This window comes from Pieris rapae, chromosome 4 (assembly GCF_905147795.1).
Source record: "Pieris rapae chromosome 4, ilPieRapa1.1, whole genome shotgun sequence".
NCBI lineage: Eukaryota > Metazoa > Arthropoda > Insecta > Lepidoptera > Pieridae > Pieris > Pieris rapae.
In genome coordinates, this window is record NC_059512.1 from 7,479,769 (window position 1) to 7,768,126 (window position 288,358).

General features: G+C 33.9%; 17 protein-coding genes, 1 long non-coding RNA gene and 3 other non-coding genes across 39 annotated transcripts; 10 read left to right on the plus strand and 11 right to left on the minus strand.

Moving 5' to 3' along the window:
- The first annotated feature begins 17,309 nt into the window (after positions 1–17,309).
- Positions 17,310–81,314, plus strand: LOC111003014 (protein-L-histidine N-pros-methyltransferase). Of its 6 annotated transcripts, XM_022273342.2 has the most exons (7): positions 17,334–17,423; positions 17,910–17,982; positions 18,734–18,937; positions 39,144–39,334; positions 78,172–78,396; positions 78,991–79,166; positions 79,833–81,314. In XM_022273342.2, exons 2-7 carry the CDS (start codon positions 17,920–17,922, stop codon positions 80,039–80,041), a joined length of 1,068 nt encoding a protein of 355 aa, XP_022129034.2. In that variant the 5' UTR covers positions 17,334–17,423; positions 17,910–17,919; the 3' UTR covers positions 80,042–81,314. The 6 variants fall into 6 exon arrangements, with proteins under 6 accessions (XP_022129039.2, XP_022129034.2, XP_022129035.2 ...); XM_022273343.2 differs by lacking the exons at positions 17,334–17,423; positions 17,910–17,982 and adding an exon at positions 18,404–18,507; XM_022273344.2 differs by lacking the exons at positions 17,334–17,423; positions 17,910–17,982 and adding an exon at positions 18,425–18,595.
- A 303-nt stretch (positions 81,315–81,617) lies between these two features.
- LOC111003083 lies at positions 81,618–89,299 on the minus strand. Of its 3 annotated transcripts, none has more exons than XM_022273445.2 (9): positions 89,156–89,299; positions 88,800–89,074; positions 88,526–88,688; positions 88,277–88,448; positions 88,011–88,121; positions 87,126–87,324; positions 86,387–86,559; positions 85,742–85,838; positions 81,618–85,005 (listed from the first exon to the last, which is right to left on the minus strand). In XM_022273445.2, the coding sequence occupies exons 2-9, from the start codon at positions 89,036–89,038 to the stop codon at positions 84,954–84,956; spliced, it is 1,206 nt and encodes a 401-aa protein (XP_022129137.2). In that variant the 5' UTR covers positions 89,039–89,074; positions 89,156–89,299; the 3' UTR covers positions 81,618–84,953. The 3 variants fall into 3 exon arrangements, with proteins under 3 accessions (XP_022129137.2, XP_022129136.2, XP_045483980.1); XM_022273444.2 differs by having other exon boundaries at positions 87,999–88,121; XM_045628024.1 differs by having other exon boundaries at positions 87,999–88,121; positions 89,262–89,294.
- A 3,338-nt stretch (positions 89,300–92,637) lies between these two features.
- LOC111003088 (p21-activated protein kinase-interacting protein 1-like) lies at positions 92,638–94,264 on the plus strand. The gene is made up of 3 exons (XM_022273450.2): positions 92,638–92,833; positions 92,948–93,239; positions 93,316–94,264. The coding sequence occupies exons 1-3, from the start codon at positions 92,765–92,767 to the stop codon at positions 94,104–94,106; spliced, it is 1,152 nt and encodes a 383-aa protein (XP_022129142.2). The 5' UTR covers positions 92,638–92,764; the 3' UTR covers positions 94,107–94,264.
- Positions 94,265–95,692: 1,428 nt separating this feature from the next.
- LOC111003022 (neurabin-1) lies at positions 95,693–122,769 on the minus strand. Of its 8 annotated transcripts, none has more exons than XM_045628034.1 (23): positions 122,342–122,769; positions 118,825–118,892; positions 113,064–114,570; positions 109,283–109,503; positions 108,557–108,753; positions 108,062–108,082; positions 107,628–107,753; positions 106,585–106,840; positions 105,837–105,925; positions 105,275–105,453; positions 104,547–104,683; positions 103,914–104,065; positions 103,110–103,230; positions 102,339–102,503; positions 101,883–102,038; positions 101,292–101,403; positions 100,544–100,820; positions 99,885–100,083; positions 99,499–99,591; positions 98,767–98,857; positions 97,835–98,089; positions 97,306–97,406; positions 95,693–96,620 (listed from the first exon to the last, which is right to left on the minus strand). In XM_045628034.1, exons 3-23 carry the CDS (start codon positions 114,538–114,540, stop codon positions 96,384–96,386), a joined length of 4,662 nt encoding a protein of 1,553 aa, XP_045483990.1. In that variant the 5' UTR covers positions 114,541–114,570; positions 118,825–118,892; positions 122,342–122,769; the 3' UTR covers positions 95,693–96,383. The 8 variants fall into 8 exon arrangements, with proteins under 8 accessions (XP_045483990.1, XP_022129059.2, XP_045483989.1 ...); XM_022273367.2 differs by having other exon boundaries at positions 97,306–97,430; XM_045628033.1 differs by lacking the exon at positions 108,062–108,082 and having other exon boundaries at positions 97,306–97,430.
- LOC111003024 lies at positions 115,063–118,525 on the plus strand. Its single transcript, XM_022273372.2, has 7 exons — positions 115,063–115,346; positions 115,558–115,642; positions 115,979–116,055; positions 116,375–116,557; positions 116,720–116,891; positions 117,360–117,439; positions 118,290–118,525. The coding sequence occupies exons 1-7, from the start codon at positions 115,121–115,123 to the stop codon at positions 118,481–118,483; spliced, it is 1,017 nt and encodes a 338-aa protein (XP_022129064.2). The 5' UTR covers positions 115,063–115,120; the 3' UTR covers positions 118,484–118,525.
- Positions 122,770–126,144: 3,375 nt separating the features above from the next.
- Positions 126,145–130,871, minus strand: LOC111003045 (WW domain-binding protein 2). Its single transcript, XM_022273398.2, has 7 exons — positions 130,661–130,871; positions 129,819–129,993; positions 129,193–129,352; positions 128,674–128,804; positions 128,011–128,263; positions 127,436–127,518; positions 126,145–126,996 (listed from the first exon to the last, which is right to left on the minus strand). The coding sequence occupies exons 1-7, from the start codon at positions 130,714–130,716 to the stop codon at positions 126,949–126,951; spliced, it is 906 nt and encodes a 301-aa protein (XP_022129090.1). The 5' UTR covers positions 130,717–130,871; the 3' UTR covers positions 126,145–126,948.
- Positions 130,872–132,625: 1,754 nt separating this feature from the next.
- Positions 132,626–136,737, plus strand: LOC111003053 (putative postmeiotic segregation increased 2-like protein 1). Of its 3 annotated transcripts, none has more exons than XM_022273405.2 (8): positions 132,626–132,817; positions 132,963–133,122; positions 133,207–133,350; positions 133,420–133,621; positions 133,692–135,326; positions 135,686–135,884; positions 136,188–136,337; positions 136,562–136,737. In XM_022273405.2, exons 1-8 carry the CDS (start codon positions 132,755–132,757, stop codon positions 136,625–136,627), a joined length of 2,619 nt encoding a protein of 872 aa, XP_022129097.2. In that variant the 5' UTR covers positions 132,626–132,754; the 3' UTR covers positions 136,628–136,737. The 3 variants fall into 3 exon arrangements, with proteins under 3 accessions (XP_022129097.2, XP_022129098.2, XP_045483911.1); XM_022273406.2 differs by having other exon boundaries at positions 133,704–135,326; XM_045627955.1 differs by lacking the exons at positions 133,420–133,621; positions 135,686–135,884; positions 136,188–136,337; positions 136,562–136,737 and having other exon boundaries at positions 133,692–133,789.
- LOC111003054 (glutamate-rich WD repeat-containing protein 1) lies at positions 136,732–140,031 on the minus strand. Its single transcript, XM_022273408.2, has 7 exons — positions 139,608–140,031; positions 139,384–139,543; positions 138,954–139,172; positions 138,714–138,850; positions 138,448–138,602; positions 137,440–137,654; positions 136,732–136,889 (listed from the first exon to the last, which is right to left on the minus strand). The coding sequence occupies exons 1-7, from the start codon at positions 139,910–139,912 to the stop codon at positions 136,752–136,754; spliced, it is 1,329 nt and encodes a 442-aa protein (XP_022129100.1). The 5' UTR covers positions 139,913–140,031; the 3' UTR covers positions 136,732–136,751.
- A 375-nt stretch (positions 140,032–140,406) lies between these two features.
- On the plus strand, positions 140,407–156,635 carry LOC123689142. The gene is made up of 3 exons (XM_045628018.1): positions 140,407–141,850; positions 156,222–156,349; positions 156,587–156,635. Exons 1-3 carry the CDS (start codon positions 140,633–140,635, stop codon positions 156,633–156,635), a joined length of 1,395 nt encoding a protein of 464 aa, XP_045483974.1. The 5' UTR covers positions 140,407–140,632.
- On the plus strand, positions 146,115–148,627 carry LOC111003106 (pentatricopeptide repeat-containing protein 1, mitochondrial). The gene is made up of 4 exons (XM_022273472.2): positions 146,115–147,625; positions 147,699–147,865; positions 148,127–148,298; positions 148,370–148,627. Exons 1-4 carry the CDS (start codon positions 146,135–146,137, stop codon positions 148,607–148,609), a joined length of 2,070 nt encoding a protein of 689 aa, XP_022129164.2. The 5' UTR covers positions 146,115–146,134; the 3' UTR covers positions 148,610–148,627.
- Positions 148,618–153,831, minus strand: LOC111003107 (eukaryotic translation initiation factor 3 subunit L). Its single transcript, XM_022273473.2, has 10 exons — positions 153,672–153,831; positions 153,221–153,316; positions 152,886–153,050; positions 152,436–152,659; positions 151,764–151,896; positions 151,305–151,445; positions 150,671–150,958; positions 149,701–149,886; positions 149,080–149,313; positions 148,618–148,792 (listed from the first exon to the last, which is right to left on the minus strand). Exons 1-10 carry the CDS (start codon positions 153,696–153,698, stop codon positions 148,658–148,660), a joined length of 1,629 nt encoding a protein of 542 aa, XP_022129165.1. The 5' UTR covers positions 153,699–153,831; the 3' UTR covers positions 148,618–148,657.
- Positions 156,636–160,579: 3,944 nt separating the features above from the next.
- On the plus strand, positions 160,580–161,369 carry LOC111003110 (thioredoxin, mitochondrial). The gene is made up of 2 exons (XM_022273476.2): positions 160,580–160,907; positions 161,036–161,369. Exons 1-2 carry the CDS (start codon positions 160,723–160,725, stop codon positions 161,298–161,300), a joined length of 450 nt encoding a protein of 149 aa, XP_022129168.2. The 5' UTR covers positions 160,580–160,722; the 3' UTR covers positions 161,301–161,369.
- Positions 161,370–161,392: 23 nt separating this feature from the next.
- LOC111003109 (uncharacterized protein C7orf50 homolog) lies at positions 161,393–162,254 on the minus strand. The gene has a single exon (XM_022273475.2). It carries the CDS (start codon positions 162,079–162,081, stop codon positions 161,407–161,409), a length of 675 nt encoding a protein of 224 aa, XP_022129167.2. The 5' UTR covers positions 162,082–162,254; the 3' UTR covers positions 161,393–161,406.
- A 1,213-nt stretch (positions 162,255–163,467) lies between these two features.
- Positions 163,468–168,528, plus strand: LOC111003108 (DNA ligase 1). The gene is made up of 5 exons (XM_022273474.2): positions 163,468–163,803; positions 164,133–164,591; positions 165,298–165,435; positions 165,852–165,945; positions 166,632–168,528. The coding sequence occupies exons 1-5, from the start codon at positions 163,612–163,614 to the stop codon at positions 166,691–166,693; spliced, it is 945 nt and encodes a 314-aa protein (XP_022129166.2). The 5' UTR covers positions 163,468–163,611; the 3' UTR covers positions 166,694–168,528.
- A 217-nt stretch (positions 168,529–168,745) lies between these two features.
- Positions 168,746–170,944, minus strand: LOC111003105. The gene is made up of 4 exons (XM_022273469.2): positions 170,793–170,944; positions 170,131–170,381; positions 169,704–169,858; positions 168,746–169,567 (listed from the first exon to the last, which is right to left on the minus strand). The coding sequence occupies exons 1-4, from the start codon at positions 170,934–170,936 to the stop codon at positions 169,356–169,358; spliced, it is 762 nt and encodes a 253-aa protein (XP_022129161.2). The 5' UTR covers positions 170,937–170,944; the 3' UTR covers positions 168,746–169,355.
- Positions 170,945–171,175: 231 nt separating this feature from the next.
- Positions 171,176–176,593, minus strand: LOC111003104 (myb-like protein X). 2 transcript variants are annotated; one of them, XM_022273466.2, is made up of 5 exons: positions 176,335–176,593; positions 173,529–173,913; positions 173,133–173,286; positions 172,780–172,937; positions 171,176–172,686 (listed from the first exon to the last, which is right to left on the minus strand). In XM_022273466.2, the coding sequence occupies exons 1-5, from the start codon at positions 176,399–176,401 to the stop codon at positions 171,195–171,197; spliced, it is 2,256 nt and encodes a 751-aa protein (XP_022129158.2). In that variant the 5' UTR covers positions 176,402–176,593; the 3' UTR covers positions 171,176–171,194. The 2 variants fall into 2 exon arrangements, with proteins under 2 accessions (XP_022129158.2, XP_022129159.2); XM_022273467.2 differs by having other exon boundaries at positions 176,300–176,418.
- Positions 176,594–178,359: 1,766 nt separating this feature from the next.
- LOC111003102 (splicing factor 3B subunit 3) lies at positions 178,360–186,856 on the minus strand. Of its 2 annotated transcripts, XM_022273463.2 has the most exons (17): positions 186,707–186,856; positions 186,202–186,448; positions 185,774–185,944; positions 185,490–185,684; positions 184,814–185,288; positions 184,374–184,531; positions 183,995–184,171; positions 183,283–183,590; positions 182,782–182,937; positions 182,403–182,587; positions 182,016–182,182; positions 181,421–181,625; positions 181,056–181,195; positions 180,566–180,786; positions 180,032–180,479; positions 179,451–179,725; positions 178,360–178,548 (listed from the first exon to the last, which is right to left on the minus strand). In XM_022273463.2, the coding sequence occupies exons 2-17, from the start codon at positions 186,425–186,427 to the stop codon at positions 178,408–178,410; spliced, it is 3,648 nt and encodes a 1,215-aa protein (XP_022129155.2). In that variant the 5' UTR covers positions 186,428–186,448; positions 186,707–186,856; the 3' UTR covers positions 178,360–178,407. The 2 variants fall into 2 exon arrangements, with proteins under 2 accessions (XP_022129155.2, XP_022129157.1); XM_022273465.2 differs by lacking the exons at positions 178,360–178,548; positions 179,451–179,725; positions 180,032–180,479; ... (4 more) ...; positions 182,403–182,587; positions 182,782–182,937 and adding an exon at positions 183,701–183,750 and having other exon boundaries at positions 183,454–183,590.
- A 28,469-nt stretch (positions 186,857–215,325) lies between these two features.
- On the minus strand, positions 215,326–215,398 carry Trnar-acg. The gene has a single exon. It is a non-coding gene; the product is annotated as a tRNA-Arg (tRNA).
- Positions 215,399–224,183: 8,785 nt separating this feature from the next.
- Positions 224,184–224,265, minus strand: Trnas-aga. The gene has a single exon. It is a non-coding gene; the product is annotated as a tRNA-Ser (tRNA).
- An 11,406-nt stretch (positions 224,266–235,671) lies between these two features.
- Trnar-acg lies at positions 235,672–235,744 on the plus strand. Its single transcript has one exon. It is a non-coding gene; the product is annotated as a tRNA-Arg (tRNA).
- A 22,229-nt stretch (positions 235,745–257,973) lies between these two features.
- LOC111003101 lies at positions 257,974–259,651 on the plus strand. The gene is made up of 3 exons (XR_002600570.2): positions 257,974–258,108; positions 258,645–258,805; positions 259,483–259,651. It is a non-coding gene; the product is annotated as an uncharacterized LOC111003101 (long non-coding RNA).
- The last annotated feature ends 28,707 nt before the right edge of the window (positions 259,652–288,358 follow it).

Genomic DNA, 288,358 nt, shown 5'->3' on the forward strand with positions numbered 1-288,358 from the left:
TATTATACATAGTAGATAATTATGTTTGTGTAACTTAATCAACAACGTTTGCCAGTTCGGCTAGTATTAATAAATTATATTATAGTTTTAATACAATACGACTAATAAGCAACTCGTCGTTCTATATCTCGCATTCTGAGTCTCAACCCCTTACACTACGTTCTTCGTTGCGATTTACGCGATTTCTAATTTCGATTGCTGATATTGAAGTGGCGATTGTGATAACTTCGTAAAGTTATCACAATCGCCACTCTCGCCAAACTCGCCGTAGCGAGTTTAGCTTTATTTATTACGTAACAATAAATTATGATTGTAAGGAATGGGAAGGAATTAAATTATTTGCATAAACTAAGACTTTTGGATTTTATATGCGACAGATTACTTAAAATACATATATAGATATGTGTATAAACAGAATAAAATATAAACATACAAATTTAATAATAAATCTTAATTTATCTGTTTTGTGTATGGGTTCCATACTATTATTCTAGCGGGACCCGACCGTCATTGTTAAGTTCACACGTTATCATTATTGTTATGAGTAAAAACCTATGAATAAAGTTAATATAGACTACAGACTACATTATTTTTAATATAATCTATATAGATCAAGTTTAACATGCAAATCCAAGAAAATATTTATCGGTACAACATTGACAGTTTAATACCATTGTTTGATTTAGGGCGCTCATTATGACTGCGGGAACAAGAATAGTCGTGATCTACGCTAACCTCACACTTAGATAAAACTATTCGTAATTTGTAAATGTTGGTGTAGGAATTCATATACAGTTACGCTTTATTTATGAATGTTGTTGTCATTATTTGCCAAGTGTAAGTATTTCTAGATCTAAAAATTAACAATTTAATATTCAATCGTATTAGTGATTCTTGATTATTAAATAAAAATACTTTAAAAATAAATCAGTGACGCCACAACCTCTTTAGGTTTTGGCCTCAGATTTCTGAATCTGTTTCATGATCATTTTTAAATAGAATAGGCAAGTAGGTGATCAGCCTCCAGTACCTGACACACGCCGTCTACTTTTTGAGTCTAAGACATGTCGCTTACCTCACGATGTTTTCCTTCACCGTTGGAGCAAAATGTTAAATGCGCACATAGAAAGAAAGTCCATTTGTGCACAGCCGGGGATCGAACCTACGACCTCAGATATGAGAGTCGCACGCTGAGGCCACTAGGCAAACATTGCTCAAAAGAAAAATACTTTACTTTCGTTTTATATTTTAAAACAGGCTGAGCCATGAAATACTCCACTATTATGTTGATATATTGAAGACTTTTTTATTTTTTAAACACAACAATCAATTTGGTGTAAACGTTAAAGCATGTGTACTATTTAATGAACTAAAAACATTGATACGGCATTACACTATAAAAAATCAGTTTATTTAAAGTTACTCTTGATCTTGTGCAATCTTTTTCATATAGCAGATTATTTCACTTGAAAATAGCTTTCAGTGTGATTTTGAGGAACGTAGAAAATGACATCTGTCTAAAAATCTGTGTATATAACTTGATACCTATAAGTCAGGAACACCATTGTGTACCATAATTTGCATTAAGTAACTAATAATTTTTACGTAGTAAGCTATATTGCTGACCTATATAAAGTTAAAATAAACGCAGCAAATAATTTATATACGCCATTTTTCATAGCTTTCTAGGCGAGCAAGATTAAAGTGAATGCTATTTTCTAATCCAATTCCGCCGCTTGTAATTACTTATACTTTGTAACTAATTGGACTGTAATCATGCCCTTCGAGATAGCGAACAACGGAAATTTTACGCTCCAGGACAATACGATATAAAATTATCCGCCAGAACCAATAATCGTACTAGAATGCCGACATGATGGCAGTAGTGATGTCCCTCAATCTTAGGTTTTGAAAACCCCTTGGCCAGGCTTTCTTGGCGGTTATTGAACTTTCGTCTTTACTGTCTTTGAATATTGATAGTGAAATAAATTGAAAACGCGGGTTTCACGATTGTAGGTGCCTAATCCAGTGTACCACGAATTAATAACCTCCTATATGTAGGCAGATACCTACTCAATTTAGTAGCTTACACTTAAATTGAAACTTCATATTAGCAACATATGAACTACCAGAACAGGGCTAAGTGACATCGATAAGCAAACAAACATATGTATCTTTATATTATGTTTCACAAATGTAAACGTAACCTTCAGAAAAAATCCAAATTATCCATCATTAAGGCCTCACCACTCTCGTAAGAATCTATTAGCGTCCATAAGTTGCGTTTACTTACAATAAAGTGACACTAAAAATCGTTTTTACAAAATATACTCAAAATAATTTTACGTGTTCGGCCTTCGTTAATTTAGCTCAGACATCACTAGGACTGTTTCTATAGCCTATTAAAGTTCGTACGTCTTCCCCGTGACCAAACGTCAATACGTGCATCTTAACAACCCTGGGGCATCAGACAAAGAAATGGCTTCATTGTAACAAATGTTATTGCATTTCGCCGAATTTCCATATATTCTGGTAATTGAGTCATCTGTGGCAGTAAAAGAAAGCATTTTAAATATCTTAATAATTTATTTAACTAAGGCCAGGAGAAACTTAAAATCTAAATCTGTTAAAATACTAATTACAAATCTCCAGCTATCTCTATAGGTATTGATTTCATTTTATTGCAATCATAATTTACATTCTGTTAAAATACTGTAAATCCTAAAATGCAATAAAAAAACTTATTTCTAGTACTTTACTTTTGTTCTCCTTTGAATGTCAAATGTCAAATGTGTTTAAATCAAGGTCATAGAGAGAATGAGAAGAACTGGCAAAACCTACCTGACACTCCAAGTATTTTAAGATGTAACGACTTGCAACCGCTTTGCTCTCATTGGAATCATGATTCAATGATTCAATTACAACTTATTTAGAAAATTTATTATTATAGATTTTTTTTCTATAAATTATCTCTGAACTAAGACACAAATTAACATTACGATCTATCCTAACCTAACACCAATAAATAATTAAAAACTCACCTAACATACATACAGTCTATATTAAGGGGACGACACTCTGTGCTTCTGTACTATATACAATAGTAACTAGAAAGAGTAATTACTGAATACCGATTAATCCAAACTGTATTGGCTCTGCCATTAGCAGAAAACCAATCGGTTATTTACGCGGACGGAGCAGTGTTGGTTCTGTGCAACCCCCGAAGGAGATGCATTCCACTGCTCACGATCTCACGACTAGGCGCCGATTCTAAGACATAGAAAGACCTATTTTTCAATCTAGTTAGGCGATTGATAATTTTAATTGCAATAGTTGTTTAAAGTATTGTAAAACTTGGGGATAGTGGCACAGTGCCCTCTAATTTCCTCTATCTACATTAGCCAACACCAAGAAGAGGTTTTGTTGTCATTTATTATATTTATAATAAATCGATAAAAATATTAAAATCCTATATTCGATAAAAAGAATAATTTGATTCATATAACTAAACATAACAAATAAATAAAAATTACATTCAGTTAATGTTTTTATATTTTACATTAGTTATACCTCCGACGGAGGGTAAACTTCTAAATTCTTCCAATTAATTCACTAATATTTAACTGTTCATATATTACAGTTCAAATATGTAGCAATAGAACCTTTCCTCATATATTCCATGGTCAGGTCTATAAACATTAGAATCGGACCCTGGCATAATTACCCGTGGGTGTACGGCATTATACTTCGCGAGTGATTATTATCAATCGCTGCACGGCTAGTACGGTCACCGCTTAGAACCCGATGTAATAGTGGTAAATTATCGTAATGTATATAACAAGAGATGCAAAACAGATCCGATAATTGTAGGATAAATCAAAACGTATCGCTCACGTCCTTGATTGGTGACGCGATGCACCGCCGCGGGCCTCTACGAAATCTCGCTGGGTGTTTTACGGTATTGTTCTGGAGATAGGGTAAAAGGCATACTGAAAATTTTAAATCTTTCATTTATTTGTATTTGTTCAAAACATTTGTGGTTTCGTGGAAATACTAATTGGAATGTTCGATTAGGAATATCGCAAATCCTAAACATGTCTCATTAATTACTGTAAGTAAAAGTAATTTATTTATATTATATAAACGTTTTAGTATATATAAATGTATAAAGACCAATATGTTGTAAATCAGGAAATATGACTTAGTAAGTTTATTAAAAGCAACATTAATACAGGCGAAAACACATAGATTAAAACCGAGTAGATATGGCAATCGCAGCGTCACTCATTTTTTTTATATTAAGTCTCTATCTATTATTTTACTCTGCAGAACTCTGTTAGGCCTCCGGGCGTTGTTTACCCCAACCAGATATTGCTAATTTTCTATCATAGCTGCCTCATCGAACTTTATAGGCGCCTAGATTTTGAAATTGAGGTGTCAAAACATATTTATTACTTGCATTATAAACCCAACATTCGTACCTTGGGGGTAGTTTAGCTTTACATATTTTGGCATGCTTCAATATGGGAAATCAATGAATGTTTCATTATTATGAAACCCACCTTTCATTAATATATTTTAAAACAATGTAACTAAATTCATATCAGAATTCCAGGCATTCGGGTTGAATAAACTATTAAAATATGTGCTTCACAACAACCTTTTTAGGCCTGGGCCTCAGATACAGTACCTGTTTCATGATCATTGTCAATCTAACAGGCAAGTAGGTGATCATTTTGGGTCTAAGGTAATCTGGTTTCCTCACGATGATTCCTTCACTGTTCAAGCAAATTTTAAAATGTGCTCATAGAAAGTGGTGCACAGCCGGGGATGGAATCTACGTCCTCAAGCATGGGAATCGTACGTTGAAGTCACTAGGCCAACACTGCTATAGGTACTATAAGATAGACTACAACATATTGTTAATATTAATAATAGAAATAAAAACTTATTTTTAATAACGTATATTTTAATAATTAATAGTATAATATAAATATAACAAATGTTCTCTTAAACTTGATTGTCTACAGTGTAGTCTCGCTGTCAACACAACTCGCACTTTCTCTAGTGTATTCCTCCCATATTAACATTCCAGCACTCTTGATTAAACTTTAATAACATAAGACTACTGTTACTAACACATGTTGACTTCAGTCTTTATTTAATTAAATACATAATTGTATTAAATAGACATATAATGATTTTAAAATACAAATGCGTATTAGTATATTTTGCAGGTACTGACCCAAATATCGAGAACAATTGTGTTAACGATTTCCCACTATCCGTCACTATGGCAGCATGTAGTTTTGCTATTATCTCCGGGTTAGGGCCTTCGCTAGGGCCAAATTCCAAATGCCTTAGGAGTTAAATCGTTCTCAGTTCACGCGCAACTCATTACGAGTAATGTGTTCCGTCATAGTCTATGGTCTAATGGAACTCTTATTTATTTCTTCGTCACTATTACAATTGCTCCTAATTGAGGTGCCCGCTTTTAGTAAAATGGGCAATTTCTAAAGCTGTTTGTTGTCTAAATGGTATGTCTTGGACGGTTAAGCTTTCTGACAGAATTGTGTTGCATTGTAATTTTAAATTGCATATTGACAACGGGACAGTATACATATTAACCCAAATCAAAAATCTTTCTCACCTTACTATGTAATTAAAGTCTTTCTACTGGCGGAAAATATAATATTTCATATCGCTTCTGTATTTTAGAGACTGGATCTTTCTTGGATCGGCGGTGATTTCTTGCTAAAACTAGGATTTAAAAATTATCTTCTTCATTGATAAAAATTTGTTTAGATAAAATTACCGTTTCATTCGGTAAGAGCTAATTGGCAGTTACAGCCGATCGATAGCTGCGCGCGCGCCGCAGGCTACGTACAGTTACCTACAATGATGAACTATAGGGCTGTCTAGTAATAGTTTAAAAACGTATGTAGGAAAATAAAAAGTAATCCGCAATCACAAAAAGGTTTTATAAGCTGAAGAACATATACTCACAGTTCTATACCTCACCATATTATGCCTTATTATTATACAAAAAGCTAATGCTAAAGTTTAAAAAGCCAAAATAATCAGTCCGAAAGTTGATAACAAATGACATTCGATTTGAAATTTTAAAAAAATAACAGTTCAAATTTCGTACAGACTTTTTCCTTGTATTAAAAGTATTACGTCAGCCACAAACAAACTATAGTGTAAAGAGCGAAAATTGCTGATCTAATAAGCCATTATGTTGCATAGCGTGATATGAAATTCACATCAGCCTGAAGCTAGATTAACTTATAAACTTCACGACTATTAAACCTTCGGAGATCATAATTCACACTACGTTTCGCCCTATCCGCCACTCTGTGTGTAAAACATTATTTCATACTCGTGTTGATATTATTAACGCGAGACTGGATGCGTGTATTTCATATAATTTTCATTAAAGATGTGTCCATATATTACCATCAATTTTATATAGTATTGCTAATTTAATGAATATTAAAAATCCTCAAATCCGTGGCGATATACTTATGTAAGTAACTTTGTAACACAGTTGTACGCATAACAATTAAAATATTTAATTGAGTTGATCGACTCCAATAGAGTTAAGGATTTATTTTAATGATTGAGAGTAAGTCGAGAGAGTTTTTCACGGGACAATAAAGGTTCAAATTACCGAAGAACGAACACTTGACAAAGTTGGGATATATAAGAAATTATAAAGACATATTATACAAATGTTATATTAGATTACTGGTAATTCATTAATTATTAAAACTAAACAAAAACAGAATTGAGATTCAACTACTTTAACTTTTTGCTTATTAATATTTTTTACGGTAAATGTTCTAAACGTTAAGGTCAAGGACACATTGAAAAGCAACAATAAATCACCAGAGGACTTAATAACATGCAGCTGTGTATAATTGTTCGAAATTAGTGGCAATTGACGCCCAATTATCAATCGCGTTAATAATGACATCTTCAATTGACAATCAGACGAAATCTATGCTTTGACGTATGTATCTGTGGCGTCAAGAAAGCGATATAAAAACTCTTTTGGGTTCTGAGTAGACGCCATAGATTGTTAATTTGTTTATTTTAATTTCAAAATATCATATAAACTTAGTTAAATTTTATTAAGTATGTAATGCATTGCCGCCACAAGGTTAGGGTTTTATGTTCAACAAAAAGTTAAGATAGTCTAAGAAGTAGCAAAACAGTGGAGACTATATATAATTGCTAACAATTAAGTTATTACGAATCAACCGGTTACAATGTGGTCTTCTAGTTCTCTATAATTAGATTTAATTGCTGTAGGTCCTTTAAGTGTACCACAAGTTTTAAGACTATACCATACTTAAATTACGAAATCGATGGATCAAAAATTAAGCCCCTTGATGTAGGATAAAATTACAGAGCCTAACTACCTTTGGACCTCCAGACATTCTTAAAGATCTCTTAACGTGTTTAACCCCAAATCACTGTAAATTATTATTGGAAGTTTACATTATTAAAATAATGAAAATGATCGCCTCGGGACCCATGCGTGCCTGGTTGCGAACATAAAAACCTCTTGGGGCTATTAAAAATAAACAATAATTGGGCCGGCCATTCACGCATGTACACTCATTAAAACAATTAAATCTTGATTGAACAGAAATTATAGCTGTCGATTCTTAAACATGGTGGTGCGTTCGCCGGAATCCGCTCCGAAAATGATTATCTTTGATTTTAATATCAAATAATTATTTATGTATGTGTGTATTCGTCCCACGCTTGTAATCTTTTATATGTAATTAACGAAATTGCTGACGACGTTTTTTCGAGATGGTTTAGATTTTTTGTTAAGGATTACTCATTCGAATTTGATTTCGTCATATTTGTTTTTAAATTGACTATGTGATTATTTAAATTATTCATGAGTTTTGATAAATTATAAAATCAATTAATTTGAACTCATATTTTTCTTATGAGCTAAAACCTCAATGAACAAGACTGTTCTTAATTCAAATATCTATATCTTCTGTCTCTTCTCTTTGACACCATCGAGCTGCTCGCAATTAATTGACATTTAAGGTATTAAAACAACTTGATAGGTATTTTTATAATTTTATTAACTGACATCCAAGGTAATGTACGCAATCTATCTATAATTTAAATACTATTTGCACATAAAACAACATCGTATTGAAAATATTAATAATGGGAATTCATACATTTCCCATACAAATATCAAAGTGGACATTTAAATAGACACAGACAATAGCGATTGTGTGTCTAAGGCGTGATTACAAATAGTATCTTAACTTATCGGTAACGCTGATGGGCTTAAAGGTATTGATTCCTAAAGAAACAAATAACAGAATAATCAGTGAAAATAATAATATGCCTGTCAAAACCTCAGTAGTGGTAACAGATTAGTAAAAAGCAAAAAAAAATTAAAACAGCTGTGACATTTCATTAAAAGTATAGAGTAACGATAAATAAAAGGTCGTGAAAATTTTATTGTAATTATTCTAGATCTTATGAAACCAATTTTCTATTATACCAGTAACAAATATGAAACTTTCGTTGGTTATTAAATAATAAATATTATGATTAAAATATGTTTTACTAAATCATGTTTAGACAAAGGTCTATCTACTACATTGAGTCTACACACATTTCTGTGTTCGTGTGTGTGTGAGAAGGCCTCCTTTATAGACGACTGGGTAGTCAGACTTCCCACCCACTTACCCAAAAATATGTACTACTACTACTCACCTAATTAAGTTAGACAAGTGAAGGTTATTGGTAATTAAAATATTTTAATGTTTTTTTCAAACAAAACTATGGAGGTTCAATTATCACCCATATTTGTTACATATATTCGTTTGTATGAATAGGAACTTCCTTATTAATACCACGCTAAAAATTATTGTAACCTGCTATTAAAATAATTACAGCCTAAACCTCATCTCAGAAGCAAAAACTGTAGCGGGTAATTATTAATTAATAACCTTCGCTACTAATGTTTTTTATTTATCTGCGTAAAAAAATACTTGGAACCTGCTAATTCGTCTACCTAGAAATTCAATAATATTTGCTCCAATTAATTAAAGTAATTATTGTAGTAATATTTAGAAACACTTCGATTAAGAGTACAAATCAAAGATAACAAAGTAATGATTTTATCTTCTATTAATTCATAGTAAGGAAAATAATTAAATATCACAATATATAATTGTATAATTACTAGTTATATTATTATTATTATTATTTGGCCGCACTCATAGTGCACAAACTGTCTTTTGTAAAATGTATTTCATATTCAGAATATAACGGTTAAACATTAATGGTTATATTAATTACTAGTACATGTATTTTTGTTCTCTTCAAAGAAACATATGAGTATATAGGTCTTTATAACTGCATAATAATTCTTCCGATCAAGAAATATTCCTAGACATTTAAGTAGACGCGTTGTATGTAAATATACCTAACTAGAAAACTCCAAATAACTAGCTTAGAGTTAGGCAATTCAATTCAGTTCGGCAGTGCAGTTGCAATTTGCAATTTGTAACAGAAGTGAGCCACAAACCACTGCAACCCAGCGTCATTACGCCCTCCATACATATTCATATCTTATAATATTTTTAATTCAATTTTCCCCGCGAAACTTCGAAACCTACTCCGTTGAGTGTTGAAAGCTATCCAATTTGCGTAATACTGCCAAAATATCTCATTTCTACGCTCACTGTTGACGTAAATTCCAAAACAACGTATAAAGTAAACGCGATAGGCAAAAATATAACGAAGTACCAGAACACAAGGTATAAATTTCTACGGCGTGCGTGAAAGTTAAGCCACTCACAAACACAATTCAAATGGAGTTCTCGCAATTCCATAATGCGCAAGTGGTCTGTTCGAGCTTTTGACTCTATAAAAAACGGAAAAAAACGATAGGAAAAAAAGGAAACATTTATATTTTCATAGAGTTGTTATTTACGGTTCGATAAATACGCATAAAGTGATATTTAAAGCGCGGCCGGCACTCTGCCGATTAGCACTGTAATGGGATCTGCGCGAGCTTTGTAGGAATTACGCCGCTCTCGGCCGCCCGCGCTTGTATAAGCCAACCCTTTCAGCTTTGAGGCTATCAAAATTATTTCCGCGCCAAGATAAATAGAATTTGGTCCTGTTTTAAAACTAAAATCGAAATTTTGTTTCTTTAAAACGTTCGCATCGATGATTTGACTGTATTCATTGTTTACAGATAATTGTGGTAGGTACTTAGAGTACTTTACTAAGTGGTAACAGTGACATAGCTTTCTAGAACTATGTAATTTAGTAGAAAAATCTTACAAAAAAAGCCTTTTGCCAAATCATGGTTCTTGGAATCAGTCGTTAACTATATAGGTTGTTGTTCACTACTTAGCATCGTTGTTTCGGTATTTAATGGTTGATAATATACAAATCATTAGAGCATACATAAATAACGTATGGTTACAATAAAAATTTAAAGAATTAGTTGTAAATACACAACTTACTGTAATTTAATTTAAAAGTATTGCATAAAAATATCGCAGTCGCGTATATAAGCGTGTAGTTATATTATTTCATAGAAAAAACACCCATAAATCAATGCTCATATTCTTTTCCAAACTGTTGTAATCCCTGTCCAATACAGCACCATATGCCCACGGTTAATTCCGTCTTCTGTATAAAAGATGACCCCTTTATTACTTATTAAGAAGCCTCCGCCAGCCTGACCCCATACAACGTTATTTATGTTGTCTAATAATAATTTGTATTAAATCACGGCTGGATTTGCTATCTTTGTTGACAGAAACAAAAAAGTAATGACATTTCACGTTCATGACGTTAAACCGGCAACGTGTAATGTCGTGTCATTTTAAATTACAGTCAAAATGTTTGACGTTAAATGCAATTTATTCGAACTTTTTTGATACTTGTTAACCTAATAGATTGGTATAATTTAAACTGTTATTAGATTACTGTTCAGCTAAAGTACCTTTTTGCAGGTTTTATTCGATAAATTGTTTTGGTAAGAGCAATGATGATATAACTGTTTAAATAGATTTAAATCTTTATATATTAAATTTATTACAGCTAATAAACATGTACTTTTGTTCCGTAGGTGCGGTAGCAGTACGTTCATGATATTTATGTATTAACTTCTTAAATAATTAAAAAAAATCACGAGTATCAAAATTGGTTTTCGAAATGATATTATTAACTGTAAAAAATTGATTAGACAGCAAGCATTCGTGAAAGTTGCAGTTCCCACCATGTCAATGTAAATTGTCTGCGAAAATTGCACATTTTCCTTTAACAGCGCAATTTTTACGGAAATTTTAAAGGTATATTTTCATTGTCAGGTAATTTCTTCGACTTCACGCGGAGTTAAATGCGATTATAAATCTCGAAATAGGTATGTGAAAAATTTGAAGGTATTTCCAAAAAAGGTGGGTAGTTTTTATTGAAATTAAGAATGAAATTCCCGTCATATCATAGATAATAATTACATAAAGAAATAAATGAAATAATATGTAGACCAGAATCTGCGCCTACAATCAGTGGGACAACATACCTATACATGATGGTATAGTATTTCAGAAGACTAGTAAAACTGCTCGGATCTTATTCAGTGCCTTCGAGCCGGCCAGTGGTTTAATCGGTTGAGGTCCCTTTCACAAATTTATCCTCAACTAGCAAATAGATCTAAAAGTTATGAGTATATACTATATATATATATAGTTCAGTAGCGAATACGTCATAAAGTGCACATAACGCAGGCATGTTTAGTTTAGCTGTCGTAGTCATGTATTATGGGGCTTCATTGTAAAAAATCATGCGAGCAAAATTAATCCTATAATATCTCACTTGCTAGCGCTATGTATACAGTGGGCATACTACAACAGCCATTGAGGTCATTATAATCCTAAATTATGCCCATGTAAAATCAGCCGAATAGCCTCATAGTGCATAAACTGTGGGAATGTTAGGTATAAAAGTATAGTTCCTTTTTATTGCTGGTGGTTAATATACTGTTTTTTTTATGTAACAGGAGGCAAACTGGCTGTCGATCGATGTCCGATGATGAATGTCAGCTATTAAACCTAACAACTCATCTGAACACTCTTTATCGTAAATGCTGTAGAAGATGCAGAGTTCTACAGTGTCATGTCATGCTTGCACACAACTATTACGTGTATTAATATATAATGCCTCATCCTTTTTAACGGCATGAGAACAAAGGTGTAAATCTTAACCAATATGAATATAATTTATATGAAAGACACTCGGGGCGACACAGAGCCTGGGGTAGGACGTCTGAATGATTTTTATGAAGCATTTAATTATGAAGTAGGAACTAATTTAAGCTTTATGTGTTTTACAGTGTGCACTGTGGATATTTTTAAGGTCCTCAAGGTAGGCCAATGCCCTAAAATGCGCTCAGACATCGGCCCTGGGACATTTGCATTTAACCGTCCATAATTACTGGACCTTAATTATTCCCGTACGATGATCCGAGAGGAATTCGCCGCAATTTGTTTTAGTAATCTCGACGCGTTGGAAGGAAATATGTGGTGATTATTGCAATTATGCTACGCGTTGTGATAGTAAATAAGTGCCGGCAGGTTAATCTGAGGAAATGTAGGCTTAATTAATCAGCATACCTTGCCATAAAGCTTAATAAAATGCTTAATAAAGACTTTTTGAGTCAAGTCAATTTGAATTAATATTCAGGCCATTACAGACAATACAAATACAAATTAACGTGCAGGTGACTCGTTTATAAATAAGAAAGATTTCTGGATCGTATCCTAGTTTAACAAATGTTTGCAGGCGCAAGGGATCAAAGGGAAGATACTTACGTAACTTTTATATATAATAGATTTCAAAGATATAGATACTTTTATAATTTTAATGTGCGATTCGTCATAGGATTACGTATGACGTCAGTGTCTTAAGAAGTATCTACAAATGTCAGCCAATATAATATTAACTAATTATATAAAATCGCTACTCAAGTAATGTGGTAAGCTTTCTTAGACAAAATACAACATTTGATCACATCGCTTTCATTGGACATAACACATTTTAAAATATAACTCCTGCTTGTTTAAAAAAAGTATACATTTTTCAATATCGCAAGTCATATTTAACATAAAAAAGTAAGAAACGACGCCTGCGCATCACTCACACTTAACTTTCAGCGCGTTCACGCGCAGACGTCATTTCGCTTTTTAATTATGGAGCCTCTAACGAAGCCTCTGTATTAATTCACTGAACTTACAGATTAAAATACCTCTCGATTTAAAACTTTATTAAAATGATGTAGGGTACAATTTTGCTTGTGTTTACAGTACCTTAATACATTTTTGCCAGTTGAACATCTGCTTCAGGCTGTCTACAACCGTTGCGGTTTAACTTAAGTAATGAGATATGATTCCAAGCCTTTATTATATTCTCAATCCTGTTAAACTTGCATTAAAATATGCTGATATTAACCTCACAATACTAAAGAAAATAATATTTCTCATTTCTATTGTTTGGGTATTCGGAGTTATATTACATAGCGACCACGTCTAACCAAAACCAATTTGTTTCAGCTTAGAATCAAGACGTTAACCAAGGTTCTAATTCAGACAATTATTCCATGGTCGGGAATCAATTTTGACGTAGTATGCTCGCTATTATATTTAATAAACACACACACTTAAACACCCCCACACGTTACACATTCCCACGCACACCTCAACAAGCTTATTCTTAGTACATTTTCTTTCTTAATATGTACATAGATACTATTTATCATATATATTGGTGTTCATCAGTCTTGGTAACTTTTTAAATTTTAATTGGTAAATATTATCCTTTTAAAATATTCTGTTAAAAAAATAATATATATAAATAATTTATATTAGGTAAACACAGCCTGGTGGCTTCAGCGTGCGTCTCTCATCCCTGAGGTCGTAGGTTCAAACCCCGGCTGTGCACCAATGGACTTTCTATGTGCATTTAACGTTCGCTCGAACAATGAAGGAAAACATCGTAAGGAATCCGGCATGCCCTAGACCCTAAAAGTGGACGGTGTGTGTGACGCACAGAAGGCTGATCACTACCTATATACGCCTATTAGATTGACAAATGATCATGAAACTAATTAATCTGAGGCCCGGGCCTAAAATGTTACAACGTCACTGATTTAAGAAGGCGGTATTATGATGATACCTTTAACCTATTTATCAACTAATTAGTATAATTGTTTTTAATTTAAAAAGGTTGAAAAAGGATTGCATAATTAAATTGTGCAGTTTATTTATTATTTAATCAATTTATTTTAATTAATTTATTTAATTTTATTTTGATGACATCCGAAAACATTAGTTTTAAAACATCAAAATCGCACACAATAGTAGCTGTATTAGAATACCTCAAGTACAATTTATTTTTACCGCAATTTTATACAAGAAGTTCCCATCAGTACACACTATTTAAAATACTTCATGGTGTAGCCAAGCATCGAATGATATGAAGCATCTCATCACGTACAAAATTGAATCCTTTACTCAACCCTTTGTCTTGTAATCGACTTCAATTATTCGAATTAAATTTAATTCATTTCCATCAGCACTATTCGTCTATAGTAGAAATCGAATTATAGATTTCAATTGCAAACCACAAATTACAGACATTTAATATACATAATTTAAGTTCTATTTTCAAAATTGTAGAACCAGAGTAAATGTTAGTCTATAGACGCAATTAACATCGTGTGATGAGGAAAAATATTTTGTAAGAACCATCTCTTATCACCTATTTTTCTATAAAACAATTTTTAAAAGGATGTAATCTGAGGCCAAGACTCATTGTACTGGGTTATCATTCCCTCAATAAAATAATGACAATTAACAAATTATCTAGGATAACGATAATTAAGCAGTGTTGGCCTAGTGGCTTCAGAGTGCGACTCTCATTGATATGATTAATATCTACTGATCGGCTATTTGTCTATTAGATTTAAAAATGATTATGAAACAGTTTCAGAAATCTGAGGCCAAGACCTAAAGAGGTTGTAGCGCCACTGATTTATTTTAATTTTTTATCTAAGATTACTTGTGCTGCCTTATTAACCTTTGAATAAAATGACTGATACAATAGAAGTTTAGTGAACAGGATACAGATAATATTTGCCGTAACAAGCATTTTGTATACAGTTTATTAACAAAAAATCAGCTTTTAACAACAATAAATGCGGTTGCACCGAGTCGATGTCCAGCTGAGGAACTTTATTAGAAACGTGATGATTATAATCATGCCGAAATCACTGATAGGCAGCCTACGTGATCTCTACGACACCTTCCGGCCGGTGTGAAAAATCATTACTTTTTGATATCTCAATAATTCAAATTGTATGGTGTAATTGGCCCGTTTAGCGGTTACGAAAGTCGAAAAGATAATTTCTCGGTTTCTTCTCACCCTTAGTGACGGTTAAAGTTATTTCCTGCCGCGCTACGTGAAAACTTAAGCTCGCTTAATCCCCATCGAGCTTTTAATGACATTGTCTGAACAATAACCAACCTGCACGATGGTTAGCCGCAAATCATAGAAAGATTTGCTTTGATAAAAATAAACGACCGGCGAGATTACGAAATCAATATAAAATTGCATTTCCTAATGTCAATTGTTAGTTACGGAGTGCAATAAAGTTCCAATAATCATGATATGAAATAATTCTTGGGTGATGTGCTCGTGCTGCGTCTCTTTCTCTTTGGTACTTGGTAGTCAGTCTATCTCCCTCGTAGCCCGAGGATCGCACGGGGTATGATGAACTCGGTAATGATCCAATCAGAACTGAAGTGCATCAAGTCTCGCCGCTGTGAGAATGCGGTTGAGGGTGCAAAAACTACAAGCACGGATTTAAATTAAACTGACCGCTTGCTTTTGTTTTAAAAACACCTTGCTCCTAAGATAAAACGATATTGTACAATTATACAATAATTAGTATGCCTTACGGCAACAACAGCGCACACATTTGCTTTGAACAACGTTTAATTTAAAAGCAGAATCGATGAACCTCTCTTCGTACAGCGTTGGTACTCTATAACTACCGATAGCGATACCCATACTGTTTTTCAGTTTAGAAGTAACACAATACAGCACTGATGTCGCAACTTTGGAATGTCGCGGTGCAAAAAAGCAACTTTGAACCTAGGATCGCAATCACCATTGCCATTGAAAGTTACAGAGTTCAAATGCAGGTCTCTGTCTATATAATAAGACCTTTAATAATATACCAAGTGCCGTCATTTAAAAACTTTCTTTTCGATATTTAAAAAATACTAAAACGTCAATAACAAACCGCCATATAAAGATATATCTAACATACAATGAGAAATGGGAAAATTATATTGGAGCCTTATTAGTCACCATAACAACACTCTAAGTGTGCTTTTAAGGTATTTTCGGAATTAAAAATAAGTAATGGTCTCAAAACACTGGCTGTTACGTTTCTCCGTTGGCTTGTAATTATTTTAAATGTCCCGCGTGCGCCGGCGCATCCATCGTGAGGCCAACGCTTCGGGCGATCGGCGCGTGATCGAAAACCATATTGAACTGAATTGTGCATTATTTTGATTTAGCTTTTTAATTGAAACGTAACAATGCTTATCTCATACACGCGATAAGAGCAAATTAATGTCTATTTTACTTGTCGAGTTAGGCGGACCGATTCTACAGAAGATGAGTGGTAATACTATCAAAGATTTAGTCTTGATATAGATAACCTGGAAACCTGCCGCTTCTCTGTAGGCGGGCTTCCAGATTATTGCTGAGAATAGGCTAGTCCAACTGTTGACCATTACGTGTGCATTTCTTGCATCCTCACAGTGAAGACCATCCTTCCTTTAAAGCTTGAGTAAAATTAAGGAATCAATGTCAACTTTTACCCGTGCGCTATCTTATACCCGTCCCGAGTATAAAGTTTCCCTTGATAATTTGCTACCCATAGTACCTACGTCCCCATAAAGCGGTGATACAGAGTTCCACCTGAACCTGCTGTGTAGCAATTGATTACAGTAATTATCTTCACTATACGCTATAGGAAATCCACTAAGCTGGCTACGAGTGTCGTGGTATGTTGTCCATACGGAAGAGTCTCTAGTAACTATAAGAAAAATGTAGAGAAATATTGAAACGAAATACGTGACTAAAAAATCTTATCAACTTTAAAGCTGATTATCTCTTATCGTATTAATCATTATCTCATGAAATGTATGTTACTATCATAATCGTACTTATAAGCGGCTCACTTCAAGTTGTTACTCGTCGACTTGTTTGGTTTAAAAATGGAAATAACGAAGCGGTCACCCTACAGTTTTCATAAACTCAAGATTCCAAATGTAGAAAAATCTGTAAGTTAACATATATTTTAAGAATATAATATCGAATTAGTGACAATTTGAATAACAAGAAACAACGTATACTAGATTTATCAATAATTGTTATAATATAAGTTAATACCGACGTCTGTATTTTTGTTATACAGTAAAACTTTATATAGTAAAAACTACGTTACTAAGTTACGTTGAAAGGAACTTTTAACCTGAAATAATATTTCTGTAATTATTATTAATACTGACGTCTACCGCTACAGACTTGACCCAAAAGCAATTAAACTTCACTTTAAACTTCTGTACCGAATAGTTTTTCTTTATTTTCATTAACGGTTACTGCAGTGATCGGTTAAACTGAGACAGTGAATGTACGGTTACGGCCAAGGTCGAACTAAAACTGGGACTTTACCAACGCGAAAACATTTATTAATTATTTAGGACCAATCAAAACAATATCCTTCTCTCCACAACGATCAAAAATTAAATTGTCTTGTGACAATCTAGTGATATCAAAATGATGAGTGCAGTTCTCCGTGAAATTGTAATAAAAGGTGCCCTTGAAAAGAAAGAAGAACGGGTAAGTAGTTTTAAACTGATACATATTATTTATATCTGAAACGCATATTTATTAGGTAACAGCCAGATACAGCAATACTGTAGAAACAGACATGAAAGTTAAATACAGTATGAAGTTAAAATATTGGATGCATATTGCATGTTAAAAGAAACAGATTAGGATAAATTCAAATTAAAATCGTAGACTTACATTATTATTATTTACTACTTGACGTACGTTCTTTCTGTTTACGTTACCTTTTTCTACTTTGCTGTATTCTCTCGTATAAATAATAACACCATATATATATACACATTAAAATAGGAATAAAAATTATAAAAACTGATTGTATATTAAAAATAAAAATTATGATATTTTTACATCCCTTTCACGCCTGCGCTGCGGTATGACAATTGACATTAGTAGCACAGCTGTCACTCGCAATCGTATCAAAATAAACTTGAAGTTAGAACTTGTGTTTCATATTGTGCAACATCTTATGTTTTTTGCTTTTATTCTTAAATAATCATCAAAATGTGTAATATGGTATTCAATTTATATTACTAGTAAACAATTAAAACACATCAAATCTTAAAAGGCAGATAATATTTAATCTTGAGGTTATTATTCGTAGGTATTGTTGTGCTAATTTCTTTACATATAAATGTGTAAATTATTTCTGTTACTATTAATACATACTCTTTGTGAATCATTGAAAGTTACACGAAAAATAAATTGTTTAACAAGATATCCTTTCTCTTATTGTGTAAAGGAATACAGAGAAGTTTGTCCAAAACATGAGCACTTTGAATTACTTGATTGGGAGTTAAATTTACCCCTGGAAAGAAGAATTAGGTATGAAGAGATGGCAAGTAGTGGATTGAATGGTTTATACAGACCAAGAAGTGCTTTGGCTCGCGCTATGTATGAAAAACATAGAAATGATAGATATCTGCAAGAATTTGATCAAAATGAGGTAAGCCTTAAACCTTGTTGCATTTAATGAAAAATAAGTCTTTGTCATTTAGTCTCTTAAAACTGACCACTATAGGCTTAAAATTTGAAGGTCATTCTGTGTTGGTTATATTTGTAGGTACAATAAAATAATAGTATCAATAACCAAGCATTTTATTTAATTGGGGTCACTTTATTTGATATATAAACCATAATATTTACCATTTATAAAAAATATTTGATAAAACTTTATTGCTGTCATAATTATACTACTTAAATCGGTGTTGTCTAAAAAACAAAAAAATAAAGATAATCTTAATAGTAAATAGTATAAGTAATATTATAATATAAAGAATTATATTATTAACCTAAATAAGATTAACACTATTTTAACTACAAACAAAGAACAATTCCTTTTGTCCATTGAATAGAAGTTACCCTTTTATTGTCATTTTTAGAATTATATAAATGAATATTATACATTGTTATAATTACACATTACTACATTGTTTGTTAACAAATATAAACTTAAACTTTGAGTGCTTATACTTTTAAAATATAATTTTGTAAAAAGAGCAATAAATCCATTTTAAACCATCTTATTGCACATATTATTCTATAATAGCACTCTTACCTAATGTTTTCTATAGTTGTATATAATGTAGCCCATTAAGTTAGTTTTTACAAAAATGCTGGCAGCAACAATTTTTGAACCAATGTCTGGTGAGGGTTTCATAGGTATGATTTGTGATACTATTTTGCTACTAAATCTATATTACCCTACATAAACATACACATTATAGAGTTTCTCAAGTCAGTCTACAATATACAATCATGTGGCTCCTAACCAACTGGTTTTAGTTGTCAGTGGGAAATGGTAGGAAAATACACATAACGATAAAAACCTTGTCAGCGTTTTTTATATCATTGACCTTAAAGACAACTTTTAATATAACAACGAATGTTACAAAAGACATAAAATAAAACTTTTTTTATGCAATTAAGAGCAACTTACTTTGGTGTAAATTTACAGTGTTTATATATAATATCGAGCCTTTAAGTGATAATATTTTTCTTGGTACAACTTTTGTAATAGGTATGGCATAAAAAGAATTCAATATACTGTTCAATTTTGGCTCTTATGTTTTAATATGTAGAAGATTCAAATTCCATAAGATTTAATAAAAAATATATTTTCAGAGATATATTAAAAGAATTCTAAAACTCTTGATGTTACTTATGTTGATTTATACAAATTTTTATAGTGTTTGTATAGAAGCACAGGGCTGTCACTTTGTTCACATATTAACTGCTTACCCACTACCTTTTAAATTATAATACCTATAACATGTGAAAAGCTGGCTGAGAAATTAATGTTGTTTATAATTATAGTAATAAATATTGTTTATATAAATACTAATACATATGTGAAATTTGCACTGATTCAAAATTTGGCTTATTAACATTGTACACATAAGCATATTTTAAAATCTTAATTAGTTTATTTTTTTATTTATTCCACATCATATTTAATCTTTGAACTCTTAAAAAGTAGATAAAAATAAGTAATGATTTTTTTTATCTAAAAATTTTGAACATTTTGGCCCTTACTTACAAGGAACTATGTTAACAATGGTTTTAATATCTAGTACACGTTTTTATGAAATATCCTTAGTGTTATGAAAAATGTACCTTAGTGGTCGACAACCCTGAACAAAACTTAAGCGCGTACGCAATAGTGTTTCACGTGTGCCTAAGTAACGAGGATATATTTGCGTATGAAAAACATGAAATACCTCTGAATTGTGGAGGGAATAAGACATTCAACCCTCTCCTCCCCACACTAGCGCCCGCCCTCCGACCCTTTTAACTTTCATCTCTGTCGAGTGCTCCGTCCACATACTTTTGTTCTATTTGATCAATGTTATTAAAATGTCGGCTTGTAAGATTATAAATATCTTATATCTGTCCAAAATCTAGGCATCACCTTAGTTTTCGCTTTCGAATATAATATATTTGATTACATATTCGACAGTATGTACTGTGTAATGTGTTCGCCTTTACACTGTAGCTATAAAGCAGCCCTCTTCATTATTTAACTTTTAATCATTTAAATTATTATAAGGAGATTGAAAATTATTAATAATTAATAGCAATAAAATATACAATCTAACATCGCATCCTTACTTCTCAAATTAAATTCGAATAAATTAATTTGCTTAATTTGATAAATATACATATTGATCGGATTATAAATGTATACCATTATTTTTATCAAATATAATAGACACGATTTTAAAGTTATAATAGAATCTGGTCGTAAGTCATACACTTAAAAACAAGAAATACTAGAGCTGGTTAACAATGATTATTTCTTAAAATTTCTAATCTACATAATAACTTAATGCTTCCAAATTCCAATAAGCTACATGGCTGACGCCTACACACTATAATAAATCAGTATCAGCTTTTATAACTAAGTGCTTGGGTTAATTTATAGTGATTTTTTAATTAATTTTTGATCTGTGGAATTTTTTAAATGGATAAGCTATTTATACTTTTATATCATGTTTTGTTTGCTCAAGAAAAATGAATATCCGCTCTATATACCAAAGTGTAATTCCGCAAATACAATTGTAATTTAAGGTTATGAAAAAATGACGAATGACGAACAGATGTATTCGGAGAGATTTGGGCAAATAAAGAATGCTTTTTGTCTGATGATAGTATTCTGAAGAAATCGATAGAACTTTTCAGATTGTATAGGATTAACTTAAAGCGATTTGCATTCGGATTCTTCGTAATACGTCTCAAAAAACTTTTCGACTTCAAAATTTATTGATGTCGAAGTGACGAAAATATTTAATAACCTACGTATCAATACAGACTTTAGTAAATTTTTAAGTTATCAATAAATTTTGTATTCTATTGTAAGAGCGATAAAACATTCGTAACAGTGCACAACTTGTGATCAAACATTCTGCGGTGTAAACATAATATTGTCTATGGTTTGTCTAAGATTTGTCTATGGTGTGAACACATTATTTCTATGGTGATAAAAATACAGAGTATCAAAATGACGTGCAGATCACACGCTTGTCACCGTCACCCGTAATCACTGCTATCCATTCTGTTAAAACCACCCGGGTTAAATTAGTTAAGTAGACGCTTCCGTTAATCGTCGGTCGGTGCCGGCCGTTCTAAATGGATTAATTTATACTTTATTATTATGAACGAGGACGATTTCGGTGTCATGCGAGGATGGAGTGATTGTGTTGTGATTGCTTGCGCTTCCTATGAAGGCAATCTTTGAACGATTCAGCCTCGTGTATTAAAATCATTCACACTTAATATCTCAACGTTACAATGGGACACTGGGTCCGATTATTGGTATATTGTATTAGATTCAGTATCGAATGAGTTCTTCTGACGAATCGTAGGTAAGGATGACAGTTGCAGTATAACCTACTATATTTTTCTGTGGTAATTACTTCTCTATTATCTCTATTCTTTAAATACCACTTATTAGTGTGGGATAATATTTCAAATTTAGAATGGACAGTCAGAGACAAGCGTGAGTCGATGAGTAACATATTTTTATTTATTTCATATTTAACCAAATAAGTTGCCATTACGGTCACCCGAATTTCAAGTATTTACAATTTAGATGTACATGTGTATTGAGCAGTGTTTGCCTAGTGGCTTCAGAGTGTGACTGATCCCTGAGGTCGTAGGTTCGATCTTCGGCTAAGCACCAATGGACCTTTCATGTGCGCATTTTAACATTCGCTTGAACGGTGTAGGAAAACATCGTGGACCGTGGTGGAACCGGATTGCCGTAGACGCAAAATTTGGCGGGGTGTGTCAGGCACAGAAGGCTGATCACATACTTGCCTCTCTCTCTCTCTATTAATCTCAGGCCAGACCTAAAAAGCTTGTAGCGCCACTGATTTATTTTTTATTTTATATATAACTATACCTTCACGTGCAGAAAAAGCAAGGTGTAGTGCTTTTTTGAAAAAAGTATGACAAAAATGTACAGTCAAAACCGTTTACGGGGACATCATTTATAACAGCATACCGGTTATATTGACCGAAATCAAAGGCCCCGGCTGAACTCTATTGTATAGGTTCTTAATACATAACAACGTCATCGTTACGACTATCGGTTTTTACGACCAAATATGAGCAGTCCAGTACACTATAAGAACTGACATAAAAAACAATTCGTCAGGATTCTTTAGGTATTTTAATGTATTTGAAAAGGTTAGTTTTAACTGAGGCACGGTAACGTAATATTATGACAGTATGTAATAATTTTATATTTGTACAGTATCGATGAGTAGTCTGACACTTACATCGACAATAAAACACGATGTCCGCACACAGCTAAGACACCTGAGTCTTCGGCGCATCGCTCACTGCAATCTGTACATTATTTCTCCATTGTTCGCGTAACGAGCCCCCTCGAAGGCGCTACCCACCTCCCGATTCCCACACCAGCCTCGGGAACCCACTCGCGCCTTTCTTTTATCATTCCTCTCTTTATTTCCGAATGCAAATAATCCTCCACACGTGTGAGAATCGAAACCATTGTTCTCGCCACCCACCCCCACCCTACGGGGACCTTGGTGACGCAATCTTTTTCTTCGCAATTCACGAAAATTTAGAGTTATTACATTATACGTTTTCCTTCAATATTTAATACGTTTAATTGTTATTTTATTGCACGTAGGTTCCGTCGTTTGCGAGAAGAAATAAAAAGTGTTTGAATTTGTAATTGAAAGAAAATATCTTTTATACAAATGTATAATTTCTCGAAGTAGATGGTTTTTAAGTTTAGACGGGTTATTAGAAAGTATATTGTTCAACCTTCCTTAGCAAAAGCTGATTGCGCACGTAAAGTTGTTTATTAACATGCCATAATAATAATTATTATTATTATTATAGCATTTCAGATACATTTTATATTTACATTTAAACAAATTTCCATTTTAATCCTCTTCTAGTGTATCTGTGTGCCCTTTTTTGGAAAAGACCTCCTCCTGCTGTTAATACATAGCCTCTTACTAATTACATTTATATTACGTACACAATTATATGACAAAACCTTCGATTCGTATAAACCTTAAACGTTGGTTCTAACGAATACAAAACAAACACCTCGTTAAGCTTTCGCCGGACGGAAGGGTGGAGCGGTAAGATTCAAGAAAGAGCTAAGTGGCAAATCAATACATATTAGGCGCGATATCGGACGTCACTATGATGGATGAACGCACCCAAACTTTCCGCATCGACTTTAATGACAATATACAAATTGACGTCCGCTTCGAAATGCGATAGCGCACCACTCACATTATGTAAACAAACATGGTAAAACCGATCGGTCGTCTTCAATTTTTATAATAGAAATCTCAATTACGGATATGTTTTTTACGTCCCATCTATCATACGGCGCGGCGTCCTAGGTTGTTGTCAATTGTCGCGTCGAATAATGGCGTCGCCTTCGTGACGTCTCTGAGTGCGATATTGGAAGAGATCGACAGGAGGGAGCAAGTTGCGCCTCCACATATTGAAAGCTATTCGGAATTTGCAAATACATGCACACGCCGAACCCGCGCCTCGCGCATCACTTCTGCCTTCTAAATTGGAATCGCGTTTGGTGACTGAATTGAAGGTATAAGTTGTTTTCTTTGATATAGGAAACTATCGGAAAATATTCCGTTCCCATTACACGCCTCGATTTTCCTTGTTTGCTTTATTATCTGAAACTTCCAGCTAAAGTTGAAAGGCTGAGAGATGTTATTGTTAAACTCTTTTGTAAACTATTCATTATTATTAATTCATTCATTATTTATGGTTTGAAGGAAATAGTGAAGATTATTTCAGTATATTACTATTTAATATTACAGTACATATAAATATTCGGGGCTGTCCAAAAAACATACAACAGCTTTTTGCGACGCACCCACCTGGGACACACCAACCCTATTTCGTATGCTTTGCATTACATTAAGTCATATATAACGTGTCATGTATCACCCCTACCTTTAGTTTACAGAAATATATTCGTGGTTACTTTAAAAACCCATCTCTCTTTCGGAGTCACGTATTTATCGAATGTATATTTCTATTACAATGTCAAATTTCATAAATCTTTAAATTAATTTCGTATAGGTTTGCATACGCAAATATTCCTCATTTTAAGCTTAAAACAATCCTAACAATTTTATGGTAAGTAAACAGCCATTCAATCTTTATAAACTGGGCTTTTTCTCCAGTAAATCAATTGAAACACTTTTCAAAAATCACATAAATATTGTGATAAACTCTTGTTAAGTTTTATTTAAAATAGGGCTATCTTGCGTTATTATTGGATGCTTTGTAATTAACTTCATCTAAGACAGTTGACTAACGCTTTCAGGAAATTTAAACTTTAGCTTTAATGCTTCCTTATCGTATAGACTTACATGAGATTAACGGGGGGTAGTTGAAAGCTTCGTATGGGGGGGTGTATTTATGTCACCTCAGGGACATAAGCGCTCGCCCCTCCCAATTATACCGCAGTAAAAGTCATAAAAAGGCACCCGAAGTTTTTACACGAACCTAGGACGCGAAATTAAGAGGGGCGCCGAAATGTGAGATGAGTATGAATTTTTTATAAGATGATGGTGGCCGTTATGATGTCTTACGGATAATACGGTGCACGCGTTGTTTGTCCTGAATCTTTGATAAGCCGTCTTTATTGCCACCGCAACATTAAATAATTAACTTCTTGGTAATGTTCTCGCGCCAAGCGAGTTTGATATTTATGGAAGCATTAAGCATTCAGAACCAAGTTTTAACGCGAACTAACCCATCACGTAAACACCAACCCCAAGATCTCTTAAAATCCTATAACCATTTTGACCAGCATGCCAACGCATCACTCAATGTGCGGTGGTTGAATAACGAGAAAGAAGTTGAATCTAACGAGTAGTTAGTAAAGTCTGCAGTATATTATTGTGCATTTCAAATAGTACAGTTTCGTAGTACTAAGTAAGTTAAGTAGTGAGTAGCAAAGAGTCACACGTGCATATAAAAGATATATTACCGAAGTATTTGGACATGATGGTTTTGAGTAGAATACATCTTATCCGGTTCACTCTTGGTAGAGCGGCCGTAATCCCTATGTAGAATTGGTATTAGATTTAGAAGGGGCAGATGTGCGCTTCACGACATTTTGCAGTCGTTGCAACCTCTTACGCATGCCTGGTCTGGTCAGTCCGACGCGTTGGTGACCATCCGCACAGTCTAGTGCCTTCCACCTTCCCCTGGACTACAAGGCGGATGGATTGATCACTACGCCGAGATACAAGTCCGAAGAATGTAAGGATGCGAGATTAAACTACTGAAAACAGACGCTGCCTACTACTGAGTTCTTAAGGTATCGAAACGTTTGTACGATAAAGTAGGTACAAACAGTTGAGTAGTATAGCACCAAGATTCATGCATTACCATAACTAAAAAAATGTTAGACCTCTTATAACATCGGCAGTCTGAACCATGATGTAGAATCTGTACGTGAATGTATCCCGCAAATGTGACTCCAAAAATTCAGAAGTGATTTAAGATTGTTTTAAAATACGCCACGCTATAAATATATGCGGCCGTTTCTCGTTTGACTTGGTCCGTGACGTAAAAATAATTACGTATTGTTCCAGATTAACTAATATTGTTTAAATATTAAATCAAGTTTTTCAATGCACGGTCGTAAATATTCGTTTTATTTAATGCAATTTATGTTCGCAAAAGCAGGTCGAAAACGAGCTGCGAGCTGGTTAACTCGGCGATTTTCGTTTTGTGATCCCACTCGCATGAAACAATACATTCTCACGTTTAATTTCTTTCGGCTTTCAATTGATTTTTACGATTGTGTTTATTGACGCTGATGCAAATACCAATTGCTTATTCAAGATTGCGATTCATCTGACCTCAATTCAACATCTATGCTTAATTGATAGTAAGTAATTTTATTTACCCGAAATTATAACAAAAAGTATTAAAAATAGTCTTTTTTCAAGTTTAATTTAAGTTTATGTTATTACTATATTATATACCAGTGCACGACCTCCAAGGAGTGAAGGATACCAATTCTTCAACCCGTCTCTCAATTTTCAATTTCCCCACTATTTCTGTTCTTTCGTCTTCCTAGGTTTCTAGTGAGCGTCCTCTTTTACTGCTTACTGGGTTTTTTACAGGACTTTAATCCACTATTACAGGCGCCTATGTTAACCGAAGCAAAACATTTGTTCGAGTTTAGCAAAGTAGAAGTAAAATATTTCTCAGGATTGTTTTTATCATACGTTTACGTTTAATTGCCAAAATCATAGTGAACTCCTGTACAATAAAAGCAATAATATTATCATATCTGTAAATAATTACGGAATCCTATATTGAATAATGTGTTTCAAGTATATCGAACTTATTAGATGCAAGAACCCATTTCTATGTATAATTCATACTGAAAACACTTATTTTAACACGCTTTAGTGTCGTTGTTCTATTGTAAATGTAATTTAATGTGGATATCGAGCTATTAAAAAGTATAATGAGCTCCCTTTGCTGCTTAGTAAATATACTAATATATTTTCTTGATTTATTTACATCTCAACCTAATTTATAGAAGGCAACGTAAGAAAAATACGGAATATATAATGCTTTTAGTGTATTACGTTTCGGAATAATTAGTTTCTTTTCGCAAATATCTCCAAAGTGATATTAATTTTCAGTAGCTATTTTTTATGCTCTACACTAGGTCTGTTATAGTACTAGATGTACCTTACAAAATTAAAGGTTAACTGAGTATATTAAAAACTAAATATTATACTGGGATAAAATCCTAATATTACCAATGGAACCTTGTACGTGGAAAACTTACGTGTATGTCGTGTAGTCACATCGTAAAGTTTCAATAGAAGTGAGGTGTCACGATAGTATTGCCCTCATTGGGCCGTGGGTCCTGTGCGTGCCCGGCCGTCCTTTGGTCGCAGCTAATATGATTATGACACAGCTACGTGCCGCTGCTCCGGGAATCCTCACACAAATATTCATTAATCTTTCACGGTCCGACGTCCTGCGATGGAGATTTAATCAGATTAAGGATCTTTTTGCGGGAAAAGTCGTGGACCCTTTGTTGCTAGCCGTCCGCTGAATTTATGATAGGCAGGGACCTCAGTGAATGTAAATTTCTATATGTATAAGAACAAATGCCGATCTGTTTACACACGGCCGCCGGCGCCAAGATGGCTGCTTGCACCGGCGTGAACCAACCGACCACGCCATACAGTCTGGCGCGATGTTGCAATCCAGATTTTCTTGACGTACGTCTCAAATTAATATAAAACGCGATCGTCGAAAACATTTTACACTTAAATACCCTAACTCCGTTTGATTCATAGATAGGACGCGGAAAGTATAAAAAGTAGAATTAAGCGCGGCGAAACGCGCGTAAAATTATTTTACCATTGTATGCAAATCAACGCCGCCGTGATTATTTTATTTCCTAAGAGCCACGGAATATAAATCTTGGGTAAAAAACGATACAGGCAACAGTGTTTCTTAGTTGATACGTTTGGAATAAGAAATAAACAATTACAAATATTTACGCTACATATACCTTAACGGCGGAATAGAATTGACGTTTTGGACAAGCTTTTTGCCAGTCTACCTGTCTATACTTAAATGAATGTAATTAATGTTAATAGAACATTAAAATGCAATATAAAGTTTGGGGCATTTGAACTAATGGGTGAACCTAATGTCGCAAAAACATCACATCGTCTGGAATGTGTCATCGACGCATTCATGGCGTATAGCTCCTCTGTAGACATACCGAGGCCTCTGCCTCCTCGGTTTCTTTAACAATTAATTTATATTATTGTTTTGACGACTGCCTATAGACGCCTATTAGTTTCCAAGATTTAATAAATTATATATTGCTCGCTTTGTTTAATTCTTTTAGTTGAAGTTATACTTATCATGGTGTGTTTGCCTATAAAAGGACTTGTTTGTTTGTTTATAGATAAAAAAAGTGTGTAAGATTTGGGAACCCTTTTAAGTATAAAATACCTGTATCAGGGTTCCCAGCTCTTCCATAACAAACTTAATTCTAAATGCCTTAAAAATTTTACTTTTATGTTATTATAAAATTACATAAGCATTTTATGTTATTTTATTTATTTTTGTTTTTTTTTCAACCGCTATCAACACGCCTGAGTCCATGAGTGAGTGTGTGGGTGCAAATGTGGAGTGATGATTGTATTAATAATAATAATCCATTGGCGCTACAACCCCATAGGGATCTTGGCCTCAGATTGCATCTGTTTATTTGAACTTTTTATTTCATAGACAAGTAGTATGATCAGCCTCTGAGACATGTTCCTTTGCGTTGTTTTCCTTCACCTTACGAGCGATTGTTGATTCGTAATAGACAGAAAGTCCATTGACATAGCCTGCGATCTCAAGGATGAGAACCAACTCTGCTTTTGTTGTAAAACTTTTGGCAACCTTTTAATACATAAATACCTGAGACGTTTCAGCTATGTTATCACAGTTAAGTAAATAGTAAAACTAACGCGTAGTATTGTAAAACATGAGATCAGTCAAGGCCAAATGTAAAGTGAGATTAAATCGAAAATGTTTTAAAGAACGGTTTTCATAATATATGTTTGACTTTATAACACTTGTATTTCAAGCAGTGACGTGCGATAGAGCAGATTTAAATTCAGTCTTTACATTTTGTAATTTATTCATTTTACCTTCTTTCGAAGGTAAAAATAAATGAAAAATACACAAGATTCGCAGGACCTAAATATAATATCTTAAGACGATATTCCAAAGTGGCTTAAGAATACACCTAGACATCTCAAAGCTCCGTCACTTTGAACGTAAATATTTGTAGGATTATAACACGTTAGCCTTCCTTCCTATATATAAAGGTAGATGTAGTAAACATTAAAAATATATATATTAAATAAAAAATATATATATACTTATATATAAAAATATATAATCCAAAGATACATGATTCTTAGTTAAATGCATAATATTAGAATCTAAGTTAATTGGTTTCTTGTTTACCGGTAATTTAACGTGTTCAAATTGGCCAGTGTTACACGATGTTAGAAATCAAAACAATGTATTGTTACGAGCTAGGGGATCAGATAGAAAACGCCGTCGAATTATTCAAGGGTTTATTTCAATAAAATCTACGAGGAATTCGTTTACACTAATATCTTGAAATTACGCACAGAAAAGCACTAATAACACACACAATGAAACACTGTCACTGTTCACTCAAATCACTCAGTACTTTATCACTGGTTCGCACTTATTCGCACTTTTTCTCTTCGCTGTTTATCGCTTGGAATCGCATTCAAAACTGAACTGAGTGGTCGCGTTTTGGCTCGCTTATATATCCCTGGGAAGAATCTCGAACGATGTTTCCGATGTTTACGAGAACTTTCTAGGCGGGAGCGCTACTGAGTAGCGATCGCCTAATTCTAGAACGCGCGTACTTGCTATCTCTTTCGCACACTGCTACGTGCTTGTCGTACGGCGTTCTAGAGTTCTCAGTCTAGCTTCGAGAAGGTTCTTATCTTTTATCTCTTTCGCGTGTCAAACAGTGCTTGTCCCACACCTAGAAAATTCGTTCTAGAATATTCCTTCATCGAAGGGCTATAACCAGGCCTGAAAACGCCTGAAAACGGGTCTGCTGAAAAGTGTACCATTCGTCTCTACGTGTTCTGAAACCGACTGAAAAAATGTTTCAGCCTCCTGAAAACTACGGCTACATTAAGTAAATTTCGATTTTCTAATATGTGATTGACCCTCTCCCGAAACGGTCATAAATCATATTTCAGCCTGCTGAAAAGTTCTCTAAGTAGTGGAAAAATCTAAAAACATTGCAGTTGACCCGTCTTCGTAACACTACCCTCTCCTTAGACATGCTCGTCCCGAGCATCATCACTTCCTTTCATCATTATCCTTTTCCATCGCGACCGAGTCTGCAAATCCTTATCGCCTGCACAAGCTTTACATTTCTTGATCCAGTCTTCTACATCTTCACGATAATTAATCCAGTAAAATATTTCTTTAACTTTCCTAAGAGTCCCTTTTACTCCTAAATGTCCACTAGACAACTCAACATGACACATTTCTAATATGTCGCGAACCTTGGATCTTGGCACCACTAACTGCAAATGATCGCCTTGAGCATTTTTCAATTTGCGACATAACACTCCATTATGTAGAACTAAACTGTCCCATTCAGCCCAGTAATTCTTAGTAGTGTTACTTGTAGATGCAACTTTACTCCATTGTGGCTTGACAGCTGAAGATTTCATCCAATCCAGAATTGGTTTAATGTCACAATCCTTTTGCTGTGCTATCTGCATCAATCTCCCACCGAAATCTGAATGAATGGTATCTCTTCTAAGCATCCTCACGTTATCATCCCTTCCGTCCTGTTTGGTGACTTTCTCACTTGGCCTTTGAGACGCATCATCTGAACTCCTTCTTAGCTCTCTTTCATGGGTCGATAACATATCAGAAAATTTCTTTAATTGTTCCTCTGCCTTTGCTAGATGTATTGACAAGGCTTCCTCATAGTTATCCGGAAATGTTCGAACTGCGTTCAACTCTTGTTGTTTACTGGCCTGTCCGTCCACATCGATTACTCTACAGATGTCATAACCATAATTTGAAGAATTGCCTTTTAAAGAGACTTCCTGTTCTCCACACTTGAAGATCCCGTTTTCCAGATCTATTTTACATTTGTAAAACTTCATAAAGTCTAACCCGATTATACAGTCATCTACTATGTCGGCAAGAACAACCTTGTGTCTGTAAAAACGTTCACCAATCTTGAAGGTCGCGATACATTCTCCCCGATCGGCTATGCGTTGACCCGTAGCTGTAACAAGCTGTGCAATTCCTCTAGAAGGGTTTCTAGAAAATGTCTTCAGAAGTTGGTGTCTGATTAATGTTCGTGAAGCTCCAGTATCAAGTGTCACATTACACTTAGTTCCATTGACTTCTCCGTCGATGACTAAGGTATTTCCACGTCTAACCTTTACATCACCTCGGAAGTCTTTCTTAGGGCACGAAAACCTCATGTGCCCTACTTCCCCACAGATGTAACAGGTTGCCCACGTTGACCAGTAGCTCTTTCCGTAACAGCCCTAATGCGGTAAGGTCGAGGGTCTTTCTGAATCGCCTCTACCTCCAACGCATGGGCTAGAGCGTCCTTCAGGTTCTTGTGGTGACCAAGGTTCACTCTCAGCCTGACTTCACGATCTCTTATTCCATCTATGAAGGTTTGCACTAATATCTTGTTTGCTACATCTGGTAAGGATGCGTAAGCTTTCCTTACCAGCTTCCCTATTTCCAGACACCATTCTTGCAAGCTCTCACTTGGTCGCTGCATTCTCTCCCGTAATTGAGCCCTGTAGACTGGCTCTAAATGTGAGTCTCCATAACGTGACTCCAGGGCATCCAGCAGTCGCGTTAGCGTCACATCTCCTGTCATAACTTCCAACACGTCCAGGGCTTCACCTCGCAATCCCAACATAAGGGCAGCCACAGCCTGATTATCTTTCCAACCGTTTATCTTGCATAAAGCCTCAAACTGTACCTTGTAGGCGTCCCAAGAAGAAGAACCATTAAAAGTAGGTGCTTCCAGCGTTCCAGATGATTCCACAAATCCAGACATCTTAAGGCACTGAACCTCCCTTTCTAAATCAAACAAGCGTTTCTCCTGTTCGGAACACCTACTGTCCAGGTTTTCAAACTTTGATATTAGAGTCTCCGTTTTCTTTGTCTGCATCTCCGCATCTGCTGCAGACGCTGTCACAAACTCCTCTTGATTCTTCCTTGGAGTAATTGGCATTTTTCTATCCCCAATTCTGACACCAAAATGTTACGAGCTAGGGGATCGGATAGAAAACGCCGTCGAATTATTCAAGGGTTTATTTCAATAAAATCTACGAGCAATTCGTTTACACTAATATCTTGAAATTACGCACAGAAAAGCACTAATAACACACACAATGAAACACTGTCACTGTTCACTCAAATCACTCAGTACTTTATCACTGGTTCGCACTTATTCGCACTTTTTCTCTTCGCTGTTTATCGCTTGGAATCGCATTCAAAACTGAACTGAGTGGTCGCGTTTTGGCTCGCTTATATATCCCTGGGAAGAATCTCGAACGATGTTTCCGATGTTTACGAGAACTTTCTAGGCGGGAGCGCTACTGAGTAGCGATCGCCTAATTCTAGAACGCGCGTACTTGCTATCTCTTTCGCACACTGCTACGTGCTTGTCGTACGGCGTTCTAGAGTTCTCAGTCTAGCTTCGAGAAGGTTCTTATCTTTTCTCTCTTTCGCGTGTCAAACAGTGCTTGTCCCACACCTAGAAAATTCGTTCTAGAATATTCCTTCATCGAAGGGCTATTACCAGGCCTGAAAACGCCTGAAAACGGGTCTGCTGAAAAGTGTACCATTCGTCTCTACGTGTTCTGAAACCGACTGAAAAAATGTTTCAGCCTCCTGAAAACTACGGCTACATTAAGTAAATTTCGATTTTCTAATATGTGATTGACCCTCTCCCGAAACGGTCATAAATCATATTTCAGCCTGCTGAAAAGTTCTCTAAGTAGTGGAAAAATCTAAAAACATTGCAGTTGACCCGTCTTCGTAACAGTATTATCTTTTCTTGCCTAACCCTAAACAGGTTTTCTTTCGTGGCTTTAATGTTTCAGTTTGAAGTCCAATGTTTGATTTACTCCAATCTTACCTATAAAGAAGATCTTTAATTGTATTAATCTTTGATTAAACGTTGGCGATGCGGAAATACTATGAATACAAATAGAGGTGGAGGTCACGTAGTACAATAAATCTCAACCCCTGATCGAACAATTAAAAGACTAGCTTAAAACAATTATGCAATTGCACCCCCGGGTCTTCGTGATGACATAGACTAAAACTACAGATATATTGTTCTGTTCTGTTTTACGAATAACCCTAAAATATTTTATAAGCGCTAAACGCACTACAATACAATGTTTCGTCTTGGACAAATTTAAGTATTTGTATTCACAAAATATTTTATTTTATTTTTAAATTTTAAATTTACAAAAATAATAATAACACAAGAACTCGGTCTAATACAAGATTCATCAAAGGTTGAGGTAGTTAAACCTAATTTCTCTTATATGTATTACTTGGCACAGGTGTCAATGACATGTTTCTACTGCTCTTTGTATATTATAACATGTTTCCGATTATGAATCAATGCATTGTTTGCTTTTTATATAATAGAAAGAAATTGGTATTGGTTAAGTAGTTAATTTTAGTTTTTTACATTTTTTCGAGGTTTCGGTTCCAATGTTCGTTTCTTTATTATTTAAAAACATCTTCCTTTGGAGTTTTTTATCGAATAATAATTAATATTCTCTATAATTATAGCTACCTACATTCACTTATCAAACAGAACCACAGATTCCAGTATTGCTTGTATCTGTATTATAATTAATCTATGACTTAAATCTAACGTGTGGAAACAGAAATCAATTATAAGCTCTATAGTATTGTCGGATATCATTAGAATTCAATTGTTTTATGGCTATTACTTCAATTCTAAATTGAGTTGGTACGCTTCGGGCTGTTTAATATACAAAACAATCTCACGCTCACACGCTAAAAAGTTTCATTTCGTTCACTAAGTATATTATAAGTTTTAGAAGAGCGAATGAATTCTCTGATCCCTGAGTAATCGCGCTTACTGTTAGTTGTTTAAGTCGACAATGGTTTAGAAATGGGTAAAGCTAAAACTGTCATCTTGATATGATGAGATACAGGAATTATATTTATATAACTAAAACGTTTGTAAACTTGTACAGGTGCTGTATAAAAAAACACAATAAACTTAACTGGTCTATAATGTAGACAGATTTTTTATAAATATTTTTATTGGTAAAATGTAATAAGAAATACATAAGCTGTATGTGCAGTGTAACAGTGTATGTTCAAGCTAAGTGGCGCATAGGATCCCGGTGGATTTGGCCGTAAGCGGCTCGGAGCCTGTTTGCTCAGCGCTCCATTAAAATGGGATCAGTCGAATGCAGATTGCCTGGACTCTGAAGAAGCCAGCTGAACTGTAAATATATTACTAAATAATTACTTACGTCAAACTAATATTTATATTTTGTATCCCTGAACAACGTACATATTTCACAGAAATACAATAATACATAAAAGAAGTATATGCACGGCGCGCTCAACTTGCTCACTGCAGCTGCTCAACAAAATATATACATAATACAATTAGAACCTTATATTGTAAGTTGGTGAAAGCTTGATGGGAGGTTAGGAAGCACATCAACGGTTTCGTCAGAGCTTAACAACGTCATATATAAAAGAAAGCAAGATTTTATCTGTATCTCGGATTTTACCTGTATCTAAATGTCGAGGTTATATCAAAAATATTGATGTAAGTTTGTCGTGAGCTTTCGTCACCATAAAACTGTATAAATTGCGGATCGTTATTTTAATCGATAATATTAAAGAAATAAAAAAAAAGTGTGTGATCACGCGTTAGAATTTATTCTTCTTTGGCCTATGGAAAAAAATTACTAAAATGTAGTAGTGATTAACGATAAATTTTAAAATTAATGATAAAGATTTTATTTGAATCAATAAATTATTAGTAAATACTATCATCGTCGTATAAGAAATTGTTTTAAAAACACCAAAATAATATCTATTTATTCACACTGTTTAATTGTACTGTTACGAAACACGTGTTCTAAATATAAAAATACTAGAATATGCAACTTGAACATAGTTATCGATTTTCATGCCACCTAGACCGAACTTTACGATGTTGAATTTAGGTGTTGGTGTGCGCGCGCATCGTAAAAATTCACTCTCATCATTTTTCTCCATCGCGCCAAAAGAAGTATACCCTCAAAACATCTTACGCTTTAGTTTTATAAGTTCACCAATTCTTAAGCTCAATAAGCGTGAGAGAAACGCACAGAACTCTTGATAAGAGCAAAATTGACACGTCTCTGACTGTTAAGTAGCAATATAACGATAAATTCCAATTCGACGTGACAAATTGTAAAATTGCCCTTTAAGAATTATGAGTTACAAGTCACAATATCGCAGTCATTAGGCCGCACTTCACTTATTTCACACATTTAAATGGGAATTAATCTGGCTTTGTGCTCGTTTAGTTACTCGGTATTGACAATATGCGCTTTGATTCATTAGTGGGGTGAATGAACGACGCATAAAGCCTTTGCATCCATCCATTCTGTCAGTGTACCTCGGTTGACCTTCGCGCTAACGAGTCATCTTAGGATAATGATCATACTCAAAGGGACTAGCGAATGACAAGGAAATAAACCTTGATGCATTTATTATATGTTTTTTTTAATCTGTGTTAATTCGCATCAGTATTAGCGAAAGGCATGGCGCTGATATCCTCTCTTTTGTTGCTTACTAAAAAAACAAATGTTAAGAGACTTTTGCAATGGAGATTTTCTACTCTCCGATTACATATATGCCATTGTCGTGAACTTTGTTTAATTCGTAATATACATATACTAATCGCGCTATGACCATTTAGGTTTGGGCCTCAGATTTCTGTATCTGTTCCTTGGTCAACCTTCTGTGACACACACAGTCTTCTTTAGGCACAAGGCATACCGGTTTTCTCACGATCTTTTCAACGTATGTTTGAGTCTCAACACATAGACAATTGTCAAAGTCAATTGGTGCACAGTCGCGGATCGAACCTACGCTCCCAGGGATGAGTCTCACGTTGAAACCATTCGGCCAACACAGCTCTCTGCTGTTTACTTAGCAATATTATTACTCTATAAATTTTAAAACCCATTTGACCAAATCGCGCAATCGATAACCCACATAAAAATAACACGAGTTTGTTCTCAATACTCTTTTGAATAAATCAATCGCAATTTGTCTCTTAACAGGTAGTTTTTTAAAATGAGGAAATTGTTTTTCATGCAAATGTTACACGAGCTGAAATTGAATCCTAAACACGATTCTCATAAATAATCCAGCCGGGTGCCACTGTTCTACATAAATACTGTTCAAAAACAAAAACACGGAAGTCATATTTGTATATCTTTTGTATCATTAGTGTGTTTAACACGATTAAAAGTCTCCATCTACCACGTCATGGGCTAAGTCAAGTATAATTTTGTAACACTTAGGGACTGTTTCACAATGTCCGGATAAGTTCCAAATAAGCTATTTATTACTTATTGGTAGGATAAATAGTATTTTTGCGTTTCACGACTGTCAGATAGCGCTATGCGTCATGAAATTCGAAGTATCTTATTTGGAACTTTTTTATCTTTCGAATAATTTATGTGTTGCATAGCTATTTGACACTTTATCCATACATTGTGAAACAGGCCCTTAGTCATACTAATACCGTTTTATCTCATTGAAATTCGAATAATAAAAAATTAGATCGCTCTACACAGTGAATATTATGAATGACTTAGGCATTCAAAAATTTTCCACAATTTGTATTCTGTCTGGAGTATTCGCCTCGTCGAATCCCGTAATTCCGATGCAGGTAATTTTAAATGCAAAGACGGCGCATTGCATAATCACCAATGTGATTCGGTATCGGTATTAAATATTTATTAAGAATGTGTCTACTGATCTAGTTAATGGTGTATTTATTGTTTTCGAAATTAAATGTTAATCATATACATTCATGGCAGTATGGCATCGGTCCATAACGTGCAAGACAGTTTTTGCCGCGTACGACAACTGTGGAACTAGCTAACTTCTGAAGTATTTCCGAACCAAATCGACTTCGGGTCTTTCAAGAAAAGAGCGTACCCATTCTTTAAAGGCCGGTAACGCACTCGCGAACGCTCTGGCATTGAGAGTGTGTGTGATCTACATTTTTCAACTCTTGTTATCTTAATATACTAGCTTCATTCAGTATTGTTAATCGGAAGCCCTTCACGGGCCTTCAATAGATTTTTCTCAATCTCTTTGTCTATGGCTGTTTTTCTCTATTCGCTTCTCGCTAACGCTTGCATTTCTTCTATCCACCTTTGTTAGGGCCTCTTCTCCTTCCCTTTGGTCCGTTCCAGAACGTAATATTAATTACCATGATTACTGGTCATCAACCTAGATTAACTCAAGATTAAATAACAGAATCTGACGTCAGCATCATTAATTTACAATTCCCGAGAAAACTGGAACTTATCAATTTTTTATTCAGTAGCCAACATCGATTCGATTTTAATACAAAGACAGATCGGGCATTAATTAACTCGGCCTGATGAGTTCGTGGCGTCCCTCGGCCAAGTCATTACGGCTATATGTTGAGGCGAGATGTTTTTTTAATTCGTTATTATTCTCTGGCGTAAAGAAATGTTAATTCGAAGCGGCGTGAAATTAACAGCCGCCGCTTGCCTTTGTGAAGACGGCGGCTGACTTAAACACACAACGGGTGACGATCTTTCATACTACAAACTTATTTGCATTTAGATATTTTTTATTAGATTTGATGTGCGAGTAGCTTTTAAACGTAAATTTATGTTTGTGTTCGTCTTTTACACAGAATAATGGCTTATACATTTAAAGAAAACACTTTTTTACCGGATTGAAGCTATGTAGCCCAGTTCTTCTCTTCCAATCTACGCCCTTGATTTGAGAACTGGCAGTAAATGTAAAATTAGAATTATTTAATGTATATTTCTTTTTTTTGACGTTCATAAGTGTACATTATGTTACCTATATGAATAAATGATTTTTGTTCGTTTGTATTATTATAAACTTTTACAATAATACGTACGTTGTAGTACGGTGACCACGCACGCTGTAAAGCACGGGAAACGTCGCATAAATTTAAAATTATGTTAAATAATTATAAGTTTACAATAATATATAGCTTCAATCCGGTAAAAAAGTGTTTTCATTAAATATGTAAAAGCTATGTTAATAAAAGACAATAGTATGGCTTATACATACAAAATATCTCCTAAAATAATATTGGAAGCTTAATATTTATGGATTCTTTACAAAATTTACGCTCAAACATATATAGTTACAAATTTTTATAATTATATATACATAAGTAGTTTCGTTCTGTTGTAGAAAACTCATGTTTATGGTAACGATTTCAGTGGTACCAAGTAGACAAGAGCAAGCTGTCGCCTGATCTTCAAGAGAAGTTCGTGCAGCTGCATCCAGATAAGGAGACACAGGAGTTCCTTTCCACCTCCATCGACAAGTCGTCCTGGGTCTGGACCCAGGTCTGGTACATCCTAGCCAAGTCCTTCTTGAGACACTTCTGGACTACAACAGATATCAATGGGTAAGTGATTATACAAATTAACTGAAGACTTTGAACCATGTTATCTGGACAGTTATAAATGGAAACATCATCATGTTTAAGTGTTTTAGTTTAGATTTTTGAAGCTTTGATTGGTGAAGGATTTTAATTTATTTCTTCAAAAATCACTTTGTATTTGCAAGTTCACGTCCCTCCAAAAGGTGCAGAAACATTTTTGCGTTTGTTTCAGCTTTTGCTTCATATTCCTCTTCTTTTTCTGGTGCCACTTTATTGCTAAAGGTTGGCTGTTAATAACTTGAAATGCCGGGTATCTTGGGATGTGATGCCGGTCCAATCCAGCCCGTCTCTTGCCTTGAACTTTTCCCATCACTATAAGCTGCAATAAGTCGTATCGATTATGACGCAAAACGTATTTTAACAATCTGCAACTTTCGTGTCGTACATACAATATTTTCGTCATAATTATTATTATATTATTTTGTACAGCAATCAAAATCTTTAAACTTTCTATGTTATATGTTTTAATTTGGATTTATCGGATCTTCGTATTAGTATGACCTGTATTTGAATTTAAAACTGACGAATGATTTCTTTCACAAACGATGAATAGCCATTTGAATCACGACAATGGGGCATTATTAAGTTCGTCCAGATTCGTCCAATTACGCCAATTACAAAGCCTGTAGTATATTTATGTATGAGTGTATTATTTCCTCATCCATTGTGTCGTATCTGCACAAATTAACTAATTCCAGTCGTCACTAGTGTTGCCATCGTCATATCGATAATTAATCGGATTCCTTGCTTGCTGGAACGATGGTTTTTATTAAATTATTTGTTAAGGATTGTAGCTCGCATTGGTCTGCTGTTATTGAACATTGTGTAAGGATGCTTAGGTTTTGTTGATTTATATGAAACACTGTTAGGCGATTTGTACAAACATTTTATATATCCTTCTACTTATTGTGATACTTCCTTTAAAAAGAACTGATATTTTAGCCTATACCTATATCTGAGAGCAGTATTTCTTAAGCTTGCTATCTTCATCCCAAAGTGGACTTTTTTTAAAGGCTGATCTAGGAGATCGATATTTAGTGTACAAAATAAACGTATGCGCACTGAGGTCACAGCTCATTTATGGTTGTAGCGCTGAAGTGATGAATCAGGGTCCTTCAGGAAAAATGCGTACTAATACTTGGAAGGCCGGCAACCTACTTGCAAGCCGTCAGCCATTTAGTCATAGCCGTTGAAACCACTTAATTGCCTCTAGATCTTTTTATTATACCTAAGTGTATGTTTCTTTAATTTTTATGTAAATTACTTTATTTTGCGTGTCTAGGGAAAAATATTTTTACTATAAGCATCGATAACTTTTGAGATTATATCGATAGTTAATTAGTATGGTACAACACTAGTATCCGGAGTGGTCTGTGAACGTTGTAAAGATCGCCGTGCGGGTGTCTATAGCCGACCACTAATAAATAATTTAAACAAATTGACGGATGAGATTTACTCATTGACTGCTTCCGTCTCTCAATTACGAACGCTTTATTTATCACTTGGCGCTGATCGGCTTGAGCTCGCCACTGTGCAACTGCAATGAGAAGTATTAGCACCTTCAAAAATTAAATTAAATCTCAGATTTCTGCATCTGTTCCGCGATCATTTCTAGTAGCCAAGTAGGTAATTCGCCTTCTGTGCTTACACAAACCATCGACTTTTTTTCTTCTTCTTTCTTTTGACGTCTTCACTGGACCAATTTGAGTGGTCGTTGGGGTCGTTCAAGAATAGAGCTTACCAATTCTTAAATTGCCGACAACGCAACCTGACATTAAGACCTGGGCAGTGCTATCGCTCTAATCAATAAAAATGAACTAGAGTTAAATGCGCACAAACTATGAAAAGTCCATTGGTTTACAGCCAGGACTCGAACCTTCGGCCTCAGGAAAGATAGTCGAAAGCTTGAGACATCACTGCTCAAGCTTGAAAACGCATACATGACAGGTTGCTTGCCAAACAACAATAAAAAACCTAAAATGAATTGCATGTAGTCTTTAAGACTCTAACATACGCCGATGACTTTGAGGATTTGACCTCTACTACAAACAATAATTTACTAACGCCATCTAGTCTAACAAAATAGTGAATAGTCTAACAAAACTACGTGAATACGAAACCAATTATTAGCTAAATATAAAAATTTATAAATAAATATTGGTCTAGAAAAAATGGTGGCTGCCAATTATTTAACTAGTACATAGATGATTTTTTTACATGTTTAATATTCTGTAATATATATCGTTCTGAGGTTAAAACTTTTTAATGTCAGTATTGCTAAAATACCGAAACCGAGTCATCATCATCAGCTGACGATGGACTCTGATGGTTGGTACTGGATCTCGAGGATGGTAAGCAGTAGACATACCGTCATTGAGCTCGTTGTAATCAGCTCAGCGAAACGATACTAGAAATGTGACTATATGAACCTGATGATGGACTCCGAAGGTGAGTAGTGGATCTCGAGGATGGTAAGCAGCAGACATACCGTCATTGAGCTCGTTGTAATCAGCTCAGCGAGACGATACAAGAAATGTGACTATATGAACCTGATGATGGACTCCGAAGGTGGGTACTAGGTCTCGAGGATGGTAAGCAGTAGACATACCGTCATTGAGCTCGTTGTAATCAGCTCAGCGAAACGATACTAGAAATGTGAGTATATGAACCTGATGATGGACTCCGAAGGTGGGTACTCGGTCTCGAGGATGATAAGCAGTAGACATACCGTCATTGAGCTCGTTGTAATCAGCTCAGCGAGACGATACAAGAAATGTGACTATATGAACCTGATGATGGACTCCGAAGGTGGGTACTGGGTCTCGAGGATGGTAAGCAGTAGACATACCGTCATTGAGCTCCTTGTAATCAGCTCAGCGAGACGATACTAGAAATGTGACTATATGAACCTGATAATGGACTCCGAAGGTGGGTACTGGATCTCGAGGATAACCTACGAGTGCAGCATGTTATATCTAAGCCCGAAAATGAAATCAGAGTCAATCAGACCCAGTACCCACCATCGGAGTCCACCATCAGGTTCATATAACACATTTCTAGTATCGTCTCGCTGAGCTGATTACAACGAGCTCAATGACGGCAGGTCTACTGCTTACCATCCTCGAGATCCGGTCCCCACCTTCGGAGACCATTATCAGGTTCATATAGTCAAATTTCTTGTATCGTCTCGCTGAGCTGATTACAACGAGCTCAATGACGGTATGTCTACTGTTTACCATCCTCGAGATCCGGTCCCCACCTTCGGAGACCATTATCAGGTTCATATAGTAAAATTTCTTGTATCGTCTCGCTGAGCTGATTACAACGAGCTCAATGACAGTATGTCTACTGTTTACCATCCTCGAGACTCAGTATCCACCTTCGGAGTCCATCATCAGGTTCATATAAACACATTTCTAGTATCGTTTCGCTAAGCTGATTACAACGAGCTCAATGACGGTATGTCTACTGCTTACCATCCTCGAGATCCAGTACCCACCTTCGGAGTTCATCATCAGGTTCATATAGTCACATTTCTAGTATCGTCTTGCTGAGCTGATTACAACGAGCTCAATGACGGCATGTCTACTGCTTACCATCCTCGAGATCCGGTCCCCACCTTCGGAGACCATTATCAGGTTCATATAGTCAAATTTCTTGTATCGTCTCGCTGAGCTGATTACAACGAGCTCAATGACGGTATGTCTACTGTTTACCATCCTCGAGACTCAGTATCCACCTTCGGAGTCCATCATCAGGTTCATATAGTCACATTTCTAGTATCGTTTCGCTAAGCTGATTACAACGAGCTCAATGATGGTATGTCTAATGCTTATCATCCTCGAGACTCTGTACCCACCTTCGGAGTCCATCATCAGGTTCATATAGTCACATTTCTAGTATCGGCTCGCTGAGCTGATTACAACGAGCTCAATGACGGTATGTTTACTGCTTGCCATCCTCGAGACCCAGTACCCACCTTCGGAGTCCATCATCAGGTTCATTTAGTCACATTTCTAGTATCGTCTCGCTGAGTTGATTAGAACGAGCTCAATGACGGTATGTCTACTGCTTACCATCCTCGAGATCCAGTACCCACTTTCAGATTCCATCAGGTATCAGGGTCAGCAACTTATTTTACTTGGTTGTACAAGTTGCACTTGAAACTTGACAACTCTAAATTTGAGTTTTGTTTGGGTAGGTACTTATATACATATACTTATAACATACAATAATTTCCGAAGTTCATGTCCTCGCCTCACTTGATATTTCTTTTTATATTTTGGCATTTCTAAAAAAATTCGCGGGTAAAAACTAAAATACGCAAATATTTAATTATTATTGGCTTCGACACACAAGCGTAGTCCTCCCGTCGCAAAGCGTTGAGGTGGACTGAAGACAAGCCGCATGCAGGGCTCGCGGGTGTGAAATTGCGGAGGGAAGCCCATTGCGCTTGAGTTTATTTACCTTTTATTACTTTCCATGCCCAGGAAACGAATTAATACAAATTTTTTTTTATCAAAATAATAATATATGCTATACCTAATAATACGTGTAAGATTAAAATAAATCGCATAAACCGTTTTGGAGCGAATTTGTAATTTATGTCTAATCTACGGTTCGATGGTAATTTTTTTTTTGGGAAATTGGTATTGCTTTTATCTTTTTTGATTTTATCAATCGATACAGTAGGCTTCAACCCACAATATATATTTTTTTTAAATGCATATGAGCGACAGTTCTTCCAACAATTTAATTTAAACTAGGGCTAGTTGACCGATTTGAGCACTGTTCAAGCCTTAAGGCCATTCAGAATCGAGACTCGACGCACGAACTATTTATATATCTTATTATCACATAGCATTAGATGAGTATAGAAAAAGAAGGAACTCATTAAATGCATAAAAAACATGCAAAAAAATTACGTTTACGTGAAAAACCAATATGTCATCTAGAGTATGTGTCAAAATCCAATACATTTCTGATATGCAAGAGTCATACTAGACTCTTCTCCCTAAGACTCATCCATCTTCATTCATTATAGTGACTACTAATACTTAAAATTTGTTTAAACTCTCCAAACGTAAAATATGAATATATTACTTTCATATCTATTGAGAGTTCATTGACGAACTTTTCAAGCAAGAACCCAAAAGTTCTAAGTACTATCCGAACATTATATTTATTTATTAACCAAAACAAAGTCCTCTCCTAACAGATGATCCTAAATCGACAAGAATGCATAACCAATAAGAAATAATTATATAATTATTACTATAGATACTAACAAATAGTCGACAGTTCAATAAAAGTAAAAAATTAATGACATTTTCAGAAGGTTTCAGTGTATTTCTATTTACTCGTTTTTAAATGTTGAAGCAATATCGAGATTTCCAATTAACCCCTATTTTTATCGAAATCCGCTATCTTTAGCCATTAGCTGACGTTAGATAAAGAAGCAATAGACCTATTCCATTAATAGATTGTCTTTGAACATACTTTTTTAGTACTAGTAGGGTTTTTGGTAGGTATATACGTGTATCGTCACAAACCATTTTTAATCAACAATATTTCCGCACTATTTCGACTTAATAATAGTACTAAAATTAAAAAAGAATAGAGCGTGTCTATGGACTTATTATCTTATTATCACATAGCATTAGATGAGTATAGAAAAAGAAGGAACTCATTAAATGCATAAAAAACATGCAAAAAAATTACGTTTACGTGAAAAACCAATATGTCATCTAGAGTATGTATGTCTTTACTTCCAAATTCACTACAAACTTTATGGATGTCTATGATATCATATATTGATAAAGATTACATTGTTTTTCATGCTCTTAATGAGGTATAAGTTTGTATAGTTTTTGTTTTTATTTTGTCACTGCTTGTTATTCTTTTCCCTTGCTAGCTTGCTTATGTTCTAGTATGTGTGTAAAATTTGTGATGTCATATTTTCTTGTATAGAGATTATAATATATATAGAATATTTTAGAATACACGTTGTTTTTTAAACTTATAAATAAATACCAAGCGTAAAGCTAAACAGTTGAACATTATTTAGAGTTAAGCATAGTGACAGAAAACAATAAATCTCAATAGAAATTGATTAAATGTAAATTAATTTGAAGATTTACACCGGAAAAGTCAATATGACCGATGCGAGCTCATTGAGTCATAACTATAGGCGCATTGATTAATATCCCGGATATTTTGTTTAAGGGGAGTTAATAACGTCACGAACGGCTTCCTGGACCACTCTGGTTAATACATAATTATTTTATTATATAGCAAATTTAGGTAATTGATATTATAATATACTACCTATACAAAATATATATACTAGATCAATGAACCTAAAACTAAAAACTAAAATAATATTTATTATGAAAAAGAGTACCTACCTTAAGGCAAGGTTCCAAGAAGAGAAAGTTAGATGCAGCGTTCCGCCTTTGAATAGCTTATGTCTATGTCTATGTCGACTAACCTTTTTGCTATTTTAAAATCCTTATAGCGCTAAGACCCTACACAGGTTGCATCTACTAAGCACTTCTTATACAGTATAGGCTTTCTCCAATTAGCTTCATCGCTCTCCATCTTCAGCATTTTTCTCCCAATCTTCTCCACCACTTGTCAGCCCACCGTCCAAGGGGTTCTTCACCTTGTTACTGCTGCTTCGACCTTTACCACCCAAAAATAAACTGTTTTGGTCCCGCAAAAATACACTCTCCAAGCCTTCGAAGGAGGCTTTGGTGTCCGTTATAGTCTTTGACCTAACAGTTGTATGGAACTTTAATAGCCTTAGAAATATCATATGTCATATGGAATTTAGAATTCGTTTCGGATCCTTAAAATAGGATGATTTACTATTAGCAAAATAGCTAGTACTAACAACGAGTCGTCATTATTTAGACGACATGTATGAAAAAAATAGTTTTTTTTCAATGCATTGAATTTAATCCATGTACATACGTTAATGATGAAGAGAAACTGCTAATAGTTGTACAATAAAACAGTTTTCATTCGCAACGTAATTAACCTTTGGCAGTAATTTTGTTAACGCGCACGTTAAATCACGTATAATTATGCCTATCTGATAATTTAACGAAATATCAAGCCTTAAAAGCTATAAAGTATAGCTTTTGCAATACAAATTATACTAGCGGATAATCGCGACTTTCTTGTCTAAAAATTTGTGAAAAATTATTTTTAATGAAAGGTGACTCATTATATAGATTTAGAATTTTCTTTTTTTAAAACATGGTGAGTAAACCTAAAACGTATTCTCATACCACTAAGATAGCATTCAGAGACTAATCTGGAATGAATGGATGAAAAAAACAAAAGACAATTGTAGATTAATTGTGACTTATTTCGACCAATCACAGACTCGCAACACGTTTTGTTTCGTCCAGTCACACTGAAACGAAACCTGGCAACGTTTCTAAAATACATTCACTCTGAGTAGGGCACGACTTTAATTCTTTAAGTATAAATTATTGAAATAGTTAATTAAGAATATAATTTAAATTATTAATCGTTTGTATCACGGCTTGAATTGAATTGAAAAACATCGATGCCTTAGTTTACTATACGTTCTAAATACGTTGTAAGGTCCTAAAATTACTGTATAAACAGATGTTAAATCATAATACTTTATGACGCACAGTTTTATTATATGTATGTCTTGTAATTTATGCACGGGCTGTTCTTAAATCTGGACAAATTAATTGCAATGACCTTTTTTAATTGCGTTTCTCGCAAATACATTTTTAATTGTCTGCTCGGCGATCGAGTTAAATTCTTAGTAAGTTATGTCTGTCTGTTGATTTTTTTTGAATAATATAATGTTGGAATTAATATGCCTTAAGTTATACTGCGTTTGGCGCGTTAGAGAAAAATTATTAGAGTATTTTTTACGATTCGCGCGCATACCGTCACAAAACCGCCCTGAAGTTAGTTATAGTCAACATTTTAGTTTTTCTTTGTTGGTGTCGTTTTCTCTTCAAATGTAGAATAAGGCCAAAGATAAATTTTTTGAAAACATTTTGATCTTATAACGTCAAAGAAGTATAATTTTTAACGCGTGTACATAAGTACACACATATTTTTTTGTTAGTGCAAATAATTCAAAAGTCCCATCACGATTCCTGAATTATTATTTCGTAACAAGCACCAAAGGCCTCTACTAACCTTTTTGTTTTTAGTCTAAATATATATAGAAATTTTGTCTGTGCACTTAATACATATATACTTTATATATGTTAATAAATGCAGATCCGGGGCAGATAATTAGTTTCATAATAAATGCAGCTCACATCAATTACAATGCGATTATGTTGAATATACCTTCGTGAATTTTAACCGTCAGATTGAAATTAATTATCGGTTATAAAGGTTTTACGAATCACGTCTGATTATTACATGTATTTGTAAGTTTTAACCCACTTAAAAATAAAGGTTATCAACGTGTCATATTTGGGGGGATCTGGATGATGGAGTCTATTTTTGAAGTTATACTTCTTTTGCGCGTTAGGGAAAAGTGATGAGAGTAAATTTTTACGATGCGCACGCAAATCGTCACAAATAACCGACACTCTGAAGTTAGCTTTTAATAGTCAATATTTCAGTTTTTTCTACTTTTAGTGTAGTTTTACTACAAACGTATAATAAGGTACAATTTAGGTATAAAATTGGTGATGGCAACACCTTCGACCTCCAATGAATGGTTAGAGCGAATAGGTAAAGCATAATAATTAATGTAAAAAAACTTTTTTTTAAAATCGAATTTAGACTTTCGTAAAAAGCACCTATATACCTATTGACATAAATCCATTTATTTTTGTATATATCAGTGTGAAAGCTGATATTACATTGTAAGCACGGGTTTTTGTGTACAGTTTGTATACTATCGCTTGAACTGCATTTATAAGAGGCGGCGTTTAGCTAAAGACCACATACAAACAATAGTAAAATGAATGGTATTGTGTTAAGTGTTTGGTGGCTAAATGTATCGTATTTATTACGTAGCTCGCTAGTCCGAGGCGGTCTCCACTTTTCAAGCTCGCGATCGTCCGATAATGTACCATTAGCGCGAAGGCTCGCGCCGGCATCCAATTGTCTGCTTAGATATCGCATACAAATGTCGATCGGAGCCGCGTCCTTCTCACCCTCATCTGCATTCAATTGTTGCCTTTATTATTGGTGGTGCGTAATCCTTAATCACAACTTGATCCGCTTAATGGTCACATCTGATGGCCGTTTAATTGGTATACTCTATAGCTTCGAAGAATAATCTCTAACCTCTCTGTTCCTGTAAAGGAACCTGTTGCTGGTGTATCACTCGTGAGGTTCTGGGTAATTGAGAAAGCCTTACTCCTTCTAGAAGTTCAAAGGTTTCCTGGGCATTTCGCAGGGTTCACGACCTTACTGATCCGGGGATTTCTGTTCGTTGGGAAGCCACAGCCACGCATACCTGGGTGACTGATTCCTCTGCGCTGAAATAGTCTCTGTACAAGAGACTGACTGTCTCGCCAAAGATGGGAGAAGAACACTGTAACGAAAGAATAAATTAATGAGAAATGAATGCTTCCTATAAAATGCAAAAGAGGCTGGCGCCCTATATGCTAGTTCTATAACTAAAATAACATGAGTAAAATTGGTTACGTCTGCTTTCGAAAATTTGGCTAAAGTTGTATAATCGTAAGGATCCGTTTGTCATCCAAAGAACTGCCAAGTGATTGCCGTGCGCTGCCGTAATTATTTACAACAAAAAAGCGACAGATCCGTAATAAGGGCAGCAAAGCCGTGCCGGTCGTCGCGCGTCGCGCCCGCGCAGTAAAAAGCGCAAAGAATACACCTCGATATGATCGCACAAAGGCCGCTTCTGGATCCTACCTCAATGCTAATTTCCACTATCGCGCTCACCCTCATTCATTTTCAATCGAAGCCAGCCTCCGTTTGCCTCTATTTTTTAAAAATCACATTAAAGAATCGAATATAGCAGACGTTTTTTTGGTTACCCGGTGCGTGCGACGCGATTTATTTGCCGAGTTTTTTAAAACGACATTCCGACTCGCTGTATACTTGTGTCTACCCGCAATTGGCATTTCGGCCTAAACGCGAGCTATACAAAGTCACCGGTTTTAACGGTTGTTTTTAACGCTCGGACCCTCTCACTGGGAACGAAGGATACAAATAAATTATTAATCGTTTGTCCTGTCTCTTATAAATTAAAATCCGTTCTTTTTGTGCCGAGCGCGACCTGCCTGGGCATTTTTTGGCCGCGCCAAGCTCGGTTGTCTGTCCTCGAATTTATTAAAAAGCTTAGCGCGAGGTGGGCAATTAAAGCCATGACAGAAATTAATACGGAACGCCGGGGTGCTGGCAGCGGTCTCTGATATTAATTTAATCCTGACTCGTTTTATTTGTTTAAAATTATATTTAATAATAATTAATTACGGTTAACCGAGCTCGAATCTTTAATGAGAGGATAAATCTGAAGTCAAAGGTTCTTGCGCAGTCTCAAGGAGAAGTTAATCAGGGGATTGTGTAACGTTCGTCGAAAATAATTACGAATGACAGGACAAAAAAATAATGGACATGAATTTAAAAGTTGTATGAAAATTATGTAATTAAGTGCGCGCGAAGAAAAATCGTAGGTTGCTCGCCGTAACGGTCTGGAAAATTACCCGTATAAATCAGAGTTGGGTGCGGGATGGGCTGATTTTCCACCATCTTTTTAACTTTGTTATTATTTTGATTTACTGACTTGGATGCTTTGACTAAATTACAACACTATACGGCAATTAATTTCCGCACTCATAAAAAAAAACTTTTATTATTTTGAAATTATTTTTTATGAAACTTTTTTCTAAGATATACATGTGGTATATCAAATTTGGCAATACACCTCTTTATACAACATAGGCGGGTATTAAAAAGCGTGGAAAGCTTTTTTGTATGTTGTACTCCGTATTATGCATTTAATGCCAGTTTCAAGCTATTGTCTAATATCTCTTTACTTCTCTTTTTATCATATTGTGATTAAGCAGTGATGAAAAGTATAGATACACCACAAATCCGTTAAAAATAAATTTGTGACGCTGTCTGTGGTCTTCGAGTAGTCGGCCTCGTTAAACATAATTCAGCACCGCACTTAACTTGTGGCTACAAACATCTTCATTGTACAAACTATGCAACAACTGAGTAATAAACATATTCTAAATAAAACTGAGAGGTGTTGGAAACGTACCCTGTGAACTTAGAACCAAAAAATTTGTCTCCATACTAGAGCAGGTCAAGTCACGATTAAAATTTATATCATCAAAATATATAAAGTTTCAAATGATGATTTGATTTAAAGTCCTATGTCCCCCAAGTGGGACAGAGGGTATCCAGCGTAGAAAACCAGCCTATTAGGTCCTGATCTGCTCTCTTAATTTCACTCCAGATCATTTCAGCTTCTTTCGCCTCTACAATGAGGCTACGTTCTCAGTGTGTTTTAGGCGGCGACGTTTCCTTTCGCCTTAAGAATCCTAGTCGAGGGCTTGCTTGGCAATATGATCCACAGTCAAAGGATCCCCGTGGAGCGTATTAATAAAATAATAAAAAAATATATTGAAAGTAAATTAATATGCACAGATGTTAGTAACAGAAGACATTGTTTGTGACATTCGCAGCTTCGTGTCTAAACCGATTAAGATACGGTAGAATCACTGCGGGATGTTTCAAGATAATTAGATATATTTATTTGCCTTAAATATTTATGAACTTCGCAATGTACAAGGTAATAACCAAGTACTGTAAATATACTATATATATATAGGTACTGGCAATTTAAAAAATTGTGGTATTAATTTTTTGACTGATGTTCGTGTTAAAATACGTAAATAAGTCAGTGGCGCTATTTTTTTATGTAATAGCTGGCAAACGGGCAACGTCAATCACATTACTAGAAGGCTCGCAAGTGCGTTGTCGGCCTTTCAAGAATTGAAGGACTCTAAGTCGAATTGGTTCGGAAATACTTCAGTGGGCAGCTGGTGGTGCCACAACCCCTTTAGTGCTCAGATTTCTATATCTGTTTCATGAACATTTGTATATTAAGTAGATGATCAGCCTCTTGTGCCTGACACATTCACACACACAGCCGGTTTCCTCACGATGTTTTCTGTCACTCCATTATTATACAACTCAAAGAATACAATTCGCCGTGCGTTTTTTTTTTATTTTTTACAAAATAATAAATATTGTCTCAATTAAGATTTTAGTTTGTTTTTATAAAAAATTTAGGTTTCTAAATGCGACTGTATTGATGCTGTTATTTTAATAATGAATTCCTAAAACTATAGCCCGCTAATGAAATACCTTTAATCACAATAAAATTTGAATTCGGACGACCGCGGTTATAAAGCCGCAAAAAATTTTAACGGCAGCTCGAACATTTCTTAATTAGTTATTTTTAAGGCAAATTCGACTAAGTCTAACAAAGGGTTCGTTCAAATAAAAATAAAGGTGCCTCGTGACGAATCGAGGTGTTTCGGCGGGCCTTTTTAGTTCAACTAATCTAGTGATGGCCTTCGTTTTTAATTAACGATCGTGTTACATCGCCTCACGTACAACTTATGCTATAGTCACTACGCATTATGAGTATAGGGTTGTCTCTGTTTTTGCTTTAAACTCGCGTTTTGGCTCCTTACTTGGAATGGGAAGTGGAATTAAGTGGGAAGAAAAACAGCGGATATGAAGCTTGGGTACATGAAATAAGGAAAGCGGAGAAAGGTTAGACAATAGTATTACACTCGTCGGAGATCGTGTATTTATATTAAATATAATATCACAAAGTGACTGTAATTCTTCTTATAGTAAATTCTCGAATACAGTCTATTTTTATTTCACGCGTTTTATTGCTAATTTGAATTTATTTATTAAAAAATAAATATTGATTGATATATGATATTGTCATTAGCATATGAATCATTAGGTATAACTCCAACTGCTAATATAGGTATTTTTTTGTAAACTGTCATGTTTGACAGTTGAACTTTATCTATACTAATATTATAAAGAGGAAAGGTTTGATTTTTTGTTTGTTTGTTTGTATGAATTGAATAGGCTCCGAAACTACTTGGCAGATTTGAAAAATTCTTTCACTGTTGGAAAGCTACATCATTCCTGAGTGACATAGGCTATATTTCATTTTCAAAAAAATAGGCATCCTTACTAAAATTACGATAACATTAACATTTGTTTATTATTTGATACAATTCTAACAGATGGCGCTGAGTTAAAGGTAGTAGTTTGGCAAGACGACGTTTGCCAGGTCAGCTAGTACTTACATAAAATTGATCAAACACATGGAACTTGATTTACGTATTTACGGCTGATTAACACCAGTTCGAGCTGTTTAAGTTAACAGGGGAAAACTGGATAAATGTTGCTCAAGGCAAAAAAGTAAAAGCCGGGGATTGAAGCTACAACCTCAAGTATGAGAGGAGCATGCTGAAATCGCTAGGCCAATATTGCTCTAGACAACGTGATAGGTAAAAATGAAATAGGCTTTTACGATAAAAGGGATCATACATTGCACATTTTTTTATTTATTTATACTAACACAAGAAATGTAATTATTAATTAATAATGTTTTAATAATAACATTTCAGTTATAATAAATGAAAGTTGAATGTTCAGCCCTAGCTGTAAGTAATTAGTCAGAAGCCCAATCTGGCAATATGAATACCTGCAACAATGAAACCGGTAGCCATCCCATGTGTTAGTAATTTAATCATTAAACCTTCAAATCGTAAAGCTTTTATGCCGACTCAAGTTCTCACTGATAAATAGTATTCAGCTGCAGTTTTATCGGTGTTTTATAATAATAAAGCAGTCTTCATCATGCGACTCTCAGCTGATGAAGTCGTAGTATCGAACCAAAGTCCTGAACACCAAAGTTTATATAAATTCAAAAATCATTTATTCATATTGGTAGAATAATGTACACATATGAACGTCAAAAATAAAAGAAATATAAATTTTACATTTACTGCAAGTTCTCAAATCAAGGGCGTAGAACGGAAGAGAAGAACTGGCAATAAACTCACCGCCACTCTTATTAATCGCCAAGTTTTTTTTTTACACAACGTTTGTAAGGAGCTGCAACCATATATATTATAATACATTAAAAAGACTTGTCCTCTATCAGAAACAAGCGTATTTACAACTCGTACTATGAAGAAGAGCATCGCGCATCGGCATGCACAGAAGGCACCTAGCCTGTTTGAAAAAATAAATGGTCACGAAGTTGATACAGAAATGGGGCTGCAGCATAACTTTTTTTTATTAATATAATTACTTACCATTCTTTATGTAGAGTCATCGGATAGGCAGAGGCTATTTGCACTCTCACAATCATTTATACCCAAAAAGCGTTGGAGCGAGACAGCAACAGATAACGAAATGTACACACGAGTGACTAGATGACAACAACAAGTAGGTAATAAAACCCATCCAACCTGGATATGGTGAGGATGGTGTGGGTGACGCTAATGATGATTGGAAGATCTCGAATAGAAAATATGAAGTATAGAAATCCATCTAGTTGATTTCAGTTAAGTTTTGCGGATACTTCTGTAATTAAAAGTACTAAAATATGATGTCTGGATACTATTTTATTTATGAATTCTATATATTCACGCCTTTTTCCCGAAGGGGTAGCCATAAAATACTATAACTAGGTAAAATTTATTTCAAACATCTATATTGCATACGTGAATAACAGACAATTAGGATCGGGGGTTAGTGAACTAATATCTTACTGATATTCTTATCATTATATAAATGAATATAAACAATATAATTGTAGTTTTATTTTTTTATATAATAATATTAAAAAATTTAACAAAAATATAATATTATATTCTTTATAGATATTCTTATTCGTCTTACCATAGGCATAACAGAATCTATATGTAAATCGTAGAAGAATTGTATTTATTAAAATCGTGACCCTTGACTACCTAATAAGGTAATTCATATTTAAATTCTTAGAAATACCATCCAAACCTAATTTATTTTGAAAGTTTCACTCCTCTTAGTGTTCCTATTAGAGAAGATAATTCCTTTATACACGATACATTGAGCTCCGATTCACGTTCAAAAAAATTACATTAACAATAATAATAGTTGATTACCATCTATATTGAGTGGATGACGATTATTTCCGAGCGGCATCTCAAGTGAAATGCGCACGCGTCGCCTCGCTACCAAGTTACGCTACGAAATTACCTTTGCGTCGTCGCCGATTTTATCGATGGAATTTATCGTAGTGTACTTACTCTGATCCACCTTTCCTATGACAATATTGATAGATTATATCAATAAACATGTTTAATAAAATAATATGAGGTATATATACTAAACTAGTAAGTAGTTTTTCAAATAAAATATTGACAGTTTGTCTCTTTGAACGACGAGTGAAATTTTCATTCGGTGTGTTTGACAAAATATTGACATGAAACAAAAATAATACAAATTATAAATTCATTGAATACTGTTATATAAAAAAATAAGTAATTGAAATACCACAGAGCGAAACCCGTTCGTTAATTAATAAAATGCTGAGCCACCATTTTAAAGCGATCAAAACTCCAACAGCGCATAACACTTATCTATTTCGTATTAAAATCTTAAAAATGTCTCTAACATGCCTACGCAGCTTTCGACAAAAAAAAACCAATTTAATATTAATCGACTATTAATTTGAATCTAATCTTTTAAATCTGTCAAAACAATTTCACTCAAATCGTGATTCGTGGTCACGTAGAGCTAGACTGCGCAACAGCAGCACAGTAGTAACGAGTGTGTAATTATTATCACTACGGCGCCGGTAGCCGAATGGCCGACTCATCGTAATTTGATGCCGAGCGGCCCGCCCCGCCGACAAAAAACTAATTAACGAAGATGGAGCCCCGGCTGACCACTTACTGATGCATTCGACGTATAAATTATTAATACAACTAAATAATCACGAACACTTTTTTTCACACAAATTATATGGAAAGAAAATTAGAATGCGTGATTAGCGTTTGCAAAGTCAAAAGTGTGTTTGTTGATTAATAACGCGGCGGTGCATTTGATATACTCTTTTTGCACAAATGTGTGGGCTTGAGTGCGCTATCTATTTCATATATGTATATATAATTCTTAAAAGGAAATTAACATAATTATTGTATTTATATATACGTATGTAATATGTGACCAGTGTGTATTAAAAGAGGACGTACATAAAATACTAAAAGGTATGTATTAAAAGGCCGGTAACGCACTCGCGAGCCCTCTGGCATTGAGAGTGTCCATAGGCGGCGGTATCACTTAAGGTGAGCCTACTGCCCGTTTGCCCCCTGTTCTATAAGAAAAAAAATATATATGTATATACTCATATGAGTAATAATTAAATACAAAGACAGAATTCACACTTTCCCATCCCACAATTCCTCATTTCATTTGATGAGTATTAACACTTTCTAATGTTACTTAATTCAAAGTTGGAATTATAATTTTCATACTGTGTTTATAACACACAATGGGTCGTATCAGGAATGCATTGGAAGAGACGACAGATTGTCAGAGAGATTAATAGTGTATAGAAATCACTAGACAGCTTAGGTGTGTACGTATAGTTTTATTGCGCTTTACGATAAGGCGTATAAAACAATACGCTATTAATGATTTCCTATTATTCTACAAAAGTTCATTTAAAGTCATTGACAAGAAGATAACTGAAAACTTCATTTTTTTGATAGAAATTGATTAGATTTTTTAATATTAATGGAGCGATACTTCGAAGATAGCGGTTAAACAATTTTGGGATACCATTTTTATAAAATAAAATATAGTACGATTTGTCTTTAGCCTCAAAATAGGTTTCAGTTTCCGGTGATTACCTCTTCATTAGGGCTAAATTTTAATCCATGGCAGTTGATTCATTTCTTCATCATTCCTTTGATTCCCTCGACTCTCTTATAAATATGTTGGTAAATAACTATTTATGACTTATAAATAACCGATCACAATTCATGTAAATGCCTAGAAATATATATTTATTTTTATCAACCAAAAAATTAATCAAATAGTCTCTCTTATTATTAAAATTATTGTTAGGATTATTCTTAATATAAGGATTATTTATAATATTAGATTTTATTACATATCGTCAGCTAAAGCTTAAGGTTCGTTTTGCACACGTCTCAATTTAAGTACACTTGTGGCAGAATCGATGTATGATCCGTGGAGAATTACATTTCGGCGACGTGGACACGGTCCCTCGCGAAACCTGATCAGCTCAGTCCGTCAACAAGCCGGAGTTAATCCTTTTCATACTTATTTAAACGCCCCAACATTGCAACCGCAATGCTATTGTTCACTGGGGCTATTAAATTTTTATTACCTCAAACGTCAAAACTTTTTAACACTAAGTAATGATGAACTTAAAATATACCAAGCGCATACGTTAATAATTAATTCTAATAACCGAGGCGATTTAGTTTCAAGGTAAATTGGCATTGGAAATCGGACGCTTGATTAACAAAATCCAGTCAAAGAAATTCGTCTAAACCTTCCGAGAATAGCTACCGGAGCCGAAAGGGATTAATACAAAAGGTTTATAAAAAACCTTTGACAGAATTAAGAGCCGTCGCGTTAGGAATTGCGTTGTGCGACGCGTACAAGTGAAACATTATGCGCGAAACAAAGCAGCCGGATCGAGTCTTAACTCATTTTTAATTATGTTATGGCTTTGGTGAGGCTTAGGTTACACTTGCGAGTGTGCAGTGTGGGACACGTCAAAGGCCAATTTGTCTGACTGCATGTGCGGTGGTGTCTTTATTATTTATAACTCCTAAGCCGACTGGTATTTTATATAACAAAAAATTATGTATATATGATATGAATAGTACATATGAAGATAGAATACGTAATATAAAGGTCAAAAATTTATAAAACTTAGAAAAATAAAAATCAATTAAAGTAGATAAAATTCAATTTTGTTGGCCAAAATAATATACGTAGTTTAGATTGTACTACCATCATATTTGTGTATATATTCTTTCAAATAAATTACTATTATGGATGGTCGGTGTATGTCTATATGTAGAATCTTAATTCCATGCTGTGAATAAACGAAATAATAAACTTTACGTAGTTGTAGTAGTACTTACGGTAGCAGAAAGATACAAATTTTCAATTTCACCTTTTACATTTAATAAATCTCAACCTAAAAGTAATTATAAATAAATCTATGTAGCCAATATATAAAAACAAGGTGTCTTAATGTGAATGACCTGGCATTGCAAGCTTGTTTTAGAGCATAATGGTCATAAATTAAGAAACTTGACGAATGATGGTGCTAAAAGTGTTGACAGCGAGATAAAACATGTAATTATTCAAGACGTAACAGTAGCTCATTGTGGACTCTTATTTCATGGTGGATTACAACACGCCGGTGACAATGGGTTATAAAAGATTTTAAAAAGAGAAATCCTAACAGACGATAGTCGCCTTTTCGCCGCGGCCTATTTTATTTATTTATAAGTTATCTTACAGCTGGAAGATAACTTATAAATAAATAAAAATATAAAACATGTCTACTATTATAAAAGAAAACACTCAGACAAAATACAAAGCAAAAACAGATTATATTTTTAAACAAAATTTACGAAACAAGGCATAAGTCAGTTACGTATGTACGGTAAAATAAAATATAACTAGATAATAAAATAAGGAAACTAAAATTAAACATTGAACAAACTACAACTTAATATTTCAAAGAAAAAGAAAATCGTTTCGGTTAAATAAAATCAGTTAAGTTTTCGTACGAGGCACATGGAACAATTCTGAATTAAAGATATTAATGATTTACATATTTATAAAAGTACACCTCCATAATATACACTTCATTTTCTACAGTCGACAATTTATCTATTCAAAAATAGATGACAATTGAACATAAATTTTACAAAAAATACAATAAAAATAATACACATGCAACTACAATTTTTATTTTTCACTAGTAATTTAAAAAAATTCTTATTCGCTTAACAATGCCCTACCCGATAGGCGATTAACAACGTTTTTTTTAATTTACCTTCTTTCAACTAATTATATTTGATATTTATTTTGGAGCAAAATATTGACTGAATGGCACGTACCCTAGAGTCGGAAAACGAAGAAGTGGCCGACAAGGCAAGAGATGGGAGGAGGAACTGAAACTAACAGCAGGGTACAACTGGAGAAGAGTCTCAAAATATAGAAAACAGTAAAAGGGTCAGAGGAAACCTTTGCTAAGAGACTTTTTTGATAGATATGGATACACTGTTAGAAATTTATAAAAAAATAGTTTTTTTTTCTTGAAAATTAAAAAAAATATATTATTCGTCTCGTAGGTACGTATTATTCAATTATAATTTAGTAATTTAAGTACATATTTGCATATTTACCGGTAAACGATTTGAACACAAAATAGGATCACTTTAAATATAAAATATGTATTCGACTTTATCGTTTGATGGATTTCCCTACTTCATACATATATTGCCTAGTAAATAAGATATGGAATCCAGTATAAGAATCTGAATTATGTAAGGACTTTGCAAGCGGCCTTGACGCACAGGCGCAGCATTGGCGAATCGTCGCGAATAATCGACGAAAACAATTTTAATACAAACGTTTCTGGCATTGAGCACCTTAGTGTATGAGATGTTTTGAAAATTTGATTTATTTATTGCGTAATTGTTCAAGATCAAACACATATATGTTTCGTTTCGTTTTAATCATAATTCCGGGACTATGTTAAAGGAAGCGTTTTTATACAAAATGTATAATTAGAGATTAATTACCTTTAAAAAAATTACCCTTTTGAAATCATCTTGAGTATCACTTTGTGTAATTTTCTTTAGATCGACACTCTATGAGTAATGTAACTATTGTATAATGTATAAATTACACGTTATTTACGTCACAAAACAGGAGAAAACAAATACAATACAAGAAGACAATACAATAACAACAGTAAACGGGAGGTCTTACTGCTAAAAGCAGTTTTTTCCAGACAACCCAGACACATATACTATAATCATAAAAAAATCAAATAGAAGACTTGACTTTGAAATACAATTACACGCAAAGTTAAAAAACAGCGCACACTAAAACAGACTGTTAAACTGTTACTAGTTTCGTTCGTGCGTTATTCGTACTTAGTAAATATCGAACTTAAAATAATATAACTGCATACTAATAACAATATTAGAGGAATGCACGACCAAATGGGAGGAAAAAGCTCTCGATCATGAGTGAATGAAGCGATTATCGGCGACTGCGCAGGCACGCGGAACCAAGCGGGCGTCACGACGCGCGCGGCTTTGTCTCATTGGCTTGACCCGTGCCCCGGACAAAAAAATTCACTAGTTCAGGAGTTGGCAATACATTCATCCAATATCTTGTTTATGGATAATAGTTTTGGAGAATTATACAAAATATGTATATCGTATAATTATACTACAACGCTTCACGTGGTCACAGGTTGACAAATTGAGATAGTATTGTAATACTCAGTCTTGTTTAATCATATTTGCATTCATTTACCTGTCTTTGTAGTAATGTATCTGATAGTCACAGACTTTTCATTTGTTTCGAAGTCTCAGTGCTCAATGATTTAATAATAGAATTAATGGTACAAACATTTTTCAAATAAAATGAAAAATTCAAATATGTGGAGTACAATCTATTTATAATTAATAAGGCAGATAGTAAATTAAGACGTTTTAACTAGAGGTTGGAGAGTTTTGAGCACCAATAGACTTCCTTTTTTTTGGAAAACATCATGAGCAATCGGGGTGCCTTAGATCAAAAGTCGACGGCGTATGTCAGGCATAGGAGGTTGATTACTTGCCTATTAAATTGACAAATGATCATGATACAGATACAAAAATTGAGGCCCCGACCTAAAAAGGTTGTAGCGCCACCGATTTCTTTTTAGCAACAGAAATTGTAATTTTTATCGATACGATTATTACCAAAATAATTTAAAGCAACTCCTACGCTACTAATAACAAAGAAAAAGCGAGCGTCTTGTCTAATTGTAAAAAATGTAATCGAACACTTTTTTAGTTAATAGTGCTTCTGTAAACGGTGTCATTGACTTATGAAATATTCAAGTCGTGTGCATCACTTCAATTTGTTCTCCGTGACTTAATTGTGCTTAGAATAAAATAAAAGGTATTAAATTTCCTACTATAAAGAAAATATAACTAAAATCAGTCCACAATCGTTAATACTAGTTTATTGAACTTGCCATTTAAAAAAGAAGAACTTCAATTAAACTAATTGCACGTCGCCACCGGACAGTTTTAATTTTGTAACTTTAGTTTTCCTCTTTAATCCTGATTATTTTCATAACTCAATCATAAATTAATATAAAAAGCGTTTATTTTTTCTTAACCTTTTTACTCCGTTGACAACTCTAAAAACTTGTTTGGTAGCAAATTATAAGTCTTCCATCCCTCGGATTCCCGTTACTCTTTTAAGACGGTAACAAGGCATTTGTTAGCGCTAGTGAGGTGGGTTTGGTGCTAATTCAAGCTCACGATGCGCAGGCGCAGGCCGCATCTCATTTACCTTATTAAGGCGCTCTGCGGCCGGCAATGTCGCTCAATGTCAGACTTGAAGTCGCATACTTAAATTCACAATCAAAAGAATAATTTATTCATTTATATTCATTCCAGACCAGTCTGTTTGAAGGAAGCTGTATTTATAGAGATAAAAATAGAAATAGATACTTATGTATCGTCTTTTGTTTGTAACAATTTTGTATTTCCTAGTTGACCCGACAAACTTTGTTTTGCCATATTACCATTATTGCAGTACTAATATCACTATTGAAAAATGGGGGTTGGTGGTAGAAGGGTGAAAAAGGTTTTAAAAAACTCATGGGAAATCCCCACTTAGGCGACTAAAAAACAGTTTACGACCCATTCTCAGACCTACTGAATATACTCACGCAAAAAAGCGGTCAAGCCGTTTCAGAGGAGTTTGGTTACACAGTGACACGAGAATTTTAAATTACGTTATTATTATATTTTTTAGTTGTTTAGCTAGTCAAATGTTTGGGTAGATATGCTTATTTATTTATTGCCAAAATAATTCTGTCCTAACAGATGACCCTAAATCAGTGAGACTTTTACCATGCACATGCATGCTACCATGCAATTTAGCGCTTCTAATAATACTAATATACTATTTAGGACTATGTAAGTTACACATTAATAACATAAAGTTATTATTATTATTCACTATTGACAAAGTTTAGTTTCAGTAATGTATGCGCCACGTCATTACACTAGAACACACGAGTGCACCGAATTTGCATGCCCTCGCCTGGCCTCATTCGAATTGAGCCTGAATAAATCTAGAGAGGCCTTCGAGACCGCTGTAATGAGCTAATTTGGCATACGGGAGTGGCCTTCTGTCAAATATGTACCTTTATTTCGGTAGGATGAATTCCTTACAGAGAAATCTATACATTCGCGCATGGTATTATGTTATATCTTTAATTAAAATACCTTTAAACTATAAAGAATCCAATTTATAATACAGGTTGATTTAATAAAGGTTTTATATTTTAATTACTTAGCTGTCCAACTTAATAAAAACCCAAATACTAAAATAAAACTATTTATAGTATTATTTTTCTAATTCACAATTCAAGAAATAAATTAAAAAATACTCGAATTTTTCCAGCTTTTTTCGATAGATTTTCATTTATATGTAGATTGAATAATTAATCATTTATATTATATTCATTATTATACGAGTTTTAATTCATTATTTTACTATTAGGTACCTAGTAGTAATAATATCGCATTATAATTAAATATCAATATTTTTGTTTTCGTGTCATTATGTTTAAAAAACGCTATAATAATGTTGCGTTGCGTCAAATGATTAATAATATCATTATTAACTATCTGTTACCAACATTAAGGCATATACATATATAGTCAATGAGTTATAATTTAACCTGTTTCAAGAACCTAAATGTTATCGTAATTTTTTTCTGAAAATTAACAATATTTGAATTTCTTCAATAAAGATTTCATTTTTAAACCTCTGGTAGGTATACATAAATGATCGATTGACTTAAAATTTTTTTTTTTTATTATTTAACAAGTAGAATACAATTTTTCTTTCACGGATTTACTTCTTAATTAGTATACTTCTCTAGTTCTATTAAAGTTTGTTCGAGTAACAAACCTTTGATAAATCACACTTCATCACACAAAATTTTTAAATGTTAATTAAAATTAATTAAAATCTGTTCCAAAGTATTCCGTCAATACAAGCGTTGGATAGTCATTTAAGGTGAGCACGATTTTTGTAAAGTCTTGCAGTATTGGCATAGCTTGCCCCATTGTAATACAGTTAATTCCCTATGCATTGTGATACGGCGAGATTATCCATGTTTGGTTGCGGGAATAAAAACGATTATCTCGCGTATGTGCGCACCTTTGGTGGTAAAAACAATGTCCAGGAAAGTAATGGCAAATAAATAATAGTGCTCGGTACACATTTTAATTATAAAGAATCTTCTCTAATGTAAGATGAATAGCTTCTAATAGGCAGAGGCAGATAAGTTTTGACATGTATGATATATATATTTGCCAAAAGGCAAGTGCGTTATCGGCCTTTTAATAATTTAATTGTTTTTAATTATAATTTTACGTTATAATATGGCCGATAGTGTGGTATTTTATTGATCTGCCATAGTAGGCGTCTTTTAGAGTTATTAAAGTATTTATTTGTTTAAAGTACATGATCTGGATAGAAATGATCACTGGGAACCAAGTTGTGGTTTCCAGGGAAAATTTCAAGCTCAAACTCAACATAACTGTATTAATATAGGAACTAAGTACACTTATGAACGTCAATAGAAATGATGTTAAATTGATTCTAAATTTACATTTACTGGTTTGCAAGTCAAGGGCGTAGGTCGGTCAAGAACTGGCAAGAAACTCTCCGCCACTCTTTTTCTTTCGTGTTTATCTACATTATTCAAAACTTATTATTTTTTCTTCTGTATTACTTTAAAGTATTCTGTATTTACTTTTTAAAAATGGAAAAATTTAAATATGGAATGTTTTTCTAGTTTAATGAATATATAAGATTTATTACATATAGTTTTTAATAACTAAGCTGTAGTTGTGTATTTTATAACTTCACGACTCGTCTAAATTACTAAGTAAATAGAACATAATAATTCTCTTTGAAACTAAAACCTCCCATCAAGACAATAGGTATTGTCTCTATGTAAATGAGGAAAGCGTCGTCCAATGGGCGACTGAAGAGGTAATTAAAAATTCAAATTAGAATCGTCCCCTCAGCGACGCGATTACCGAGCATTAATTACTTGCGACCAATTAAACGTTAGGGCGAAAGAGCGATAAAGGAACGGACCAATGGGGGAATGCCACTGAAGTAAGGCGTAGTAATTAAGACGAAAGGGTTGAGTTTTCCGGGCGTGCCGTTTGGGCGTTTGATTGCACCCTAGTACCTACTAATGATCAACTCTAAGGTCCATATTTAAGTTCATATTTCAAGTCACAAACTCGTCTTGAGCGCTTGCAATGTTGAATTTCATACAGAGAAAAATTCTATTAAAATTCGTCACAACTGACCACTTCATAAGCAAATATTGGTTTCCTAATACATCATCATGTGTCTCCATAATTATGGAATAATATTCGTTTAAGATACAAGGACCTCTGAGCCGTTCCAATCTTCAACTGATCTATCTACCGCATTTAAATTACAGTGCTTGCCACTATACAAAGGATAGTAAAAGTAAAATCATCTTAAAAAGCACCAAGTTTATTTTGTCATTGTCTAGGCACCACCCACACTCGACGCGGACATAACTCTAAGGCATATCTCAATCCGTCGCGTTCACCCTTCAAAGAAACAATAACGTAGGTTTATTTGCATGCACCTATTCATTGGAACGTAAAACAGATGTAGGTGGAAAGAATTGAGTTTTCGTTCGCGTCGCTTCCCCCGTTCTAAATGGGCCTTTCACGCACCTCACTACGACTTCGAATGCGCCACTATTTGCCTAAACGAGATGTTTTTATTCTCCTCCACTCAACATTCAATTCGTATTCGTGCAAGGATTAAGCGAATGTATTATTAAAGCGATGGGATTACGTCAACTCTAGACGGTTCGAATTTGCAATATGAATTTTTATTTTCCTATGCTAATGTTTAATGGGTTAGGTAAGATTCGGGAATGATAAATCGATTGTTTATTTAAATTTAATCCGATGTTTTGGATACCAAAATTTATACTGAAATCGCATAGGTCAAAGTTTTCGTATCGCAGTTATGTTATAACAAAGGAGCTTCTTATAATGGGAAAAAACGCTTTTTAAATCAATGCCTCTATCCACTTTTTCTTAGGAATCAAAGATAAATCGAAACTATGACTTTGTCGTGAATATAAAGATGTAATTATTCAACACCTGTCTAATGTCTGTGTAACTATTCGTGAAAATATATTAATAAAGTTTATATGACCATCATATGATATTATGCATCAGTTTTGAAAAAAAACTGAAACAAATAACTGAACATGAGTATGTTATTAAAGGAATAGATGAAGTGTAAATGATCGGGCTCAGAAACTGGGCCTACATACACCCCCGCCCGCCCGTCACCGACAGAAGAAAAATGCTAACACGCCCCCGCGGAAACTATTAGTTATTTCGGCACCCCCAACGGTCCTACGTATAATTCTATGGGTTATTTTTCACGTTTTCTTACCAGTATGTAGATTAAATTTAGAACTCCCATGCATATAGTAAGTGAACGTTTTAATCATCTCGTTTTTACTTCGCATTTTCCTCCTCAAATAATAGCAGGGAAGTGAAGAACGCGCGCAAAAATGTTGTTCATATTTCTCCACAACAAAGCGAACTTCTTACCAGCTATGTAGTTGAACAAGTTGCTTGCCATAATGGAAGCTTATGAAAAATTTAACTAGCACCACTCCGTTGTACATTACATAATACAAAGAGCGACACGACAGACCGGAAGTAGTTCTACGTACACAGACAAAGCACACAAACATGAGGTCATCTCCCCTCATTAGGTGGTTAGTTTTCCGGGCGTGTCCGCAGACTCCGGTGCGGGGGGGCGCGGGGCTGACGGGAAGTTACTTAATTAATCCCCCAGCGGACGCCATTGGCCGGCTCAGGGCGGTGGAAGTTCGCCCACGCGTTAATTGGGCGGCCGGCCCGGGCTTCGTCGGCACAATTAATGAGAAAGTCTGTCTTACACCTTCATATAGATAGATCTACTCTTCACGTCGTCGATAATACCTACAGAGTTTATATAAAACCCATATAAGACGTATATCGTTACCTCGATATTATGCTGCATACAGTAGTGTTGTGATAGATCATTAAAAGTTTGTTTAATTTTAAATGTAGCTATCTAATTTATTAAGTTTTTTTAAGAAAAACAATTTTTTTTCGTACAGTTAAACCCTATATTGCTAAGCCAGTATAGGGTTAATAAATATCGTAGTTGGAGAGGAGTTGGCTGGAAACTAATATCGCTCTCGTCGCGTCAAGTGAACGTATAAAGCTCAGATTTAGCGAGGGCTGAGCGGGCGTGAACCGCCCAGGTAAAGTACCTACTTACTGCGCGATATACGAGGAAACGTAAATTATAATATTGTGTGTGCGGAGTTAACCCTCTCGCGTTCGTAGAGAGACCGTGTGTGCGGCGCCCGCTGAAAGAAAAGCAATTTCCTCGGGCGGGGGACGGACGGCCGCGAGATGAGGGTGTGGGGTCTCGCGCGAATATAATTTTGTTCATTTTTTCATTCGGCCGAGTTAATTCGGCTTCGCGGCGTAGTCAGCTATTGATTAGGGCGCGTCTTACGTTTTTAATTTGTTTGCGCGCGCAGCCGCGATGCACCCGTCGAGATGAGACCCCGGCACCCACCGGGCCGCCCCCGGCCCCCGCTCTAATGAAGCCTCCGCTAACTACGGCCACTCTAATAATCACGCTCCTTTTCACAATCACGCTTTGACGACGAATGTTTGCTCCTTCTCCTAGCCGGCTAACTAGCTCTCAGCGCTTCGTTTGAGGAAAAACATTACATTTTCCTTTATAAATCAGGCAGCGACTTGCAAAATTGTCTCCTGATTCCTTAAATATAATTGACGAAAATTCTTTAATATCCTTGTTACGTATAATAAGACTGATTTACCTATATTAGAGCTTTTGTTTTTTCCGTTAAAATATTTAACATTTTATAATTTACATTAAGATTATTAATTAACAGATTTTTATTGTTTTGTAATTCAAAGCTATATTTTAATAATATTAATCTTCTTACATATTTGTTTTATAAAATGAAAAGTGGGGAAATATTTCAAAAATATTTAGCTACAAAAACCGTTATCAAAGAAACTCTAGAAACGAGACGTCTCGCATACCTCCTTAGATATGTTTAATAATTAACATGCACCTATATAGAGTAAGAGCGAGCTCATTGGTCATCCACGTCCCCCTGTTCCCCCCGGGGAGAAGGGGGGAGCCTGTGAAACAACACCGCCTGTATGTGACACATTAGTAAATGAGAGTACATTCGATACGGAGCATTCTCATTGAAAGCCTTTCCAGTGACGACTCGAGAATCAATGCTTTTCTTCGTAGTCTGGGGAAATGAAAACTCCATTGTTATAACCGTTAGTATTACTAACGATTGAAAGAAATGCAGACATTTATATAGGTACGTAAACATACATATTATGCATATTAACACAGGTTTAGTGGTAACACAGTTTTAATTACAAAACGCACACAACCTACACATTGCTGCTTTTATTTTATTGGTAATTGTAGATACTATTACAATGAATACTGTCAAGTACTTTTCGAAATATATAGGATCTATTTTTTTAAATTCTTCGCCATAACAATACCCATTAGGCATACTTACTCCATCGCACTTATAAAAACAATTCAATAAATCGAAAACTATCGTCTCTCAGCCATTAAAGCTCAATAACGAATACTCTGAAGAGCTTACTTTGTTTTATCACTTTCATTTTATTGTTTTAATTTGTGAGGCTGCGCTATTTGCGTGCGCGCAGGGCCACGCCTACCCCGCGTTGGCCAATCACGATCCGCTCCGGCCGAAACGCGCCGGTCACACGTCATGCGACAATGCTCATTGTTTTAATGCAGTGATGCCAACTTAAACATCTAGGCACTTTGACACCTACCTATGCTATACTCTAATTAATTTAGTAAGTGTTAGTTTATGTAATAGCACAACTTTTAAAGACATAGCTTTTCCTTGGTGATTTTTTCTTCACTTCTTTATTAGAATCGAACTACTGTATTTCTAAAGTTATATGATAAAATAAAATAAATAAATAAAATAAATAAATAAAATAAATAAAATAAAATAGCCTTTATTGCTGAACTTATTTTTACAGTAATTTTTCTTACAAATACGTTTATAACTTTTAACAGTTTCTTTTCTTTTCATAAATCAGGTATCGGTAAACGGTCGTTTCTACATTTCAGCTTGTCTTTCGACATAGGCCTCCTCTAAAGATTTCCACTCTGTTCTATTTTTCGCTATGCGCGTCCATATTGGGCCCGCCACTTTTTTGATGTCGTCCTCCCATCTTCTAGTCTGTCTGCCTCTGTTTCTTTTACTATCTCGTGGTTGCCATTCAGTTATTATTCTCGTCCATTTCTCCTTCTTCTCTCTTATCATATGCCCAGCCCACCTCCACTTTAAGCACCTGTATGTTGTGTATGCATTCTTAAATTTTGTTTTGTTTTTGATACATTTTAGTTTAACTCGGTCTTTTCTTTTAATTCCTATTGTGCTTCTCTCCATTCCATTCTGACAAACTTTTATTTTCCTTGCTTGTTCTTCTGTCAATGCCCATGTTTGGCACCCATATAGTAAGCATGGTAAGATACACATATTGTATATTCTCCTCTTGTTCCTCATAGACATATCCTGGTTCTTCATGACTTCACTGAGTGACCAATATCTCTTCCAAGTATTAGTTATTCTTCTTTCTATTTCTTTTTGCATACATTCCTCAGTAGATATTAACTGTCCCAAATACACATACTCCTTTACATACTCTATTTCTTCATCATTTACTGTTATGGACTCTGTTTGTGAGGAGTTAGACATTACTTTTGTTTTCGTTAAGTTCATTGACAGGCCTGCCTTCTCACTTTCTTCCGCTAACTGTTGCAACATTTCCTTTAGGGTTTTCGGGTTTTCCGAAAATAAGATTAGGTCGTCTGCAAAGCGTAGGTGACTCAGATTTTCGCCATTTATATTTAGTCCTTTATTCGTCCAATCCAGATTTCTGAATATCATTTCCAGAACTGCTGCAAATATTTTTGGTGAAATTGGGTCTCCCTGGCGTACGCCTCCTCTCTCAACCGGAAATTCTTCGCCTATAGATTCTAATTTTACTTGTGTGGTGCTTTTTGTGTATACGTTTTTCAGTATCCGTATGTATTTTGCATGTACGCCTTGATCTTTTAGTGCGTCCCAGATAAATCTATGTTCAAGTGTGTCGAATGCTTTGTTGAAATCCACGAACCCTATGTAGTAAATTTTGTTATATTCTTTAAATTTCTGGAGTATTTGTCTAAGGGCGTGTATGTGGTCTATTGTTGAAAAATGTCTACGGAATCCAGCTTGTTCTTTGGGTTGATTTTCTTCAAGTGTGTTTGTGATTCTAGATAATATTATTTTTGAAAACACTTTGTAAATATTGGACATTAAACTGATTGGTCTGTAATTTGCTATATCTCCTTTGTCACCTTTTTTATGTAGTAGTATAATTGTAGATTTTGTCCAATCCTCTGGAATGTTTTCCGTATTGATAATTTCATTAAATATATCTGTAAGTCTTGGAGCGATTACTGGTAACGTTGCTTTTAGAAGTTCGTTTGTAACAAGATCAGATCCAGGGGCTTTATCGAGTTTTTGTGTATTTATTGCTTTTATGGTTTCTTCCTTCATTATTTCCGGTATATATTCTTCATTAGTTATTTCGTCGTTTTCTTTTATAGTGTCTTTCTCTTTTTGACTTCGGTATAAGTTTCGGTAGAATTCTGTAGCGATTTTTAATATTTCGAGTCTTTTACCTGTACTATTACCATCTTTCTTTCTCATACTTGGTATCCAGTCCTTTTTGTAGTTTAACTCCTTCAATGCCTTTTTTATTCCTCCTGTCTTTTCTATGTAACTTTTCATTGTATTAGATCTTTTAGTTTTTCTTTCTTTCCTAAGTTGTTCACTGATCTTTTTGCTTACTTCTGTTACTCTTTGGCGGTTTCCTTTAATTTCCTTTTGTCGTAAAAGTTCTTTTCGTTCTTGTAATAATTGTTTGATTGTAAGTGAGACTTCTTTCTTGATACTTTTGTTTGTTTTTCTGGTTACTGTTTTTAGTTGATTTAGTAATAGGTTGTACTTTTCTTGTATCGATGGATATTCTTTCTTCTCTAATTCCGCGGCATCTAGAGATGTTTGAAGATTATTAAGTAATAGTTTAGGGTCACCTGAGTATTGTACCGCTAATTGTTTATTTTGAAATCGTCTTGTTTTCTTGAACATTCCTGACATCGCAACTCGAACCATCCTATGGTCTGTGTGGAAGTTTAAATTGTTTATGATCGAAATGTTCTTGAAGGCTTTTCTATTATTAGACATAATAAAATCGATTTCATTCTTATATTGTCCATTGGGTGAGATCCATGTCCATTTTTTTGATGGTTTCCTTTTATAAAAACTGTTTAGAATACTTAATCTGTTTTCCAGTGCAAAGTTTACTAGTCTTGTTCCGTTTTTGCTTCTATTTCCATACCCATAGTTTCCTATGGTATTTTCTTCCCCACTATTTTGAATCCCAATTTGTCCATTAAAGTCTCCCATCACGATGACGTTTTTGTGTGCGTTATCAATAGCGTTTTGGAGATTTTCATAGAATTCCTCAATTGTTTTTACGTCCTCTTTTTTATCAGATTCAGTTGGTGAATATGCCTGTATAATAGACCATCTCTCTTCTTTATCTCCGTTCACGGGCAGTTTTATATTAAGGATTGCAATACGTTCCGAGAATCCACTAAGTTCTTCTATGTTGTTGACTAGATTTACTTTCACCATGAATCCAACTCCATACAGCCCGGGCGTCTCCCCTTTATAATGTAGTACGTATTTGCCATGGTTTTCTATACCTTCTCCAAATCTGCGCATTTCGCTAATACCTATAATATCCCACTTTAACTCTTCTATTGCCAGCTCTAGTTCTTGGAGTTTTTCAGGTGTTCTAAGAGATCGACAGTTAATAGTTGCTATGTGGATGTCATTTACTTTGTTTTTCATGTTAGTGTTATTTTTTTCCTTTAGAGGGTCGTGGTCATTTTTCCCCACGATGACCAGTCGGCTTGGGGAAGTATTTTGTTTTGTTATTTTATGTTGGTTCATGTTGAGCTGTTTATTTTTCCGTTTACCGACAGTTAATTGTTATTCTTTGTTAGTTGTTGTCTTAGCGGGAAGAGACGAAGGAGAATTAGCTCTAATCCTCATTACGTCGAAAGCATTTGGTCTATTGTTAATCGGCGGCATTAGAGTTTGTTGTTTCCTTGGTTGAGCATTGTTTTGTGGGGATGATGATGTTTCTCTTTTGCGCTTTTCCTTATTTATGTTAGTATTTTTTCCTTTTACTACTAGTTTGTCAAATTTCAGGTACGCGATATTTCCCTTTTCTCTCTCCTCTTTTAGCTGCGCCTGCAACGTTTTCCTTTTCTCTATTACTTCCTTTGTGTAGTCTTCTGTAACATATACATTTTTGAAGTTTTTCTTCTTTCCCATAACTTCATTCTTCTTCCATTCGCTCGTAAAGGAAATCAGAATTGGTCTTGGTTTTCCAGAAGACTTTCCCTTTCCTAGACGATATATTTTGTTTATCTCATGTTCTTGTAATTGTATGTCAAGGTCAGTTTTGAAAATATGTATTGTATTTTGTATTAATTCTTGTGTAGACCTTTCGCCTTCATTTACTCCAAACATTATCAAATTGTTTTGCTTCTTTCCTCTTTTTAAACTTTCTACTTCCTTTTCGAGATTTTCTACTTTTATTTTTAAGTTTCTATTTTCTGTTATAATAGGTTGAAGTTTTTCGTCTAATCTCTCCATTATATTATTTGTTATCGAATCTTTCAATTCTATTGTTTGGTTCAAGATTTCATTCTTCATTTTATCAAACAATAGTTGAAACTGATCCTCCATTCTTGTAAACTAAATCTGCGTGTTATGGAACGTAATTAGTGGTAGTTTTTATTTACTTGCTCTGGCAACACTAGTTAGCTGTTACTGTGACAAGTGTCAATGTCATTGATCTTTTGTCTATGCTCAATATGATTGGTGGATTTCTAACCTCTAATTATCACTTTTTGGAGATACTTTTGTTGAAATTCAAGAACTCACGTGATATTGTGTGAAATCGGCAGCTCCACCACACGGACGACACTTCAATTTGTGCCCTGTGACGTCGCAGTCTCAAGAACAGTGTACGAAATTATTTTTTAGCACTCAACAATACGTTACGATAAGTTATATGATATCCTCCATTAAAACAGGGAAACCAAAGTAACAATACGGTACTATCTAAGGTCCAAGTTTAGTGCTGCTTTTACATTTGAATTATGCATCTATTGAGAGATAAGTATTTCATTAAAGATTTAAACAAGTTTTTTATGCTATAGTTTAAACTATGCCAGTTCAAGTGACATGAATGAAAAAGAAAAAAATAAAGAGACTTTAAAAGGATACAAATGAATAAGCTATTAAAAAAATATGCATAAACATATTTAAATGAACTATAGTGATTTAATAACATGTTTTATAAAAAATACGCGCGGTTTTATATGGCAACACTGTTGAAGCTATTTTGTTTTAGTCCGGTCCTCTGGCTCCCATCGATAATTTCAATGTCACGTATTGTGATTTTCAGATTCCTCTAAGAGAATAGCTTTCGCTTCAGATCTCAATGAGCTATAAACCAACGTCCAAGAAGCTATATTCAATCTTCACACGTTTTAAAGGTTATTGTGTTTAAAGGTTCATTGTCCGCCTGAATCAGTATGGGCCTGTATTTGAAAGGATTTTTCAACCCAGATCTGATTTATAGTTTATATTTTTTTAAATTAATATACTAGTATTCCTGTATTCCTGGAAAATCGATAAGCATATAGATATAGGCTACTGGAAGCAGAACTATTTTTAGTTAAAAAGAAGACAAATATGCCTATCAATCGCCTAAAACAGCTAGCATAGCCGCTTAATTTCAAATTAAGAAGAGATAAACAATTAAATAACTTGTTTTTATCAAGTTGATTGAGTCTTAGATGTGGAATAAAAATATTAATAGCTTTTCCATGATGTACCTATCTGTATGTTGTAGGACTACATATATGAACTTAAATAACCGAGGATTTTAATTATTCTTAATCACTATAGTTAAGACTGTAGACTTGTAGGACTGTTAAATCGCTAAGTATCTCTCTTGTTATTTAGCGATTTTACTAACAATATGCAATCCTTTCAAAGAGAAGGTGATTGATTTTTTTAAAGGCGAGATGCTTTTCTATCTATGGAGAATATTTAGTTTTGACAATCATAATAACTTAACTGTTTATGTATATGTATAACTTAAATACGACATTTGCATACCTGTTTTTATATGGCTGATTACGCGGATTTTTATTGATAATCAAAACTATAAAAGACCGTACAATCAGATTATACCATTTTCTTTGCAAATAAAATATTTATTATAAAAATATGTACTTTACATACAGCTGAGATGATGAAAATTATATATAAATTTATTTACGCCCAAACCCTATAACCTATCTCAATCCATTTTTTACCATCTGAGATATACATCTTAATCCAAATATTGATAAATGTGTGTCAATAACCAATCGATGGATTGTAATAGCCATCTGTCGATACAAGCTATCCATGATTGTTCCGATCGGTGTGTGTGTATGTGATGAGAATGGTGGTACACCTTTGTATGAAAATGACAGTTCATCTGTGACAATATCCTATCTTAAGATTTGAACTTAAACCAGCTTTTAAAATAATTAAAAAGCTATTTGATATGTCCTAAACATAGACATGTTTATTTTAAAATTATTTGTACGTTTTTATTTACTTTTTTTTGGTTTATATTGATTATCAAATACGAGTGTGAAGAGCGAAGAGATTGCATACTATCCGTCGCCCAAAATGGATTGTCTTCGTAGGGTTTGGTTATTGGGATGCAGATAGGAGATCGATCGACTGTCACGGTCTGATTGAAAACAATCTGGGATTGTGGATTAATTATTGGGTTCGGGCGTTATACAAATTCCGATTCTAGGAAGAAAGGCACTTGAGACGCTGTAACGAGTAACTAATATGATTCATGATTTCCTTGCTACCTAGTCCATGTTTTTCAAGATTCCCTTATTAAATCTACCCCTAGTTTCAGTATAATAATTGCGTGCCTAACTTTTTTATACACTCGACTGTTCACCTTCGTAACAGGTAGAGAAAATATATTCCAACATACATTATCGAAATGAAATAAAACTATAAAAAACTTGAATTAAATTTACAACATAATAAGTCGTTAAGAGCATTGTAAAGGAATAAAACGGAAACTCTTTCACTTATATAAGAAAGCCTTATGTCGCACGAATAACATTAAAGGGGAAAACTAAGCAATTGATAGTAGAAATGGGCAACGAAATAGAAAAATATCGTGGAAAGCATTCGTGGCGTGGTAAAATATTCAATCGGGGTAATTCGGGTCCGCGTATAAATTCGGCCCAGCCATTATTTGTACCGCGTCGCGACCGAATCGCTACCTACATTGATAGTCGTCATTTTTCTACTTACTATCGTTAATATTTTACGGGTGCGTGTCAACGGTTTATGGCCGCACTCTTAACACTAAAACGTTTTGGGCCTGCTCTCTTTGTTTATAAAATTTTACCGCCCAATTTTTTATCGACTATCGACTACTTGAGTGCCCCTCTGACACGCAGTTTAAACTTTTGATTGTATCTGTTTTATTTGAGTAGTGCGTACTTCTAAATTAAATGAATATGTCATAGCTAAACATTCTGAAATATGTCTCATGAAAAATCTTGATAAATCTTTACGAAAGCAATCAAAAGAATTTCCATCTAAATCCTTAGTTAAATACGAAAATTTCATTTGATGAATAAACGAGTCTCGGTAATTTTCCGTCGCATTAAACAACGGAGACGCTGAGAAAGCGTGTCATATACTTAATTTATATATAGAAGGGCTTGGAGACATTAAGGACGAATGGGTTCTACCTAACTGTAATTATCCATCCAAGTTTGCGAGCTCAGGAAAAGAATTGCTCTCCTTTGTATGTGAGTGGGGTGGTCGGGTGGCGGGTGGCGGGTAGGCTCACATGGGACGCGCTCTAATGAGGTGCCTGAAAGCGACAATGTCTTTGAGCAAAGCAAATGTGTAGTTATCTACATACGTAGGGGAGGAGTTCTATTTCAAATGTGAGTACCTACTGCTGTATTTTGTATGTAACGTTCATTATGGGCCATATATGTTGAAGTATTTAAATAGAGTTAATGGTTTTGTAGAGACAGAGTCTGTATTGGGAAGTGATAGATAAAGCTTTCTCTCTCTCTCTCTGTTGCAAACTACACTTTTAAGACAAAAAAATATAAGCAGAAAAAAAAGAGAAAATTTTCTTAATCACTAAACTGATTTTATTTTTATTTTTCTTATCCAACCTTATTTGTCTGTTATTAATAAATAAAGGTTGTTAAGTCAATATTACCAGTTGAATGAATGTAACCAGATTTGAAGTTTTTTACATTAAACACTCTCTAATCTACCACTTTGGGCTTAGAAAATAATTGGGTGTTGGTAATGAAAAAAAAACGATAAAATTGAGTTAGCAGTACCGTCAAGAAACTTTCTAATAGCAGTGAATACGAAATGTCAAATGTAAATATATAACGGTGAACATCGTAAGAGTTGGGGAGTAGATTGGATCGGATGGGCCGAGGTGGTCCGCGACTTCCGCTCCGGGCCCGGTTTTAATTTCCCGGGGCGGGCGGCGTTAAGTTTAAACGCCCGGAGATGAGTCGCACACGTACTAATATCATGCACGACCCGGGCCGTCGCCATAGCGACGCACACTCAAATGACGTGTGTGGCACGGCCCGGGTGTGAGATGGGGGTAATATGATTTGAGCGGCCCCGGCGACACCCCGCCCGCTTGTTTGCTCTCCGATGCAATCGCGATACGACCGCCCCCCGCTACTACATCTCGCCTTCGGTAACCGCATCGGATTCCCTGTTGCAGCCCGCTCTATTGAAATAGATACAGGACTAGACACCTACATCTACGACACGTTTTGTCGCCCCCAATTTGGCCTCGATGTTACCTCTTTACATAACGACCACTGGCATTATGAACAGTATTTGAGGATGTCATTTTCGACTGTTGGTATAATGAAAATTCAGTCTCTTAACGTATGGAAGTAAGACGTAGTAGTATGCTCTTTGCTATATTACGATTAATCTAATCACATAATGCAGTTATTCATATTTCAGTCGCCTTGATAAACAAACAATGATCAAAGTATAACAGTTCCCTCAACATTGTCATGTAGTGTGGTCGGTGACAATTACACAGTGTCAACGTCTATAAGTCCAGCAAGCGGCCTCATGTATCATGTATAGCACGTTGTGAGCTGTGAACGCCACGAAACGACACAATAAAGCAATCAATTCGCAGCTTCAGTGAATGCCAGGCTGTCGCAAACGAGCACCACGTCATTTTACCGACGACACAACGAATTCACACATTCATTAACACGAACAAATAAATTACAACATTTAAGAATTCACAAACTGATTTATCCGACATTATCTAATTGACTACCATTATTGTGATATTCCTGTCAGAAATAAAAGCTGAAAGCTAAGTTATTTGCCCATACAGGATTTATTTTGTACCAAAACAGTTTTCATTTCGAGTAATTGCGACGCTAACGCCAGCGGCTCTGAGTAATGTCGAGCGTGATATATGCCTTGCTCACTAATAACAGAGCTGGCTTTACGATTACAGCTTTACCTGGCAAATCCGATTGGTATCGATCCGTGCGACGTCCGATCTCAACTAATGAGTAGAGGATTTGCTAGTCATTATCCACTTTCGACGCTAGCCCGCGGCGGGATGAAGACGTCGCGACGCCGAGGGCATTTAATTTTCTGCGCTTTAGAACTATGAGGTTGATTCTCTTACCACAGATTAAATATATTGGCTTGGACAATCAGTTCAGACATTAACAAACTGTTGATAAGAACCTATTCGATTGAGGATAGACATTGTTACGTTGAATATTTATAAAATGTTTTGACTTCATAATAAAACTAATTTAAGCTTATCAGTTTATTAATAATACATTATTGGCTTATGACGCTATTGTAATAGTTTCTTAGTATATTAATAAGTATACATCACAATTTATATTACACATATAATGAAAGTCTTATTATTTCACCTTCGACATAGTTGATCCGAATAAGCCAGCCATTTCTGTGAGCTGTGGCTTTGAACAGCTCGCTTTGTAATTCTCGTAATTGCAACTTCGCCAATAACTTTAAAGGCCACAATGCAATTGTCAGCAAAGGATAATTTAGATTCCTTTCCGCAAGCAGGTTAAATTAAAAGGATTGATGCAACTTTGTTATTTGAACAATTAAGGCGAAATTGGCTACGCCGCGTCAGCAATATCGCCGGTCGTGTTCAAACCGCACCCCGCTCTTAGCGGTTAGTTAGATTTCTCCATGAAATTACCCCTTTCAAATATACCGGTTCTTGTATTAATGAACGCGGTTTGATTGTACTGGCCGCGTTATTAGTTTATTGTTAATAGGGTGTGAGGTTTGTGCACTCCATTACTTGTTGATTCGCCTTTTTACACTTAAACAGAATTGTTCCACTAAATATCTAGTAGAAAAGTTTTAGTATTAATTCGTCATAAGCTCACGTCTACGAAGTACATGTTTGTACTTGTCAATATCGATGAGTATATTAAAATACAATTTAAAATATAACCCAGCCTGGCTCGTTCTTCTTATAATCAGACTCGCATTTTCGTATCACAGACTTCTCCAAAGAACTACATTTAAATTTGATTTTGACGTTGTAGCTTGGAGTCAGCACAGAGCTACAATTGCTCCCTCAACATCTACCGCATTTATCACTGCTCTAGTGGATTGTTCGGGCTAATATCTGCTACTGAATTTCATAAACAGACTTCACTAATTCTAATTCCACAATTCGACGCTTTTTAAGGCACTTCCTGTCGCGCACTACTTCTTTATGGAAGCACCTGGAAGTACCGAACCCATACTTAGGCCTGGTGGATGCCTGCCATAAAGAGTCGCAAACACACCCGTTAATTCCAGGCGTCGCCGGTGTCCTTGGGCGGTAGTTAATACTTATATCTCCTGCTAGTCTTCCTCCTGTGCCGTATATGGAAATGGAAATCAGTGGCAGTTTTACAAACGAGTAATAACTAATTTTGACCTTTGGACTAAAAGCCACACTAACGAATAAAAATAACTGTTTCAGATGGCTCGGTCGTGGTTCAATGTTCGTGTTATCCTCAGCTCAGGCTAGAACACTGCTGAGCCGCGCCCGCGCAGGCCGTGGCGGCATCGACAAGCAATCTACACTAGTCGATATCGGCGCAGGAGACGGTGAAGTAAGCCGTAGATATGCAGACCTTTTTGGAACAAAGTATGCCACCGAGATATCTGCCTCTATGAGGAAAGTGCTTAGTGGCAAAGGATTTACGTGAGTATTGTCTATCGTAATTATGCTTCAATAGCTGTATGAATGAAAAAAACGTTATTTTTAGGGACCTTTGCTTTATATTTCTGCATATATGTATATCGAAAAACGACAATCGTGATTCAAAACCCATTTACTTCAGCCTTCCTTTGCAAAAAATATCATTATTTTAGACCTCAAATGTGCCGATCTCCCCACGATGTTTCCCTTCATATAAGCTAGTGTTTATAACGTACGAGTTTAGGGATAACACATGAAACAAAAAGATTACTCAGGCATTCTTAGTTTTATAAGCGCGACGATTACCAAAATCGTTGGAGTTACGCCCTGTGAGCATAGCCAGACGCAAGCTCACTTCACTCACTTCATCATTTGCATTACATTAGTTTCATAGCAATTAACATTTAATTAATCACCATTTATTCCTTTGTACACGAGTGTTAATTTAAACCCAAAATAAAATTACCTTTATTTAAAGCATCCTTTTTATAAATTTAACCATTATACTTAAAACGTAATATTAATTTTATCATTTATAGATCACGTTACGTTCAAAATATTTAGTAAATTAATTACATAATCATTCATGCTTTTCAGTGTGCTAGACGTGGAAGACTGGTGGAAAGGTCAAAAGTTCTCTTGTGTGTGCATGATGAATTTGGTAGACCGCTGCATGAGACCACGGACTATGCTGCAGCAGGCCAGGGAAGCGCTCACTTCAGACGGACTGTTGTTGCTGGCTCTTGTATTGCCATATAAGGCGTATGTTGAAGGTCAGTAAATTTTATTTTTTATTTTATTTATTTATCACTACATTTTTCTATCTTAACAGTAATTACTAATACGATAGAATTCCAAAATCGCACACCAACTATTCTAGATAAAAACATTAAAAAAATTAAACTTATATTCCTAAATCTATCTATCCATAACTAACAATATAGCTAGCTACTCTTGTGAACTCAGCCAGTGTACAAACAAATAGGTCCACCTCAATAGAAACTCTGTTCACTATCCGTATTGCCCGCGTGAGTGGCGCTTTGCTAATCAACTAAGTATTATCATTAATTACGCTTTCTCTCGAGAAATGACCAACCATTCTTCATACATATCAGACGATATACAGCTCATTAGCCTCCTTAAATAACTAGTTTCAAGGTAATTAATTCACTATAATATGTACATGTATTAAGGCGGAAAATATTAAACCAGGCTTAGTTTCTTGGCTATTTTTTTTTACACCCAGAGCGCGTTCTACAAGATGCCCGATTTGTGCACCTGTTTATCAACAATTTATCATTGTTGGAACACTGGATCATTAAGTTAAATATTAAACTTAGGTAAACACTAACAATAACCAAAACAATTTTCATGGAAAATATTTTACTAAACTTTTGAATTTATTTGTTTAACAAAAATTTTTGATCACATAATTCCAGCGACATCAGACCATAAGCCAGAAGAAAGACTGCCTATAGCAGGCATCACATTTGAAGAACAGGTCTCCTCGTTTGTGGAGTTCATGCGGGGTTTGGGCTGGGAGATCGCCAGCTGGTCCAGAGTTCCATATCTTTGCGAAGGAGACTTTTCCCAGGCTTATTACTGGCTTGACGACTCTATATATGTGTTTAGACCAATTGAGCCTTAAATCACCTATCATTTTATCCTATATTTATACGCCTTTACATTTATGGAAAACGACTTGGGTTTTGCACAGATTTTTCAATGTGCAAAACTTTCACCTGTCTCTTTTCATCACATCGTTAAACCCAATTTGACGGAAAGAGACATATGAAGGTTTTAGTGACGGTGTTTTATGATTACGGTTATATACTGTTTTTAATAACTATTTTGTAATAGATTTGTATGCAAATGGTGCCAACATATATGAGCAGCGCACAACTAGTACAAACTAAAGTGGACATTCCAATTAATTAAGACACTGATTATAAAGACGTAATATTCGAATAAAAAAATCTTTAATTTCGAATAAAACAATCACATTATTCTGCCGTTTTTTCGTCTAGGTTCCATATATAAAACTGATAATATTTGTATGGTTTTGCATTATACAGCTATACGTAAATAATAAGTGCGCGTATACGTATACGCACGTATCATCAAACGCTACTAAAGTGGATAATCAGCAATTTCAACCAATATTTCATTTCATTAATTATCCCTAGACGTCACTACCTCAGCCTGATAAAGTACATCGAATACCTGAACAATGACGAGTATTTTGAAAGATTATCTTAGTAATTTGAGTAAACTTACATTATTGTACTTATATATTTTATTATCGATGTTTAACATTAGGCACTCTCAAACTTGCTTGTTGTGAAACTATGATATTTAAAATATCTCTAAAATTCTTGATGTGAAGATACTTGTTTTGCATAAACATGAATGTTATATTATTTGTATTTTGCCATTGGGCTTTAAACCAAATTCCTATTGCATTCAGGCGAAAATTAACATTCTAAAAAGTACTATATGTGTTGTCATATTCAATGTATTTCTATAAATTTATACTTTATTTAAAATAATTAAATAAGTGCAATAGTTATTTTGCGATCACTAAGTCTAATAAGATTTGATGTGATCAAAAGTGGTCATAACAATAGTAATTTCATAAAATGGAATTTTTAAGAATATCTGAATGTTGTTTCTTAGATTTATCAGATCTCATATGTTACTTACCTTCGTACATCCTATAAACATTGTATTTTTAAGTAAAATTATATGCCTATTGTTGTATGTGCGTAATATTATAATCATTCCTTATTTCATAGGTTTTATTAATACTAATCTGTCAATTATTTAGTCGTGTATGTGTAGTAAAATAATTCATATTGTGTCGTTCTCAAGTTTTTGAAAATCATATGAGGAATCAAATTAATAAATTTATATGTACCATATATCGCTCTTTTATTTCATCCTGCCTATATCCTATACCAGTAAGTACTCTATAGCAATTTAACGATCTTTTGATATATTTCAGTATATTTTTCCTAAAGCAAGTACATATTTTGTGTGAAATTTAGTAACCTTACGATATCAACTGCAAGGCATCCGTTTCGTTGATATTTTGTATGAAATGTTAATCGACAATTATTAAATCAACGACAATTGTTTTTAATATTTAAGAGTGATAACCAAGTAGAACACGAAGGTGGCTTATCAAAGGTCATAATGGTTTTAAATAAAAGAAGTTTTTTCAAATCAATTGATTTATTTTAAGCACTGTCTCCGTTACTTTAAAATTTATACGTAAATTACATGGCAAGGCCGATTACAATACAATTAGTTACATCTATACATGACATTGCCCACACACACTTGTACAAAGAACTGTATTCATCTCACAAAATGTTCAGAATACGCATAAAATTACATTATCAACTAAATTAGCACAATCACTGGGTTTAAAGATTCTCCGACTTTAAATAAAAATTACTAAATGTATTAGCTATTGGTGCAAAACAAGGAATATTCCAGTGTTCAGTACAAGTGTGTATCAGACCCTATACATAAATTTTGAAAATCAGACTAAAAATAAAGCCAAAAACATTCTAATTTTATCACAGTTTTAAGATGCCCAGATTGTAAAAATACCGAAAGAAAATGCTTACATCGAGATTAATCACTACAACTACATTTGTATATAGTGAATACATTTTAAGCAAATAACGAAATATACTAAAGCTCAACTATAAGAATATACAAAAACAACTGAAAATTATAGCTATAAAGAAATTGTGCGAGATTACAAAATCTATTTTGTATAAAACCGATATGTTCCAACTGCCACCGCTGAAATTAATTTTGACTAGAAATACATTAATACAAGAGATTCGCATAGGATTTAATACTTATTTCGAGTAATTAGTGAAACTTAGGTCTATTGACGATAGCCTCCTATTAAGATGCGATTATACTAACTTCTATATAACTTATGGTAAAGGAGTCGAGACTAAACGCAAACTGTTACTCCAAGGTACAAGAGTAATACTTTACTCTGTCTCGACTAAAACTCTACCAAAGTCAGTGTGATGTCAAATCAATCAATCCTTACATTACAACCTCTATAAAGATAGCGCCAAACTATATTTTATTAAATGTTTAATTATTTGCTCCAATTTTATAACCCTTAATAAATGTGTGGTAAATTGTATTATATAAAAAATCTACTCTGAAGTAGTCAGAATCTACTACGGCTAAAAAAAAAGAAACAGAAATTACGTCAATCATTACGCAAATCATTGCATGTATGGATTTTACTAGAAATTTTAGATATTTCTATAATTTGTCATTATATATAATGTATATAAATATAGTTTGGCCTATCTATACAACTTACCTAATACAAAACAGGCTATGCCCCAATTATTGCACTTTAATTTTCACGAAATTTTGCAGTTACGTGATGTTTTGGAAGAAAAGCGTTCAATATAAATACTAATCTATAAATAAGAAATCAAAATGATGTTTAGAATTTTTAAATTACAACCACTTTCTGCCAATTTGCAGTAAAATAGGTTTAACAAACATAAAAAATAATTCAGGAAGATTCGAATACGAGTCTCAACGCGCTGAGTTGTTTCTTTACTTATATAGTTGATTAACCATTTATTAATCAATAAAAGATTAAAAATGTGACATTCAGAAGCTGAAAATATTTTAAAGAAACCCGAACATCAGTGTACTGTTAAACAAAACGACTCTGAGTACGGATGAAAATCCCGTAAAACTTAATATAAGAAAATACGATAGACAATAGAACTATGCTATACAAGCGTTAGCCTACACAAGTTACTTGCAGTCTTCAATACTAATCTAACACGAGACAAGAGATGGCGCTGCATTACAAAGGAGGTGTTTTGTGAATTGTATTATTAAACTACAAATACAGAAAAACTCACAATTTTTTTAAAATTATTGTTTGAAGTTTTTACATTATCTCAATTGTTGTGCGTAATCTATGATACAAGTTTTTAATCAAATTTTTTTAACAGGTCTATTTAACTCTTGCTGTAAATTTCATACCAGATTACCAAATCTCAGAAGAAACACAAAAAAAAATTATAATTAATGATCTTCGTGTTTCTTTACAATACAATCTTGCGACTACGCACCAGGAGCGCTATATTTTTCATATGAAATCATTTAGGTCTATCTTTCTATATAAACGTGTCCTAAAGAAAGATGTAAAACACCTCCTAAATTCCATTAACACTCTCCAATACAAACTGTATATTTTTATATTAAAAGCAGACATTTTTTTTTCTCGAGATTTCTTATTGAATTAACTTCATTACTTTGACGTGATGTTAGACAAGTTATTTTAAAATTATGAACGAGGCAAATATGTATATTTGACGTCATCATTCAAAACAACTGGACGAAAAGTTTTTATATTTTTGATTTTTTTTTCCAAACCAATGATTTCCATTGTCGTACAAATACTATATGCGATAAATAATCTTATATAATTAGAGTCTAACTATGTCTATTACACTTCTATCACAGTGTAAATAATGCACTTAAGACTTACTTCAATGAGACAATCCTAACGCAATACAACAACTATACATAAACTTAAAAATACATAATGTAATTAATTATTTAAAGGCATCCGGAAAAATGTATGTGATACTTGCGTAAATTATAGGTATGACACAAAATATGTGTGTATTATGTGTATCAAAAGCCTTGTGAAATGTTCGAATCTCGCGTTTTGTAATTACTTAAAAGTTCATCAGCTTCCAAAGCCATTTATTTCCTCGGGATCCTAACCTAGTATCTCTGGATTCTACTCACCAGTTACTCGATTAAATGTAAAATATTTAATTTTACCGACAATATCGACCTATTTATGTGAATGTGAATTTACATCAGCGATATTGTGGATATTATGTAAATTAATTATATACTTTATTTTCTTGACAGTATTGTATTGGCATAGTCTGCAAGGATAAATAAATATAATAATAAATTTTAATAAATACATTTTTTAATGATTGGTAAGTTAATTAAAACTGTCAGAAATTAAACCAATAATGCCGACTTTAAGAGAAAAAATTGTTAATACTGTTGCATAAAAAAAATGTTTGTATTGCACACTGTATAAGACAAAAATGAACATAATATAAACTTATTTTACTTTCGATAACATGGACACGCCTGAACATATAGAGACGAAGATATATTATAAAATCGCAAAAAAAATCATTGATGGAGATTAATACATAACGCAAACCGATACAAAAACATTACAACTAGTATCAAGATTTGTCAATCCCATATAACGCTAAATGTTGTTACTGGTTCAATGTGACTTAATACTTCATAAAATCTTGGATATAAAAATAAATATTTCAATTATAATAACATAATTATTAAAACAAGAGAATAGATCTTAAAAATGTACCAAAGTATAAAAATTAGCGGAATAGTTGAATATAATTGTTTTAATAAGTACTCCAACTTATATAAACAGAATAATTTTTCATATAAAATAATACCTTTCTGTCATGCTCTCAGTCCGAGGCACAGTGCTAGTTACCGCTAACTATCTTACGGCTCTCCAAGTCATCCATATTATTTGAACTGAAATTTAAAAAAGAAAAACAAAATGTTATAACTTTAGTACACGTAGGGCGCTTTGCGTTTAACGCGCGTTGGCAGCATAGATATGTCGCAGTAAAGTAGTTCAATCAAAGTGTTCATTGAATCTCTAGACAGTTAGTTAAATACCGATATTCAATCAAGTAGCCAAAGTTCCGTGAGACAAGTCAGTGAACGAAACGTTTAACGAGTTTCCTAAACGTTCCCAGGCAACATGACTAACTTAACCTAACCATTTACAATAAAACAACAATGGAATTTCCAAGCTCTTAGTTCGTCATGATCACAGTGGAAATAACAATAACAAATGAAATAATCATGGCGGTGTCGCATGTTTACAATTAGACCAAAAAATCATTTGAATCAAAAAACTTCTTTGCCAAAAGAAATATGTACTCTAAAAGTAATCAGCCGTTGTCGTGACCGCCATCTTGTTTTACATTATACATTTTAATCAACACACTGTCTTTCGTTCAGACAGATAGTTAAGCGTTTTCTGCGCTGCTTTATTTAAATCAAAATGCAAGCAATTTGATTGAATTTCGATATTTAATTAACTCTGATTTAACTACTTTACTGCGACATATAAACCGCGCTTTGCACTTTTTTCAAAACTTATATAATAAGTTATTTTACTCCATAATCACTCAATAACAACTTATTTTTCATAATACATACATAAACAGCCTGGTTTTTTTTTAATTTTCACGAGTCTTACCGCAATTTATCATCGTTCTTCCACGACGTGACTTGTATGTGCGGCGGAGGCAGATAGCTACGAAGCGACTGGACCAACTGAATTGTATCCAACAGGACTGAAAATATTTAATATCATCCATGAAAATTGAATGAACAAAATAAATACAGCAAAAAAGGACCCTGATAAGCAAAAGTCAGGGGTGGGTTCGCAGCTCCATTAAAAAAAAAAAAAAAAAATATCATCCATGATGAGTATTTTATTATATCAAAATCAGAGACTGCACGCGCTCTGTAGCATAGGCATAGACAAATGCCTAGGCATAAAATAGCAGGTGGTAAATATCTCGTCTTCATTTCAAAAAATGTGTGGGATCTCAATAATTTAAAAGTGTAATAAGTTAAACAAAAAGTAAAAAGTTGAACAAAAATTCACTTTGTAAAACAACCAAATCATTATAAGGGAAATTCCCTATAATACCATTTTAAATCTCAATTTTTGTTCCGAGTTTATCATCACAATAAAAGATTGGAGTTAAGATAAGAATACTATTATACGTTTGGTTTGCTTGCTGAAAATCATTAAATCTTCATGAAGCTTTGTTCCTTAAATGTATGTATGCTAGTCACAATAGTCAAACCATTGTTAGATAAAAGTAATACTGACTTTTCTGCAGTTGCTCGCTCTGTTTCCCATATGGTTTGCACATAGCTGGCCGTACACAAGGCCGCATACGCTGCAAATTACGGGCCAACTCTGCGAACGCACGCACTACGCGTTCCTGACCGCCTGACCCACTTGACCCTCCCGATAGAGACTCCAGGCTTTCGAGATTCGCTCTGTAATACATTGTTATTTCGTCTTAAAATACGGGTCGATTATTTAGAAGTGCCACGAAAGGGGAATTACACCTGTTTCTTTGATTTTCCTTGCTATGCAGCTAAGTAACCAGTCGTCGTGAAATTAGCTGAAATACGTACTTGTTGTTCTATTTTAATGTATAATAATCATTATTTCATTTACAAAGATGCGAGCAATTGTGAATTGTGCAATGTTAATAAATTTTACTAACATTGCTTACAAGAAACAATATGATTTCCCTAAAAATCATTACGAAGTTTCACTTCTTCCGTGCGGAGCAATTCCAGCCACTACTTTGAATTGTCTCACATGGGAATGGATATTTTATTAATTTTTTGTGTATTTTAGAATATGTTTTCTTATATACCAATGATAACACAAAATTGTTCTCTTAAGCTTACAAATACCCAAAGGCTAAATCGATCGAAATGTTACTTGATAACGCATCAGAGACTATTTTAGAAATTATTTATAAATTATGTATTATTTATTTATTTATTATATTATTACCAGGCAAGTACTCAATTAAGAAAATTTAGCTTACCTTAGGAAATCAGTCAATTTGTGATCATCAGTGTAGTGGTGTTTAGACTTGGTGTCCAAAGAAGTTTGTGAAGATGACCTCTGTGAGTATTTATCAATTGACTGGTGACTCATGGAACGATTTTGGTGGAGTAACATTTGCTGATGCTGTGAGAGTTTATCAGTCGCACGACGATCTGTTTTGTCACCGGCTAAATTTGCTGCAAATATTGTATTAAGCTGCAGTACTACAGTTTCAATTTAATTTCAAACAAACAAAATAAAATGTGTCATGAAAAGCTCGTTAATGTATGTTAAAACATCTTTGTATCACACTTCTTCGGCATTTAAACAAAGTGTTAGAAATGTTTATTAAGTCTAGAGTAGACCCAGTCAACTCATAATAATGCTTTAGAAAAGTAAAAATTAAAATAAATTATGGTTTTAAACTTTAAATATATTACATAATAGCCACCTTACTGAATATATTTATAGAAAACACTAATAATTCCATGTGTAATTAAAATTAAAAAAATATTTGTAACTAGCGGAACCAACAGACGTCCTGCATGATATTTCAAGCAATTAGTATATTAAACAAAGTATGAGAGTAACGTACCAGTAATTGTATATATATAAAGATATTATATACCTACATATGAATTACGCGCATTTTCCTAATATTTTCTTTCATACGAACTTCTCTTGACAACACAACAATAAAAGAATTATCAACATCGGTCCAGCCCTTAACGCATGATGCTGTGACCAATGGAAATAGGGATTCATTTTTATATATAGTTCATTCAGATGTATTTTATATTGCATATGTGTATTTATTATTATTAAATTAATAAAAAAGTAGTGAAAAATAATAATAAAAATTGATTTTTACTTAACAACTCACTGAGAGCAGCTAGATGTGGTGCAAGTGGCAGCTGATAGTCTTGTGGCAGTGCTGCACCACGGAGTAGACGCTCTACTGCTTGACTGTCTGATAAATTGGAACTGCCTGCATCTATATTAACCATAAGTTTAAAAAATATCATTGAACATTATAACACATAAAAACAAATTAATTCTTTTTGAATAAATTTTTCTTAAATCTATGCTACTTCAAATGAAGCTGTAAAACATTACTTATTTCCACAGAACATTATCATAAATGTATACCTGGTATGTATGTTGGTTGTTGAGATAAGTGCTGTTGTATAGATTTCTGTGTCATTTCTAACTGGTTCTTGTAATAGCGACAAGCTGGGTTTGGACAATTTTGAACAACTTCTACTATAAACTCTTTCTCCATACCAAATTGTTCTCTACCAATTGTATAAGATTCAACCACCTTAAACCAATACAACAGAGTAAAAAAATTGTTCCTGAGTAATACAGAATAATAAAAAATGAATACGAAGAACTTACAGCTCTGACAGTTGCCTCTAATCCCAAATGTAGGCCATGGGGACCATTCATGTGTTTCAACATAACAGCATTTGCAAAATGTTCATAAGGTAAAATTATTTTACCATTTTCACGATATATCAGACGTCCTTGAGCATCTAAACCAACCCTTGATGCCATCATTCTGAAACATGGATCATAAGCTTTTATACTCTACTTGGCCAAAAAATGGATATCAGGATTTTCTGTACTATTAAAGAAGTGGAACTACTAAGGTAGTTTTTAAGTTACTTACTGTAAATAAGTTGCACTTGGAAGCATGGAAGACTCTTTGAGATCGCTGAAACATTGAAGTAGCTCTATACTGGGACTCCAGCCCTTATTTTGTAAATATAGTTGCAATAGCATGTAAAGCTTTTCTGTGACATATCCCTCCGCGCCGTGCGGGGCTGTCGCGCTGGATCCGCTTGCCGTACTAGTGGCATTTCCACTACTCTTCGCTAACACATTCTTCATCGTCTCCGCCAGATCCATCTTGTAGATATCTAAGTATGTCCTCTTTTGGGAATCCTGTTTAATAACACCAGAAAAAGTTACAAAAGATCAATAGATTTCTCGAATATTATAGCAATCAGTAAATCATAACCCGACCAGAATGGAAATAATTTGCCAAGTACTGCAAAAGTATGACCTCTTGTAATCCCGATATATAAATTTCCTTATTAGTATTTTATTGGAAAAAATTAATATTTCTTACAAGCTGGGTTTACTTTTTTGTCACATTTAAGATTTGATTTGACAATGGTTTATAAGTGATTGACAGTTGACATTCCCCCTATTTGACTTGCTATATAAAAAAAATGTACTGTGCTATTTGGCTGACTTCGTTCATATTTCATAGTTCAGGGTCAGACAATATTATAATGGTACAGCCACAGCACACACGAATTACATGTTTGAGACGAACCGAATGGGAGAAGGAAAAAAAAATATATACCTCTCATTATATCTTTTATTTAATTTCTTCTCTTTGATTACAGCTATTTTGTATATTTATGTGTATGTGTTTTGTTTGTAATAAATAATATGCCTATGTCTATTTAACTCTATTGATGTATATAGTACATCACATACACCTTTAATTACATTAGTGATTAATCAACAATTTTCTTTAGATTCTTGGAGGTTTACTACCCTTTTGAAAGCATGTTAGGGAAAAAAAAACAAATAGAGTTTTCAACTGCTGTATTTTTATACGACTTCTTGATGTGCCGTTCAAATGATCACAGATCTACGGATCGAATCATGCGTCTGAAAATAGACTCGATTTATAGACTGTCAAGTATAAGTTGGCGTTCCAGTGGCGGCGCCTCCTACAACCCTCTGTGTTGCCACTTTTTTTGTTTAGTTTGGATTGATGGATATTTTTAGATATTACATTAAAGGTAAATAAAAAACTTAATAACAAAAAATTATTTTTTATGGTAATTATGGTCTGTTAGAGGCATTATTCCTTCCATGAATTCTTCAGAGTCATCTGTGTCAGAAGAATCTGAGTCGCTGCTATTCAAATCAATTAAAAATGGTTCCATTACTGTTTCAAGGCGGTTGTCTGTCATACGATAATTATTTTCAACATTTATAACGTGATTACAGTGTTTCTGCCATTCTTCAGCAGTTATTTTGGAAAATGCACTATGGATTCTCTGTTCCATGTTTTCAGAGAGGCCAGTAACATTTGTGTCTGCAAATATTCTTTTGAACGAACTCCAAATGAATTCTATTGCATTAAAGTCACAATGATAAGGCGGAAGTCTTACAGCCTTATGACCATGTTTCTTTAATATTTCATCAATTAAGTAGACATTCTCCTGATTGATTGTTTTTATAATTTCATACAATTCTGCTTTTTTCATGGTTTCCAAGTATGAAAGATTGTTTTTTTTTATGAAATCTTGCATCTCTTGTTTCTTACTGTTCATTGTCACGCGTTTATTTATTTTAATACAGTGATATGACGCATTGTCCATCACTATTAATGAATTGGGCTCTAAGTTTGGGATAAGCTTTTCTTGTAGCCATTTACTGAAGTTATCTCCATTCATCTCGTCGTGATAATCTCCACTTTTGGTCTTAGATTTGAAACACAAAAGACTATTGGGGATAAAACCTTTCTCACTTCCGGCATTCACTATGATCCATCTCTGACCTTCTGAGACTTCTGTAAGGACACCTTCAGTTTCCTCAGACTGCCAACATTTTTTAACTTTATAGCCAGGGTGTAAATAAGTCTCGTCCAAATAAACGATTGGCCTCGGATTGTCACTCCTTCTATTATTGTCTATTTCTCGTAAAAATCTTGATCGCCAGGCAACAACATCATATCGCTCCATGAGAACCATCCTTTTGGATTTATTCTTTTTATAACTAAATCCCAACTTGTGTAGTATTTTTCTGAGAGATTCTATACTACCCTTGAAATTGATGTCTGCCTTTAGATCACAATGTAATTTTCTGAGAGTAGGGACGGAATTATTTAAATAATAAGATTGGATTTTGCGTCTAATAACACAAAGATCAAAGTCATCCAAATCAGAAACAGTTAATTTTCTTTTTCTACTTTTACCTGGAGTGACTAGTTTTATCGTCTTAGCCTCGGAAGTAGTGTTCTCTGGTGTGGAATTGTCATCACAAGCTGTGGATGTGGAAGGTCCTTGAGCTGCTTGATTAGGGACTTCAGTTCTCGCTGTAAAATTACTTTCCATGATTTTTCCCTCTGAAACTATACGGTTCACGGTTCTTTCAGAAACACCTTAAATAAAACAAAAAATATTTTAAGTTATCCATCAATCACATTTACTTTCAAAAGCAATTATTATTTTTCCCTAAATTTGGGGATATAAATATCACTTTTAACTGGCAATACTTTACCTGTCAAAGCCGCTGTTCGAGCATTCACTTGTTGAAATGGAATAATCGGCCCATTGTTACGTTTCTCCTCTTCACAAAAACGTTTTACAGCTAGAATAATTTCTCTAGCTGCACTCCGCACTACTTTTGGCATGTTTCGTAATGATTTTTACACTTTAAAACACAAATTATTAGCACCGACACACGTGAGGCTACCAAGCTGTTAGAACTGTCAACACAACTGTCAAAATTAGTACCTTTTTCTGCCACACGCCAACTTACACATGACAACCTATATAAAAAAACATTCCTATTCCTATCCATTTCAACAAGTGAATGCTCGAACAGCGGCTTTGACAGGTAAAGTATTGCCAGTTAAAAGTGATATTTATATCCCCAAATTTAGGGAAAAATAATAATTGCTTTTGAAAGTAAATGTGATTGATGGATAACTTAAAATATTTTTTGTTTTATTTAAGGTGTTTCTGAAAGAACCGTGAACCGTATAGTTTCAGAGGGAAAAATCATGGAAAGTAATTTTACAGCGAGAACTGAAGTCCCTAATCAAGCAGCTCAAGGACCTTCCAGAATGGAGGAGGAGAATGTCTACTTAATTGATGAAATATTAAAGAAACATGGTCATAAGGCTGTAAGACTTCCGCCTTATCATTGTGACTTTAATGCAATAGAATTCATTTGGAGTTCGTTCAAAAGAATATTTACAGACACAAATGTTACTGGCCTCTCTGAAAACATGGAACAGAGAATCCATAGTGCATTTTCCAAAATAACTGCTGAAGAATGGCAGAAACACTGTAATCACGTTATAAATGTTGAAAATAATTATCGTATGACAGACAACCGCCTTGAAACAGTAATGGAACCATTTTTAATTGATTTGAATAGCAGCGACTCAGATTCTTCTGACACAGATGACTCTGAAGAATTCATGGAAGGAATAATGCCTCTAACAGACCATAATTACTTTAAAAAATAATTTTTTGTTATTGAGTTTTTTATTTACCTTTAATGTAATATCTAAGAATATCCATCAATCCAAACTAAACAAAAAAAGTGGCAACACAGAGGGTTGTAGGAGGCGCCGCCACTGGAACGCCAACTTATACTTGACAGTCTATAAACCAGAAAAATCGCTAAATACTGTCAAAGTATATGACAGATTCACCTGTCACCACCCACAGATTGTGATTTCAAAATTCAAGTGTGATATGTAATAACATAATTCGAGGTTATGTTTCGAAATTGTAATAATATTGAGCATGGCCATGGCATTGTACTAAACGCAGTTTCATTATTATACATTTTACGGGAAAAAACAGTGAATACATAATGGATGAGTTAGTTGTTGGCACTTATGAGGGATTTTTACTAGGTTATTCCCTGCGTACAGAAGATGAAGTAAGTTCCTTCGATAAGATAAAGTTACTTAGGTCCAATAGATATTTTAGGTAGGTGGTTTAATTGTAGTAATAATTTAATTAAATGGTTTAATTATATTGTAATTTGTTTTAGGTTACAAAAATAAAGCAAACATTTGCAACACATTCACATACAGCATCTGTTAGATGTATATCTATAGCGGGAAAATTTTTAGCTTCAGGAGGAACGGACGACAAGGTTGTAGTTATCGACTTAAAGACAAGGAAAGAGCACACAGTATTAATGAACCATGATGGTACTGTTAATACTGTTGCATTTACACATAATGGAACCCATTTACTTACTGGAAGTGATGATGGCTCTATTATTGTAACTAGGACCGGTAATTGGCAAATAGAAAAAGTTTGGAAAAAAGCCCATGGAGGTAATAGAATATTTTTATATAAAGCTTTGACTAATTTTTGAAGTAATAATTAAATATTAAATATTTTTTGTTTTAGGACAACCGGTAACAGCAATTGCAGTACATCCATCTAACAAATTAGCATTGAGCCTTGGTGGGGACAAGACTTTAAGAACTTGGAATTTAATAAAAGGAAGACCCGCTTTTACTATAAATTTAGCCAGCAAGGGTATAGTTTTGCCTACGGAAATCAAATTCTCACCTGGTGGTGATAGATTTTCATTAATATCCCAACAAACTGTTGATATATGGAAAATTAGTCAGGCGGGATTAGAAAAGAGAATTACATGTACCTCAAAGCCAAGTGCTGTGCAGTGGACCAGTGATGAACAAGTGTATGTTGGACTAGAAAATGGCAACATTTTAACTTTAAGTGTTTCTGAAACCCAAGCTCAAACATACCCTGCACATAAACAAAGAGTAAAATGTGTTTTCTTTGAGAATAATATACTTTATACAGCCTCAAGTTCAGGGGAACTAAAAGTTTGGTCGGTAAATGAGAATAAATTAAAGGAATTATGTTCTACAAATGCCTCATGTCGAGTGACGTGTGTCACATTAAATAGACAGAGTTATTTAATCAAGAAGGAAGACACAGAAGAAATTGAAAATCAAGATGATAAAGTCGAAAGTAATCCCGAAGAAACTGATCCAGATAGTCATGAAGATTCAGAAGAAGAAAATAAAACCCCACGTAAAAGGAAAGTGGGTGCATTTGTCACCATTTCATATGGTGATGGTGAAGATGTTAAAAAAGATACAGAATCACCAGCCAAAAAGAAAAAGAGACGTAGGAATAAGAAACCAAAAAACAAAAATAAAGAATAATATGTGAATCTACTTTTCTTTCCCTTGATGCTATACATATTAATCTACCTATAATTAGGGTTAACATAGGTGAATATAGAAATAGGTGCCCAAGTCTGTAAGTCTAGTGATCTAAAATGATCACCAATTTAAATATTGTGCTTTATAATAAAACCATATAGAGTTCACTAGCTTCTTCAAAAAAATTCTGTTTCAATGGCAACACTGTTATTAATTTATTTATATCACAGCTTTTTTGCAAAGGAATAGGCAGAGACATTTGATCATGGTCCTGACCATTCCTCTCTTATTTCATCCACTTTCACCCTATGGTTGTTGGATGAGTACATTAAACTTGATTTTTCTCTAATTCCTCCTGAATTTGGTGCAGGTATGTATGACAAAGCTTATTCGTCCGTTCATGTTTCATGGTTGCACTAATAAAACGTTACGTCTCGCAGGATTTTAAAAAATGCCATTATTACGACATTACGTTATGATACAATGTTCCCATATTATATTTAAATGATCAAAAATTAAAAATAATTAATTTTACAAAAACAACTGATTGAAATATAAAAATAAAAGACAAATATGATTTCGACTTTGGTTTCTTTATTTACTTTTAAATAATAATCTTTATCTTGAACACACCCAAATACATAAATAAATTGCAAGTACATAATAACTTAATTTGGTCCCAAAATAAATATTTAAATAATTTAAGGAAATTATATTTAAAAAAAAACAAATAACATTAATAAAAAATTACACTTTCGTTTTGGCAATTGTTAACGGTTTAAACTAATTATATAAATAAATAGTAACCAATATTTAATTGGGGACATCAAGCACTCAACATGTCTTCATTCAGTCGATATTGAGACTATATTTACATTCTATTTTCATAAGAAACCAAACACGCACAGTATAAACGCAGACAATAATATGACATAAACTAATTGTCTAGAATAAAGCTTGTCAAAATAATAAAATCGTGTAGAATGTCTCTTTGAAGCTAGACCTAAAAAATGATAAAAAATATAAAGTTCAAAAATACATAGCTTAGAAGAAAGTGTAAGTGAAAGAATAGAAAATAATCTAGCCACAAAGAGTGTTACGTAATACTTATGTAAAGAAATAATTTGCTGGAATGTTACAAATCATGAAGATATGGGTAAAACCTTTACTACACTAAATTTGCACTTTATGTAATTTTTAAATGAAATGAAAATTAATGTTTTTCATAAGGCGATCGACTTCAGAAACTATTGAGATTAATATTTCACACTCGTTTAATTAGGATACAATCTATCTGCAAATATCTAAATATTCAGCTTAGTAAAGACATACCCAATTTGCCTATCGGTTCGGTGACAAATCTTTACTTCATGAGATCACCAAACATTAAGATTAACCGTTTACATAGCGATAATAAAGTCAGTCACCTGGCCACTAAGTACATTTTGTGCAATAAATACAATTTACAAATGCCATAGAGAAATCAATTCGATTGTAATCGCTAATGAGTAAGTATAGTCATAATCGATTGATGAATACATATACTAATGTTTATACATTCTAGAGAAAATTCATGAAGTATTATAGTGTATTGAATATCGCGTTAATCTTACAAGTTGATCTTATGACTAGATTGAGCCAGTATTCATACACAATCACCGCACACAACTCAGAAAAACTGACACAAATACAAAATGTAGGAACAACGAAGAAGTTCAGTATTGAAAATATATTAAGGTGTATTTATACTATATATGTACCTTTGGTTATCTATTTCCATTGATTGGGTGTTATATATTATTTCTTACAGATTCGTTCAGCTTTCGTTTCATCGTTCAAAGCGAGCGTTACGCCTCTAAATCACTACAAACTATTCAGATGGCACCGCTAATAGCCAATAATCATTGTTAACGTCAGTCATATAGTTCACCATACAACTATTATAATGGCAAATACATAAACTATCAAACGGAATATCGAATATCTTCGACATAATTGTTAATTAGCGCTGACATATTTGACTAATCTTACGCTAACAGTTCACACGACATAACACTGAATTTTACATTTACCTAAGCAGAAACTAACTCAAAAAGATTATATTTAAACCAAAAACATACCGAGACTAGGTATTCGCGCTTAGCATACAGATTAGTACGCGTTTTGTAAAATGTAAAGGCAACGCCCTAAAGTTACGTGGAGATAGTAAAACTCGTTTTAGCACACAAAATTTGGAAACAAAACTCACAAACGTCCAAAACTGCAGTATCTCATACTCTACTTCTTCTTGGCTTTCTTTTCTGCCTTCTTGATAGCTTTTAGGTGTTTCTCGTGAGCGTTGCGTAGTTCTTTGAGGCGTCGCTTCATTCGACGGCGGTCGTCTCCACCTAGACCCAGAAGCTTGAGGTCTGCAGAGGCCAGGGTCAAAAGCAGGGCTCCGTCAACGCCACGTGTGGCGAAGGCGCCAGCGTGACGATCTAAGCCCTCGCTAAGACTAGAAACCCATTGCCAGACCTGGAAATAACATTTTTATTATATAGGGTTCATTTAAATTAAGAGTTCATATTATTAATTTAGGGAACGTAAAAGTTTTTTTAATAATGTGATTATAAAAATATGAGATGAAAAAAATCTTCTTTAACTTTACAATAACACTAGAGAAATGAGTAATGTGTAAGTTGTGTTAAACTAAACAACAATTACATTTAAAGCATCTTTTATTTATTCAGTGTTTTGTGAGAGTAGAATTAGGACACAGTACCGATAATTTAATTGCTTGGTTGAAATAGTTAATTTTTTATAGTTTAGCTTTATATAGTTTGTATTTTTCTAGTTTCTTTTTTAATTTTATGGTTGTTTGTATTATTCATTAACACTGTCTATTCTATCTACTCAATTTCGCTGGTCGTGTCCACATGTTATAGGGCCGCCACAGCATTTTTATTTTTGTAAGTACGTCAATTTGTACACATACGTGTTTCTCCTAATATTGTGGTGTGTGTGAGTACTTTCGAGTTACTTCCTAATACTCATGTATTGTCAACTGACTGTATCATATCAAGTAAATAAATAAAAAACTATACTTGCAGATTTTATAAAAATTAAGGCAAAGTACAAAATAGATTCAGATATCTGAGGCCCAGACCTAAAAAGTTGAAGTGGGTGTTATTTAGATTACAATATTAAATGACATTTTTACCTGTTGTTTAGACCAGAGGTTAACAGGCGTAGGATGAGGCTGCGGCGAAAGACTGGCCTCGCTCACCGCCGTCGAAATCGGCTCCCACACTTCGCCGTCCACTACACAAGTCGGAGCTTTCTTCACTGTACCGTTTGGAGTTATGTTTTTAATAAAGTTGTATATATATATAAATGGGAAATGTTAAAATAAACACCACAAGCAAGAAAACACATATAAAACAATAACCGTCACCAAAAAGCTGAATGTTAGAGCCAAATCAACGAACGAGTGATTTAAATTTAAATAAATATTAATGTATATGGGATAATGAATACATATAATATAAAAACTCGAAGAATAAAATAAAAATCAAAGTAATATTCAACACCAAGTAAACCACAGATTTAGGAGTATAAAAAAACAAATTATGCTAAAGAAAACGCAAAATAGCCAAAATTGTGTTAATTTCGGCTCGGAGGACAAATTATAATATTCTAATTTCTTCAACTTATCGCTATATTATAACCTAGGCTTATGTCTGATATACCTCTAGCGTTCGCTTCACTAACGGCCTGTCGTATTTCATCGACGAGTTCGTTAGTCAGTTGCACGGGATCTGGATGGGGTAAAGAGTGGGTCTGATGACCCAGATGTGCCCCATGGCCCCCTGGGAGAGTCCCATGGCCCCCTGGGTGAGTCCCATGACCCACGGGGTGGGACGGTTGGGGCGAAGAACCTGCTAGTCGTCGTTCTCTTTCAGCCAGCACTTGCTTCAACTGCTCGGCGAGAGACGCGGCGGGTCCTAATCAATATCAGTACCACCCATTGTTATGATTACATTAGACACACCCAGAAGTCTAGGCTATTTGAATAATTAACTCGCCTAGATTCTAAAGCATGACAGTAAAAATTATGAAATTCAGAATACTTAAAAAGGAAATCTATATATTCCCTTTGAAAGTAATATTTTTTACTAGTTGAAGGTTTTATTATTTATGGGTATCAACCTCATGCATCAACTTTAATTCGTTTTTGACATCCGAAGGGTACGCTTACCGCCAAAATAGCAAATTTGAAGATCGGCTGTTGTAATTTTTCTCTACGACCTTCTCGCAGAATTTAAAAATCGGTATGGGATGTAAATTTGAAAATCTCAATATTTTTAAATGATGAATGATAATTATAGGATGTGCATTTTTTGTGCTGGTGATTTCACACACAAAACATTACATAACAAAAGCAAGCCTAGAAAGTGAGTATGTGTTGTTAAGAATGGTTTAACTAGCAAAAACGTTAATACATAATCATATTAGCAACTGCAACACAGATACTACAATTTTGTTTCCGAATAGTTATTAAATATAAACATTTTGTGTTTCTTTGTTCGAGGGACGATGTATTAATTGGTCATCATTGCTAAACAAATCAAAAAGAGACAACACTATTTTTGATACATTTTATCAAAATAATATGACTTACCCGTTAGTTGGTGGTGTCTGAGATCTCGTGAATAAAGTCCATCATCTGTAGCACTACCCACGGAGCTACCACAGCTTTGACGGTTATCTCGCTGATGAAATAATAATTATATATATTGATAATGGATTAGTTATACCATTAAAAATAGCAACTTAAAGTGACCCACCCCCCACTTAGAATGCTGGCCTTGCAAAAGTATTGTCGGCTTATAAAAGTTGGTACGTTTTCTATTAAAGGACCTTATGTCGTATTAGTTCGTAAATACTTCGAAAGTCACTCCAGCGAACATATTATGGTCTGCGGTAAAAATTACTGAAACGATCAGTTGTGGACATACGATTAAGTGAATATAGATTGAAAAGAAGATAGTTTCTAAACGGAGAAAACCAGTATTTAGAATTCCATTGCTTTTTGGATCTAGAATTGTCTAATCCAGCGCGGAACAAACATTTTGTTACCTGTATGAGAAAATAAATAAATGCATTTTGCAACTTTTCGCATGCAAAATAATTAAGTAAAAACTAAAATCCGTATTCGAAAGAATAGAAACAAAAGAGAAAATGTGTTTCACGCGTAGTTATTTTTTTGACAGCCAGTACGTTTTCATATAACAGTCGAGATCAATCTCTTTGGTGATTGAAACTTTTAATAAGAATATTCACATTCCAAATTTAAATCAAGCGACCAAATACAGCATTTTGATAAGACGTGATACAAATTATATGAACTTACAGACACGTGTGATGCGTGCGCCGGTGCTCCAGAAGTAGACTCGCTCAAAGACTCATCTGCTGAGTCATTGTATGAGTCATCTAAGCCGTCATACTGAAAATTTGTCAAAAAACAGTTAATATAAATTTATTTTAATGTTTCTTAAAAAGCCACCAAAACCAACAAAACCTATTTATAATATTTCTAGGGAAATATGTTTTGTCACAAATTTACGTACATTGCGAAATTAAAACGTTTAAAATATACACACTAGTGTGTTAAATCTTCAAGAAAATTCTCACAAAATATCGATATAATTTTATTTTCTGGAATATAGAGTACAATTTTTTTTTGTACATTTAGAATCGATTCTAATGTATGTTGTACTTTTAACCTTTAAAACATACCGAACTAGCATTGCTAAGCGAATGAGGCGATTGCGATGCGTGGCTATGCGGCGCGTGGTGCCTATGCCTGGCGATCTCAGTTCGGGCGCGGTGTACGGACGTGTCCAGTAACGACGAGCGTGGAACGGCCGCGTCTAATTCGCGGGACAAGCCGGCTTCGCTCGTTGACGTCACGCTTGTGCATATGCTGCCCCCACTCCTTAGATATAAGGAAACTTTTTAAAGCTTGACAGGAACCGGCATGACGGATAATATAGCTTTCATTTATATATATATTAGGTATCGAGTTTGTCGAACAGTAAAAGTGACAAAAAATGTAATTGAGCACTGCTGCGTCATCACACGCACACACTTACATAAAATCTAAGTAAAAAGGCAATGTTTCAAAGGACTATGCGGTACAACGTAATCAGGGTAAGATTAGATTACGTATTGGATTTGACGTTAAGGAGTCATACTTAGCCTAGGTCCTGACTGAACTAGGACTGAAGATGAGTGTATTGACAACAACCTTTTGTTAGCTCAGATGATCGCTGCATCAATTTATTGTTATACCAAAAATCAAAGTATTCCTTTTATCATCCTTCATTAATTAAAACAGAAGTTCACTAACATTAAAAAAAATTATAGCAATTAAACCAAATATAAAAGTAACTTACATAGTTTCTGTGATTGTGGTATGCGCAGTTGTAACGGTCACGTTCGTGACAAGCGTAGAGTTTGCCGACGCCGGCACGTGCGTGACAGGCGGTGACGTCACATTCGATACAGTCGCGTAGATAACGGGCGAAGACGTGACTGGCACGTTCGTGTCAGTCGTCGCTGTCACGTCACCGATATCGGGTGCCTCTCTACGTTTCTCTGACTTATCCACTTTGGCGTATTCATCCTCTATAGGCGATAGATCGGAGAGATCGCTGTCTGAGCTCCATGGATCTGAAATCATTAAATTTTGTAAATGTAAAATTAGAAGCATTTAATGTATATATAAACCTTATTTTGACGTTTATAAGTGTACACTGTTACCTACATGAATAAATGATTTTTGTTTGTTTGTTTGAATAAATATTGTGACGTTTATTTAATATGACGATATAATTAAATTACTTCGTTTATCTGTAATTAATATGTATCATTTTTAATAAAATATACAGCGGCAATTGTTACTAAAACGATTTTATTTCTAAACTGATTTTAATTTAGGAGTTATTTTAAAGTCTCCTAAGTAAGAAGTAAGAGAAGTACGATACGATTCGTATGTAGAAGTAATTTTATATATTTCGACGTCCATGAGTCATACAATTAGTCTTGGCAGTGGCACTTAACGGAGAAATCGGTTATACGCTTTGTAGGCGCCAACAGTGGCTGTTTAAAAGTGCCTCTTAAAACTACTCCAGATCGACTTACCATTAATAAGTAGCGGATCTGGGTCTGCTTTTCTTGGCAAAGGTGGAGTTTCTCTACGAGCAGAAGGCTCGTGAGGTAGCATTACCGGCAGACCTGCCTTTTTCTGAGTTTCCTGAAAATTTTAATTAGACCTTTAATTGTGATAAAAATAAGCATTTACCAAAACAAAATAATCAGGAAAATTAATAAGATTTTTAAAATTTGAAATAACGGAAAGGTAGTTGATATTTTTTTTTGGGCCATAAAATTAGTTCAAACACATGATACAACAAACAAACATACTAAAAGCAGTACCGTCCCTATAACATGCGGACGCGACCAGCGAAATCAAGTACAAAAAACGGTTATAGTACAAATAATAATAAGAAATAAAAACGATAAATTATGAATTTTTAAATCAATAATTGAATTATCAGTACTGTGTCATTAGAGTTTTATTGTCATCTGAACTGCAATGTCATTATGGTTTTCCTATTAATTGGAAAGTTTCTGACAATGTTTGTTAGACGATGTGGGATATGGGAAATTCAAAACGCTATGAATAAATTATATTTCGTAACCGCATGAACAGAAGTCATGCTAAAAACTAACCAGCAATAGCACCTCAAGTCTGGCAACTCGATCGTGTAACGCAGAGAGCGCAGCCGCGTACTCCCTGTGGGCCTCCCGCAACGTATTGCTCCACCATTCTTCACGAGCACGCACCATTGAACGCGTACGTCGCCATTCGCGCAGAGCACGTTTCGCCTGAGAAAAATTCAAATTTTTTTTTATTTTTTTTTATTGGACCACAAAATTAGGACAAACACATGTCACATCAACTTACATACGAAAATATAAAAAAGCGGTGCCGTCCCTAGAACATGTGGACACGACCAGCGAAATTAGGTAAATACAATAAAGTGTCAAAACAAAAAACAAACAAAAATCTAAAAATAATAGCTATAAAGAATTAATTAAAGAATTAACCAGTTCGTGGTTTTACAAGTTTCAACCAAGATTAACTGAAATAATTGTTAACAAGTAGTTGCCTGCTCAAAGGCTCACCTTTTCATACTTGTGCGTGGCAGCAGTGGCTGAATCTGCAGCCCTCGCGAGTGCCTCCCTCAGAGTTTCCACATCTTCGTGAGGCGGCGCCCTTTGCGCCCACCACTCGCGCATCCGACACGTTATCTCCGCACCGCTGCCGCCACCGGCCTCCATGCCTATCAGCTGTAAATATATAAAACATTTAGAGTTTGGTATTTATATGTCTAATATTATTCATAAGTGTTTGAGAGCAAAAATAAAATAACTCTCATATAATAAAATGTGCAGTACTTGTGTAAACCAAAGACCGATTTTCGTCGACTAACTTTAAGGCAAGTGGCTCGCGTATGAAACATGTATGTAAATGGATTTTGTTAACTACATATTTACCACCAATTCACACGCAAATAAGGTTATATTGTCAAATTGGAGTAATTTTGTAAATTATTATCCACATCACTGATAAATATTTTTCATCAAAAACATCTTTACTTAGTAAATTTAAGCTATATTGGTAAATAATTCAGGTGATATTACTAAAAGATGCTGCACACAATAAATATTTTTTTTAGCACTTAGTTGCTTAGTCTAACCGAGTAATTTTCGATTGCATTTTTTAAGATTACTTAAAAACGCACACCCACACATACCTCAACAAATAAATTATTCGTACATTGTCTTTGTTAGTACATCATGTTCAGGATTCTTGTAATTTTTATATGAATTAATATAGTCAGTCAAAAAGGAAAATTAAAATTACTATTTAATAATCATATCCAAAAGCTTTACCTCATTAACGAGTGACTTGAGCTGTAATATATCAGGATGTCGGACAGTAGCCGCAACTTCAGTTGTTGGATGAGTATCCTCTTCTTCAGCAGCTTGTCTCCTTTGCCGTTCACGGTTTGCTCTGAAAATTATTTATTGACGTGACAACGTCTTATAAATTGGTTTGCCGGATGACAATTCAAGAAACTGCGTTACGCTCCGCTCACGTTATGCGCTCACAATGAGAGCGAGTGAGAGGCACGCGTCCCTTCCACTCGGGCATGGTTAGCCCGCCTAAGAGCGAGAGAGACAGACATAAAAAGTGATTCATCCTTCTTCCTACTATACGAATAAATATTCACATTAAAATTATTTTACCACTCAAAGTCGTTGTCACGTAAAACTTTCGCCCGTATACCGACTTTACAGGCAACCAATTTTTTTTTCTTTAGATTTTAATACGTTGAATAAGCATACACGTGGTAAGTGCGTATGTTGCGAACGACGTATAGGTAACCAACGTACGTGTACGTTGTTTTCGAACACTTTAAATTGTATTTTTAATGTATATGTATAAATTTCGTTACAAACGCTATAGCTGAATAAATTTCAAGCAGCAAGTTAAAAGGATAGGCCGGTAAATTCTTAGAAACTAATTTTCAGCGAAATATAGTCTTATACATGTAAAATTAATGAAACATCAGTTTTCTTTGTAGGAATAGTGAAATTTTCAATAAAGACTTATTATTATTAATTTTCTGTATATAATTAATCATCTGAAGCATTTTACACGTTTTATTTTAATATAATAATTTATCTTCATACCTTTCCTCTCTTTCTCTATCAGCGGCAAGAGACTGACGAATAAGATGGGCCACTTCACTGTTATCAGGATCCTTCTCTCTTCCGATCAGGAACTTCACTGGCCCAGATGTGTTTCGAAGGACTGATGCGGCATATGCTTGAGTTACCCCAACCTGAAGTACAAAGGAGTAAGGGTTTAGTTTATCTTGTCCTATTTATATCGAAATCAGTTAAAATTTACTTGTTTTGACCCACAACAATTACGGACGGTACATTAAAAAAAACATATTTTTTTATTTTTTCACTCCCACATGTTGTTACAACATGTATTCTGAAAATGTTCAGTTTAATCATAGTAACGCTAAACATTAAAGCAGATTTAAGTGCCACCAACTGACAGCTAGCCAAAATAATGTAATTTATAATATTAAAAAAAATCCTAATAACGTATTACATGTAACTATGTATTTGCGTGTTATTCCCACGAGAATGTAAGTGCGTGCTCCTATTTCACCATGCATACATATGCTGATAGAGGACAAATATTTGTTTTTATTTATTTATTTTATTTTTAATTACCTAAAAGAATAATTTTGAAAATTTTCGTCACAATTAATATGAGGAGCATATATGTAGTAACAAACAAAAACTCACCAAACTCTTCCCATCAACCTCTATAATCTGATCGTTGACCTGTATACGTCCATCTCTTGCGGCGGCCCCACTCTCAGTGATGGTTTTTACGAAAATACCCAATTTCTCTAAACCTGCATCTGCGCCAACTCCCATACCTTTGATTTTATAATAAAATAAATTATTATCATCTTGAGTATTAAGTATATATAAGTATATAAGTAGGGATGCCAACAGGTTCGAATTTAATGACGTGGAATAAGTGATACCTATATTTTATATTCCAAAATAAACATATTTTATTGTTATTTTTTTAATTTGAATTAAATGTTAATTACTATGAAATGAATGAGTGCCTGCTGGCTATACTCTAGGAACATAACTCGATGATTTAGGTAATCAACATCAATCAAACTACGAAAGCCTGAGTGAGCAAAATGTACAGCCTCGTCTTGTACAGGACGATGCATATGTAAATATATTTAAATACAATATATATACATGTATATATATATAGCAATATTTAGTACAATATTTATTTCAGTCTAATATACAGAATAAAAAATAAAATCATAAATTTAGAAGTGTTTTACTCGAAAAATATGCTTAATCATAAAACTATATTTAACTAGTAATCTATAAAGAAAATTTTACACTGTATTAGGGACTACTGTTTCGATATTTTGTGCTACTCCATTTATCAAAAAGGATAATAATGTAATGTGCCACATAGCGGGACATAATAATACCTATAATAGACAATCCAAGTCCGTCAGCACCCTTAACGAGATCTACCGGAAACACGTGCATCTTCTCCACTCTCTTCTCGAGCTCGTATTCAGCAGACGCAGCCACCGGGTCCACATCTTCATTGCGGCGATCGTATTCCCGGACAGAGTGGGTTGAAAATACTTGCATTGGATTCGTACTGAAAGATGGTTGGCACATTTAAACTAAATGTCTTTGACGGATTGAGAAAAAAGTAAATCACCAAATTTTTTTTATTAAACAGAAATAAATCATGCCGTTTTCCTAGTATAAAATATAGAAAAGGCCATTGGTGCCGAGGATCGAACCTACGACCTCAGGAATGAGAGTCGCACACTGAAACGACTAAGCCAACAGTCTGCTTTTTTACGAATAAAAACCCAAATTATTTTTATTATATCAATATTATGGCAATATCGAGGCCTCAAAATAACCAAAATTTGCGATAATATATTTAAAATAAACACTGTGATTTTAGTTAAATTTCTTATTTTACTATAAATTTCCTTAATGTCTCAAACAAAGATATCACCAAGAACTTACCTAAATTTAACTCTACTGCTCTTTTTCACAAATACTGGTGGGTAGTAATCATCATCGTCATCTTCTTCTATTGGTGGGAGACCAGCGACCTGGACGAAAAAGAAAGTAATTTTATTTTTAGCTACTGAGCCAATAACAAATTTTTAAACGTGTCGGTTAGTTTCCGTTGTCAAAACAAGTTTAAATCATATTATTGTTATTCATGAATTTTGTTTCTTCAGAAAGACAGAGTAATAAATAAATAAATCTTTATGTCCTAGATGCGACAGACAGCCGCATGCAGAGGCCGTTTCAGAGGAGAGGAATCAGTCACCCACGTAGTCCTGGAATGCGAGGCTGTGGCTAAACAACTAACAAAAATCCTCGGAACAGTGACTTCGCTCCGTGAAAGAAGTGCCCAAGAGATTTCTGTACTTCTGGAATGAGCTAGGCTGGCTAAATTAGCCAGGGTTTTACGCAGTCCACCAACCATACCAACATGTCCTGCAGGCCCTTACGGTCTTCACCTGCATTTGCTCCAGGCTCGTGCCTAGACGATGAGAATAGGGCAATGTTTTTTTTTATAGAACAGGCAAACGGGCAGGAGGCTCACCTGATTTTAAGTGATACCGCCGCTCATGGACACTCTTGATGCTAAAGGGCTCGCGAGTGCGTTGTCGGCCTTTGTACACATTTTAATTTTTGTAATTTTAATGTAGAAACACATGTTCTGCTGTTTGTATGATTGCTACAGCTGTATTAGACTCACTTCAGTATAAAAGTGTCCATCTTCGAAGTAGTGAATTCCATTTTCCTCTGCCAGTTCTCTGAGCGACCTTGGCGGGTAGCTCTCAAAAACATTGTCCGGTTCCGTCGCTTCCGGTTCCGCCTCCGCTTCGTTCTGTATCGTACTTTCGAGCGGTCTCTCCGCTTCGGTTTGCTCCGGTTGAACGCGCGCGTCGCCGCCAGCGCCCGCGTCCGCTTCCAGTGAAACGAATTCGTAGCTCTCGTCCACTGACTGCATGCTGCATATATTTTTTAAATACTTATTAAAATTTAAATGTCACAAATGTACTAAATAACATATAGATAAACACTTTTTAACGGATCGAAGTTATGCATTATTGTAAACTTATAATTATTTAAACATAATTTTAAATTTAACCGACGTTTCGCGTGCTTTACAGCGTGCGTGTTCATGGTGACATAAATGGTTAAATTTAAAATTATGTTTAAATAATTATAAGTTTACAATCATACAAAACTTCAATTCGTTAAAAAAGTGTTTTTCTTTAAATGTGTAAAAGTTATGTTAATAAAAGACAATACCAATATATATATAATCATTTCAATGGTAATCCGGTTATATTGACCAAATTCAAAGGTCCCGGTTGAATTCTATAATACCGCTTTATAAAAAAAATCATGTGTGCACTGCAAACTTTAAATTAAGTTGAAATGAAGTTTTCACTTCAAAAAGTTTCTGTAAAATTGAAAAACATCATCTAGTTTTATAATTGAACTACTTACTAATTTTATTAATTTTTTTTAATTTAGAAAATTAACTGAACACAAGTTAAAGTTTATACAGTGTTCTATCTCATTTTCTCCCACGTTAAATCTTATGAACTTGTGTGTCTTTTCACTGTCGCTTTTTTCCGTTACATCCGAATAGAAATTACATCAATTCTACAGAACTTTCACTTCAAAACCAATTTTATGTTAATGGAGAAAAAATGATAAATTTTATGTGACAAAAATAAAATGTTTTCTTTTATACACGAGTATATTAATCAGAAATTCAATACAAACCTCTCATAAGAGAGCATGGACTGGTAGCTGTCGTTGAGCGAGACACCGTTATCATGAGGCAACGCGTGCGGCGACAGCATCGCCACTATCTCTTGCGCCTGCTCATCAGACAGCAGAGCTTCTTGCCTAAAATTCAGTTTCATTTCGATAAAGACAAGAATTTAATGTAGATTTTTTTATCACGTTCCACTGTAATTATAGCTCCATACCCGCCAGAATGCTTGACCGTACAATAATTGGAGTTACATATAAAATACACTCTTCATAATTAATGATTGCATGTGATCCTCTTAATATAATTTTTTTTAATAATAATTACAGTAAAGAAGACAATATTAAAAAAGTATTTGTTATACCTATGTAAACAATAAAGTCACGCGTAACATTTGCCAGAAAGAAGAATGAAACAGTTCGCATGAACCGAGCAAGCTTACCTAAGTTTTTTCTCCAGAATACTGCGTGATCGGGCAAGAATGAAGCGTTGTGCAGGCAGCATGCAAATGATAAAAAATCCACGTTTAATTCAAGTAAAAAGCACGCAATAGATCTCTCATCGCACATAGACACATGTACAAAGATTGGAAAATAAATAAATAGCGTGCAACAGAATACGATTAAACAATATTACGACGTATAGGCGCCACTGGTAATATAACGAGACTCAAAACATATAGTAAAGGAGAAGAAAGTATGCCTAAAGTAGTGCAACATAATAAATTAAAATTTTATGACATCGTTAACATCGTTAAATAATTTTACTATGCTATTTAAGATATCGTAACTGCCATATAATATATGAAATCTATACGCGAAGCAAAAATACGATGATTGTATTCGATGATAAGAAATTAGGAATAAACAAAATTAAAAGCACAGTTATAACAGTAATTGCATTGCATTGTAATTGGCATAGTGCTTGAATCACGCACCTGGAGCTTAAAAGTATTTCAGCTTCATCTGGCGTCATACTGTCAGGCTGTTTGGCGTCTGCATCGTCGTAATCTGCGGTATCACTGCCGCGTGGCTCCGGGGGGTTATCCTCCGACACACTCCATTGGCTGGTGGTCGATTTGTCGAGCACCTCTATGGAGCCTTGACTAGCTTCGCTTACTACTACACCCGAATCCTGAAGAATATAAACATTTTTTTTAATAACAAAAGCGATACACCGCTGTTAAACGCGCAAAACATGTATTTTATCATAAGTAAAATTAATAATAAATCATTACACTAGACAAACACGTTTTAATACAGTGAAATGTATTTTTTCTATGACATATTTGGGACAGAGTACTCCATAAGGATTCCAGCAACATCAAACATGCCCTACAACTTATTGGAAATGAGCAAAGCACGTAACCCTTTATACAGATGACAGATAGTCTAAAAAATCAACCGAATGGGCTGCTCCAAAAGAAACAAGGGCAGACCAATAGAGCCGACGAAATGGTAGCTGGAAAATACTTGATGACGACGGCACAAAACAAAAGAGGGTGGAAAAGTCAGTACCGGATAAATTTATAGTAAAAAAAAATATTTAATATCTATTGTCAAAAAGGCTTATTATTGTGATTATTTTATTATACTCGATAAGATTTTCTTATATACATATATTCTATAGTGTTAATATCATGCACATATATCTTTAAACCTACCTGCTGCTGAACAGATAATGTATCTGGGTCGGATCTGGCTCGTTCAGCATCACGGATATCGCGCGTAAGTGGCAGAGGAGGCTCCCGGTACTCTGCGGGCCGGAGCCTGGCCACCACTTCTGGTGAGGGTTCATTGAACCCACCCTCGTCTGAGACACTGGGCGTCCGAGACCTTGTACGGGCAGTCTCATCTGCCTCGGACGATTTCCGACCTCCGCCTACTGAAATTGGAAACAAGTTTATTAATATTCAATTAACCATATATTTTTATTCATAGTATGGAGTTTTGAGTATACATAACAAAGTTTTAAGTTGTTCAAAAATTATATCTCTTGTATCAACATTCAATAATTTTTGACATAAGACAGTCATACATGCGCGAAGATTGAATCTTTTCTTCAAGGCATTTTGTTAGTAACTTTGTGACTATGTTATACAATGCATACGTTTTAATATACGCTAGTTCTAGTAAACCAATTCATAAACCATTTTGCAAATTGAACCCGGACAAGTACGTATACCTACAACATTGACTTTCAAATAAACATTGATAACGCTATCGTCAAGGTTATTTTTTTAATATCTATTTCTGTTTCAATTATTTTGTATCGTCACATAATATATAAGAAAATATATAGATCTCGATGTAATTAAAATCAATTTATCGTTTATTACTGCCACGTGAAAGAATTGAGGTTAGAGCGTTTTCACATTACCCGATCCGATATCGGTGTCGGACGCCGATCCGATATCGGGGAAAGTAAAATGTATGAAATATGTACCTGTCTTTCATATTGTCCGGCCCGATATCGGATATCGGAGCCGACACCGATATGCTGGCGGCACTATCGGACACCTGTGAGCCGTCGGGCGATAATGTTTGTATGTGTGCTATACGTGTATCTAAATTGTCTCTGTGTGCGTAGTCCCCGATGCGTGGCGGCCATTGTTTACAGTTTGGTAGTCATCATGGCGTCGTCTTCATTTAAATACGATATAATATATAATATAAATACGATATAATGAGATGAATTAGCAAATAATTGAATGTGGATTCACTCATACGAAAGTAATTAAAAAACTTGCTAGGTGCTTTTTGTAGCTTGCTAAAAAGAGTATAAAAAGCTCCCTCTGAATATCTAGCTTCCACGATGGGATGTATCCAATACTGTCTGTGAACAGATCTTTTTTTGCGTCTCAAATATAATAGATAAAGCAAATAAAGTTTTCTATTATAGTCTGCCATGATGACCTGCCCGCACTAAGCTTATAGAGCAAATGGCCGTATCGGAACGATTTTGTCGGAAATATGTGAAAATAGCATATGGTGTCGGCTAATCGGATATCGGTTATTGGGTCCTACACCGATATCGGATCGGATAATGTGAAAACGCTCTTATAATGAAACGATGTTAATACTATTCTAAATTTAAAATGAGTTCATCCACAGGTACCCGTCATTAGGTCATTAGCGCACCTATGCGCTCATTTAATAAACATCTTTACATTAAACAGATACAAAATGCCTACTTTGTCTACTACCGTCATATTTTAAAGAAAGGAATAAGTTATAAGATGCCGACTTGAGTGGATGTTATATAACTCTTTAGTACTCCTGTTGCTCTAAGAGACAAATATTTCGTTAATAATTTCATACTCCGAGCTATCAATTTTTAAACGGGGAAAAAAATAATTTCCTCAGGAAACAGTTAGCGCATTGTAATAGTATAATAATATTTCAATTATGCAATCAAGTCAACAAATGATTATTTAATAAAAAAAATAACAGCTCTCCCGATGGTTGATTACGTGTTCAATATTAAAAACGAAATAAAGTAAAACATTGCTAAAGCGAGGTTTTCTATACGTTTAATATAGAAGCATACAATTCTTGTCAGTCTCGTTGTTACATAAAAAATGTATGCTTTATTAGTTCTATTTGCCAGTTCATTGATGCGACCCGGGCTTTGTTAATTAACACTTGTCAGCATTCAACGGAGCTTTGTTTACAATTAATGTTCTACAATTCTTGCTACGCTCTAACGATAGAAGAAATTTCACTTCGAGCGATATGAAAAACTTTATTGTACTTCAGATAAGAAACTGCGATATGAAAGATGACCTAATAAGTTTTCTTTTCCGCTTGAACCACTTCGTAAATGATTGTTAAAGCTACTTGGTATTCTTATTAGGTCAAGATTCCTAAATAGGCCGTCAAGATTTTATAAAGTATCAAGACTCTTCCCACACAAACATTAAGTGGATATTTTAAAATTTATTTAGTAACCCACGAGTTTTTTTATTTCTTTTAACGTGGTTCTTGCTTCTAAAATTATATAAATAAAAAGTACGCAAAACGAATAAATAGTTTATATCAAAATTAATGTCTATCATCACTTAAAAATATTGAGACAAACGAAAAAATAGCAACATTAAAATTGTAAAATTTTAATATTTTCTACTGACGACTTTTGTATAGTACGGATTGCAATATCGCCATTGCTTGATGACATTGTTGTCTATAAAATAAAAATTCTATATCCTTGAGTCTTAACAAAACAGTAACTTACGATAACAAATTTCTATAAAAGTCTACAACAACCTACCTACTTTAAAAGACTTCTATATGTATATATGTATATATTTGCAATGATATGTATTTGTTATACATCGAGTTCTCTGCTTTATGTCTATATAGATAAAACGAGCTACAAGTTTTAGGAAGTTACTAACCAATACAACACCCGCACAGGCGCATACCGTCGGAACCTCGGTGCGGGCAACCCTTAATGACTTCATCCCCATTCCATCGCAATCTCTCGCGTACACTCACGCGCACATTTAACTCTAAACGACGTATTTTGGCGACACTGGGTCACTTAACTATACACCCACTTCAGACACTCACAAAACACTTCATCATCACACGTTTACTTTGAATGCTGGTCTTATAAGGTGTGCAAAATAAACGCCACGATACGTAAATAGCGATTTCGGGAGCGAAAATGTTAAATAAAAACAACGTATCGGTACTCGTTTAGTGATATTTAAGAACTCCCTCGTACTCAGACATAACATGAATATGGCGGCAAGCTTATTGTAATTGTGCCAGTTGAATAGAGTAGAGGTAGGGGCAGGACGGCGTCAGTCGAGTAACTGCGCGGAGGCGGCGCCGGAGCATCTAAATCGGGATCGCAAGTCTCGCTTCTCAAATACCTTGACTTCCTCAATATTACATTGAACCCGCTGAACGCGAGACCGCCAAACGTACGTCAATCCACACCCACTTATAACAGACTACAATTTGCGATGTTTTTATGTGTCAAGCCAAGAACGCTTCTGCCCATTTATAATGTAAAAAAACATAATTAGGTGCGACCGTGTGGATATCCGATACAATTTAAGAATACTCATTTGAATGTTTGACCACAATCTTTTAAGATTTCCTAATTATTAATATTTAATAATAAATGAGATATTTATTAAATTTTAGACAGTTCTTGTATGTTTCTCATATGTTTATTAATATGTATTAGCAAATCAAAATGAATCCTTTTAATAAAAATATTGTCATTAACTAACTGAAGCGATAATCATGCGGTTACACCCTATCTGTATATCTCAATACAGTTTTTATTTTCGTTACTTTTCTATTTAAATATACATAAAAAAGTGACTAAAAAACAATGTTGTTGTATAAGGTATGTAGTGAACAGATAAAGAGATAACCGTGATAAGCTCTACACCAAAAACATTTCAAGATAACAATAAAAGAACTCACATTGCGATGGAGAAACCGGCGCTTCGGATGTTGAGCGTGGCAGGCTGTGAACGGGCGACGCTAAGGGCGATGTGAGTGGTGACCTATGTGCCACATTCACATTGACTGGTGACTCGGGTGTCGAAGACCTACGACTAGCCTTTTCCTCCCAATCACCACTGCACCGCGATGCCTCCTCGTTTTCTTCCAAATGGGGCCTAGGTACAACATCACACACATCCGGTCTTGTAGAAACTAATGCTCCGACAGGTTCACCATCTGCAACTATTATTTTAGGGGACGAAACAGGGGATTTATCCACTGCTATTATATCAACTTTTTCTTTATCAGTCTTTTCATCAAAACTTTCCAATGGTGGCGAAAATTCTTCTGGTAAAGAAGTAACCGGCGAGATGCTATCATTATGTGCACTTTTATCATCTGGCACTGGCGGCGGTGGAGATCTTGGCATTCGTATGGGGGCTGATGGTAATATTTTGTGAAACTTAATCGGGGATACATTTCCTTCGCTTGATAAAACAGTAGTAGACGTTGTTATAGTCGATACACGCTCCACAACTTTAGCAGAATGAGAGTACATATCAGTTCTAGGAAGTGGTTTTATTTCGCGCACATCATCTTTCTCGGGTGTTACCAAACTTCTTGTTTCCGTAATTTGTATAACAGCGGAATGAATTTCTGCTTTGGGTGATGGTGAACTTCTTACGGTGGGTGATTTTGCAGTATTAGATCTAGGAGAAGGTACTACAGGTGCGACGTTTTTAACAGGACTAGGAGATTTCGCAACCGGTACGCTTCGATTCACTAAAGCAGTAGGCAGGGTAGTTGGTCGCTCCAAATGAGTGTCAATCGCACCTGGAGAAAGAGGCGGAGTATACACTCGCGAAGGAACCACATATCTATCAGTTTCTTCTGGTGATTTGCGATCTTGGGCTAAAAATTTATTTTCTATTTTCTCGTTTTCAGTTTTGGCAGGACGAGATTTATTAAAGTGGGAAGTCCAATTTCTCTGCTTTTCTATTAATTCTTTATTAAACCGTCTATCAGGTTTCTCTGGCTTTGGAAGTACACTAGGTTTGACTGGTTTTGGCGGTGGTTGTGCAGCACCATTTGACAATTTGTCTCCATTAATTGCAGAGGCGTATGGCACAGTCGGAGGGCCATGACTTCGTGGCGGACTCACGGAGCCGGCAGAGCTGGATCGAGAGCGGGATGGAGCACCTGGTGATACTCCGCGCGTTCCAGCGAAACTGGCGGCAGCAGAAGGTGACTTTTCGATCCGGAAACCACGATTTTCTTCACCTAATTTTTCAAATAACGCGCGAGCATTATTAAACCTAGCCAAATGGCTCTCAGTCCTCACAACCGTAACGTCCGTTCCTCGCATGTCTTCGTCGTCTCTGGAAGGCATTCCTTGAAATATATTTGCTATTTTTGAAACTTTAGTGCCGTGTACACGTTTTTTGCTCTCCTCCATACTGGCCTGGTACGGCCTCTTTACTCCAATCTGAAAATGAGATATTAGAGTTAGTGTGGTTTACTTTCTCATGACGTTACCACTGAATAAATAGGCCGTTTCTCCAAATGTAAATTTGATAATAAAGATAAGGTACAACAGTTCAGGTTGTTCGCGCTCGGTGCAAACACTAGCGCACACGGCGCTATCACTCACGACCTGACTCTGCCGTGTACCGAGTAATTTAACTTGAGATAGCGATATACAGCTGATAACAACCTTACTCATACATATTAAATGAATAGGCTTTTTGACATTACGATCTTTAATTATAACAACATTAAGTATATAGAAATTGCAATCAAATAATTAATGGTATTCATATCAAAACATTTGACGTATCGGAACTGAAACATTTAATCGAAACAATTCTTCTTGAATTTTCAATTTTCATTTATTTAAATCTACAACGTTCGAATAACTGTTATCATAATATCTACCGACACACGATGTGATAAGATAATGTAAAATGTATTGATAAGGCTTCAATCACTAATTAACGATGCATTGTTTTCATAAATGTATCACGAACAAGTAAAATATGAATATTGTATTAATTTGTGTAACGGTTGTAAGTGTTTTTTTGACAACTAAAGTATTTTATGCACAGACGTGTGAAAAAGCCCAGACGTGCATAACTGATTTGACGGAGGAAGATTGCGGTGTAGGGCTATATACTTTAACACGAAACAGTCACATATTTAACTGCTGTCCAGGATGCACGCTCAATGCACCAGAAGAAGAAGAGGAGGATGACGATTACATAGGTAATTGCATTTTTGATTCGTCTTTTTACAAATCTCTATTTAATAGTACGTAACGTTTTAGTAGGTTCGAATACATACAAAGACGTCATATATATAAATAGGCTATGACAAGTATTGTTTAATTTACTAAATAAACCTGAAATATGATACTAATAGGTAGAATACAATAAATAAATGCTGATATAATATTTCATCTCATATTTTTAACTAGACCATGAGTGCATGCCACCCGCAAATTGCCTGCCCGACGGTTCATTTTCACCTGTACAATGCAAAGGCGATTCATTTACTGGCAGGTAAGTCAATACCATTATGAAATCGCATAACTCCTTTTCTGGAACATCCGATATATGTAGACGATTTCTATTATGATGTATGTAATATCCGTGAAATATGCAACTGAGTATCGTATAATTTTTTGCCAAACGATTAATGTATACAAGAAATCAACTTGTACCGCTTTTATGGTTTCTACCATATAATGTACAATTCAAACCAAAAGTCTAGGTAAAATCTCGGTTTACATAAGCCACTAATAAATTTATATGTATAAAAAATAAAAAGGTTTAAATAAAACATCATCATTTTCCTTATGATAATGCATTGTTAAATATAATATTAAAACAACACAGATGTTTCTGCGCGGATAAAAAGGGTCGAAGAATATTTGGACAAATGTGGAGGAGCGAAGCGAGCGAGATGACATGCGGTATGTTTTTATTACAATTGAAACTCACCTGAGCCACAATCATATTTAAGAAACAGGAAAAACAAATCTAAATCCCAAGCATCATAACGTATGTATTACAATTTAGCAAAAACAAATAAATAATATTTATTGCGAGGATTTATATTTCTAAACAACACGCAAATTTTGAAAGACTTTAGACATGTTGATTTCCATATATTGTCAAAAACTTCAAGTGTCAGTCATTTAACTTAAAAAAACAGTTACTTTAAATATCTGTGGCAACAACAACATATGTAAGAAAGGGGAACCATCAGTCATACTTCATCTTTACTTTCAGCTTGCAGCAGAGCAAGACGAAACTTAGAGGAGGAAGGAAACGTTGTAACCTTACACTGCACATCCACTGGGGATTACGAACCTCTACAATGCAACCAAGGTATGTGCTGGTGCACTGAACCGAAAACTGGACAGCCGACAGTGACTCCTGTCCCAGAGAAGGACATGACAATGTTGCCTTGTTGTAAGTATGTAAATTAGGCGTAAGGTCAATGTAATGAGTGCTTAGTGCACCACTAAAGAGGAGGATGCAGACAATTTTCAAATGAATGTTCATTATTCGCTTATTTATAAAATCACGTCATTGGCACTCATCATCATTTCTTATTTACCTCCAATTATAAAGACAGTTCCTCATCCGTCGGTGAGCAATATTTAAGACGATGCGAGAGTATAGCATTCGCCTTATCAACCATACAGAAAGAGCAAACGGAACATGGAACCAATTTCTACGGCAATCCAACGACATTCTGTGATTATGACGGAAGTTATGGCGCTTATCAAATTGAGAATGGAATGTAAGTACCACCATATCCATTTATACAAATCCTACTCTAAGTTAAGATAACTTCATCACGACTATAAAACTACTAACGTCTATTTTTTGTAAAATATCGAATACGGTTCTGATAACCCAACGTAACTCCAAAATAAGTGTTTTCGTACATTTTGCCTAACCAAACCTAACAATAGAATATTATGTGCGTATACCTATAGTGATATATGCAGCGTTGCACGCCAATATGTATTTCAGAAGTATTTTCTTCCACTCCCAAGTAATAAAAACTTATTAAGACTCGAACGACCTAAATTCGGTGAATGAAAAAACGTCTGCTTGCTAAATTTCCAACACTTAAAAGTCGGGTGTCAAAAAATGCTACACCAGTTTTTCCATGACACAATGGAGAAGTACGAAGACAAAACTAAAATTATGTTTTTATTGTAATAATAATAGTGTGTTCTTAAAAGCTTATGGGAACTTTCAGAGCTTATTGTACCGGACGTGATGGGAAAATTTTGGGATCCTGGCAAGCTATTGTGAACGAAATGAACAACATGAATTGTAGTAAGTAACCGAACTACCAACCATTAAACAATCTTACTCTATAGAGTTTGCTACTCTCCTTTAACCACAACATTTCCTTAACGATCATAAGGAAGTTGACTAAAATAGAATTTGTAGCCGTCCCCACATAATCTATTAATAGTGTTTATGGGAAACCATTCTCAACTTTAAGGAAAATTCAATCGATTTCAGAAAACTATAATTAAACTTTACTTATAAAGTAATATTTAATTCGACATATTAAGATATTAACTGGCCAGAGAGTACTCAATTGACAGATAAAATTTAAGTATTGAAAAGCGATGTTTATTTATTTATACGTTGATCTTGCCAATGAAAACTTCCTCACAGTTACTTCTACACAAGTCTTATTGCAATAAAATCGCTCATTGCCGCACTAAGTATTTGTAAAAAATATTTGAATATTATATTGTTGATTTGACGTTTATCTATTTGTTTTGTTAGTTAAAGATTGTTTACATGTCACTGCCAAGAGACGGAAACATAACGCTACAGTTAGTGCATTGCTGAGCGAATTCGCGGCGACCGGTTTGCGACCATGACCTGATTCCCAACATCTCGTGCTCATTCATTCTTCGTGTTCGGAATGTGAGAGTCATAGGATATGTCCAATGAACTAACTGTTATACAGAGAAAATGAAAGCTGCCCACCTACATATTGCCCGAGCTTTAATCTGCATAGTTTCCCGTACAAACGTGTTTTTTTTATATAAAATAATTATGGCACGAGACGTTTCATTATAAAATAGGTTCAATGGGTGCAGCATTAATGTATGTACATATATGTATATCCATAATAATAAATCCCATTCCACATTTTTATTCACAGACTGCGCTCGTGACTCCGCGTTACATTTCCCGGAGCGAGGCATGACGGTTGCAGAAGTATGTCAGCCTAATGGCAACTATCGACCAGACCAATTTGGAAATGGTCGTCTCTACTGCGTGGACTCCGACGGCTACTCGCTAGAACGAATAGATTGGCCAGAAGTTTGCGTTCGAGCTAGCAACGGAACGGTATAATTATAAATTCGAATTAAGAATTTTAATAAATCTTCTAATATATGTTATATGTACTTTATTACAATGTTAAAAACAATATTTATTGTTTTATTTTGCCCGCCGCATTGTTGGATTTTTATACTCCAAAATTATGTTCATCAACTGTAACTCGTATACTTTTTATTGATCTACGGTAGAAACGTCCGAGATAATGCAGTAAATATTTAGGATTCTGGACTAAATATGATTTATTATACTAAAAAGATAATATGGAATCACGGTAGTGCATGAGTCGTATTACCTAATTTTATTAATTCACCATTTCGAGTAAACTAAAGCATAAGGGTCAAAATATTACATACTTAACACAGGTGTCACAAGTAACAAGCGACGCGCGGCCGCTCGCTCGCCGCGTACTTTCAGCTGCCATCTGTAACAAAGCATAATTATTATTAGGTACAACAAATATAGATTTTTCCTATTATGGTTAATCTGACAGTGAAAACAAAAATAATTATTAATTACCACATGTAACTTTTTTAAAATCAATAGATGTATTGTATTATTTATTCAATAAGGGTTAACATACGATCAATATGTATGTTCACTTTCCGTATAGAATTACGTAAAATGACCTTAAAATTCAATACAGCCGCTACTAGTGTTCATTCCGTTTCAACATCATTGCACGAAAAGTGCACGTAATTAATACTTCATTGACACTTCCGGTCAAAAAGTACTTAAACCACAGTATGACATTTAATATTGTTGAAGTCCACAATATCTTTTTTATCAGTAAATTATCTTGAGCGCTATAGTTACGTAAAAAGGATTCTAATGCCATTGCGTTAATTGGATTAATTTATAAATTAATAAAAGAGACGACCTTAATGTTACGTATTCATTGCGAATATACAAGTAGAAAAAGTAACATGATTGAAGTAAGATTAATTAATATTTATGAATGAAACCGAGGAAAACCTACGTAAACGTCGACTAGTCTAACTTTCAAGTGGAACTCAGACTCTTGTGTATAGGGAACAATATTGATCATAATATATATTTACCTTACTCATAAATTCGATTGAAAAGAAACAATTGCGTTGTTGTATATTAGAAAACATTTGTTTTTAAACCTTATTTCAGATCTTAACCAAATCACTAAATTAACATTTTTTCATCATGTCATGTACATAGTAATTACGAATTTTCTGAAGTGAGAAAAGTTTGTAATAGGTTTAAATATAAAATCTTTTAATAAAAACATTTTTACACAATAACATATTTGTCAGATCATTTGCATAATGGGATCGAAGGTTAAACACGATGATTCACTTTTTTTAATTTGAATAACGAAAAAGCAACTTTTTGTAATGTGTAGGCAACATAAAATAAATACAGTCGTTAAAACTACTTTAAAATTCAATACCTAGGACTTGAATAGTGTTGGAAAACTAATTCAAGATTGGAGTACATCGGCAACGTGTACCTACCTACCATTAAAAGTTGCCTGGTGCCAGTACCGTTACGTATTGTTTTACGCTCTTCTTTATGATATGTATAAACTACATAAATGTTTAAAGATCTTTATTTCTCATTACAAAAACAATTATTTATTTACATGAGAAACTTAATATTACTATGTATATATACGAGTGAGATACACGTCGCCATAAGCCGTCTTAATTTCAGTCAACTGTGTTCATTCTAACATGCATCTTTACTGCCTTTTTGAATTTGTCAAACACTCCAATATTGCGAATTTGAGATGGTAATTGATTAAATCAATTACATAACTAATGCAAATTGTAAATATTGAATTATTTTAATCAGTTTCGTAGTTTGCAATATTAATGCATGATAAACAAAACAAGTGAAGACGTTGTTTACGTCCTGACTAATACAAATACGTATCCTACGCCCGAAACAGTAGACTCGACACTTCATCTCTAACATCACGTTCATTCTTTTTAGAGCTAAGTGCACTACTAGAACATACATCATAGATGTACACTGTAGTCTCGCCCTACTGAGCCGTATGTAGACGGCAGCTTGGAAGTTGGAAGGCCCTTAAGTACATACTTGTAGACTGCGCATGGATTATGACAAACACGGCCGATCTTAATTGCTATTTAAAATGGTTATTTTAGATGTATAGTTAATCGCCTAGCAATTATTGCACCTATCATTGTTATATTCACTTATATCTGTGTTCTCACTTCTCAAGCGAAATCTTGTTTGAGTACAAACTCAAGATTTCTATCAGTCGTAAACTAAGCGTGCGTACCTACGTAATACAATAGAAACAAACAATATTATCCGAGAACTTGTATAATAAGGATATTGTGAAATGTAAATGTTCTATTTAATAATTATGTAATATGTTACTGAATTTACATTAGCTATAACCAAAATTATTTACATTTAGTGTTTTTATTAAACCCTTTTTATGAACCTTATTTGAAAATTGACGAATACTACTTGTATTTTGGAGCGGAACGTAAATTTGCCATATGTAAGACACAATATAAGTTTGAAAAAAAAGATTTATTTTTTTAGATAATATTAAAAACAGCTTCAACGCTTACTACTTGATTTTCAAATGTGTTCTTATATTTAATGGGCTAAGTTAACGAACGGACGAAATGACGAACATGTTGAAGCTTTTGACATGATATTGAGATCAAAACGCGCAATATCGAATCGTTGCTTTGAAATTTATTGGTAACAAGTGGAGGGCGCAAAATTGAGGGCGTAGGGTAGTTGAATATTGAACACTTGATCATGTTACTACTCCCCTATAAATAGCACATCAACATTTTTAAAGACTTTAGTAATTTACAATTTCTATAGTGCAGCACTATAAGAAAAAATTAAAAATAAAGGAATGAAATTGGTAATGGCAACGGTGATAGCCTAGTGGGTTTTGGAAATCAGTCTTTAGTCTGAGGTAGGTTAGGCATGTAAACATTGTAACTGGAAAATAAACAATGTAAGTTGCATAACAAAGGCTAACAACTTGCATATGCAAAACACTAATTATATGCCGAGATTTTTACATTAGTAGAGTTGGTATTTCTAAATAATTTTAAAACATTTATTTATTAATACAGGTTTAGTTATGATTATAGATCATAAGCAGCATAGAATATTTTTATAAAGTCTTTTACAAAGTTTTAATAAATTTCATATAAATAAAAATATCTACGAAATCTTTGTCTTATTTTTTACAAAAAAATCTAGTATATTTTTATAGTTTTATTTTGTGGGAATTTTTGTGATCACAATGGAAATGGTGCAAAAAAAGATAAAAATAGTTCTTGAAGTTATTACTATACTATAACTATATTGATCATGAAAATGTAATATATAAGGAGGAACATAACAGTATTTATATATATATATTTTTACGCCACTATTGTAATGGAATATAGTTCGAGAATTCATTATATTTAATTATTTAGCATGACGGCAAAAAATAATCATCTTGGCTTGGCTTGAGAACTAAATACAACATTCTTGGCTAATAATATGGAGATATGTTAACCCATTAAACACATGAAAAATGTTTTCTAGAATAAAAAAAGATGTAGTATGAGAAGATGTGAAGTGCAGTTAAAATACATATTTTGTAATATATTTGAAAATATTTTTTATAAAAAAATGAGGAATTTTTAATAAATTATTTTTATATTTAAACCAGATCTTTACAACATTCAATCTCCTTTTTTAGTACATATTATTAAAATCGATAAAATCAAGCAAGGCGTAAAAGCAACTAACATCGGTAGAAAACCGATTCAATGGTCCCATAGTACATTAAAGTTTATATGCAAAATCAGATATTAATCCAATAGAAATTAGAAAAGCTACGCTGACCTTATAACAGCGTCACGTTTTCTCCACTTAGGTGCAATCCGGTTTGCCACATCAGAACAAGAATAAACCACATAACAAATAGTATTTTAACACAATTTCTCACTTTTCACCACATATATAAACCTTTATATATTTACTACGTAATGTATCTTGTAAAATTTCCACACCTTAGAACACAAACAGTCAGTAGGTAGACAAGATATTCGAAAGCTTACGGAATTCTAGATGAAAGTATTTGTAAGACGTTAAATATGATAGTTCTTATTAAATTGGCACGAGAAGCAACTGCAATATTTCTTTTATATCACGTTAAAAAAAAATTGTATCCAATATACTAATAATTAAATTTTATACACATCACTGAAGCCGCTCTTAGCTTCACCGCACTTCACTCCCCGACCCCCGTGTTTTTCAATTTTCGGAAGCAGAGATATTGGTGCTCGGACTTCGGAATAATGAAATGTGTTGCCAGTTGTGAAATTAAAAACTTAGTGTTGCAAGTCCACTTTTTAAGGATTTTTACCGTAAATTTGCGTAGGCTATTAATTTTTACGAACAAAACAATTTTATAAATGGTTTGAGTTATCGGTAACACAGAAAGGGGCTTGTATATATATATATATATATATATATATTCAAGTTATAGAATGCAATTAGACTCTAAAAGAATGGAAAGAGATATAAGCTGTATATCAGCGTCAATAAATTTATCACAAAAAGTACCTTTATATTTTATGATTTTTCATATTGGATAGAAAGATTACTGTCGAATATAATACAGGAACGACGAGACTTTCTATATGTAAATATTCAAATCAGCTTAGCCTTGCAACATTCTAGCGGAGTTTCATCTACATTCTTCTAAAAGACTTGTATCCCTGATCAAAGTTAATTAAAATGTTTGGTCCACAGATATTATAATCATTATTTATTGTATTGCCATTTAAATGAAGTAATATTAAACTTTGTAGTGTTCTGTTTTCAAATTTAAACCTACAAACTAGGTATGATGGTCTGTTTATATTATAAATCAAATAATATTAAAAGAACAATAAGAAGTTTTTTTTCACAACTAAGCGTTTTTAAGCAGTTTTTGCCTCGTACACTCACCACTCTGTGAAACCAGCTGCCACTGAAGTATTTCCGAAGCAATGCGACTTAGAGTCCTTCTACAAAAGAGCGTTCCTATTCCTTAAGGCTGGCAAATTACTTGCGAGTCTTCTGGAAATATCTATGGGCGTCGGTATTACTTAACATTGCGAGCCTCCTACGCTTGGTATAAAAAAATATCTTCATCGCGTCTTCTCTTCATCATCTACGCGCGGAAGCATTAAAACTTCGTAATCAGGAAATTAAAATAGGAAGTGGTAGAAACTGATTTTTAGTGAAATAATATTGTTTCTTTGTGATAAACTTTATTAACATTGCTTAAAGTTCACAATTGATCTCATCTTTGTAAATGAATATTATAAATAAAAATAGAACAACAAGAACGTATTTCAGCTAATTTCACGGCGCTCACACTGTTTACATCGCTGCATAGCAAGGATACCACGCATATGGGCTTGGGATCTACCGATTCTTTCTCTCTAGTACAGTAACTACTCGTTAGTGCTCGTGCTGGAACAGATAAACTACACACATGCGTTCGATTTAGGTTCTATTCCCCCTCCCCAGGAGCGATAAACGTTTAACGCAACCTTTTTGGTCCGTGGATGTCGCATTCGAAGTTTCACTTCAATAAAAAGATAACATCTGTGTAACATTTGATATATTATTACAGCACTCAAGACAAGATTGTGACTTGAGATACGAAGTTTTGGAGTCCAAACACATATCCGAACTGACCTAAGCGGCAAGGTGCTAGCCTGCTTGTTGATATTACATACTTATTACTTAGTACATGGTATTACAAGATAACAGTGTCTAACAACGAAATACGTTTCGTAAAAAAAATTGATATATAAAAAGTTTAATTCAGTGTTGTATAAATTACAAAATGGTGCAACATTTCTTCTGTTGTCTCCAACGAGATTCTGTTGATCGCCGATTATATACTTTTTGTATTCGCTTTTTATGAGTTTTATTACTATACTTATTGCTTATGCGGGAATCCTTTGACTGAACTCTAGCGCATTCACAAGGTGTGCCTATCCTGCTTACAGTGTCAGTAGCACTAGGGCATTTTCTCTTTGACCGGCTACATTTTTTATAACATTTCTCAGGATCTTGACAAGGTGGAGGTCGAGGTCTGTGCTTGTGAACACTGCATGTTGGCGCTGATATACATGGTTTAATACTCTTTGTAGCTGCAATGATAAAACATGATTAGGAAAATTTATTAATTAACTTCAAATATAATTATTGTATTGGTATTGTATTACTTATTAATCAAAAACGTCTGGTTCGAAAAGTTAAGTTAGGTATAAAAAATAGACTTTATAATTAGTTGATGAATAGTTTATTTTAACAGTTACATAGCTTAAAAATCAAATATGTAATTAAATATTCATGAGGTCAACAAATTTGTTTGATAAACCAGAAGTTACAATATTGTACAACATTTCCGGCCTCTCGACACTCTCCCTCGATGACCCTTTCCAAGACAGCAATCCGCTTCTGATCTCGGCGACCCTTTCTTTTTGGTGTAGTTAAGGTACGAGTTGCTGCCGTTTAACCGATCATTTTTTCTCATCTTCGCTTCTTTTGACTTTCTACTCAGGAACTTTTCTACTTCCTTAACGCTTCGCGGGTCGGAAGCAGCTTTTAATTTTCCACAACTGCCGCATTTAGCTTTGGAGCGAGTTGACATGATGGATACCGCGCTGCGGCATGGTTTTATGCCTTTCGAAATGGTTTTCTTTAGGCATTTTTCGGGATTTTGACATGGTGGTGGAGTAGGATGACATCGGATGGGGATACATGACGCCGACGGCGTACACGGCGGATGAGACATTGGTGCCATGAACGTTACTCTGCAATACAAAAAATCGTATAAGTTGTTTTAAGCTTCTATTATAAAATTTCACAATACCAAGCCTACAGGTAACTTGCCACTAAAAATCTATTGTTTTGAAGAATTAATGGTTACTTACCTTAAAAAGTTTCCACTTTTTTTCCCTTTCACTGACACAAAATCACGCAAAAATAAAGATTTACTTATCTAGCTAACATATTTATGTTACTTACAGTAATGACTCATGGTAGGGATATTTCAGGATGTCTGAATCACCAGTGCCAATTTTTTAGTCTAGGTAAGAAAAAATAAATTGAGTCTCATAATACAACATATAAAATTACAACTTTGTACAAAAGTTCAATACCTTATCATTGTGTTTGGCTAAAGTTAACAAATTCACAATTGAACTTTTGTATTAAAAGTTTCCAGTGGCAAGTTAGGTTGAGGCTTATCTACATGGCTTTTTGTACAAAGCTGTACTATTAAACTGTACAATTACTTACCCATGCTATTAAATGTTACGATGGAAATTAAATCATATTACTCTGATATTTTACTTTTTTTTTGACACAAAAATTTTCAATTTCTGGCAGACTTATTGATTTTCTTTATTCAATGTTGACATATTTAATCTTCTTTTTGTGATGGACAGTTACACTTCCATAGAACACAATTATTACTGTACTTACATCACATAATAATGTGTTGCTATGGCACAATATATTTTTTTAACTAATTCGAGCTTATAGAACATTTACGAAATGCTGTTTGCTTAGTTTTTTTTTACATTTTATGTTTGTTATATTATGCCATTTGGCAATTAACACAAAATAAAACTATCAACAATCATAATAATACATTTATTAAAACATCTATAATCTTATACAATAGAATTTATGAATTAAATATCTTTTATAATCATTGTACAATTATAAGGCAATATATATTACTTGTTTATATGCATTATGGCCAATAATTGAAGGTTTCCCTTCATTAATAATATTTGGAGATCTTACACAGCCATATTTATTGAAATTTTTAGGAATGTAAAGCTATTTAAATATCATAACAACGCAGTTTAACAAAAATACCTTCTTTTAATGTAGAAGGTTAAAATTAATTATAGTATTAGCCTTCGAATACCAATTACATCACAAGTATATAGGGCAGATTATAAGGATGCATTCAATCCGTTTTCAATAGTGACATATTCAATAACAATAACCATTATTGTTAAAACATCAGTGAATTTGGCCAAAAAAGATCATTTTTATCTCCTTTATGAATAAATACTAAATCATGTTACACTACTTTTAGCATGTATAGGGCCTGTTGATTTATGTTTATACTGTAATGGAAATAGGACATTAATGTGTTAGTTAAAAAGTGTAATACAATTGATTTAGTCTTTGTGTATAAGGGGTTCTTTTTTTAAATTAATTTATTACATGACCATGGATACAAGTAATCCGTCATAGTTATAGAGTACACAAGCATTATGTTCAAAATGGGGTCTCATCTTTTTCAAAGCAATATTTTGGAGTAAATTTATGATATATAGGGCCAAAATTTTAATGATGTTTTTTCTCTGGATTGTGTGCGAATATTTGGTGTCGTGGTTCATTCATGTGAAAATGTGGACAGTGCTTTAGTTCTCTTTTTTCGACGTTGATTCCTGATAGGTCGGGGGTTGATCCTGTAAGAAAAAAAATTGTTCTAAATAATATTGCATCGTAAGTAAAAGCAAAAAGTACCAACATTAAATGATCCGATAAATTATTTACTTCTTTTAGCATTTATTATATGACATTATATTTCAGTTATAAAACATTAGTGAAACCTAACCTAATTACATATATACAATAGGTATATATTGAGCGTCAAGTTTAAGACAATTTAGAAAACATTAAGCCGCATTGATTATAATATGCGTATCAATAATATAAAAAAAGGGATTCGGAAAAAGATGTTTTTATCATTTTTGTCTCTTCCTTTGTAAGTTAACACAGGGCGGAAGTACTATACAAATTGAAGTTGAAATTAATTATACGGATACCAACCCTCAACACAGCAAATCACTTATCTTAATATACCAATAATAATAGTAACAAAAAAATGAATACTATATTACTCACATTATATGGAGGTGGAACATAGGCTGTTTGCGGTCTGTTGGGATCATAATAAGCGCTTTGCGCAGCTTCAGCGGCTTTAGCTTCTGAAAATTTTTGACAACTCTACTGCAACTTACATACATAACAATATGATATACATACAAACAATAACACAAGTTATATGCACACTAGTGAGCTATGGCTATATTAATCTTAGTTAATTATATATCTACTTCAGCTAGCACAAGAAAAAGGTATTAATTTACAAATATTTCACAAGTTATGGTATGAGTATCAAACATGTTAAAATATAATAAAATTTACCATAGATAACACCATAAAGGATAATAAACATATAGACCTGTAATAATTGTATTATCCATGTATTCTAACTAGAACACAAAACTGTATAATATAGCACATGTGACACCTGTCAATGAAATTTGATTAAATTATATGTTAAAAATTAAACCAGGTGAAATAAACATCATTACCAAGTTGGACGATTTACATCTCCTAAATGTAGAAATTTGTGCATTCTTTTTTTTTCAATATAATTAAAATTCACATGTGCTAAATAATAAATCAGCACTTACCACTTGAAGACATTCCAGGTGAAGGGACAAAACCTCCTGCAAAACCTGCCGCGGGTGGATTGTTACCCGGATATCCGGGCGGATTTGCGTTACCCGGGTAACTTGGTGGTGCGTTGGGATATCCGGACCCACCTGTTGCATCACTGCCCGAGAATCCGGTACCTGGCGGGTAAGCAGCACCCATCACGCCAGGGTATGGAGGGGGACTGTTTGATACAAATACAGAGTTCGGTGCTGGTTGGTCGGGAAACGCCTGTAATCAGAATTATTACATATAATCAGTTTATGAACTAATGTCTTATACAAGGGGTGTAGAATAAATAGTAACAATGCGATACATTTTCCTTGGAAAGAAATACTGTCAGACATAGCCTAGACATTAGATAAAAAATAACAAGAAAACAATCAAAACTGTTTTGGTTTTTAATAATAGACACTTGTTTGCGTCATTTGGGAATGTATGCTAAAAAATGCCTAAGTTGAATATCTCTGAAATTTATTTACTACGTAGCTGGTAAATAAAAACTGAGTTTAAAATTCTATTAATAACGAACGCACGAATGCAACGCACGCCCTATATGTAAATGACTGAACACATAAATTTATCTCAAAAATTCAAAAATGGGTGTTTGTGGATAGACTCAGGAAAAAGGTAATGCTTACAGAGTAAGGCGGGACCCAGCCATAGTAACCTTGTGGTGGTGGGGCGTAAGCGGGCGGCGCAGCTGCGTACCATGGCCCACTGGGTGGAGTGTAGGGCGGCGGGGGCGCATTCGGGTTGGAGTGACGGGATGCTGAAATGTTGCCAGTACCTCTTACTTAATTAGAATATTGCCTGAAGCCTCGAAGAGTGGTTATAGTTAATACTTAGGGTTATTTATCATCTTGACAGCATTGCACCAGTCCAGATCATCATGAATGGATTAAGGAAAATCAATTATGTAAAGTTTATTACTGACTAAAAGACCTATTTAATAGCCCAGAGAAATAAGAATAAAAAGAATTGAACAGTTAGTTATTATCATACTGGAGAAAATGTTATGATACAAATTACCTCTAAAAAAACCATACCATATATACAAATGTAGATGGTAATATAAATCTTATCATTGTAATGCATTAATCATATCTATTCTCAGTAAGATAAATCCTGATAAATGTTATTATATGTAAGAGTTATACCCAAATGTGCAGCTTTGAGCATTGCTGTTCCAAATTCAATTGCACCACCAGATTTAAATGTGATCTTAAACTTCACTTCACCAATAAAATTTCCATTTGGTTGAGCATGTATTTTTCCCTTGATGAAATTTGCACTAAACATTGGTTGTTCTACTGTTACCTAAAATATGACTATAAATCTCAATACATGTAAAAGAAGTATCTCAATATAAAAGAGTAATATTTAATTTATAATAAAAAGTAACTAAAATGTTCCAATTGCACTAGAAAAAAGGCAAGAGAAACTTTACTCAAAAATTTATCGGTTCATCGCATCCTACTGCATGATTGATATTTTAGTTGTGTATGGACTTCTTTTTTGGGATGATAATTTATTATTACCATTAAAATATAAAATATTTATTTTGGAATATAGGGCACGGATATAACTTATTTCATGTCATAAAATTTGAATCGGTAGACATCCCTACTCATCAGCACTACTAAGGTACTCCTTTAAAATAGCAAATTATCAAACTAGCCATTTTATCTACTAGATAATAGTTAACTTTATAGTAGGCCTTTTAACACAACTTCTCTTATCTTATATATATCATATATTAAAATAAAATTTATGGATCACTTACATCTTGCAATGCAACAAATGGGAAACTAAAAGATCTCACTGCATCAGTGTTAGTTTTAGAGTTATATATCATTCTGTGCGTTGTAAGGTACATACGTCCATTTTTGGGACCTTTGAACTGTGGGGTGTCATTGCCATACAATTCCAAGGTCACATTGTCAGAAAACAATATGATACTAAAATAAACAGAATTTAATTTATATAAGCAGTTCTGTTGATTAGTAATTCTGATAAAGTGTTAATAATGTGTTTTACCCAAATTCTATAATTATAATTTTCTTCAAAGCTCTTTTAGTATTATACTATTTATATAATATTTTTTATTAAGTAAAATACCAAGAAATATACACAGAAATTTGGTAACAATAATTACATAGTATTATGTTTTAACAGCCAACTAGCTGGATCTTGCAACTTATAGGCTTGTCTATTTCAATCACACCTATATCCAACAAGCTATATAAAAATAAAACGAAGTAAAGGCTTTAAAGTATATATTTATTCTCAATCAAATTTATCTACTAAAAAATGGATAATAGAATCTGTACTACTGAGGAGTGACTCATTATTATTGCACCATTATTATTGATTTTACAATAGGTAAACAATAGAAATCTAAAATAGAGACTACATTAACAGTTTCTAACAGCCTTTAAATTTTTTACAGTTATTTAATATTTTTGACAGGTGGTTTTGATGTAGTGGTAAAAAGAATTAAAAACGTAAAACAAACAAGTAATGCTGGAAATTATCAATTGTATTTAGTAAATGATATATAGCTGGGCCTAGGCGTGCTAATCAAAGTAAATAGTGCAGATACAAAGCGATGACGCAGAAACATACCATTCTCCGGCGTGTATGAGTACACCATGATCAGCATGAGCTGTATTAAGAGACATCTTTAGAAATAATTTTCTCTGGGACTTCAAATCGATTTACTTTTTCCACATTTACCTATTGACCATTAATATTTAAAACACAGAATCAGATTTTACAAAATACTCTCGACCTTTTCGAGAATTAGCTGATCAGTGATCACAAAATACAGATATAGATTATAGTGAATTTGTGATATAGACTATAGTACCGTAGCAGTACTTGAGAGTTTGGTAAATTGTCAAGTGTCAATAAATAGTTGTTTGCTCAATTTTTTAAGTTATTCTCGAAGGCAAACATTACGCTGAAATTTAACCTAGGATCCCCAGAAAACCATTATTCTTTAAAGTTAAATGTTCTAAAATTGTCACTTCTATCATTTCCAGAATGCATTTCGCGAATGTACACCCCATCATTTAGCAAGGATTCGTATTATTGACAGTAATATTTGTGAGTGAGAAGATATTGGTGACCGCGACCATATCTTCTTTTCTTGATCCCAAAATGACCGCACCTCGTTTCTAAATTCCTGGCATTTACAACGTGTTCCGTTTCCGACTAAAATCTCCTGCCTTTTGCTTTATCCTTTATTGTATCATAATGTATTATCTTCTTTGAACATAATATTAACCTATGTATATATTATTATGTTTGACCTAGCTTATCCCATTGTTTTCTTTGGATATGATGTTTCTTTAGTTCTTCTCGCGCGTAGTTTCCCTAGCTTTAAATTGAAATTTGTAACTGTTATAAATTTATAACTATTGCCAAAAAAATTCTCAATATATAGTTTACGGGTTTCATTTTACTGTGCCAAGTCGAAAATTAAAAAAATGTTTATACGTTCGGTGGTAATAAGTAGGTACTTTAATATTTTATAATGACCATTCAATTATATTTTAGTGCCAATCAATGATAATTATTGGGTAGTAAATGGCCGTTTATACAAATTAAAATTCAAAACTAGCTGTCAATGAAATTTATTAACTGATTCGGTTTCGTGACCCTTAGGCCGTTTCTCCACTTGAGATAATAAAGAAACGACGTGTAATACGAATCAAGGTTTATTGGTGGTGTGGCCGCACAGCACACTACAATGATACATTTAGGTATCTCAATTCGTGCGCACGCACACGCGCTTCACTCATACACTACACGATTCACAACAGTAATTATATGCTTCTCCACTACTCCGCCATCCGGTTTTTAACGATCCGATAACTTGCTAGATCGGAACGCAGTGTTTTATCGCTCCGAAGTGATCGACAGTGATGAACTTGTACAAATTTAGGGAAAGCAAGATGTCCAAAGGTTTTTTCAGGGGGTACATTTATTTAAGGGAATTTTTATTGTATACAATTTATGTTATTATTCGGGGCTTCAGTCATGAATTTCCTGACGATGACTGTATTGAATCTGAATGATAAAGTAATGTTTGGGACTTGGGTGTGATCTCTCACCGAGTTAGTTTACTCTCATCCATTAAATTCCCAGCCCATTCAACTGGCAATGCATATTTTACACAACTTGAATTGAAATTATTAAATCGAAGTAACAAGTTTAATCCTTTAAGACTCTGTTTATGATTTATTGCTTGTACTAATTTATCAACAAAATAACTGCCTATTTATTTATTTAACTGATCATCCTCAATGTTCAAATGTATATAATGACAATCTTATACCATTTGGTTTTATTCAGTTTTCAACACTCCATTCTCGTAATTGTAGAAGGGAGACAAATTATACGAATAATTTATTATTATATATTAATTAATTAATTTTTGCCACCCTTTTCCCGTAAAAGATTCTAAAGTAGGAAATGTCAAAGGGGCGAGTTCTGTATTGGGCCCTAAGTAATCTGTTAAAGTTTAATTACTTTGGTGATTGGTCTGTGAATTTTTTGAAGTTTGTAATTTGTAATTTTGTAGTACTGGCGCGGCGCGAGAATCAAGATTTTATTGACTATTTTAGTTTTGAACAAATCACTTTTATTATATTTATTATTTGCTACCAAGGAAAGTATGATTAGTAAATATTTATTTATTGAAATTTGTTAATCATGAATCAAGAAAATATAAAACCCATAAACAAAGATACGGTGCATAAAATATGTTCTGGGCAGGTATGAACTTAAAATATTGAACATTTTTTAAATAATAATGAATAAACTTTCCAATATGGACGGTCTATATTGAAAGTTTAACTATAATAATACGTAATTGTATGTTAAATTATAAGTGCGCTATAATTAAATGTCATGCTTCTAGGTTGTTGTTAGCTTAGCAATTGCTGTAAAAGAGCTTTTAGAAAATTCACTAGATGCTGGGGCAACCAATGTTGATATTCGTCTTAAGAACTATGGTATAGATCTTATAGAAGTTTCTGACAATGGTACAGGAGTAACTGAAGATAATATGGCTGCTTTAAGTAAGATTTTGGCTTTTAATATTACCTAATTTATTTAAAATAATTGTTGGCATAATATTCCATGCTAATATGTATTTTTTACAGCACTGAAATATCATACTTCAAAGTTAAATGACTACTCCGATCTACTTGGAGTTACTAGCTTTGGCTTCAGAGGAGAAGCTTTGAGCTCTCTTTGTTCATTGGCAAACCTTACAATTATCACTAGACATCAAACAAGTAGCTATGGTAATTAAAACCTTAATTTATAATTTAATAATAATAACAACTTATTATTTAATGAAAATATTCTTGCAGCAACTAAAATACAGTATGATAACAAAGGCAATATTTTGAGTAAAACACCATGTTCAAGACAAATAGGAACTACTGTTACATTAACAAATCTGTTTTCCTCTCTTCCTGTTAGACAAAAGGAATTTCAGAAAAATTCTAAAAGGGAATTTAATAAAATGACTAATTTATTGTATGCATATTGTCTTATATCAAAAGGAGTTAAGTAAGTGGTTTAAGAACTATTAAATAACTATTATCCAATTTTCATTGTCACATTTTCATAATATTTTCAGAATAACTTGCAGTAATCAGACACAATCAAACTCAAAATCAGTTGTAGTAGCAACTACAGGTTCACAATCATATAAAGACAACATAGCATCTGTTTTTGGACATAAACAAATTCAAAGTATACTTGAAATTAAAACAGAAAATGTATCTAACATCAAAGAAAACATATTAAAAGGCTTATCATTGGCAGAAGTGAAGGAACATAATGAAACAATTGAGATAGATGATGTTGAAATTGATTTATCTGAAGATTCGAATGATGCTGATGCAAATAAAACACACAATCATCAGAGTGATAGCTTTTCTTTGTCACAAAAATCACAAGGATATAAAAATATTCCAAGCCCAGTTGAATTGGAGGGGTTTATATCTTCTTGCGAACATGGAAGTGGAAGGTCTAGTACAGATAGACAATTGTATTATGTCAATTCTAGGCCATGTGAGCCAACAAAAATTATCAAACTAGTTAATGAAATATATAAACAGTATAATTCAAATCAATATCCATTTGTGTTTCTAAATATAATTATAGATAGAGTTGCTGTTGATGTCAATGTAACTCCAGATAAGAGAAAACTATTTCTTACTAAGGAAAAGGCCATTTTGGATGTTATAAAGGCATCTATAATAAAACTTTTTGAGAATATCCCTAGTTCATTAAAATTAAATTCCACTTTTAGTGAAGACCATTCTAAAGTAGTGCCTAATTTAAGTCAACCTAGAATCTTTAATTCTTTTATGCAACAATTTAATAAAAACAATGAAAGAATTACTAACTTGTGTGAAATATCTGAAAATAATAAATCCAATGATTTAAAAAGAAAATTACCAACACATTTGAACAGTTTTATATCGAAAATAAAAAGAATTCACGAAACTGATAAAAATAATGATCATGAAATAACTATTAATAATGAACTTAGTGAAGCAAGTTCAAACAATAATTCTCTCAGTGCCACAGTACAACAGGATATAGACTATGCTGAGGACATGCCATCATCATCAGAAACAGCAAATGTTGATGTGCAGGATTATAAGAAACTTTCTGATTTTATGGAAGCAGTTACTACTAGCAGACACGAAAAAAATGATAATGTAATAACAAAAGATATCATTTACTTAGAATCTACAGAAAAATTACCAACAACACAAATTTTAACACTATCAAATGTTATAACAAAAGATTTGCATACAATATACTGCAAAACAAAAGATCCTAATAAAAAAACTGCTAAAGAGAAAATTGAAGAAATAAAAACTTTATCAAAAGTTAAAACTGACTACAAAGACTTGGGAAAAACATCTAGACAATTTGTTACCTTTAAAACATCATTGGAACAGGTTAAATGCTTAACTAAAATCTATAATAAGAAAAGCAAAAAGCAATTACCTGAAAGAATAAAATTTAATAGCCGCATTGATCCGGTTTTTAATAAAAAATGTGAAGAAGAATTAAATAGGGAAATATCCAAACATTCATTTAAAGAGATGAAAGTGATTGGTCAATTCAATCTAGGATTTATCATTACCCTCTTAGATGATGACCTTTTCATCATCGACCAGCATGCTACCGATGAGATTTATAATTTTGAGACTTTACAGAAAACTACTGAACTCACAAGTCAAAAATTGGTAATGTAAGTTTCTTTTACTACTACTTCTCTTAAACTATTTCTTTTTCATTTATATTTTTTTGAAATATTTAATGATGTGAAAGGACCCAATGAAGATGGATGAGAAATAATGAATGAGTTTGAAACTATAATTAAATTCAGAACTTTCTTAGCAAACAAAAGTTGTTTTAACTTAACGGTTGAATAAGCTCAAAACTTACTAAGATATGTATTTTAATTAATTTAGGCACAATTATAAAATACAAAAACTATTCACAAGCGTCAGAATTGGGGCTTAGCTAATTAGACTTTATGTAAAAGGTTATAACAGGGAACAATAGTAATGGTTGGCCATCAATTAAAAAATTTAATTAAATTTTTAGCCCTCAGCAACTTGAGCTAACTGGCGTCAACGAGCAAATATTAATGGATAATTTAGACATATTTAAAAAAAACGGTTTTACATTTGATATTGAAGAAAACGCTCCTATAACCAAAAGAGTTAAATTATTGACATTACCAATGTCTAAGAACTGGATATTTGGCAAGGATGATATTGAAGAGCTTTTATTCATGCTAAAGGTTTGAAAAAAATTATTAATAACATTTTGAAACACTAGGTGATCAGTCTTACCAGTGCAGAATTTTACCACCTGTATAGATATATCTTTTTACACATACTTTTTTGGTTTTACGTTTAACATGTAATTGTGTGAGCAGTATTCACAACCAGCAGGCAGGACGCTATCATACTCACAAGTATAAAATTATATTGGCTACTATGGTTTAAAATTATTGTATCCATGGGGATAATTGCCAATTTTGTTTATTAAATTATTATTCAATATATAAGAACATAATTAAATAGATTTTCTGGCCTTTAAGGAATCTCCATCAGAATACTGTAGGCCTAGCAGAGTAAGAGCCATGTTCGCGTCGCGAGCATGCAGAAAATCTGTCATGATAGGCACGGCTCTTAGCAAGGCGGATATGAGACAGTTGATCGATCATATGGCTGAAATCGACAAGCCCTGGGTAATAATCAGTTCTATTTTCTTTATAGCCTTATATCAGATATACAAAATATATACGTTATTTTATTTAAATCTACGATAAACGATTCTGTGTCCCTGTGGGGCCTCCCTATTATTTTTCCTTACAGTACACCAATGTTGTGCAGTTTTTTGTTTTTCCCGCCATTTCCATGATTTTACTATTATTAAACATATATAAAATACTATTATTTAACTTTATTTCAGAATTGTCCACACGGGAGGCCAACAATACGCCATTTGGTTAATTTGGCTATGGTTCATACTTGTTAATTCATTTTTATTTTCTTTAAATCATGGCAACTAAATTATATACTAAATGTTTTTTTATTACTTATATTCAAAACAGTACTGGGATATAAATAAAATATTTAAAACTTTTAGTTTTTACTTTATATTATACACTAATAGTTTTAAAAATATTAAACCCTGTATGTGCAGTTGTAACCATTACTCCAGGTATCTGCTTGTGCCAGTGAAGTTCCTTAATATCTGTCTGTCCTTGATGTATAAAAAGTAGTTGGGGTGGTAAGTTCTGGAATAAAAATTCATGAATCAAAAAAAAAATCAAAGAAACATTTCACGGACTTCTTTAAATATAAAATATTTTAACTCCAACGATTTTCATGAGGGGGTTTCGGGGTCGATAAATCGATCTAGCTAGCTAGATAAAAAGAATATATGATAGAAAATAACAGAAAGGTGGCGTTTGAGTAGTCCCCATTCAAACTGAAAATGCCTCTTCCTCACATCTATCAGCGAATAATAATACTATTTTTTAAAATTGTTTTAATGACACAACATCACTAAAGCTATTCCAGCATATATATTCTATATTATTCAAATTTCATCATTTTATTAGTATGTCATTCGTACTTAAATATAATTTCCTAAAAACACAATGCTTTAAAAAAAAAAAAGTCATCCAGGGACTTCTTATTATCTGTGCAAATTGCACTGTGTAATTCCAAGTGTTTGGTAAACCTTTTCATATAATATTGCAAAAAATCAGAAGCTAGTAGTAATATGCTACCTATGATTACAATTGTGTATAATTCCTATTGTTTAATTGAATGTTACCCCACCTTTAATTCCTCATCAACAACTTCATCATCATCTCGTTCAACAGCCAAGTCCCAGAAGGCCACCTGATTGTCTTCACCAGAAGATGCCAAAACTGAAGCTTCTGTCCAATGCCACTCTACTGAGGTTATTGGTGCTGTATGGTGTTTGAATGTACCAACTGGGGCAGTAGGGAATTGTCTTAAATCCCATATATGTAAGACTCCATCATCTCCACCTATAAAAGGAAAGTAATAATTATATTACAATTTGCATTCATATGTATTATAATAGGTTGGCAAATTATTATATGGTTTCATCTGGTATATTTATCCCACTAATATTATAAACTCAAAAGTTTGTAAGTATGAAAGTAAAAACTACTGAACGAACTTTATTGAAACTTTACAATATCATCATTGTTCAACTCATCTATATACTGTAAAGAATAACCTTATGCAGTCATCTGAATGCAACATAATAATATAAATTATACATTAGAATAACACATAAGCTACAATTTATAAAAATATTGTGTGTGAATTATCCAAAATATCAAGTAGGAAAAAATTCTACCATATCCTGATATTCTGGTGTGCACTGCTAGAGTTACACATATGTACAAAAAAACCCACCACAGTATTTATCATCAAAATAGTGAACCATAACTACTTTAATAATTGATAATTTATTTCAAATGCACATTTGGTAGTAATAAATTTATTCCTGAATGTACATAGATACTTTTGTTGCTTCTGATATTCAAAGTATATAAATTATGTCTTTTACGCTACATCATTTACACAAATATTATTTTAATCCTGTGCAGAAAAAGGCTCAGGCACCAGCTAGCTTTTCTATTTTCATTCATTTTCCTGTTTGGTTGTTTGTTGAGTTTTAAGCCAGGCATCTTTAGTGCTTTACAAAAATTTGGTATTTTAATGAAATATCCAGACGAGCAGTAAGCACTGTTAAGAGCCTACTAGATCTTACAATGTCATTGATAGAATCAATCTAAAAAATATACTAACCACTGGCTATAAATGGTTCTTTACTATTCCAGGATATTACATTCACATCATTTTGATGAGCATTTTCTGCAGTCAACATGCACGCTTTACTTGGGGCTGCTCTTGTGTCCCATATCCTAATGGTTTTGTCCACTGAACAAGTTGCCAATACATTCCTAAAAACAATAATTTAACTGTTTTAAAATTTATTTAGCATAAAATTGCTATTTATCAGAATAGTAGGTCAAGATCAAGTTATATTATGAATATATAAATTAAAAAAAAACCTTTCATTAGGAGACCATTGGATATCTTCAACTGAGCCTGTATGTCCAACCAGAGGTCTTTGATCCACTGTCCATGTTCCAGCTTCATTTGGTTTCCATATGTGGATGTCCCTTCTACAATCTCCTGTTGCTAACACCTGTAATTTTATACACAATTTAAAATTTAAATCCTAAATAGAGTTATTGTAAGAATGAAATAATATTTTTCCACCACATTATAAAACATATGCAGCAACTTACACCTGGCTCAGTTGGACACCAATCTAATCCAAAGCCTTCTAGCTGATGGCCATTAAAAGAGTATAAAGGTTTAACTGGATTAGTCACTGTATCAAGATTGTATCTTTCTAGTAATGCTGGTTCATCAACGGCTTGCAATTGCTGAGTTATATTCCATACATCAACTCTCCCCAGTTCAGACCAACTTGCTGCTAACACAGAATTTTTAAAATTAGTTGCCTGGAACAAAAGAGTAGTTTATTATGACATTTTAGTAAGTTACTTTAAGTACAAATACAGTATTAATTTATACATAACAATGAATTATGTCAATTCCTACAATCTTTAAGGTAAAAATGATTTCTGAAAGGCCTTCTGAATGGGTAGACATATAACATTAAGTTGAATAATCTAACGACTCAATGTTTATGTATTAGTATTAAAAACATACCCTTATCCGATTGACACAGCCTTGGTTTTTAATGACAGCAAATGTCATTTCTGGTTTCTGTTCTTCATCTTCTTCCTCATCATCGTCATCTTCACTTTCTGATTCTTCGTCCTCTCCTTTTGAAGTTTGATGTAGGTTTGACATCTTGAACACTAGAATACTAAACATAAAAGTTATTAGCCTGAAGAAGCACAAGATAATTTTTTTTTACAAAATGTTTATACTTATTAAGGTGTGCGCTTTGTGCTTGTGTACCGGCGACGAGATATGCTGTCATCGGAAACTGCTGTCTATCATTTCCTAGATTATCTTGTATAATATCAAAGCTTAGACACGGAGCTCCGGTCTGGGCCTGGTGCAACATAACATACGCAGACTGGTCACATACTAGTTGCTCATCTTCTTTTAGTTCTTGACCGGGAAGGAATGTTTTGGGACGATCGTCGTCGGTATCTGATTTTTCGTCCATCTCATCATCCTCGCTTTCAGAGGAACTTCCTTCCATTGGTTCTTCATTTTCCATTGACATTTCTAAGAATTTTATTTGCTACAAAAATAGTAAAATAACTAATTATTCAAAATATATAGTTTAAAATAAAATAAAAGAGCACTTTCGAACACGTGATTGGCAATGTCAAAGTCGAAAATAAGTGTTGTCAGTGGTCAATTGTCATTAATTAATATCTTATAGATATTAAGCTCGGTTTAAACTCTAAGCTCCACACATAAGGTAACACAGTACTGAGTATACACGACCGCGAAAGTATGGATGGTGTTCTTGAGTATGTAAGAGCAAGTAAGTAAAAGTTATAAGAATAATTTATATTTATAACCAGGCATGTATGTATTAAGAAAAAAAATCAATAATAAGTAATAAATAATATTTTAGTCGTTTCGGTAGTAAATTATAATAATTAGCCTAGCTGTTCAGTAATACCGGGTGATGATCTTATATCCTATATATAATGTACTCTATGCTTTAATGTCGTCTGTGGAATTTCAAGAATACATATTTTTATTTTACTGCAAAATTTAAAATAGAAAAAAGGCGGGAAACGTTGGTCGTGGCGGGAGTTTTGTTTTTTAGTAAAATTTATAAATTTAATTTAATTGATATAAAAGATCAATTTGTATATAATTGTATGTAGTAGTTTAACTTAATTGTTTATTTTTTTAATTTGTGTATATATTCTTCAATATTTGGTAAGTTTTTATACTTTTTCCTCAAGGCCTGGAATCAGGCGAAAAAATGAACGAGCCCCCGGATATCGGGGGCTCGCCCCCCGAGGTTGCATGTAATATTGTAGTAGAAAATAGATTTTCTAAACTGGACGAGTCCAGTGTAGACACAGATGTGGATCAACGGAGTGACCGTAAAAGAATGAGATTAGGTAAAATTTGCAAACATTGTAATAAGAGGAAAAAAAGATTTGACCCGACGCGTCGTAACAAGCAAAAAGAGACTGATTGTTCGTGCCAAATACCGGATATTGAATTTCCCTCATTATGTACTGAGATTAAGAACGCTAACGATATAGATAGTTTTCAGCAAAAAGGTGACACAGCACATAAAACAAGTGTAACTGTTAATATCCAACAACACCCCCCATCAGATTGTTCTCAGTCTCCAAAAAATCCTACAGGCAGATCGTTTTATGAGGCCTATGACATAGGGCCGTTTGTAGTTCATGTGCAAAAAGTTTCTTCAGATACTGGCATCGCCTCCCTGCACCCAGTCCAATTTGGGTATTTCCTAAAGAAAAATTCATTTAAAAACATTATTAATGGTAGCATTAAAAGGATAGGCAGAAACCGAATTTCCCTATCATTTTCAGACCACAAATTTGCAAATGAATTTGTTAATAACCCTTGCCTGACAATTAATAATTTTAAAGCTTTTATTCCTTCATTTAATGTGACTCGAATGGGGCTTGTGCGAGGTATTCCCGCAGAATGGTCTCCTGAAGATATATTAGACAATATCTCCTTACCTGTAGGCAGCGGAGGAATAATAAAAATTAGACGCCTAAATTATAAAGTGCGTAACAGCTCCCCACCTGAGTGGAAGCCATCACAGACTGTTGTTATAACTTTTGATGGCCAAGCTCTACCAAAACATGTGTTTGTATGCTACAATGCCCTACCCGTGGAACTTTATTCATACCCCACTATTCAGTGTTATTCTTGTTGCCGATTTGGTCATACTAAGTCCAATTGTAACTCTCGACCCCGATGTTACAAGTGTGGCCAAGGCCATACTGGGGACACATGCAACATACAAGATGATGCAGCATCTTGCTGTCTGTGTTCAGGTCTACACTTTGCTACAAATAGGAAATGTCCAGAATATGAACGACAGACTAAAATTAAATTATATATGGCTCAGAAATGTGTATCTTATGCAGAAGCAAACAAAGTGTATGATCCTGTGTCAAAATCTTTTGCTGAAATAGTAAAGTTTTCAAACATGCATAATTCTCCTAAGCCATCTGTATCGCCTTCCTCTTCCTCGATTCCGTCGTATAGTAGATCTTATAAGAAAAACATATTTGTTAAACCAACAACCCCCAAACTAAAACGACTGGGGTATAACAAAACAGAACACTTCAGTTTAATAAAGGACTATGATGCTCCAGCTTCTCCTAACGGGGTCGCTTTAATAAACAGTAACGACAACAATAACGAAACAATGTTCTCAATCTCTGATGTTATCCAACTTTTGACTGAAATAAAATCCATTTCTAACTCTGACAACAATGTAACCGAACAACGCCGCCCAACACTTGCTTCCTTAACTCAATTAAAATCCACTTATGCGTCCCGAACGCGAACAAATAATCCAGTGGAATTGCAGAAGCGCAATCTGCAATAAAAACGATTTAATCTATTTGCATAATAAATTTGAACCTTTTGTCTCAACTCTGTCGGAAACATGGCTTCGCCCGGAATTGACATTTCGAATTCCAGGTTATGTTATTATCCGACAGGACAGACCTGACGGCTATGGCGGTGTTGCCATAGTCATTAAAAATAATCTCCCCTATTCCTTATTTCCACTTCCCTCATTCGGTGATGACTTGTCAGTCATTGCTGCTATTGTAAATAAAATTTGTATAGTATCTATTTATTTTTCTCGTCCTAATGTAAATATTTTTTCTCATCTTAATCAACTGTTCTCCATCCTCCCAAGGCCTTTCTTAGTCCTAGGTGATTTTAATTGCCAACATCAATCTTGGGGAAGCACTTCTTCCAACTATTATGGAGATCAATTATTAGATATTATAGATTCTCATGGTATATGTATCTTAAACACTGGGCTGCCAACTCGTGTTACTGGTCCACGCGAAGGTGCAAGTGCGCCTGATCTATCTTTATGTTCACCTGATTTAGCTTCAACTTTGGACTGGCACCCTCTAGCATCTTCGTATGGTAGTGACCACTTTCCACTTGTTATTACTTTTCCTTCATACAAACCTATCAAAACCAATCGCTCTCCTCGTTTTAAATACAGATTAAACAATGCAGATTGGAAATTATTCAACCAAATAGTAGAGCAGAAAACTAATACTTATTCTCAAGAAGGTAGCCAGATCTCCGCAGAAATTCTTTCTCAGGTTTTGATTGAAGCTGCCGATGAATCTTTTTGCACTAAAACTAAGATCCGATCGCAAATTCCTTCACCTCCCTGGTGGGATCATGAATGTACAGCTGCAATAAAAGAAAGAAAACAGGCCGAAAAAAAATACTGCGAGCATATGTCAGAAGAAAATTTCGAGTTATATTTAGAATCTGCCCGTAGAACTAAAAAATTGTTTAAGAAAAAGAAATACGATGGTTGGCAATCATTTTGTGCCTCCATTAGTCCAGATGTCAGCCCGTCAGAGGTCTGGCGTAATATTCGTAGATTTAGATCTGCATATAATAATTCTCCTTCTTCTAAATTACCGAAAACTCTAGCTGATCAGTTTATGGATCATCTTGCTCCCCCTTCTGTACCGGAACAGAGATATCCTCCATTATCTATTCCTGCTTACATTTTTGATGACCTAAGTGGAATAAACGCTCCGTTTTCTTTGATCGAACTTAAAGGTGTGCTTAATAAGGTAAAAGACTCTACTCCAGGAGAAGATGGGATTCCATATTCTTTTTTGAAAAATCTTTCGGACCGTGTGCTGATTCTGTACTTAAATATTATAAATTCCATTATGATTTCTGGGTGCATTCCCAAGTCTTGGATCACTCAATCAATTATACCTATTTTAAAAGACAATAAGCCAACCGATGATCCTTCTTCTTACAGACCCATTGTCCTTTCTTCTGTTTTAATGAAAATAGCAGAACACCTAGTAAAAATCCGTTTAGAATGGTTTTTAGAGAGTAAAAATCTATTAGCAACGACCCAATTCGGTTTTAGAAAAAGTAGAAGCACAATGGATAGCTTAGCAATATTCACTACAGACATAAGATTAGCATTTTCAAACAATGAGTCAGTAGTAGCTACTTTCTTAGATATAAGCTCAGCTTATGACAATGTTCTTATTTCGGTTCTCAGGGAAAAACTGCTATGCTTAAACGTACCACCAATTCTAACAAACTTTATTATAGATATGCTCAGTGAAAGATACATAAATTTATTTATTGAAGATGTCAAACTATCTCGGACCGTATGGAAAGGATTACCACAGGGTTCTGTACTCAGTCCTTTGCTCTATAACATCTATACGTATGATTTAGAAACATCATTGCAGGCAACAACAAACGTACTACAATATGCAGACGATCTTCTTATATACAAATCGGGCAAATCGATTGAAAATAATTGTCAAATTCTAACATCTTACCTTTCATTTTTAAACTCATGGCTGACTTCGAATGGTCTAGACATATCTGTATCCAAGAGCAGGGTTGTGTTGTTTTCCAGAATGCGTAAGCCTCCCCCGATCCAGGTAAAGTTTGATAATGTTTTGATTCCCTCAACTAATAATGTCAAATTCTTGGGGGTAATTCTAGATTCTAAGCTCACCGGTGTATCCCACTGTGAGTATGTAACAGCGAGATGTGAACGAAATTTAAATATTCTTAGATGTTTATCGGGCATCTGGTGGGGAGCGCATTCACACTCCTTAAAACTGATTTACAACGCCATAATCAGAAGTGTAATGGATTACGGTACTTTTCTGTTAGAACCAGGAAATGTTTCTGCTTTCAAAAAATTGGATAGTATTCAAGCAAAAGCAATGAGAATAGTCTTAGGAGCTATGAAGTCAAGCCCAATCAATTGTATGAGAACCGAATGTGTAGAGCCACCATTAAACTTACGCCGACAATTTCTATCTGATAAATTCCTTTTCCGCTGTATGCAATTTAGTAACCATATTCTTACACCTAAACTGACATCCCTGACATATATAATCCACACTTCTCAATTTTGGAAAAACAAATGCACACCATGTTTGGTTACAAGTTACACAAGATTTACTTCTCTTAAGGCTCCTACTCACCAAGCGACTTCCAATCCTTTGTTCAAATATAGTTACGATTCCCTTATAATCTCTCCCGATATACATACAAGCATAGGTCTTGTTAAAATTGAGAAAAACCAAAAGTTTACATTTAATTATATTGTTGACACTAAGTGGCCACAATGGCATCGAATATTCACAGATGCATCTAAACATTCCAGTGATGGATGTGTAGGTGTTGGTGTAATACATTCTAACTACAATATTGTCCAAAAAACTAAACTCCCTCCTGAATCCTCCGTGTTCACTGGCGAATGTATTGGCCTTTTCAAAGCTATAGAATACATCCTTCTACTGAAACTTCAAAAAACTGTAATTTTTACAGATTCACTTAGTTCTTTAAATGCCCTAGCCCGGTTCCCATTTGGATCACATTATCAATTCCCTGTCATTTCCGAAATTAGAAACTTACTATTGAAATGTTTGAAAGAAAACTATTCCGTATCATTTGCATGGATTCCTGGTCACTGTGGAATATCTGGAAACGAAAAAGCCGACCGTATTGCCAATGAGGCAGTGGATAGTGGAGATGTGGATATTTTTGGAAACTATGCGCATGACTTGATGGCTCTTTCTGGGATTTATCTCCGGAATTCCTGGACTGAATCCTGGAATCAAGATCGTTCAAAAGGTCGCCATTATCGTGCTATTCAACCTTCTATACCCATTAAGCCCTGGTTTTGGAGACTGAGATTCGGTAAAAGAGTTACAACAATACTGTCTCGTATGCGTCTGGGACACGTCTGCACCCCAGCTCACCTTGCTAAGTTTAATATTATTGACAACCCTACGTGCGAATGTGGATATGCTGAAGCTGATTTGAATCACATCATTTTTGTTTGTTCTCGGCGCGAACGGTCGGCTCTTATCGACGGTCTCATTTCCCTTCAAATTCCTTTCCCTTCATCCATATCCTGTTTACTTTCAACAATGAACCCACATATATATAAACTTTTAGCAGCTTTTATCTTAAGTAATGATATAAAAATTTAGATCTTATGAATGTATATATGTAAATATCTTTTCTTACACTCCTTTTATATCTATCTCTATAAGAATTGATCTTTTATTTTATAGATTATTTTCCTTTCCTTAATTCCGTTTCATCCGATACATTTATTTTTTTACCCGTTTCCCTGTTTTGACCCTGGGCCACAATGCACAAACCGTGCGGGCCATAATAAAAAAAAAAAAAAAAAAAAAAAAAATTAAAATATCAAGAAAAGGAAATGGCTTTGCGATGTTTAAACTTTGTAAAAAATATTTCAAGGAATAAATCGATAATATCATTCGTTCGTCATAATTCTTTTAATATTACAGAAAAGGAGCGTGTCAATGCTTGCAAAACATTTAAAACAGAAAATAATGTAACATACCTGGAAGATCCAGATACTTTTGGAACTATTTCAAAAATAACAATTGTTAAAGATGAAATAATTGAAGATGAAGGAGACCTTCAAGAAGAAAACTTTCAAAGTAGCCGCCCATTGAAATCGCAACAGTTAACTATAAAACAATATAGTGACATTATCAAACAATATGTAAAAAATAAGAGAATAAAAGAAGCTCTAGATGTTTTAGAAGTGAGGATGCTAAAAGAAGATAGAGTTAAACCTGAAAATTACATTTATAATATTTTGATTGGTGCATGTGCTGAAGTTGGTTATACAAAGAGAGCCTTCAAATTGTACAATGACATGAAAAAGAGGGCACTTAAACCTACAGGAGACACATATACATGTTTATTTGAGGCCTGTATGAACAGTCCTTGGAAAGAAAATGGTCTTAAACATGCAAGAAATTTAAGAAATCTCATGATAGAGAAAGGTGTTGAACCTAATTTAACAAACTATAATGTAATGATTAAGGCATTTGGTAGATGTGGTGATTTACCTATGGCCTTTAAAATAGTAGATGAAATGATTTCAAAGAAAATAAAGATTAGAGTCCATACTTTTAACCACCTTTTACATGCATGTATCTCTGATAAAGAATCGGGATTAAGACATGCTCTTATTGTTTGGAGGAAAATGTTAACCCTTAGAGAAAAACCCAACATTTATTCATTCAATCTTATTTTAAAATGTGTAAAAGAATGCAATTTAGGGTGTAAAGAAGATATTCAAGAATTAATTAATATTATTCAAGCAACAATACTTCAAGCTAACAATAAATTTAATAAGCCTCTCCAAATTGACTCGAGTAAAGATTCACAAGATGAGATAAAATTATTATCACCCTCATCTGTTACTATAGACAATGACATTAAGCTAGAAAATACTTATGATCACAGTGCAAATCAACTTTTACCAATACCATTAAATGAAGAGCAAGATAATACAAGTCACACTATAGAAAACAGTATTACTTTAAGGTTTGTTACACAGAAAACAACTAGCAAAACTAATTTAGGTGTACCAAATTTACTTTCACAAACATTACAACTAGAGCAAGTTTGTGGCCTACAAGAAGTAAACACAGTGCAGGATAAATTTGCTATTGTAGGAGGCCAAGATGATTTTTTAGAACAAATGGCACTTTATTCTGTAAAGCCAGATATTAAAATTTTCACCCAAATGCTTGAAGTTATTGACAATAATATAGAAGCTGAAAATAAAGTTTTATGTACCATTAAGGCAATGAAATTAAAGCCCGATATTGAATTTTACAATATGCTTATTAAAAAAAGGTGTCTAAGATTAGATTATGACAATGCATTCGTAAGTATTGTTTTTCAAAGCAACGAACTGAAAGTTCTAACTTATGACTATTAAGAACATTTTTTTGTTTCAGGCAGTCAAGGAAATGATTGAAAAAGAGTCCAAAAGAAGGATGAGGCTTCCTAACAAAAAACGCAGATTAAAAGTTAATATTATGACTTATGGCATTCTAGCAATGGCATGTAAAACAAAAGAAGATGGTGAAAAACTTTTAAATGAGATGAAAGAGAAACAACTTAAGTAAGAATTATTTACTTTTTAATAAGTATGCTTTTACACACAGTTATGCTTTAAATAGAATAGGAATAATATCATGATTCTTTCTGTTTAAGTACTGACACCAGAAACTGGAAGATAATAGATAAAACAATAGAAACAAGAGGGTTATGATGAATATAGTATATTTATGTATATACTATGTTCATCTTAAGGCCAAAAAATATTGTTTTAGCTGTTCATATATTTTCTATGAAAAATGCAATGGTTGTCTATATGTTTCAGAGTTAACATTCAGATTTTAGGCACCCTACTTAGACATGGGACAGCAAACTCGAAATTTGGATATGTTTTGTATATAATGGATATTGTAAAACAGGAGAATTTAAAACCCAATGATATATTTATGAAACATTTAGAATTATTCAATGAGAAATGTGAAGCCATAGTTAAAAAGGTTTAAATTTTTTATATTCACAATTATAAGATTATTAAGGCCATTATTTATAATATAATGATTTTTTTTAGTACAAGCAAAAACAAATTAACAGTGTTTTTGTTGTGGCATATGATGGATTCAGTCAAAGTTATAGTAAATGGTTAACAGAAGTGAATATTGAGGATACATTGAAGATTGAAGATCCCTGGAAGCAGTTCCAAGAACCTCATCCAGAGACTGTGCAAAGAGAAATATTTAAAATAGACGAGCCCAAAAGATTTTATAAAAGAAATCGAAAGTTTGTTCCTTTCACTGTTAAGGTCAATTAAATATATACTACAATATTAGTTTGTGTTTATTTCATATAAAAATGCACATTAAATCTTAATATGGTGCAATTTCCTGTTGAGTTCTTCAAACTTCAGCAGCTTACGAATAAAGAAGTCACCATAACGATGAGCCACTTTTGTGTCAGCAATGTGTATCATGTCATTATCAATGTAGAAATCCAACTGAAATAATAAAATGTGATATTTTAAAATGGTTACTAAATTTGCCTTATGTTACTGTTAATTTAGTTTAAGAAGACAATCTTTATAAAACAATGGTGTACAGAACAAGAGTGTTTAATGTTAAATAATTTCAATACTCTTGATATTTTGTAGTATTAGATGACAAGGTGTTAGGCCGGTATAGCAACAACAACTTGAAATTAATTTACTATGCTAAGGGATTTAAATAATAAGCCCAGAAAAGACGACCCCTTTTTGAAGCATATACAAGTATATACAACAATTACCTCTGAGCCACTCTGAAACTTTCCATCAAGACCACTGGGTCCTTTAGTCCACACAACATTCTTCATCTTATGTTTGAAGCAGAGCAAATGTATAGCTAGAGCAGCCTGCTCCCGTGCCGCCTCGCGATCTCCGCCTCTCGCCGCTGACATGAAGACGGCTAACTTCGCGAGGGGCAAAGTTGTGTACAACTTCAAATAAGATCGAATAGTTGGCAACATTTTTTGTTGGCGAACCTTAAAAAAGGAAAATTTGTTTTAAACAGGTTTTTTAAGTGGTACATGATATCACTTAAAGGTCAGGTGGCTGCCTGTTTCCTCCCTGTTCTACATATAATATAACAATGAACAACAAAGTCCTATATTAATATTAAAGAAGGATGTAATCTTCCACAAGTAACTTTCATTCATAGGTTTTCAAATTGTTAAATCTGACTTTTAATTTAATTGCCATAAAAAGAATAGAATTGTCAGAATTTTTTAAAATGTTTAATTGTTAAAATAAAATAGTATATAGATATAGGGATTACCTTTAGATTGATGAGCATGATGAGCAAATACAGTCTAAGATATGGAAAAAATACTACCATTCTAGTTAAGTCATTACAAGACAATAAAAAATACCTCATCCATAAAGACTTGTGTCTGATGCTTAACAGCATCTCTTCCATAGTTGGAACCAGGCTCAATAGGTGGGGGGCAGGCCGAGAGGAACTTAGGACAAGCCATAGTAAAGCAACTTTCGAATTCACCCAAATCCCCATACTGCATCTTGAACATCTTCTCATGGTAGTTCTTCTCGCGTAGCACCTGATAACGATATTAAGGCTATCTCAAATTTCTTTCTAACCTTTTAGTTTCATAGCTTACAAAAAGCCTTATTTCCGTAAGGTTTTTATTTATTTATTATTAATTTTTTTAAATAATAATAAATAAAAACAATAGCAGTGTATAAAACTGTGTCATAATAAGAGAATAATAAAAGAGGAAACACCTGCATCATTGCATGGCTATGTGAAATTAATTTGTACAGTTCCTAAGTCAACAGGATACCTAAATAAGAGAGAATTTTATTTTTACTCTATGACTCACTCACTAACAACAAAATAATAAATGCTTTCAGTAATTTTCCAATCTTATAGAACTTAGAAAGTCCGATTAAGTGAACATGTACAGGCTTGACTGGTAAACATAATCATAAAAATAAAATTTTAGTCTATATGCCCATTGATAAGCTCATTAATGAAAACCTAAATGCATATTGTGCATTTTATAAAGGCAAGTAATTAGTTCTATAACATTACACTATAATTATTAATTCCTTTAATAAATTAATCTTTTGTACCTATACGAGTTTGTATTTATTATTTTCAACAGACACCTTTTAAAACAAACTTTCATAAGTACATATACATTTGTGTACCTATATGAAGAAATGATTTAATTTGAAATTTTGAAACCCGAGCCCCTCCCCAAAAGTAGCCCCCCCCCCCCCCCCGCGTTATTCTAATCTAACATAAATTGCAATTTGTGTCTGTATGAAAAATTATTGTCATACGATCAATGTTAATTCTAATCATACGATACAACTTACCTGCTGAATGGACTCATCTACGCACTGTGGATGCAACACCAAACAGATGGCAAGGAGATGGTACATCTGCTCTGTCTGTTTGTTAATCTGATCGTTTTGGTAGGAACGAGATGAAAACAGCTGTTTTGTACGTTGCATGTAAAGCAGAGCAGAGGAAAGTGTTCGAATGGCATCCGCATAACGACGCATCATCATGTAGGCGAAACCTACATAGTAGGATGTGGATATCTGGCAAGCTGGTACATGGGAGTACTGGGACTTTTTGTGTAGCTCAATGTTTTCCAACACCTAAAATAAATTTAATTCCATTTTGTATTTATTAAGCAAGATATCTGTATCAGACTTATAGAACACATTATATCTGTAATAGCACATATACTTTAACACTATAATATATTTACTTGTAAATGTAAATGACCGATCAGAAATAAGAAGTCTTATAGAACTATAATTTTAAAATACAAATTATAAAATAATTTTAATTGAGTCGTAATATTAGTTACTTAACCACACTATATATGTAACACTGCTACAGAAATACAAATATTGAATGTAAACAGTTTTTTCCATATTTAAATTATTTAGTAAGAACTTCAGCCTAATTGTATTACTCATTGACAGAAAAAATATTAACCTTTATTGCCTGGTAGTAGTCTCCAAGCAATGAATGCAAGCGGAGTAATCCCACTAGAGAGAAGTATCCCAGCATCTTGTAAAGGGAGTGTCGGCCGAATTCACCAGCCACTGAATCTGGGTCACCGCCTGCAGCGTACACCTGCATAAAATGTATATTTAAAATAGCATATGATGCTTATTTTCTTTGGCATTTATGCAGTAACAATTAGTATTAATGACTATTAGGAAGAATATAATTTAAGCCATCAATACAAACCACATTGTCGAATTGTTCTCAGAGTTTCTGGATAAGATAAAGAAACAAGACTTAGCCGGAACTATATCTAATACATTTGACGTACAGTCTAAAAATAAGTTTGACTAAAAGGTGAGAAGCTGTTTATTGAAGTCTAGACAGTGTAAGGTTTCCAGTGTCAGTTGATAGTATACTTTAAAACATTTTCAATACAAGAATTACCTCAAGTTGACGTTTGATGTTAGACTTGTCTACAAGAGAATGCAAAACATTCAGAATACAAAGAACATTCCAAGCCTTATTATCAGTGTTGAGGGCTTCAATTTCAGCAGGGCTCAGTTTGGAAGTACGAGACCTAAAAAATAAATATGTAATATGGGTTTTAAAAATTTTTAGTTCAAATTTGTTTCAACTGTAAGCCTATAAGTAAGAGATTTTTTAAGACTTAAACAGCATAGAGTACTTTCAAAGTTCCTTGATAGTAAGTGAGACTATGAAATCTTGTAGTTATTGAGCTACAAGATTCCATAGTAGAGTATATAGCACATCACCTTGTGGGCATCCTCTGCCGACAATACATTGTGCACTCGTATTTACAGTGAACTGTAGAACTCATTGTTTTGACATGTTGTTTATCCATCATAAAAGAGTTAATTGTACTTTACATCTTCCTAGTGCTTGAGAAATAAGTTTTGTCAAAGGCAACTTTTTATTAAATAAATGCTCCAAGAGTTGGCTGCACATTTAAGTTACAAATTTGATTTGATTCTGTTGTTTTGCGCTAGCTGTAGGCATATTGATTTTTGTGTAAGAATTAGATAAGGACACCTGGCTTCATACCATCAAAGCCAAAGCCTCTCCCTTTAAAGCATAAATATCTATTGTTAAACTTACCTGTATTGAGCAAAAGATTGGAACTGGTACACAAACTCATCAATCAATTCCCACAACCACTGGTCAGGCAATTCTAATGGTACTGGTGTCTCTGCAGACAATATATAGTTGAAGAGATCACAGTAATTGTAGAAAGAAAGAAATCTCTGTTCTGGCTTTGGACCACCAGGAACACGTGCATAAATATCACGGAAGTACAATTCTTTGTAGAGAATCATGAATACCTGAAAAAGTATTGAGAAAAATTGTTTTATATCTACAAGAGAGAATGAATTTAATTAAGATGTTTTTGACTTGAAGTGGGTAAGTCATTATGCAGACTGTTTGACAGATTTTTGTTACTATATACTCAATATTGATAAATAATATATATCAATTAACACAATGTAATCTATGGTATATGTATATCTTCAATTTGCTAAATAAATAAATATAAATTTGAACACTTACATGATCATTATCAACAATTGATGCTACTTCTTTTTCATCAGGCCATGGTGTGCTTTCAAAATGTTTTTCAGTTAGTTTGGGAAAGGTATTCTCATATAGATTTAGAATTTCATAAGTGACACCTTCATTTATCATGTTTCTAAAGTAGATAAGGAATTTTTGAACCTGTAAATAGTTACATATACAATTCAGATTCAGAAAAATACAACATATATAAAATATTATACAGTACAGTCTGTGTGATTTTTTCTACACTATCTTTTATGTAGAACTATACAATAGATCCTGTTGTAACTGACTTATAAGTTCAAAGAATATACTTTCAAAATACATACCATTTCTGGCATCTGATAATATGATCTGTCATGGTCAAGATCATATTGGGGGTCTCCTGTATGTGGTTCATAGTCCCCATGGGACTCATACCCACCCTGTAACAATATATTATTTAAAAAAATTGTATTCCTTTTTTACTAACTACTTTGAATTGATAAAATTATATAAATTTAGTATTGATATTAAATATTATTATGGTACAATTTTAAATATTTTCCTACTGAGAGAGTCCTTGTTAACTGTTAGGGTTAATTTTGGTAAGATACAATGATGATAATAACATTCACAATAAGTCGTAACTAACACACAAAACACGATATTGTCTGCTAGAAATATTACCACATTTCAAATAAAATAGATAATTTTGTAGCAAAATAATATTTTTCTTAACCTTATAATCACTAAAATAATAGGTTATGTACTGAACAAGAATATGATGATAGTTCTTACTTCGTTATATTCGTCGCTTGAATACATAATGTCACTTAACTCGGTAGTTATTTATTATTAACAAACCGTATCAGTATTTATATTTTAATGTTTTTGGAAAGCTAAATAATATGAGCCTATTGCCAACAAATTACAAAAGGCATCACAAGGCACAGACAACAAAGGCAAGTTCTTACTATTTTCTAAGTTTTAACTCATCTGTGGCAAAAAAGTATAGAGGGCAGAGGCACTTTATAAGAGATTATAGCGTGGTGTTGATAGTATAGGTTGTCATGTGTAAGTTGGCGTGTGGCAGAAAAAGGTACTAATTTTGACAGTTGTGTTGACAGTTCTAACAGCTTGGTAGCCTCACGTGTGTCGGTGCTAATAATTTGTGTTTTATAGTGTAAAAATCATTACGAAACATGCCAAAAGTAGTGCGGAGTGCAGCTAGAGAAATTATTCTAGCTGTAAAACGTTTTTGTGAAGAGGAGAAACGTAACAATGGGCCGATTATTCCATTTCAACAAGTGAATGCTCGAACAGCGGCTTTGACAGGTAAAGTATTGCCAGTTAAAAGTGATATTTATATCCCCAAATTTAGGGAAAAATAATAATTGCTTTTGAAAGTAAATGTGATTGATGGATAACTTAAAATATTTTTTGTTTTATTTAAGGTGTTTCTGAAAGAACCGTGAACCTCTCTGAAAACATGGAACAGAGAATCCATAGTGCATTTTCCAAAATAACTGCTGAAGAATGGCAGAAACACTGTTATCACGTTATAAATGTTGAAAATAATTATCGTATGACAGACAACCGCCTTGAAACAGTAATGGAACCATTTTTAATTGATTTGAATAGCAGCGACTCAGATTCTTCTGACACAGATGACTCTGAAGAATTCATGGAAGGAATAATGCCTCTAACAGACCATAATTACTATAAAAAATAATTTTTTGTTATTAAGTTTTTTATTTACCTTTAATGTAATATCTAAGAATATCCATCAATCCAAACTAAACAAAAAAAGTGGCAACACAGAGGGTTGTAGGAGGCGCCGCCACTGGAACGCCAACTTATACTTGACAGTCTATAAAAAGCTAGCATATACTTACATTATTGGTTTTTAACAAGTATCTAGAGGAAAAAGGCGGGAAACGTTGGTCGTGGCGGGAGTTTTGTTTTTTAGTAAAATTTATAAATTTAATTTAATTGATATAAAAGATCAATTTGTATATATTGTATGTAGTAGTTTAACTTAATTGTTTATTTCTTTAATTTGTGTATATATTCTTCAGCATTTGGTAAGTTTTTATACTTTTTCCTCAAGGCCTGGAATCAGGCGAAAAAATGAACGAGCCCCCGGATATCGGGGGCTCGCCCCCTGAGGTTGCGTGTAATATTATAGTAGAAAATAGATTTTCTAAACTGGACGAGTCCAGTGTAGACACAGATGTGGATCAACGGAGTGACCGTAAAAGAATGAGATTAGGTAAAATTTGCAAACATTGTAATAAGAGGAAAAAAAGATTTGACCCGACGCGTCGTAACAAGCAAAAAGAGACTGATTGTTCGTGCCAAATACCGGATATTGAATTTCCCTCATTATGTACTGAGATTAAGAACGCTAACGATATAGATAGTTTTCAGCAAAAAGGTTACCCAGCACATAATACAAGTGTAACTGTTAATACCCAACAACACCCCCCATCAGATAGTTCTCAGTCTCCAAAAAACCCTACAGGCCGATCGTTTTATGAGGCCTATGACATAGGGCCATTTGTAGTTCATGTGCAAAAAGTTTCTTCAGATACTGGCATCGCCTCCTTGCACCCAGTCCAATTTGGGTATTTCCTAAAGAAAAATTCATTTAAAAACATTATTAATGGTAGCATTAAAAGGATAGGCAGAAACCGAATTTCCCTATCATTTTCAGACCACAAATTTGCAAATGAATTTGTTAATAATCCTTGCCTGACAATTAATAATTTTAAAGCTTTTATTCCTTCATTTAATGTGACTCGAATGGGGCTTGTGCGGGGTGTTCCCGCAGAATGGTCTCCTGAAGATATATTAGACAATATCTCTTTACCTGTAGGCAGCGGAGGAATAATAAAAATTAGACGCCTAAATTATAAAGTGCGTAACAGCTCCCCACCTGAGTGGAAGCCATCACAGACTGTTGTTATAACTTTTGATGGCCAAGCTCTACCAAAACATGTGTTTGTATGCTACAATGCCCTACCGGTGGAACTTTATTCATACCCCACTATTCAGTGTTATTCTTGTTGCCGATTTGGTCATACTAAGTCCAATTGTAACTCTCGACCCCGATGTTACAAGTGTGGCCAAGGCCATACTGGGGACACATGCAACATACAAGATGATGCAGCATCTTGCTGTCTGTGTTCAGGTCTACACTTTGCTACAAATAGGAAATGTCCAGAATATGAACGACAGACTAAAATTAAATTATATATGGCTCAGAAATGTGTATCTTACGCAGAAGCAAACAAAGTGTATGATCCTGTCTCAAAATCTTTTGCTGAAATAGTAAAGTTTTCAAACATGCATAATTCTCCTAATTCTCCTGTGCCATCTGTATCGCCTTCCTCTTCCTCGATTCCGTCGTATAGTAGATCTTATAACAAAAACATATTTGTTAAACCAACAACCCCCAAACTAAAACGACTGGGGTATAACAAAACAGAACACTTCAGTTTAATAAAGGACTATGATGCTCCAGCTTCTCCTAACGGGGTCGCTTTAATAAACAGTAACGTCAACAATAATGAAACAATGTTCTCAATCTCTGATGTTATCCAACTTTTGACTGAAATAAAATCCATTTCTAACTCTGACAACAATGTAACCGAACAACGCCGCCCAACACTTGCTTCCTTAACTCAATTAAAATCCACTTATGCGTCCAGAACGCGAACAAATAATCCAGTGGAATTGCAGAAGCGCAATCTGCAATAAAAACGATTTAATCTATTTGCATAATAAATTTGAACCTTTTGTCTCAACTCTGTCGGAAACATGGCTTCGCCCGAAATTGACATTTCGAATTCCAGGTTATGTTATTCTCCGACAGGACAGACCTGACGGCTATGGCGGTGTTGCCATAGTCATTAAAAATAATCTCCCCTATTCCTTATTTCCACTTCCCTCATTCGGTGATGACTTGTCAGTCATTGCTGCTATTGTAAATAAAATTTGTATAGTATCTATTTATTTTTCTCGTCCTAATGTAAATATTTTTTCTCATCTTAATCAACTGTTCTCCATCCTCCCAAGGCCTTTCTTAGTCCTAGGTGATTTTAATTGCCAACATCAATCTTGGGGAAGCACTTCTTCCAACTATTATGGAGATCAATTATTAGATATTATAGATTCTCATGGTATATGTATTTTAAACACTGGGCTGCCAACTCGTGTTACTGGTCCAAGCGAAGGTGCAAGTGCGCCTGATCTATCTTTATGTTCACCTGATTTAGCTTCAACTTTGGACTGGCACCCTCTAGCATCTTCGTATGGTAGTGACCACTTTCCACTTGTAATTACTTTTCCTTCATACAAACCTATCAAAACCAATCGCTCTCCTCGTTTTAAATACAGATTAAACAACGCAGATTGGAAATTATTCAACCAAATAGTAGAGCAGAAAACTAATACTTATTCTCAAGAAGGTAGCCAGATCTCCGCAGAAATTCTTTCTCAGGTTTTGATTGAAGCTGCCGATGAATCTTTTTGCACTAAAACTAAGGTCCGATCGCAAATTCCTTCACCTCCCTGGTGGGATCATGAATGCACAGCTGCAATAAAAGAAAGAAAACAGGCCGAAAAAAAATACTGCGAGGATATGTCAGAAGAAAATTTCGAGTTATATTTAGAATCTGCCCGTAGAACTAAAAAATTGTTTAAGAAAAAGAAATACGATGGTTGGCAATCATTTTGTGCATCCATTAGTCCAGATGTCAGCCCGTCAGAGGTCTGGCGTAATATTCGTAGATTTAGATCTGCATATAATAATTCCCCTTCTTCTAAATTACCGATAACTCTAGCTGATCAGTTTATGGATCATCTTGCTCCCCCTTCTGTACCGGAACAGAGATTTCCTCCATTAACTATTCCTGCTTACATTTTTGATGACCTAAGTGGAATAAACGCTCCGTTTTCTTTGATCGAACTTAAAGGTGTGCTTAATAAGGTAAAAGACTCTACTCCAGGAGAAGATGGGATTCCATATTCTTTTTTGAAAAATCTTTCGGACCGAATGCTGATACTGTACTTAAATATTATAAATTCTATTATGATTTCTGGGTGCATTCCCAAGTCTTGGATCACTCAATCAATTATACCTATTTTAAAAGAGAATAAGCCAACCGATGATCCTTCTTCTTACAGACCCATTGTCCTTTCTTCTGTTTTAATGAAAATAGCAGAACACAGTAAAAATCCGTTTAGAATGGTTTTTAGAGAATAAAAATCTATTAGCAACGACCCAATTCGGTTTTAGAAAAAGTAGAAGCACAATGGATAGCTTAGCAATATTCACTACAGACTTAAGATTAGCATTTTCAAACAATGAGTCAGTAGTAGCTACTTTCTTAGATATAAGCTCAGCTTATGACAATGTTCTTATATCGGTTCTCAGGGAAAAACTGCTATGCTTAAACGTACCACCAATTCTAACAAACTTTGTTATAGATATGCTCAGTGAAAGATACATAAATTTATTTATTGAAGATGTCAAACTATCTCGGACCGTATGGAAAGGATTACCACAGGGTTCTGTACTCAGTCCTTTGCTCTATAACATCTATACGTATGATTTAGAAACATCATTGCAGGCATCAACAAACGTACTACAATATGCAGACGATCTTCTTATATACAAATCGGGCAAATCAATTGAAAATAATTGTCAAACTCTAACATCTTCCCTTTCATTTTTAAACTCATGGCTGACTTCGAATGGTCTAGACATATCTGTATCCAAGAGCAGGGTTGTGTTGTTTTCCAGAATGCGTAAGCCTCCCCCGGTCCAGGTAAAGTTTGATAATGTTTTGATTCCCTCGACTAATAATATCAAATTCTTGGGGGTAGTTCTAGATTCTAAGCTCACCGGTGTATCCCACTGTGAGTATGTAACAGCGAGATGTGAACGAAATTTAAATATTCTTAGATGTTTATCGGGCATTTGGTGGGGAGCGCATTCACACTCCTTAAAACTGATTTACAACGCCATAATCAGAAGTGTAATGGATTACGGTACTTTCCTGTTGGAACCAGGAAATGTTTCTGCTTTCAAAAAATTGGATAGTATTCAAGCAAAAGCAATGAGAATAGTCTTAGGAGCTATGAAATCAACCCCAATCAACTGTATGAGAACCGAATGTGTAGAGCCACCATTAAACTTACGCCGACAATTTCTATCTGATAAATTCCTATTCCGCTGTATGCAATTTAGTAACCATATCCTTACATCTAAACTAACATCCTTGACATCTTTAATCCACACTTCTCAATTTTGGAAAAACAAACGCACACCATGTTTGGTTAAAAGTTTCACAAGATTTACTTCTCTTAAGGCTCCTACTCACCAAGCGACTTCCAATCCTTTGTTTAAATATAGTTACAATTCCCTTATAATCTGTCCCGTTATACATACTAACATAGGTCTTGTTAAAATTGAGAAAAACCAAAAGTTAACATTTAATTATATTGTTGACACTAAGTGGCCACAATGGCATCGAATATTTACAGATGCATCTAAACATTCCAGTGATGGATGTGTAGGTGTAGGTGTAATACATTCTAACTACAATATTGTCCAAAAAACTAAACTCCCTCCTGAATCCTCCGTGTTCACTGGCGAATGTATTGGCCTATTCAAAGCTTTAGAATACATCCTTCTACTGAAACTTCAAAAAACTGTAATTTTTACAGATTCACTTAGTTCTTTAAATGCCCTAGCCCGGTTCCCATTTGGATCACATTATCAATTCCCTGTCATTTCCGAAATTAGAAACTTACTATTGAAATGTTTGAAAGAAAACTATTCCGTATCGTTTGCATGGATTCCTGGTCACTGTGGAATATCTGGAAACGAAAAAGCCGACCGTATTGCCAATGAGGCAGTGGATAGTGGAGATGTGGATATTTTTGGAAACTATGCGCATGACTTGATGGCTCTTTCTGGGATTTATCTCCGGAATTCCTGGACTGAATCCTGGAATCAAGATCGTTCAAAAGGTCGCCATTATCGTGCTATTCAACCTTCTATACCCATTAAGCCCTGGTTTTGGAGACTGAGATTCGGTAAAAGAGTTACAACAATACTGTCTCGTATGCGTCTGGGACACGTCTGCACCCCAGCTCACCTTGCTAAGTTTAATATTATTGACAACCCTACGTGCGAATGTGGATATGCTGAAGCTGATTTGAATCACATCATTTTTGTTTGTTCTCGGCGCGAACGGTCGGCTCTTATCGACGGTCTCATTTCCCTTCAAATTCCTTTCCCTTCATCCATATCCTGTTTACTTTCAACAATGGACCCACATATATATAAACTTTTAGCAGCTTTTATCTTAAGTAATGATATAAAAATTTAGATCCTATGAATGTGTATATATGTAAATATCTTTTCTTACACTCCTTTTATATCTATCTCTATAAGAATTGATCTTTTATTTTATAGATTATTTTCCTTTCCTTAATTCCGTTCCATCCGTTACGTTTATTTTTTTACCCGTTTCCCTGTTTTGACCCTGGGCCACAATGCACAAACCGTGCGGGCCATAATAAAAAAAAAAAAAAAAAAAAAAAGGTATCATACTGAAGAAGGTGGAAGGTTTTATACAGATTACTCTCAATAATGAATTAAATGTCAAATAGCCAACAACAAGATTTAACATTTTCTTCTGTCATTTGTCAGCAATTTTATTGATGAAAATGAAATAAAAATTTTCAGTTATCATTGATCATTCGGCGTGTATTCTGTACAGTTTAAAGTAAATATTACGAATCTAATTTGTAGCAGTTTTTTTTAAAGTTAACAATGTTTACCCGCCACGCTACGTCTTTGATTATACGCAATGGGTATTTTAATGCTTCAACGCCAATATTCAGAAACCTGTCGGTGACCCAGGTGAATAGGGATATCGTGAAGATACAAAGTCCTGAAGATTTCAAAGCTAAAGTTATTAATAGTAAAGTTCCAGTGGTCGTCGATTTTTTCGCTACGTAAGTTGCGTCATATAAAAAACACCTTATCAGTTATCTATAAGTAATTGAGATTCTATCAAAATTTGCAAGTTGTAAAGTATTTTCAATTTTAGAATATTAGTGTTCATCAATTTAATTTTTTGCAGATGGTGTAATCCCTGTAGGCTTCTTACTCCACGCTTAGAGTCTATTATATCAGAAAATAAAGGAAAAATTGTTCTAGCTAAAGTGGATATTGACGAACAGACAGATCTTGCATTAGACTATGATATTAGTTCTGTGCCTGTTCTCGTTGCTATTAAGAATGGTAAAGTACAGGAGCGCTTAGTTGGATTACAAGATACAGATAAACTAAGAAAATGGATTAACCAGTTTACATCTGAGGATTCTGAAGCCAAAGTAAAAACATAATATTTAATTGATACCTTATATATCTAACACTTAATAATTCATATTATAATGTTATTGTTGTTACAGTTATTAGTTAAAATAATAGACTTTAAATAAAACAGTTGTTTCATTCTTGTAAACATTGTATTAAATTTCTTGCTCTATTATAAGTAACATCATCTGGTTTATTCAAATTTGTTTCATCTGCATCATTGTCACTGTTTTTACCTTGAGACTCTGTCCAGTCATCCATTTGTTTTATTATTTTATTTGCATCATCAAGTAACATTTTTCTTATATTGCCTTGAGATGATTCAAAGTACTCCAATAGAAGGGGCCATGAATTTTCAGGTAATAGTTGTTTTGAAAATTTATTTTTGTAAAGCCAAACTTGTTTAGCTTTCATAAACTTCCAATTTTGCTTGTCATGCTTCCACTGTGATAAATAATTAAGGCATTGTGATTTCAGTTGGTCTTTAGCTGCTAATTCAACTTCAGCCTGTCTCTGTGCATGTCGTTCTTTCTTCATCTGACGTATTGACTTTTTTTGTTTCTTTCCATTTTCTGTAGTTCCTTCAACTGGTGCAACCTGTTTCTTTTTTTTCTTAGGTTTCTTTGACTTTACTTCTGAACCACTATCAGAGTCATGATCTTCTAAAGGTCTCTTATAACGATAGTCTTCACTGTTTAGGGCAGTTTTCACGTTGTCCTCAATTTCATTAGTAGAAGTATCAACTATTTCACTTTCTTTAGTTATTTCAGTTTGAGAGTTCTTTTCCTTATTTTTCTTAATTTTACGCATTTTTCCTTATGTTATTTATTGAATTTCTAAAGGGACAACGAGAGTAAGTTTTACATTAATTATTTTGATGATATTGAATAAATATCACCGACTCTTATTATAACCTCTTAGCATGTGATAAATGTGTCATAAGTCGCAACTGACAACTCACAGGTGACTTAAGTGTAGCCGTAAAGTGCTTATTACACTATGCGATATTCAGACTGACTTAGTAAGACTGTCTTAAAATCTAATTAGCAAGCTCGCTATTACACTAGACTGAATACCGCATGCTAACTCATTTTTACTCATTTGCAAAGCGTACGTAGTCGGTGACGGATGTCGCCATGTGACTTAAGAAACTACCTTAGAGTAGGAGCTGCCGAGTTTGAATGACTATTAAAATGTTATATTAGTAATTTATATTATTATATGTAATTTAATAGATACTCCATACATTCAATATGGCAATAAAAATGGCATGTCTCGGTACAAATCAAGAACAGAACCAGGCTGGCACACTTTAGTATGTTGTCATTAGAGAATCGCAGAAAATTTATTGACACATCGTTTGCAGCTAAGATATTCTATAATAAGATTGATTGTCCGAACCTTCTTTCTAAATTTAAGATTCATGTTTGTTTTTACCAATGTATCAGTGTGTCGAGCGTTGGCTAACTTTATCTATAAAAAATAAAAAACATTCCAAAGTACTTAGTTTTCTTGCGAACACTCCATGGTGCACGCGGCCACAGAAAACAAACATGTACAAACGTCTTTGCTCTGCGACTGCCGCGCGCTGACTGAATAATTTAGCGTGCTAAGTCTTATTACACTACACGATATTCAGCAAGTAAGCCAGTAAGCACCGCCGAACCCATTCGGTCGGTCTAATTAGACAGGCTAACTGGCTAACTCTTATTAGACTAGGCTGAATCTCAGTAAGACTGTCTGAATATCGCGTGGTGTAATAAGCCTTTAAGTACTATCCGTATTAAATCCGACTTACAACTATTTTACATGTTTCGTCTGTATACAGTTTAATCAATTCCTGCTGTTGGCGTTGTTGACATATGATTGTGGACAACTTAAAACATAACATTAACAGCTAATACTCTATTCCTAATTATTGCTGTTCAGATCACAGATAAGTAAATAGTTAATAAAGTATTGTACAACCGTGAGTCTGGATCTCCGAAGGAGTGCATATTATATAGTATGATACTCGTTTAACTTACATGATCCGTATTCCGTATAGCTCACGACATGTGGTCTATATACCACGTATAAATAAAAATTAGCTATATCGTGTGACAAAAATAAATTGATGCTATGTTACGCGTCATTTTTATTTCAGTATTTTATAGCCTGTAGTTTTTTTTGTGATAGCAACAAAATTGATTACGATTTTTGGCACGTCACAGCCGCGTCATCGTGTCCCCGTGTCTGCTTTTATCATTGGGGATTTAATTTAATCGACATTTAGCATAGTTCAATTTTACACTGTATGCTTACTATTAACTAATATCTGCCACAAATCAATTTAATAAAATGGAACTTTTGAGGCAAGTGTCCACCACGCAGTTTTTCTTTCCCGCGGCAGCTGTTGCAGTAGTGTTAGTATGTGCGGCTCTCGTATTTTTGTTCGGCTTCCGTACGGCGGAACCGCCACAATTCGACAAGCTGCCTCTAGTGGTAGATGAGAGAAAATCTTCGCAAAAGAAAAAGAAATTAAAGGAAAAGGTGGGTCTTATACTTTTTTATTAGTAATTAGAACAGGTGTTAGCTCATTTTATTTTTAACCTTGTTCAGTTGACTATGTGAGTTCTAGCAGTAACACGTTTTTCAATTTTCTATAATAATAAATTGCTAACTTTTCTGCAAACTATAGAGTGTAGCCTACCATTATTTAGGTAATAACAAGCTCTGTTTACAAAATGTAGCACCATACTTATTCACGCCTGTATTATTTAAAAGGATTTAATATGGGTTTGATTTGTGTATAGGTATTTCCGTAAGCAATACTTATTAATCATGGATATCTGTTATTGTTTAATTCCTTATGCTTACAGAAATCATCACCTAATCGCACATCAAGTGATGAAAGTAAGATCAAAAGTGATAACAAGAAATCTCCAGCAAAGGAAAAGAAGGAAGTTGAAAAACCAAAGCCAAAAGAGAAAGTTGAGCCTAAAGCAGCCAAGAAGGAAGTTGTCACTGAAAAAAAGGTAAAAAAGAGCAAAGTAGCAGAAGTAGAGAAACCAGCTGATTATGATGATGGTTTATGGGAAGAAGTACCAAAAAAAAGCGATAAGAAGAAAGTAAAGGGAAATGAGAAGGAAAGTCCGGTCAAGAAGAGCAAGAAAAGCAAGGTTAAGGAGAATGGTATTGATACTTCACCAGTGGACGAATCAGCAGAAGTTCCTGAAGAAACTATCAAGGTGATTAGTGCTGTAGGTCCTGATGTAGACGAAGATGCTGCTAGAGCTTTGCAGGCCCAAGTTGAAGAATTACAAAGAGTTCTGAAGGAGGTAAGTTCTAAAGTATTTTTAATCAAGTTTATTTACAAAAAATACTTATGTTTTCATTTACCATAAATAAAATTATGAATGCTCTATTATTTAACTCTAGGGCTAGGCTGTATTTTTATTGATTGTATTGATTTCTGTAATATGTTTTTGTAAGATTCTATTATATAACATTTTCAAGTTTCTACTTAGTGCATATGCTGCAAAATAATAACACATAATTTGTAAAATGATTTCTGATGAAAACATTGTGAAGACACCATAATGTGCATGTCTGAGAGACATAGATCGAGAATGCAGGAGAGGATTATAGAGAGACTGAATACCTACCAGCCTTTAAAACAAAATTGTCAATTAAATAGTTGCTGAGAATCGCATGGTAGAAATATAGTACATATAAACATAAGTAGCATCACTAGAAAATGCATGCATGAGTTTGTCTTTTAAAATGTTTTTACTATTCAAATACTGTTCCCAACCAGGGCTATCAAATTATTGTATCTACTATGATAACCAGTTTTAAATAACCCATACATTAAAAAAATATTATACAACCTGTGATTATAGTAGAAATACAAAATTATGAAATTACCCACACATGCCCATGATCATTATCACACAGTTGGGAACTTGGTTAAGTACAGTGCTATTTCATTAACTGTCTATCTTACTTAAAATTATAGATGCTTTTAAATATAACTTTATGCAGGCTGAACGTCGTGACCGTGAACAACTGGCTGTCGAAGAAGAGGAAGATGAGGCCCCAGAGGATGAGCTCACGGAAGTTAAGGACCTAAGAAGCAACAAGAAAAATGAGAACAAGGAAAAACAAAACAAGAAGAAGGAGGTATATACTTTAACAAACAATAAAAAAAATTATAGTTTTAATAAAATTTGCCGGTAAAAAGAAATCCGTTAAAATTAATGGCATTACAATTTATTTTCTTTGTGAAGTATGTTGTGGTCGGCAGAAGACTTATGTAGTGTTCTGTGCTGATGACAAGTATGATATAGTCTTAATTTGATTTAGAAATATAGTATATCACAAACAGATAGTAAATTGTGCATTTAGATTTCAGTCTATGTACTTAAATCGAATTATGAAGACTGGGTGAAAGAGATAGTCGCCCAAGGCAATGATAGTTACACCTATACACTAGACCAGAACCTTGCAGCACCAGATAATAACACCTAAATCAAAGAATAAGTATTTCCTAGTGTATTTTATTAACAAGATTATTGTATTAAGCTTATTATTTTCAGGCTGTTGTAGCGAAGAGTGTGCCAAAGTCGGAAGAGAATTCTGACTCTGACAAACAGGAAGAGAAGACTGTTCCTGTGTTTGATGAGCTTGGAGGTATGTTTCTTACTAATAAAACTACAAACAAGCTGTATTTTTTATTATTGACAACAGGTAATTAAGCAACATAGTTTTGGAATTTACTATTGTTATTTGTAAAGTGTTACTGTTAGTTATTAAAAGTTAACTCGTAGAGAGGAACACGTGGGGTAATCTTGACTTCTATCTTACCCATGTATTCGCGAAATTTATCACGTAAATGTTAATGTCTTGCCTTACAATTGATTTTAGCATTTAATCATGCGTAGGTATTGTTTAATATAAATAATAATTAATTATTTCTTAATAATGAATAGTTGAAATAATATGTACATAAAACAATGCAAAGCATGAACAAAACAGAGTTAGTTCTTAAATATTTTTTGGCGATTATTTTTGTTTGATTTTTTGTCGTTATTTAAGTTTTCTTGTTTCAATAAAAAAATATAAATTATAAAGTCCCGGCAAGCCCGTTCCGAACGAAGACGCATTCACACTTCAGATTTGTTGAGCCCAAATAGCTTATCACAAACAATACGTAAAATGAAATAATTTACGTTATTTCCTTTTACGTATTAGCAAAAATTTTCAAAAGCTTTCAGTGATGAAATCGTATACGTACTTGACGAAATTAATATTGAGTTCGTGTTAAGTAATTGTTTCGTCTGCAGTACTTATATATAAATATACATCTACGGTTACAGATACTTGGTCCGAAGCGAAAGTATCTAAGAAGAGCAAAAAGAAAGCGCGCAAGGATCAGTGAGTCGCCTCAGATTGATAGAGTTAGCTGAATGCCTGCACCACGCTTGTAAACACATTCGATTCCTAGCGACATGACATTTTAAGTTTTCTTTAAGTAAAGAATAACTTTGTAAAAATGTTCTTTTTAATTTTATTATTTATTTTGTATAGCATGATGTTTATAAAGCGTGGTCATTATTAACATTGCATAATATTCATAATACATACGTCCATGTTTTAGTTACATATTTTATGTTATGACATTGTTTTTTTAATAATTTAATAATTGTTTTTCATTGAAACTTACGATTTTTTTTAATTTGTGTTATAAGTCATTAAGTGTTTTTCGGAATCTGCAATATTTTTGGGTGTGAATTTGAATTAGTAGTTAAATTATTTATAGGCAGAGATGATCAGTTGATAATCTCACCTCGACTAACATAATTATAAATGATGAAGAATTTTTGGTGCTTCTAGTAGTAAGTGTATCCATTCCATTATATTACCTAACCTATTTTAAATTGGCCTCTTTCTGCAACTTGGAGATCTCCTAGAACTGCCAAATAGTATGGTTCGGACCAAATTCGACACCTAAATAAATACCCAGTGATGGAATTTGAAACAATTGTCTAGTCGTATTTAATCATTCATTTTCACTCATGATATCTTTACAAAATGCAATAATAAAATGGTCGTATTATATAATATTCGATACTCATTACTATACATTTTTATTATATATGTAGCTATATCATTCTTTAAAAATAACATTTTTGTAATCAAATGCCATCTCTGGATCTGTCAGTGAATTTAGTCCACACATTTCGATCTCTTAAAATTTCTATTTGTTTGAACATGTCTAATGATATTCCATATAAAACGTTGCCGGCGTGAAGCGACCATGTTTTATTGCAGATTCCTATTTTGTATACTTAGGTGTAAGAGAAATGTATGATCAAGAGGTATATTTGTAATATTACATAAAATCTAATTTCGATATACTGAAATAGTTCGAGTGAGATCATTAGTAATACATTGATAGCTAAGACTACGAATTTTTAAAATAAGTTTATTATAATTGGGGTTGACGGCTGTGTCAAGATAGATAATAAAGGTTGGATAAGCCGTGTTGGATTATTATCTATGTGGAAACACGTGAAGTTTTTTTTAATTGCCTACGCGTCTCTTTCATTCACTCCATAGTGCCTACAATTGATATTGGAACTATATAAATCTTCGTCTACTGCAATCTGACCCAATTGTTTAAAATATTTTCTAATATAAAACAGTAGACTGCAGATTGTGTCAAACTTGCAATAGACAACAGTAGAAATATGGTAATCTGTGAATTTAAATTTCGCGGATAATGCTATTTTTTAAATAAAAATCTTTATGCTATCTTTAGGTATCTCCTGTATTTATTGCTTATTTATTTCGACATTTATACTCTTGAGTTGCAATACTATAGTTTTAAAGACTTTCTTCATACTTAAGATTTACCATTTATATTGTTATTCCTGTGTTTTATCAAGAGATTTAAAAGGTTTTATTTTTCAGTTATGTTTCTAAAATTGTGCTCATTTAATTTAAGGTGGGTACTTAGGGCCTAAGTTTGCTAGCATATTTTAGGTTAGTTTATGTTTGGTGTGCTCAATTCTTTATTTTACAAAATTGAGACAAGAATTGGCACACTGATACTGCTCATCACGATTTTAGTTTTAAAATATGATTGAAGAAAAATTCACATTCGATACAAATGTAGATGATATAATATCTTAATAATGTTACTGTTCATAGGTTCTAAACATTGAATGTGTAATGAATATTTTTTTAAAATCCAATAAAGAGTGATATTGATTCATCGTTTTTCATTTTCCCCTTAAAAAGGTGATGCCTTGTAAGCCCTCAGTCGTGCATGGGAGAGGTGTCGCTTGCACCTTTTAAACAGGCATCTTAATAGTAACTAAATTAATTACTATATTGATATATATGAGCATAATAAAACAAATATTTAAGTAGCAATTTAATTAGTACAAAAATGAGAATTATGTATAAACAACGACTAGACATTTATAATTATTATTACACAACATGAAAAAGTTTATAATGCATATTAAAGTTGATACTTAATTTTAATATTTTTTATTAGGGTACAAAAGCACAACCTGTCGTAGGTAGTAGAATTAAATGTCTTAAGAAATACTGAGATTCAATTTCAGACCACGTGGTGAAGAAACTGACAACTACTACTCGCTTAATTCATCAATTGGGGCATTATAATATCTTAATGATTCCTACCATATTATATCTTGATTTATTCATATTCCTTGCTTACAACTCTTATTTATAATATAAAATCTCTATAGTAGTCTCGTTATATCAGTCACCTACTCAACATCTACCCATAACGTCAGTGTTGTAGGATTATGATACATTAATTTGAGAGAGTAAAATAAACTAAATTTTAACAGAATTAGGGTAACAACCGTAATGAGCCTACTATTGCGTGCTTAGTGAACTACGACCAGATCATAATTAAACATTTAATCTTAGTGATTAAATGTTTAATTATTGATCCGGTCTTGTCAACACAAACAAAGACCTGCGTATAATTTTCTTAGAAAACAACAAAATTTAACAAGCATGTAATTTGAACTGATGTCGTTTGATCATCAATACAAAATCTAAAGTTCAGAATCACTTCTAGTCCCTTTTCCAGTAGACTTTCTATAGGTCGGTGCCGCACTTTTGCTGCGTGGTTTACGTCGCGGTCTGCGACGCATGCGGCGTAGTTTGCTGACCTGAGAGGGCGCAGCCTGCGCTCGTCTTGCCTTTGGTTCTATTTCTAACTTCAAACGAGCAAACATGTCATAGTTTGTTATCGTACACATTTTACCTATAACAATAATAATAATAATCAATAGAGCCTATAAAAATTATGGTTTAGAGAGGAAATCATTTAACAGGAATTTAAAGATTTAGGAATTAGCCCGCAAATAAATAAATATGAATGTAAGTTTAATCTAAATTACCATTACAATACTCTTCCCCGCATTCAGCGCACGATACAACACGAGTTTCCGTTACTCCCGATCGATTCTTTATCTTCCTCACCATATTGTTTTTCGCGTTTTCCCTCTTCTCTTTCGCTCTTGTTCTTAACTCTGATTTTCCTAATTCAATCAACCTGAAATATTACATTAATTGCACTAGCGACACATTCCACATAGAAAAATGTAAAATTGCTAACCCTTTGAGATTTAACTACACTGGATAGTAAATCAATGTTATTGTTATGTAAAAAAATAGTTTCAATCAATTTCTGCTCTAATCGAGCAAGCTGATTTAGTTTATATTTTTCCAACCTAAGTAGGATCTTCATCCGCTTTCTTTATATAATAAAACATGTTTCTAGTATTTCTGCGTTTTTTTATTGTAAAATCTGTAGCGAGTCTTTACCGGTTAAAATATTCTTCATCAAGTTTTGATTTTGGCCGAACAGATGTAAGCATCCGCCATTCAATGGGAACGGCGCAAAGCTCTTCAAACTTCAGACCTTGCATTTCTACTGGCATAGGATCCATGAAGGTAAACTGCTTCTCTTCAAAGCCACGAGTACCTAACTTCTCGTAAGCCCGAATCTCTTTCCTAGGTGTTTTTGTTTTTTGATCTTCTTTTCTATCTTTAATTTTTATGTCATCAGCTCTTACCTGCAAATACAATTATTATTATCAGCACTGACTTGATTTTTTGAATACTTTTATTCTTTTTAATTTCATGATATATTGAGAGTTTCTAAAACTGCTTCAAAGCTCACCAAGAAATGCTTTAATACCCATGTGGTCATTGATACGAGCAGTTTCATTCACTGATTTATCTCATCTCAAACCTTATAATTGGGGTTACAATGGATCCCGGCAGTACCTAGGTGTATAAATAAACAAATATCGACACCCATTCACAAAAAAAAACCTTCACTTGTTATGAAAAATGTGATCATAAACGTTAATACATTTAGACACTATTCTTCGTTTCGTTTTCATTTGGTATAGTGTCTTAATGTCAATCTTAATAGTCGCTGTTTTAATATGTAAAAAAAAAAATGTTTGTTTCGCACTCACCTTTTCTGGTCGTGTCTTAAATTCGGGAACCTTATCCAATACAGCTCTATATTCCTCTGCTGTATTTATAACGACTTTAGACAAATCAAGCATAGGTGCTTCATCTTTCTTTTTATCGAATAAATCATCCAACTTCGACGTCATTATTTGAGAACTGCTTATTAAATGCTGAACTGACTGTAACTTAACGCAAGACTATTGATTTTCAAGATTCGAACGTTTCCTTGGATATTGTGAAATCAATAGAGCATAGGTATTTCGCGTACTACACAAGAGTTTATTTCATAATGCAATTATGTTACTTATACACTAAAAATAATTTATAAAAATTCTTACAAGATACAAGTTTGATATGTATAATAAAACCATTTTGTTCAGTCGTTTAGTGTCATGAATTAATACTTAAATTTTCTTAGGTATTTCTATATCACTGTATTTTAGATTTTTTTCATTAGAGTCACCTTGCCAGAGCCTTCTGCTTCCGTATTTATCGTTTATAAATTTTTGTGACAATGTTATTCGTTTTGTTGGAGACAACTTGTTTAAAGATTTCTGGTCGTATTTCTCATTTTTCGTAATTTGGGATAGAGATATGAACTCTTGGACATTAATCTCATTTTCTTCTTCGTTTCCGTTTTTAGATTGATCTTGTGAGTTGTGTTTACTTCTCCAATACGATTGACTGAGTGAATTTCTTGGTCTAAAACTAGCTTCCGAGATTTTATCAGACCTTGTCGGTGGACTTGGAGACCGACTATCATCACTAGACTGAGATAAGTACTGCCTTTGTGATTTATGTTTGTGACGCAATTTTCGCTTTTGCGTATAAAATGGATCCTTTTCACTCTGTTTTTTATACTGGGCTTGTGGTCTGTTTGCACCCCATTTTGGACGGTTTTCTATATCTTTTTTATATCTTTCCTCAGATCTTAACCGTTTGTCTTTCTTTAAAGTATTTCTATTGACTTCTAGCGGTGCGTTTTCATCAATGTTAGAATATTCTTTATCCACAAACCTCTCATTATCATTTATAAACCTAGTTTCATCATTATTGCTCTTAGGCAATTCGTCAGTTTGTGTTGCAACATCTTTAGTTCTCAGTTCGCGATATTTTCGAGGAGTTAACACTTTTCCAACATCCGAGCTTTCACCTGAGTTTACAGAGACGTTACAATAATTATTATTCAGGTAGTGTGGTACTAAAACAGCTAGTTGTATTGTGTTTTGTTGGCCGCTTAAAATTTCACCAGAGCCGGCTATGCCAATTGGGACTATATTAACTTGGCTATCGGCCAATTTAAGTGGGGGAACATTGTGAATAAATAAATTTAAATTTCCATTTGTTATGGGTCGCGGTGAGTTGTAGGTAGACGCAGGTTGCGATGCATTATCTTTCTTTAGGCTGTGTGCGGAGTGAATATCATATGTTCGGCTAGATTTGGTTGGGCTGACGACTTTCAAAGGGCTGGAAGACCTTAGAGATTCACAACATGTTTTACTGCTTTCCGCAATATTTATATTGTCTTTGCAAGGGGCTGTAGCTTGTTTTATACAGTTAAATCTTTTGTCTTTTTCTTGCTTCGCCTTCTTCTCTGCATCTTCTAGTGCTCTTTTCAACGCGTCTAATTTTCGTTGTTCCAGTTTTTGGCGCTCTTCATTTCGTCTTTTCTCTTCTTCTATTCTTATTCTGTCTTCTTCTTGCTGTCTTTTTATTCTCAGTTCTTCAAGTCGTTCTTCCCTTAATCTTTGTTCTTTTTCTTCTTGCTTACGCTTCTCACGTTCCTCTAATTGATTTAGGATAACATTTTGTAATTCTAATGCTTTTAACCTCTTTGTTTCTCTTTCTGCTTTGATTTCCGGCTCTATTGGAACATTTTGTCCTCTGAGATATGATCTAAAAACAAGGTGGTGTTATTTAAATATCATCGTTAAAATGAGTTTTAAAATAAAATTCTTTCATGTTGATATATGTATGCGAATGTGTTACCTTCCTTCATCACTCCCATTGTAGGAGGATTTATCATAATCTAAGCCTGAATTAACAGAGCTTCTTTGGTCGATAGCTAATACATCGGATGAATTATCTATCATATTATTAAGTCCGCGTTCTACCCAAGCCGGGGTACTTTTATTTTGATTTGGCATCTATAATAAGAAATAAAACGTGAAACGTGAAGTGACAATAAATTAAACTATAAAATCTGTAAACTCTATATTGCGCACGGTTGCGAAAGGATTGCGCACTTGATAGCGTTATACAATGTTGTCTTTAGATGACAACATAAAACTTTGACTTTCGTTTGTAAGAGAACCTAGTTGGGTATCTATTAGGTGGTATACCTGTGGCAGCCTAGCGGTGGGTAAGGTGGGTTCCCAGAGGCGACCTGTCGCGACCCCGCGATCACCCCAACGCGGTCGGCCTTCCTCGGCACCAGAACTGCGCGCTGACCAAGCTCCATCTCCCATACTTGTATGTTCAGTCGTTATCCTTTTGCTATAAAGGAAAATTTTGTGATTCTTTTCCACGTTAACTAAGGATATTATTTTTTTATTACATGCGTGGTACAATTGAAATCTCTAACTCCCTCTCAATTAATATAATATAATATTACAATATGATAAATTTTTTTACGATAAGAATAATAAGTATGTTTAGGAAAGTAACCATGGTATTTGAAGCCTATAAACCAGACGTGGGAGTACTTACCCTACTTTGACCTCTTTGTAAATGCCTACCTATTAGATTTGTCTTCCTGTTGCCACGCTACTACTACATCCGAATTGAGGTTACGTGTTCCATTAGTTCTTGGATGCATAGGATTAACTGTCTCACTCCCGTATCCTGAAGTATCACCTTCTGGATCCTCGTCGTAGAAGGAGAATCTTTTCGCACTAGTAATATTTCTGTTAAGAATTTCTTTTGTTCTCTTGTCGCTGGTTTTGTTTAAGTCTATGTTGTGAATTGGCGGTAGACTAGGACTTCTTTGCCTTTGGATGGGTTCTGCATATTCACATGACTGTTTATGCAAATCCAAAGAACTGGCGAATTGGTTACGTACTGTTAAGCGGTTTGTGTAACGCTCACCGGAACCCCAGGGTAAGTAGAGATGTGACATCTCTTCTGAAACGGGAATATCAATGTTAGTGTTTACATTATTGAAATAAATAAAAACGGGTTATCGAGAATGACTCCACTACCTCCCATGACTGAAGCCGAATTATAATGAGGTACCTACAGATTTCGTTAAAGAAAAATGTTAAAAATTCCCCTTTACCCCATTAGTAGAGGGTTTTCAGTTTTGTCGATAACGCATGTCGAACCACAATCGGTCATGCACGCTACATCGTAGAATATAATAGCTATGCTACTACAGTCTGAAATAGCATAAATTTGAAATTCCAAGTATTTTATCAACGCCGGTCAACGTCTACGTCCTACTTAATTTGATCGAATAATTTGTTTGTTACAATTTTTCTGCTGGGGAAATATAAACAGCCGACTCAAGCTTGGTCTAATTTTAATTTATATATAAATATAATATGTTTGTATAATTTACATACTTGCTACAGATTGTTTAAAGACAAATTATCGTATTTAGTATGAAGAGAACATTACAGACGCAGAAATCTGTCCTCCACATGCCCGATTAAGGGCTAACGGGACTTCAAACCAACAATATACCTAATATCAAAATGTCTATGTCGGTAATCAATTGATGTTTGATTTCCTGACGAATGACAATGAAAACTTCCGTTGCCTAATAATACTTGATTCTACTGCCTATTCACAAAACACAATGTAGCTACTGACGGTGACCACATCGTTTTAACTTCCTATAAAAGATTAAATACTTTTAAAAACCTATAAGAATAGGTATTATAAGCATTACCTCTTTATGGTACAGATAGAGCCTAGTAACATAAACCCGGTTATCGGTTTAGTTTTGATTGTCTTTAAAGTGAATACTAAATCGTGTGTATGTATTTTCTAGTATATAAACTTACGTATTAAAGACTTACTCCATCCATAAGTCATTATTAACGTTCGTTTTTTCAACTGTTATTTTTTAATCAATACAGGTAGTGCTCATACTTCCCAATATTTAATAGGATTTGAAAAGCAAACTCATCTGCGGACAATTACAAGTCACATTTTTGCGGGTTTCATCTACGTTATAAAATTAGCATATTTAGATCTTTTTTAAAATACATACATATTTCATAAACAATATCTAAGTATAAAGATTGCACAATATGTGAAATCTATATATAAACCATATTCGTTTCAATTTTTTTCAGACGCCCGAATAATCAATACATACAATGAATGTCCCAGACATTTAGACCATCAAGGTTAAAATTGAAAGCATTGACCGCACAGCCTTCACAAAAGTCAATATTTAGGAAGTCTAGTTAGGATTTTTTATGAGGTCGCTTAATTAATTTAGCGTTGAATATTTTTAGATAGTTTAAGTAAGTAACATTGTACTATAAACAATTTACTTTTGCGAGGTTGCATATTCCATACTATTTTTTTATAAAAGTCATAAAAGTAGTTACAATTAGTTTGTTTGTATAAAGACTGTCCAGTTGTTGCCCGCTATATTTTTGATTTCATTGTCCTTTCTTGCGTAAGGCCGCTGGTTTTCTTTTACCCAAACGGCCTTCCAATATTGTTCATATTCTATGTCTAACGGATAATGATAAATTAGCTTATCTCGAATAACCGATCTAGATTTATTTTTTCAGTGCAGGCTTCTGTAATCTGATAAAATTATTATACCACGAGGAAACGAATGAGGGATATCTGGCAGGAAAGTAATGGCGGCAGTTGTAATGTTATGTTTTCACTGGATTTCAAAATTAGTCTTCAGAGATTATTGTCTGTATTAAATTTTGCATTACGTAAAGAATTCATCGTACCGTTAACATAATATAACAAAAACACTACGGTCAGTGATTATAAGCGCACGAGAGCGTTGCAATAAAATATGCCATTATACGGGCCTCGTTATACGATCTTGCAAATTCTACTTATCATTAAATGTTGGTCTAATTTAAAATTAATTGCTAAGCGCGTATTGGCGCCATAATATTACAATGAACAGTGTTATGATTTAATCACGATCGCGTCTTTATGCTCAAATAGCGTATATATTTTTTTTTGGCTTTAGCCTAACTTGCATTCAAGTCTTAGTTCATGCGAACATAGAGATTAACCTGGGCCATATGTACCATTTTTAAATTGGATCCTATTCTACAGAAACGAAAGATTATAAGAATAATTCTGAAGTTCTTCAATATTTACACCTATATTCTAGCAAACAAAAGATATATATTTATATATTTGTTACTTAAATAAATTACACTCATAAAAAATAAACAATTTTTTTTTCAGACTTTTAAAACGTAACGTATGACACAATACCCAAATTGTAGGGATTGGATAAAGGAGAGCATTTTTTCCTTACGGATTAGATAAGAGTTTGTAATGAAGGCGAAATTACCTGATGTGATGCTGCTAGCGTGAAGTAGCACTCACCTCTCTCTCGCGCCCACTGCTGTTTCTTCTGCTGGACTAGCGACACCGGCTTGCTGACTGACAACATCGCACTTCACCATACATTACACTTTCTAATGCCCCGTATTGCACACGTTTCCTCCAACCGCAGTGGAGTTACGGTGCACCGGCAAATGTGCGCTCCAGAGTGATTTTTAAAAACGGACTCTCGCGCATCGACGGTCGCACGTCGCGGTTCGTTTCGCGCGTGCATTCATTGTCCGTAGTTGCTGTTTGGATGCACTTGCATTCAAATTCCTATAAAATTACATTTTTTACGATAGAACTCAGTTTCAATTTGGCGTTGAAATTACAATATAGCGTCGGTACCAACTAGCAAGTTGTATGAGAACCGCGCCGTACTAAACATTAGACGCTATGCGTGCGAATACAATAATTTCAGTTCATTGTTTCAGCATGTCACGTAAAGTTGAACGAAAGCCTCGGAAAAGCCGCTGGTCGATATGGTAGTCATAGAAACGTCTGTTTTCACGTGCTTGTAAGGAAGTGTGGCTTTTTTCTCATTTGCATTTAGGCCACCATGTCTTGACAAGTAAATTGTTATAAAATATTAATTTAACCTACTAACATAGCGTGTTGGCACGGTCTTTTCAAGTAGTACATCTGTTTACTAATGATATAGTAAATCATTTTAGACGGTTCGGTAGAAAGCATTAAATTAAATGATTGTACTCACTATCATGTGCGATATGATTTTTAATTACAAGACGGATGAAAGTGCGTTAATTATAATCAGTTAGATATAATTTATAGATAGGTATTTAGTAGATAATTGGTATACAGTTTTTAGAATAGCGAACCTAAGCACAATCTTTTCACTGTAGGTTGTATATACTAGAAAGTTATATGTAATTTTAACTTGTTCCAAAACAGTGAATGGTAACTAATTTTTGCAATGGTTTCACTTAGAAAACAAATTTATAACTTGAAAGTGATCTAGAGGCTTATAACGGGGTTACACGCTTTTAAGATATTGCGTGTATTCATGCATTTAACGCCGTATGCTATTAGGTATGAAACATACGATGCAACATATAGGTACCAGAAAAATATAAAGATACGTGCACGTGAACTATGGCATTCTACATTAGGTACAAACTACGTCCGCCCTTATGTAGCTTATAGCAAGTATTCCTAAAATTACATAAGTACCAAGGTTTATTTATTTTGCATCTCGTTCACCTAAGATCTGTGACAGCCCATTAGGAACTGTAAGTCCGAATAACTGTATTGTGAGCATGTTCACGGATGTAATTATTATTGAAATGTATTCTGATAAGTTAAATCTTGTTTAGTAACGCAGAGATACTCAGAATTTCTTCTTCTTCTTCAAGTGCCACTCCATTACTGGAGGTTGGCCGTCAGTTCTCTGAACCGCGTCTTGTCCTGCGCCAGATGCAGCAACCCCTCCGCACTCGCAATACCTGTCCACTCCCTGACGTTGCGAAGCCATGACTTCTTCCTTCGACCAACACGCCGTTATCCCTGGATTTTACCCATTATTATTAGTTGAAGGAGGTGGTAGCGGTCATGGCGCAACACGTGGCCCAGGTACGCAACTTTTCGCTGCTTTATGTTCCGCATAAGTTTTTGCCCCATTCCAACTCGTCTCAGAACCTCCTCGTTAGTGACCTTCTGGATCCAGCTGTTACGAAGCATGCGACGATAGCACCGCTTCTAAGCGCCGGCGGGTATCTTATTTAATTGTCCAAGCTTCACAGCCGTATAGAACAATTGGCCATGTTACAAAGGAGAACTCTGACTCGGAGTTTAATGGTCAAGTGACGGCAGCACAAAACTTTCTGCATTTTTTTGAAAGATCCTCGGGCAATATCAATTCTCAGAATTTGCTGTATTTTAAATACCGATTTTTACACCATTAAATAATATTTAGCATAGTGTATGTTGAAAGGCTTAATTTCGATGCTATAGCTTGACTTATTTAAAAAAAAAAGGAATGAAGAATTTGATAATTAAAACAATATATGAGTTCACTTATTCTTTATTTCCTTACAAATAATACTAGCAATAAAATTAGAAGGCGTAGCGAGTTCTAATATCTTCAAGTTTCTTTGACACCTCGGCGGGAGTCCTTTCGAGGTCGCCGGCGATCGCCTTTTGTTTAGACGCCTCCAGAGAATTAAATTGTTCACACAAGTCTCCGTCAATCACATTCTAAAATAAAACAAACACAATAATTTTAGATTTTTTGTTATGTATACATCTGATACTGTTGAAACAAATAAATGGCCAAAATAAAGTGCAACAAGTTAAATAGACTCGAAACATTTGATAATCAAATATTTATATTTTTTTGTTCGTGTCCTTGATAGGTAAGAGTTTACAGACTACTAAAACCATTATATTAAAGATCTACGTTATTTTTTTAAATAGTTAATAATGAAAATAATTATGTACTTCGCATTTAACTAAGCTTACGAAACTATACACCATGTTCATATTTTTATACTTAAATTTCAAAAGTGGTAAACGTTACAAAAGCGATGTTGTATGAAAACGTTTCCGTTATTACGAGACTAAATTTAGGCTAATGCAAAATTTATTATACTTTGGTTGGTTTTTTTTTAACCGTGTGCTTATATAGCGGTAAATAAAGAATACAATAATTCTAATAGAATTTCGCGAATGTTTTTTTAAAGTTACTTTGTTTGTGCCACTACTAGGGAGGTGAAACACTCCACATCCCACTCTCGGGCGCATGCGTTCGTGGGCGATAGGCGGCGACGACACAACGCCGACGCACGCAAACCGCGCCACGACGCTTGCTATACCAACGCTCTAACACATACCGGCCACGGGACTGGCTTGCTGACTTAAGCGTTGGATATTTCATTTATTTATCATGAAGAGAAATAACCAATTTGGCTTAGACAGCAATGAAAAAATCTCTAGCAGTACAAATATGAGAAACATTGTTTTGAGAAATAAAATTTTAACTACACAAATAGCGGTCGTAAGGAATATGTAAAAATCCTCAATTCCTATGTTTTCTTGCCATAATATTATTACAAATCTATTATACTAAATAAGAAAATATGTTAATTATACAAACCAACCTTAACTGGATAGTAGTAGCTCCTAAACGACAAATGATCTCTGCCACACAGAGGGGAATTTTCACTTCTCATATGCATTTCCAAGTGTTGGAAGAAATCGTGGTCTTCCCTTGAAGTGAAAGGTAAGAGGACTCCCAGAGATCCACTCAAAGTAGCATACAATAGAGCCTCTGAACCTCCAGGAATGAGGGTAGCTCTATGCAGGGAAGTTATAGTCTCTCCAACATGGAAATTTGCCACCATATCTCCCTTTTGAGATGCTCCATTCAATAAACCTAAAAAGTTGTTATTATTAAAAGATGTTATATTACAAGTTGTGACAACACATGTCAGTAAATACTTCAGATATTAAAAATAATCATATGTGATCATTAGTCTAGCATGTGTGAATTTTAGTGTTATCATCATGTCAACTGAGCAAATTCTACGACTGCATTTTTTAACTTAGTTATTTTACTATTCTACTAAATATTCTTTTACTTTTTTTTAATTTACTGCAGATTGCTTTTAAAAATCATAGGCAGTCTCTGTGACCAAAAATTACAAGTAAACAAATTTTTTTATCAAATTGTTCTAATTACCTCTATCCCAAAGAGCCTTATTTCCAGTAGGATCCTCATCGACATCATCAGTGACAGAGTGCGGCAAACGCATAATAGCAACATTCCCAAACTTATCCGACATTGCTACTGTGTCATAATCGAGGATACATGTATTAGTTATCCATCTAGGATTTGTATCATCCGCAAATATGATTAATTGGTTCTCCCTTTTCTTGTATTTTACACAGAATATGGATTCTTGCACATCCGATACAAATATTCTTTGCCTATTAGTTTTAATGTCTACAATTAGGTTAGGAATGTGTCTGTTTTCGCATTTTCTGAGAAGTTTCCGCCGACCAATGTCGTATAAACGAAGCATTCGACCTACTCCAGCTATTAGCCGTCCATTGAAGGCAGCCAATGCTCCGGGGTATTCGTCTACTGGAGTTTTATGAACCAATTCTAATTTACCTGTATTATATATCTGAAAAAATATATTTTATTTGTAATTCATGTTTATTGTATAATGAATTGTAGTAGCAAAGTTAATTGACCACCTCAAAAAATTACCTTATAAACATCAAGGCTGCCCTCATTACAACTTCTAGGAGACAGCACCATATCCTTGGCGACTCCAACAACCAAATGCGGAACTGCGTGTTCTCCGTGTACGGCCCAACGCACAATACACACGGACACGGCGGCTTCGTTCTGTTCCAGCTGCACTTTGCACAAGGTGCTGGCCTCGCCGCTGCTCATGTCCACTACGCGGATTTGTGACGCCCACATGCCTGAAAGGAAATGTCCAATACTCAGCAATGTTCCAAAAAGACGTTTGTCTAATAATGTTTATTTAAGAATGTATCTATTGCTTGAATCAAATGATTAACAGAAATCATTTGGGATTAATGCAAAGAGTTAATGTCGCCACAATCGATTAGAGTCGGTTTGCTTTATGCATACTGCTCTTGCCCAGAGAATGTGGCAAAGTGTATAAGAATTTCGAGATATTAATGTATAACAATATAAAGGAAAAATAATTTAATAAATTAATATTTACCTGCACCAGCTTTGGGTGAAGAAAATATATTTTCCGGCAGAATGTCAGACAAAAAAGCGTCCGCCATTTCGTTGGCCAATTGTTGTTCTTCTGGCCCGCCTCCTGCGGCAGCCTCACGCATCTCTTGTGCCATTTGTACTCTGAAATAAACAATCATGTTTAAAAATCTTCATAATTATGGCATATATTTTTATATAATTTAATAAAATCAGTACTGCAGGAGTTTCCACAATTAATTCAGTTACATGTGTAGTTTTATCATCAGATGAAATAAATATAAAGATTTTTAATTAGTTTCTTTTCATTTTATTTTAAAAGTCCAGTTTATATTAAACTCAATAATATAATTTTTCCAATAATATTACCTTCTCTGTTTTTTCATTTCTTCTGTATAAGAATTATGATCAGTCTCCAAAATAATAATGTGATTGGTGTCTCCATTAATCAAAAATTTCCGTGGAGTATATTCCAGTGGGACATAATTTTGATTAAAGACAGCTCCCAACTTTTCTAGAGCCAAAATTCTTAATGTGTTTGATGAGATAGCGACGATACCCTCAGTACATTGTTCTGTAAACAATTAAGACAGCTTATATATAGAAATATGACAAAGAAACACTTTTTATGATTGGCGTAAAACACGATGCAAATAGACTTTACAATGAAAAAAGTTGTTTAGTTTGTCCACGGCATGGTTTTGCCACCTTCACGGCCTAAGCGGCTCCAGTTAGGCTATGGAATATGCCGAGTCCCGCACTCGACTGCAAGCAGGAGTTTGGATATGCTCTACGACGTTGTGGTTAACTCACTGTATAGGACAGCTACGTACCACTCTCACTGCACGCAGCCCGAAAGCCGCGTACAGCAAACACGTCGAATTATTTATAAAAAATTATAATATACATAACCTATGCTACAAACAATACGTAGAAATTATTTCTAATTTTTGGTTTGGTTTACCTGAACTGAAACCGGCAGCATATTCCAGACATTCATAGGATAATGGTGTAAGGTGGAATCTGTTTTGATACTGGTATCCAAGCCATGTCCTAGATGATACGGCTAGGACTGCTTCAGCCGATTGCACTCGAACTTTGAACAACTTCACAGGCCGAGATCCCAAATACCTTGACAAGAAAATTCCATGTTAAGAAATGTTTATTACTGAATTTGCATTTATGTATGTCTTTAAAGTCTCTCAGCTCTGGTTAATGTAATCTTCATTTTTATCAGTTGATAAAGGAGCGATAAAGGTTTGTCATCATTGAGGGTTCATGTTTGTCGTATGTAGTCTTTAGAAATAAACTATCATCCAAAATAGAACATTAAAAAAACTATAATCCATACCTTGTCCTAGTGTCTGCTAAATCTCCACTGACGGAGTCTAAGGTTGTCCTTAATAGTACACCATTGCTAAGACCAATATTCAAGTGTAATGCAGATTTAGCGCCAGACTCAAATGGTTGATCAACAATACACAAAGATTCTGGACTTGCGGGTAAGGCCTGCATAGATCTGGGCGAAAGGCAGTCCTAAAAGAAAATATTAAAATGTAGTGATTTTATATTAGGTATTACTTTTGGTTCATTTATTTGATATATTCAGATATGTTTAAGAATAACGCATTTTAAGGGCGATGTAATCACATAAATTCAGTGGTGTCCTAATGTCATCATAATAAATCACATTTATTGCATTTAAAATAAAAGTACATATTGATACTTACAGCTGGATCTAATGAAATAATTCTAACAGTGTTGTCAGTAAGTCCCACTGCTAAGAACCAGGCTCTCTGTTCGCCTGTTGCAACAGATCCTAGGGCCATGCAGGATACATCGGATGATAACTTCTTTCTCTCCGTATATTCATTAAGTTGGCCAGTCTAAAAATATACAAAAGATTTAATACATTTAATAGTTATCGATTTATTTAACTTTATTCTCAGATACTCAAATTCTGTATGAAATCAATTTAAAATGGTTTGTCCACGGCATGGTTTTGCCACCTTCACGGCCTGAGCGGCTCCAGTTAGGCTATGGAATATGCCGAGTCCCGCACTCGACTGCAAGCAGGAGTTTGGATATGCTCTACGACGTTGTGGTTAACTCACTGTATAGGACAGCTACGTACCACTCTCACTGCACGCAGCCCGAAAGCCGCCTACAGCAAACACGTCGATAGTACAAAAACTATTTCAATATGAATTATGCAAATACTAAATACTTACAGGGTCCATTTCAAAGTAAACCAGTTCCCCACCAGTCAATGCAATTACGACTTGGCGTTGGTTAACAGCGCATTTAACTATAGATTTCTTTCCCGGCGCTTTCCATTCATTAACTCTTTTATCCGCGCGAATGTGTCTTATACCATCTGGGTAAACTTGGACTAAAGCGTCGCTGCCGAGAGCGTGACAACTGAGCGTTGGAGTAGTTCCCAGGAAACCGGAATCGGTAACTTCTTCAACAGTCTCGCCGATAGAGAGCACAAGTGTGGCGTTTACGAACGACACAATGATGTAAGAATCATAATCATCTGTAACCAAAAGAGAAATACAAATAGGACAAGGAAATGTGCCCCAATTGTGAATAAAAAAATCCTCTTGTTGCCAGGCTCCACGGAAGAAACAAGTCCCCGATGCCTACCTTTGTTTTTGAGGAAACCATCTCATTCCTTCAACGGCCGATAGCAGATTCTGAAAATAAAAACCACTGGTGTTTATGTATAACAAACAACCAGGGTTTTATTAGTAACTTGTTGATAATAAGGAGCGTTCATAGATGGTTAGGGGTAGCGTCAGATCATGTCAGTAACACGGACCAAATTTTTATAATCATTAGCTCCTATTGTTGCCAGTAGATTGAAAATCCTCTATGTTTAGTTCTTTTTGATGTCTATATTATTACAGCCTTAATTTTTAGAAAGTTTAAGTAGTTTACCATCTTTATGTCTTCGCACGGTCCATACTGCATTTGGGGACCCTGGTAGTTCTGAAACAGCCATCTCGGCCACCTCAAGACCATGTCTTAACGCTCTTATAGAAGATCTTGGGCCACGACCACATGCTAAATACACCTGGGGTGTATCTTCACCAGTTAAATCCGCCACTTGACAAGCTGCAACAATTAATTTTTTATTAATAAAGTAATACAAATATATTAATAAACAACTTATTTCATGTTACCTCAGATAAAATATTTATTTTTTCGTCAATGTATTTCAGATGAAACACGGAACAAAGGTTGACATCATTGTAAAATAATATTGCAAGTTTTAGCCAAAAGATTAAGAAATCAGAAACTTGTTTTACTTTCTTACCTAGAATGGGCGAAAGGGAGTCCAATTCATCAACTAGTACCAAATTTCTCAGAGGTCTTGGTGCAAAGAAGAATGTGTCACCCTCTTCTAAAGGCATAGCAGAACTAAACTCCGGCTCATCATCTTCATCTCCCAAGTGTGCAATTTGATATAAGTAACTGTAAAGAACAAAACCATTGAAGTTACATGTTTATTTTCACTATGTAATGTATGATAGAAATTCCCATTTAATATGCTATATAATATTAAGGTCTATGTATATCTCACATCAGTGTGCACTCACCCCATAAGAAGGGAAGGACCTTGGTTCTGAGATAGTTTATATAGCATGTTTATTAATTTTGAATCATAAGGATGGCCTTATGACTCAAGATAACATGCCGTACACTATACTCGGCCAGTTTATTATTGATAAGCAAGTGACTGATTAAAATACTCACTGGTTTCCAAATTCACAAGCAACAAAAAGAAATCCTGTCTTCAAAACACACATAGATGTTGCAACAGGTACTGTGTCAAAGTATTTTAGTTTAATTTCAGTTACCATGTCCTCATCAGTTTCTATTGTGATTTTAAATATATCTCCTTGTTCTGTTTGTGCAAGGAAAAAGAACATGGATTTGGTTTTATGAGTGGCAGAGCAGACAAAAATCATTCCCCGTTCTGGGTCATCCAAGTCATTCCTGCGTCGGGGGATAGGACATCTGATGTCATGTTGGTCTCCTAAGTTTTTGTAAGTTAAATAGTTTTCTGAACAAATCAATACTCCTGAAGGTCCATCATTACCGCCAGGCACAGTTATAAGGAAGTTAGCATGCTCTTCCAATGGCTCTGAATATTTACGAACAACATGGTTTAAACCCAAATCAAGTTCATAAAATGTAAGTGTCTGTTGCGTTTTCTGTGCTGCTTCACCTAAAAAGAAGTATTTATTAAGTCCAGTTAATACATTTTTTTGAGATAAATTTTTATGAGAGTATCATACAAAGAGGATTTGGCGTCACTGCCAGTCGGAAACACGGACCTCTAATAATCATTTAATATAACTATACTTTTATCTTATATCTCTCACACAAAAGATACAAGAAGTTTACAAAGAAATATAAGTTTAAATACCTGTGGGATCAGAGTCTGCTTCTTCATAATCAATTTCCAAACAGGCAAACATAGGATTTTCAAAGCCCACATCAACACCAACCATGTGATATACCAAAGTGTTAGATTTATGTGCCTCTAGTGGAGATGAAATAGTCAGACGAGCTTCTGCATCTCTATTCAAAATATAAACTAACTTTTGCTTCTCCGTTGCACCTACATTAAAATAATAAAGAAGCAATTATACTATGTGTATTTAATACAAATATGTGATGGTTAAAATATATTAAAATAATATTAATTACCTATCATTACTGCTCTCCCTTTAGGATCAATTGCTAAATACTGTCCTGGAACAATTCTCCTACAACCAGATTTACCAAATGTTTCTTGATGTACTTTTTCTAAAATATTTTTAGCTGGTATGTACTCTAATATAACAATCCTTCCAGAATCTGATCCAACTACAATGTAATCTAAAAACAGAAAAAGGATGAGTAATATCCTCTCACTATGGAGATATAAATACATATTGGCATTAGAAATATTTGTTCCATTACATGATACATCCCAGCAATTAGTGAAATTGCAAAGTGCGACGTGATGGTTATTATCTATGCATCTAGTTATACCACACGCCATTAGAAATAAAAGGCCATGGAGCAAGACAATGCAATACAGGAGGTTAGGTACCGGCCGGCATTGAAAACCCACGTGGTGGTAAAATTTTTACCTTTTGTACCGCCCGTCAATCTAAATGCCATCATGGATCGAATAATGCCGAATATTTCAACTTTCATCAAAGTATACACTTTTCCAGTGTTTGGGTCAGGACGCAAGAGTTCCAGTATCTTCCCACGCGATATGGCTATCTCTTGCTGCTTGGTGCCAGAGAAATTCCCATGTACGGCATGGGTAATGGCCGAGGAGCCCTGCAGCGTCAGATTGTACAAGAACATCCTAAACCGGTGTTATCCAACCTGAAATAAGTATACGAGTATGAGCTAGGCGTAGTCTAACCCGGAAACGGCCTAATATATTAAAAAGTCGCAATGTAACGCTCGTAACTAACGAAAGCAGAATAGATTTGTGCTTTTGAATGGGTGAGCATAGTTTTATTTAGCACCTTTTAAACGACCACTATAGATATCATATCTATCGTGGAGATACCCAGTGCAGTTTAGAAATAGGGTTATTAAATTGACAAATATATTACTATAAATTATATTTTAACATACCTTATAGGAAGAAATCACCGATCGCCGCAATGCGGCTAGATAATTATCCCAAACCTCACTTTGGCCAACGACAAGGCCCAAAATGGCCGACAGCAAATAATGTGACGCGAAACTGAATTCATCTCAACCCCGCGCAATGGAACTAACCAATCAAAATAGAGCAGTAATAGAAATGGCGCTGACTTTTATAACTTTAGGGTTACCATGTGTAATAAAAAAATAAATAAATCGCAGAACTTTTACTTTTGTATATGAACACAAGAGGGCACTTTTTTAAAACATGTGACGATTTAGCTTCGCTACTTGATAATAGATGACACTTAATAGAAACTAAAAGGCTATCTTACGAATGTTTTGTTAAACTATTCTGATCATACTTCTGCAAGGTGGCACTAGTAATCATTTTTTATGTACCCACTTATATATATTTTATTGGTATTTCGTCCACATAATAAATGTATATTTTAATGAATAAGATGATGCTTGTCGCAGCTAAAGCGTCATTTTATTTAAATATTTATTATTTTATTTAAATATATGTTTTTTTTTATAATTTTTGAAATCTTAAATGAAATTTGCCTCATAAAATTCCCCGTACCAAAATTGTAAAATATAATAAAACCTATTTTTCAAGGTCTCACTTACATTCATACCAAAGAATTCTTACTCAATCCAAAAAGTATCAAATAGATTTTTCTGGATTTCGTGTGATTCAGGTTATAATTCGTTGGGTAAATTAAGTCAAATATTAGATTAATATTTAAGACGTCGCCGAAACACCGTCAAAATACATGGAATCCACGATGGCGAAGCTGAGGATAGAATATAGTTGATAATAATTATAAAACTAATTACATTCAAATTCCTGATAAAACTAAAGAAGGCTACCATGATTCATGTAACAAAAACTTAGTTTTTGGTTGCTTTTTATATTGTACACGGCGAGTAACCTTGGCATTTACTGTATGAGAACACCTGAACTGTTTTGGTGGGATTTTATATTCGTATTTGTATGCATTAAAAGGGCTTTGGTCCATTGTGGTGTCTTTTAATTCTATTTTCTGGCCGCGCAGCTCACATTGTATCTTTTGAGGCGCACCTGAGTATTTGGACCCATTTCACTTTGAGACGCCGCGTTCTTTATTGGATCATCAGTCAACAAGAAACCGAGTGTTTTTTTGGTTAATCGTGCGACTGGATAACGAATACGAGTCACGTTTCGATCTTGAGATAAAACATTTATTTAAATCTGATGTTGTATAACTATAGAAATATTATGAGTATTTTTAAATATAATAACTGTATGTTGCCACTTTATAGTTACTATATTCATGTTAAATAATTTTTAAAGGACACAGGAGATTCTATGTAATAGGTTTAAGACTAATGCTAAGGCTTAAGTTCGAGATTGTTAAATAACATTATATATAATAATTTTAATGGTACTTAAGGCTATATATAACTTATAACTAAACATTAAATCATAGTTTTGTGATATCATCTTAATTCGCATGACTATGACTTGTAGTACATAAAAACGATTAGTTTATGCTTATTGTTATCAAATTATATATATAATATATATGCCGTATGGTTTAATATGAGAAATGAATTAAAAATGTACAAATATAACGTTAAAAGGAATTATATCGCTTACTAAGATACTGGTGGTATAAATAAAAACAAAAATATATTTTGCGGTTGAAGTGCCTGTTCATGAATCACGGCGAGCGTCGACATTCATTGGTGCACGTGCGTTTCACGTTTGAGATTATGAGAAAAATTTTATGCTATGCAGACTGGTCTTGCAAGTACAGCCAATAATTACATCAAGTACCTAGCTGCAAGCGGTTTTAGGCTTAACATAAATATGGGATAATAAAACATTGCCATATACAAATCCGTATGGATTTAGTGAAATGTGAATTACTGTTTTTGAGACTGTCTGACGGTACATTTTTTAATAAAAATATAATAACCTATAGTTTTTTTTTATTTTTTTACAGAACAGGGGTCAAACGGGCAGAACACGCCGCCCTGGACACTCTCAATGCGAGTGCGTTACAGGCCTTTTAAGAATTGGTACGCTCTTTATAGTAGCGTGCCAATTCTTAAAAGTATCATGTAGTTTGTTCTTTTTAGCAATGCACACATAAATATTCGTTTATTTTTTGCTAGCGGTTTGTCTCAGCTTCGTGAGGCTGAACATTTATATATTTTTTTAATAATTACAGCATTCAAGTAGCGACTGAAATGGTGTAGTCTGTGTAGCAGTAATTGCTTAGAAAACTAAAGATTGAGAAGCGAACAAAACAATATCGTCCTTATTCGTAATAACTTACTGTTGTATTTTATAATAAATTATATAATAATTAAATAAAAAATAATAAAATATAAATGTATTATATAACAAAGATATGTAAATAATATTTGACAGAACATGCTGAAGGAGTATTTAGTTAGAAGAATGTAATTGGAGTGTATGAATGTATATATTTATTTATTTGACAAGATTCTTAATGCGAAGATCGCCGGGATTAATAAGTGTGGCATAAATAACAAACTTTATATAAATTTTAGCATTAGTTTAAACTTCATAAAAATATAATCATTAGTTTAGTTTGACAAATTATTATGCAAAGTCCCGAATTAGTATAGATTTATGTTTTAAGCGCCGTAAAATTATATTACTTATAATTCGTTTTAAACAAATTTTATTCATAAATTAGACTTACGTTTCTCGCAGTTATTTCGTTTTTTCATTTTCTTAAGGCGCTTATGTTATTTAAAATTATAATATAGTCTTTCTGGTTTTGGCGTTACGAATTATGTATTATAAATTGGTTTATTCATATTAGTTTAGTGTCTGCGTTCTAATAGTAGACAAAATTTGAATGGGTTTATAGCTATTTTAGGCCTTTAATCCCCGTACGATTTCGTAGGTATTTGGCCATTTATACTATAGTTAAAACGGTTGATTAACCATAATATGTTTATGATGAATTAATACATATATGCATCAATTGTTATACACAGGCGCGTGCCATTGTCTGTTATGTTTTGTGAGACAGTTTCGAGAAACTATGACTATTCTGATTGTTTCATCGAATGTTGATAGAGTCGAATCGTATTGGAATATGACATATAATCAATGAGAATAAATGGAGTTATTTAAGTAAACATAATATGATGACTTGTGTTAAATGCGAATCTTTTACGCAGGAAATGCCAAACGTAGCTAAATCAACAAACGCGATTGATTGAATATTACTGAGGTAATAATTCACAAAAAAAGCTTATCCAGGCATGGGTTTAGTTTCACATGCAACCTTAGGGCCCAATCTCAGCGCGAATTACTATGTCAGTGTCCCGGGTTGGACTGCGGTGAGCAATGGAGAACTGGAGTACTGTGGCGCGCCGGTCCGTAATCAGAAAAATTAGTTATGAAAAACATTAATTTAATGCAATTTTATAAAGAAATCTGAAATGGATTACTTGGCTTGCGATAAAATATATTGTGTAAATTTCAAAATCATGTTCCATATACATTTTCGTCATAAAATGAATGCAAAGTTTCAAAAATTGGCTATGTTTGGATTTTTTTTATGTGAAGTTGTTTAAATCGTATCTTTCAAATTAATTTGCCTTACTTTAAGAAACGATGACAAAAAATGGAAAAATAGAATGTACTTTTTTGGAGTTTGGCGACTGGGTAGGTCCTTAATTTAAACTTTAGTCAATGTTAATAAAATTGGGGGTTAGTTGAAAAAAATATATGTATTTCTATTTACGGACAAATTGATCATGATAATAAAATTTTTTTATAACGATATAGAAGTGTATTTTTTTCTCAAATCTATCAACAATGTATTTACTTATTATAGATATCTAAGTGATACCTTATTATTCATAGTTAAACTTAAATTATAATATTATAAGGCGTGATAAAGCCATAACCATAGACATAAAAACATATTACATAAAAGCGTTACGATGTCCATGCCCTTTGTCTATAGTCTATAGGAATGTAATATTGCGCACCCTAAATCCCAGTGTAAACATTCCACCCTCACACACACCAAGCCATGTAACTTAATATTTTGCATTGATCTCCGATAGGGCTGAAGTATTTTACTTTATATCATTTTAATTTGTCTATAAAAAATCTAAATGTTTGTATTTGACTTTAAGATAGATTTTCAGTAAGTCTTATGTGTTAGTATAGGTAATATAATAATTTTACACCATCTACGTACATCTTTTGAGACCAGGCAGATCGGATAATCTCTTTTAAAACCTAAGATGTTGCTGTTTAAAGTTTCTAATAGGCATAACCCTATTTCTACCCTCAAAATACCGCACACAGCCCTTCTTTAATAAAACATCTCGATAATGAAAAGTCAGGCAGTCAGGGAGGGTGGCGAATTGCCCTCAGCGAGATCAGACGTATGGCCACGCAAAAGTAAGTTTTATGACCTCGACTTTATCATCAAAACTTAATGACACTAAGCCACAGATTGCAATAAATATCTTAATGATATGGAATCAGAAAGTATCTTGTATCTCCTATATGAGAACAGTCGTAAGTGATAATTTTTGGTGCTGGAAACTATAGTTTATTGTTTACAACTTAAAGTTGATTTCGATGAAATTAATTAAAGTTTTAGATTGTTTTTACACGAATACACTTCCTACGCTTTAACATTCATTGCGTTTTATTTGATGCAGCACGTGCGCAGGCCACCTGTCGTTGATTCTGTACTTATAATTTGTTCACCAATTATAATAAATTGCATAGAAGTCTTTTCGCGGTACATCTGATTTCTGATCCTACTTTTATCATGAAAGGTATCAACCGTTCTATCCATAGAATTGGAAGCGATTTATGACGCCTTTATCTAGATTATATTGTTAGCCAAGTACTGCGAAAACAGCTATTTATTATTCTTTACGTCATAAAAACCTGTTTAAAATTTAGTCTTTTAAATTTTAAATTTCTCTTTAATAAGTCATATAAGCAGACGATGTCTAGAATATATAGGTTTTTTTTAATCAATGTCTTTGTGGTGTGATGCAAGGATTAAGTACAATCTTAAATTTATGTTATATATATAATTTATGAATAAAATCTTTTTTGATGTATGGTAAAGTACTGCTTGCGGATGAGCACAGTAATTGATTTTAAATAAAATAATAGATTCTCGTCGCGTTTGATGCAAATGGTCGGCGCCGGATGGACCTCCCAAGCCCTAACGACGGATTGAATCCAAAATGGCGCCTACCTTTATTACTTAACGAACGTGCTGTCATGGTTTTACTTTCTACCATTTCCGCTAAAAGTCAAAGGGATTTTAAAGCTAGAAAATCGTAAAGGACGATGGACGACAATTAAAGTAACGCTTGAGACCATCACCAAAGATCACCACAGATACAATTGGAAGCTAATGAACATACTCAAAAAAGCACACGTTGATTGTCTTTTATTAACATAACTTTTACACATTTAAAGAAAGCACTTTTTAACGGATTGAAGCTATGCATTATTATAAACTTATAAATATTTTACATAATTTTAAATTTTTCCTGACGTTTCAAATTATGTAAAATAATTATTAGTTTATGATAATACATAGCTTCAATCCGTTAAAAAAGTTTTTTCTTTATATATGCGGTGATTGGTCGTTGATTTTAAATTATAGGTTTAATATTATATGCTGGCAAATATCAGTCGTGAAGTATTTGACTTAAACGAAATTCCCTATTCTTTTGAACTACTTCAGGTGCCACTTTATTACTAAAAGTTGTCTGTTTACAACTTGAATTGCCGGGTATTCTGCGTTAGTCTAAACAGGTCCTCGGCTGTGTTGCCGGCGTATGTTCCGCAACCACGACTTCTTCCTTCTACCGTTCTTTAAATACACAATTAATTTGAAACAAGTAATTAAACTCTAAAGCGAATTTAAATACGTTTTCAAGTCATTATGTAAGCAATACTTAACAGTCTATTCTTGATAAAAAAGTGGATACAAAACAACTATATACCTACTTTGTTTGACATTCCTTATACCTCAGTATGACTCTAATTTCATCTATATAAGCAAATAATTGTCTATAGAAATTAACACGCATTCCTTGTGTAATGATATCACGTTCAAAACGTTTCAAATCGTTTGATTGAAGGTCCATGACCGACCCGCACGATCAAATCTTATTAGGCCCGGTAATAAAGGTCATTACAGATGTTTTTTATTAATTTGTGTTATTTTTGGAAATCGAATTAAGTAAATATATTAAGTGCACGCAAGTTTTTAACGACCGCGCGTCATTTCTATTTTCGGAACAGATTCGATAACATCTGATTTGTTTAGCGATAATTTATGACAAGGAGTTTAAGCAATAGTATGGATATGGAATTGTAATATGATGAAGATAAAGGCTGACAACGCACCTACTACAATGTATTGGTGGTTATCGGCTGCGATGACTTCAACTTTTGGGCGTCCCATACTATCGTTTGCTCATTATAAAAAGTAATGTAAAATTACTATAGTACAGGTAATTACCACTACCGTTACTAAAGAAATAAATCTGAGTTTCAGACTTATATATAGAAATAAATTTTATAACTTATAATGGATATTTTTATTTATAACCTTTAACATCGAGTGTTTTCCAATCGTGGCAACGTCAAGTAATTGAAATAATTATGTAGGTATATAAATTTGCTTTATGTACAGATTTATGGGGGGAAAACCAGGGCGCAGCCTCCATAAAAAATATGATTTAAATTCCGACTAGAAAACAACTTCTCTTTTCATATATTGTGATAAGTTTGTTAAATATTAAAGGAATCTTGGTTTCACAATAAATTATTGATTCCATTTGGAAAATAATGTGAGGACTCTACTTCTTTGTTGCCCCGAGGCCTTCAAACCTGTAAACCCGGCCTTCAGACGGGGGAAATGCATTTATTCATCCCCTTCACCAGTGAGGATTACAGGTATGACTACACTAAACCACTCCGGCTATCACCAACATAGCCTATCTAGAGGCTATCACTTTCGCAATCTACAGGGTAAAAATGTCCATAAGACATTGGTCCAATCGCCATTGGACAATATTAAGTTAATTAGGTCATGGGTTATTTAAAAGCTTCAGACTAGGAATTTCTAAAGGAGCAAAGAAAGAAACATTCCGAGCGTCAAAACTAATCAGTTATGCACAATCGTAACTAATTGATCGGATGCTGATCCATTAAGATTGCTCACGAATTCTGTCTAACAATTTGCTCAATTATCTTTTCTCTACTCTGATGTCATCTACCGGGTGTTCAACTAATTGCCAAGTATCTTTGCCGACAGTCGGCATGCCGAATTAGTTTTATGTTGTTTTAATAAAGGCATTTATATTGCCTATTCGTAACTAGAATGCTACGTGATTGCATACTGAAAGGGAATGAAGAGGTGATCGCTTTTTTAATATCTTTTTCTTATCTGATGTTAAGTGACATTCTCAATGCCAGGGATTTTGAAAGTACTTGGTCGGGCTATATCATTTTGAAATTCTAAATATGGAATATAGCTGGTTTTTTATTTTATATATGTAAGTTTATTTTTTTGGGAAAAAACCTACATTTCTTTAGTGACACTGGCTAATTTTCTTTACTAAATATTAAACGACAAAATAATTAAGCTAAAAAGATTGGTGGAAAAGGCGACTTTTTAAATTATACAGATACCAGCCTGGTATGAATCGCCTGTTAGCCAATAGAAACTGGATATTGCATCTGATCATTGCGATAAAACATCCATCAAAATGACGGTGACAAATTATACTCTTTCCATGGCATTAATATTAATATAAACGATAACGAAATCCTATCACGACCTACTAGTTACAAAGAGCTATTAACTCTTCGTATCTCAGAAATCCTGTACCGTATCGGGAATAGTAAATTAGGATATGAGTGCACCTGTGTGGGCCTTGCCAACAATAGGAAAAAATGTGGGCGCACCTTCAACTAAACGAATTATTACCACTACCTGCGACTTCCTCCCGTTGCCTATACAAAACTTTTGGACGATATATTCAGATTCACTATCCATTGCGTGATTTGGAGTTCATGTTGTACACAATTGTTAGCATAGCCGTTAATGGATGGGTATATTTAAATGTAATCGTTAAGTTTTGATTTATATTCCTCGGAATATTAGTCAAGTGGTCCCGCCTTCATTCTCAGGTGCATTTTTGTATTGAAGGAACTTGTAAGTTTTTTATTGTGTTTTAAAAGCCTTCACAGTGTCGTATCTTTAGAGATCTTTCCCAAGATTTAATAAGTCATTTTAGGGTTCAACACGTTGTTTAATATATTTATTATTTTATCAATAATTTTGAATATTTATTTGCGGCGTTGTAGCATTGAGGCCTAGACTTTCATGCCCACTGCACCAAATTATTTGTGGCTTTTAGGCACATAATAATTAAAATAATCAAAAATTTACACCAGAATTATGTCTGCCCCATGCCCTATTGCTGCATATTAAATGACATCCTTGTATTGCTTCATTCTTTAATAATAAATTTGATTTATATTTTTTGAGTTATGATCATTCATAAGTCAAGTAACACATCTAATAATATCATCAACAATTAAAGATACGGAACGATATTCGTATCAAAAACTCTGCTTGTCTATACATTTTTGTCAGTCATTTAGAGTCATTATAATTTTCTGGATTATTCTGGAATTTAAATTAGGTTCAAACTTTTTTGAATGACCGTTTAATTTCCGAGGAATGGACGCTTAAATCCTATTAGCTGCTATTAGTTATACGTGCAATAAAAAGTTTTAACTAATTTATTGGCATATGTTTAATAGGCGGACAACGCACTCGTGATCCCTCGGACATTGAGTGTTCATGGGTTATCACTTAACATCAGATGAACATATAACAATAAGGTGTTCAAATAAATGAAAAAGTATGTGAGACACAAGACCAGTATTAAAATGGCAAAATGAAATAGAAGACTGAACACAGACTTGTCTATAAATTAAACAGATGTATTCCGAGGCTAAAGACCGTTTAGGGTTGTAGCTGCCGGATTGTTATAATTTTTACAAACCCAACCACTATATGAAATACATTTCAATTATACTAGTTTGACAGAACCTCGGTCTCCATTCATCGCAGCGAAAGCACACTGCAAACGTGACGAATATTAACTTATATATATGACATGAAAATATATATACTTTAAAAAGCATATAAATTATTTAAGATAAAAATATTTACGCAAGTACTACGCGTTTTGATATTGTCTATTTATTACAGTTTTAGTTTAGATTGCTAATTGATTAAATAATCGAACGTCATATTATTTTATAGTTATATAAATTCTTATGATAATATTGAACCAATATGGTGAAACAATATATCTTTACTAAAAAAGGTGTTTTTGTCATAAATAATGTAAACGTATCTAATATCCATTGTAAAGGGGATAACATAGAAATAGTGAAAACACCTGCACAGTGATTTTAATATGCAATTTGTAAGCGACACATCAACCAATAACCATCGTTTATAGATGCGCATATTGTTATGTGACAGAACTATGTTATATTTCTAGATGGGCCGTTATGTTTTGATTTTTTTAATGTCTTGACTTGCCTTAATGTCATATAAGCCCTCGATGGGGCAGAGTGACTGTGGATACCCACAGTGAGTCTCCATCGCGTTCGGTCTTCACCACACTCCAAGTCTTTCTCTAGTCTTGCTCTTTGCCTCATCTGCAACTGTACGATTCCAGGTTTGCTTGGGACGTCCACGCATTCGATTTCCGTGTGGGTTCCAATCAAGTGCTTGCTTGGGGATGTAATTGGATTTTGTCGGATTAGAAACCATCTATTTCCAATCGTGTCGCTTGATCTGCTGGCTAATCAGGGTGTTTGCTCCTAAATTTGGTAGTTTAAGATCTTCTAGGGCCAGCATCAACTCAGAATACGGCGAAGACAGTGATATAAATGTAACGTTTAAAAATGAAACAAGTTGACGTCAGATAAATAGAGAAATTATTCATTGCTCTTAAAAAAAAAATACAAATTCTTCGTACACATAAAAACATTAATTGAACGTGGTTGTTCTTGTTGCTTGTCAGTTGTCAGTAGCACTACGGGGTACCCAGTCGGCATTCAGTAACTAGTCTACTCTGTCATGTAAGATCTTGTTCATTTCGCCATTTAGGAACATCAATCATTATTACCTTTGTGGTGATCAATATAATACGTTTTGATGCCCATAGAATCGTTAGTTAAAAAACAAAAGTCGGAAGGTTCAGAACAAAAATCACCATTAACCAATCCCATATGTAATTGGCACAACTAAAAAATTAATAAAGCGGTGGCGCTATAACCTTTTCAGATCTAGGCTTCAGTTTTCTGTATCCATATTATGAACATTTATCAATCTAATAGACAAGTAGGTGATCAGCCTCCTGCCTGACATACACCGTTGACTTGTCTGAATCTAAGGCAAGTTCGCGATGATTTCCTTCACCGTACGAGCGAGTGTTAAATGCGCACATAGAGAGAAAATGTATTGGTGCGCAATCGGGGATTGAACCTACGACCTAAGCTACTATGCCAGCACTGTTCTACTAGCCTATTCAATAAGTCGTAGTAACAGAATGTATTTTGTTTATACAATAAAATATGATTGAAAAATTATGTCATATTCTTGCCATATAAATCGGGTATATTGAAGCTGTAAAGGTCCAGTTCTGTAGGTCTATGGTTCTCACTAATAGCGGTAGTGTATCGACATCGGTGAGTAATGTCTCTTGTATGTCGCAGCAGGTTGATAAGGAGGCGCCACGGTGTCGCCGACAGTGATAACCTGTGACCAATGTGCTATTTTACCTTCGAAGAATTTTGATATAACGCAGTTTTATTAATTATGCGGATTAATCAGAGATGGTTTAGGTAGGTATTTATACGTAATTTAACTAAACTCCCAATATTAACGTCGAGAAATCTACAAAGGTAACTAAGAAAAATGTAAAACATCATTTTAAATAGTCTTATATATATCATATTTAATACATATAATAAGTAAATTAAAAGCTCTTAAATATCATACAGACCAGGGTCGAATTTAGAGTAGGGCAATTGGGGCAACAGCCCAGGGGCCTCCATAAAAGAGGGGCCTCCACAATAGATTTCGAAAAAGAATCCGATTAGTAATACATTTTTTAAAATATAGTATGTTTGTTTGTTAAATACTAAAATAATGTACTTGGTTTCACAATAAATAATTGATTGAAAGACTCAACTGAGTAAATATAAAAAAATAAAAAATTCAAATTTCAAATTTTGGAAAAGAATTCGGGGCCACTTTTGTATTACTCCTAAGTCTATAGACCTATAAATCCGTCCCTGATACAGGCACAGTCTTGCAGACTGTGCAGATCTCGTAGACTAAATTTGCATTTAAGAAACAATTAACAATATTGTACCAATAAACCTTTCTTACTTTTTACCTGTAAGTATATTAACTCTCAAGTTCTGTATTGTATTTCATTTTTATGTTTGGGTTGTTTGGAATAAACTGCTTTTAGCTGTTAGACCGCCCATTTACGTCATTTACTTCATTTTATTCCCACTTATTTTGTGTTATTGTAATGTAAATAAGGTGTTATTAGTACGCGTAATATATCTGCATGTTTATACTCTATGGCGGGGTATTGAGACTTCAAACAACAATTAAAAATGGCTGTCACGTGTGTACATATTATTAATAACGCCATACTTCGTTTATATCTATCGTCGTTAATAGAAGAGAAGGCGATATCATTGCGCCAATCAAGCCTTAATTATTGCAGTCATTCTACATCTTCAAGCATTTCAATTACGAGTTCTTGTTCGTTAAAATCTCACATATCAACGCACCTGTGTTTTCTTATTAAACGCAATGATATTAAACCGAATAAGGCGGACGGCATGCGGAGGAAGGCAGTGATTTCTTTTAATAGGGTCCTTAACTTGTGTCGATGGTATATGGTAGCAGCAACTTTCCATCCTGAGTTAGAGGCAAAAACAAATGCCAGCCCTTTACTGGAAGAACGGCTGAATATGGAATACCGAAATGCGAGGCCCGAGACGACATCGGAAATGGTCAATGATTTTTTTTTTATGAGCACCATATATATCCAGGTGTTCGCGTAGCAAATATTTGTTTGCTTGGTAGACTTGTAAGCAAATTACTTTTACAATATTTACGTTTAAAATCAAGCGACGGCATTGGAAAGTCATGAATAATTTATTTTGTAGACAATCGAAACGAACAATAGTTTGAATAAAGAAAAGGGACTGAGTTAGTATCGCTTAGCATATATGGCCATAGAAACGTAAATCAAAACATAATGCGCATTGCTGAGCGCGGAATGAGCGCGCTTGCGCCGGCGCCGCTCCGCATAAGGTTGTAAGGCAATGCTCGGTGACGTCACTGGCGATGCGCGCCCCGACACCTGCAGAGTCAATGATCTTTGGTTCGTGTGTGGGCTGAGGCCTTGTTCAAGATAAGAATTCTATGTCAGCCAGGTCATGGAGAATCTGATTTAATTCACCTCATTATAAATTACCTACTTCGTTTGCTCCAACTTGACAGTTTAATTGAATCCATACCTTTGCGCTAAGTTATTTTACATTATTACATCCTGACTGCTTTGTAAACTAATATGCATAACTATTCGAACCTAGAATTAAAAGATTCTATACCTTTATATGGCCCGAAGGCTACATAAAATTTTTACCTTTTAAAACATGATAATTAGGACACGATTCGCTAAGCTTAGTAAAGTTTGTTGAAGTGGTATACATTTCATTATCTTTGCTCTGCTGTAGATGTTCTATTACTCGATAAGATTTAAATTGGACCAGTTTCGATTTCATCTGTATATCAAATTAAGGTTTTAAGATTGTAAAGATATTATCGAATTAACATAACAAACATGTTAACTAATCTTTCATTCATCTTCGTAGTTACAACATCGAACACGTCATTAACTATGTTTAACAAATATTGAAATGGTAGGAAATTTAACAAAGAGGAATTAGCAACACTTGGGTCATTGTGAATTTCCAAGTAATAGAGGTGTCACAGAGATTCTTGAGCAAATACATGATTTTAAACGGTGAAGTAACAAGAGGCATTCAATAGCACATCGCAATGAAGCGTTACAACCTTATAGCCTATTGTTGATGAACAAACGCAGGAAACAGTAAAGTTGAGTTTCAAAGATTTTGCTCTACGTACAGGTAGGTCGCAGGTGTGTTTCTATACCACTAGAGTTATAAACAAGTCTATAAACAATGTGAAGTACTCAAAGAGTAACCGATTCGGTTTGAAAGGAAGTTGTTCGTACAAGAGTTTGACATTTATGGAATGATAGGTTTGAAAAGAAGCAACGGTGTTGGCACAACATTTTAATACAATGTGCGGTTAGTGGAAATGTACAAAGTTTGAACGGATACGGTAAAATCCGGGTAATAATATTGGTCGTTTTGTCATTTGCTTTCGTACCCTTGTATCAATGAAATCACTAAGCGCGAATAAAGATTGAAATGTATGAAAGTTATTCAAAAACCTCCGCGTTATATGGGGGTGGTTGGAGGTATTCATTGGTGGCAGACAGTCAAGGCTATAAATATAGAACCTACCCTGTTTTACTTTCCCCTTCAGGCGGAAGCGTCGCGTTGCTATGGAAACCGCTTTCCATGGCGACGGGCATTGGTCGGAAAATTCAAGATGGCGGCTCCATATCGATCGCTGGGGAGAGTTTCCCCACTCCATATTAAAATTGCACTTAATGCCACTTACCCTTTTAGCATTTAAGCCAGTCCGTTATAAAGTCAGGTAGACTGGTTGTTAAGCATTTATGAGCTCAAATATTGACAGATACTTGAATAAGTCATTGTCTTTAACAATGTTCAAGAGTAGCTTATTGTATTGTAATAACAAGTTTCGGCTTTTGTTATACCAAACAATTATTACTAACAATGATCTTTACAAGAGATTTCTATTTTCTTGTAAGCCGGATGGATATAAATGCAATTTTACCCAGCGTAAAACGGGAAGAATATAACTATAATTTAATTTGAAATTTTATATTGGTGCCGCTACTCCGCCTTTAAATAATGTATAGAATACTTATATGGATTATCATAATTATTCGTATAGGAATTCAACTTTTAATTTATTCTATTTTTAGACAGTAGGTACGTCTTTCAAGCGTAGTGCATTTTTATAAAAGCCTCTAGCGTTTTGAAGTACTCTTACATATTCTAGTGCTCACAAGTAGGAATCCTAAAGGAAGTCACTGAACGGAAGTTAATTCTTAGGAACTAACTTTTAATATTCACCCCTTAATCAGTATTTTTTGTTAAATCCTCTTAGTTTCAGTTTATATGATTTAGTTCATGTACTAAATAATATAATTTTATAATTTAAAGCCCGTTATTATATATCCGATGGATGGCCAATGGCCATGCTTCATACTCGTGAACGGGTGCTACTTCTTGTGACGGGTCGGACTTGAATGCATTAGTTATTTCGACTATGTATTTGCGTGTTATTCACACATGTAAAAGTGCAAATGTAAGTGCATGCTCCTATTTTACCATGCCTCCTGCTAGTAGAGGACAAAGCTATGTTTTTAATTTTATTAATATCAATTAACTATTAATTACTTAATATGTCATGTGAAATATGGATTAATAGTGGTGGTGGTGTGAAAACCTGTCGATTAAAAAGAGTGGCGGAGAGTTTCCTGTTCTTTTTTTTGAGCTGTTTTGGCAAGCGTAGCTCGGCCTGTATGGGAGTTTTTCCCGCGACTATGGTGAAGATGAAGTTGACCGTAGAGAGTACGCAGAAAAGTCCTTTCCCGGTGAAGGTGTTTTTTTTCCCTAAATTGGATTTTGTCTTCTGTTCCCTTGAATTCAACTTAAACCATTTGCTTGATCATTTGTGAACGTCACTTAGATAAGATTTGCAGAATAACAAGCTCCTTTTTTATAAAACATACATTGGAAAGAATTACTCGTTTTATGGGGATTATATATTCGTTTTGCTTTTATTTTGACGGATACTTCTATTCCAGAAATCAGTGTGCTGACTTAATATAACCAGAACCTTATCTGGCTAGCTACAATAAGCCATTATTTAACTTTACGTACAAGACATAAACCCATCGGACTGACGGAGAGATCAGATCATAAACTTAGTTAAATAAAAACTACACCAAACAATAAAACAACACCTATAAAAACATCACTCGTGAAAGCCAGGTTCTAAACAATTAGATCGATTAAAGTTTTATGCTTTTTGATGTGGTTAATATGTTTTGTGGGCGTGTCCGCGAGTTAAGACAATGATCTATTTTTACGGGAATGCGTAAAGAGGCCACGTGGCTGGCAGCTGCGTTCGCGCACGTGCCATGTATTTATACCGCCCGCCCTTCCTCAGGATACTTATTCTTAATATATGATACAATACCCTTGTTAGACTCTTATTTTGCCGATCGATCACTACTTTGTATTGGCTAAGTTTAGTTGATTTCTAAGAATTGTGATGGTATTGAATGTTTTAGAAGTAGGTACTGCAAGTACTTACTAAATTTTAAAACATACAACATTCCTGGGATGCATCCCAGAAATCAATCCTTGGAACATTAAATCCCAGACAATCCTTGGCCAACATTACAATATTACACATTATTATGAATATTACTATACCTAAATTATTACAGAAATATTGTTTACAGTATTTATAAAATGATGATTTCCATTAAACTAATTAATTCTGCGAACTAGAGTTGCTCAATTCTTCCTTACTTCCTTTCCTTCCATCCTCCTTTAATAGTGCATACTCTTCCTTCAAAGGTCGGCAACATAACCACTAAAATGGGCGTCCCAGCCCCCGTAAGCTCGTTTGGCTATCCTGTAAAAATTTAAGAGAAATCTCTTCACATAATTTTAGTCGTGTCAAGAGTTTCGACTAAGATTCGAAGTATATCAATGAAAGATAATGTAATTTTTATGTTATTCATTATAACGGAGACTAGTTATCGGTCCAGCTAGAGATGTCAGCGAAATATGAACACCCTGGAGGGTTATTAATCTGCTCAATTATTACGAAACTGACGCACACTGCTACATGTCTTCTTTGTGACATCCGTTCACCATAGGGCTGTATCAAACTGAAATTTAGATACATGCATTTTAATAAACTAAATATAAAATCGCTTTTTGCTTAAGATTTAAGTTTGTATCTTTAAATATCAATTGCGTTATGCACTTGTCTGATATCTCTGAAAAATTATCTGAACTTTCTTGAACCAATTCCTTTCAATTCAATTCAGTAGTTTTTTTACGTTTCTGTTCTAAATAAAATATATCACAACCTACTGTCGGGAATGCCCATTAATTTGCCAACACAATATTTTTAGTGCACAGCTCGCGTGTAATATATCGTACCCACGTGTCCCCGTATGTCGTCTGTGGAGCGGCTGCGTCAAATTATTTTCGTTCATGTCACAAGATACTGCGCTCATCTGGACGCTTTTCCTTTAAAAATCACGCCAGTTGTTTGTTTAATCATGGGCACAATATAGCCCGCTTCCGTTGACATGTTAATATTTTGTATGGATGGACATACAACAGATGGCTCACCTGGGGAGTCAGCGTGAGCATCCTAACTGGCGAAATTTAACAGTGTTAAAGGAAATCACAGCAAAAAATAGGAAGGTAATGGGGCTTCAAGAGGAATACGGAAGTTCAATCTGTTCAATTTTAGAATTGGTAAATTTTTTATACGCTTTTGAAGGACAAAGATTAGTGCATTATGTCAATTTAAAAGTGTAATCTTTTATATTGACATAATGCGCTGGTATATGTAGTTTCATAATTGTATGTATAGTTTACCTATTAAAGTTTTCAAAAAAAGTATGTTTAATCCTGAGCTTGTATATATGGAGTCAGTCAAATAACTATATATGTTATGCATATATGTTATTTGACTGACTCCAATTACCAGAAACAAAAGTGTGTGCTACTTACATATGTAAAGTTTATAATTTTAGTACTAACATTTGGACATACTATCAAGATATGGATATTATTACATAAACTGATACATTTTATTAGATAAACGTATATCAATTTCTTTGAATGCAAAATATTCTATTCATAGAACAATTGTAATGGATAGATAATAAACAAAATACGGTAGCAAATAAATCACGTACAATGTTCAGTCTAGAGTGGATTTCACCTAATGTTTACTTTAGCTAGAGAAAGTTTAATAACAGCGCGTTGCAATCGAAAGATTTCTTTTGGTTGATGAAGAATGTTTTATAATCAAATTTACACGTAATTTTTGTTTTAAGAGTCGTTCAGTAAAGGTGTAACAATAATCTTTTGGTCTATAAGTTGTAAGGTAATATATGTTTGAAATAGTTTCGCGGATAATTGAATTAAGAAATGGATTGCCACGCATCATCTATCCCAAGGTGAAAGAACCGTTTTACTTTTTTTATATAATAGTGGGCAAATGGGCCGGCTGATCTGTGGTTGACTTCACCTTTTTAGAAATGGTACGCCCTTTTTTAGAAAACCCTAAATCGAATTGGTTTGGAATACTTCTTGGGGCAACTGGTTCCATATAGTATTACATAATGTCTATGAATGAAGAAGACTATATATATAAACGTATATTTTATAGACAATATCTAACATTAGCAGGAAATATTTTCGTACCACTGTATCGCTTACTTCAACGGCATGATTACGTTATGTGGGCAAATATTTTTACTGCTGAAAATATAGCGGATGACTTAGAACTGTCAACTGTGGTGAATGTCATTTCTGTGTTATTCATAAGTCATAATACAAAAGACCACTCTTGTAAATTAATGACGATGCTCTTAATATTGGACTGGTTTATGCGCAATCATGTAAAAAATAGTTACCAATAAATCTGTTCCATGCGTGCGAGGATATCACGTCGTCGACAACTCGCAACAACTGCTGTCTGCTTGTCACAGCTGCGTCCACCACCTTATTTCCACTGTACAAGCAAAAATCTAAAATTACACGAGTTATAATATGAAACATCCAAATGTTGCTCTGAATGTACTGATGAGGCAATATATATTTGCTCGATTCACAAGTCTAGTTCAAATTTTAAACTGGATAAGTAATATTAGTCTTATATTACGTGTAGGTAATTTATCTTGGTATATGGCTTTGGACTTCATGATGAAGTCAGACTATTAATTGCCGATTGAGCCACGTACGGTTATATATAGATTTATAATAATATCATAACGGTGAAATTTCTTTATTTAGTGGGAAACGATAATCTTATTGATGCTGGATCGAATTTTTTATTATCTTATGACTCGACTGGATTATCGCGCTTGAAACTTCAGCGCTGAACTTATACTGCAATGAAACGAAAAACTTGTGAACATTTCTGTGTGATAAAAAAATTAATATAACGATTTAGTATGAAATATATTTAGAATTAATTAATTAGTGTTATTGTGAGTTAGTAACTTCTCATCGGTAATGAGTCATTAAGACGACGTGTGCCACTCAGCGTGCCGGCGCGGGCTGAGACGACGCTCACGTGATTTATACATCACACTTGTGACGTACTATAAACAGTACATTGTTCAGGTTCGTTTATTTTGTCTAGAAAAAATGTCCCTTTCAAGTCTAATGTCACGCAAGACCGCGTTGCATATAAAATCGATTGAGCGAAAGTGTATCTAGAGGAGGTAAGCAATTAAAATGAAAAAAACGATCCGGTCTCGTGTTTGTAAAGATTTCGTTCTATATACGACATTTTGATGATAAATATTCTCTGGAAGTCAACATTGTTCTAGCTTATAGAAGATACAAGCGCATGCGCTGTAGATAAGCGATATGGTGTCTAGTTTAAAAATGAATGTTAAATTAAACTTAAAAAAATGTAGTAATAAAACAGAAACGCCTGTACGATCCGCTCTAAAATTGACATTGGGAAGCATAAGCAAGCGCCATATCAATGTCCAGGCAATATTTCTACCCCCTTCAAAACATTTGTTACGTTCAGTTAGTAGATTTAAGATATCCGCAAGAGAGCTTAATGTTCTAGCGAAGTGTCGGCGCGTACGCGCGTACGCTCAAGACTCTAGTTCGTTATTAATCACGCCGATCATAATCTCCGGCGTCGGCGCCGCCCTCTGTTTGTATAGCCGCGTGGTACAAGTTTAATAATACGGGATAGAAAATTAAGACACCTTCAATCAACAATCCTTTATTTTTTTTAGCCTTTACATTGTACGGAGTATGGTGAGACTGTAGATAGGTATTTATTTCATTAATTTATTAGAATAAAAATGGGAAATGTCATAATAAGATTAACATAAAAACGCTCATAGTTACGGACAGTCAACATTTATAATTAATTTAACTCGAAGTAATGTTAATTTAAACTAAGATTTATAATAACTAGGAGGACTAAACATGTCCTAGTAGATAAAGTAGATAATTACTCCAATAGAAGGTTTCGACTGACTACTGACTGAGTAAATATTGGTAGCCTAATCTTTTTAGATAATGGCTTTGTCAACTGCCACAAATATCGGATCGTGTTTTCTGTGAATTCAATTCAATTCCAGGATATCAAAAACCTAATGTTGAACTCGCCATACAGCATGATATAACAGTATTAAAGTTGAATTATATTAAGAAGTCATTGAAATATATTTTACACAGAAGTTTCAAATTGTACTCGTATATAATAAACATACTGGACAGAGCTTCTATTATATATTTAGTTTTATAATGGAAGAGAAATAAAAGATTGATATAGTTTGAGCCACACTCAATCGATGCACGTGCGTATATTTTCTTAACAAGTCGAATTATTCGCCTCGCTTGCCGACTGGTAATGTAAAGAGTGTTAAAAAGTTTCCAATGTTATTGTTTACGATAAGTGAACTAGATGTTGATGATAGAAGCTTTTAGTGTTATTATTATTATCTATTAGCGTTCCATGAAAATGAAGCATATATTTTCCAAGAAAAATGTAAAATATTTATACTCGGACAAGTGATTAATTGCTTCATTTTTGTTTTCGTTGCATAATGATTGCGAGTGTCTTCAATAATATTTAGAATTATATTATTAGCATTTACTTAAGTTCACAAAGCCTTTATTAGATAAAGGATATTTTTTTTTAATTTCAATTTTGGAACTCTTTGGTAGTTGTTTTCATTTGTCATTTGTTTTTGTGAATCGGCGACAAATCTAAAATTCTTCTTACACGAGAAAATGAACCTAAGGCGAGAAACTTTTCGGTCAATGATTTATTATGATATTCGTTGTGCGTGTAATGATGCCCCATCAAGTACAAGATATGTCAGTTTCCTCACGATGTTTCCTTCAATGTGTGAACGAATGTAAAATGCGCACATAGAAGTCCATTGGTGCACAGCCGAGGATCGAACCTACGACCTAAGGGATGAGAATCGCACGCTGAAGCAACTACCAGCCAACGCTGCTCATCACATGACTTTACAAGACATGAATTATATAATTAGTTTATAAGAAATATAGGTATACCTATGTAAAGACAGATTTCTAACTAGAGAAAATTCAATGTATTACTAAGTGCTAATACAATTTGTGCTGATAAAGTGCATATTTGGTTCAAAGAGGGCGAACGCTTTGATACAAATTGCTAAATGCATGTCGAATAATTCAATCAAGTCCCTACACTACGATGATATCGTCCGTACGCTATTTGCACTGTTTGTCTTTGTATTCATTTAATTTTATACACTACTGCTATTATAAGGACCTTTCCTAACAAAACTAGACAGTTGTTTTAAAATCCTTTTCGAATAAAGCTCAGGTCTTTGGATCGTATGGTTTCTGCTAATTGCGCGTCATTTTTGGGCGTATTTGAACATAACCATATTTCATTATGCGTAGATTTTTTTAAGACTCAGGACATTCGTAGTAATCGACTATTCTATCTAGAATAATAATAGCTTGAGCTATTTTTAACAAAATGAAAGTAGAATCTTTAATCGATAACGAGCCAACAGCGCACGTGCATAGGGCTACGAACTCTACGCGCATTCTACTGGTTGATAGACAATGCAATTTAGTGTCTATGGACAATATATGCATTGTAACTGTCTACTATAACATAACAGAAGTTGTACCTTAAAATTGTTATTAATGTAAGAAAAGTTAGTAAAATAATATTTTGTTCAAATTTTTTTTGACTATTCCGGTTAAGTAATAACATAATTGATGTTCCTAAGTTGAATCGATTTCCATGAACTAAGCGTACGATTCTCATCCCTGAGGTTGTAAGTTCGATCTCCGGCTTGGACTTTCTATGTGCGTATTAATAGACTTATTTCATACACTGTATGTGTGTATAAAGAATACGCCAATAAAGTAACTTAATTTTCATCTGTGATGTTATTTCTATGCTATATATTACGCAATGGTTTTCACATTATATGAAAATTTCAATCTTTTTTGTAAGAGAAAGCTGAGATACGTTTGATTGTGAACGATCCGTCTTTACGTTTAGGCATTCGACCATTGTCTTCTGTCTTTGAAACATAAAGTTTAATTCAGAACTTTCTTTCTATGGCAGCCCTACGATAGCGTGGTTTCATTAAGCAACTATTCAATGTACTTAGATAGCTCTACGGGAAACCTTTTTATTAAATTGGACGAGGGCGGCAAACAGCTGGCTGACTTGTACGGCCTCGCCCGTATGATTTATTCATGTTGATTTACTTAAATTAATCTAATTTACTTAATTGTATCAACCCTAGAAGAAACCCTATACATAACTTCGGGGATTTTGTAATACATAGGGTATCTTCAAAAATTTATGTACGTAAAATTTTAATTTAATAGAAGAATTGCTAATCCACTGGCGCTTCAGTCTTTTCGGTCTTGGCTTCTTTTTCATCTGTTTTGCGTCTACGGTGTTCTGATTTTTCACGATGTTTACCTACACTACAGTGGAAAGCCGTGGTTTGAATTTACAACCTAACCTAAAGTTTATTCACTATACCAACAGAACTTTTTACATACATTTGCAATAAATTAAACCTCTTGAAACAAACATTTTGAAATAGCATTTATAATTGAAACTTAATTAAAATTCCTTAGATATTTGAACGCTGGTTGAAATAAAAAGGCTTTATAACTTAACGATAAAGTTGCTTACATGGGTATAATATTTTGTGTATTGTGGTCACGTACGCCATAAAGCTGTGTTGCCGGTAAGTGGAAAACTGTGTAAGCGTTCCGAGTCTTCATAATGCACGCATATCGAGATTGGAATCACTTTGATCTTTATAGCATACGAGGTGGTGCACGTGAACTCTTCTTAGTTAGGTTCAGACAACTTTGCCTCTGTACTTATTAAAATCCGAGTGGAAACATGGCCTTCCGAACGGTTGATATAATATAACAATCGTGTTTATACTTTTGAATACGCGATATCAGTAGACAACTGGAATATATTACCAAAGCCTTATAAATAACGCTGAATACAGATAAAAGAGAATATTATATTGAAATAATTACTAAATAACGCTAAATGCAGATCATAGAGAATATTATATTGAAATAATTACTAAGGTTTTTATCGAAAACATTAAAATCTTGTTACTGTAGTACTTACTACAAATATTTCTATCTGGGTCCTTTTAATACCATTGCCAGCGTATCGACTGTGTACATTTCAAATAATACTGACAAAATCTTTCTCCCCTTTTTGAGTATGCGTCTGTGTTAAAAATATTTTCTTTACATCTCTAATTCCTTGAAATTTCTCTATCCTTTTTTTTCTATCCAGAACAAATAAATTCCTTTAAGTTTCATAAAAAGTCAAGAACACAAAAGTAGAGTGAACACTAAAATATATCCACAGATTGTTGTATGTTTTATTCCGAACACGCCATACGGAGTTATTACGCGGAACCCTTTACCCTGGGGCATGGGGTATGGGCCCGCCCGTTCCATCAGTCGTCATTTGTTCACCCGCCTACCTACCTCATGTCAATACAAAATTTGCTTTTACATTAATGATCTCCTGTTTATTTAACGAGCTTTTAGTGTTCTTTAATTGGGGTTAGGTATTTCTAAGTTAGACGATAATTATAGAATAATTTGGGTGTTACTGCTATATGTCAAGGAATGAAAATTAAATATATATATATTATATACTAACTACGAGTAATAATAATAATAATAAAGCCCATTTATTTCCAACGACCTTAAAAAACATATTTATCTTATAACTATTCATCTAAAACCCCATAATATATTATCTCGTCAATCCATCTGTTCCTTAGGTGGCTTCTTTTTCTTTTTCCGCAGGTCCTTCCCATGTTGTGGTTTCTTATGTTCATCTGTTGTCCTTGTATCTCACTAGGTGTCCTGCCTATCGCCATTTTTGTGTACACTCACATTTAGCTAGTTGTGTTTATATATTTGTGTTGTATGTCCATGTTTGGTAGCCGTAGGTCAGAGTAGAAGGGGGAAGAACTACGAGTATATATCATCTATTACTAATACCTTATCAGAGCAGTGTTGGCCTAGTGAATTAAGCCAACTCTTATTCCGGTCGTAGGATCGATCCCCGGATGAGAACCGCTTGTGGCTTTATTTCTATATACGCATTTAACATTCGCCCGAATGGTGAACGGGAAGCATTGTGAACTAGCATTAAACCCAAAAAGTCAGCGGCATTTGTCAGGCACAGGAGGCTATTAGACATAAATTTGATCATGAAACAGATACAAAAATTTGAGGGTCATGCCTACAAAGGCTGATTATTTTATGTCAGTACCACTGATTGATTTTATTTTAATACATCGTATATACATGTATATATAAGTGTAGGAAATGTATGTGAGGTCACCTGCTGACAGTGGCCCTAAGGGGTGGGACGTAATGTTTAGTGCTTTTGGTGTATGAACCTGAATGCAATCAGCACGTTATAACGATAGACGTTTATTTATGTAGAGAATACGTGCCGCAAATAACCATACAAATTGAGTTGCGTAAAGAACGTTTTTCTCAGATAGGCCCTGATTGACTTTCTTTCTTCGGTCTCTTAATTATTTGGACCATACCCTTAGATGGACTAATTACGGATCGGATGCTAGCCATAAGAGTAATCGAATATGTTAAGTATTAATTACTTAAAGGAAAAAATCAATTAATGAGAGGATGCACCTAGATCTCTAGATAAGATAATTACATTAAGTTATTTTATAGTTAGTTATTTATCAGCCTTAAATATTTAAAAATATTCAAACCTATAAATATTGGGGAATGTCTGATACTTGGCCAAAGCGTTTAAATCCGTTGATTTGAATATGTAATTGCACTGAACGTAACAGTCTAAAGGTCTAATTCGTAAAAGGAATTATGCTTAATTTGGTTAAACAATATTTTGTCGCTTTTAATTATTAAGAAACTCATATATATTCTAAAACTGTAAACATTATAATATAAATTCACAAACTAACGTTTTAGTTTTGACTACATAAACTTTCTACTTATAATTGTTATTTATTTATAATAGAACTCATGTATTTAGGTAAAGGACCCTCCGTAGACTAAATTACATACCTACCTTAATGTTTAGCTTACTATCAAAATGTTTCACTAATACCGAAATAAATATATATCGCTGTCTCTAGCGTAACTAAAGTTCGAATTACAAATAAAAATCAATGAAGTTTTCCCACAACTATCGCGTTTATCAGCCCTGTTTAATGCCGCGTGCGCCTGAAGCGGAAATGTGTTCACGTGCTCCACCGGAAGTAGAATTTTCGTTGACTCATATTTCAAATATCTATCATTCTGTTTTGTATATAAAACTGCTTTGTATTATGACTGACGCAACGTTTTCGTACGTTTAATTTAACTTAGAAAATATTATATAATAGGAAAAGAAAGTAATTACAAAACTAAATACTTATGTATTCATACTTGGTTCTGTGGGCTACAACGTATTTATAGTGCTCCGAGAATTTGCGCATACGTTGCGGTACGGTGTTACGTGGAAAGGAAAAAAATCAGACAGTGCTTCTATGCTTAGGCCTCAGGGTGCCTGAATGCCTGATGATTAGGTTAGAAGGCGACATCGATCGCTGATATTATTCGTAGGTTTACCGAAAACTAACCTCTCGGAAAGGGCACACATGACATAATCTGTGAAAATAATTATTGACAGACGTTGTTAGATGATTGAACTGACAAAAGGCCAGCTTCATGTCAGTTTCTATACTGTTAGAAAAAGCTAGTCTGTTAATGTTGTGTTGTTTATATCTGTGTATGTATTGCCGTATTGAAGTAATCTGTAATGTTAGCTTATTTTGTGTAAATAAATATTTTTTGTTATGCTAACTAAAAATAAAATTTATATTATTCGTATCTAAACTCAATTTAATCAAAGGGCTTTAATGTATAAAGATGTAGATAAAAAATTCTACAATGTTGAATATTATTTAAATCAAAATGTACACAAAAATGCATTTACAAGTCACCCTCGTAGATACAGTATCATCTCACGGATCGACACGTGTCTCGATAGCATTCATTGTCACCGACACGAGTCAATATCCCCCAATCATTATTATCTTGTATGTTTATTACCTGAGTAATATGTAGTAAGGTAAAATAACCCAGCAACAAAAAACATTTGTAACGTAAAAAGTGTTTATTTTTCATAGGTACTATCATTTATATAAAAAAACATTTACATTGCCGTAAGCAGTGGAGGGTCGAGTCAGACATAAGCCGGGTTTGGGGCTGACCGTAGACTGGCCGATGATTCAGGACTGGAGTCTCGGTCTCGAGCAGCCCGGAATCACAGGTTTTAACCGAGCTATATGCCGGATATAAGGCCCTTGGGTTGAATGCGTTGGCGAAACCCGCGGGCCCATGGCATATGTCTTTTTTCCCCGTGGTGCGGGAAAAATAAGACATAAGCCAGGTAGAATGGAAAAGTAAAATATCATCTTGGCAAGTAAGTTGTAATAATAGTAAATAATGTATAAAAGGAAAATAATAGCTCGACCTAGCACGGTATTAAAGGCTTAATATATTTTTTAACGGCGGCGGACGACCTGCAAGATTTTCGTTAGTTAATTGCAAATGTGAAATTAGACTTTTTAGAATTAGGAGCGAGGAAAGTCAAAAGTTCGAGTACTATGTCCCTACGTATGAAAATGGCGTTTTGTACGTAGGCGCTGGTGTGGAAATTGTTCTAATAAATAACGCGATATTGCATGTTTTCTATTTTCTAAATAGAGTCGGATCATTTTATAAAGAAAATCATGGTTTTCGAATAGCAAACGCACGAGTATATTGCTGAAAAACTTGAATTTGGAATTCCTAACTAAAGAGAAGATTTGTAAGAAGTCAAAATGGCCAGTACGACAAAACTTTGTACTATATATTATGTACAAAATAGAGAATTGTTTTACATATACACTTTAAATATATTATTTGCTGGTATATACTGCCTTATAATTATTACTTATTACCTTACAATTTACAATTTCCCTAAACTAACGTATTATAAATCTTTAGTAGACTTCTTTGTTCTATAATAGGATTGAGTATTCCTACTTTAGAATATATGACGCGTCAGCAATATTATCGTGTTCGCTTAATGTACCGTATCGCTAACCCTCGTATCTTCTATGATGGGCTTTCAAGTGCTATGGCGCGAATATCATCCGATTAGCATTAGATAACAAGCATAGCCGTGACAAAATGTACATCTATTCAAGGCTTGTTGTGGCCTGTTTGACATTCTGTAAATAGGTTTTATGACAGCGTCAAACATGCACAAATACTAGGTTGTAATAATGTAACCCACAGGCCCTATAATAACCCTATATGACTTCTAATTAAATGTCTAATATAGGCACGTAAGTGATCAACCTTTTGTGTCTTACCTATATGATTGCGTCTTAGATGCAAAATACTGAACGAGCACATAGGTAGAAAAATCTATAAGGGGGTTTTGAACACGCAAACTCAAGGTTGAGAATCGCAATTAATTCTCATAGTGGACTCTAACCTTAAAAATTAATAGTACTATCTAACGAACATTATAATATGTACATCAAATCTCGGTACAAGTTCTTTCTCTATCCTTTTTATATACAGGTAAGACTCTAAGGATGAGTTTACACTAGATAGGTGTTTAGCACATGTCTGTGATGTCCGGACCATCTTGTGAGTGACGAGCAGGCCAATATTTGTCTAGAGGCAGGATGTTTGCTCCACGAATAACGCTAACGGGCTAAAAGCTAAGATAATATTTAAATTCTAAATCTTCATTCTATGTTAACAAAAAGTTATCGCGATGTCATGGACACGCACAAATCAGCCGTTGACTGCTTTTAAAAGATAATATTTTTCAACGTAAGTTAAGTGATATTTATTAATTTAATACATGCCAATTTAGGAAATATTATTGTTTTATAATGGATTTAAGAAATAACAGAACGTTTACTTTTCTTTACATTTATTAGATAAAAAGACAGTTAAATTATTTTTATACCCAAGCACATATTCCTTTGACCCGTAACCTACAATTATGCTCGACGTAGAAACGTTCATATCTTATCAGACTAACAAAAGTGACATATTGTGCTTATCTGTGACAGTTCAGACTTTTTGTGAAGTTAAATAAAGGCCTATGGATGCTGAATGTATTATCAGCCGGAAGGCGCGCTCTTGACCCCAACCTGATAATGAAATATAAATAGTTTACAGATGTTATGTTTGTAGAATTGTATTTATGATTCACATGTTTTAAAGTAAAACTGATAGTTGGTTATTAATTTTAGTAAATACAAATAGTACGATTCTAATTTTGATAATCTTTTGTATTCCATTACAAAAGCGTATCTGATCACTTCCTTAGAAGATAAAATTGAATAGAATAACACACACATAAGAAATATCCAAGAATTAGGAATGAAATCAGCAATGGCAGGACAATTTGTATTCCCCAACATTGAAATAAATGTACGTAGTGGACGCATACAGCTTCATAATACAGCAGTCTATTGTATCTATGTATATAAAACATTCAGTACATTGTTAATATCTCAGGACAATATTGCATATTTTGTACACAAAACATTGGAAATATAACGTTAACTTCACGATTGCTTATCTTTCGTTATCTTCTAAAGATTTTCAAATCTGTAATATTTTGACACTTCAGTTTTTACAAGTTAAGTGGAGACGTTTGGTGCAGGAAGGTAAGAACGATGAATGCGATTTAATTGTGTAGAGAAATATTTCGTTAATAGTAAATTGTTTTAATTTAAAATCCTAAATAAAAACTTATTAACAACTGTATTATGAATATACGAACAATTCAAATCGAAATGTATTTTTAATTAATTTAAAATAAATTAAAACTAGTAATAGTATTTTCATTAGTATCTGAAAATTCAAAATAGACCAAGAAATTAGAAATGTTAAAAAGACTCGTCGACCCTGCCAGGATTCGAACCTGGAATCTTCTGATCCGTAGTCAGACGCGTTATCCGTTGCGCCACAGGGCCGATGCAGCTTTGTCTGAAAATGGGGGATAATATCTATATAAATCTCAAAACCAATTATTATACTACATACACGTATTAGTAAAAATATCTATATTTCAGATTTTACAAACTGGGCCGCGATGTGGTTATGACATTTCGTAAATTTTTTGTGTATAAGTGAATGAAATTATGCGCAGTAAATAATAATGATATGTATTATACATAACTACCGGTTCGCTTTCTGCACCGACTTTACCCACTAATAACAGCTATATAATAATCGTTGTTAGACTGTTTTAACCTTGTCGTAACCCTTGTAACGTTGCAGCAATAAAACATTTCACTAATTAATGCAAGAAGTGTGTCGTGTGGAGGTCACGTGTCCTCATTAGTTCGTTTTGAAGCCACGTGGCGCTTTTGTATGTACATTTATATGATTTCGTAACAAATATATACAGGTTCATTGTAGTGAGATGTTTTAATTCTGTATACGCAGTATTGGCTGTAAACCGTCTGATTCAATGGCAGTGATATAATAGGTATAGGGTATAATAGGTAAAAGAAGTTAATTGCTTACTTTGAAATAGTTTTGTTATTTGATATCGATGTGTTGCAAGAATATTATGCAGCTCGCAAACATTTATGTAAAATGTGACCTATTTTGTTGTTTTTCATTTTAAATTGTGGCAATACATTGATGATATAAGAAGTGTTTGTTTGGTTTGAAATAAAAAGAAGCTTGTTAATTTTTTAGACAGAGATTTTTATTAAAATATTTATAATTTATAGCAATCAACCATATACAATCTTTTAAACGAGTAGATACAACCAGATATATAAATACAAATTTATTTTTATGACGTATAAAATTATGATAATTTTCATATAATAAAATGTTATGTCTTAGTTTTATATTTATTTTTTGTGAAACAGTTATTACGAACTATAAATTAGTGTGACAAGGTTTCAACCTGTCGACACTACATTCCCCATTTCCCGTGTAAAAATACGTTCATGACATTTCTTATAGAAAATCATTCTGCTATTCTCGAAAATATTTTTTGTTTCATAGGCTTGTATTTAAGAATATATGTAAATAAAAAAATACATTAATAATAAAAAAACAAATGTTTAAACTCCAATAAAAGGTTAAGGGATAAAGAAACGTGGGTTGGCGCTAAATAAAAGAAGGGCGGCCATCTTGACTGCTCCGAATGAAAATCAAAAATAATCTAAAGAGTATATTAAGGCCTTATATTAGGGTAATTTTACCGTCTCTTATCTTTGTTTTAGTACAACTGTTACGCAAACTAGACCAGTAACAATACTAAACGAGTGTTAAATATAAATGTCGTCTCAAGCAAATTTTCGCAGACGAAAAATATAGTATATAAGAAGAAATAATTTAGAATACGATATATGTATGTATGACATTTATCAGCTTTGCTAAGACTGACATCCGTTTTATACCAACAACAACTCATATACTTCAATTTTGAATTTAATGAGGATGTGATCGAAATCATAGAGGAGGCAACTTTGGAGAGAAAATGTAGCTTTCATATGTTGAATGTTATTTTGTATATATTATTTATTACATCGACCGTTTAAATAATAAAAAAAAAAACAACTAAAACCGAGAGTATTCGGGACCTCAGTTGTATTCTTATGTGTCGAGAAAATGTGGACTAGTCTCCTAGTCTACACTTCCATCTCTTAAAGGGGATCCTTTGCTCTCTCTCACCTACTATAGACTAATGTGAGATACACTACACAACTAAACACTTGAAAATATTATTAATAAATAAAAATATTATGTTTCAGAGTGTTGAAAGGTATTGCGTCGATACTTCAAGAGCTTCTCGAAACCATATCAACACATTTGTTATATTTTACACTCATAAGTGTTTAAGATTTTTTGTTTGTAGAATTGGGTAGTATAGTGTGTGAAGTAAATTTGTATACATAATTATACGTTCATGACATTTCTTGTAGAAAATCCGCTATTTTCGAAAATATTTTAATAGGCAAGTAGATGATCAGGCAAATAAGGACCATTTAGGTCCTTATTATTCAATATTACGGCTGTTACAAGTTTACGGCTGTTAAAATTAATATGGCTGACCATTTCAATTAAAAATTCTTGTTTATATCCAGAAGTTTTCTAACGTTTCTTATTAATGAGAGAACAGTAAGGATCTATTCCGGTAGGAATGTATGATAAATCAAATACTTTGGTATTATGATATTTAGCAAAGCTTAGGTACGAAGTATAAACCAGAGTACGAGTTATATACAAATTATATGTACGCACCGTAATTATACAAAAGATTAAATAATATTTTACTGGTATGATATAGGAAAACATATAAGTTTATTTTGCAAGGGATTAAATTATTGAAATCGTTATAAAATAACCTAATGTAATGCGAAGTAGTATTTCTTGGAATTCTTTAAGAAAAGCATAAAAATATGTGTAAGCAAAGAAGTTTCTTAGGAAAATCATTTATAAATAATTTCTTATATTGATTGAAGCGTGAAGTCATTGCGTCGTTTCTGTCAAGCCGTCGAGGTGTGAAGTGCGTGGGTCGTGAGAATCTCAAATATTTAGATTTGGAGTTAACCACAATCGCCTTGTTCTACTAACTGCGAACTGATAGTCTGGTTCCGGTCCTGATAGCGAGCCTGCAATACGAAAAAATATTCCAAATTTGAAATTATTCTCTACTAAATTGTTTTACGCTGTGAAGTCGAGACAGTACATAAAACTGTATGACTAATTTAACAAAATTCGTATACATAAAATTTGACACATTGCGTATGTCACAATAAAAACTACTATAACGAACTGTTTTAATTCTTTTGTCAAGATGCAATGATTTCATCAATGCAATTTTGACTTTGCATTTTATAAGAATAAGACACGTACTCGGTCTAAAGTGATTGTAATGATATACAGTCCGTGTGCCATTATATGATATTACTTAGAAGTATGCATTGTGGCGCCGGAAAGTCGGCTCCTATGGAATTTGAGAATATTGGTAGAATGCGCATACATTGACAGTATATGACACGAGTACTTTTCTTGGAAATTCTATGTACCTATTGTTAGGAATGAAGAAACTTAAGCGTTACATAATTATTCTGTATAACAATTTTTAATTAAAAATGTATTAGTCATACAGGATCTGTAAAGTACTCATATATTTTAAAATAAACTTTAGCTAAATTATCTTGTCTCATATAACTATTTAGTAGTTTTTATTCGCTATTTAAATCATTAGGATATATATCGACAAAATATTAATAATAACAAATTTATTAATATTGTTTACTTATAATAATGACTTGTTTTTATCTGAATGCAACATAGCTATTTCCGTATTCTCGCCAAGTGTTTTGTGCCTGCCTTATTTTATGACTTGATAAATGTAAATACAGTTATTATAGTGACAACAGGTGCACGATAAATCTATGTACCTAATGACTAATCCTGAAATGAATCAAATTAATTAAAATGGTTGAGTAAAAGACTTTTTTATAAACATACAATATATGTATTTATATATTTGACTTATTACTAGGTAATTTATGTTAAGTCTCCATTTCCTGGAATGGAGAAGGAAAACATCGTGAGAAAACCGGCTTGCCTTAGTCGACGGCCTGTGTCAGGCACAGGAGACTGATAATTTACTTGCCTATTGAATTGGCAAATCATCATGAAAAAGATACAGAAATCTGAGGTTTAGGTCTAAAAAATATGTAGCGGCACTATTTTCTTTATTTTTACTAGGTAATTTATAAGATTTTTTTATAAAAGACGTTTTTTATAAAAATATTAGTTCGACGTACTTGCCGTTGTAATTCAAAATCATTGTAAAGCAATCAAAAAGCAAAACAAACATTTGTCTCTCTCGTAAAACCACCATTAAATTAATAGCTACTGCAGCTGAAAGCCAGCATTATTGGCAGGCAGTGGTACAGGAAGTTTCTCCTTTTGGAGGCCAAACACTTTCTGGGTTGCAGAATCAGCGCAGTGGGAGAATGAGTGTAAATTAAGAACGGTGGTAGAGAATATGTATCTGGCAAATGCGGTTTTCTTTGAATTATCAGATAATTCAACTGATATTTTGGATACAAAGACATCGATGAGGGAAATAATTCTTAATTCCGATAACGAATTGAGTCATATGCATACGCCCTATTAGCAATGAGAAAGCTATAGTCAATGACGTCAATGAGGCCAGTTGCGAGCAATAAGCGACTGGTGATTGTGCCATCATCCCTAATGCATGCACATGTCATTGCATCAGTTTTTCCGCCCTTACAATACTTTGAATACCAATTAAGATTGAACTGTTCCTCTGCTTTAATGCGCTTTTGTTAGAGGTCATGGTACAATGGTTGTTTATGTATTGTACATTGTGTAACGCCATATGGAGTATTAGCGGGACACTTGGGACGGGCTGCGGAAAGGATCGCCCCGAATGGGAACAACTGTTAGGTTTGTTAGAATGTTGATTGGTCGCTAGTATTTGCTGAGCGAATAATTTTGCCTAGGGTTTCTGAGTGTTATACTTTAGGCTGTCTGTTTGTAATTTGCAGAACGTCTAAGGCATTGATCAAGAAGTAGTAGATGATTATAGATTATAGTCAGCGGGTAGGATAAGTTTGCCTACCTAACTAAATCATGTGGATATAATCAAAAACCAATTTCAAAACGTCAGAAATGATCTTTAGTTTAGGTTACTTTAAATGTTTAAAATAGGCTTTAAATAACAATAAATAAGTCTGGTCTTCAGATTTCTGTATCTTTTTCATGATCATTTGTCATTGTAATAAGCGAGTTGGTGATCAGCCTACTGTGTCTGACATAGCCGTCAAATTTTTGGGTCTAAGGCAAGCCAGTTTCCTCACGATGTTTTCCTTTACCATTCGAGCAGTTGTTGTATGAGCACATAGACGCAAAGATTAACGAGATGAAAATGAATATGTTATACGACACTACAAACCAGGAAATAATATTAACATTATATTACATTGTTAAGTAAGTAAACTCCCGGAACTCTGTAACCGAGCCTCGGCGCCTCGCTAGCTTATTATTTTTCATTATGGTAAGTAAGGTACGGTTGTGGTTATGCGTCGTCTAGAAATTTTAATCTAAAATTATTCATTTGCCAGCGATCCACATTAAACATTGAAATGACCATACATGGCCATTTTACACACCATTGCCTTACCGGGTCACGGCGCCTAAAGAAACTGTTATTTTACTATAATACTGGTTAAATTTAAGATGTTTTCATAGGAGAATCGTAGAAAAACAATTGATATATAGTAGATATATGGTAGAAAAACATTTGCATTTAAGAATTAGGTTGATTTCACCAACCTTTTAAATAAATTTTAAGTTTCGTGTACTTTTTAGGTAGGGATAGCATGATCCCATTTATCCCTTTCTGAAGAAGGCGTTTTGGCTAAAACTCAACGATATCACTTGTTAAATCGTTTTTCCTTCAGTTTTTATATAAAAATGTATTTCTTCGTGGATGTTTGCCTAAAGTTCTTGCCACATTATCTTAATATATATATTTCTTGTGTGCGTGTGTATGTGACTGAACTCCTCCTAAACGACTGGACCGATTTAGACGAAATTTTTTGTGTGTGTTCAAGGGGATCTGGGAATGGTTTAATTTTGTCCGCTGGACAATGTTTTTTAAATTAATTTTCAATTTATTAGTTGTTGTTGATTTTGGAATGTTTTACATTGGATCCGACAGACGGCGCTACCATCGCAGTGTCAAATTTTAAATAATATTCGAATTTTAATTTTAGTCAGTCCCGAAATTTAAAAAAAGTTTTGTTATCATTGTGTTATATCGTGTGTGACCATGTGCTGGATCGTTAGATATTGTCATAACATTTGAATAATAATTTTCATCATGGCTCAAATGGCTTATTGTATCAAATGTAATAATTATATCAAAATGGCTTATTAAAAATTGAAATTTTGAAATTAAAGACGTGTAGACAGGACAACGTCTGTCGGATCCGCTAGTATATTATATTTTGTTTTTGTTGTAAAAATATATCAATTCTCCGAGCGTTGGCAAGCTTTTATAAATACATCTTACATAGAAACGGTAGCAATTATACTTTGCCCAAGGGAACGGCTCAACTTCTTAAGATGTCTCATCAAATTTCCCCATACATTCATAACGTCAACGTAATCAAGTGCTGCACTTGTTCGAGGGGGCCGAATATATTCATTTCGTCCGCAATATTTGTATATTAGAGGTCTCGCCTCGCTACGCTCCCTAGCTACACCCTCACTTGACTCTAGGGATCCAAGTACTACTACGAATAACTCGCCTCATCAGCATTTAGTTTTTAACGACAATCATGATTTTTAAGTTTTTGCTATATTGAATACAATGTTTGTAATGTGGGAGTTTTAGTCATTTAATTATAATGAAGAAGATTATAATATGTTTTGCAGCAAAACTAAAGTATTTCTAGACTTAAATCCTGATATAGTATGGATTTTGTTTAACTCATACTCACGTACTCATATTAAATAATATGACTTTTGTATGTTAAAAAAAACTAACAATTTCTTACAATACACAAACATTAAAGCATACAGCAAAACCTATCGACGGACAATTAAAAACGTGTGGTTAATGTATGGAGTTAATTTTAAATAATTAATTTTCATCATTGAGTCTTCAAACTTAAAACAGGAATTGTCAACACGAACCCAATTAACAAAAAGAAATTCAAAAAACAAAGATAAGAATGACACTAACCAAATTCGATACCAAATAGTAGGGGACAAATCCAAAAGAAAGGGCTAGAGTAATGAAACCTTAAATCCCTGGTACGGACTCGTAATCCCATGACGAAAAGTTATTTTGTCCAAACTGCCAGTTGGTTGGAGATAATGTGGTTTACTGTTTCATTTCGTGCAAATTGTGTCTACATATTAAATTGCGTTTGTTAAAAATAAACAAATGTTAATAATATTGTATTTTATTTGTTATTTATGTCATACATAATTCACAATATAAGGAAACATTTTAAGCAATTCTTATAAACAAATATCGAATCACATGTTTACCAAAATTATTATTGTCGTGTTTATAATATGTAACTTGTGTACTGGTTCCTCGCATGGGCTACCCTGAGCGGCAATAAATTTTTAGAGTTAATCGCGAACAGACAGATTGATAGGCCCGCCGAAGGACGTGTTTTTTATAATATAAAATTTTGAGATAATATGTTGACGATGACTTTGTAGGTATTGCTTTTCTCTTGATGATGAACTTATCATTTGTGTTACTCAAGGATAAGGCAGCGTTTGTTTCTCTTCATTTTTCTGGTTATAGTCTATGACACTCATAAATGACGTCAAAATAAAAAATGCCAGCCAGCTCAGTATCCAGCGATAATCCCCTACAACTTCACACTCTTTACCTCATTATAACAGTAGTATAAATTGTCAAATTAAATTCATTCCACAAATTTGGTTTTAATAAAATCAAACATGTTAAAGAATTAAAAACAATTCTTAAGTCATATATTCAGTTATGATTCCATTTATAATAATCTAATTTATTATATGATTTTTAATGCATTTATTCGAACAGAGTAAACGAAGCAGGAAGATTAAAAAAATAGTTATAAAATTTCCACACAATTCGCCACCCGCAACAATATTGTCCTAAGAATGTAAAATTGTATATAACAGTTTTGCAACTTTCTACATGCCGTGAGCGATATCTTGGGTCGCCGCTAAGTCGTTAATTTGAGACTATGGTCCAAGGGCCGTGGGCGACGCACGTGCAGACCTAATGAGACTGGGCCCGGCGGACAGACATCTTCCGATCAATGAGTGGGACGCTTGTTAGTTTTATTACGTTCTATAGAGTGCGAAGTTTTAATTAAATTTAAGATTTTAAGCTCTATGCCTCAGATATCTGTATCATTTCTCAATTGAATAGGCAAGTAGGTGAACAGCCTCCTCTGCCTGATACACGCCGTCGACTTTTTGTGTCGGACGTTTAAGTTGAAGCGAATTTTTAATTCGCACATAGAAAGAAAGTTCATAGCTGGGGACCGAACCTACGACCTCAGATTGACGCCGCACAACAAACACAACACCAATGGGCCAACACTGCAAAGTTTTTATTGGGGTATAATAAAACATTTTCCAAACATATAGGCATGATTATTGTAAAAAAAAACTGAAACCAGGATGTATTTTCGGTTTTACACGATGTTTTCGATGTTCTCAAACAATTCGTTATTGGTTCGTTTGCTTATATTGATAACGCAAATCGTAATACAATATAAACAAAGATGTAAATAAAGATTTTAGCTCTGGTATTGTCTGATATGCCAGCATTACACATTATGAAGGATAATGTTATCGGAAATAAACGCGTATATTTATCACAATTGGGTAAAATGTGTAAATATAATAAAAACGAATTGTTTTTATTTCAGACCTAGTTAAGTAATTTCATGTTTTATTTGTATAATTTAAATAAAAGTTGTTGACCTTTAAGACAACATAGAACTGTTCAAGAACACTAGAGCGCACTCTAGTTTATTTTGTATATATATTGTATAAAATATTCGTGCAAATATTTCAAAGAAACACGTAAACCTTTCAAGATTTATAACACCGCGCTTTTATCGAGCTTGTTTTGTATGCTTGTGTTGAAATTTTTGTATGCTACATTCTTAAGTTTAAATTGTAACAGATATTTTGTTAAATAAAATTATTGTGTGCAAAAGAGTTCGCAGTCGGTAGGATTCGAACCTACGCTCCCAGAGGGAATCTGATTTCTAGTCAGACGCCTTAACCGCTCGGCCACGACTGCTATGAAGAGATGTTTGAAATTATTAATTTAATAGTACATGTAACATATTGAATACCATAACAAATTACTATCAGTTTATCTAACTACACTACGACTGGTTAAACAATCATTTTAGTTGAATAACTAGTACTATAGTAACTGTAAGAACTGGTATCGTAAGTTGCCATTATTATACTATACGTATTATACGAAATATAATAAATAAATAGTAGACCTTATTTTATTCTGTCAGCACAATAATTTTATTTTTTAATTTATTATTAATTAACACACATTTTATATATTTAAACTAAAAGTACAGAAAACACCTAAAAACCTATAAGGTTTTAAACCTTGGTGACTGAAAGGCTAAACTACAGTATCAATTTAATTCCTTTTAAACAAAATGGCCGTTTTTATGTAACATCTACCTTAAATTAAAGTAAAATAAGCGAAGTTATAAAGGTGTTTTATTCATTTTAGAAACCATCGGCTACACGTTTGTGGTGCGTAATAAATTCGATTTCATTTTTTTTCTTTAACTTGACTTATGTTTAGCATTGCTCGTTTTACCGTCGACATAGTATGTGTCATGTCAAATTGGCTATTTACATTGATTTGTGTTGCCATGTGTAAATAAACGTTGTTAATTACATCGTACACGCATCTCGGCTTGCGCAGAACTCGACTTATTTGCGACATGCGTTGCAATTGAAGAAGATAAATTGCTAATCTGATTAAAAACATATGTTTTTTATGAAGCTTATAGGGAGATAAGCCCCAAATATGTATTAGATAAGACTTTTGTACTATTTGATGCCCTGTTTCCGTTTTTAAAAGTGTTTGGTAAATTCAGTTAGGCCAATCTATGATCTATCGATAAAATAAATCTTTAGCAGATACGCATAGACTTTTCTTATCCACAGTTTTATATAACCACTGTTCATAAAAAATCAGTTTTATTAAAACAGTACTCAAATGTCGCTTTTCGTATAATTTTTTTGAAGCTGTAATTAAAAGAGACAGACGATTTACCTATTAAAAAGTGCATTTAGAAATATTATTCTTTTAGGAATAGAGGTAGAGAAGTATTTTCTAAGACAACATCAAGCTTAGGTACAGGTATCCTATTAATTACACTGCAAATCCAGGAAACCGAACAGGAAAAATAACTTGAAGGTACATAAAGGTATAAATTACAGACTTATCTATATAAGGAAAACAGAACCTGTTTTACTAATGGCGAACTAAAAATAGTTGCATACAATGATTTCTATATCTACCAGTATGACACTTATAAAATATTTAAAATTGGAATATAAATAATATTAGAAAGTAGCCTAAACTTTTAGTGTTTATATACTATATTATTATTATATATTTCATATGTTGGTAATATATATATTATAATAATATATATATTACCAACATATATATTATAATAATATATATTATTACAATATATATATTATAATAATATATATATTACCAACATATGAAATATTATTATATGTTACTCATTAGAGAGAGTTCGCTTTTCCTAAATAAAACTATTTCTCCAAATATTCAAAATTCGAGTGTACTCCGCCCTCAAAGGCCGGCAACGCACCCACTAAAAATAGGTATTTATGGGCTGCGATGACTGCCTTTTTTGAACCCCTATAAGAGCCTTAAATATTAAATAATTTGTTTTTTAATTTTCTGATTTCTCAAACAGTCCTCAGAATTCCGAATTTATTATTACATTTCAGTATTCATAACTCTATATTCGTTAATATATTCTTTTTTCTTTTGACTACTAAAGAAAACAGTTGCATTTGTTAGCATAGGTATTTATTTTACAATGGCCGAGGTGACTAGGGCATCACTTCCGTTACACAACTACGTGTTTGTTACTTATTTAAGTCTAGAATCACGATATCTATATTGATGCAACCAAAGTCATACGATGCTACATAGACCACGTCATATGTCTACTACAAATGTGACAAGATGTTAATATTATTACGCACTAGATGACCCGTTGAACTTCGTATCACCTATACATATTTGTCTTAAAACAGTACTAAATTCTTAAAACAGACCAAAGATCTTTGACCTCTTACTTTTAAGGAACCCTGATGCAGGTATATTTTTACTTAAAAGTGTTCCCGAATCTTACACATTATAATTAAATTGATGTCTAATGAATAAACGCATTTTTCTATCTACATTTTTCACGGCAAACACATTTCAATATTTTTACGATTGTGAGTAAAGAAAAATATGTATAGATGCATGCATCAAGAATCAGTAAAAATTTCATACTAGATTGTAACAAATTGTTGGTTTAAAAAAAAAAGCTTAGTAAAGTATAATTCCTTTTATTAGCACTGTATCTGTAAAGTACTGTCTTTCGAGACGCAGAGATCCATAAATTTAGAAAACCCTATAGGCTGAGCGGAGCTGGAGCGATCGAGTAAAGGCTCTTACAGGTCTTATCCAGGCGCAACGGCTTGCCAAATATAGGGGAGAGTAGAGGAAGCTGAGAGCTGCCCCTAACACGACCTTTAAAAATGAAGAAGATCTGGGTTTGTCGTTATAAATAGCATTAGCAGGAAATTTCCCTTCATATCGACTATCTATCACATCCAAGTTGATGAGCTGAATAATATTAGTAGTAAAAAAATCTAAACATGCGGTCGAATTAAAAAGGTTTAGCGTCTTATTACGGAAGTGTTATATGACATAATGTGTTATGGCTACGACTGCGACCAATTACAATGGTAATACAACACAAAACAGTGTATTGAAGCTTGTTACATTATCGTTGTAATAAGAACGTACGCAAAGTCGTTGATGACAAACTCTTAAGTGATATAATACATGTTTTTGAATATTTTATAAGTAAAGTTGTACTTAGATCTAGACTTAGCATCCTTAAACATAACTTAATTTATTTATTATCACATTAATTAAGCAACGTAAAACCAACTTTCTTTTAATCTAAAACTAAAACCCTTTAATAATATAATAAGTAGAATATCTTAATATATATATTTCTTGTGTGCGTGTGTATGTGACTGAACTCCTCCTAAGCGACTGGACCGATTTAGACGAAATTTTTTGTGTGTGTTCAAGGGGATCTGGGAATGGTTTAGATTCACAATTTTGTCCGCTGGACAATGTTTTTTTTATTAATTTTCAATTTATTAGTTGTTGTTGATTTTGGAATGTTTTACATTGGATCCGACAGACGGCGCTACCATCGCAGTGTCAAATTTTAAATAATATTCGAATTTTAATTTTAGTCTGTCCCGAAATTTAAAAAAAGTTTTGTTATCATTGTGTTAAATCGTGTGTGACCATGTGCTGGATCGTTAGATATTGTCATAACATTTGAATAATAATTTTCATCAACATGGCTTATTAAAAATTGAAATTTTGAAATTAAAGACGTGTAGACAGGACAACGTCTGTCGGATCCGCTAGTATTATTATAAGGAGTTTCTTTAAGCAAGGTTCCGAAGATACTGGCAGCGTTCCGCCTTTGACTAGCTAGACTAATTCTTTGCCCGAAATAGCTGCCAGCTATTAGGTCTCCTGTAATGTTGTCTAGCCTTTTAGCTTTTTCTTTAAAAAACCTTATAGCGCTAGGACTCCTCGGTTGAAGGGTCTTGACACCGAATGGCACAAATTCATATTCGGAGCATAGTAATTCTTGAAAATTTTGTATGACATAATTATGTTTCTGTGACTGTTTTGGGTTTAGGAATAAACAAGGAAACATTCTCACCACTCTCATCTCTTGAAATTTAAAAAGGTGGCTCTTGTGAACAAAAGTGGTTGTGAATGTTCATGATTTTTTATTAGCGACAAGTGGGAAAATAAATAAAATTATTACCTATGGAAACAAGTATTAAAATATTTACTTCATATTCGTTTTATTAAATCCGATATGTAATAATGGGTCCACTAAATAATTTGAAGAATCGTTTGCTATGTATATAAGTATAGTTATTAAAAACGTTGTACAATCTAAATTAGTAATTTCCAGTATCATTTAAGAGTTCTGTCACAGTGCCCAATCCCGTAAATGTGTTATCGGGCCACTATCTAAAGTGGGGCTTAGGGTAACCATTGAGATAACAAAGTAAAAACATATTAAAAAATACAGTGTTCCGCGTGACGAAAAGATATTTATAGAACTAAGCGTTCTGTGTAATTTATTGCTTGATACCTGTTTTGTTGGTGGCTTAATTCGCATGTTCCTCTGTGGAACAACTATTAAACATCATCATCATCCTCGAACAATTGTTGCGATGCTCAGAGCAAGCAAATGAAGCTAAGGCGATTTAAGGTGAGTAAACATACAGTATATTAAACTGCATAGAAATGTATCGGCGCGCTTTGTATGCATCATTGGATCATCTATTAGGATTAGGACTTATTAGGATCTTAATGGGGCATAGAGGAGATACACTACTGAATCTGTTTGTATTGTACTATATAACTAACGTATTTTAAACGACTCTTGGTGACTCCATAAACCATGACCTCCATTCTTGCTAAAAAAATCTATAAAATACAACAGCTGAAAAAACTATATAATATATGCATACATATATTGTTTTCCAGCTGGCGAGAAGAGAAGTATTTCGTTTGGGAGGCCACAAGTGAGTGAGTTAGTATTGCACTTCCTTATTCTAGCTTTAGTATTGTTAAATATTTGATTAATTGATTCATTTGTAATTCAATTTAATAAATTTTCCCTTTCTCTGAATAATACATGATTCATAACAATTTAAGCGGATCGAAGTTTTGAAAGGGCATGCCCCAGGCCCTTGGGAAATAAGGCGATGTTGCCCTTTACACCCTTTAAATATTTAAAAGTCAAACTTAGCACGAACTAAGGCGAACGGGAACGAACAATACGAGAGTTCTTTTACGAGCTATCGTGATAGAAAAGTAAAAGTGGGTTTTTATTTGGGGAATTTAAGAAACGCTCCTTGGTTGAATTTGGAATTCCGAATTCGGTTTATAGAGCATTCCTGCGAGGCTCTCAACAACATGCTATAAAACAGTTTTAACTTATTTTTGCCGTCAGGAACCCGATAACCTGGACAAGCTGGTTGGCGTTGGCAAGGAAGAGACCGCGGGGCAAGACACCAACCCACTGGCCACTGAACAAGCACGATTCTTACTGGTCTCTCCTATAACAGCTGCGCTATGGGAAGATGTAGACAGTACAAAGTGGAGAGATATCACTAGGAAGGCACCTTTAGACCTACAGCCACGAAGAATACGATTGAAAGGGGCGTACCTATAGTTAAGTATACGAATGGGATTGATATTTCGGGCTGTCAAAAGTATCGTATTGACGTAGACATGACGAAACGTTATCGTGAAGTGCGTCCTCTGTAGTCCAATTCCAGTCAAACCTTATTGAAATCTACATCTAATATTCAGAGTTTCGTAACTTGTGGCTTATCCAATTTCTTGGTAAGCATTTCCAATAGGAATGATATTGGTTTCGCGGTTATCATTTTGCTGTGTGTAAATGATATACTGTTTTATATTAAACACCTTCAAATTGTGTGGAGTTTCAGAAATGTGCATTTTGAATATAATCCGTTGAAATTTGATTTTTCTTATATTCATTTACTTTGTTATAATGGTTTATATATATATATTTAAATCAGATGAAACATAGTAAATACCTAGAAAGGTATTTTGAAATTCGAGTGAATTGATATTCAGTGTCCCTGTGTAATGTATGCATATGATATGTAAGTGTGTTGAGTTGATGTTGATGAGTGTTGGGGTTGAAATGACTTATGTAATACGCGTTTCAAACAAATATCAATTGTATTAATTAATTATAATGCTTTATAACTTCATCGGTGTTTAACTTCATACTCGTTTTATCCTGATTAAGTCAACAAAAGTTTACAATTACAATGACTATATATACTATACAAAATTTATATTATTATTATTTCTTTATATTGTCAAATACTATTTAAAAATGTAATTTTACAATAATTTTGGTCTGTATTTAAAAATTGATATGGTCAAATGCAATGAAAAGTAAAATTAGTAAGTATGCAAATAACATGTAAAGGATTACAATAGGTAGGACACATGGTAAGAGAAGAACGGAGATTAATGGCCAAACAAGGTAACTGAGTATTCCTAGGGCTAGAAGAATAAGCAAGGCAGAAGACAACATAAGAAGGTTACGGAAAATGTTCATTACTGAATAGTAATTAATTAATCTAAAATTGCTCACTAAGTCAATGTTTCTGTGAGAAATAAAGTATTTTTAAACCGAAGGTCAGATCAATGTAGACATTTGAAGGAGGTCTTAGGCGAGAGACAAGCTCATTAGTTGTAACACAATACAATGTATGAAACAATTGAAAGAAAATAAAAAAAAATCAAATTAAAAATCATTTATTAATTATAGGTAACACAATGTACACTTATGAACGCCCAAAAATTAATACATATATAGGTAATGCTTCTAATTCTACATTTACTGCCAGTCTCAAAATTTAGAGCGTATAACGAAGAGGAGACCTGGCAATTCTTTCACACTCTCCGCCACTCTTTTTAATCTTTAAATATTATATTAATTAATAATTTACGTTTGTAAGAACCTGCAACTTTTACACCATGTTCCACAAGACATCTTAAGAAATTATTAAATATATACATAAAAGATTTAAAACCTGCAACTTTTACACCATGTTCCACATGACATCTTAAGAAATTATTAAATATATACATAAAAGATTTAAAACAAAGACTTGTCCTCTATCAGCAGGAGGCATGGTGAAATAGGAGCACGCACTTACATTCTCGTGGGATACGCTAAACATCACAATGGCCTCTCTTTATTTTTAATCTATGACGATTTTTAAATAAACAAAAACTAATGTGGTCGGTGCAAATCTAGAGTTCAACAATAAAGGATCTCTTTCTTAACTCATAAGCATATGTTCTAAGAATGTCGTGAATTCAGTACAAGTAATTAAGGCGCGGTGCATCCGGTACTTTTTTGGTGCGTACACCTGACTGATAACATGTTATCAATACAAGTAGGTTTTTATATCAACGTACGAAGAAGCACACTTGATACCCTGAAATATTGGATTGCAAAATTGATTATAGAGAAAATTTATATTTCTACATAGGAGACAAACTTAATACTTATTAAATCTTCGTTTCATGACATTTTAATAAAGAATGCATAGAAAGCACCCGATGTAGCGAGAATATGGGCCAGAATACATTAAAATATGTAGTAAAAAAGATGTAAGTGCTGATGTGCCTCTGTTATAATCGAGATAAATATCTTATCAGCATGAAAACACTGCTTAATTTCTGTGAAAAGCCGAGTTAAAATTTTCATATAACTAAAATAGCTAAGTTTGTTCATAAAGAAATGTCTTTGTGAATCATAATCATCATTTATTATGAGTCATTTATTCATAATTAAATATGAGTTTGACTATTAATCAGTCCCATTTAACAGTTTTAGCAAAAGAACTCATCTGTCTTATTCCATTACAGCGTAAACACAACTTGTGAGAAAGAGATAAAAAAGTACTTTCTGTTAAAAGCAACTTTTTAATAAGAAATAAATTCACATTAAATCGTGACTTTAAAATTTAAAGCTGCAGCCGTACTAGTTTATTATTTAATACAGAGTAACGTTTGATGTTCAGCTATTGCCGCTGTCACCCAATCCACTTAAGATATACATACATATATATCAAGTATTGCAAATGTTACGTTGCTTACGCGCATAAATACGTAGGTATGTCTTATTAAATAGAGCACCGATATCTTATAAACATGATAGAGGGCTTTAAGGATTACAAAGGTTCTTATCAATATTCTTATCAGCCTCAGTGCACACATACTACGCAAGTGCAAACACCTGCTTCACCACCTGTTCCATTGCTATATATTAGAAGTTATTATCAATATAATACAACGACCGAGACGGAACTGTATCGTTCTGATTTTATGTATTTACTTGATGGACATACAAGTTGCTTTATCTTATTTACATACAACAGAGCCGATGTTACCTTGTAAATTTCATAATAATTTTTCAACTAGTCTCATTCTGAATAAACATTTGGTCGCTCTGATTTTCTAAGTATTTAAGCGCGACGATTGTCGTCAATAGAGTATTGCCAGACGTAAGCACTTTCTCAGCATTAATTAGTATAGCATAGCATTTACGGATTTTTAAACAGAATTCTGTTGTATGCGAATTATATTAAATAGTGCAAATTATATTTTTATTTTATTTAAAACATGCCTCTGACCCAGGTACCATTCTTATCAAAAGGCAAAATGTTCTGATCCTAACAAATTCCTCCTCGAAGTCCTATGAAATTGAAATATTACGGAATAGTAATAGTAGTTGACAAATAATTAAGACATTAGTTCAAGAACTATGTTCAAAAAGACAATTATATCGCGAAATATATTACTGACTAGTGTATTTTTTTCTAAGGAATAGATGTATTCAGACACTTCCTTGTAATAGTCTCAGTAGTTAGCTGTTTTTCACATAAACTGTATAGTATCGGACGCACATAAGGACGCACTTGTAATGATAGAAGCCAGTGGTAACACCTGTGTACTTGCGCAGTAGTGTATTGTCTGTAATATGTTAATCATTCACTTCCTTACAGCTGGGGTTTGTCGATTAAGGTATATCTAAAATATTTCTAGTTTCTTTGCTACACTCAAAATGGCTCTACGATGTTGGTTTGAACTTTTCTTTCTTCTCTTTATACAAAAGTAATTTCATTCAGAATAAACTATTTCTATATGGCAAATTAGTAGTTGTATATAATAAACAATTTAATAAGTTTTGTATACTTATATTATAATTAAAAAAAACAACGATGAGATTCCACTAAACAATAAAGGTGTAAATTTTTTTTGAAGAAGAGATTTTGTACTGTATCGGTTTTCAATTTTGATAAGTATCAATTTATATTTATATATATAATAATTATTCCTAAACGTCATTGGAAATAACGAGGTAGGTTTTTTGGTGTCCATTTGGCTGAAGTCGGCAATAGATGCAATTTATAGCTTAATATATACTTTACCTCTACTTAAATTACCTTTATGTAGAAGTTATGTATAAATAGCAATCATAGAAACATTGCTGTACATTAGATATATAATAAAACACGTACTAATAATTTTTATAGTAATTTTTTTAATTTTTGCATGTAGAAGCGAATCAATTAAGTTTAATATGAATATGAACGCTAAATGTTTGACCTACATTAAGACAAATTACTTTTATCTTATTACCCGCGACCAAAGTTCTTGTTGTATTCTGAATTGATAAGCATAGCGTAAAATCCCACCAATAATAGTAAGTATATTTTTTTCGTCTTTTTCTTTTATTTTATATTTTCTTTTATTCTTAAATCAAATTTTAATTCTACTAGTCAAACTATCCAGATACAAACTCACAAATCACATAAAAATTACGTTAGCCGAATCTACAGAGGCCTTACTGCGTGTCTTGACATGACTGTGAGGTCCCAAAAACTCACACAGAAACAGCGCACGTTTAGAACAACTGATAGCTACTCTCAAATACATGCGCACATTCAAACATACGTAATGTCTCGTACTTAAGAGTTGAGTTTCATTAGAACTTACTTTAGGGTTACAAGTAATCTCAAAAAATCGTATTAAACATGTACCATGTACCTACTACTGACCAATTGTTTTCTAGTTACCCACAACACACACAGGGACCCATCGGGGGACTAGCGAGAAACATTGTTGCATTTTCAACGATTATTTCACCATCACGTTAGGTATACTAAGGGAAATGTACTATGTACGGATCCTTAAACACATTAAAAATAATGCACCCATCTATTATAATCTATTGCAATACTGTTAAACCTGGCGCATGGCATATAACCCGGTCATGTATACACCGAATACTACTGGGGTGTCTCGGGATTTTAATCTATGAAATGTATTCACAATATACTATTATCAGCTTTACACATGCCTAATTATAAAAGTTACGTAAAGTTTATAGAATTTTACTGATTACGTTATTCTAAGAAGTTCTAAGGTCGACAGCCGGTGCGGGTACACCTGTGCAATCGTATTTGCCTTATCGAGCCGATAAAACCAACGCACTTGATTCGATCCGCCTGTGATAATAATAACGGAGTTCATTGTGGCCTTCGTTTGTTTTTACGTAAGAGACTAAATACAAAGTGTTTGACGGATTCCCGTTGAATTAGTGCAACCGGTGAGCAGGCATGAGAGTCTTTCCGATTTTTTTATTAGCGTAGTAGTTTTGGAGTAAGCATTGCAACATTACTTACGTAAGAATTCTTTTGATACACTTATAAAATGTTATATAACTTATAAAACAAAATAAATTTGAATAAGAATTGTTTATTCTCTCTAAATCTTTCTCTACTTTTAAAGACCTTCTGTCGATCCGAAGTCGTGGAGGCCTGTGCACTACCTCTTACCTTTAGCAGGCATTAGTCTCACACAAACAAGCATTTCTCCCAAAAGAAGAAAGACAATTATTTATTTATAATAATAAATAGATGTTACTTATTTATATACGAAGTTTCGAAAAAGGGCTATTATTATTTTTAATTAGTAAATTTAAGAGTCCATCTTCAATTGCGCTGCGACGGTTACTACTTACCTTTATATTTAAAAGCTAGATATTGCTATGAATAAAAATCCCATCGTCTCCACAGTCAATATTTACAATTTAAAAACTAAGCAACGGATTTTAATTTTGTATCCATAGACAGTGAAGAAGTTATAATGTACTTATGTGAAGGTCTTCTAATCTGTTAATTAAATTTGCACAATTCTGGGATTGTCTAGTTAAACTAAAAGAAATTTTATACACAAGCCAAGCCAAGGTATCTAGTAGATATATAAGTTCTGTTTCAAATAATAAAGCATACTTATTTTATGTGCTCTTTGTTTATACTTATGCTAATCTTAAAGTAAGGTTTAACCAATTCGTTTCATATACATTATGCACATATACCTTTTTATATGTTTACAAACATACAAAAAGGCAGATTAAAATTGAATAATATCGTATTCCCGTAAAAGAGCAATTTATACCAAGAATATGTTACAACAGATATATATATATTATGAACGATACTATAACTTGTAACAAAACTTATTTTTTCTAGACGATTTTAAACTAAAATTAAGTACTTATAAAATTTCTGCTATGTTATTGTCAAAACGGAGCGGGCAACTACACACTTATATTTTATACAACAAATTATAGTAAAGAACGTCACGTGACATACTTATACAAAAAATATAAAGACGTTTATTTTTAAATAGATCCAGAATTTATAGTATATTTTCAACGCGTAACTCATCGGCCCTGTGGCGCAACGGATAACGCGTCTGACTACGGATCAGAAGATTCCAGGTTCGAATCCTGGCAGGGTCGCGTGATCTTTTTTATTTACCTCAATTCACCTACCTTACAATAGCAATTAACCGTATTGTTTAACGCTGACGACATTGAGCTAATGTTTAGCAAACGCTTATAATTTCGTAGTTTGTATACCAATGAAAAATATTCTCTATCTCTATTACTATTACAGCTCAATTTTCTTCGTTATATACAATTTAATTTTTCATAGGATTTTAAGCTTTGTTGTTGGTTGCGAAGGTTGAATTTTGAAAAGTGTTTATATAATGTTGAATGTTTAGCACGCAGCTGACCAAATATTGTAGTCGCGATAATTGGCTGTGATGCAATCGCGTGATCTTTGCATCCGTTTATGTCCACTTGACAAGATTTAAACGTTTTTCAATATTCTTGAAGTTAAACATATACTAGCGGCCTGTCCCGCATCGCACCACTGGCTATTCATTTTTAAAATATATTGTAAATAAGTATGGCCTATTATACTCATGGGTACCGAAAGAATTTATTAAGTCAGTTGTGGTACAAACGTAAAAATCTTTCCACTTTCGATCTTTTATTAAGGATGCCTAATTGTATGTTTTTTGTAACTGGCAAGAAAAAATGCATATTCAAAAGTACGGTAAGTAAAAGTTATAATAGTGAAAATTACAATGGTCCTCCGATAAAAAATTAGGCAGGAATGCTATTATTTGTTATTGTGTTCAAGTATTTTCAAAACATTAAAAATTTTATCTTAAATTTGTCAGATTTGATGTGGTTGGGATACGGATATTTTCTTCATTCAAAATGTGACCAGTCATATAAAATGCCATAAAACTATGTATTGTACATAATATTTAAATTCGTTATATCTATCAATACTTGATTTTATGTCATTTTTAAAACTCTTGCCATTAATTATAACTTTTCTTCTTTAACTTCATTTTAGTCTTATTTTAAAAGGGAGTAAAGAAAAACGATTTGCTATATTTTAATATTTTATATTTTCTGTTCATGTAGATTATACAAAATCAGTGCGAAATTTAAAAGGAAACATGGAAATCGAAGAATTGTAATAACAATTTGTGACAGGATTACGATATTAGCTGCCAAATATTACTGGCTCTTGAATGAACTGACACTCACCACTATAAAACTATTACACATTGAGAAATACAACCAATGCGATATAAGAATGAGTGCCATTCCCAATATCTATATTTTAACAATATATTTGACCACTAGCAAACATATCCCACGATAACTAAAACTACAACAGTCTAAATCATAATACACCATTTAAGATAATTAAAGCATTTTCACCTTAGTCAATAAATCATAAAAAGGTCTCGAATCTTTATAATTTCTGCTAAATGTTTAATATATTTTTTAATTTGATACTATTTACATATTAGTTATGTACATCACGCATATATTTATAAATTAAGGATAGATTATCGCGTCATGTACTCAAACCAATAAACCTATGTAGCAACGAAGTTGCCATGCAAAATCACACTCAAAATTTTAACTTAAAATAAAATAATATAGGTAAATCAACTTAAAATCGATTTACATCTTTGATATAAATGGAAGCATCGTTTAAACTTAAGAATAAGAAAATAAGCTGAAAATTTTACGTTATAGACAAGAATTTGTACGAATTTATCGTGCTGTTTCTGATTTCCAATATGAAAGTGACTTAATACAAATGCCGTGAACGACTCAACATAACATTATTTACAAATGTGTTCACAAACATCGCCTAGATTAGTAACTAGTAAAGCTTTTTACATAAAACATTATAACAAAACAAATCGCCACCTCGCAGATGTGTTGGCGGTGATTCTTGCATTGAAATACTAAAGTCTTCTAGTTTTCTGCATAATGCCACGAAATTAAGTAATTATTTATTGATCAAAACGAGATCGAACTTAGGATATCATCATGAGATAGATGATTTTCACTGGAACTGATACTTGAGGTTGACGGCGTCAAGGATTTGGCCCATCGAACCGCGCCTCCGAAGTGCACACACTTCGAGATAAAATATTTTCATCTTCATAAATTAATTGTTCTTAATCTAACTTAGCACGACGGCCTGTCCAACTGCTCTTGTTTATCTGGAGTCTGTAACAAAAGAAAATTTATATGAGTATCATATACAAGTAGGTAAATTATTAAGATAAGCCACTATATTAATTATGATCAATTAACGTTATTACTGATTGAGTATTGCGAGTGTATCGGGTGGCCTATGCACATCCCGCCTGCGTCCGGCCATCTGTCAGCGCATATGGGCTGTGTTTCAACACTGTTTTAATTCATTAGTGTCCGGTCAATAAGCCTATTATTTTTCTACCCCAATTTGATTCAATTGACACATGCCGTGCCGAGGACACATGTTATAATTGGTGTAAAAATATTTGATACGGTTTGTTTGTAATCAGAAGCGGTGTGACCAGTACATATATCAGGATTGGTAAGTGTTTGATTACCGTTTCCCGTCCCTGCACATCCGCGGCACAGCTGAGCAACCGCTGCACGTGGGCAAACCCTATTTACGGACATACTGAAGGGAGAGCACACATGTCCCGATCGGGACTTCGCGAGTGAACACGTGAAATCCTTTTATGAGAGGAGCATTGTCGGATAATGAATAGGTACATTGCATTTATTTAGCTATCCGCCACCGGCGGGCGCCGTCACGTCACACGCAGCTGTGATGAGACCGTTACCCGCACAATGCCCTCGATCGATCGTGTCGATGGAATCCGTGATCGGAGAAATTGATGCACGTGCAAACCCATTTCGCCGTGTTGCATTGTCTACTCGGTGACTTCTTAGGTTTATGCGTTCGGAGAAACATAAAGGTGATCGTAAAACTTTCACGTGCGCAATTTATGCGTGAGGTTAGGAGACAAAGATATTATTCAGAGGAGCGAGTAAGCGGCCAGCGTGGGCGTGGACACCTGGCGTTAGCGTTGCTTGTCTTGATCGTTGACTGAGACGCGGTGCGTAGGAGGCGGCCAGTGCCTTCAAACCTATTTGTAAGGCATTACTATACCAAGAGTATTAAGAAATCTTTAATGATCCAATATGATTTACATATTTTAATGCATTTTTAACGCACAACAAGGTATAAAACGCGAATTAAAATAGTGTCCTTAAATTGTGGGTTATGTTAACCGAATGGGGTGGTAAGCATTGTATAAAGGGTGTGTTGCGCCGGATTACACGCCTAGCATTCATTATTATTGGTACTTAACTGCTTATTACGATCGGAGCGAAAAGTCAATTTCGTTGAGCACGTTTGTATTGGCATTTACAGTCGTGAAAGGGTAAATTGAGTAATTGTACATAATACCTGAAATTTTAACTGTTACAAAGGAGATACATGAAATTTTAAGTTGCGATTAACTTGTTTGCAAAGTCCCACGGTCGTGAGGCAGCTGCGGGGAACAATTTACGGGCTTGTTTTGCGATAGTGCCCCGTGGTGTATGATCGTGACCGCGGTTTGTGGCACAGAGATGCCTTCAGAGATATCGTCGTGAAATGCCACATCACGACTACGACGTTACTTTAAATTCCGACACGATTTAAGCTTCGTTTTTTATGTTTTTTTTTTGCTTCACCCGTCCGCTTGCTACGTTCATCGCGATACAGAGAAATCGAACCGTGTCCGATGTCCTTGTGAGTTTGATTTTATATTCAAGAATGTGGTTAGATCAGTCGACATTCCGATAGTTCCTTGAGCCGTTGTATTAGTAAATATCGGGTTCGATGAAATAGAGCGCCGTCCGCGGTGCCGGCGCCTGCGGCGGTATCGTTACTATGCCGTCGATTAATTTCAAGTAAAATATAGTCATTACATATACAGTACTGTTTTTAATAATTTAGCCTACAGTCAAATTTAAAATCTATTTTACTCTTAAAGACGAGTCGTTAACAAATGTGAACGTTGTGTACTTTCTTCTTACATTCTGCGCGGCAGCTCGTGTCTCCTAAATCACGTTTGTTTTGAACATTACCAGCAACTGGCAGTGATTAAAATTTACGTGGCGCGACCAAGTATTAACGAGCACGCATTGCTCCGAGGGCTTGTAGCGAGCCGTACATATAAATCCTTCGATATGCACCTGCTCAGACAACGACCGCGACATAGCAATCTCATTGCGCTGCATTTTAGATATTAAAAGAACGTTTATTGCTTTTAACAACTGAGTCATTCTAGAGCTAAAGCAATGAGTGATTTACTGAATGTAATTATCGGACGACGGTGCCATAATGATTAGTAGATGTAGAGTCGTTAGTGTGATACAAAACGGCGAGACGAGGTAATTAGGAATACTAGCGAAATGGCAATCACGCAGGTGTGGTGCGGAATGGCAAACCAAGTAGAATAAATACGTGTTGAATATTCAGATTGTCAGTACACGGTCGTTTACTCGGCGCCGGCGCAGGTGGCTCATTTCAAGGCTGAAATTCAAAACAGTCACGCACGCGGATAGCGAACTAGATTGACTTCTTGTTTACCTACCTTGCTGTTATTAAATCAAAACGTATTCTGAAGTTATTAACTTTTCAACCTCAAGAGATGTATTAATTATATTCAGATACGTTATAAAGCTATGCACGAATAGCAGCTATTTGCTGGTATACAATTTCTCTAAACTCTTTAAGCGATTGGATAGTCGAACGCACTTCTACGGGTCCAATTAGTTTGCACTAAGATTAAAACAATTGTTAATGTACGTCACGTTTTGTTGTGAAACTATCAGCATCTCCGCTTTTACCGTCTCGCGCGGCGCTTGCGAAATACGCAGGTGTGCGCAGCAAAACATCGACACGACCGATTTCATTAACTTTTTATGCAACATCTATTCGAGCGTTGTGCTAGTTGGAAATTTAAAAAGTCTTTATACAGCTTTCGATGCATAACTACTAAACATAAATACTGTTGAAGAAGGCTTCAAAGAAAGGACAAATAATTATTGTAGCCAAAAATTGAAATATAAATAAAACTTACCGTATGACTAATTTGATGTGTTGTTAATGTTACAGGGGATCTCTCAGCGGGAAGAATGGTGTTTGGGGCTGGTCTGGGGCCGAGCGGGCGGCGACGAGGCTTCGGGGGTGAGGTACACGCAGGCGCTAATGCAGCCTCCGCCTCGAATTGACCAACCGCTGGGTGGTTCTCCAAAGCGGATTGCAAGTCACAAATGTAATCGATCACATGTTGAATTACTTCCAGTTTTGAAATCCTTCGGTTTTTAGGCATGAAGGGGACCAGGTCTTGAAGTTTGGATAGGTACATCTGAATTTCAGCGTTCTCTCCATCCCTGTGCCTCTGAATCCGACCGCTGGCGATTGCCGGTACTGACGCTCCAGTTGCGCACACTGCCGTTATGGCTTTCATCGTGATTATCACTGCACACGTACACTAATAAAAACACTGAGACACGCAACGCGTACGTCTGACGGATAGCGAGTGAGGAATGAAGTGATGCGCGGTGCGGCGTCGTATTTATCGGCATTGGTGGGGAGCGGGGCGGCTACGGTCGGACCAATGGGACTCGGAGGGGCCGGCGAAGCCTGATTTTCCCATGGCGGCGCAGCAGTGGCGTCTGCCTTGCTCTGGGCGGCCCTGGCTAAGGCCGTTGCGCTCATGACACGCAGTTTATCCTACGTACTGTTTGTTTAGAGGCATTCTCATTATTTTGGCACAATTTATGTTTAAACCTGTATTATGAGTTGTGTTTTCATTGTATTCATCTTTTAAATACTTTGTATCTGAGAAGATATATCCTAAACACACCTTGTGTTGCCATTTTTTGATGAAATCTCTACCTAATAGTAGTAGTATAGATTTCATATACAAATCTATTTATTGTATTTATAATTATAGTTATTATATGAAATATTTCTTCTGAAAATTTGGCATGGCGTTTGGCGTATCTAGTCAGCGTAGTGTTGAGTTTTATAATTTCTTTATCTCACTTGATATTACAATCCGCGAGTAATTGTTACGTGAACCCGTCCAGACTTATAAATAATATTTTAGAAAACGCATAAGCAGTCACACAAAGGCGACCGGCGATTTATTTTGAACATAAGACGTGGCCGAACAATCAGGTGGGCAGAGGGAGTTGTGTGGGAACAATAGCCCTACGTGATGGTATCCACTTGTCGCAACTCACAGGTAACGGAGGCTGAGCTTTTAACTGGCCACACTCACATATTTAAGTGGACAAAATCCAAAAAGGCAACGACTACTTTATGTGAAGGATTTCAGAAATAATTACTTATGCCGTTTGATAATAATAGCATATTCGGATATTGCGTTAATAATGTATTAAACAAAAGATAAGTTTTATTAGATGTATTTATATCGGAACAGAGTTAAAATTGTTGAAATACCACTGCGTATACTTTTAGGGAAGATTTACTTAATTACTTATTTATTAACAAGGCATACGTTCGTTTTATGGAATAGTACGAACTCAAATGAATATGTCTTAAAATTCATATTATGCAAGGTCACAATACAGCTCTTAATATTGGTAGAGTGTAATAAAACTTTTCGTAATATCAAATTAGAGTATTGATGAACGATCACGGAATACGATTTCTGATTAATTAGGAAGTTTTTAAAAACTCCGACCACACAAAGAGGTTTCATTCGGACACAAAAATAAAGGATACGCAAAAAGTCACCTTGGAGGTGGGTGAGATCCAGGTAGTGAATTGCTTTATTAGGTCGGCGTATATGCTAAAGGTTTAAAATGCGTTAATTGCTATACCACCTACTCAATTAATGGATTATTAGAAACCATTTTGGGTAATGCTCTAAAATTGTGTAATCAAGCAAGATAATAATCTGTTTCATTATTACGTACGAAGTTTCCTTAAAAATGACAAGCCATTTTAAAGTATGTGTCAATGTCATTGTTAATAATGAAGTTATTCATAAAATCTATATAGTATACAGTGAAAATCTGTTATAACTACCTCGAAGGGACTACTAATATTGGTATTAACAACCAATGACGTTGTTATTAAGTACATAATACAATATAATTCAGTCGGGAGCTTTGATTTTGGTCAATATAACCGGTATGTTGTTCTAAACGATTACGTCGTAAACGGATTTGTCTGTAAGTATCTTGTTAAGGAGCGATATATCTATACCTCTATTTTGATATATATATATATATATATAAATATATACCAAGTGGTTGATTCAATAATCAACAATAAAACCTACAAATGAAATCTACAAATTAAGCATATAACATGTGAATATCTAAATGTTTATTTCATTATTTATGTATATATGGAATATTTCAGTCTCTATACTGAAATATTCCATATATACATAAATAATGTATTTTGAGCAAGTTTTATTTTATTTCTACGTGAAGTAATTGTTGATTGTAGTACTTGTTATCTACATTACCAATATTTATCGTGTATTGTCATTTTAAGTTTATACTTTTAGGGTTTTGGAATATCCTACTTTTGGTATGCTTTTCTCGGTTTTGTTTATTAAAAAAATCTTGTAAAAAGAACCTGAATTAAATTTGACGTTATGACTATAATTTATCACAAATTATTTTATTCCGTCAGTAATTTGCGTGTCAGGAAGTTCGTTTTTACGATCGCAATCAGTGGTCAGGTAACGTGCGTTTATGAATAACGTGTTTTTGTGGCTACCTAAGAAATAATATTGTTGACAGAATTATTAAAGAGAAAATATATATTGTCACGTATTAGTTTGAAAGCACCTTGCATTGCAATTTGTTGTGATATTGTTTCAAATAGACAGGTACCTTTGTCAAGAGACAAAAGCTTCATATAAAAAACACCTTTGTGTGTGGAAAGGACACGGTGTTTTTGTGACAGACAAAAAATGATTTGTTCTCGCAGGTGTAAATTGTTTATTATGAATAGCGTGAAAATGTAATAGTTTCACATCACGTTTAGGACTTAAATTAATTACTTTTGTGTGACAATTTATTGGTAATAAAATTTTATCTGTATCTACTTATAAATCAGTCGTTATCAACTAGATCATTAAGGAAATATAATATAACGTTGGACATAGACAAGAATACCGAGCTTAGCGTTTCAAATGAAAAATTCATTTCGTTTTCTAAATTCTCCTCAACACTCGAGTGTCCTGTTTCTTTTTCTTACGAAATTTCTATTCATTAATTCTAATTTGTATGTTTCTCTTTGTTTCAAATTGATATTAACTCATCTTCTTCTTATAGTGCCATGTCCTTGCGCTATGGCTATTTAATGGCTAATTAATTTTGGATTCCTCGCTTCTTAACAATGACTTGGTGCTTTGACCAAACTCAAGTTTTTTAACCAGGACGTGCGTCTGCGGCCAGGTCTCCTTCTACCTGCCACTTTGCCTTGTATGATTAGTTGGAGGAGCTCGTATTTTTTGGAGTTACGTAAAACGTTTCCGAAATACTCAAGTTTCTGTTAACCGTCATGAGCACTTCTTTGTTCTTCTGCATTCTGTCCAGCACTGTTATTAACTCTTACGGAGACTAGAAACGTGAAAATAACAAACCAATTTGTCAACGTTACAATTTATTTTGTAAAGGGACTCTTAATAAATCGAGACAGTTTTAATACGAGTACTCAATGTGTATGAACAAAAAATTATACCAAACAAACTAGTTTGTACGATCCGTTAAAATAATTGCTCAATTAACATTGGCATTATTAAAGCATGTAATTATAATTGTCTATGCAAACTTATTCTGTTAAGAGTTAATTATTGAGCTTCAACTTATATATAAATATTGAAATACTGAAAACAATCAACAGGGAAATAGATTATAATAATAATAATAATAATAAAATTTTTATTGTTTCTCAAATTTTTAACATCATTAAATGAGTATGAGACAACCCCCGTAAGTAGTCAAGAGACACTTGTGTTGGGGTTGGCTCGCTACTTCCCTTAACTAAACAAACTTTAACTAAATCTAAATCTAAATTAACTTAATCTATGAATGTGTGAATGTGTGTGTATGTGTGCATGTGTGTGAATGTGTGTGTATGTGTGCATGTGTGTGCTGTGTGTGAGCGAGTGTGCACGCTGTCAAGTTCATAATACGGCCCGTCTCAAACTAGCGAATTCGCACCAAAATGTGCTCAGTTTCCTCGTATGTTAGAGTTCTCAGCCACCCTACTACAACCTTTTTACAATCATACAAAACTCTATGATGAAGTCGGAGTTTAGAGTTCAATTGGTTGTAAATATATGCAGACTGACTCACGTACTGACGGCTGGCAAAATTTGAATGGACCATTACGGAGCGGGCCACATTACCACTCCGTCTTGTATCCTGGCTAGCAGAATTAAAAGGAACACATTTATGCAGATATAAGGTGACATTTAAAAGATATAATTGCCTTACCGATAACAATCCACTTGATCTGTACAAGTTAACTGTGGGATATCGATATGGTTTAAAATACATCACTTTTATTAGAGACCGCTGCGCTCTTTCCAGCTCAAGAAGTTTAGTTTTTGTGGCACCACCCCATACTGGTATGCAATACGTAATTACTGATTGAGCTAATGCAACGTAAACATTACTCAGTATCACAGGAGACATCACATGGCGTAGCGTCTTGAAAATCCATATCAATTTCCTGACTCGTGATATAATAGTAGAAATGTGTGAGTGCCATGATAGACATTCATCAATAATGATGCCCAAGTATCTTGTAGAGGTAACTTTCTGAATAATTTGACAGTTGCACTTCTGTGTATAGTGGTCCGCACACTCATGTATCCCAAGCCCAAAAGTAGCACCCGGTTTAGATCTCCGACTTGGAGAAAAACAAATGAAGTTGGTTTTTGGAATATTTAGGGTCAGCAAATTAGCCTTTAGCCAGTCAAATATAACGGCAAGACCTCGTTCAGCATTCTGGCGTACGGATTCCCAAGTTTCTCCATGGAAGACAATAGCTGTATCGTCCGCATAGGAGAATATTTTCCCTCCGCTGCCCAGCAGGTTACATAGTTCGTTAATGTACACCAGGAACAGCGTTGGGCCAAGCACACTCCCCTGCGGCACACCAAATAAAACATTTTCTTCTTCACTGTAAAGGTTTCCTATTTTAACTTGTTGAGTCCGATCTCGAAGATAGCTGTCAAAAAGACACAGAGCTGTGCCTCTTATACCCATCGCCTCAAGTCTCTGCACAAGGATGGGGATCGAAACGGTGTCAAAAGCTTTCTTTAAATCCAGGAATACTGTCAAGCATTTATATCCTTCGTCTACCCTACCTACAATCTCAGTTGTCAGTGCTGTAATAGCGTCCTGTGTCGAGCGTCCTTGTCTAAATCCATATTGCGAGTCAGAAAGTATATTATATTTGTTCAAGTAGCTAATAAGTCTTTTATTTAATAGTTTTTCTATAATTTTAGAAATAGCAGGTAAGACAGATATGGGTCTGTAAGTGTTGACATCACCCGTGTCCCCCCCCTTGTGCACGGGCGTAATGATGGAACGCTTCAATGCTTTCGGAAATATTCCCGATTCGAAACATAAATTGGCCAGTTGACATATAAGAGGAACTACGACGTCCCTAGACAATTTAAGGAAGCCTATAGGTATATCGTCCCATCCGGATGCACTTCCCGAATCAAGAGCCATGAGTATGCAGTCCACTTCCACTGGATCAGTCTCCAACAATACAAAAGAGGAGTTCTGTGAGCCAGAATTAGAAATCATAACTGAACTAGGACGAAACCCAGTCGAAGTCATTATGTCTTCTGCTAGTGTTTTACCAATTGTGACAAAAAAATTATTGACACGGTTTAAGGAATCTGGAGGATGTGGTGTGATTTGAAGAAGACGTACATTAGATGATTTCGGTTTTTTAAAATGAGTTATACTATTGATATTTTGCCAGAGCTTTTTCGGATTTTTTATAGAACATGCAATTAGTTTTTTATGATAATCTCTTTTTAATTTCTTAATCAGGTTAGAGCAAAACGTACGAAAGCGCTTATAGGTTACTCTTATTATAATATTAAATGGATCCTTTCTGGCTTGCAACTGCATTCTATTTCTAAGCCTGATACATCTCAGGGCCCCTGTAGATATCCAGGGTTTTAAAGTACGCTTGGAGCTGGTAACTGATTTGGTTTTAGTGTTAAGAAGGAGAGCTGTTTTTATCACATCTATTATCCTGTCAGCAAGAGTATTTGGGTCAACGTATGTGTTGAAGAAAGATATATCTGCACTCTCTAGGTATTGATATGCTTTTTCAAAGTTAGTAATAGTAATAGTTTTTTTATTGGATGTAGCTTGGTATGTGTGGGATATGGTCAATAGTACCGTTAAGTGATCAGTTAAGTTCGTACTAACAACTCTAGATTCGACTAAAGAGCACATCTTTCGGACTGTGCAAGGCTTGGGTGCATGCCGTCGCATCCAGGCCGAGGCTGAAGAGAGTCAATGCCTCTCTCATTCAAGGGTCGGCTGCAGAGAGTCTGTACCGGGATTCTCAGAAGGCTTAATGGCTTAATAAGCGCAAGCTATGTCTGTAATTGGGTCTGATGCTAAAGTGAAAAGTGCCTGTGTTTAGATATCTCACTTAAGGTGCAAATCTGTTGGCTGACCTATTTTAAAAAAAGAATACACTTTTAAATTACCAACGTTTTGTAATAGAACGCTTGTATGTAATTTTAGTATTAGTACTGACAATGCTGAATAGGTTAAGACCATCTCAGATTGACCAATTTCTAATAATACCCTCTAATTAAGGTGATATCAGACGCGTGACAGGGCGGAGTGCTTACGTTCACCCCCGGCGTGGGAGTGCCGAGCGCGTGCCGCTCCCATCACGTGATACACCCTGATTGATCAGCGATATTGTTCCATTCATTTGGTAAATGCACTATGCAATACAATCGTGCATGAATTTCGCGCTTTAATTGGTGTGATTGCATTGGGTATCAGTTCTTATAAATCAATATTCTGTTAGCGTCGACAACATTTAATTCCGTCAACTTGAATTATTAAATATATTAATTTTGTTTGAATCAGTTTTGAATTAAAGCACTTAATTATAAAACTATTATATATTATTATATATTGGTAAACGGGCAGGAGGTTCATCTCATGTTAAGTGATACCACGGCCCATGGACACTCACTTTGCCAGAAGCCTCGCAAGTGCGTTGCCGGCCTTTCAAGAATTGATGACATCACGCTGCGATAAACGGTCTTATATTGGTAACAAGTATCTCTAAATATACGATGTATAGTTAAAAGTGCTATAGTTTTTATGGGTGAGTTTCTATTCCATTTTCAAAAATGTGCCGTTCGAAAAGGTTAGATTTTTCATTACACATACCATAAGCATTATGACTAGCCAATATTGGTTTCCCGTTATTACAGCGTATATTTACTGAGTAAATAAGTAAACATCTAGCCCCTGGTCCCACGGGAGGGCGCGAGAAATCCCTTAATACGTGACCTGCAGGTGCGGGCTCATTACGCGCTTTTCCGACGCGTGGCGGCGCGTGCCGACTTCGTTTCGCAGATCGAAGTTCTGTTTGATCAGCTATCGCTATTGATCTATGTTATATTTAATTTATGTGACTCATTTTACACTTGTATACTAACGGCCGAACTCACTCTACGATTAAGAGGCTATAACACGAATTTTACGTAAAATAGAAAATTTTGTATGGAAAACATAAGAAAAGCTCCATTTCGAATTATACGGTAGCAAGAGCATGTCATGTTCGAAGAGTAAACGTGCAGAACGAATTGTATGCTCACATTGAAGCTGTCAAAACCGAAATGATCGCATTGACGTACACCTATATTTTTTTTTATAGAACAGGGGGCAAACGGGCAGGAGGCTCACCTGATGTTAAGTGATACCGCCGCCCATAGACACTCTCAATAAAACTTGACGTAATTATCGTAAGGTTCGTGTAATGACTTGCGTATGTTCAAGACATTTTGAGAAGTATCTAGATATTTCCCTTAGTCGCTTAAATTTTACAAACGATAAGATTCAATTGAAAGCTGTTAAAATATTGTTCAAGTGCTTTCTTAAATCACTCGTTAACTGGTCGGTATTATATATTATAGATGCGTCATCCTTTAGATATTGATAATTAATTAATAATCTATCATTACAGGTAAATGGAGAACTCTTAGTACGACTGTACCGAAAATTTTGTACGCCGACTTTATCTCCCGGCCTACACCCTCTCTCTCCTTTGCTGATACTTTGTGGCGTGGAATAAGTGATACCTGTATCTTACATTCCATTTTTTTTACTATAATAATTTGCCAAATTCGTTTTGGAATCACTTTAGGTACACTTACCATATTACACGTGTGTCCAATTGAGTAACGGAATATATTCCGTGATATTCACGACTAGTAGAATAAGTGATTCCGTTCTGTTGATCTGTTATTTACATTCCACAGGCCAATCGAGTCATTCCTCAACCAAAGGTAGTTTGGCCAGTGAGTCCGATGGGAAAGGCTTAGTTCTCGTGTGAATGAGCCGGCGTGGGAAGCTTCGGGTCACAGGTCGCCAGGATAATTATGGGCCAACCGATCATCTGCGCACGCGTCCCGATCGACGCAAGATTTATTTCCACATTATAGTTAAAATTCATATAATAAAAATTTTGATGATACATGTTTAATAGATTATACTGATAAAGCATTGGTGTTATTTTAAACTAAATGTTTTATTATTGTCTTGTCGATAACTTGAATGAGCTTTAAAATGGATATAAGGGATTATTAAATATTTTTTTTATATAATTGGACTTACTATTAATCAAGAAACTGCCTTATGTTTATAATTATATCTATTAACTATTTCTATATAAACATGATCTACCGCGAAATTAATTAAAGTATCCCATTGAAAATTTATTTCGACATGATGTATTCTGTTTTTTGTTATATAAGACTTAAGGCGTCGAGGTATGTAATATCTTTAAATGTAATAAAATTATAAGTGTTTAAGAAGTTTAATTTTATATTGCATTTTATATATTATGTTTCGTTGCCTCAAATGTTCAATCTAATGCAAATAAATTACAGTCTATATTTTTTCCTGAAAAGACATCCAATTCATTTGGTTAAACACAATCATAAACGATAGGGGCTTTAATTCGCAATAAGTATAAAAGGCATTTAATAATGCAGACGTTTGGTCGTGTGAGGGGGCGACTTACAAATATGAAATACAGCAATCCAAGTAATGAAGTTGGGGATGGTGGGGTGGGGGGGTCACGTGACCGACACGTGACAGCGTTAATATTCTGTGAGGGAGCGGTCCTATTGCAATTAAATTGTATTACTATGTAGCTACAGTAATGCGTTTAACTTTTTATCTATGTACTACGAGTATTATATTGTTTTACATCGAATTTCAGTTTTTTCGGTTTGAAAAGTAGTGTTATTGAATATCATAATTAGACCATTGCATGATTCAAGACTGACGAAAAACATGTCTGCGAACATACAATGTTGTGTGCATTGTCTATACTAGCATCTTGCTATATTATTGCCAACAAAGCAAATATAGTAAGATGAATATCTATATAAATAATGATATTAACCCTAGTCTGTGTCGCTATGCAGCAATATACGTATCTTTCAAGTCACGCGAAAACATTGGTCACGCGTTCAAACAAAGAGAATGTATTGCGCAGTCAAAATGAAACTCCCACAGATTTGTTATAAAAACTTTGCTTATTTTCCCACAATCGTTACAATAATGAACGCGGATCAAAGCGGATTGAAGCGGTATAGGGTACAGTATCACGATAAATCCAGCGAAATAAGAGCCCTGGGTTAAGAATGCAGTTGCATTAATTTAAAGGGACGATTAAATTACCGAGCAGCATTGGGGGTCTTACTACACTGGTGGTAAGGAATATAGGGTGTTGTGACATGGCGTGGGAGCTGTTCCTATTGTTGGGGCACTTAACTCGACTCTGATAAAGGAACTATAGGACCATTAGCCGGATTCGTTTTGCTCATTCGTTTTTGCTGATGAATGGACATTGGATTATGATACGTAAAGAGATTGTTATGAGCACACTCGTTGCTATTATGTATATCTTGAGTGTTGAACGTAAATGCCATGTATTGTAACATATGTATGCATATATTACAGATCTTATAAATACATTAGTAAAGACATTAAATTATGTCTGATGACTAGCTTTTGGCATTCAAAGTAAAGGATGTCAGATGACAGATCCCACATATTTTTATGAATATTGAATTTTGACAGTTGTCAGGTTTTGTAAAAAATATTTAAAAATAGAACATACAGATGATAATTTAATTGATATTATTTGATACATTATACATACAATTGTACACTATTATGCATTTTTAAAATAGCGTTATAATCTGTTAGGATCTAGGTTTCAGATTTTAGTATCTGTTTCTTGATAGCTTGTTTTGTCTTATAGGCAAGAAGATAATCAGCGTCTCTGGTCACACGCCGTCGATTTTTTAGTTCTAAAGTTTGCTGATTCATGATATTTTTATTAGCCGCATGTTTTAAATGCGCACATAGACAAATAGTCTTTTGATGCGCAGCCGGAGTTTGGACCAAACTTAGCCAACAATGCTCTTTACATATTACTATGTTAATTATTAATTTTATTTGGTTTTAACTTTTAACGAATTCTAATAATACTTTAGTTTTAACATTAAATACTTTCCAGTCTACAAATCCAATATTTGGTCAGAAGAATATAACAATTATTGTTAATGAGGCGAATAACGGTTCTTTTAGTACAGTTCAAAAACATTCAAGCGCATTGAAAGCGATCAATATCAAACATTTTTGCATAACAAAAAACGGAAATCGCAATATCGCAACTCAAAAACCAATGAACTGTGGAAAGCATTATTAATTTTCGAGTGGTTATACAATAGTATACAGTACAATGCAGTGGTGAAAGCCAGGTGTAGTCGATATCTTGATTATGAGGGCTTTATTTAGACCTCAATTATTCGTGACCCTAATTGTAGATGATGCGATAAGTATTGTTGTCGAGTTGACAGCAGTATTGGTCTTTAGCTTTTTTCGTCGACTTCTGGCATCTGTTTGGATATTGTAAGTTTCACCGTCGGTTTTAAATGCATTGTTAATTGTCAATTGTTTCGCATGCTGGTATGTTGAAGTGTTGACTGCGTAATTAAAATTTATTGACGTTTTTAATATTTTGGTAATTTTTCATTATTTATTTAAGAGGCAGTTAGTATAATTAATTTAACGAGCCAAAAACTGTAACACTATTTTTAGATCTTCTTCTGTCACACTCTTCATTTCTGAAGTCGAGTTAGTGTCGCTGCACAATTTCTTTCACTCTCCCCTGTCTTCAGCAAGTCTGCGCCTGGGTCAAACGTATGGTATGACGCTAGATGGCCTTTACTTGATCGGTCCAACAAGTTGGGTCGGCCTTGGTCTGGTGCCCTCCACTCTGCCAGTCACGACGAGCTTTTCTAGACCTTTTGGATCTCTATGTGGTACATGTTCAAAAAATTTCAGGGTTCGTTTACAACAAAGTGTCGACAAACGATTTTTTAACTATATCCGTCATAGTATGGACACGATTGTTTCCTCAGCTTCCCACAAATAAGGACATCCAAGTCCAACACCATATTTCTAGACCATCTTAATTTTCTTTATATTATTTATATATTATATACTCGTAGTTCGTACAATATTTACCTACCAGATTATTATACTAATTCAATATACATATGTATTATACAATAATTTTACACAAAACGATTCTTAAAATTGCTTAAAATGGCGATAATTTATATTGTAATATACCTTAGTTCATAAATTTAGCATGATTTTCTTTTAATGGAAATGAAAATCGCGATTGTCAAGGTGTGTTGGAAGTTGCAACCCTCAACTCCCCAGCAAACCCGCGAGTGACGTATGTGAATCTCAGCATTGAACTTTTCACACACGGGCAGCTGTGTTGCCTGTTAACAGCTGTCGTATGCAAACTCCCTAACTCCCTAATAAACTAACACTTTTTATTACCTAACTATAGCGAAATGGTCGATAGGCGTTTTTAATATCACATATTACAATTATACTATCGTTTAAATCGAATTCCGCCCAAAAGCGCAAACCATGGGAATTGTTTAGAGTCATATAACGTACCTATTGTTGTTTAGAAAAACTATACTGTTGCAAATTCACAGCACAGATTATAGATAGATAGATATAGAACTAAATAAGCTTTGCTTCCGTCAGGACATAAACATTATATTGATCGTATACAGTACTTTAGGACATTTGATAATCCTAAAGTAATACGAAGAAGAAGCTAGCTTTAACGTTATTTATGTTCTTACACGACAAAATTCCGATATATTTAAAGAGGTTTTACACGTCGCACTAAATCGTAAGACTTAAAAATACAACAAATGTACAAGTATGTAATCCAAAAGTAGGTACATTTGTTCAGCACATGTGATCGCACAAAGAATCCTTGTGCGAGGCTAGATGCTATATCTGGCTGCGCACGTGGGTAAGGGCGGCCCGCCCTATCTTAAGAACGTTATGTATCATTATAATGCCCATTGTATGTACCTCGTGTTTCTTGTCTTGTTTACGCAAAAAAATATCGTCTTACGTTGATTTGTAAAAATCAAAATATAAACTACACAAATATCATAAAATTCCTGAATATGTAAAAAAATTAATAATCATATTATTTAATCAGGAGTGGGGACTAATCAGCAACTTTAAGCATTGCAACTTCCGGCGATGTGCTCCTTACTTTTTCCCTTCTTTCTCTTTACTTTTTGAGCTCGTTATCTATAGTACGTATTCGTGACGCAACCAGCATATCTTAGACTTGAAATTCAGTGACTTGTGACAGATACGGCTAATCATCTACTCGCCCTGAAAGAACAATGATACTGCCCTGAAATCTGAGAGAAAGAACAATAGTGGGTTGTACCAACGGACTATCATGATTCATATTAAAACATTTTTCCTTACTATTGGAACATCGCTAAGATGTATGAAGCTCTCATTTAAGATCCCAAGTTCCTGTCGATAGACCGACCGAGTTGGAGTATTAAAATGTAACGATATGTTGTTTTTAAGAATTTTAAATCATTCGTATATTTAATTTTTAACTTACACTCTTCGCCCTAGCTTTCTTATAGATCACATAGATACAGACCCGTCAATTAAATTAGTAATTTATTCTATAAAATATAGCGTGCTTACCTCAGGCACAGGCCCTCAGAACAAAGAAACAACGAATGTCATTTGTCATCATTTTTATTAAACACATTGTAGGTCAGCGTTGCACGTGAAGTTTGATCCCCTTGGCATTTCGGTAGATTAATGATGGCAACATTATATCAATATTTGCATAAGAAGACGAGAAAGTAACCTATCGGCTGTTACTTTGATGCGTACTTGGTGAATAAACAGAGGAAACTCGACTCTTTTCCAATGCAACAGACTTCAAAATCGTATATTGGTGCGAGGTACATGTTCCATTGCAAAATAGACTTCGCTGCTAAGAGATTTGACGATGAGATGAAATGTATGTCTCACACATTAAAAATATTCATTGGCTTACGCTCTATTGAATTGCTCTTATTATTTAGGGATGTGCTATTATTTTATTAAAATTATACCCGTGGTTAGAGCCTAGCGTTTATAAATCGGCGCAAACTTTTGGAAACTCCACAAAGTTATAAAATCGTGTAGGTTTTACGTTACGTATTTTTGACGTACATGTACGTTAAACACATGATTACATAATAATAAGTTTTCAGCCGTTGAAAACTATTGTAATACAGTAACGTAGCTCGTAGACCGTAGCGCCTGCGTAGGCGTTCATTATATAAATACATAGAGATTGTATGTAAGCATAGAAGTTAATCAACTTTTTAATATATGCTTGTTTTTTGAAATATTCTTAAGCTTATGATATATTTAAAAAAATAATGTAATTACTTATGAAACGCTGATTTACCTCAAAGTAACAACCCTACAGACAAGTGACGCCTGATTGACGATGTGAAAAATGATGCGATTTATATGCATATACAAAGGGGAAGTCAGAAGACAATTTTATTAGCTGACTGAAAAGAACCGGTTCAGACCGGATTACAATCAAAACTTTGGACACTTGATTTGAGATTTACGCTTTACTTTGTCGGTTATTAATCTACGTCTAATTTTAACAGAAAATCCGATGCAATACGCCACTGCAATACGCTTTAATAATTTTAATATAATTTTATACTTCTAAGGCAAGCCGGTGACCTACGTCTGAAGAGCTTCGACGCCTTCGTCGCACTATTAGCGAGGTGAATTTTCCAGCAGTTGCAGCTTCCTCCAAAGGTTGTTTCACGGTCGGCGTGGCCGGACTGCAAGCCGCGAATCTGCCGGATGTCCCTCGCATCGGATGATGATAGAAACCACTGAGACGAGTCGAACCTTACGTCCTCCTCCTCGTCTGTACCACACTAAAGGCTGCACACCCGCCCCAGTGCCGTACTACATCAGCAGTTCGCGAACCACCACGCCGCCAGCAGAGTCTCGCTCGAACTGGCCAATATCGGCCCCAGACTTGGAGCGGATAAACACAAGCAGAGAACCGAATAGCTGGGGATAAAACCTACGACTACTGGGATGGGAGTCGCAACCGGAAGCCAGTAAGTTAACACTGCTCAGTGAGCATTTATATTGACCCAAATTTAACTAGAAAATCAAATAGAACAGAAACAGAAGACGTATGCAAATGGATGCAAAAGGCACAGATTAGACACGACATCTAATACAAGCTCCTACTAAATCTGGCTAAGGTGGTGTGTTTATCATAATTTAGTAAAAATTTAGATATAGTCTTTAATGTAATATCTACTTTACAAAAAAATACCACGCTATATTAACGCATTTGTAAAAGGAATAAACAGATCCATAAAATGAGTCAAAAACTTCCACACTTGTGCTAGTCATAACATTTACAAGCAACAAAACATCTGTATAGTTTTACGATTATCAGGAGCTTCCGCCAACACATTTGGCGATCACCTTTCTTTAGAAAGCTGTAATAGGTAGTTGTAAAACATTTCATGAAGACATGTGCGCCGAAACCATTGCACGTGTTCTGCAAATCTGCGCTCCACATTGCTGTCTATCGACCGCTTCGCATGTGCACTGATAAGTAGGAAGTTTTAGGAATCCAAGAATTTAACAGTAATGAAATCTCTGGGAAACGTCAGCTAACTAAGAGGGAAACAAGCCTTTAATTACATACATCATATATAACAGATACAAGTTTTTAATGACATACATTATATATAACAGGTACTAGTCTTGATATTTTTAAACATTACACATACTACGTGCTTTTCTAACGGTAATCATAAAATACATATACAGGGGTAGGCTAGTGGTTATGCGTTCAATTCACTCAGATACAATGTTCAAACACGAGTCGTACCTTTATATTCCTAAAAAATTACCTGCGATCTAGCATACATCAGCACGTCATCATGAAAAGAGATTACCAACTCTTCAAGGGTCAGCAACACACTGGCGAAGCCAAGAACATTGGGAGTATCCATGGGCGGTATCACTTCACATCATGTGAGTCTCCAGTCCAAACGGACTATAAAAAAATAATATCTACCAAATCAAATATCTTTTATTCATATAGGTAACACAATGTCCACTTATGAACGTCAAAAAAGAAATATAAATTGAATGTTTCTATTTTTACATTTACTACCAGTTCTCATATCAAGGGCATAGAACGGAAAAGAAGAACTTACTGGCAATATACTCTAAATAAATATTATGTTATGTGTTATGTATGGATTTTCACTTCCTTGCCTTTGAGAAAAGCGATAATTAAAGCAGATAGGTGTTTTAATGGAGTACGGGACGTAAGGCATGAAACACATAGTTTGATTTGATTCAATCATTGGTAATAATGATAACCAATCTGTTATGGGAACTAATAATTAACTATTTCATATATTATTATCTCCAGTTTTGTTGTCTCGTATGTACCACTTTTCACAAAAGTATTTAACTTCTGATTGCAAAGTATTCAAACAGTAAGTATATGCTTGTATGTGAGTAATAATAATTATTAAAGATTACGATTTTTATTTTATTGTGTCTTTATCGCAAAGACATAAGTGCTTTAAGTGCCATTGCACTCTTTTAATGTTTATGTTACAGATCATTACTAATATGTTTAATCAAGCCTTTAAGTATATTTTCCGCTAAAACTTTTTGGAATGGAAACAGGTGAAGCTTGAAAAAACATTTTGAAATGTAAAAGTATAAAATAATTATATTTAACAACCTTTTTTGATGAAGTTGTAGTGTTTATTAATTTTGATATTTAAATGTAATTTTATCAATTAAATGATTATTATTCCAAACTTATAAAACTTAGAAAAGCCGTTCATAAAAACGTCATATCATTAGGGTTTACTTTTGAAAGGTCCAGTTGTGATATTTATTAAACACATAAGTACTTATGGAATGCAATATTTCAACAACAATAAAGATTTGTCTGATTTTATGCAGTATTATTTTCGTATGTATATGACATATTTTTCTATATGTTAGACCCCGTTTAATAAGTACAAAATGGTGACAGATGGTTCAAGTGTGTAAGTAGCATTATCTACTAAATGAGATTTCGCGCTGATATCATTGTTAAGGTGATATCATTTGATAAGCCTTTATCAGTCGAGTTATTTGAGTATTAGAGATTTTAACGGCCTATTTGTGTGTTCAGACTGTCCTAAGTTTTTCGCAAATGAAAAAAAAAATAGTGCCATATTATCTTAGAAATACTTAAACATTTAGACTTTAAAATGGCTTGAAATAGTTACCGACACTTGTCGCAAATCCAGATCTAAAGTGTTATTTGTTGTGAAGTTATCGATATCTCATATCCATTTATCAAAGTCTAATCTAACATTTGTGTATTTTATTGGCGCAATATAATAAATATTTTTTACTTTTACAATATTTATAAGTTCCGTGTTTCTTCTGTCTTTCAGTTTTTTTATAAAATATCGTGTGTTTTTTTTAGCTTAATCCAAAAAAACTAAATATATACATATTTATCATAATTTTCTTTATACCACAGTGCTGTAAATAGATATATCGTAAATACTTTATTTTCTTTATACCATAGTGCTCGTGCGCATATATTTTATGCTATCTCATATCTCATCTTGGACTAATAGCAAAGGGCCGCGTACATAATTTAAAATATTTATTTTTATGTTTGCAAATGAGTCGGAGGTTCTCATGAAGATATCCTGTATCAGGTGAGGAAGACCACGTGCAGCTGCGGAGAGAACACGTGTGCGATTATACGCCGAGTTAAACATAATGTCGCTGCGATTCGTATATTATTATTGTGAATCTCTTTGTTAAAAGTACGCCGCGGTTATCACAAATATGGATTTGATTAATGTTAAAAAGAGCCAATTCTTTTTGTTTAAGTATTATTTTTTATTTAGAATATAATATTGAAAATGAATCAGGACAATCTTATTTTATGATCTAAAGTTAATTTTATTTATATTCTTTTAAGACATATAAATGAAATGCTTGTAAATTCTAGCCAGGTGCCTCGAGCTCGTTCTTATATGCAAAAGATTTTTGTAATGCTCCATATTTTGTTACGCATACAAGTCACAATTTAAACGTTTTTCTTGTAATTATTACGTAAACTGAGCTAGAAAACATTGCAAAACACTGTATATCGATTGACAGTATCATTTCTATCAGACATAAATAATCCCGCCATTATTATTCTGTTTTCTATGAAAGCAATAAAATCATTTTACCTATATTGCAGTACAGTTACGAAATAATGAGTTTGGAAATATGTTCGTCTGTTCTCACGTCCATCTGGGTACCAGCATTTTGGGAAACGGCTGAATATCTGTGCTGCAGATGTCGGCTTTTTACAAGCTCGGAGTACCAGAAGTTTCGGCAGTTTTTAATTAGGGAAAAAACGTAAGTTTACAATTTCTCTTTTATAAATAGCAAAAGTAATAAATATGTATTACCAATGAACCTTTATCGCAAATCTATTTTACGTACTCTATTTTTATCTTATAGTCTTATTTTACTATTAAGTATATTACATATATGAGAGTTATACCGAGAGACACTGATATAAATTTGGTTCTATAATATCGATTATTTGGACTACATTTAAATATTTACAATAATAATAAATTTTTTATAGTGACGGTAAATTAATAGGTAAAAATGTTGGCAGAATTGACATATGTTTCTTATGCGTATGTCATTACTATTAGGTACATTAGACAAAAATGTTGTGAAAATCAGGGCGAAATGGCAGGCGCGAGGACAAATGAAATAATAATAATACAGTGGACCACAGTACCGATGGCCGCAGATTACATCCGTTTTTTAGTTCTAAAGATATAAAGATGATCAGAAATCTGCCTCTGACACATGTAAATTTATTGGGTTTAGAGATGCGGGTTTCCTCAGATGTATGCTTTAACCGTAGGATTATGTCTCTAATAAGCACATTGAAAAAAAAAATCCACTTAATCGCACGCTTAAGTTTGGGCCAGCACTGGAGTTCGAACTCCATTAAATATTTGTTTGAGGAATATCTGAACTGGCTTGCCTCACAAGATCTCTCTTAATATTTTCAGGTTAGTGATATTTGCCAATCCTAGATCAGAAGATGTTATATTAGTTGACATACGTCGCCAAGTGACAGGTCAAACTGTCGTTCTGGAGTAATCGTTATCGTCTGGCGGCAGCCAGCATGGATATTTTTACTAGGAAAATTTTAATTCTATACACATTTTACTACGTTAAAATTTTTCCAGTACATAATTTTAATAATAGCAAGATTATTTTATTTATTTATTTATCAATAAGGAAATATTGATAAAAGTGTCACAGATAAACATTTTTATTATAAAGTATGAGTTATGTAAGTAAAATGAAAAGAAAAAAGTATAATAATTTTGATACACTTGAATATTTTCATCATATTAAATACAATTCCTTTTTAATCAGAAGACCCTAATTGGTAGTTTCTGAAATCGGTAAACATAAGTTCTCGTTATGATGTATTTATAAATTGTAAGTACCAGCTTAACCAGCCTTACCATCTTAAATACAGTACCTAGATGCTATGATTTGAATAGTAATTACCCTTTTGAAGGCTCTGAGTGTTATGTATTTTTACGACGACATCCGGCGGACGGTGCTAGTCGTGTCCTGTTTGCATATGAGAATGTCGTGATTTGCAATTTCAATAGATAATTTGAATACAAATATTATATTACAATAATTATGTGGACGGCCATGATGCAAATTTTGAACCAGAGTATAATGTGTGTTGTCAAAATAAATTAAGTATATTGCCTCTTCGACGAGATTTCAAAAATGCAATGCAATAGCAAACTATCAGCCTGATTACAGAATCATGTCTATATCTAGATCGGTCTGTGATATTAGTATATATTTTGTAAAGTATTAAACGAATTAACTTTTGGGTAAAGTCCATTACTCTGACTTTGTTTTGTCATATTTATCACCTTTATCTTAAGTACTCTTGTAGATCATTTTATATTGTCAGTTTGTGGCTGATATATGATTTTGTTGAATAAAAAACCAATAAATATATAAAACATATACTTAACTTGCTATCGTATTAATGTCAAGGCCACTTCTGACGCCAAAACATTACAGGTTCATGGACGATGGAGGACTGTTAGTGCATATACAATATGAAGAAACCCATGTATGGTCTCAATATTTTGATTAATCATCGGTGTTGGTTTTTGGTTTGTTTGCTTTGGAACAAAGTTTGTTCATATAGCTCTTATGAACGTCAATAATGGAAGATTCTAAATTTATATTTACTCACTCAATCTCTGTTTTTAATCACACAATTGTAGGTTCTTGTATTTATACAAGAACCTATTACTTAAAAAATGTACTATTTAAGGACTAAACTCGTTACTGTTAAAAGTAAGAAGTGTTTGTTTTAAAATGTTAAAACATATACTAATCATCGCGATGTGTTTCAAGAAATATATATATTTTAGAGAGTTTGGGATGATGTTAATATAAAACTAATAGGGATGATAAAACATTAGGCCAATCGACACTGATGCATCACTATGGGCCATGTGTGAAGATAAATAGCATGTGAGCATCAAATGTGATGCAAACAGTACTGGCATTCAGCGAGCCAGCATGCCACGTGCTGCGCAGACGCCCATGTGGCAGACATTTGCTTACGATCTTATTAAGCTGCCTTTGATTGACTTCTGGTGACGATTATGCATTAAGATTAATAATATATCATGCTTCTTATAATGTTAATTTATTTTATATCATCAACATAATTGTATACCGAGCTTTGCTTTTTCAAAATATTATTCAAATTTAATTAAACTAGAACTTCCAAGTTGTGGACACTGAAAAGGCAGTTATCGCAACCCATGGACATCCATTTTAGTGAGTGTGTTGCCGGCTTTTGAAGCCGTATACGTATACGTTTGTTTATACAATTAGAGGTCGTATCTTCCAAGGAGGTCTTCCCTGGGAGTCGATACCACAGTTCGCTAGTTCGAAATGACTTGTGAAGCGGACTGTGGAGCATGATAAATCATTAGAAAATAATTTATTTAATCACTGGTATAGTCGAATTCTATTCTACAAAGTGCACGTTTATTGGCAATGAAAAAATTACATAATTCGCACATCACAATCTTTGAGATCTCCATCACGTGCCGTAAAAACGAGGGCTGAATTTCAGATAAAGCACGCAGTGTGAGGAGTTTGTTATTCTTTTGTCTTTTAATGGCTGACTCTTTGTAGTTGCCGTCAAGTCAAATTATGTCATATTTGACACGTTGTCACTAATGTAAAAGTACACTTCGTCCTTGCTATTTTTATAAAATGGGATCCTTATACTATAGGACTACTCGGACGAGCTACAGGACGGACGGAATGCAATATAATATTTTAATTAATATTGTAATTTGAATCATTTGTTCTGTTCTGTGATATGACAGAAAGTGTAACTAAAAATATGCTATTAGTTTTACAAAAATCCGTTATAATTTGTTTATTATTCAAAAAACACAATCGTGTCTTAAATCAAAAAGAATGCATAAGAAATAAAAAAATCACACACCAATTTAAAAAAATAATCTCGAAAAACAAGCTAAAGATTACATAATAACTAATTGAAAAACTCTTATCAGTTCAATTAATAAGTCGTCAATTAATGGGATCATATTATGTGCTTCTTTCAGAAGGAGGCCCTTTGGCGAACAAACGATGTATTCGAATTTTATTTTATAAGGAACCAATGACATTCACACACCGATGACGTTATGTTAAACAAACGATCTATTGTTCTAGATGAATAATAAAAATATATTTGCGGCCGTTATCCTCGTTGTTCAAAAGGCTTTAAAAAACTGGTTACCTATAAAGTAGGTAAATAAATTTCGCGTTTTATTTCGTCATTTTTAAATTAAAGATTGCTGCGTAAGATCAGATTTTAAATAGATCTGGTTTATGTAGGGCTGTCAGGGCCACGTGCGGGTCTGCCCGGGCGCAGGATGGTAGTGTTAGTAAACATGACTACTGATTCTAGTTGGGCATGTGCTACTAAAGACTCACGCTTTGAGTATACAAATATTATTAGTATTAAACTTCAGCTGGCCTGTCTTTTCAATATGTAATTAGTAAGACTGAGTAAGTAGAAACTAATTAAATAGTTTTTATTTACTTTCTATAAGCACATTGTATAGGCACGCACGATTTCTGTTTATTTTTAATTTCATCTACTTCATTATGCAGGTCTGTATAACATATATAATTTTGGCGTGTGATTTTTATATACCTACTAAAACGAATGGAACTTTGATAAAAATATTCAGATGTATATAATATTTTATTATATTATACTAAAGATTAAAATTAACATAAAATTTACCTGTCATTATTAATCACAATCGAAATTTGAATATCGTATTGTTTTGACAGAGGCAGCTGCTGAATTAGCAAGTCGATAAAGGAATCCGGCCCTAACCTCTGACCCACGATACAGATAATAAATATTTATCGCGATATAATCGCTCCTAAAGTAGAAAACCTGGCATCCGGAACGGTTGGCATTGATTGAAGACGTGCGTGTTTTGAATACTCGCTTTGGTAACTTGTGTGATAATATTCGCAATATAACATTTGAGTACTTTAAAGCTATACAACTCATCATACAAGTGTACATCATCATACAACACATCAAAGTGGCAGGTAGAAGCAGACCTGGCCGCAGTTGCATGTCTTGATTGAAAAACCTTAGACAATTTTTTAGTCAAAGCACCGAGTCTTTGTACAAAATCTTCTTTATACAAAAAGGTTGGTCAAAGTAGACTATTAAGTACTTTAGAAGTGGTTTTTTACGTTTAACGTACTAAAAGTACGCACGGACTTTACCGTATCACTCTATATCTGGCCCAGTTACGTGCCCAGAATAAGGTCTAGTAAGTTCAGACCTTACTCTACGTGCCTACGTGCGTCTTCTGAGCGATATATGAATTAAGCTGAGAAAGCATTATGAACAAAAATCTTGTTAATTTGTATTTATCATAAGGAAAATATTACACCACTATTGTGGATTGAAAAGATACGGAACATTATTGTGTTCCGTATCTTTATCTGTATCTTATGACAACGGGCATGACGCAATTCCGTGATCAGTCCAGCATCGTGACGGCTGTTCGTGGTCCTCCCAGTCGTGACCATCGCACGTGTGAGCCCACAGCTGTCCGCCCTCGCCGCGATTTATTGGACATAGCTCTGCATATTTTTGAGTCATAGGCTAGTGAGATAAATATAAGCGATGGTCAAGATATGCAACAAGGAAGTGAAGGTTGAAACATATTACGCTTATGTTCCAACAGTCTCTTTTGTAGACATTGAGACGTAAAGTTGACATTACTCATTCACAATTTTTTTTCTTGTGTAATTCCTTTCATCACATATACAAGTTACATGTAAATGAGTCGAGAGTGTAGGTATATTATGATTGTACTGTTCCCAGTGCTTTATCAATATGTTTGTGAATTACGGAATCCATCATTAAAATCTACAATTATGAATTGCGATTGTTTTAAAAAAAGTGCATACACCTTACTCAAAGGCCGTCAACGTTTCGCTAAAATGGGCGTCCATGGGCTGCGATGACTGCCCGTTATGGGCGTCCCGTAGGCTAGGTTGCGTATAAAAAAAATTGGCGCCATCTAAATACTATTGTGAGTGCTTGCCCCGTCTAAAATTTAATACTAAAAGATTTAAAAGTCGTATGTGACGTTAAATTATAAGCTATACTACAAAAATGATGTAATCTTTATATTACAGTGCAGGCTGTATGCATTTCTTTTTGTCGTTTTAATAGTATTACTTACGTAAATCAACATAATAAAGTATAAATATCAATCACGATATTAAAATGATTAAATGATATGTTCAATAAATTGAATATTTATTAGGAGCATTCCGAATTTTATTACCAACATAATATATTTTGTTCATCAAATGTCTGGGTATTTCCGAATTTGATATTTGATCCAAATTTATAAATAGGTCTTAAAACTGACAGTCGATGTTTGTTAGCGTGTGATTTATGAGGTGAGAACAAAGCAATGGATAATTTTATTAGCATTGTGCGAACCTACACAATTGAGATTGCGTGTTTTACTAAGAATTCTGTAAATTACGAAACTTTATTATTACTAATCAATATTTCATAATTAATTTAGTATGTTGCTGAAAACAATCAATATTCACCTTATATTTAAAAAAATAGGAAAGTGTAATTTATCCGTCACACTCATTAAATTCTTTTATATCACATAGTAGTTTAGACGTAGTTATCACTACATCCAAACTTTTTAAAACTAGCAGTAAAATGGCGACAAATTTGAAAAAAGAATTGCATGAAAGTGCTTCGAAACATTCTAATCTTTTCTAAATTCTATAAAGAGAGCAATTTAAAATAATTATGCATACCAAATCGGCCACCACCTGCAAAAACTTATATTTTCACTCGTAAAAATACGACTTACAGCGTCCTGTCATACAAAACATAATTTATATTATGTTGTCGGATTTTACGTGAAAACCACTTGCACCGTACAAGACGGCTCTACAAATTTAATACCTATACTTTTGGAATAAGAGGCACGCGAGTGATTTAAAGTTATTTAAATTTTAACTCGTTGACTTTGATGGTTATTTTACAACCCGGCCATAATTACAAGGTTTCCTCTCGTCAATACTAGAACACCGATTGTTTAGGAACATTAAAATTAAACGAATAAAAACTTTATGTGTCCGTTTGAATAACTCTTTGTTGTGGAATCGGTTTCGCGGTGAGTTATTTGAGGTTGAAAACGTATTAAGTGTGAGGAAAGAGTGATATATTTCCCAGTACTATTTTTATACGATACAAAACAGTTTTTGGTTATTTAATACTACATTTTTTAGTTAATAAAACATTCTCATAGTCTAAGTGTTTCTTTTAATTCCTTATTAATTTTTATCTAGCATTAAGAAACGAAACTATAATCTACAAACAATGTTTCAATAAGAACGTTTTTAAACCAATCTCTCCACAACCTGTTATTAAACTTCTGTCAAGTAGTCAAGTCTTTAGTGAAAAATTATGGCAAATTATCACACCAACATCAACACTAGTTGCGCGGAATGCAGACGGAATGTACCAAATAATAGTGAAACTAAAATGTCTAATTGAGCATCTCTAACCCAACCCTTTTTATTAAAGTATTATGTTTTTAGAAAACAATAAATCAATATTGCCATAAAAAATTTATGCGTTTTGGAACACGTGTCATTTTAGCTTGTAGTTTAACAAAGGAATGTTGCTACTAATTGGAATACACGATTCTTACTTAAATTAGGCTTGATATCCACGACCATCAAAAGTGCCTGGCTGCAATGATGCCGGTGTATTAACATCTATGTGATAGCCAATTGCGCAATGCAAATCATGGTACGTTTCTGGCCTATGTGCTTTTGTAACTTGGCGCCAATTTAGAATAATTCAGGTGCAAGGTCACTTCTCAGCATGATGGGAAAACACAAAATTAATTAGCAGTCTCTTAGAATACATTAACTTAAATATTTTGAATATATTATAAGATTTAAATAACATGATATTTTTAATGTAAGCAAATTAGAGCATATATATAACCACAATATTTTAGATAATAATCAGAGAAAGAAATCAAGCCAAATAATCTAGACTAGATTTTTTTTAAATAAAGTCTCACAAACATCTCCATAGGAAAAAAACATGAGGCTAATTAATTGATATTTTTTTGTAGGCAATATGTGAAACAATGTGTGTGAAATTAATATACTTAACAACTATAGACTATAGATGTTATTTCAAATAAATTTAGTATATAATAATATTTATATACTTTTTTTATATGTGTTTGTAGATAAAATAAAATAAAATACTGAAAAACAGGGTCAATCTGTGCACATTTCAAATTATTATACATCATATATTTTAATATCATAGAGATAAAATTTACAGATAGTGTGATAAAATAAAAATAATTTAGTAAACAACGAATCTTACATCATCTGTGGTATGCTTGACATTTCGTCGTGTTGTCATACGTACAGAATAACAAACAGTGATAAAAATTCCTTCGTGATTCTAATCATATTCTGTTACTTTATCACATTTTATGAGTGTCAAGAATATCGTGTTACCTACTGTAATAAATTAACTGTCGAGGTGACGATTTCCACTTATCAGTGATATATCCAATTAGTAAGCATGTGTCAACACGAAAAAATTAATTGCAAGTCAGCCGTGGAGACAATTAAAGATTTTATTTATATTTTCTTATAATTCAATTCATATAAACAAAAATCTGTTAGATGTCACAAGGAGTAGTATTTATACCATGGTAGTTAAGACCTGGAAAAATAAAGCACAATTACCAGCGAGTAAACTACGATTAGCTGAAGTTGAAAAAGAGAGATATTTAAAAAATATACATGTACAATATGAACACGTAGGTCGTAGGTATCTTCCAGCACTACTACACACACAAACACACAAAAGACGTGTAAGTGATCGTGTTGCGTAGGTCTGCTTCCTAGTCTCTCTATAGACTGGCCTGTATTTCTCTTCCTTTTTTTAGTAGTTCTTATAAGATTTGCCGAAACCTTCAAGAGAAATAATAACATGTTATTGTCTTGCTCATTTGAAGTGTCCTCGTCAAATTTTCCTAGTACTGTTTCGAAGGAAAGTTTATGAATATAAATAAGAAGCCATCACCTTTGTCAAGCTCAAATTTAGGAGAGTAGCGAATGAATTACGTTACTTCTAGATTATATAAAAAGAAGTATCAAATTGCGTCAAATGCTAACACGTGCAGTCATACAAGTATTCAATGTGTTTTCATCTTTGTCTGCGGTCAGTTCAATCACCTACTTGTCCATTGTTCTATATAGACAAGTCTACGTATATGTACAACTACTGCTATTTTGTAATATTATATTTGTTATAATGTTTTAATATTTAAGTAACATTCTCTTATCCCGACAATAACTGATTGATATACAACTCAGGCAAGATATCTCAATTAGTAGTTAAAAATACATAATTCAGAAAACAAATTAAATAAACACGTAATACTAACCAAGGTCTAGTCCTATCGTCAATAAAACCTTCTATATTTTGTATCTCTTCTATGTTCCTTTCCATGGTTCATGTATTTACTCTATGGTAATATCAATGTTTAAATAGATAATCCATTATGTTTTAAAAATATGTTTTTTTTAATTTTCAGGTGACTTTTTATTTCACGGTTTAAACGTCCTTCATTCGTTGATGTCACCTTTTCTGTAGACAGTTTCCACTGAACAGGATTGTTGTACTAGATATCTAAACATAGAAATCATAAAATATAGTTAATATAAAGAAAGCATTTACTGTATCAAAGGTTTTAATAATATTCTTTATACGAATTTAAGGGCTAGTCTAAGGCTTCCGGAGCAGATCAGACAATCCGGATTATCGCGAAACCATAGTAACGAATCCAGATAATTACGCACAGATACTATATGTATTTAAATACGCTATATTGGCTTCCGCAAATAGTTGCACAGCTGTGCGTTTGTTTTGGCGCCTTTCCTTCCAAACTTGACCTGTTTTGTGCTAACACAATTCTTCTTAACGCCTACATGACCTTCTCAAGAATATCGCGAATAAATGTAAGATTGTTTTTATTCAAACACCTTTTAAAATTATTACAAACTTATATTGAATCAGAATAAAAGCTTTGTAAGGGGCTTTTATTAAAATAATTAACTGTAATGTTCAAAAATGTTTGTATAGTGTGGTTTAAATTAAAAATATTAAATATTTATTATCACAAAAGTCGTCATAAATAATTGATATATTAGAATGTGTTAATAAAACTCTTATAAGCATGACGTATTATTTACCACGTAAAATATATAAACAGCCATAATTTTCTATGTAAACGTATCATAAGCGGGAGCCCTTTACCGATCTACAGGAACATAATTCACAATAATCTTGACTCAGCAACGATTATTATCTTATTATGACAAGCTACCAGTATCGCTAAAACATTATGTTTATCTTTGTGTTGCCATATTATGTAGTGGGTATTAAGAAAGGGTTAAAAATTTATTTTTCGTAAATTAATTGTAACTTTGTAATACTTTTATTTGCGATCTTTGTCTTAAGTCTGTCAATTCATTTTACAAAAGTGAAAAACAAACAATTGTTCTGCCAAAATCGAAGCCAGAATTTGTGGGTTTTATGTGTGTAACAGAGGAATTAAACATTTATTAACAGAAAAGCAAAAACTACGTGTATTTGATTTTATACCTACTGCTAATGAAAGCTAAAGCTTTTTTTCGACTTTTTAGGTAGTCTTGCCATTTTGAATTTAGAACACAAATATTATTTTAAAAACTTCTTTCGATTTTGTGCCATTTCAAATATTTTTTTCCTATTAATTATAAAATTACACTATGAAATGGGAGGTTAAAGAAAATAGGATTTCAGTGATCGTCTTGCAAAAAGTGGGTATGGTCAACCAACGTTCCGTTCTTTATAAGAGCAGAATACTGATCCTCATCTAACCTAGACAGTTTTTTAAAGGGACAGCGACATTGAGTCTCTTAAAATTTTTAGAGGAAGCAGTGGCGAAATTTCCCTTACAAACAGTGCACAAATATAAAGAAATAGAAATAGATTCGGGACCAAAGAGATTATCGGCCTGTATAAAAGCCAAATGTGGCCTTTCGAATAGTATTTTTTGCAGAGACTTTAATAAATGCGTAGATATAAATTTTATGTATTACATTACAACATTAAAAAATGTGAACATTTTCATTTGTGACGGACCTTACGGTACGGCTGAACATGGCCATTGTCATGTAGAACATAGTGCGAAAAATTCACGATTAAAAAGGAAATGGTGAAGATTTCCTAGACATTTTTCCTCCTCTGTTCTACACCATTGATTTGTGTAATGAAAATTCGATTGTGTCATACTAAAAATTGTTAACAACGGTCATATTATGTATGTGATTTGTGTATTAGTGTATTAATGATATTTCCATCATTTTGTGTTGTCAGTTTAACCTTTGCATAGATTAATGTTTAATGTTTAAAGAACTTTTATTTCTCATTACAAAACAGAAATATTTTATTTACATGAGAAACTTAATATTAATTATATATTATATACGAGCGAGATACACGTCGCCATTAGCCGTAACAATTTTAGTCAGCTATGTTCATTCTAACATGCATCTTTAATGCCTTTTTGAATTTGTCAAACACTCCAATATTACGAATTTGAGATGGTAATTGGTTAAATAATTGCACACCTTCATACCTAATAGATTTCTTCAAATAATTTGTACGCGGCTTCGGTAAGATAAGCAAACTCGCTCGACGAGTATTGCGTGTCGTTGTGTGTTTGATTTTTTTAAACGACAAGCAACTATGGATTGAGTTATTTAAAATTTTTTTTATCAAGATACAGGTGCTATATACATACAGTTGTTTAATTGTCATAATTTTGGTTTCTTGGTAGATTTTATTAGTCGGTGTTAAAAAATTGTATCTAAATAATGATTTTATTAATTTATTTTGTAGTGTTTGTAAGTTAGAAATTATGTTTTTACATGCCGTACCCCATATTTCAATTAGATATATGAAATGTGGCTTGACTAAACAATTATAAATTAAATGACGTACGGATTGAGGAATACATTTTGATATTGACCAAAATCTGCCTATAAGTGATTTTAGTTTGGTAATTATGTGTGATATATGAAAGTTCCACTTTAAATATGTATCTATTCTAAGACCCAGATATTTTTCCCATTTTTTGTTAGTGATTTCAACGTCTTGAACTTTTAACGGTTGAAACATAGGAATGATTTTATTTTTTGCTCTGAATATTACATAAGATGTTTTTGAGATATTTATGGTTAGCAGATTTTGTTGAAACCAAGAATATAGAGAATTTAGGTCTGACTGAGCTCGAGCAACCATAGTCTGGATATTTATACCGAAATAAAATAAGCAGGTGTCATCAGCGTAGAGAGTGATTTGGCCATGTAAACCGAGCTCGTGAATGTTATTAATATATATTAAAAATAACAGTGGACCTAGTATAGACCCTTGTGGGACGCCGCATGTTACTGGTATTTCTGAGCTTTGAGCATTACCTATTTTGACTATCTGGGTTCTGTTTGATAGATAAGATTTGAATAATTTTAGCGCACAACCTTTTATTCCTATACGATCTAATTTTTTAAGCAATAGATTGTGGCTTACGGTATCAAACGCTTTTTTCAAATCTATAAAGACACCCAGCGCCATTTTTTTAGTGTCAATGTTTTCCTTTATATGACTGATAAGATCAACTGTGGCTGATAAAGTGCTGCTTTTTGAGATAAAACCATATTGGCGTTTAAAAATAAAATTGTTAGTTTGTAAGTATATATCAAGTCTTGAATAAATAATTTTTTCTAATATTTTTGAAATTGATTAATAGTAGGATTTACTATATTTACATAAAATATATATTTATAATCTAATAAGCCATAGATATTCATATAGACGCGTGTATGTATAATGTTTCCATGAATTGTGAATGTGCATCGCGTTGCATGCGCCGGCGCCGGTCACATAACCCCATTCATTGAGACAGTAATGCGACACTCTTGTGTCACCTTTTTAGACTGTTTATATTGAGTCTAAACACTTTATGTAAGTGGAAGCTCATTTTATTTTGGTGAATTAATATGGTGTGTACCTACACAGTAGTAGAAAGTTGCGTACCTGGGCCATGCCATGATCGCTACTTTAACTAATTATAATGGAAAAAATCCAGGGTAAACGGCGTATTGGTAGAAGTAAGAAATCAGGGTTTCGCAACGTTAGGGAGTGGACGGGTATTGTTAATACGGAAAAGTTGCTGCATCTGGCACACGACAAGACATGCTTCAAGAGACTGACGGCTAACCTCCAGTAATGGAGAGTTACTAAAAGAAGAAGTACCCACACAGAACAGAGGGTAGAATTCACCGGTATTTAGTAGCCCTCATGACAGACAGCAGAGTTAGTTAGTTTGCCACTCTCAACCCTGAGGTCGTTTGTTTTAAAGAATAGAAGGGGTTCAAAACCCCTTCTGATCTTTAACGGAATTGCCTTGTGCTTCATTTTACTTGATAAGGAAATATTCGTGAGGAAACCGGCATGATATATAAGAAATCGACAACGCATATAATAGAAGAAGGTGAGCCGTTGTGTTGATCTGATGTGTTGTCGATTCATACGATATGTCATGTCACGATTCTTGTCATACTGAGTAAAATAGATACAGAAGTGCCACATATAAGCCTAAAGGGCTAAGGAATTCCATACAACCAGAACCCAATTAAAAAAGCGCTTCTGATGAAGCGATGTTATTATTATTAGCATTGACTAAATGTTTATATTATTGACACGGGCCATTGGCTATCAGTTGTCAACATAATTGAGTAATATTGTTCGATGATCATATTTGAATAAAGTCTTGAATTAAATATGCTAATTGGCCTCGACTGTTTACCAGATATAAGAAAACATTAACAGACAAATTCCCGTTATTTATCAATGGAAAATTGTGTAATTTTATAGTGGTAAGGTTTCGTTCACAGTTCACAGTTCTTGAATGAACACAATGAATTTTGAATTTTTATAATTTTTCCTATTGTAAATGTTTGTGAACCTTTGTGTATATATTATGTGTTCCATATTGGGCTGTAACTTAAGTATAGTAGTTATTTGTTATATATAATTTAATCAAGTCAAATTGAATGGATAATGCACGAAGCATTATATATATTATTGGTAGCACTCCTGTCAAGAGAATATTCAAGATAAATAATCTTTTGGATTTTATGTCATCGTTTGGTGGCTAGCTTCATAGCTATGCAGAGTGAATTGGACAGAATATTTTATGTACGTATGTAAATAATGGTGAAGTTTGGCGACTGCTTGTTTCCTGAGTTTCGGCTATTTTAATATAATGTTGTCTTTCCATAAAGAATCCAACTTACACTATTTCATCCACTTTTCATTTCGCTGACCATAGGATATGAATAGACTACTGTATGAAATTATTACAAGATATGGTAACTAACAACATGGAAATATGGTTTAATAAATAATAGTGTTTATTATGATTACAAAACTGATGTACATAGGTTTCTGGATATTTGAAAAGCAAAAACATTTTCCCCATTCTTGCGAAGATAAAAAATGCTTGCAAAGTACAAAAAAAGTTTTATTGATTAACGTCTACAATGAAAGTTTGTCCGAAAAAACGCTGTTTCTATTCGTATACTTAAAACCAATGTAGACGCAGCCTAACAAGTCAGCTGCGGGTCCATTGATTGGCGAGCGACCTGCGATAACCCACGAGGCGCCGATGCGTCCGCGTCTCATTCATTCCGTTTAACTAACAGCTGTTTATGTTATAAAGCGATTACTTTTAATTAAACCGTTTAATCTACATGCATCTGTATTTCAAATATCATATTGCAACGAACAGATGAGAACAGTAAAGACCTTGCAATCTTACAATTAAAATAAATATAATAAATCAGTGGCAATGAATCCTTTTTAGGGCAGGGCCTCAGGTTTCTATATCTGCTTCATGATCATTTGTCTATGTAGTAGGTAAGTAGGTGATCAGCCTTCTGTGCCTGACACACGTCGTGAAGTTTTTGGGTAAGGCCGGTTTCCTCGCGATGTTTTCTTTCATCGTTCGAGCGAATGTTAAATGCGCCCATAGGAAGAAAGACCATTGGTGCACAGCCGGGGATTGAAGCTGCGTCCTCAGGGATGAAAATCGCACGATGAAACCACTAGGCCAATACTGCTTCCAATCTTACAAATACAATTCCAATTTCAATATTAAGAATTTTACATACAAAATTTACATTGAGAGACATATTCAGATGCGCTATCTCTTTAGGCAGTCTGACTTATTAGGATACTAGCGACCCACCCCAATGCTGATACTAAATACACTACAGAAAATCTGTGAACGTTGTATATAAAAATGTGGGTTATCCATAAGAGATAGACATATACCAACACAGACTTTTCTGTAGACCTTTTCAATGTGTACAATACTTAGTACATTATTTTGATAAAACTCGTAGGGTTCAGCCTGCGTTTGCAATGTAAGCGGAAAAAATGTAATTATTTACGACATCACATTAGAAACCTCAAAAATAACAGTACTTCTCCACTATTTAATGGATGTTATTATACATATAAACCTTCCTCTTGAATTAAACTCTATCTATTAAAAAAAACCGCATCAAAATCCGTTGCGTAGTTTCAAAGATTTAAGCATACAAAGGGACATAGGGACAGAGAAAGCGACTTTGTTTTATAATATGTAGTTATGTTTCATTTGACCATTTTTCTTTTCACGTGACCTACGACGTTCTGGGTCTAAGACATGTCACGATTCCTTGTTTTTAAACCTCTTGGCGCATAACGTCACGCTCTATGATTCTTAACAATTAAGGTTTTAACTACAGACTTTCTTTAAAGAAAATACTCATTTAATTGAATTAGCAATTACTCGTCTGCCCAAATATCAAAGACGCGAAGGTGGGAGGATGATATCGTGGATGTGGCTGGCACAAAGATGCTAGAGCAATCCATAAACAAAGAACATTGGAAAGAAATGGTGGAGGCACTTACCCAACAGTATTAACCTAATTTTAGTTCCCAATAGTACAAACTCATTTTTTTATTTTTATAAATAAGTGAAACAACTGTAAATTTTACATTAAATAAAAGGCTTATATTACACATAGGTGTGGTCGTACATTATAAATTTCAAAGTTTCATTTTGTTTCACCCTTTAACCTTAACCAACTTAAATGATTAATTTTAGTGTCTTCGGTAGATCCCAGAATTATCAGATTTACGACAATAAAAGTTAAAAACAACTTTGAAGAAGAATCTCTAAAGACAGCCCACTAATGAGAGCTCATAGGTTCATAAGTTTATTTTTTTTTAAGAAAAAAAGATATTAACTCTCCAAGGACATTCCTCGAGCTTCGGAAGGTATTAGATTCGGCTGCGAGGTCACCACTATTTTGACACTACGGAGCAGTGTACTTTCCCTATTATCACTTTTTGTTTAAACGACGAGTAGCATTACGAATGTGATAATGAACGTGTATTTCACGCGTGCCCTGTGGTTATGGTAACATAAATTATGTCATTATCTCTCAAATCTCTTTAAGCGTGTTCAACAGGTATTTCATTACAATACCCATAAATCTCACGTCAGGCGAAAAAGCGCAACATCAAAAGAGTGGCGGGAAACAATGAATAAACCTAATCAGATTTCGTCAAACAATGAACATTTCGATTAGTTATAGAATTCTGTAAACTGACACCCGCGGGATACTGGGAACTTGACAAAGGCTTTTGTTTCTGCGTTGCGCGCTTTTTTGCGTATTGACCAATGTGGGAGGAACTGGTTTTACGTATGTGAATATTAAATATACAGTTCTCTGGCAGTGCGACTGTGCCTAGGCCTCCTGGCGCTTGATGGTTACGATAGGAGGTGACATCTTCCGGCGTTACTACCCAGCGAAAACTACTCGAAAAGAGCACACATGACATAATGTATGAAAAATAATGACCGACTTAGGGTCTGTTTCACAATGTATGTATAAAGTACCAAATAGCTATGCAACACATAAATTATTTGGAAGATAAAAGTTCCGAATAGTTAGTCTTTTAATAAATATCTTAATTTATTTCAGTTTAATTATGTGATATGAGTAATAGCCTCATTTGAGCAATGTTTGTTGTAGCTTATTTGTTAAAAAAAATAGTTCCAGATTACCGATTTCAATTTCAATTTTAAAGATTTTTTATTATGTTGCACAACAATTAATAGTGCTACATGTCTAGTGTAGGTACATTAATTTCCTGGAATGTAACAAATTAACCTGTATAGTAATAACTGTACAGGTTTTTAAAGCCGAATTGCTTTTTTAAAAACTTATAAAAACTGAAGTTATAATTTTTCGAAAGGTTTTTTTTTAAATAATAATAATAACAAACTAAATTTAACAATGAGGTAAACTACCTGGGAACTATGCAATCTTTAGTAGAGATTTGCATTTTTGACATGCCTAGATTTAATAACTAAAAATAAATAGGGTAGCAAGATTACATATTGGTGTTTGTAATAATTACTTTACAACTAATACTAGAACTGTTCCTAGCAAACGTTGTTGTGACCACAAAATGTGATTTTAATGACCGGTATCATATACCGGAACTAATATTAAATCAACCGATAAAGTAATTTCTCAAAGACATTAGAGGCGTAGCTCAGTATACACATAAATTACATTTGACTTTTTGCTCATTTGCCGATGATTCGAGGCGATCTACACACATGTTTGTGTATTAGAAAATTTACAGTAATATCTCTCTATAAACTATTCCCTCATAAGGATCACACAGATAGATTTATTCTGTTCTAGTCATATTTATACGTCGTATGAATCAAATTTAGACATTATATTGGTACTTACTTACAAATCACCCGTGCAAAATCATGCAAGGTACGCCACATACATTGGTATTAAAGTTATTGCAATAAAAGTTCTCGTGCTAATTTAGTAATAATAATAATAATTAAAATTAATGAATAGAATATTAAAAACAAATTAAAAAGTTTGGTCCCTGAGCAGTTAATGCTAGCAGCATTTCCTTGCTTTCATTCATTTGTTGAGCAAGTTATATTAGTATTATTATTTATATGTAGTTTAAATATAATATACGAATTACTGATAGTAAACAGTGCATTTCATTTATTACGGCTTTACGTTTCGGAGTTAAATTTATGGGTCAGTTTTAAAGTGGTATTCTGAATTATTTTTTAAATTTACCAGTGACTTACTATATTATGTGCATATGTTTTCAATCATATATTAATATAAACTATAGACAAATAGGTACGTGTCTTTATCAAAACCAGTGCCTGTGGACTTAATAACGATAAAATTTGAGTTGTCCCCTCATCAGCGTTATACGCGAAATCCACTGTATTTATTTCAATCAAGAGAAGTATTAAACCTCAACTGATGATCATTATTCTTTGAAATTAATTTTCAACCTCAATAAATGTTTACTGTAACTTTGATGAAGAATGTCTACTCCGCTCAGTCTACGAAGGAGGCAATGTGTTATTAAATAAATTTAATCCAAGAAATAACGATATTGCATCTCCAAGGACGTCACATTCGTTAAATCATTAGTCGTGATTGCGATTCGGTTTCCTGCGAGGGTGGTCACACACCACACTTCCTCTGTCTTACCAAACGTATCTTACGATCATTATGCCTCCTTATGGGGTGTCTACACACCGTGATTCCTTTACCTTTTTATTCATACTCTGTGTCTCGCTCTGCTGCCCTTTGGTGAATGACCGGTGAGATAAAAAGTGAATCACAGGATTCATGGTGTTTTAACACAAACTGATGTTCGGTGCGGTGATTTTAGGGCGGTTATTGAGTTAATAAATGGGTGGTACTTTTTATGGCAGAACGCCTTGAATATCTTATATAACTTACTAGTAGTTAGGTGTTAGGTTAGACAAAAAATACAAACCGTTATTGTTGAATCCTTCGAATGAATTTCTTTTGGCGGGACTAAATTTTTACTACGACAAAAATATAATATGTGAATACGTATTATATTTTTATTATTATTATTTATTTTAACTATTCACCTAGAGTAGGTGCTATTTTTAGTTTTAAGCTTCAAAGCACAGGAAACTATTAAATCATTAATTTATATTTCAATTTGCATAAAATCGCACCGTTCTACGCAACTTGACATTTATATCGCCCAATCAAAGCGCAATTTCTGCAAATGACGTCCAATTACAGCAAGGCGTCTCGGTATGCGCCAATTAGGCGTCGCTGCGCGCGCACCTGGCTCACGAACGACAGTCACGCGCGAAACTCCAATCTCATTCGAAATCTAAATTGAAATATGAAAGCATTTCTTTATTTAAGAAAATTTATCAGACGGAGATTATAACGCGAAGTTAACGTTTTTCAAAATATAAAATAACATACAAAATACTCTGCCTAGCTATTTCTATTAGTAATGGTAATACGTTTGATAAGTCTTGCATGTGTAATATTACGCCATTTTCGCCATTCATTTGTTTCTTTAATTCTGTCATATCAAACAGTTTACAACAGCGAGACAATAGTCTCGCTGTTGTAAACTGTTAAAATTATTACGAATTGCACTTTATCCATAGTTTTGGTCGGTTCTAGTAACAATTACGTAATGGTTATTAACAACAAATATTTGAAAGCAGTCATATTTGCTTCCTTCAACATGCAAAATCTTACCGCATCTTATCTAACAGATATAATAGTTAACTTTGCTACATGAGAAATATTCCTAAACTTTAAGCCCGCATGAAGATTGTTAAGCCCCCTCAAAATAATTTTCAATCAGTCTTACCCTTGGAGTAAAGTGTAGTATATCAATTGTACTGTTAAACATTTAAGTGGCGGAAGGGCCGATTACCCGCTGCTAATGAGGAAGCTGTAACTTCGACCGCGTCCGCCTGTCCTGTTTTGCCATAATTTTAGATCATTGTAACTATGAGTTTTCACTATTGGCGATAGCTTATTCAAACAAGTATGATACGATGCTAGTTCAATAGTGTGTTTTTAAAATTATTTATTGATGATTATATTAACTAAGCAGTGTTTGTCTACAGACTTCAACAACTCTCATCCCTGGAGTCGTAGGTTCGATGCCTTATTGTGCATCAATGGACTTTTTTTCCATGTGCGTATTTAACATTCGCTCAAACGGTGAAGGACAGCATCGTGAGGAAGCGGGTTTGCCTTAGACGTTGACGTGTCAGGCACAGGAGGCTGATGACCAATTGATTGACAAATGATCATGAAAAAGATACAGTCCAGACCTAAAAAGTTGGAGTAGCGCCATTGATTTTTTTTAATAATGTTTCTCAAAAACTTAATATCATATAATAATGCGACGAAGGCGTCGACCACGTCTACGCAGCTGGCAACGTCACATTCTTACAACGGTCTGTCATGGTCTAACGGAAGTTAGCGACCCATTGCACTGGGAACTCCTTGACCTTAATCAAGGTACACCTGCCAAAGGCCAAACGAAATGTTCAGCGGTGAATCTTAATATGGGAATGAACATTTTATAGGGTTTAACGTCTATTATGCTAAGCAGTTTACTCAATTTTGAATATTATTTTTAACGCCCATCGTGTCATAATCATGTTTAGTTGCGTATTTTAATACGAATAGATTTGAATAGCTATTAAAGAGATGGTGTTTTATAAATTGCTTTAATAATTTGATAATAATTCTGAATGTTTTTTAGTTATGGTGATATAAGGTAGTGTAGTTATATAATATTAATGGGAACATTCTGAAAATTAATATCTATAAATTAAATATTACATAGCGATCTTACCATCTAAATAAAACATTTGTTTTTAGTTTTCAGCTTTATTGCAGTCTTCAAGTAATAAAATTTATTTAAACTTGCAGTTTTTAGTTAAATAAAAAGAGCACTACTGCTAGCTTCTTTCTTTTATATTCGTTGGACAAGCTGAAGAGTTGACGACCTCCTTTCCTATGTTAACCATCAATCATATAATTAAATAAACTAAATTTATATATAGATCTTAATAGCAGCCGCCCGTTTTTACATTACCACTTACATATTGGTGCCAGTACATACCCGTAGAACTATTAAGTTATTATTTATTATTTTAACTACCGCCCTTTCTCCCGCCAAAATTGCGCGCCAAATGCCACATTTGTCAATGAAGCGGCCAACAATGAATTCATTCACGTAACAGCACCTGTAAAGGGGTTCCCCACACGTGGCAACATATGTGAAGTTACTCTCACCTGGTTTAGGAAATCTCACCCCTCGGCCCTCAGGTTTTGTTTTACAGCACATGTCACTGGCGGCTGCTACCGACAGATGCTAAAATACGTTGATGCATTGTTGACGTGCAATGAGAAATCGATTGAGACGATTCGCGGATTGATATGTTTCCTGGAAAATCAAAACCAATATTTCCTATACTACCATTAAACTAAGTTTAGGAATATCTGATTAAAAATATTGTCTATTGTTGTTTCAAAGTCTCAATAAAATATCCTCTGTATCGATTTTTACTTGGTTTATAATAATGTAAAGTGTTTGAAATAAATAAACTCTGATGAAGTGACAGAAATATTTCTGCTGCAGCCTCAGGTCATGTTCGGGTTACGGCAGCATCCGAACAGCCTTTAAACCTGCGTAAGGCTGGCGCTCATTATCGGCATCGGCAAGAAAAGGCCTCCTTCGGCATTCGTACATGCATGCACGCACTGTCGGAAACGGTGACTGACAAAAGGTGTTGAATGTCAAAAAATGTCACAGCTGTAGAAAAAGTTACATTGTCTATTATTTCCCCGGAGTTGATATGGACTAAAAGATCGTAGTCCGTATATTTTGTGAGAGGAGATTACTTAGAGCCATTGAGAGATTTGGCGAAGACATCAGAACATTAAAAACAAAAACCTATTATAAAAAAGTTATTTAGTCAAAGCAGCTGGTCATTAATGTTAAAAAAAACTCCATTTTAAACCACAATTTCCGTAAAAAAGGAATGCTACTCTATACTTATACGATTACCACAATTAAATCATTTTATAATCAAACAAACGATAAAAGTCAGAAACGAACGGTCGATCAACACCATAAATTGTACACAAAGCGTTATTTTTCCAACTCCATTAAAACGGTTTGATCAAACAATGACTGACAGTAAATGTATTTTCAGTACAAACACACGCTGTTTTATTGAGTAGGGAAATTAAGCATGGACGCACGCGCAGTTGGCATCGCGGTGAGCCCCGTGAAAATCGCCTTCAGTTAATAATAGTACTGAAACTAAACAATGCTTCGAATATGCAATGTGTGTGGCCCGTAATTATGTAGGTCATTAGACAAGAAGTAATAATTCCAGACGTCTTAATGACTTTTCAGGAGAATGGCTCATGTGATGTTAAGTGCCCATGGTCACTATCTACTGAAGAACTAATAAGCTCTTTTCTTGAAGGACCCTAAGTTGACTAAATATACATTTTAAAGTATTCATTTAGAGATTAATAGTAGCTCTATGAACTTTGTTATCATTTTATTCGATTTTTTTTAGTAGGTAAAGTCGCTATCTTGATTGATTATAAATATTTGATTACACACTAACAATCTTGAGCCAGGTTTTGGGAACTCAAGCAATACATTATGAGAAATGGTGTATATTAGACTGAAGTAAAAATAAGCATTTATATTACATACACAGATAATTATCCTAGAAAACCGTATACCAATATTAATAACAACGAGCGCATAGAAGTCAGAATAAAGCAATTTATACGTTATCTGTTCATTAAATTATAAACAAAACACGAAATTATGCCTCTTTGTGTTTATTATATACATAATCAGATCAGTTATCTCTCCTATGTTTATGAGCTATACCAATAACAGACTTGAAATAATTAATAATGATACTCTACGGTTCCTGGGTCATCAGGTGTTTGAAATAATAGAAGATTTTTATATTACCTTATATTCACCACTTACGTATAACAATAGAATATGAGCGATAAAATAAAATTAAAATTAAACAATCGAAGAGAGTGTCTACGTCTGGCTATGCTTTTGGGGTGTAACTCCTGTAGCGTATCGTAGATAAATTGTGATTTAAAAAAATATAGAACATCCCATACTCCCATGGCTTAGTTAATTGCAGATGAAGAGAGTGCCTGCGGCCGGCTATACTCTCGGGGCGTCACTCCGACGATTTAGGAAATTGTCCTGCTTATAAGAGATCCAAGTGTACATACAGAGTAAATCATCACGTTTGTAAATGAGATAAATGTACGAACCTTGGCACGTACATAGGGATTCATCATGCTTATAAAACTAAGAAAACCTGAGTGAGAGTATAGGCGCTTCTAAACGCGAAAGTGCCCGGTAAGCCACCTTAGCTGCGCACTACCACTATGTGGAATCAGCTGCCCACTGAAGTATTTTCGAATCAAGCAAGGCTTGCACTTGCAAGCCTTGTGGCAGTGTAGGTATATCCATGAGCGGTATCTCTTAAAATCAGATGAGCCCGTATGTCCCCATACTATCACAAAACGATTAGGCAATCCTAATTAAAGGAAACAATAAAATAGGAAAACAATTCTGAAGAACAGCAAGAGTACACAAAAAATACTAAACAATCAATGAAATGTAAATATTGCTTAAGACAACTAATACTTAGTAAAATTACTCAAATTGAAAAAGCAAATGTATAAAACTATGATTGTTGAAAACTTTTCTTATTTGTATTGATTGGTATTGCGAAGAGGTTTTATTACCTACTATTTAGTATACCAAACACAAAGATTCGATTTGTCTTATGTTTGGAAGTCTTTTGTGAGAATAATTCGGCATAAACACATAATATCTAGAAAGAGTTACTATTATTTTTCCTAGCCAGTACACAAATATTAAATAAAAGCGAATGAATTCTATGGTTAAATTATTTATGGTTACGCGATGACTGCACATTTAATCAAATAATCAATTAGATTCGAATGGATATCCTTAATTTTTCGGTTAGAAAATTTAAGGATATTTAGAATTTAGTAATATAAAAAACCTGGTTTGGAAAGGATTTGATTTCTTGTTTGCCTTTTATCAGCTAACACTAACGAAGCTTTAAATAAAAAGTAAATAACTACTATAGGCTCTAGGTAGGCTGCTAATTGCGCAACAAACAAGGTGCAGGATTACATCAACGATTCCTATTAATAAATCACGAAGTAAGTTATAATAGTAATAACTTTTTAAACGCTACAAGACAAATTAAAAAAAAACTTAATTTTTAACAAAAGGAAATTGTTAAATCATTTTTCATTTAAATTTGATAGAAATTATTAAACTGCTAGAAGGTATTTTAAACAAGTCAAATTCTACTATAGCAGCAGCAGCTGTTAGCCTACTGGTTTCAAAGTGTGACTCAAATCCCTCGGTCGTTGGTTCAATCCCCGACTGTACACAACTGAAACAGACAGACAGGCTTCAGCTTGCGACTATCTTCCTGAGGTCGAAGGCACGATCTCCCATTAGTCACAAATAGACTTTCTACGGCCCCATTTAACACTCGCTCGTACAGTGAAGGAGAACTTCGAGAGGAAACTGGCATGCCTTCCAAAAATTCGACGGTGAGTGACAGGCACAGAAGGTCGATCACTTACTTGTATATTAGAAATGATGAATATATATAAACATATATATGTGTAAATCTGTGACCCAAACGTAAAAGATTGCAGCGCCATTGGTATACATACATTCTTCCTGCTTACTTGGACAATTTCTCAATTAATCATTGAATTATAATAAACACAAGTACTTAGAAAACTCTGTCGGTAAGATCAAAGGTGGTTATAACTTGGCAGGTTTTTTAATGTGATACTGTTTCAATAACTGGGCCTCTTATGATGCAGGTAATGTATCTGACATGCGCTGGCGCCGTCACCTGCACGACTTCCCACGGTGACTCATTATATCAGAGCCTTATAATGAACCTAGATTTCCTTTCGTCACTACACACACACCTTTAAGAATACCTTGCTCAAAGGTAATATCAGTATAAAATAAATATAATACTGCGAATACAAAAAAATCATAAACAAGATCACCAGTCAAGACTTGTCAGAAATCAATAAACACGCCAATATTTTTCCTCAGATTTCAAGATAAGTAATAGTAATCTTGCCATTGTATACGATATTACATTATATTAATTGCGATAGGATTTCATTTATTAAAACAGGCAGCACTATGTAATATGTTTGATGTGTGCGTAATGTATTAGTAGTAAAATTATTTGGTATAAACACACATATCTTATTTCTCGGTAAGTTACGAGAGAATACCTCTCCTAGCTTTTACCGTCTCTCTAGTACCTCTGTATTATTTTAGTTAGTTAAAGGTTATCGTTTTTCTTATCAAAACCAACGTTAAAATATTTTAATACATTCGTCACACATCCTAGATTTCAAAGGATACGAACTAGATTGATAAAAAAACAATTGACATAATTGTTACGTACACCTGCCGCAATTCCCACGATTTCTTCTGTTTATAGCGAGCTCAATGATAATTATGGGAATATTTTACTTTCTTCATCTTGATCATAAGAAAATGAATAAACATTACATGTTGAGAATAAAAATAATGTTTTTGCGTGATTTCATCGTTTTAATTATGTCTGATTGACAGATTTCTCTTCATTACTCAACTTCTAGGTCACCTTAATATAGTTGCAACGTGAAGTGTACTGAAATTTTACAGGTTTTTTTTTACACTAAGCAGCGTTAATATAGATAAAGATCGAATGAATTAAAAAATACTAGACTGATTTAAATCATTAGAAAGCTACCTTATCTGTTAGAAATTTATGATATTATTCATGATATTAATAGATACTATATATGACTAAAGATACACAAGTTAATCAAGTTAATTTTATATAAGAGACTTATTTGATTTTATATAGCCATAATAGTATTAATAATAACCCGTATGATTTAAGAAACTGGGTCACATAATTTTACTTTGAACTCCGGTGCGTAAAGTAAAATAAAATCATTTTAAGATTTAACCATTAGTAGATAAATGAATTAGCGATATACCGAGTCAAATTATATATATTGAGTATATATAAATATAAATTGAGTCTGCCGTTATTTCAAATTGTAGTTTTTTTCTTATCTATTAAAATTAAAGAAATTAAACTCAAACTTAAAATATCTTTATTCATATAGGTAAACAAGTACACTTATGAACGTCAAAAAAAAACAAGTTAAAGCAATTGTTAATTTACATTTACTACCAATTCCCAAGTCAAGGGCATAGAGCGGGCAAGAAGAACTGGCAAGAAACTTTCCGCCACTCTTTTTAAACGTTAAGTTTTCAGTCATACAAATTGTTTGCACTGAAGCAAATCAATCCCAAGGAATAGGATCATTTAAGTATTCGTCAAATTTATAAAAAGCTTTATTGATTAATTTACTTTTAACGAGGGCTTTGAGTTTATTCAGTGATAATTCTCTAATTTCGCTAGGGAGTTTGATGTAAAAACGAATACAATTTCCATATAAGGAGTGGTTTATCTTCTGGAGTCTGGTTGGTCGTTCAAAATAAAAGTCACAATTAATTTTAAAATCGGTTACATTTTTTGTACATACAACAAGGTCACGAATATATTGACCAAATAGTGCTTTAATAATTTCAATATCCAACTAACATGTACTGAGCCGTATAACCACTAAGCTAAGATTATATATGAATAATAGTTACAATATACATATACTAGTTCCGCTGAAGCACAGAAGCTCGCAGAGATTTCCTCAAGCACTACACCTGCCCACCGTTCCCACACATTGGTTACACAATAAATGCGTTTTTTATTCATTCGCAATATTTTTTAGAGCCTCAACACAGGATGCTTCTTAACGAGTTTTAAATTAGTCTAGACGTATTAAAATCATAGCTTAGAGATAGAAAGTTATAATTTATTGCTTGATTAATAATACTAAATAGATCGACTTATGTTAGTTAGTGCCTGTGACTTTGAGAAATGTTTGCGCACCACAGAGGTCTACAAACTAAATTCATGGAAATTGAATTTGGTAATGGATTAACTTCAATATAACTTATTATTTAGAAGAACTATTCTGTTTCACAATGTCCGGATAAGTTCCAAATAAGCTATTTATTACTTATTGGTAGGATAAACAGTATTCAGTCAGATGGCGCTATTTGTCATGAAATGCGAAGTATCTTATTCGGAATTTTTGTCTTTCGAATAATTTATATATCGCATAGCTATTTGGTGCTTAATCCATACATTGTGAAACAGGCCCTCAGAAGAAGAAGAGTAGACAATAGATATTGTAGATACATCATTCTATCAAATGATTATCATTCAAATGCTAAAATAAATAATAACATATATAATATATTTTAATAAGATATATAAAATATGTCAAGTCTCTTATTAGGTATTTTTGTGTTAACAAAATTGTTTCGTCTAAGCAAAAATGCTAGCTGTTCTGGCGAAATAAAAAACGCAAACATAAATAAAATAAACTACGCTGTCTTTACAGACAAAAAAACAGACACGCAGATTTTGCTATAAATTTATGTAGATTGAATTTATTAGACAAAAAATCTAGGCTAGCTATAAACTAGATATCTTTTTTATGACTTTAGCATAGTCTAGCAATCTACTTAATTAGATATGACATAACAAATTTCACACCACTGCATATTCAACTTTCATAATCCACAATTTCGGCCGATGACCGCGCATGTCATTTTATGATGCAAATGATGACGTGCACTTAAGTCGTATACGTGCATAATTTTCTTAAACTCATTACACAGATTCAGAACAAGTAGCGGTGACAGACTTACACCTGTCCGTGGTTCCCACGCCGGACGTTGAGGCAATTCAGGGTTGACAGCTTTTGCAAGATTTGGTAATGGCGATAGCTTAATTTCCTAGAAGCTGAACCCACCAAAACATTTGATTATGCATATTATAAAAGATCAGGCTAGCTACAAAGATTTTTCCAAACCGTATTATTGGGACGCAGGAGAATTTATGCCGTTTAAGGGCCGGGCACTACGGCACACAACTTGCGCCGTAGATGTGTGATGCTTGGCATGCACTTCTAAGTGTCATCACGTAAAAATACAAGTGCAGAAATATGTGCCAAGGTACCATTGATCCTTTACACCAAAGAGTACATGTAAACAATGCATTCATTACGAAACTATAACTAATCAACCGACACTCTCAATCTCAATTCAGCCTTTTCGATCTTATTTAATGGATATCTCATATCGAACAGATAATTTTGACATGGCAAAAGCTCTCTATGACGTCTTTTGATGATCGTCTGACAAGTAGAAACATATTTTTAATGTACATACTTTAATAAATGTAACAATATCCGCTATAAGCTATGGAAGTAGTTCCCTGCTTGTATTTCTTTATATGATCACTTGTTCCTTCAAAATGCTTCTTCTTGACTACTTCAGGAAGTAATCAATCAGTAGTAGTTCGGTAATCATTAGAAATTAAAAACGTAACATAGTATGCAATTTTTTTATAGAATATAACGAAAGACGACCAATGAGAAATTTTTGAATTGTTCTCTTAACACGGTTCGCATGAATCATATTGTATGTTGTACATAAAAACAGTTTTTATTAACTAAACTTTTTCTGTTAAGGCCATTACTAGAGTTTGGCCGTCTCTTGAAGCTTGTCTTGTCCTGTCCAAGATGCAGCATTTCTTCCACAGATGCAATACCCGTCGATTAACGATATCTTCCCTCTACCACACGCCGTTTACCCTGGATTTTATCCTTGATAATTAATTGAAGTTAGTAATGGCGCAACACGTGGCCTAGGTACCATAATATTATGATCGTACTTAGACTTATTATATATTATTAACTATATTGCACCAACCCTGATAAGGACATGGAGTAGCCTCGAATCTTGTCCTCGTCCAATCTCTTCGTTTACTTGTTTTTCAAGCCAAGTTTTTGCTATCACTCCGATAAAAAGATAATTACAATATTTTTCGATTACATTTAAATTTACTTGAACTTGTTTACACTGTATTTAAACGCACTTTTTCGCTTCATTTTATCAATTCTGTTACAAAGTACATAGGTATATGATATCTAGTCTATATTCGAGTTTAAGTAATGAAATGCATTATGATTGCTTCGCTTAGGATTAAAATTTATAACAGTCTTCTTCCTTAAATCTTTAGTATAAAAGCCTAAACACGATGTAGACTTTAGGCCAAATGATAAGGAATTTGTTAATCAATTCATAATTCGTTTTTAAAATATTTGATCTGATTCAATTTAAAGCGTATCTCGCAAACAAAACTTTTATTCATTTCAATTAGCAAGTACCGTTAGTGAATACCGTATTTACTGGTTTCGCATTGACATTCCGGTTAACAGAACGATCTCAGGGTGCCTCGAAGATAAATTGTAAGGACATTATAATATCCTGCTATTAACCACGTGTGGTCAGATATTGATTTGGCAAGGTTTTGTGTTTTTGGTAAACACCAATTACTTTTTGTAATTACTACTTTTTGACGGCCTCCCAAGGAGACTTCAGATGTAAACGGAAGATTCATAATAATATATCTTACTTCCTGGAAGGCTTGACATTAATTTTTCTTTTTTTTTCTTTTCAAGCAAAGTTCAATAGAGGTTTTAAACTCTAAAATATAAAGTTACCAATTACGAAACTTTTATCTTTATGAATTTAATTATTTCGTATAATACAATGTAATAAAACATACAAAACTGACTGTCGGGTCTGACTAGCGTTCTGTGGCGGTCAACTTTTTGGATGTAGGTCATGCCAGTTTCCTCTCGAGCTCTTCGTTCACCCTACTAGCAAGTGCTAAATGTCCCCGGTTTTCCAATAGACTTTCTATTGGAAACCCGGGGGCAGAACCTACGAACACAGGAGGAGAGTTGTAACCTGTAGCAGTGCTCTAATAAACTCTTTAAACCAATATTTTGCTTTCTTTATGGTAAACGGAAAATTGAATGGATATAAAAAGTCTATCAGAATAAATACATTAAGTTGCCATTATACACCTCAACAATGTGACTGACATTTAAACAAATAAAGCAATAAGAAACCGTTCCAGTCGATACACATAAGTTTCCTTTAAG

What these genes read in the sequence shown, in the direction of transcription:
- LOC111003014 (XM_022273342.2), top strand. Translation starts at nt 17,920, where the DNA reads ATGATGAGTGCAGTTCTCCGTGAAATTGTAATAAAAGGTGCCCTTGAA. An exon ending in AAGAATTTGATCAAAATGAG is followed by an intron (nt 18,938 to 39,143) that starts GTAAGCCTTAAA and finishes TAACGATTTCAG; the next exon opens with TGGTACCAAGTAGACAAGAG. An exon ending in CTTAGTGGCAAAGGATTTAC is followed by an intron (nt 78,397 to 78,990) that starts GTGAGTATTGTC and finishes CATGCTTTTCAG; the next exon opens with TGTGCTAGACGTGGAAGACT.
- LOC111003083 (XM_022273444.2), bottom strand. Translation starts at nt 89,038, where the DNA reads ATGGATCTGGCGGAGACGATGAAGAATGTGTTAGCGAAGAGTAGTGGA. An exon ending in AAATTGACTGATTTCCTAAG is followed by an intron (nt 86,560 to 87,125) that starts GTAAGCTAAATT and finishes AATGTATTACAG; the next exon opens with AGCGAATCTCGAAAGCCTGG. An exon ending in AAGAACGATGATAAATTGCG is followed by an intron (nt 85,006 to 85,741) that starts GTAAGACTCGTG and finishes TTTAAATTTCAG; the next exon opens with TTCAAATAATATGGATGACT.
- LOC111003088 (XM_022273450.2), top strand. Translation starts at nt 92,765, where the DNA reads ATGGATGAGTTAGTTGTTGGCACTTATGAGGGATTTTTACTAGGTTAT. An exon ending in CCCTGCGTACAGAAGATGAA is followed by an intron (nt 92,834 to 92,947) that starts GTAAGTTCCTTC and finishes AATTTGTTTTAG; the next exon opens with GTTACAAAAATAAAGCAAAC. An exon ending in TTGGAAAAAAGCCCATGGAG is followed by an intron (nt 93,240 to 93,315) that starts GTAATAGAATAT and finishes TTTTTGTTTTAG; the next exon opens with GACAACCGGTAACAGCAATT.
- LOC111003022 (XM_022273367.2), bottom strand. Translation starts at nt 114,540, where the DNA reads ATGGAGGAGAGCAAAAAACGTGTACACGGCACTAAAGTTTCAAAAATA. An exon ending in AGATCCGCTACTTATTAATG is followed by an intron (nt 100,821 to 101,291) that starts GTAAGTCGATCT and finishes TAATGATTTCAG; the next exon opens with ATCCATGGAGCTCAGACAGC. An exon ending in CAGACACCACCAACTAACGG is followed by an intron (nt 98,090 to 98,766) that starts GTAAGTCATATT and finishes GATATTGATTAG; the next exon opens with GACCCGCCGCGTCTCTCGCC.
- LOC111003024 (XM_022273372.2), top strand. Translation starts at nt 115,121, where the DNA reads ATGAATATTGTATTAATTTGTGTAACGGTTGTAAGTGTTTTTTTGACA. An exon ending in GGAGGATGACGATTACATAG is followed by an intron (nt 115,347 to 115,557) that starts GTAATTGCATTT and finishes ATTTTTAACTAG; the next exon opens with ACCATGAGTGCATGCCACCC. An exon ending in AGCGAGCGAGATGACATGCG is followed by an intron (nt 116,056 to 116,374) that starts GTATGTTTTTAT and finishes CTTTACTTTCAG; the next exon opens with CTTGCAGCAGAGCAAGACGA.
- LOC111003045 (XM_022273398.2), bottom strand. Translation starts at nt 130,716, where the DNA reads ATGTCTCTTAATACAGCTCATGCTGATCATGGTGTACTCATACACGCC. An exon ending in CATTTGTTGCATTGCAAGAT is followed by an intron (nt 129,353 to 129,818) that starts GTAAGTGATCCA and finishes GTCATATTTTAG; the next exon opens with GTAACAGTAGAACAACCAAT. An exon ending in GCTCAAAGCTGCACATTTGG is followed by an intron (nt 128,805 to 129,192) that starts GTATAACTCTTA and finishes GCAACATTTCAG; the next exon opens with CATCCCGTCACTCCAACCCG.
- LOC111003053 (XM_022273405.2), top strand. Translation starts at nt 132,755, where the DNA reads ATGAATCAAGAAAATATAAAACCCATAAACAAAGATACGGTGCATAAA. An exon ending in AGATAATATGGCTGCTTTAA is followed by an intron (nt 133,123 to 133,206) that starts GTAAGATTTTGG and finishes TATTTTTTACAG; the next exon opens with CACTGAAATATCATACTTCA. An exon ending in CTGAAATCGACAAGCCCTGG is followed by an intron (nt 136,338 to 136,561) that starts GTAATAATCAGT and finishes ACTTTATTTCAG; the next exon opens with AATTGTCCACACGGGAGGCC.
- LOC111003054 (XM_022273408.2), bottom strand. Translation starts at nt 139,912, where the DNA reads ATGTCAATGGAAAATGAAGAACCAATGGAAGGAAGTTCCTCTGAAAGC. An exon ending in CAATGGTCTCCTAATGAAAG is followed by an intron (nt 138,603 to 138,713) that starts GTTTTTTTTTAA and finishes TATTGTTTTTAG; the next exon opens with GAATGTATTGGCAACTTGTT. An exon ending in TTGTTGATGAGGAATTAAAG is followed by an intron (nt 136,890 to 137,439) that starts GTGGGGTAACAT and finishes TTTTTATTCCAG; the next exon opens with AACTTACCACCCCAACTACT.
- LOC123689142 (XM_045628018.1), top strand. Translation starts at nt 140,633, where the DNA reads ATGAACGAGCCCCCGGATATCGGGGGCTCGCCCCCCGAGGTTGCATGT. An exon ending in AAATAGTAAAGTTTTCAAAC is followed by an intron (nt 141,851 to 156,221) that starts ATGCATAATTCT and finishes AAGTTTTCAAAC; the next exon opens with ATGCATAATTCTCCTAATTC. An exon ending in CCCAAACTAAAACGACTGGG is followed by an intron (nt 156,350 to 156,586) that starts GTATAACAAAAC and finishes TTATGCGTCCAG; the next exon opens with AACGCGAACAAATAATCCAG.
- LOC111003106 (XM_022273472.2), top strand. Translation starts at nt 146,135, where the DNA reads ATGGCTTTGCGATGTTTAAACTTTGTAAAAAATATTTCAAGGAATAAA. An exon ending in TAGATTATGACAATGCATTC is followed by an intron (nt 147,626 to 147,698) that starts GTAAGTATTGTT and finishes TTTTTGTTTCAG; the next exon opens with GCAGTCAAGGAAATGATTGA. An exon ending in GTGAAGCCATAGTTAAAAAG is followed by an intron (nt 148,299 to 148,369) that starts GTTTAAATTTTT and finishes GATTTTTTTTAG; the next exon opens with TACAAGCAAAAACAAATTAA.
- LOC111003107 (XM_022273473.2), bottom strand. Translation starts at nt 153,698, where the DNA reads ATGTATTCAAGCGACGAATATAACGAA. An exon ending in CAATCTTTTGCTCAATACAG is followed by an intron (nt 151,897 to 152,435) that starts GTAAGTTTAACA and finishes TTTATTTTTTAG; the next exon opens with GTCTCGTACTTCCAAACTGA. An exon ending in ACTACTACCAGGCAATAAAG is followed by an intron (nt 150,959 to 151,304) that starts GTTAATATTTTT and finishes AATTTATTTTAG; the next exon opens with GTGTTGGAAAACATTGAGCT.
- LOC111003110 (XM_022273476.2), top strand. Translation starts at nt 160,723, where the DNA reads ATGTTTACCCGCCACGCTACGTCTTTGATTATACGCAATGGGTATTTT. An exon ending in GTCGTCGATTTTTTCGCTAC is followed by an intron (nt 160,908 to 161,035) that starts GTAAGTTGCGTC and finishes AATTTTTTGCAG; the next exon opens with ATGGTGTAATCCCTGTAGGC.
- LOC111003109 (XM_022273475.2), bottom strand. Translation starts at nt 162,081, where the DNA reads ATGCGTAAAATTAAGAAAAATAAGGAAAAGAACTCTCAAACTGAAATA.
- LOC111003108 (XM_022273474.2), top strand. Translation starts at nt 163,612, where the DNA reads ATGGAACTTTTGAGGCAAGTGTCCACCACGCAGTTTTTCTTTCCCGCG. An exon ending in TACAAAGAGTTCTGAAGGAG is followed by an intron (nt 164,592 to 165,297) that starts GTAAGTTCTAAA and finishes AACTTTATGCAG; the next exon opens with GCTGAACGTCGTGACCGTGA. An exon ending in TGTGTTTGATGAGCTTGGAG is followed by an intron (nt 165,946 to 166,631) that starts GTATGTTTCTTA and finishes CTACGGTTACAG; the next exon opens with ATACTTGGTCCGAAGCGAAA.
- LOC111003105 (XM_022273469.2), bottom strand. Translation starts at nt 170,936, where the DNA reads ATGACGTCGAAGTTGGATGATTTATTCGATAAAAAGAAAGATGAAGCA. An exon ending in TTAAGACACGACCAGAAAAG is followed by an intron (nt 170,382 to 170,792) that starts GTGAGTGCGAAA and finishes TTGTATTTGCAG; the next exon opens with GTAAGAGCTGATGACATAAA. An exon ending in GATGAAGAATATTTTAACCG is followed by an intron (nt 169,859 to 170,130) that starts GTAAAGACTCGC and finishes GTAATATTTCAG; the next exon opens with GTTGATTGAATTAGGAAAAT.
- LOC111003104 (XM_022273466.2), bottom strand. Translation starts at nt 176,401, where the DNA reads ATGTTGTCAGTCAGCAAGCCGGTGTCGCTAGTCCAGCAGAAGAAACAG. An exon ending in CAGGAAGACAAATCTAATAG is followed by an intron (nt 173,287 to 173,528) that starts GTAGGCATTTAC and finishes TTTCCTTTATAG; the next exon opens with CAAAAGGATAACGACTGAAC. An exon ending in AATGGGAGTGATGAAGGAAG is followed by an intron (nt 172,687 to 172,779) that starts GTAACACATTCG and finishes CCTTGTTTTTAG; the next exon opens with ATCATATCTCAGAGGACAAA.
- LOC111003102 (XM_022273463.2), bottom strand. Translation starts at nt 186,427, where the DNA reads ATGTTCTTGTACAATCTGACGCTGCAGGGCTCCTCGGCCATTACCCAT. An exon ending in GCTTGTGAATTTGGAAACCA is followed by an intron (nt 184,532 to 184,813) that starts GTGAGTATTTTA and finishes TGTTCTTTACAG; the next exon opens with TTACTTATATCAAATTGCAC. An exon ending in TAAGGCTCTTTGGGATAGAG is followed by an intron (nt 179,726 to 180,031) that starts GTAATTAGAACA and finishes ACAACTTTTTAG; the next exon opens with GTTTATTGAATGGAGCATCT.